Source organism: Electrophorus electricus, chromosome 1, assembly GCF_041902795.1.
Source record: "Electrophorus electricus isolate QZ-2024a chromosome 1, ASM4190279v1, whole genome shotgun sequence".
Taxonomy (NCBI): Eukaryota; Metazoa; Chordata; class Actinopteri; order Gymnotiformes; family Gymnotidae; genus Electrophorus; species Electrophorus electricus.
The window spans coordinates 34,376,859-34,601,858 of NC_137497.1; the positions used below are offsets into that span (position 1 = coordinate 34,376,859).

The window sequence follows — 225,000 nt, forward strand, 5'->3', positions numbered from 1 at the left end:
CCACAGCAATTAGCTTAGTCATATCAGAATTGTTGGCCTTTGTACCATTAAACCCGGGATGTGTTTAAACAGTTTTAAATGTCATTTTCCTGTCCCAACTTCAAAATATGAACTTGATCTTTCTAAGTACCAAACAGAATATTTGGCACTATATTTAGAGTATGTGTAAGCATCTTGACAGAGAATAGTGATAGTTCACCTCGCAGTACTCAGTGATGATGCAGAAGACATCTCTCTCCAGGAAGCTGGTGAAGAACTTGAGGATGGCTGGGTGCTGAAGCTGGGAGAGGAGCCGGGCTTCCTGCATCACCTTCACTGTCTCGGTGGGCTTCAGATCTCCCACTGGGATTTCCTTCAGTACCTTGCTGCATAATACAGCACAGCGAAGGTCACCCAGGGCAAAATGAGTGCCTTGAGTATTTATTTTTGCCTCACAAATGCTGTGTTCATGAACAAGTGACTATTTATTTTTATTGTGTTTATTTGTTGATATTTTAAGAGAGCATGCATTTTCCATTAATTTTTAAACAAATGTAGTTAATGAATCAATGAATGAACAGTATGTTTTCTGGTACACTGCATTTTAAGAACACAAATTAGTCACACGTACTACAAAATCATTCTGCAGGGTAACGCCAAAACCAATTAGTGGTAGCAGTCTTTTCACACTTCAAACCTATAAAACTCATTAAGCACTCTTCCAATATTTTTCCTCTATTAATTTCTTAACAGCTATGGAGATTAATTAGCTGTAAACTCATGCTGCTTAAAATGAAGCTGTAAATGTCATGATCTAAAGGTCAAGCCCCGAGAGTTTCATCCTTCAGGTGGAGGAAACAGTGAGAGGATGCGCAGATAAAAGGTCTGGCTGGGGGTTACAGTGTTAGACAAACTGTGGGAAGGACTTATCTTTGGTTCAGATGACCTTTGACCTTGAGCAAATCATGTCTCTGGCTAGTTTTTGCAGTGGAATTTTGAATTTTCCCAACAGTGACCTTACAATTCAATTCAATGCAATTCAAATTTGCTAGTTTAGCACTTTTGACAATAGACACTGTCACAAAGAAGGTTTACAGAAACTCATGTCCTGACCCTTATAAGCAAGCAGAAGGTGATGGTGGCAGGTGGCTATGTTCTGAATTTGTTAAAGTAGGCTTGTTCAGCACATTTAAATGACCCCTCAAATATTCAGACCACATTAAATACTTGCCTCAAATACAGACAACCTCTATACAAAACTGTCCATAAAGTCATGATTATATTTCACATCTGTTTCCCAATTTGAGTGTCTGAGCTTTCACTGGTTCTTAATTTGGGTGTTTGCATAAGCCTGGGTTTTGATACTGAAGGAAGGCTTCTATGTGTGATCAATAGGAATCAGACTGAAACCATTTATTAAGCTTGCTTGGAAAAACACAGTACCTTTGGAATTGACAGTTTTCTATGGATTTTAAATGTTTATGTTTCTACTTTACAGCATCCTGCACAGTGAAAACCATTGTAAAAATTAAGAATTAGGGCAGGAAACTCAGGGAGGAAAAACTGCTCATTGCTTGACCCTTTGAGTTTGTCTGTCTTCTGTTGGTCCAACTCGTTCGCAAATGGTGCTTTCTGCCTTTGAATCTTTTTTAGACCATTTTCCTTTCTTCTGCTCCAGTACACAGTATTAACATCATGTCTCTCAGTTACCAGCCAAAAGCTAGACATGCCATTTAGCCAAGGACAGATTGCTTCCCAAGCTCTATTAAAGCTCAGGGTTTTGATCTCTTTAGTTTGTCATTAGCACATTGACTCTGAGGAGTGATTATGTTGTAATTAAACAAGTGCATTAACCTTGTTTTGTGTTAAAGCAAAAGAAACAGCACATCTTTTAGCACAGAACTGGCTTTGTGTCTGTGATTTTGTGATTCAGACAGAAGAAAGGTTCACAAGGTTCATTGTTTTCTCTTATCTCTGGGGGTAACGCTAAGTCTCAGAATAAGCTAAACTGGTTTTCTGCGTATAAAATTAAAGCATGAGGAAAGGCTATGTTATCATACCATTGCTAAATTATGAAAATCATGTTTCTGTACCAAATGAATAGCCACAAAGGCAGGAACCTCACTGTATGGAGGGTCTTATTTTTCCTAATCCTTTCCTCAACCAGTTAAACTTCATATCCCAAACACAAGGAATGAGCCTGGAATGTCCAGAGCTGCCCAATGATGCCTCTGACTTTAGTTGGAGCCTCAGGGAGATGGTCCAGTGCATTCCATTCTATTCTAAATCAGCCATCAAGTCATTGGCATTTATCCTTAATCATTTGCTTCCTTGTGCTTTCCTTCTCAAAGATTACACAAACAATTGAGCATGTATTGAGCGCTGGCTAAAAGGTGGCCATGATTTTTGTTTTTACTACTAATTTATGGTGGTGAGTCACCAGGCTAATTGGCAGTGCTGGTTTGTCGATTTATTGTAATAAGATTAGAGTTAGAGGAGAGGAAAGGTATTCAAACATTTCAAAATGGAACTTTGCAGATCAAAATTAGAAGGGACCTTACTAACACAATATCAGATGAAGGCACATCTTTCTGTAGAAAATTACAACTAATACAGTATGCAATATGTGTTAAAGATTTACCCCTATATCAGTAAGGACTGCAGATTGCAGGTTAGTTTTGGCCACTGCAAGTGCACAAGCTTGGTCTGCCTCAGTTTGGGATAGCATATGGTACTGCCCCTTAAGATCCATGTAGGCTACATGTTTGGGCCTCGGATTAGCAACCAGAGCAGCCAGACAGGTAATAATTCAAACAAGCAAGTGATTCTTTTGGCTTTCAAACAACTGATTTCAAATTATGATTGCCCCAGGCCCTGACCTGAAGTTTTTCTCTGCATACCCTATATTCTGATGATGGGCAGCCACACTATCCCCAGAATCATTGGGTAAAATTGTCCCAAGGCTTCTCTCCATGGTGCTGAAGTCTTACTCCCCAGACAACTTCAGCTCTTTCATTTGGGCCAATGCCAACCACGTGTAAGTTGGTTGGAGCCCTCTGATGTTAGATGATTGTTCTCTGCTCACAGCGTATAGCTGCATTCACTATACGCTGTGGCAACTATTTTGTCCTGGTTTTTCTCTCCCCACACAATGCTGCAAGTGGGCTCATACAAATTGCTACAAATTTGCAATAATGAGACCTTGTTGGCCTGATAAATGTCCTTATCACATCTCTGTGGCTGCACTAAGAGAGCGACATCCTTGTTCAGACAACAGTGATACTGTGGCCTGGAGGTCATGGTTGCAGGCTTTAAGGTCCCCACCCACTGAGTGGTGCTGCAATGCCTTTGAGCACAATAATTCCCCTCCTGGCAGGGTGTGCTTGGGAAAACAACCAAGTTATCAATGCTATTTCACTGGTGAAATAAAAAGTTTCGTTCCCCTCCTCCAGCTCAGTTAATTGACCAGTCTGAGCATACACTAGACGATTCCAAGATAGGTCTCAGTCCCAGCAATGATGATGGGTCATAATGGATCTTTTCACTCCTCAGGACACCCTGGGGCCACCAGTAAATGCCAATTTGTGAGACATAACAGATGTGTCCAACACTTCAATATGGCATTTACCCGAAGCTCACACCTCTGATTTGTGCTTTCTCTTTGTATTTCTAGATCTATTAGCACTGTCATCACAATATTATTTTTGGAGGTCATTATTATTCCTCTTGTTCTCCATCATAAAACAGCTGATGTCAAATCAGAAGCCTAAAACCTGGGGCTCAGATGGAAACCTGGACAAACCTGGGCTGGTGTTTAACCAAAAGCCACTGTTCTCATGCAGGGGATATGCAAATCCGCCCCATTGTTCTTCTTGCTTCAAAACTTCAGTTTCATCCCAAATAATCAGGGTGGCCTTTGTAAGCTCTGTCAGGTGTGTTAGAGCAGGGGCAGCACTGAACAGTGCTGTGGTCCTCCCCTACTAGACCTGAGAAACAATAACAAGTTGCTCTAGACAGGTTCCTATTGCCCCCTTTTCTTAGCATGGAGGCTTTAGAAAAAAAGAAGAGACTGCTTCTGGAATACTTCTACATGAAATAAAGGTGCTTCTTAAAAGACTTTACTATTGGTCAGTCCTTATTCTTAGTTAGAAAGATGTAATAGAAACTATGGACACTACCACTTTCCAATATCATTTACATATTCTGGTGAAATATTCTTTTCAAGCTTCATCCTCATGTGCTGTGAGGACAAATAGATCAAAAGAATAAAAAGATCAAAAAGAACACACCCATGGAGAAACCGCCCTTCACTGTGGAGGAACTGTAAAGCAATGTATTTCATATCTAGGCAATGGATGAAATTAGTTAAAAATTTGTTTACTCACGACTCAGCTCATTTACTCCTGATGTTAAAATTGTATCCCAATTGTTAATTGAAACTGTTCCAAGTTTACATATTCACCTGTGGCTACTCTGACAAAATCATATCTGTGTAGTTTATATGTAAAATGTAAAATTTACAAGTACAATTTTAGTTTTACTCTTCTACCGACTATGAGCTTAACATGTCATCAATTAAATATCCTCCTCCACGTCTGCTTGTCAGTTACATTCTTGCTACCATAGACAGTATACTTGCTACTCCTGGGCAGATGCCTTTTTTTCCCCGCTTCCTGCGCTTGAGAGCGCTTGGCTGACCTGAACCCATCTTCAATCCCAAACCAATTTAATCAAGTCCATCTCCTCAAATTTGTGTCAAGGGCAGAGATGTGATATGGGAAACCTCAGGTGAATTAAAAAAGACACGTGGTTATGTGCCCCTGTATCCTAACTCCTAACATTACCCTGCATTAAAGCACATGAGAGAAACTACCAAGGATCATGATAACCAGAAAGTTGATCATCTAGCCTAGAGTATTGATTCTAAACTATATATAACATAGGGAACATGTCTTATGAATCCTGTATTTATAATGCATTATAAACGCATTTGTAATGCATTATATGTCATGCCATAGGCCTGTAATTATATCTACATGCATTAACACCTTATAAAGTATATGACTTCATAAAGTCAGGTTTTATAAATAGTTATAACATTTGTTCATAAGTAAAGTGTGTTTTTTATCAGATGCACCTTATGGAACTAGATTGCATTTTACTCACATACTCACTTACTCTGATACTGCACAGTAAACAAATGTTTGGGCTAGTGCTGGATTAAACCCCGTGGAGGCCCCTAGGCAGTCAAAATCTCAGGGCTCTCCACACAAATTATCTAATACTTTTTTCTTTTTTTTCCATCCATTGTCACAGGGCCCCTAAAAGGTATGGGGCCCAGAGGCCAGTGTCTATTCTATTTGGTAAATTGGAAATGAAAAAAATATACACTGGCACAACATGAGATATGGAAAAAATTGCCCTCAAACAGAAAAAAAAATGTGTTTGTCAATCACTTTTAAATTTTTACCATTCAATTTAGAATGTTGGCTATGTTCAGTGAATGAGGATAACTGTGCTCAGTCAAAATTTCAAGTTGAAAAAAAAATCATTGTTTGCTGAACAAAGGATGGGGCACGCCGAATCTACTGAGCAACTGGATTACCCTATTATTCCAATTTTTGTGTTTCTTACCCATTCCAGGTGTTTAATTCTCATTAAAGTAGCAACGCTGCTACTGCAAATTTTATACACATTAGCCAGACATTAATGAAAACACAATATATTAAGTTATATGTACCATTTGTGAAAGAGATATGATTATCTCATTTCACTTAAAGCCTTTAAAGACAATGTATAAGGCTCAATTGATATGAATTATCCTTCACATATAAAAGCCTTTTAAAAATATACTTCACTCAAAGCCAGTAAAAAGCACTTATAGTGCTCTACAAACTATTATGTGTTGATATGGAATAATCTTCACATTTAAAAGTCATTTAAAAACACATTTAACTAAAGTTTTGAATGACCTGGTATAACGATCTATTATTTGTTATATACATGTGTTATAAACTTAATAAATAATTAGTCAAGGGAGTTTGAGAAACCAGAACTGTATGTTATAATGCATTATAAGGCACCATGCTTACATGTAGTATTAGAATATTCTTTATAACTATAGATGTTTTGTATTTAGATTAATTAAAATTTGTCACTGACATGCTTAAATATTAATGTGTTTTGTTTATTATTAATTAAATTAATGAGTTTTTAGCTTTTTGATTCTGACACCAATATACTATGGACTGCTATGATCTCTACCCACTTAATAAAAAATAATAAATTCTTCCAATATAGTTTATTTCAAAAGAACAACATTTCAAGCCAAACCAGGTTTTAAATAGGTTGGAGACCACCTAGATCTCTATGCAACCTCATCAGGCAAATGACATATGCAAAAGAAAAATAAAATAAAATCTGCTCAGATCACCAGGATTCCCCATGGTGAATAATTGAACATGTGCTCATGCCCCATTTCTCAGTGCTCCCAAGTGACTGAGAGCAATTTGGTCTCAAATCCGAGAATAGCAAAGAGGCAAGGAAAAAACAAGCAAGTGAGGCCCCGGGCCCTCTGAACCGGAGCATCTCCCATACCCAATCTGAGCAGAGACATTAACTAATCACGCATCCTGAGTAATGGCAGAACTCTGCTGTCTCCCTGCTCATGTCACTCTGTGTTCTGTCTTATTTAGGGCTGGAAGGGAGGATCGATTCAGTTGCAAACTGCAATTTTGTAATTAAATTAATGAATAAATTAGTGTTTATATCCTGGTTATGTAATTTAAATGAAACAACCAAGAAAGGACCCCCCCCCCCCAGTTTATACAGTTGTAACACTCTAAGAATAGTGGACTCTGTAATTTAATATCATTGTAATTTTGAAACTGGATGCCTCTGTTTATTGCCACTCTACTGTCCCACTCTACACGTGATAGCTCTCCTGACCCAGCTGAAGCTTGCCTCAACTCTACAATAGATGTATCCACGGATACCTGGTGGTGTAGTCGTGTTGTCTGCCACATAATTTTTGTCTACCCCTTCCTTACCTTGCCAAATGATGACTCTCTGCAGTAAGGGAGTCCATTGATACATGCTGAATTCCTGACCTATGGTTACTGAATAGGAGTCATTTTCAACTTCCAGCAACTGATTTTTGCTGTTCATGAAGTAATATCTTAGGTCACAGGAAGGTTTGAAGTAGAAGTAGAAAACCCACTTGTGCAAATATAGTTTCTGTTCTAAGGGCCTATATAGAAGAAACAATATCATATCTGCCTTAGAATTAGCAATGTTGTTACTAACAAAAAAAAATATAGTTGTAGGTGAGGTTGACAGGAGGCTGTTCAGCATCTCAACTCTATTAAGCTTGTAGCAATGGAGAATGAAGAATGGGGTAGGAGAATGCTTCTCTTCAAAACTGATGTTCAATTCACAGTGATCCCTGACTGAGGTATTTGGATACCTAAATTAGTAGTAAGGGAGACTGCAAACTGACTACCTCTGTGTTCCCTCTTGATTTAAAGAACTTTATTTCCAGTGGGATTAACCTAGTATTATGCATTACAGTAGAATGTACCTTTTGTACATTGCTATAATATAAATATAAATGTAAACTAAAGGAAGCCTATTGACTAATAAACCAGGTCAGAGAATGACCCAATTTACAGACACATCCCTTTAGGCTCTGGCTAACAAGAAGCAGATGCAAGCATTTAGTCAGCCCCAAATCTGTCAGATAGCTTTGTAAAAGGGAGAGAGAGAGAGAGAGAGAGAGAGAGAGAGAGAGAAGGAACAGGATACATGGGATGGGGAAAGAGAGAATAAAAGAGAGAAAGTATTCAGAGACAAATCTTAAGTTCCCCTGAAGTTCAAGTTTGGTGGAGGTTGCTGAAGCAGGCCAGAGTGGGCTGCAAAAGAGTAAAAGCACCTGCTCCAGGGACTCCAAGTGGTAGGAAATCCCAGGGAATCTCATTCAGCCCACCCAGGTGACCGACTTCCTGTCTGGATAAGACAAATAGCCTTTGGATTTTTGTGAAGAAATAAACCGCCCAGATTCAGCCTGCCCTACAGCTTGTTACAGCTTCACCAGAGCATTTGAAAGGCAGGGCCTAACCTAATACCTTTCACTCCATTTTGCAGTTACGTTAAAAGGCTCTACAAACAGAGTAGCAGTAGACCCTTTAGAATAATATGGCATTGTTTTATTATGCCTATCAAGATTTTAGAAGTTTTAGAATTCTAAAAGTTTTAACAACCCACAAAAGCTTTCTCAACTGCCTGTGTTTTTGCCTCTTTTAACCCTACAGCATGTTGTCTTTGGCAGCTGCATGTGGCATTGCTAGGCCCTATAAACCAGCCATAGGATTCTCTTTTACATTACTACATTGCAGTTTTCTGTACTTATCTTTTGGTTTCTGTAGCCTTAAATGATGATAGAAGAGTTGATCTGTCCTCTGATAGGTCCCCTCATACATATATAGGTTGAATTTAGGTCTATGGCCACAAAGAACAGTTCTATATATAGGATAATTGTAGCAAATAAAAGCAGTATCACATGCCAAGACAAGGTTGAACTGCTTCATCTTTTACACAGCTGACTGCAGGGCGGACAATAAGTGTGTGTGTCAAATTAAGTCCTGTTTAGTGAATTACTGTTTAATGAAAATAAATGTGAGTCAATAGATTCAGAATATAGAGAAAACTATGGCACAAAACCCTTCTGAAATTTTTTTTTATATGTAAGCCATAAAAAGGACTTCAACTCACTAGCTGCTTCTGAATTACATAAATGAGACGAACAGGTCTGCTTTTGCTGGTTTTCACTGTTATTTGTTCATGCAGGGCAGGACTCTGTTTATTTTCTATCTCGAGTCATTCTAACATTGCAATTAACGGTGCAGCCACAATCAGCAGGGCATTTTGTTTTATGGTGGTCTTTTAACAAACAGTAAGTAGGACAAGCAATTAATCTTAATATGCCATAAATAGTTGTCACTGGGGAAATTCTCTTTTCAATACCACATTGGACCTGCTGCCGTTTTCTTGTTGTTCATTCTCTCTGTCATTTACATTTACTGCATTTTCGGACTTCACTTTAGAGTATGTAAAGCACATGTGTGTCCTGAATCGTAGTTTTGTTTAATGCCTGTCAACACCTCAAATAATCATGATGGGGGGGAAAGGGATGAAGGTGTTTTTCCCCTCGACAGAATTTTCATTAATTTGTAAATGTCATGTCAAAAACATAGTGTGAAGATACTCTCTCGCGCTCTCTCTCTCTCTCTCTCTCTCTCTCTCTCTCTCTCTCTCTCTCTCTCTCTCTCTCTCTCTCACACACACACACACACACACACACAAATATCACAAGTAGGTGCTGCTGACCCAAGAGTTCTTTTCCTAGGCTGTGCTTTTATCAACAGCATGTAGGGTAATTATACAACCGGTATGCAAATGGAAGTTATTTATTCACAATCCTTCGTGACAGGTTATCTTTTGAGACAAAAATGTAGGCTTGTCTTGGACAAAATTAATCTGCAACACAAATTCTTCACTGAAAATCCATGTTAACCTAAGGCTGAGAAAACCTACTCGAACACATGTATGAAAAGTCTTTTCAGGTCCTCTCCTGAACTAGGAGCTATTGATGAAGAGGCTAAGGATGACAGCCTGTTGTGCAGCATTGTGGCTATGCTGATGACAGACTCATCCATTAACTAAATATCACCCTGCTCAAAATGGCAGCCCATCTGGGGGAGATCTCCTCTGTCTTACTTGGCCTGTGTCGAGGTGAAATATGCTAATGTGTATCTGTATGTCTGTGTTTGTTTGTGTATTTGAATATGTGCACAGTGGAGGTGCATGGGGAAAAATGTAGCAATTAAAAAAATTATGGACATCTAATACAGAAGACAAAAAAACCCTCTGAACAAGGCTTTAACAGTTCTGATAGCTGAACAATCTGTCTGTGTGTGTCTAACTGAAGAGTTATTTGAATATTTAGAATTTAAATAAGCCTGTGAATAAGGGACAACGAATGCACCTCTGTTCACCACCAAAAACTTGACTGGGAGACCATATTAGCTCCATACTGAGAAAAGAAGACGGGGTGAAGGAGAGGAGTGGAGAGGAGAGAAGACAGGAAGGGGGAGTCAAGGAGAGAAGAGATGTGGAGGGGCCGTGAAAGGAAGGAAAATAAAGGGAAGGAGAAAAAGGAAGTGCGCTAACAAAGCAGAGCGAAGAAGCTGCAGCAGGAGGGGAGCACAGTGGTTACACTTCACAGCCCCTGCTGCTGACATTTGGCTCTTAGAAAGAAAACCGAAGTGTCCATCAGACTGCAGGTGCTACTGAGACAAACCTCTGTCAAAAAGCAAGCCCACTGGAACACTGCGGGGCAGAGAGACAGCACAACACATGCGGGAGTGGACGAGAAAAAGAAAGAGGAACAGATTACCAAAGGAGCAAGTGGATAAGGGAAACAAAAAAAAGGTGAAACAGCAGGAAAGTAGAGTGAGAGAGAGAGAGAGGGAGAGAGAGAGAGAGAGAGATATGATATGGACAAGAAGTGTTATCCATGGACCAGCTGGTGGCAAATGGGCACAGGCTGGTGCCCAGAAGAGAGATGGAGATACAATCGATCCCTGCGTGATACCACCTGACGCTTGACCATTGCAGTGGGGCGCTGCTCCTAATTGGTCTCTTCTTGTTCCTTTTTTGCTCCACCTTCCTAGCTGTCACAGGCTACAGTACGTTTAGACTCCAACACCCACTGAACTGGCACTGGAAGCTTCCAGACAAAAACACAGCAGTGGGGGACATAACTGGCTGCCCTCTGTACATTTCTATAGGTAATGTATGCATGTAGACAAGCTTGAATACATTAATTTACAGTAGGCACGGTAAATATTCATAATCAGAATACTAAGATCAAAAGGTTCCCGGAGTGAGATGACCCAGTGGCCTGTTTAATCACTACCAGTGAATTATTACATCATTTATGCTTAACATACATTTTCAAAACATGTTTGATGACCAACATGCTAATATTATGTTGGTGGCTTGGGGGGTTGTTTGTTTGTTTGTTTGTTTGTTTGCAGTCTTCTGATACCCAAGAAAGCAACATATATAGTGTAACAATAGCTCCACATGAAGCTCCAATGCAAATGTATAATTTGTTTATATTTTTCACTTAATATTACTATACTACTTTATGAGGGTAAAGTCTGACAATGTCAAGTTAAGTCAATTAGTGCTTGGTCTAATTTTCCCAGTAAATCTTACTTTAATTTATCAATAACCCCATTAAAACCTTTGGGATAAAATACTGGGTTAAAAAGTGTCCTATATATTTCATTATCTATACATTTTTAAATCTATATATAAAAGCATATTTGTAATGTTAGAGAATGTATTTCTACAGTTTTTCTAAACGTTTGGAGTTACAGAAAACAAAACTTTGCAGCGTAAAATAGAAGGTAAGATGGTCAAGCGCTCTAAATAGCAATACTGCCCTCCAGTGGCTGATAACTGAATAACTGATTATACTCTACTTTAACCATTTCTCCCTTTTGATAGTGGTTCTTATAAATCAACTAGGCGTTTTGCTACAACCTGTTATCAACATTAATTTAGATGTCCTAGCCTTAGTCGTGCAATTCTGAGTCGGGAAATTTACTCCGAAGACCAGAAGGCCCATTTATTTTTGAAAAAACGATTTATCCGATTTCCCCGCGTTAAATCACGATCATTATAAAATGTAAATTGAACGAATAACCTGATTTAAATAATTGATTCTAGTACACAGCCTACGTTAGTCACGGTCCACTAAAAAGTGGCCCTCAAAACAAACTTGAGATCTCTAGCAAACTGATAACATCATAGAGCAGACAGCGTATGAGTGGACGGAATATGGCTTAAATATAGTGAGGGTGTTGTAGAACACAGGACTCACTCACAGTTTGTCTTCTATCGCCGTCTTGGTGTCTTCAATCAGGTACACAGTGCCGAAACTCCCCCTTCCGAGTCGCTCCTGAGCGACATATCTATTGGCGATTAGGTTGCCAGGATCATTTGGTAAATGATTGTGGACACGATAATAGGACTGAACTCCGAGTTCACGAAATTTAGGCAACATCGAGATCCAGTGCTGTCACTGTACGGCTCTAGAGGGGCAGAGGGTCGTATGAGACAAAGGTATTATGCATTCTGAAGTTTGAATAGGCTTGACTCAGAAGCAAAGTTAACGTTTTTTATACAATACCTCACTCTCATCATTCTCCAAAGATAACTGAGTGAATAAGCTTTAACCTAATGTTGATAGATAGATAGATAGATAGATAGATAGATAGATAGATAGATAGATAGATAGATAGATAGATAGATAGATAGATAGATAGATAGATAGATAGATAGATAGATAGATAGATAGATAGATAGATAGATAGATAGATAGATAGATAGATAGATAGACACAGAGACAGAAATATAGCGTCTGTCCTAGAGAACACCTAGGTTAAGCAAGGGTCTGGCCTTAAAATGGCTCTAGTAGCGAACTAGCTACTTGATTCAACGCACATTCAGACATAACTAGGAATTAAAGGTTCAATAATTTATGTCATATGTGTGCGGTCTTTTTTCGTTGTTTGTTTGTTTGTTTTATGCTGTATGAAAAGATACCTGTGACTGCTTCGTTGAATCAGCTTCCGTATTTGTACGTTGTTGTCATGGTAATATTATATTGTTTCTGGTTGGCGAAAAAGGAATGAAGGAGGGGTGAAGGAAATGAACTGTGTTCCAATATGATGGAAACGGTTTAATCTTTATTGTCCTAAAACGAGCCCACGGAAAAGCCACTCTAATAAAGAACTTTATTACATGCAAGACAAGACACTGTATGCATGTACACATTAACTTACAGCAGGGTAGATCTGAGATTTTGCGTACGTGTTGCAGAGGCTTTAAACTAAAGCTAGAAAGCCTACTCTTAGAAACATGCATACTTAACATTTGCGTAATAATAATAATAATAATAATAATAATAATAATAATAATAATAATAAGAAGAAGAAGAAGAAGAAGAAGAAGAAGAAGAAGAAGAAGAAGAATCTTTATTTCTGTAGCACTTTCTTAAACACAGTATACAAAGTGCTTTACAGAAAATGGAATGCAGAGAGGAATAATAAAGCTTATTACATCCTGAGATCTAACACCTCAGGAATATATTTGCCTAAATTAAAGAGAAAAATAAAATAATTTTATGAATACAGTAAAAAATGAAAAGAGACATTAAAGGGGTGGGTCATTTAAAATAAAGAATTTAAAGACTATTTAAAACTACATTTCTGCTCACCAAGAAAGTAAAAATGCAGCTGCTTTGGAAACCAAAGTGCAAAGTTAAAAAGAGCATGGTAGGAGTATAGTTGAGGCAGAGCAGCTTGATTAAAGGCCATATGAAATAGAAAAGTCTTATCTTTCTTCTCGACGGTTAAGTTTATGTCATCAAGGGCCGTCAGATCATCTGGGAGAGAATTTCAGTGTTTGGGACCAAACAAAAGGTAGCCTCAGATCTCCTTAGCTGGATGGTGGGAACCATCACCTGATCTGAGGGCCCTTGAGGGTGCATGCCTCATGATCATACTGCTGAGATATCGAGGGGCAAGACCATGTAAACACTTGAATGTAAACAGCATTATTTTAAAGTCAATTGTAGACGACACAGGTAGCCAGTGCTACTCTTTAAGGATTAATGTGATATGATCTCTCATCTTTGCATGTGCTACTACTCTGGTGGTTAGATTTTGAACCCTCTATAGGCTTGAAATAATATTCTTAGAGAGTTTTACAAGCAGTGGATTACAGTAGTCCAGACGTGAAGATACAAATATACGCAGTAGTTTTTCAATAGTTGTTGTGAGGATACCTCTGACCTTGGCTATCTTATAAAGATGATAGGATGCTGTTCTGGAGACATTACTAATAGAGTTTAAAGCTTAGGTCATAGTCAAATGTGACACCTAGGCTTTTGATATAGTGTAGGGTCTTAACTGATAGGAACTCCAGATAAGTTATTGCAACAGTACGCTCACAGCCATTCCCAGTGATCATAAATTCTGTTTTGTCGTCATTGAGTTGGAGGAAGTGATGACCCATCCAGGACTTGATGTCAAACTTCAAGTCAATGCAACCATGGGGGTCAGTAGCTAGGGACCTATATAACTGTGTGTCATACTGGTGTAACCAAATATTATATTTATTGACAACTGCAGGGTCTATTTTATTCTTCTTTAGAAGAGGCCTGATAACTGCTGTTTTGAGACACTCTGGGTAGATTCCTTGTGTAAGTGACAAATTGACAATATTAACAATGTCTTTCAACAGCGCATTGAAGAGTTGTTTAAAGATTGGCCACAAATGTCTTGAGATATATATATACAAATTTTCATTAGGTGGAACTAATTGATTCTTACTTTATGGGCATGCTATATGCGTTGTAAATTTTATGGACAGTCAGGGTGCCTATTGACTTAATTTTGATGCAGCAATTGAACATTAAGGGATAAAATACAACTAAGCTGTTATTAAGGGTTACAACTTATTGTCCACAGTTTGTGCTGGTTCTAGGGACTTTAACCCTACAAAGCCACTCAGTGGGCAAAATGCTTTAATGGTTGCATTCAGAACTCAACACAAAGTTGCTCATATATGTACTTGGCACCACAGCATCTTGGTACAAAGGTCAATGATTCTTTGTGATGTGTCATGTTACCTGAGGCCATATGTTTTGGAGGCTCATGTAAAGAGAAGTGCTAGAGTTGTCAGCTGGTCACCATCTGGTTGTTAATTGGATCAGATGGCAGAGAAAACTGCCAGACAGACCTGGTAGGCCTAAAAGTGCAGTTCTTGGAGGTTTTGGTAGAAGACTCTGTCCAGAATGATTACAACTCCCATCTCCAAGAGACCTTCTCTCATGTTCTGGAGGAAGTGGGGGATTCTAGGTGGAGTTTTTTGAAGACCTCCATTATGCAAGCAGCTGTGGCAAAGAGTTTGTCAGTGCCTGTTATGGCAACAACCCAAGAATCCTGTGGTGGGCACCAGCAGAGAGGGACGCAGTCAAGCAGAAGTAGGAGGCTTTCCAGGATTAGCTGTCAGAGGAACTCCTGAATAGTATCTGTAGGTGAAAAGTGGCTTTTCAAGCTGCAAAAGCAAAATCCATGGAGTGGGAGAGGTTTGTAGAGACCATGGAGAATAATATTCAGGTGGCCTTAAAAATATTCTGGAAACACTTCAACAATTCAAGAGGGACATCATGCAAGTTGTGCATAGCAAGAGTTGTGATTAGCAAGGGTGATGAAGCTCTGAGCTCAAGTGAGAATATTGTTGAATATTGGAAGGAACACTCACTCTAAAGAGCTCTTTAATTATGGCATGCATTTTCATTTTAGGTGTTCACCTAATGTGAAAAATCCAAGCCAGCTTTGCAATGTTGACTAAGTAAACCCATATGTTTCATAGTTAAAAGTGGTGTAAGTGTGCTTAGCTATAGTGCACTGCACTATAGATAACTGAATCATCCATTTGCTGGTCACTTGAGGCAAATCTGCAATCACATATTAAGTCATTTGTGAGCTACAACATCCACAAGTTGCAGTATAGTTAAACTGCAATTAATATAAAATTCTACAGTCTGGTGTCCTTTTGATATAAGGAATAAATGTATAAATCACAGGGAAGACATTTAAAATAAATCTTAATGCATAATTGTTAGTGTAAAATTAAGTTGTTTAGAGGAAGTAATCTGGATGTGTTCATTCTCACCCTCTTGTGGGCCCACTGGGTTTGATCTGCAGAGAAGAATATGTAACATCCTGCAATGTCGCTTCAGCAGACTGAGGATCATTGTTTGTGTGAGGCCTTGTTTGTTCATTGAGTATGCTCTCTCCATCCTGTGAAAACAAGACCTGACCTGATCATTATCAGTTCTAAAGCTTAGAATGTTCTCAAACCCAAATCCTAGCGCTTTGATTCTAGACATTGAAAATGTAATAACATTTGCATTATTGTGATTCAAATTCAAATCACAAGCCACAAGGTACAGAATCCACACTTTCTCTTTAAATCGCCATGAAGTTGGCAGCCCCTCCAAAAATAAAACTTATTCATTTGTGCTTTGTTTGTGATAACTTGTGCCACACAAATAATTGCTTATGCCGGTTTGCGAAACATATATTGTATGTCCATGTAAGTCAAATTATTTCTGTACAGCACAAATCAGCACAAAGCACAAACAAATAACACATTTTGTTAGTCAGTTCATATTTTTTAAGTTGTCTTTGATGGGGTTTATTGCATCGTCTATAACGTAGCAGCTGTAGACTTACAAACAAATGCGGTGGCGTCCATGTGCCCTTTTGTTTATGTTGTGCTTTTCTGTTGTTTCTGTGGCACATGCTATATTATTTTATTATTATTTGTGTTTTCCATATTTAAAGCCCACAGGTACTCTCCTCCAGTGCTGCGCAGCTCTCTTACAGCATCTGAGACATCACTCACGATTATCCTGCTCTCTGCCGTCACCGCGCTGCAAGCCTTACTGCCAGCGTACTTCTTTTAATTTTGTTGCATTGCTTAACCAGCTCGACTTGCCTTCTCATTTGTCGTTAGCGTTACAGAGAATAAAGAAACGCTTTCTTGGACCTGCCTCACGTCTCGCGTCCTCCCTACCGCCGTCACACTTCCGCCCTTCTCAAAAAACAAACCAGTACAAACAATATTATTGGCGTCAAAACTGTACGAATATAACACACATTACTCAGGTTTTATTAACGTTTAATTTTAGATAAGGATGCCAACTTCAAAGAGGTTTTCTTTACTTGGGGTTCAAGTGATGCATTACTAAAATTGTTCTATTACAGTTTAGTTGTATACTAATGTTAATTGTTTACTAATATAAATTATATCCATTGTTTATAAATACAAAATCAACCAATAATTACAAAATCAAGGACCACAAATCAAATTCTGTCTGCAGCACTGGGAACTGCATTCTGCAAAGATTGCATTGTATCGTTTTCAGGCTAGCTTATGTACTGCAGTTGTCTTTAACAGTGAATATGGCTTCATGGATGCAACTTGATGGGGACTAAAAAAACTAATCAAAATATAATAATAATTGTGTCATAAAAATACAATATGTCATAAATATATTGTGCATGGTGGAACATAGACTTATAGGCAACTGTAAGTCTGTAATTATAACTATAAACCTGTTTTTAAACATTGAAAATGCTTTTATTAGGCTTATTTGAATCAAACCTGGGCTTTCTGTCTGCTTCTCATATTGCTTTCTTCTGCATTTCCCCTAACAAAAGCAGAAAGGTATACCGTTAAATACATGGAAACACAGTGGAAGGAACATCCTCTAGGATAAATAATGTGATCTACATTTACAGCATTTGGCAGGTGCCAAATTAAGTGGGAGTTATTAAGTTATTAAGACTAAGTCTGTAACTAAATCTGATGTCTTGATTGAAAGAGGCCAACAACACATACTAGCTCTGTCACAATCCAATTACACACGGTATCTTTTAAGACTGCTGTAACATGACAAGGAAGGCCAGATGCTCGCAGATGTAGATAGATAGGTTTATGTTCCAACTTCGTAATCGGTGAACAAGCCAGGGTCGAAACAAGTAAAGCCAATATAGGGGTAATCCAAATCATGTAGGTAAACGGTCCGAGTCAAAAACCAGCGAGCAAAAACTAATCAGGCAAACAATACAAAAGGGGTAAGCAAGAATCAGTAGTCCAGAGAGCAAAAAAAAACCACAACCGAAACATGAGAAAGAAATCAAGGAACTAACGCTCAGTATGCACAGCCGGAACTAGTGACAATACACGGTATCATAATGTGTGAGACAGGCTTAAATAACTAAGTACACAGGTGAAGTCAATATGCAGGTGATGACGATCTGATGTGAAGTTCAGGATTGGTGGAGTGCTGGGTTGGGTGACGAACTGTCTGCTGGGTGACAATTGCAAAGATTATAATGTACAAAAATATGCAAAATCTCACCTCCTGTTGTAAATTAAAGCTAAAACTGCAATGGCTGCTACGATTAAGATCCCTCCACCTATGAACAAGCCAATGACCCACCACGGCCAACAGATACCTGTTTGGGGGATAAAATAGTATGTGATGTGAATATTTAAATATTGTCAATGTTAAATAAACATGAATGTATTTACTGCCTGTGCATATGAATTAGCATAAATGTCAGCTACACATTAACATTGATTTTGTCTTTTTAATTTCTTCTTGCTGAAAGGCAAATTTTTGAAATGCAGAAATATTTGAAGCAAGTCAACCCACCTTCAACATGAAGGTTGATAGTCTCAGAAGCCTCACTGTTATGAAGAGTGCAGGTGTAATTCCCAGAATCACATGCAGTCAGAGCAGGAAAATGAAGAATAGAACCTGAGTCAGGTAAATGCTTGTTGTTTTTAGACCAAATGAACTGTGGTACCATGTGTGTGCAGTTGACATCACATGTCAAATTTAAGGAGTCTCCTTCTTTTAGAGTTCCATTTCCAGAGACTTTGGTCATTGACACCTGTAAAACTTTCAGACAGGAAGAAACACTCCACATAAGTGAATTAGTGCTGAGTATATGGTTCATTTAAAACATGCTGTAGCTTTGATTTTTCTATATAAGACAATAACGCATTTGTAAACAGTTCCATTATCAATCTATTTATAAAGATAAGAAAATAAATTATGCAAATGAAAAAAACAATTTGGAGCTTTATTTTAATCTTTAAGCATTTACCTGCCACTTCGAGTATCACTCCAGGATGACCTGTCCATCTATCTTGATCAGTTACAAATCTGAATTTGTACTCTCCAGAATAATTGAACTGCGCATTACTGATTAACAAAGTGCAGTTTGATTTTTTGTCTCCGATGTACTTAAAGTCTTCTGAAACCTGCTTATTTGCATAAACGTATGGTGGTTCCTTACACAGTGAATCTGCCTTTGTTTCTTTTAAGCACCAAAAAACTTCTAACATGTTACCGGCTGGATATGAATAATTGCAGGAAAAAGCAACACTGGAGCCTCTCAAAGCACAGACTGGATCAGGATATTGCACATGCCATTCACTGGTATCTGTGAGAGTACCTGTAAAATATTCATTATATGTATATAAATCAATAAAAATAAAATGAATTTAAAAATTAAAAATTAAAATAAACCCTCAAAACTGTGATGCTGGTTCGATAAGCATAAGCATATTATATATTATTACATATTATATATTTTCCCACTTATAAATCTGCCATGAGACCTTTCTTCAAAAAAAACAGTATAGTTATATTTAAAATGTATTTTTGCTCTGTGTATTATTCTGCTTTGATAAAAAGGACTTGGTTTTCCAAAACATTGTGGCATAAAATATCTGCTTTTGTTTCGTAGTAGTGTGTTGATGACAGCAATGGCAACATATAAGCTTTTCTGTAACTGTGGCTGTATCTTTAAAGCCATTAAAATGTTAAACCCTCTGTGTTAGTTTTCTGTTGTGTAGTTGATTCACATTTGATGTGCTATCCTGTGCAAATCTGTTTGTATATTGTTAATATGTATTTTAAATGTATCTCCTCAGCTCGGACAGAGCATTCACAAAAGCATTTCACTGCGAGTCATACCATGTATGACTCTGTACGTAACAAATAAAACTTTGAAATTTTGAAACTTAATTCATGTCAGAAGAGTAGGCCTTTCTTGGCCCCAAACAAACAAATCAAACAAACAAAGTGTATACGATATTTGTTTACTTGTTGGAATCACCTTGTAGGAATTTGATTGTTTACTTGATGAACAAATTAACCAGTTAAACATGTTGTACCCTTTACAGGTAAACTGTAAACAGCAGATAAATGGCATATTCAGAGGTGTGAACTGCAATTCTGATATTCTGCATGGTCCATAAAAGTCTGAGTACAGCAAATATGTTCACATATTTCTTGTATCTTTTGAACTTGTGGTCTACTCTGAGCAACATACTCACTGCTGCTGACATATTTAAGTACTCAGTAAATTCTTTGGTCAGACACAAGTTAATTATTAATGAACATTTTAGAGTATCTTGTACTACATGCGTGATGTACATTTACTTGTACGATATTATAATAAAGCAATAGAAGAGTTTATACCAGATAGTGTGAGCAAAGTCACTGTGTTCATCAAGTGGTGCATTTTCCTCCCTTCTTCTTTTATGACTTAGCCAGAAATGGAGAATTGTTACGTGAAGGCACACAGTTCACAAATTTTAAGAAATGAGAAGTAGAAGAGCTGTTCTTGGAAATACTTAACTTTCACAACACGTGTTAAACTGAAGGTTTTTCATTTTAAATAAAACTGACCAGGAAAACATGATAGATTTCAATATAAAAAGAAATTCTTACAAGGTGGAAGACTCTTTTCAGAGTGATAACCTAAAAATAATAAAATGTAAGATTTACTTAAGATAGTGTCTGTGTATTATCGTTTTAATGTATTAGGCTTTACAGGGCTAAAGAGGGTGACCTTGACATATTAATTTTATGTTAACTTTCATGTTTCACAATTTCATTAATGTTCATGTCTGAAAATGTATACAAAAAAAGGCATATTCAGAGGTGCAAACTGCAGTTCTGATTTTTTGAATTTGCCAAACAAGTCCAAGTACAGCAAATATGTCCATATATTTCTTGATGTATCTTTTGGCCAATAATATTTGACAAAAAATAGAAGCATGCTGTAAATGTAAGGGGGGGCTGAAACCCAGGTAAGGTAGGTAACGACACTGACAGCCTACTGGGTGAGCAACCATATTCTAATGGTGAGCCTCTGAGCAGAACAATTAGATCATGGAACAGGTAAAACAAGAAAGTAAATACAGTAACCAAAGGGGAGTTGAACCCCAGCCACTTTGTTGCAAGGCAGACAAAACTCCAATAGACTGTGGCAGCTATTAAACTACCTGTGTGTATATCGCCCTTTGGAGGAATGGAGGATGACAAAACTAGATGAAAAAAAAAACTAAACACCACGGCATGGGAAAAGGGAGAACAAAGGACGCCATGGGAAGAATCGCAGCCCCAATGCCCTGGGGAAAACCAAACTAAAACTTTCCAAACAAAACCAGAAAACAGGGAGGAACTGTAATGACTAAGGGGAGCCTTGGGAGAGAGACAGATTTGAGGGGGAAAACTGGAGAGGATGTGTAAAAACACAGACACCCTTGCAGCGCAGAAGTGAGGTGCAGAACTAGGGCTCACAGACCTCAATACCCAAAGTTACCAGCTAGGAGCTTGGCTCAGAACTTTGGCAAAGACCCAACACTGAGTGACTGGGTCACTGGGCTTATATAGGCCTAGGCCAGCTGTTGGGCGTTTAGACTGATTAGTGGTGAGCCTGACTCGAGGCCTCACTCTGGTGGCTGGAGGGGGCCTTGGCCTGGCAATGACCCTTACAGTAAATGAGTGATGTGCATTTAATTGAACTTCCTTGGCCTAGTTTTTGGATGTTCAGGAGATGTCTGGGTGTAAAAACAAGTAATACTGACAAGTTAGTCCTAGATGATTAAAAATACACTCATATTAACATCACAGAGGTTGAAATGACTTATCTTGGCTTTGGCTTGATGTCTTCACCTTCAAACTGGAGGAGCCAACAGAATAATCCATAACTATTTTCATTCATCTAGACAAACAGTATGAAACTCACTTCAGCCTTGTTAGCGCTCACATTCTTCTATTATTTTTTTTAATACCCAGATACTAGTCACTTGTGGAAAAACCCTGCTGACTGGTTTACCTCTTTTAACCAGACAAACATTGAATCTACATTCTTATATTTTACTCCATATAAGCCAGTTATTAATGTAGCTAGCTACTCTTTCCCCTACTTATGAAACCTAACAATATTTAATAAGTTGAAGAAACAGGAGATTATCTTCATGAATTGGACAAGATTGTTACAAATCCAAGCAATGCACCCCAAGGATGAGCTGATGTTTTTGAGTGCCTCAAACAGATGGGGGACATGGTCACCATGGAAGCAGAGGTGGTACCATGGAAGTAAACAACTCAAGAAGGTACCTAGTTACTTGAGTCAATGCACATTCAGATATTCAGACATAACTTGGAATGTTAGACCCCAAGACCTAGATTGTGCAAGTATTCTCTGAGACAATCCAGCAACTAGAAGCAGGATGCAAAATGCTGGAAAAGAAAACATACGGAGAGACAAAAACAAGAGCCAGGGTTCATATACAGGAACATATGCAAGGCATATGAGCTGAACAACCTCAAGTTCAAAGGAAGGACACACAGAGAGTAGTAAAAAACAAGGCTAATATTCTGTGGGATTTCAGGAACAGACATGCAAGAAGTGGAGAACCAATCAGACAGTTCAAGAGAGCTTATTCACCTTTCCCCCATTTAGCAAGCACATGCGATCAGACGATGCACTGAGTGAGCAAATGTTTCTTTACTTTTCAAACCAGACTGGGGAGCCATACTGTAATAACACAGAGCACACACACACACCTCCTCCCTTTTAACCACAATATGATGTCATCTCCCTCTGGTTCCCCTTTTTTCTCAGACAGCATGACAGTGACCTTGCTGCTAGATAAGCAGTGTTACAAAGTTCTAAAAAAACAGCATTTCTATTCTGATCCAATCACTCACATACCCTGTGTTTTTTTTATATCTGATGACATTATTCTGCTACACTAGTCATGTAGCAGTAATGTTAGGATTTCTTGTTATGTGTTAATAAACCATATCTAATATGTATTTGTACAATTCTGAAGCAAAATATATGCTTTTGTCCAATAACAATCTTACTTAATGTTTAACATCAGTTTTACCCCATTAATACTTTTGAACCAAAGCAGTACATTGCAGTAAGTATCAATGAACCCCATTCATTGACACTTACACCAGAATTCCTTCAGTTCAACGTCTTGAACATGCTAGCAACACATACTGATAAAATGTACAGTATATTCATTTGGGATAAAAATGTTTCCTACATAAATGTAAACAGTTGCAAAATGTTTATATTAATAGGCTTATATTTACAGCCACCATATAACAAACATTTAGAGGTGTAAAAAATATTTTAGTTTATTATCTGTTTTGAATTGTTGTCATCTCCAGTGATACACCAGCCTTGTGAGGGATAGAGCTACTGCACATAGACAGAGCTCCACTTCAGGATCCTAGCATCATGCACTAAGCCAGGTAGGCCTGTAAAAATATTCAGCAAGTGAATAAAATGGTCGCAGAATTTTCTGCTAAAAACATGGTGGCTTAATCCAAAACTGGTTGCCAACAATAATGCTACCAATGACGTCACGGAAAGCAGGTGAACCATCGAGGCGGCAGAAGCTTGCACCAGTGTCCTCTGATTTGGACCAGCAAAGCAGCAGAAGCCTGCACTGATGTCCTGTAGTTCGGCAGGAGATGGTTCACTCATTTGAAAATGGCCATAATCCTTTCAGCAGTGCAGTGAACAGCAATATACACTGTTGTCTGGTAAACACCAAAGGCTTCTGAAACCACACAAATGCTGCCCTCTAGGGCCTTTACCCAGTTGTGATGGTACTCCCCCTAAAGTGCATGAACAAGGGACCCTGGTTCATGACAGATGAAAGTCTTTTTTCATCTGAAGTACAAATGAAGGACAGGGATGCTGAGATTAAGATGGCAGTATTGCCCCTTGCTGTCAACCTAAATGAAAGGGGTTCAACAATCATAAATGGTAGTATATGTTTAATATTGTATGTTCAATCAATTTTAAATGTTTTTTTTATTTGTTTATTTTTCATTACTGATTATGACAAATAAAAAGATTCACACTATTCATGTCCATATTTGAAATTTTTAATTTCTCTTGAGTCTGTGTGTGTTGGAGGTGGTTGGTCCTACCCTTTTTTTTATTAGGTTGTAAGGTAGTAAGGATTTGTATTATTATTCATGTCAATATGTTTTTAAAAAACTGAGGACATCAACGGAAATAAAATGAGTTGATCCCATATCGCAAATAAACTTTAATTATTTCATGCGTAATAGTTTTTTTAAATGAGCATTGACAAAGTTCTGTAGATTCACTCGTGTAGAAAAATCAGAAATGTTGGATTTCATTGCTGGAGCAAAATGAGCTGATCTTTCATGGAATGTACACCTTTATAATATCAGTATTTTGTAGAATATTAGTAGCCTCTTTATCCCTGTCGATGCTGGTAGTGATAGGCTATTCTTAGCTGTCAGAATAAAGATGCTGGCATTAGGTAGCCAGTTTTTTACTCACGTTAAACTCAAGTTCAAGTTCAAAGAGGTTTTATTGTCATTTCAGCTATATACAAGTAGACAACAAAAACAAGACAATGTTCCTCCAGGACCATGGTGCAACACAAAACAACAGTGCAACAGACAACATGCTACACAAGTGCAAACAGTCCAATATAGTGCAAAAATGTCATTAAATAAACATTAAATAAACAATAATAAATACAGGACAGGACAAATACAAAATGAGTAGACAGTACAATTATTTAGTCCAGTACACAGTACTGGGTATATGTAAAGTGAGTTGTGCATAGGAATCAGTGACATGCTACCCTGAACTCCTGTTCCAAAATGAAAGCTATAATGGTAACCTCCACATCTTTCTTTGCAAAAGTAGGTTATTTAATAGTAAAAAAAAATTAAAAATTAAGTAAAAAGGGCTTAAAGATTTTAAAAAAACCAAAAAAAACAGGCTGACACATTGAGACATCAACAGGGTGTCAGAAAGAAGATCTCTGACATTTTGGGTGTACAATATATAGTCAAACTAGTGTAGCTGGGAAATATAGTTTTACACTGGGACTCTAGTCTAACAGGAAAAAGTACATGAGAGGAGGTGACCACATTTCTGACCCTCTCTTCCTTAGGACTGGCGCTCCACAGGGCTGTGTGTTCTCTCCACCGATCTTCTCTCTTTACATTAATGAGTGTACCTCTGACAGTGACTCTGTTCAACAACCGTTGTGCACTTTAGTACATACACTGTAATGTATACAATGTAATGTACACCAATACACCATAACAATCCTATTGAATAAGATCCTCTTCCTCCTACTGGAGTCAGCGCACATATGCACTTGAATTCATTTAAGTATACACACAAAATGCTTACATTCACATTTACATTACCACTAAAATGATCTTATCTGTATATATGTAGAGATATAGTAGATACATACTGCATATATATACCTCAGCACCCCAGTACTTGGCCTCACCTGTACTTTTCTCACTTGTCTTTTTGGTTTTATGTTTATATAGAGGTTGTGTATAGTATATATAGAGTGGTGTGAAAAAGTGTTTGCCCCCTTCCTGATATCTTCTTCTTTTTTTTTGCATATTTGTCACACTTAAATGTTTCAGATCATCAAATTGAAATATTAGACAAAGATAAGTAAACAAAATGCAGTTTTTAAATGAAGGTTTTTATAATTAAAGGGAAAAAAATCACTTTTTCACACAGGGCCATGTAGGTTGGGATTTTTTTCCCCTTAATAATAAAAACCTTCATTTAAAAACTGCATTTTGTTTGCATTTGTTTGATGAGCTGAAACATTTAAGTGTGACAAACATGCAAAAAAAAAAAAAAAAAAGATATCAGGAATGGGGCAAACACTTTTCATACCACTGTATCTTATATACTCATGTATATACAGGTAACATATAGGGTATATACAGTCTATATTTAGTTTACAAATAGTTTATATAAAGTTTATCTTTACATTTATCCTATTGTATTTAATATCCTACTGTACTGTATCCTACTCTACTGTTTCCCATGTCAACACCTGCACCAAGAGAAATTCCTTTCTGATCAAAGTTCTGATTCTTATTTATTGATACCGTCATAGCCAGGATACACGACTCTTTAAGAAAAATTCAATTTTGAAGTAAAATATAGGTATTTGGACAGCTAGGAGGACAGCTAGTACACCTTTTGCGGTGTCTGCATTTTAATTTAACAACTTAATTTTCACGAATCTGGTCACCAAATAAAAAACACTGTTGCTGTTCTGTACGTAATCCATATTATTGGCGATTTTGTTATGAAGAAAAGGACCATACCACTTTGAAGCGACATTAAACTGAGTTGTCGTAATTTTTATATATTTATTAACGGAGAAAATATTTACTTTTTTGAGTTTCTTTGGTCGCTTGCCAATCCGTTTTGCTATAATTCGTGAATACGTCGTGTATTCATAATGCCTACATTACCCATAAGCAATTTTAGGCCAGACGTTTCGCGTCATGTCCGAAACATCGGTAGCTAGTTTCCTGGGACATGACACAGTCGTTCAGTCACAGAAATACTGAATATCAGTACAAGATCACCTTTCACATTACCGTGTAGTATTCTCTTAGCATAACTCATCACTATTCGCTTTTGCCAGCTGAGTGAAATAAGCTGGCCGACATGGAGGCAGTGCCGCGAATGCCGATGATTTGGCTGGACCTGAAAGAGGCTGGGGAGTTTCAGTTCACCCCGAGTGTGAAACAGGTGAGGATGAGTCAAAATATGAATGAGTAGATCGACAACAGAAAGATAAAGACTGGAGTGTCAAACTTTATATACGCAAATTCACAGCATTCCTTTGGATAGCTAGATCGCTACCCAAGTTGTGTCTGGTGGTCGCCAACAAAACGTTACTTAGTTAGCTAGCTAGCTAGTTAGCTGGCTTGCCATGTAGCTAACGATATCGCAAAGATTAACTTGCATTCTTGAAAATGCTCGCAATTTCACTGTAATTAACTAGCTACCTAAGTAGGTTAGCTAACTATTTTTGACTTGATTTGTGTCAAGTCACCAAATACTGGACTGGGTTCTAGCCAATTAGCTAGCTAGCAAACCAACTCGCTAACCTAGCAAGCTTGCATGAAGTTGTTTTGAAATGCCCATCTTAACCTGGCTATCTAGTTATCTTATCTGGCTAGTTAGCTTGATAGTAGCGTCAGCGGGGCGTAACCGATCATATAACCAGTGCTGCTAGCTAGCGTTATCTAATTAGTTAACTAGATTGCTAGTTACGTTAGCTACATAGCACAAGTAGCTAATACATGACCAACGGGCATTCAGCAGTTACCTCAATAGCAAAATACTTACATCTGTGAAGCAGAGATGGGTATTTTTATTAACTGATTTTATTGGTCTTTTGCCAAATTGGGAACGTCGATTAAAAAAAACACGTTTCAGTTAAGGTGGTTTCTAATTTAAATGGCCATTCGCTCTAAGACCTCTGTTATCCATACAATCTGATTTCTCTCAGGATAGATTGGTGATGTATAATCTGTGTAATCCTGAATAAAGCAAAGAGTCAGTGGGAGTATCAGTCCACAGAAGGAAGAAAATGTATTTTTGATTTAATGTAGGTAGTGGAGCGGTTGGAAAAGGAAATCGACGACTAGTTAAGCTAAAGATTCTCCAATAGAGAATTTAAAAAGGCTGTCATGCATTGCCTAATGTGTTTTAGCAATAAATGAGGGTAGAGTAGGCTAGCCTTAGAGGGAGTTCAAGAAAACTCCACCCTCCCTCATCACTTTATCATCCCCTATTTTTGCAGGTTTATTTGCATCTAATGCAGCTAACCTGTCTGCATCTGTCTTTTTTCCCCTATTTAGTTTATACTGAAAAACTATGGTGAGGATCCAGACAACTACAATGAGCAGCTCAAGAAATTGGAGCAGTTGAGGCAGGTGAGCATATGATCGAATGTGATCCCAGTCAGGCAAAGCAAAACTGACTCTCAAAAATAGGATAAAAGTGTTTTAATGGTTCATTTTGCTGGGAGGCTCCTTCTTATCTGTGGGTTACTTCCTTAGAGTGCAGTTAATGTAACAAGAGACTTTGAAGGCTGCAGTACGCTGCGGAAATATTTTGGACAGTTACACTACCTGCAGAGTCGCGTGCCCCTGGCGCCAGGACAGGAAGCTGCTGTCCCTGTTTCCTGGTGAGGTTTAGCAAATGTTTAGACATGTTGTATTATCATAAAATAATAATATATAAATATTATTATGATGTTTCAAAATGTTTTGACCTCAAGCTGTAGGTTATTGACATGCTTACTTTTAAATCCTCACATTAACATTTTGTAATGTAATTCTTTTTTACTATTTCTGTCTTTTAACAGGACAGAAATATTTTCTGGAAAGACAGTCACTCACGATGACATTAGCTATGAGCAGGCCTGCATCCTCTATAACCTCGGTGAGTTGCATGGCACTAGCAGTGGTCTATTCTGTTACAATAACACACAGGCAGCATTGTCTGGTTTTGCATCATCATCAGGGAAATCTGCACTGCCTTTAAAAATGAGTACTGTTCAAGAGCTGATGAGCAGATGAGCCTTGCTTCCTGACTCCAGTTGTGTTTTTCTCTTCTGTAGGTGCACTCCATTCAATGTTAGGAGCTATGGACAACAGGGTATCTGAAGAGGCAAGTGTTTGGGCTCCCCACCCAACCATCTTAAATTACTTTCTATAATTTTATTTAAGTTGCATGTCTTCCTGCCTTTCATTGTTTCTGACCTCTTCACAATGTCAGTTTCACTAAACACGGGTGTGACATGCACCAAATATCTGATAAATTTTAGTGAATGATGCCTTCCCTCTAGGATAAATTTAAGAAATTCTTAGACTTTCTTTCTTTCATTAATGTATTTAATTCCTTATTTGTGTTTTTTAATACTAAATACTTTTATTTAATAATTTATTTTGCCTACTATTGTCAAATAGTAGGCAAAACTAATGTTTTTGTTTTTATGTTTTTGTTTAGCATTTGATATTGTGATGGCTTCTTGTCTATACATTAGCTGAAAGGGGACATTATTCTTATTATGATTCTTAAAGTGGATGTTTTGAGATCTAAGCATCTTTAATCTGACAGGAACAAAAACATATACCACACATAGTCTAAAACTCCCTTGCTCTTTCCCCTCCCCTCTTTCAAGGGGATGAAGGTGTCATGCACACATTTCCAGTGCTCTGCGGGAGCATTCTCCTACCTGCGAGATCACTTCAGCCATAACTACAGTGTGGACATGAGTCACCAGATCCTTAATCTCAATATCAACCTAATGCTGGTATGCTCCTGTGTCAATCCTGTATCGATCCTAACACCAAAACGCCTTCACTAACATCCGCTTTTAGTATCAGTCAACACAGGGTATTTTCTGTTTTCAGGGTCAGGCCCAGGAATGTCTCTTGGAGAAGTCCATGTTGGACAACAGAAAGAGTTTTCTCGTTGCTCGGATAAGCGCTCAGGTAAATTTGTCAACTGGAGGGTGCAGGGGCTGTATCACATATCACAGGCAAATGAAAAGTTAGTCTACATGCAGTGATGTTATGCCCAGTTGTTGGGTATTCTATTGCATCTCTGTAGCAGAACATTAATAACTTATTTGTTTCCTCATTGTTTCTCTCAGGTAGTGGACTATTATAAAGAGGCGTGCCGTGCCCTGGAGAACTCTGACACCGCCTCTATGCTTGGGAAGATCCAGAAAGACTGGAAGAAGCTTGTGCAGATGAAGATTTACTATTTTGCTGCTATTGCTCATGTGTGTGAGATGTACAAAATCCTAAAATACATCAATTGCAAATGTGCTAATAACTTACAGTGCACTGTATTGTGCTAGATTGTCAGTGGAGTTTTGTTCAGAAAATGTACAAAACAATCCCCTTTAACATAATTGTTTCATTATCATGAAATTCAGTTGAGTATAGAAGGATGTAAAATGCACTGGGTGCAGGGAAGGAGAGAGCAAGTGTGAGGGAGACATAAATGGAAAGAGGGCTCTCCATCTTCTCCATCAGCTTTCAAATGTTGTGAGCAAACAGTCCACACTGAATGGAGGTGTTCTCATGATGGCACGCATTCAAGGTCTCATCTCACTGGCCTCCTGTTTCTCTCCACAGCTGCACATGGGAAAGCAGGCTGAAGAGCAGCAGAAGTTTGGCGAGAGGGTAAACATCCTGCCGTATTCACTCCCACCTTTCCCTAGAAAAGCACCCTTTGACACTGAGACCTGCTTTTGACATGATCTCTAAACCCTTAATTCATAAGTTCAATGATGAATGCAAAATAAATGCAGCTGGAAGCAACATGACAGCTCTCAGTTACTCTTTGAAGTCCTCCATTTTGGAATGACTTTATAAATTGAGTGCCTCTTCCACAGCTAGCCTATCTTCAGAGCTCACTGGACAAACTGAACGAAGCTATAAAGTTAGCGAAGGGTCAGCCAGACAGCGTGCAAGAAGCCTTGCGGTTCACTATGGACATCATCGGGGGAAAGTAATTACCTGCCATCAGAGTGTAGTCCACTCTCCTCGGATACAGTCTTGCTACTCTGACTCTTGCTTTTTTTAAAAAGTGGTTGTTGTTTCCCTTTTCAGATTTAATTCAGCTAAGAAAGATAATGATTTTATTTACCACGAGTCCATCCCATCTCTAGAGACGCTACCCACAGTCAAAGGTATTGGAGTTGCAATCACTTCTCGTTCTATTCTAATTGCTTTCCTTGGTAAATCTTGCAACTCATTTGCTGGAAGCTGGCAAGCACATTCACACTGAAGTCTAAAAAAAAAACAACCTCATACTCAGACATGTTAAGGCATCAGTCACTCATAGCAACTTTACTTGTTTTGGGAGAAACAGCATTTTAATATGCAAAGAGTTCAACACATTGAGATACCCCGTTCTTTTGTGACCCAGGTGCCCCTCTGGTCAAAGCTTTACCTGTAAACCCAACCGATCCCAGTGTAACTGGACCAGACATTTTCTCTAAGTTGGTACCCATGGCAGTTCATGAAGCTTCTTCACTCTACAGGTCAGGTTTATTAACCTTTAATTAAGAATGCTACAGCAAATCTAATATACATAAATAACTCTTCTATTAATCATGCATTCGCAATCTCTTATCCACAGTGAAGAAAAGGCCAAGCTGCTAAGGGAAGTCATGGCAAAAATAGATAGCAAGAATGAGACTTTAGAGTGAGTACCCAACTGATAAGCACAGTATCCACATTACATGTAAAGTTTGTGAACATGCTTGCCTCGTTTGTATTATTGTGACTGCTTTAGCATTATGTGCATTGTTCTCTCAGACAATTCATGGACTCGCTGAACCTGGACCCAGACTCTGTCGACAACATGGACATGTACAACAACATCCCTCCCGTGCTGATGGAGAGGTGTGCGGCTTTAAGTGTGAGGCCGGACACTGTGAAGAGCCTCACACAGTCTATGCAGGGTTGGTGCACCTATAACGGTTTTCATGCCATTACACTAAGCAGTAACAGTACCAGGCCTTGAGGAGCTATTGGTTGTTTTCATTTTGTTGTTTAGAATAAATCAGTCACTTGGATGCTGTAGAATTTAAAAGTAGAACAGGCAATGTCGGCCATTTTCGTAATGGGAAATTCAAAGCATGCCACCTTCTTACTGAACTGAACCCATGAATCCTGGACCAACATGCAGCAGTACATCTAGGTGCAGTGCATGACCTCCAGCATCTATCTCCCATCACACCAAACTGACATTCTTATTTGCTCCTTCCCTCCCTCTCCCCTCAGTGTTGTCAGGCGTGTTTACAGACGTGGAGGCCTCATTGCGGGAGATCAGGTCAGTGCTCGACGATGATGAGGCAGGCGAGCGAAGACTGGAGGAGGCTGTGGGGAAGCAGGTGGTTCCAGCCCCACTTGCCACCTTGGCTGAGCTCCGTAAAGACCTGGATAAATACCTGGAGGCCCATGAGAAAGCCAGCTTCACCAACACTGAGCTCCACCGGGCCATGAATCTGCACATCAGCAACCTGCGACTGCTAGGAGGACCACTGGACACTCTGAGAGAGGCACTACCAAGACCACAGCTGAGTGAAGGTGAGTGTATAACCTTCTAAGGTTCTGACCACATTGCTGACTGCATTTTTAATTTCACTTTGCTAGGGGTGCAAGTATTCATTCTGGACCTTCACGTTGAGGATGTTAGTTTAATGTATGCAGCTGTATGGAGAATAGCCTATTGTGGTAGCCTATTTGCAAAGATTGACGAACGTAATTTGGAACCAAATTTGACAAACATGAATTCAACCTAAAATCTTAAGATATAAGCAAGTTAGCAACATGCGATGCTAAGCTTAGCTCAAGCTGATTGGTGTCTGGGTCAGCCCCACTTTGGCAAATGAGACACAGGCGCTAGAAGACTCATCTGCTTCTTTCAAATAGTCTATGTGGGAAATTTTCAGGTTCCTAATGAATTATGACAGTGAGTAGCAGATCAGATGAGGACAGTGTGTCATGATGTTCAGTTTTAGGGTAATTGTGCAGATACACATGAACATGTCAGTGCATATTCAATGGCATCATCCCAGGTGTGCCAGTCATTCACATTTTATACATTTGACAAATACTCTTCCACTGCCACTTCCAGTTTACACACACACACACACACACACACACACACACACACACACACACACACACACACACACACACACACACACACACACTCACACACAGAGACAGACAGTTGTGTTCAAAATAGCAGCGCTCTAACATGACTAATCAGATCAATCACTGTTTTTGGTACAAATTATATTACTACATGGCAAATAACTTACCAGTAGGTGTAGTAGAGTCATAGAAAACCATCAGACCCAACATTCATGATATGCATTCTCCTGAGTTTGTATAATTTGAATAATTAATTTAAACAGGCGTGTTCAAAATAATAGCAATGTGGAGTTCAATTAGTGGTCATTCATTCTGTGAAAAAACAGATGTCAGTCAGGTGGCCCTTATTTAATGATGAAGCCAACACGTTGTACATGCATTTCTCTCTGAAAACCTGAGAAAAATGGATCGTTCCAGACATTGTTCAGAAGAACAGTGAACTTTGATTAAAACGTTGATTGGAGAGGGGAAAAGTATAAAGAAGTGCAGAAAATGATGGGCTGCTTGGCTAAAATGATCTCCAAAGCTTTAAAATGGAAAGCAAATCCAGAGAAACGTGGCAGAAAACGGAAGACTACCATTCGAATGGATCAAAGAATAGCCAGAATGGCAAAGACTCAGCCAATGATCAGACCGTCTTTGATCACCCTGGAGCAGAAGTTACCTGTGAGTACTGTGACAATTAGAAGATGCCTGTGTGAAGCTAACCTATTGGCAAGAAGCCCCTGCAAAGTCCCACTGTTAAAAAAAGACATGCTGAAGAGGTTACAATTTGCCAAAGAACACATGGACTGGCCTAAAGAGAAATGGAGAAACATTTTGTGGACTGATGAAAGTAAGATTGTTCTTTTTGGATCCAAGGGCCACCAAACAGATGACCCCCAAACACTGAATTCGAGCCACAATACACTCTGAAGACGGTGAAGCATGGTGGTGCAGGCATCATGATATGGGGGTGTTTCTCTTATGGTGTCGGGCTTATATATCGCATACCAGGGATCATGGATCAGTTTGCATATATCAAAATACTTGAAGAGGTCATGTTGCCTTATGCTGAAGAGGAAATGCCCTTAAAATGGGTGTTTCAACAAGACAATGACCCCAAACACACCAGTAAACAAGCAGCATCTTGGTTCCAGACCAACAAAATTAAAGATATGGAGTGGCTAGCCCAATCCCCAGACCTTAATCCGATAGAAAACTTGGGGGGGGGGGGGGAGAGACATCAAAAATGCTGTTTCTGAGGCAAAACCAAGAAATGCAGAGGAATTGTGGAAAGTTGTCACATCATCCTGGGCTGGAATACCAGGTGCCAGAAGTTGGTCGACTCCATGCAACACAGATGTGTAGCAGTTCTCAAAAACAGTGGTTATAAAACAAAATATTAGTTTAGTGATCGACAACAATGCTAAATCCTAAAGAGTTTTCAGTTTTTACAGTAAATATTTGAGTTTGTGAATTAAATTTTAAAAATTAAATTAAAAAATTGATACATTTTTCTTCGTTTTGATTTAGAATATAATGTGCAGTGTTCCCAATGCATGGAAATAAACACTATTATAAGGACTCAGCTTTACTGACGTTTTTAAACACATTGCTATTATTTTGAACACAACTGTGTGCGTGTGCGCGATATATAAAAACACCCCCCCGCCCCATGAGTGTCTGTACACTGTTTACCTTTTACTGCTTAATACACTACAGGCTGTATCACCTAGCTCAAAGGGACTATACAGCACTAGGTGGAACAAACTAGAACTTGATCTGTTCAAAATAAATGAAATGCTTCTTTCTCCAATTTCTGCCATTTGTAACTTGTTAATTCTGGTTTCTGGTACTCGTTAACTCTGGAAACTAATCAATATCTTCAAACAGGTAGTCTTAACAAAAATGTTATGTGCTTTTGCATGTGGGATAAATGAAAGGTTATAGGATCGTTTTAGCATCATATCACTGTGCATCACCGCTTAGTTATTGATGTTCAACCCAGATGAAGTGGCAGGTCTCCAGTGCATGAAAAGGATTCTGAGTAAAGTGCAGGAGATGAAGGACCAGCGCAGCTCTCTCGAGAAGCAACTGAGGGAGCTCATCCAGCAGGATGACATCACTGCCGCTCTGGTCACCACCGAGCGTGCAGATATGAAGGTACGTGGTATAGAATTTATGGTATTTTTATGGCTTTTCAGATACTATTTAAGGCTAGTATCAGTGTTGGTTGTGATTTTATGCTTTGAAAAGTATTGAATAGAAGAAAGTTGTATGAATGTTCTGGGTTTGCCCTTCTCAGAGATTATTTATGGAGCAACTGAAGAAGTATGAACAGGTGAAGATGTACATTGATCAGAACCTAGCTGCTCAGGAGAACATCCTGAAGGCACTGACTGAGGCGAATGTCCAGTATGCCACAGTGCGCAAGATTCTTACTGACACAGAACACAAGTAAGTGAGAGCTTTTAGTGGTTATCAAGTCTGTTCTATTCAGACAGGCGCATCCTCAGTTCTTCAGTTCTCAAATTGCTTAGCCAGTATGTCATTCATGTGCATTTCCTGATGATAATTATATTTGAATGAAAGCTGTATTCTTTTGAACACTTTAAAAATTATGAATTAACTATTTACTTTTTACATTAGTCTCATTCGGTCTATCTTCACTTTGCAGATGGAATAGTACAGTGCAAATGCTTGTTGCCTCTTATGAAGCCTATGAAGACCTGATGAAGAAATCTCAGGAGGGAAAAGAGTTTTATGAGGACTTGGAGGGCAAGGCCTCTCGCCTCTTGGAGAGGGCGCAGACTATCTGCAAGACCAGGGAAGAGGAGAGACAAGCCCTACTGGAGAAGTAAGAAGCAGTATTTTATTACACCTTTTAATCTTTTTTTACCTTTATTTGAGGCACCATCTGCTAACAATGTTAACATTTTATGTAATCAGTAACAGTAAAATTATTAAACATAGTAATATTCCTGTCTTCCATTTTATAATCTTGTTGTAACAGAGAGCTTCAAAAAAAGGCTCCTCAAAGGCCCACAGCCCCAAAACCTGCCCAGAAGGTGGCCCCAGATATGGATTCTGCCAGCCTGGCAGACCCTGAAATAGCCAAGTTGAATGCTGCCATCTTAGCCTTAGGTGGAGACTTGCCAGAAGAACTTCGTAGCTTGCCTCCTGGACTTGTTCTTTCATCAGCTGGTCTTCCCCTGGTGCCAGACGGTTTTCATCCAGGGGCCACACTGAGCTCCACACTACAGTGGTCTGGGGCAAGCACTAGTACACTATATGCACGACCCCGATTTCCTCCTAACTTGCCCCCTCCTGAACTTCTTGCCCAAATTTCCCGTTTTACAGCACTTCCACCAACCCCAGGCTTTAACCACAACATGCCGTCTGGACCCCTGCCGCGGCAGCAGCAGGTTCCACAGATGCCTAGCCCTCAGATATCTCAGCATTCCTCAGTGCCTGGGTACTGTCCTCCATCGTTACAGGTTCAGCCTGCTTTACCCAGAGCACCCACTCCCATTCGACAATCCACCACCACTGTAGACAGTGTGCAGACACCCATTACCAGCTACACTCCTGCATCAGGGCAGCCAACTATGCCTGTGTCCACCCCTGGCCACCCAGTGCCCACACCTGCTGTGTATACACCTCCTACTCCACTAGCCCCTCAGCAACAGTACTTGCAGCAACCTGGTGTTCCTGTGAACCAGCCACCTCAGCATGTACATGCACCTCATCCACAGTCACAGCCTCACCAACCCTTTCCCTGTGGTCAGAGCCAACCACAGCCTTTTTTCCAGCCTGTACCAGCCCAACAACAGATACCTACACCCCTAACCGGGCCCCAGCCACCTCAACAAACCCAGTCACAGTACCCACATCATATGCATCAGTCAAGACAACCTGGACCTCCAAACCTTCAGCAACGTCCATTCAGTGTTCACTCAACACCATCTTCCTTGCCACAGCCCCAGCAGGTGTACGCTCCTGTTTCATTTGTTCCTGGCTGCCAACCTGTTAATGCCCATATTAATGCTACTGCTCAAACACAGCTTCCCCATCATACCCTGCATCCACAAATACCTCAAGTTTCTATGCCACGTTTAGCCCATATAAAACAGCAAGTGCCACCTTCTTCCCAGCCTTATATGCCGCCTGTCAAACAAGTGCATCCTATTCCCCCTCCTCAAATGCACCATGCCTCACAGCAGGTAGCCCCTGCAGGCCACATGCAAATTCCGCCTGCCTCACAACAAATGGCTCCACCATCTCAGCCGCAAATGCTGCAACCTTCCACACAAGTGTCCCCTCCGTCTTGCCATCAAATGCCTGCAGCTTCCCAGCCAACACTGCACCCTTCTCATCCATCGATGCCCATTGTTCCCCAGCAGGTACCACACTCCTCTCATCCACAAATGCATCATGCTTACCAACCAGCATTTCCAGCAAATGCTCCAAGGGTTCCTGTCCCTGTCCAGCCTCAGCTACCTGGAGCCTCTCTATCACCACAGCTACAAATGCAAACTAGTGCTCTTCCTCTTCAGCATCATGGCCATCCACAATCACAGGCACCTTCTGGACCTCATCCTCCTGTCCCCCCGCAAATGACCCAGCATCCTCCATGCTTACCCCAGCAGCCTCTTCCCCCTCAGTCCACACCTCTGGGTTATCCTGGTGGGGTCCCTGTAGTTCCCCACCAGTCTGCAGTGCCTCCACAGTCCCAGGCTCTGCCTCCACAACTACCACCAGGGGCAACAATGACTTATACTGGCCCTCATGGTGGGACCATTCCTCCTGGACCTAGGCAGCATCCTGGACCAGTTGTACCAGCTGGACCGCAGTCTCTTCCTCAAAGTATGATTCCTTCATCATCAGTTGCACCAGGGGCTCCACAAGGAAATGTCCTGCCCTCTCCTACCCCATCACCTTCTCCATCACCGAGCCCTTCCTCACTGGTCTTGGTGCCTCAGAGACCTTCTCCAGCTCTCACACCTGTTGCAGGTGCACCAATACCTCAGCCTACTGCAACACCCCTGCCCTCATCTGGTCCCATGCCATCATCTGACTCTCCGTTTCAGCGCCAAAATTCTAGTACAGATGATCTTCTTTCTTCAAGCCCTGAAAGTCAGCATGGAGGCACCAAAGACACTGCCAATGTCTTGTTGCCTACCAAGGCTGACCCAAAGGACGAACAAAATCGGAAGAAATCGGAAGGGGTGAGACTTATCCAGGGTGACCCATACCAAGCTCCAGAGAGAGTCTCTCAGCTTTGTGCAGAGCTCGAAACATTTCGCTCTACTGTGCAATCTCTGGAGCGTCCTTCAGGAGAGGGAGGCTTGTCAGAACTTGATGCGCGGTGGAAGGAGCTACAGGACCAGCAGGAGAAGGATTCTCGTCAGCTCTCCATTGCTATAGCCCGCTGCTACACCATGAAAAACCGCCATCAGGATGTCATGCCTTATGACCGCAATCGTGTTGTTCTACACTCTGGCAAAGATGATTATATCAATGCCAGCTTTATTGAGGATCTTTCACCATACTGTCCTCGTCTTATTGCAACACAGGCTCCTCTTACTGGAACTGCTGCTGATTTCTGGCTCATGGTCTATGAACAGAAAGTTTCCTTGATTGTAATGCTTGTGTCTGAGCAAGAACTGGAAAAGGTAAGACTAATAGACTTAAGTATGCAAGATCCCCACCATATATAGTCTCCCAAGTAATGATTGTCATCTTTTAATCCTAAGGGTTTTTTTTGTTTTTGTTTTTGTTTGTGTAGCAAAAAGTTCTGCGGTACTTTCCATCTGAAAGAGGACAACAGGTAGCTCAGGGTCCAATCACACTCACCCTGACAATCCAGAAGAACACTCCTACCCATGTGGAGCGGATGATTGGATTGCAGTACCGAGACCAGACTCTGAAACGCACAGTCATCCACTTGCAATTCACCTCGTGGCCTGAACTGTGAGATATAAACCCAAAATCTTTTGATATAGATTTTATTTTGGGCCAATATAAGTGTACATTTTCATGCTTAAATATTAAAATGTAAGATGCATTAGTACTGCACTATGCTGATGCTGGGCCACCGTTAAACTCAGGGCTATGTGCAGAGTAGAGTTCAGTGCAGTATAAACAGGCTTTTTTCTCTCTCTTTGAAAAGGGGCTTGCCAGAGAGTAAGGGTAACCTCATTCGCTTCATTCAGGAGGTTCACGGACACTACCTTCATCAGCGTCCATTGCACACACCCGTTGTAGTGCACTGCAGGTGTGTTACGCCACCCTTTGACCTTCGAACAGCCAACATGAACTCAAAACAGTTACTTAATTTTGGTCTTGGTCTTTTTCAGCTCTGGTGTTGGCAGAACTGGAGCATTCTGCCTGTTGTATGCTGCACTGCAGGAGCTTGAAGCTGGTAATGGTATTCCTGACCTAACCCAGCTTGTGAGGAAAATGAGGCAACAGAGAAAGAACATGCTACAGGAGAAGGTACAAGCAACCTTTTAGACAGAGTAAGCTTAGTACTGGGCTAAATTACATTGGGGTTTTTTTTGTTTTTTTTCTTCAAAAACTAGGTTTAATCTGGAGTTGGGACAAGTCTCTCTCTCCCCTCCTATTTTCAGCCTGATGGTCTTTAAAAGATATGCTTTCATCTTGTAATATTTTGTACAGCTCCACCTGAAGTTTTGCTATGAGGCTGTCCTGAAACATGCAGAGCAGGTCCTTCAACGCCGTGGCATCATTACTTCTCCCAGCCAAAAGGCCGCAAACAACACAGTAGTCAAAGTGAGCCACTTGTTTGCTGCCTTCATCCTTCAACACCAAACACACAATCACACTTTCTCTGGGCTAATGTACCAGACTTGGCACAGTAACTAAATATCAGTCCCCTTTAAGGAACTGAATGGATTTGGATTTTAGAAAAGCTAGTTTAATTGACCTAACTAACAATCCCTGATGTGTCCGTTTTAACAGTACTCACGGCAGGACGCTCAGGATATTGTCCTGGGAGGAGACATGCCAATCAGCTCTATCCAGGCTACCATTGCGAAGCTCAGTATTCGTCCCCCCAGCATTGAATCTGAGCAGGAGCCAGGTCAGGAGGCAATACCTTCCTCTCTTGCTGAGCCAGAACCCATGATGGTACCTGTGCAAGCCACCGAGGACCCCTCTCCCATTGATGCTGTTCCTGCCTCTCTTAGTCCCCCCCTCTCATGTGCCTCTTCTCCAGGCAAGACACCCTCCCCTTTGCCCCTTAGCCATCATGGTAGTGGGTTTGAGGGATCCACACAGGCCCTGTCAGTCTCCAACCATCACCCTGCACCTGAAGCAGCTCCTCCAGCAACATCATCTTTGGACCTCCTGGCCTCACTGACACCTGAGGCCTTTACGCTGGACAGCGCTTGTCGTGGCAAGCAACGCATTAGCAAGCAGAGCTTTCTCCAGCCACAGGAGGGCCAAGGTCTACAGGGCCCACCGCAGGGTGATGACCCCCTCAGTGCTCTGGATCCACTCTGGACACTCAACAAGACTTGAAAAGTAAAAGAAAACACTAACCGAGAGCGCCAGTCTCTCTCCCAACATTGGTCCTTTCAGGTATCCTCTGTCTTTGACCTCCTGGCTCAGCATTCTACAATTCTGGTTTTGGAGGCCCATAGCACTCAACAGTTGACAGTTTTTCCTGCTCATCAGCTAATTTGCATGGCCTTTACAGACTGAATCAGCTGTGTTGGAGCTCAACTCTGGAAGAATGGAAGTTAAACACCATTCTGATTACTCTTAAATCCATTTCCTGAACCAGTTCCCTTTCATGGCCTGTGCCTCTTGGACCACATCACTGTGCGTCCGTCTCTGTCTGTCCTTCCAACCGTGTTATTTCGGTTTTAGTCTGCACTTTTCTGGCACTGTCCTCCTTGATCCAGGTTCCATTCCTTAAAAGTCCCTTGGCATGAACTTTACGTCTGAGATGAAACATTGACTCGTTGAGAATTTTAGGATGTGGCACAGGTTTAGCATTTTTCTAGATGGAGATTAATCTTACTACTAGACTTTCCTTTTTAAATGGGCTTTGAATGGTGACTGCCTTTTCACAATGTAATTTAGACTAGTCTTTAATTACTTGGAAAACAGGCCTGATGGTAGAACAAGATACCGACTTGTCCTCCCTCCATTTCCCTTGCAGTGTGGCTTGTCTGTTCACTGTGGCACCTGCGTTAAAGCCGCAGCTTTCTGTAATTTAAAGGAAAATGCTAACTTTGCTTACATAAGTGAAACGCCAATGGGGTCCAGTTAGCATGGTCCTATTTAAATAATGCTAACTGATTTCTATTAACACATTAGGACAAGTTGCCATTTTTGGGCGAGTTATTTATTTGATGGGTCAGCTTGTCATGAAGTGCACACTCAATAGGCTGAATATTCACTTTATTTGTAACTTTAATCAGCTCTGTGCATATCACATTCTAATGAGTTGATTTGTGCTTCTCATAAGCATTGTAAATACATCTTAAATAAAATTCTTAAAACGTTCCTGAACTGTGTTGCATTTAGATTGAGACAGGAGAATTTGTCAGAACAATCAAAGAGATCATCACATACATGGACTTCACCTTGCTTTGAAATTGGTGGGGTTAAGAATAAGTACTGGGTGTTGCATTCATTCCTGCTGCACTTCAAATCAGGTTCCCTTTTAAGAAATCAAATACTCAGGCAAGTGCGTTCACTGAAAAATCAGCACTAGGATGGAAAGGAAGACGTTCACAAATTTAAACCCACATTGGTCAAGCCTGTCGGCATTGAACAAAAAAGAAGTAGGCCATCAACACTATGCTTTAAAATAGTTGTATTACACTTGTTTGCTATTTATTTTGATTAAAAATTGTTTCGTTTCATGAATGAGTCAGTTATGCCACCTTTATCTTGGCATTGCTTGACAGGCTGAAATACAAAACACTTGTTTTCTGATCATCATCATCAGGAACATTTAATTTTTGTTGACTAGAACAAGCATATTCGAATTATTACTGAATAAAAGAAGCAAGGACAGCTTTCAGAGGAATCACTAAGATTTTCAGAGTACACTTTCAAAAAGTGGAAGGGGGGGAAAAAAAAAAAAACTTTTAAAAGAAGGTGGTGGGGGACTTGTAGATTAGGCCAACACTCCCATAGATATAGTTACAGGGAGTAGTTTACAGTAACATTTTAAAATCCATTTAAAATGACTGAAAGATTAAATAATATATTATCCAAGCCTTGTAAGTGGGTCAATCACTCCAAGCCAGATGTGCCCAAAAGACAAATGAGGACTTCGTTTCATTAATGAAAGTACAAGCAGAAGCAACACTTTTGCAATCTGGTAAGCATCTCTTCTAATGGTAGGTACACAAGTACAACAATAAGCAGGAACGAGGTATAAAAACCTTTTTATTTGCAAATTAGTACAAAGGTTTGTGTTAAAAATAACAGCATATTAGTTACATCCTCTACTGTCTGTGTACCCTGTGTGACATGGGGGGAGGAGGAGGACCAAGTTACTCAATATTTACATCCCACCATTTGCCTACTCCTCTGCAGCGGCAGTGCGGGTGCTCCGTGCTGCCGTTTGCATTATTCACACAGCAATTTTCCTAAAACGTCTCAGCTTTAGTGAGTGACACTGCCACGTGAGGACAAAATCTACAATATAAATAGCATTGTGGGATAATTTTTAGTAGGAGGAAGACTTCAGGACAGCTTCAACTAACCCAAATCAGAGGGGGGGAAGGGGGGGGAGCAAAAAAACAACAAAAAAACCCTCCAATTTTTATTTCCCACTTCTAACATTATTTGGCCTAAAACTAGGCTTCACCTTAGAAAATAAAATTAGTGTAAACTTTGGAACGCCACAATCAGCTGCTTTTTTGATGGTCACACACCTTGGACATGTTGGACTGCTATTGTCTCATTTGTGGACAGCTTTGCCATGAGAAATGGATCACTCTGTGTTGGTCAAGTGCTTAGGCCACAACACCCACGTGTCTTTCATTAACAATCATAACCTGAGACAGGAATTGTCTCTACCTCAAATCACCCCAAACTTACAGGGAAAAACAAATCACATTTCCACTGAACAAACTTTAAGGTCTGGGAAACAAAGCAACCAAACTAATAATCTTAAAACCTCAACATAATATTTACATTCAAAGAGCCAATAATTTAACATACATTTACTGTTGTGTGCGTTTCTACTCATCTAGGCTGAGCACGACACATGTTGCAGATATAACTATGGACAGTTTTCTAAAAATGTTTTCATACCTGTTTTTAAGAAAAGGAAAAAAACAAAAAAATATGTCAAATTTCAAATGGCTGATGCTTCATATAAAATCTGACAATTTCATCTTCACCAGGATGCTTCGTCTGTCCCTGAAAGAGGACCTAGTTATATTATTTTTGAAAATTAAGTTGGGAGCCATATGTAGTATCACTAGTGTGCAAATAGTGACATGTACATATGACCATTTCTTCTCCAACCTGTGAGGGCAATAAGTGAGAAACATAATTCTTAATTGAGAGAAAAAAAAATTAAATACCAAATCCCTCTTCACAGAGGATTAAAGAATAAACATGCATCACCTTCAAATATTTTTTTTTAAACTAGAAAATCCTCCGATTTACAACCCCAGCAATCTGTGACAGGACAAAGTGGCCTTATACTTTAAACATAGTTTCATCTCCTGAAAGGGACAAAAGGACTTGTTGACCACTGACGTCATAGCCAACAGTGAAGGAAACTCCATGCTCAGTCAGCACATGCATCACTGCCCGGGGACTGACTATGCATTTCATAAAACCACACTTTCTATCTGCGCACACGCATATTGAGCATGTTCCTCTAGTCCATGTCTACACTGCATACTCCTGCTGGCTGGAACAATGTATTTGAAATGTGGTGGTAATCAGCATTAGCTCTGCTGTCCCTTTCATTCTGTTACAAGATGGGCACCACTGTGTGCTATCCTAGTGCTGGTCCATTTGCCTGAACTGGTTAAAGCAGGTACGTCAAATCTGGCTGTACTGGAATTGGCCATGAGCAGGTGTCCGGTATTCTTGGACTTACAAACCCCTACAGCGGTGATTTCCCCTCAGCACTACAGATACAGTGAATCAGCCTCCAGGAAGCACTACAAAAGTACAGTAACAACCAGAGGAAATGCTTGTTCATACATCATGACCTGCTCATGGTTTTCAACAGCAAAAAAGGTAATCATTTTAAGACAAGAAAACGCAAAGAAACAGAGAAAGCCCGTTTCTCAGCTGCACTGCAGAATGTAAATGAAATCCACTAGAACAAATATTTCCAACTGCACCTGGATACACTGCATTATTTAAAGTGTATCAGATATGGGGATTAAACTAAACCGTTACTGGAATATACATAAATAAAGTGGAAAACTGTGCAAAGAAGATTTTTTTTTTAAATAAGTAAAAAACATTTGGATTCAGTGTGAATCCCAGTGCAGGGCTCACACAGATGAGTCTCAGAGTTGGACAGTGTTTTTCCATCTATACAGGAGGCAACACAACTGAAATTCCCAGTTCTATTCTGAACCACCATTTCTCCCCAGGGGGAAAAAAAAAAAAGTATATATTACATAACTATATATTACAAAGTAGAAAAACAAGAGCACTAACTCACTTTTGTTACTGTCCTACTCATTAAATGTTTACATTAGTCAAAGCTTTTCGTACAGTAAAATTTGACATCATATTAAAAGGCATGTTTAGCATTTTCTTACAAATTGTTAGAATTGTTCACTAATAAATAAGGGATTTTAAATATTAAAAAGTGAAATTTCCCCATCCCCCTTTTTACAGGTTCAGCTGATTGCAGTGTGCCTATTGAACAATCGAACTCGTCTATTCACACAAACTCTCATTCTCGTACAATGAGTCACACCAACACACGTGCCCCACCAGTGTAAAGTTCCATCTCTCGCTCCCCCCCCCCCCTCTCATTTCAGTCACTCTAAAATGCCTTCATGGACTTGGTCTCATCTCTCGTTTTGTTTGTCAGGCAGCTGTTACCAGCACAGGGTCCCATTCAGATGCTGTTGGTCCTGCTGTAAATGCTGCACTGGAGATCCACACTCCTCTTGCTACCCAGGTGCTGATCAACCAGGCAGGCCGGATGAGCCCCGCCCCATCTCTGCACAGATGAGCCCCGCCCCCTCAAGGGTGACGTGCCACAAGCATTCGCACAGGCATTAATAAAAAGTATGACAACATCCCATTTCAAGTCATATTCTAGCAAAAATATAAAATGCTCTGAGAGAAGATCCAGAGGGCGATTAAAATATATCATCATCATGACCACCACCACCGGACCTGCCTTGCATCCCCTTATTTCAGTCACAACAAACTAGGAAGTGCATAATCCAAGAAAGCTGCCGAGTTGTGCCAGCCAAGAGCAGTTCTGTCTAAAGCCAGGCCGAAGAGCTGCAAGTGCAGCCCGTCTCGCCTGTGACAGCGGCCTCTTCCAGACACACGAGTGCGGGAGGGGGCGGCAGCACTCGTGCGTTTAATCCAGCTTCTCCAGCACGGAGGGCACGTAGACGAGGCTAAGCTCGCTGCCAAAGTCGCAGACGATGGCGGCGTTGTCGAGCACGAGGAGCTGGCGGACGGGCTGGCCCTCGCCACTCTGGCCCAGGTAGACGGTCTGCAGCAGGTCGCCATAGTTCAGGTCCCAGAAGGACACGCAGCCCTGGCCGCCCGTCACCAGCAAGCTCTCCGAGATCACGCCAAGACTGGCCCCACAGCCCACCTCCTGACGGGCACAGGCGCAACCAGACACACACTGGGTGTTAGCACACGCTTGCACATTCTGTTTTACATTTGTTTGTCTTATTTTGGGTAGCTCAACGGTAATGCAGCCAACAACAAATGGAATCCAAAGGGAACTAGAATTATCTAAGGAGCATGATGCTATCTCGGAGGTCGGCTCCCAGAAGCCTCCATGCCAGTAATCAGTTATCAATCAAGTAGAAACAGACGCACAGCTCTAAACAGCAGTTTCATCGACAAGTAATAGATAATCCTTTTTTTTGGTTGTCTCCAACCCTCTTCCTGGGGACCTATTCAGTTCCTGACATGATCAGACAGTAGTAGCATGATCAGGTATGGTGTGTTATAATGTGATAGGAAGGTAGATATTCAGGAGGGTTAGTGACACCAGTCACACTGAAACCAGCCGTCAGTCAGCAAGATTTCCGTTGGTCAGTTTCTTATACACACCTGCTGTATAGAGTAGAGCTTAATGCCTGTGCTCCGGTCCCAGATGCAAATGAGGTCATCCAAGCCACTGCTGAGGACACAGGAGGTGGTGCAAACCAGAGAGGTTACATCACCACGGTGACCATACACATGGCTCACGCGGCTGCCTGTGAGGACATCCCACAGGCAAATGGCTCCATCCTGCCCCCCACTGGCCAGGACCATGGTCTGGAACCCAGCACAGAGGAAAAGACCATCAGATAACTGGAGTTTAACCAGTTACAGCATTAACTAGGTTGTAAATCCAGACAGCCAATAGTACTGGACCATGTCAGAGTTTAGCAGCTCCATTCAGAAAGTAAAACACTGCTAAGTCGCGAGACAGAGCTATACAGTGGTAATAATAATAATAATGAGGAGCTACATTTATATAATAACTAAAATCACGAGGGCACTTTACAAAACAAAGGGAAATAAATGAATGAATGAATGAATGAATGAATGAATAAGTGTCCTTTACTAAAAGAGTGGACAAACGGGTGGTAGAGGAAGAGCTCACCTGGTCTATGTAGATGGCTGTGATGCCACCTGCATGGCCCTGCAGGGTGAAGAGGCAACAGGAATCCTCCAGGCGATACACCTGCAAAACCATGGCCACTTACCAACTCGTGTGCATATAGACACGTGTGTATGCTGCATACGTGCTTGTCCAAGAGGGTGCCTGAGTGTGTGCATGAGTGTGTGTACGTGCACGTGTGCACACATGCCCGCCTCCCTTACTCTCACAGTGTGGTCCTGGCTGCCCGTTACCACCCTGCCTGCTGCAGCTCGGAGCACGGTGATGGGCTTCTGGTGGGCACACTGCACGGAGCGGGTCAGCTGGCAGCTGATTACATCCTCACTGCTGTAGCAAGGTGAGGGAGGCAGGCTGGCCCTGCCCGGTGGTCCTGCCACACACACACAGGTGCAATATGTGCATTAGTTTGCACTGATGTTTGTGTCCGAGTGAGTGCTCCCGGCAGGCCACGTTAAGCCCCACCTTACCTCGGTACTGCAGCAAGCCCAGGGGCTTGTGTATGTCCACTGTGAAGAAATCTAGAGAACCGTTCAGACGGGCCGCCACAATCCTGCAGCACATGACATGACGGTCAGGACCTGGCTGTACGTGTGTGTGTGTGTGTGAAGACAAGCTTGCCTGTTGTTGAGGAAAGCCAGGGCTGTGATTCCAGAAGATCCATCCTCATTGCAGCACCGTAATGATCCCTCTACCGCATCCCACAACTGGGAACACACGCACACAGTCAGACAGCTCTTTGCATCTCTCCGCACACTATAAACATGTCTAATAAATCTTTTTTTGCCCTCTCAGTCTCTCCTTTCACTAACTCTCAATTATGTAATGTGACAAAAGCTTGGACATTGTTCATATATTCACATGTTAAGTGAATAGTGAAGACTCCACCTCTTGTCCTCTTCTTTTCTCCTCACCTCCAGTTTGCCACTGCTTCGCCCGGCTGCTATCAGGTTACCCCTGAGCTCCATGGACCACACCGAGCTGTCCCAGTCCCAGGGGGCCAGGAGGACCTGCTCAGGAGGTGCGACTGACTGGTCCCCCAGACTACGGCGTCTCTGCCGGGCCGCTGGTGGAGAGGGCGGGAATGGTAGCGGCGGGGACGCCTCATGCTCCTTATACGCCCGCTCCACCAGCTCTCCAAAGTCGAACCCGCAGCCCGGCATCATCTGCGACGGCGGCACCTCCCCGAAGTTGGTGTCTATGAGCGGCGTGAGGTCGGGCTGGTCCCCGAACAGGGCGGGGCGCACGGGTGTGGTCCGCCGACGCAGGGGGTGTTCATTGTCCATGATGGGTGTGGATGCATTCCGAGCCTCTGGCCCCAGCAAAGAGTCTGCATCATAGGCGGGGCTGGAGGGATCCCAGCCGTCACGGTGCTCCCAGCAGCCACTGCTGCTGCTCCTACGTAAACTAGAGAGACAGAGAGAAAAGGGAAGAAGGCAGACAGGCAGACTGGCACAAAGAGTCAGACCAACAGGGATTCAGATTAATATACCGTCACTGCTGTTCTGAAATTAAAAGTTAATATAATCCATGCAGTCTCCAAATCCAAGTCTTAGCAACACACCCTACCACTACACCCAAAAAGACTTCCATAAAAGCATCAGACAGCGAGATCGGAGATCACAGCTGTAGCGAGCTGTAGTATGTGTGTGTATTGCTCATACCCGTTATTGGGTATGACGGTCAAACAGTCTCCAGTCTGTGCGTCCCATACACGGATCTGTCCTGCTAAACAGCAGCTGGCCAAGAGCATACCATCATTTGCAAGACACTCAATGTCCTGCATAAACAGAGAGAAAGCAAGCACCTTAGCTTTGGTGAGTGTGTTGTGTTGGTATTTTAAAGGTGAATAATTACTCTATAACAACAAATGCAATGTACTGAATACATGTGTGTATGAACATGCTGTCACACTATTCTGTGGTGATGGTGTGTGTCTGTCTGTGTGTTCACCATGCTATGGCCTCTCAGCAGCAGCGGGGAAATCTCGCTGACAGGTGGCGAGTAGCCGTACTCATCGCAGGGCAAGTCTCCACGGCGACGGCGGCCATGCTGAACGCCATTCTGTCCATAGTTGCGAGGGCAGAGCACACGGTACAGACAGAACAGCAACAGGACCAGGAGCACCCCGGCAAAGAGCCCCAGTGCAGCTACCCTGCGCACACACACACACACACACAGACACACACTCTCAAATTCAAAATCACATGAGGCCACTGCAGCTAATCATCAAGCAGAACAAGGGTACTCGTATTAACTGCCTGTGCTATACAAGAATATTCTCATGTTAATGATCACGCTGAAGTCAGGGACACATTCTGACCCTGAGTGTCCTTTGCTGGGGCCTTGTTCACATCATTCACCAGATAAGCCCAATTGCAATGACCTAGAAACACTGACCCCTAGGTCGACCATGTGCACACATGTGTATGGGAGTATGCACGCTTATGGAAGCTTGAGTGAGAGAGTAAAGGCAGGTTTTGAAAGGTGCTGGTCAATAAGTCAGGCAAATGCCTTTTTTTGGATTTCACAACCTCAGTTTTCGTAGAAATTAACTTCATCAACTTCATGAACTCTTGCTTTTTTTGGTAGGCTCCATGGGAAAACTCAGAATCTCTCAAAAACCACATATGGTTTCCCAGAAAGTTCACAATGGCCTTCATTCATAAGAACAATGATTTGAGTGCAAATAAAAGTAAACCATTTCTGTACCTCCCACATCCCTCAGTCTTGGAGGAAATGGTACTATTAGGAGCGGTCTACCACAACATTTCACCACTTCTACTGAAAAACCTACAAAAAGGAGAACTGCATCTTTCCAAAAACTGCTCACATACAAATATCACTCTCTGCAATTGGGCTTACCGAATTCAACTGAAGATACTTAGAGCCCTAAATAACCTCGCTCCTTCATACAATTCTGATCTTCTCCTTCCTTACAAACCTCCTCACACCATCAGATCTTCCTCAGCCAGGCTGCTTACTGTTCCTTCCTCTAACTCACATGGCTATGGCAAGCGTGTTTTCTAGATGTGCTCCTCAACTCTGGAAAAAAACTTCCCCCTCTGGTCTTCAACTCTCTATATTCAAATCTGACCTTAAAAAAATAAAATCTTTTCACTTGCCTATGATACTTCTCAAGCATCAACACACCTTTCATCAGCTCCTACCCATGTCCTATACGTGCTTTTTGTAAATGTTAAGTATACTGGATATGTTGTCCTATGTCTGTCAATGTCTTTTTTTGTACTGCCTATTGTAAGCATCTGAGGGTCCCTTTATTTTTATGTAGCACTTTTCAATGTATTAAATACTCAGAATATCAGGTCCTTGGCATAGCTGCTTATAACCAAAGAGGGCGCATTCCTCAGAAAGCTTTATTTGAGCTCATATGTATGCAAAAGTATCTACATTCATGCTAAATACATAGGAAATGTAAAAACGGACATTCAGTCGTGATGTGAATTTGTGCCAATGATTACCAAGGCTGTGATCAGGACTATTTAGCCCAGCAAAGACAATAACCTGCTGTGCAGGTGTAAAGTGATTGCTCCTCAAGGAACACTGACTTGTAGAGTGTGAGGTCTGCCTGGAGCTCGGTGGTCTTGGCGCTAGTGCGGGGTGCGTGCTGTGTGTCCTGGGGGTGGCGCGTCTCAATGGCCTCCTGGGGACTCAGGTGCAGCGTGACAGGGATGACGGGCAGGATGCTTATGTACCTGTGACACACGGACAGGCGTGTCCAGATATCATGTTCCTGCTGCCTCTGGTTCTTGCGCCAACCCTGAACAAACCCGATTAGTGCAGTCTGCTCTTGATCAGTGTCATCTGCTCCTGCTCTGCTTTATATACTACAGCCATGTGCAATGGACAGGGTACTAAACTCTGCAGATGGGTAGAGTAAGGATTAAGGTTGGACATAGGTCACCAAAAGTTTAATATCTAATCAGTCCATCTTATTTTCCCTGTTCGTGCTCCCAACACAACTGGGCTATGTAATCAAATGCTGTGGAAATCTGTTTACTTGGCCCAGATGTACTGATGGGAAGAAAAGATCAAAAACATATCAGCTGTCTCATTACATTCTGCATGAGTGACTGATTGGCTTGTCATAAGAGCTTTTGGCAGGTACAGTAATTGTTGTCATCAAATGACATAGTGGAAAGCAGACAACAGATCTGAGAACAGAGTGGTGGCAGCTTACCTCTTGGCCAGGGTGATGTTGTAGTAGCTGAAAAGAGAAGGCCAGTAACGGAAGGACAGTCGTCTCCAGACCTCCTCATCCTCTGAGCCCCAGGTTATCTGGGGGCTGGTCAGAGGGGCGGGGCCAGAACGTGCTTCTCCATGGCCCTGGGATTGGTTCTCAGGTAAGGGGGTGGGCTCGGGGGCCGGAAGCACATTAAGGGTACTGGTTGGGTCTCCGCCAGGAAACACTGGAGCCACGCCCAGGTGAGGAGGAAGTCCCGCCTCCCCAAGAGGGCTCTGTTCTGACACTTGAGCAGCCAGGTAAGTCCTCAAACCTGCTGGGTCAGTATAGACCAGGATCCCAATCCAGATCACTGTACCAACCTGCACAAAAAAGGACTGATTCCAGAGAACTGCAATGTAGCCTGGTATGCAATGTGCAAAGGTGGGAATTCCATTAGACAGAGTTCAGTTCTTTAATAGCTGTTTGTAGGCATCATCTAAGTCAGACAAGGCTAACAGATGAAGCTCACCATGATGATCCGCTGTGCCAGACGAGTGCGGGCAAGGAAGTAGACCACACGCAGCCTCTTCGGCAGACGTAGGTTCCGGAATGCCGGTGCCTGTAGTGTGATGGTGTGGGGAGATGGGCGGGAAGGGGGCGGGGCTTCCCGTGGACGTAGTGGGCCGGGTTTAGGAGGGGGCATCCCCGCCTCAGCAGGCAGACGCCTGTTCAGATCAGCCAGCTGTGTGCATGCATATAGGAGTGTGTATGAATGTAAGGCAGCATTACAGTGAGAGAGAGAGAGAACGAGAACTACAGTTTAAAAAACCAACATGCACCATTTAAATGAGGTTGGAAAGGTTCTGACCTCCATGCGGCGGATGTCAATGGACAGAACGGTCGTGAAGAAGAACATCTGCAGGAAGAAATCTGAGACAAGCCCCACCACAGCAAACAGGCAGAATTCCTGCAGTACATTTAAATAGGACATCTGCAATCAGCTCAACGGCAACAGAACACACGCTGTGTGAGGTAGCAACAGGAGAGGTGCCGTCTACGAGAAGGTGACTAGATGGAACAAGCGAACGAAAGAATGAATGATCACACACACAAGTAGCGTGGAGCTTTCTCTCCCTCTCACTGCAATTGTGATCTTTATAATCCACTGACGAATTGAGGACACAATGGGACAGAGAACACACACACACACACAGTGATGTAGATGGCACATGGCCATTGTCTGTTGCAGACAAACAGTTAGTGTACAGAGCATTTAAAAAAATATCAGCTTTCAATGACAGTGCAGTGAGGGCTACCTGAATAGCAGGGACCAGGGTGAAGTATCCAATCAGGATGATAACCAGCTCAGTGGCCATGTTCTTCATGATGGACCAGCTCTCACTACTCAGACCTGAAACCACATACCAATAATAAATGATAAAATTAGGACAGCAATGCAAAAGTATGGTTCATATCCCAAACATGTTAACATATATTGGTGAAATCATATTAGTTCAGATACTATCCAATCCCCTGATCTTCAGCCACTGTCCAGAAGATGCACTGATGCGCACTTAAGGAAGGCAGAATTGGCATTACCCTGGGCGATTCGAAGTTTGACCTCCAGGTCAACGGGTGTCGACACCACAGACTTGGTGAGCACCAGCACATTCTCGAGGCCGATCACAACAACAAGGTATGGGAAGATCTCCCTTCAAGAAAAGAAAAGAAGAAAAAAAAAACCACAGGAGAGCGTTAGCCCATCTATGAGAAGTGAAACAACCCATCTAGTGAGAAGTGAAACAACCAAAACCACAATAAAAGGGAAGAACAAGAGATAAATTAACGCAACAAAAACAGGAAACAGTTTTATGAATTAGACATAGTAATTTCAAAATCTTTAATAACTGAAAATATTTAATGTCTTCAGCTTATACTCCATGCACTATTGAACCTATTGAACTTTTTGTGGACTTCCCAGTATCCATGTGTTCAATGAGAGCTGAACATGCTACTGAAGTAGGTCATGACCACGCAGGTGATAAGTTGAGAAGAAATTACCAATGTAATTACTTGGAAACCTGCCCATAACCGCTAGCCTGCATAGAACTTTGGTCACTCTGCCATTCGCCTGTGTGGGTTAGCCTGTGCTGACTGAAATTCAGCCTATACTTTTGAGTGGATAACTCATGCTCACACCAGTAGGGCACATTACCAGCAAGAGCAAGCAGATTGGCCCATGAGGACATGACCCCACCCACATGAACCTCTGTCAGTGGAGGAATCTAGTTCTGGCCACCATCACAGTGCTGTCCTCACTGATTAATTAGTTACACATCAACCTATCACTTTGATCAATAGTGCAGGATCAGTGTAGGTTGTAAGTTGAGAAAGCACTTTACATTCTTATACACATATTTATCAATATGAAAGAACAAGTTCTATCTGGATATCAAGCCCATGACCTTGATCGACCAGCTTTATCAATAAACTACAGGAGCATTTACAACCAGCAAATAACAGCAATCATGATAATCACGGCCTGTTATCATAACTTTTCTTTTTACCAATAGCGATTCATTGCTATAGCCATTGTATCACAACATTTATTGTGTGTGTGTGTGTGTGTATATATATATTCCAGCCTGGAGCATGGAGGAGTAAATGTATATTCTATTGCTGGCTTACTATTCAGTACCAACTGTGCGAGTGCATGCTTGATTGTTGTTATGCACCACTAACGGCTGCACAAGATCTGTGTGAATGTGTCCCCTCGCCCCCCCGCAGCTGTACATGTGCCAGAGCACACTCACCCTCCGTTGAGTGTGGGCGTCAGGCCAAAGAGGCTGCACAACCCCACAGACATGAGCAGAGAGCTGAGCACCGTTACCACGGCAGCCAAAGCCAAGCCCCATTTGGACTTCACCATGTCAATTTTACCTGAAGGGGCAAAAAAGGAAGGAAGAGCCAAAAGAAGAGAAAGCGAGAAGGGGGATGGAGTCGTATGATGTGGGTAGTGATACGTTTATGACAACACAATGAGAGGTCTGCAAGCCCTTCAAGTGCTTTTAAGAAAATAGAGTTTTATAAATCTCACCATTCATATTTATATATTAAAATAGCACCATAGAAATGTCTATTACAGCAACAATAGGAAAGGCTGCATCACACAATTCTTCTGCCATTTACATCTAACTGTAGTTATGACTCTACTAATGTCAAGGCTTTAAAAAAAAGTCTTTAAACTGCATACAGTCCAGAAACTGCCCAATCGAGACTCCAGATGTGGGTGTGTGTACAGAGTTTATTGCCAGCATGGGTTGGGTGGTGCGCATGTATGTATGTATGTACGTACGTATGTATGTGTACAAGCCGGGCTAAGATTTATCGCAATGAACCACCCCACCCCCACCCCATCACACTCCATAATCCCAGTGCCACATGGTCCCTGCTCAGAGGGCACATGCCTCTCACAGCCACTGCAGGCCACTGGCCAGCAGAGAGCCCCACTGAACACTGCTCTCCCTGCTCAAGCATAGCAGGTTCAACACACACAGGGCTGGCACTTTGATTCAGAAGCTGCTCTTTATCTGCAGACTAAGCATAACCAAGTTATCAGATCAATTCTCAAGCTAACCATATTCATTTATCATTTTGGCCATGATGTGCATCATACTGCATTTACAATTGGTCTTTAGTCCAGAAGCATTTTCAACAGATTTTAATCTGGTATCTTAAAGCCCTTTATGGGGTGGTCTGTGAAGCATTAAGTGTAAACGTATCTGTCTTTCGGAGTCATGATTGACAACCAAAACCCTTCCCCCACCCCTTCAAGTTTACATCTTTCTCTACATTTAGGAAAATTAAACACACCACACAAAATTGCAATTAAAAAAGCAGCTATCAATATTTACATATAGCACAAGAACATAGGAATGCAGGAAATTGGTTGTCAGGTGGTATAAGCAAAAATGTATTTTCTGTAGTGAATAGCAATGAGATTTCAATGTGGTTAAATAAAGACACCTTTGATTATCAGAATACAGTCCAGATACAAGAAGCATGAAATGACCTGTGTAAACAGGGTCAGAATTGTTGAGCCCTCAAATAATCATCACCTAGATCATTACATTAGTGAATGTGTGAAAGCACTTAAAGTATGTGGTGAAGAGGAGGAGCTCACGGGTAGAGAAGTAGATGTAGGCAAAGAGGATGATGTAGGTGGTGACCAGTGGAATGAGCTCAGCGATGCCAATCTCCTCCTTGAAATGCACGTGCACCATGTGGTCCTCACGCAAGCTGCAGTTCGTAGACGGGTGGAGCTGCTTCAGCCGAGCTCGCAGGCTTGCTACGAACCTGTCTCGCGCGCACACACACACAGACACACACACACGCACCATAAATCTGTAGTCCAGCTCACAGACTGGTGTATCCATGCAGTATTCCACCAGTAAGCATGTGGTGGAAGGTCACGTTCAGACGCTCAGACCGACCTTGCATCATAACTGCTAAGGGCAATGGTGATGGTGTAGGTGACCACTCTCTTCTTGCTGTACAGACTGACCCCCGTGCTCTTCCCTGGGACTCCAAACAGCAGGTCTACCACACACACAGCCAAACTGGGCTCAATTACATTATCAAAGTGGTCAATAAATAGCCACATGAAGTTAGGGGTGCTACTTATTTATTTTTATTTATTCAAGAAGTGCAACATGGTGTGTATATTCAGAGCTCCAGGCCCAAGAGCCAGTGATGTCACTTCCTGTCTCTTGCCTTTTAGAGTGGCAGACGTGTGAAGGCCTTTGGGCTCATGCTGGTGGACCGTCTTCAGAATGTCCGGATCCGAGTCAAACATGTCACGCCGATTCTGCCAGTAGTTGCCCGGGGAGACCAACAAGCAGCCATGCTCAGGAAGAAGAGACTGCATGCGCCGTAACCCTGGCAACAGGTCTGTCACCTGCAGGCACAGTGACTCCAAGCTTCTGAAGTGAGAACAGGGGAAAGACCAGAGAGTGCACACAAACAAAGGAGATAAGACAGAAGAAAGAAGTTAGGGGTGTGTGTGTGTGTGTGTGTGTATGTGTCAGAAATAGGAAGCAATAAGCAATTATTTGTAGTAAAGAATCATCTTGGGTTATCATGCTACCTGATTTTAACTGACTAACACTATATTGTGCAGGCAAGGCTGGGCCCTGACAGAGCCCCTCACCTATCTGTGTAGACGTGATCCCGGATCTCCTCGAGCAGGCTGAAGACCCGGCCCAGGGGCGAGCGGAACACGTCCACGGGCACCAGGCTGCTGTCCCACGGCGACACTGCTGCCTTCACCAGCACCTGCTGGATGTAGGCCACAGGGGGGCCCCGGTACTGAGGGGGACCAGACAAAAATGAACAAACCATTCACTGAACGAGTCTCTAGAGGAAAACACTGACAAGACCAGGCATTAGCATAATAGCTATTAGCTATTAACTACAAGCAACATTAGAATGCTGCATTTCTTGTTGAGAATGAGCCTTGGGTCAGTCAGTCAGTGTGAATGCAGACACACAATGGTACTACTGTGGTGTAAATGTGAATGTAAGAACCTATGTGAAGCTTGTATGTGAGCATGTGGGCATGTGGGCATGTTCATTTCTAGGACAGAGAGGCTATAGTACCCAATCAGGACGCTCGCCCAGGTCACCCTGAGTCCCATGGGAAGGGACAGAGTAATCCCTGACACCAGTGGTGAACTCCACAGGGCCTGTTCCTGGAAGAGGCAGCTTGAGCAGGGGGTAGCTAAAAGGGGGGGGTGGGAGTCAAAGAAGAACAATGAACCACAGACCTAGATTCCTGGATCTAAAATGACCCCAGTCTCCTACATATTTTCAGTGTAAGAAGAACTGCACCCATTTTAACCGCATACTGTACAGGGTTCCCATGCTCGCCTTAACAAAAGAGGAAGGAGTGGCCCGCATGTACACACGAGTGCACGAGGGTGAATGCAAAGCCCTGCAGCGACGTGGTAACTTCCTCACTCCATCACTCCCTCCCTCTCCCTGTCCCTCCAGCAGCCAGTTGCAGTTTGAGTGAGATTTTCAGCCGCCACAGAGCTACAGTTTTCTTTAGTGCCATTTGGAACTGTGACATTCAGCATCAATAATTCACTTCCATTCAGGCAACCCTTCTAACGGTAGCCACTGTCACAGAGCAGTTCTAATGAGCACGTACGGGGTGACCGTGGCAAGGGCCAAGTCTGAAATAAGAAAGATGTGCGAGATAAGGCTGTTCAGGGTTGAGGTTAAAAAAAGTTTAATGTTCCCACTGGACAGTAAACATTAGGTTCGGCAGGCAGTTCACATGATGTTAGCAGTTCGTCGTTATCTGGTGAGTTCTGGGGTGTTTATTTATTTGAGTATGGAAAGCGCGTGACCTCTGTGGCCGTCAACATTGGGAAACCACCGAGCGGCAGGACAAGTTCTGATGCAACAGGACAACTTTCAGGAACGCAAAGGGCTGAATCACAAAAGTGCCAATCCCTTTGCCCAACAACAGAATGATCCCTGACGGCCCACCATGGAGCTGGGAAAAGAATGGGAAGGGGCACAGGCAAACTGCAGCCGATCGAGACTCTGAATTACAGCACTGCTGGGGCTTTTACTGCGCAGGTCTTCAAACGCCTGCATGTGTCCCAGCCTAGCCACCTGGAGCCTTGTGAAAACTTCCAGAATGTTCCGAACAGCAGCTTTGGTTCGTTTCTGTGAGGACGGCACAGATCACTGTGACAGAGCTGATGATAGCCTCTCTCAGACTGAGTACATGAGCACGATTTGCACCATGAGTAACTCTGCATAACTATTCCACACAAACTCTGTGTGAACCCGGCCGATTAACCGCGACTGTCTTAGTGTTCCTAGTCCACTGTCTTCATGAGCCAGCAATTCCTTCATGGACAGGGAAGGAGTGGGGGGAGATCTCTAGGCTCTAAACACATAAAAGGAGTACATCTGGCCATCCATATGCACACGTAAACACAGACACACGCACCCACTCCGAGGATGGAGAAAAGCATGTTAGTTAGCGAGGATTACGAACTGCAGCACATGGTTGTCTGCTGGCAGCCATGCAAACGGTGAGAAACACGCAACACAAAAACAAAAATTACGCATGTGAAGGTGCTGCCTGGACACACTTTAGTAAGCCTCAATCATTTTCTACTGGTTAATCGAACGGGAGATGTGAGGAGGCAAAATATCTGCCGTCAGACAAGTCTTTCTTCTTGAAGGGATCCGTTCAGCTCCAGCAACCGCCAGCGTCTCACTGAAGGTCTGTGGTATGTCCCTGAACATGAAGTGCACATTCTGATTTATTTAAACAAACCTTCAACTTTCTACTGTGATGAATTAGTTTAGGAGGGGCAATTTCCCAGCAGTGGGCTAGGCAGCCGACTGTCAGGCCTTTGACGACTTGAATCCCAGACCGAAAAAAGAAAGCCCTAAACTGTGCAGCTGCCCAATCCTGGACTTTAAATGCTTCAGATAACCCTTTCCGAAAGTGCTTACTCCATTTCCTTGACAATAATTTATAATCTATTAATGATTAAAATGACACATAGGAACTGAAGCACCTTTTATTTGCCAACACTTGTGACTGCCTCAAAACTCAAGTGGTGTTCATAAGAGCTGAAGAGGGTCTCTCTCTCTGTAAATCGTCACAGTGTCCCTGTCCTTTGGCTCCGGAGGCTTGACTCAAGTCCCTGTACCTTCACTAAGGCTGGCTGTGTTTGGGTGAGCAGCTGGAGGCCCAAACCTGGGTCCCCCGGGTCACTTTCTCACACTCCCGTCTCTCAGGCTGGTGGAGTTATGACCTTTAAGTTCTTCATTCTGTTTTGGCTGACAGTGGCGTAAAAGGAGTGATCTGAGAAAGAGGGGGTTCTCTCACCATGGTATGCCACTTCATTTATCACGCCACTGATCGTGCTACCTCACTGCCTTTAAACATGAACAGGCCCCAGCCTAATCCAGCTCTGGATTTTTTGGAGGGGTCATAGTCTAAGAAAAGCTGGTTGGGTTCAGAAAGACCCATTTAATATCATACTTAATATCTAATATTTAGTTATTGTATGCATCTTGTATGGTATATCTTTGTTTAAATAAATCCTTCTTTTCCAACTTCAGTCTTCCTTAAAATTCTTCTCAGTATGCACTACAGACTGGATCAGTTTTACTTCCAAGACCAACTGTGCAATCATAAGGCAAAACATGTTCAGATTTTTCCTCCAATCTTCATACTAAATAAGTTAATATTAAAATGTACCAACGTGAGCTTGTTTAATTTTCTTAATTATGTACAGTTGTTAACCATTCCACAAGCCTGATACCCAACTGTTTTAAAAATGTGTCATGTGATCCATGATCAGACATGTTACTCCTGTTATGTCACATGACATGTTGGAGACTCACCAGCACGTGAGGATGCTGGCAGAGGTGAAGAGGATAATGGGAACTGGATAGGAGGCACAGAGCAGGCCATGCCGGTAGAAGGCAGCCGAGATGTTCTGCCGGAGCCGCTCTCTGACCGTCATCCTTGGGGGCGGGGTCAGCTGGCAGCCATTTGGCTTGCGTGCGCTGATGGGGTGTGACCACCAGGGGGCATCCAGGGACCTACCCAAACAGTGCAAGTAAATGAATCACACAAACAAACACTGAAGTAATATATTACATTTCCTCATGAGATGTCAGCCTGAACACAGGAAATGAAGACATCAGGCTGGAGAGTAAAGGCATCCACAAGCATGAACAGTAATCACAATATGAACTTCAGTCAGGCACCTCATATGCCACAATTTAGTTTTCTAAAAGAAACTATGTCCAAACGATGCCAAGGTACAAACATAGAGAAACAAGCTAAAAAAAGGTACATTCATCATACACAATCCATTCTACCTGGAAAACATGCCAGAACTGAATCCAACTCCCCACAGTATCCCCACAATAGACCATCTAATCCTTCATTACGCCATTACTGAACACTTTGGCTATGAACAGAGCCAAGGGGAGCTGTTTGTTGGAAGCTGTCTGCCTCTTAGCATAGTCGACAGAGTGGCAACACCAACGAGCTACGATTAGATTTAACAGAACTTGTTATTAGCAGGCCTGGTTCCTTTGAGGTGCCACCAAATCGCTGTAGGGCAGGGCTGGAGCCAGCCTCACTGCTCTGTGAGTTTGACAGGGCTCCTTTCATCAACCATTCACGGAGCTGCTGCTTCTCTCTGGAGGAGCGACACTTCCCCCACCAGGCCTAACCTCCTGAGCCTCTACCTTTCACATAGTTCTATAAATACCCCAAACCTGAAACACCTACATTCACTGGCAACCAAAACAGCAGACAAATGCGGGCAGAGCCCATTCACTCCAACACACACCATACCGATTCAAGGTATTCAAGACAATCTCAAATTCAAAGATGAGCTACAACACCCCACAGTTAAGGCTATTCAAAGGGCTTTAAGAGCTTGGTTATTTATTCTGCTGTAGATATGCCCAAGGCAGACGAGTCAGAGGTTAGAAATGTTGGCAGCTAAGAATGTACTGTTAACAAACTAAAAAGAAAGACCAAATGCACACATCTTATGCCAGAGTTGTTTGTAAAAGCTGTCTGACTTGAAAGGGTCCCCCCACCACCTTTTAAGCTAATAACACAGTAACATGCACATAGTGTACATCAAGATATGCCACATTCCACATCTAAGAGGATAAAAGTCAAGGTGCAATACAATGATCTGCAACACAACTCCACTACCCTCCATTCCTTAACCAACACACATCAATTACATGTTCAAAAAAATAAATAAATCAGACATGAGCGATGAGCTGCAAACCTTCTGTTAAATTGACAAATTCATAAATTCAAGCAAACATGTTACAATCATATTACCATATAGCTCTCATTATCTTATTTGTGTCGTTACACGAGGCACCCACACAAAACCACAGCAACTGAGGTCATCCAGGATTGAGCTGCTGGGTAAATGGCAAACATGATTCGGTGAGAGCGACACACACACTCTATGTAGCTATGTAAGCACTTCCCACAATACACAGAGTACACAGTATCTATAATTGTGGATGCATCAAGTGCAACAAAAAGACTGGCACCATTCCATACAGATAGCATGCTTTGCTCATACTGGACAGCTAGCTGTATACAGAATGCATTAAAGGTGTGAAAACTACTTTAACTAGTTAGCATCAACAGCCTTTTTTAACAAAAAATTTGGGGGGGGGTGGAGTTTTGTAGTCTGCACTGGGCTATGAACGCAATATCATTTTCACTAGAGAATATCCCAAAAACCTTAGGAATGAGAATCTGCCTGTGTTTATTAGCTGGCCACCGACCCACAATAACCCTCTATTACTATTTTTTTTTAAAAAGTGTTAGACTGTTGACAAAGCTTATTTTTCATTGTTGTTAGCGTTCCTGTCTAAATCTTTTAAAGCTTTAGAGATAAACAACTCCATCTAGCCATCCTTGGCTCATTGTCAGCCCCCATAGTTGAACATTGCACCTGCTGGTCATCGTACGTCATCAGTAAGGCTTCAGTGTTTAAGTAAAAATGATAAATTAATAGATAATTAAGTTTTAGTGAACTAATATTGTGAACATTGAAGCATATAATCACATTCATCAACTAGGTAGCTCTCTAGCCAGCAACACAAGACCGCATCCGAACGAGCATGGTGATGTAATAATTAGCTAGCGAAGGAACTAGCCTAAGTAGCTACAAGTTAAGTTTAGGACTTCCAATTTAAATATAGTTAGCTACAAGTTAAGTTTAGGACTTCCAATTTAAATATAGTTAACTAACCTAGCTAGCTACCAAACTGCGAATGATAAATGCCAATGGGATTACTTGATTAATTCAAACTAACTATAGTTAGAAATTAAATTTTCGCACAGACGTTAACAATAGCTACTCAGCGCTACTCAATTCCCTTAGCTAGAATTTTCCTAGAGCTAGATAGCTACCTATAAGAAAATATTAGCTAGCGAGAAACAAAGTTATTACCACCATACACTTGTGGGCAAGTGAAAAATGCAACTAGCCAAACGATTTGTGATTATTCTGTCTTCCTATTTCTCAAAAACGCGCGAGTGAAAATTTTAGCTGCTGGCAAGCCACTCTGGATGAAGACACGCGTTGCTAACTTAGCGTTAACTACTTGCACAGTGCAACATGTTTTGCATTTTGCTAAGCTAGAAACAGCTACCTAACTAAAACTGGCTTTTATGAAAGTTATGTCAAACATTAAAGAGTATGTTTTGAGAAAATATTCGTAAACTAAAATTCATCTGTCTGCTAGTAGCCAAGTCAGGTGCCTGTGGAAAACGGGCAATTAAACTGCAGCCTTTGACAGGTAGCTAGGATTCCAAGGTTAGCTAGCGTTAGCCAACTGCTAACCTAAACAGCAAATCAGCCCAAGACAGCACCAGCCAGCTTTAACTTACGGTAGCTAGCTGGTATTCATACTTCGCAAGGGCCTGCTATACAGCATGTTAGCTACGCCAAAGTGTCAATAAATCCAACTACTGAAGTCTGCACCACACCGCGCTTACCCAAATGACAAATTGTGGTCTTCGTCTGTGAACGCTATCACAATACAGCGGATACGTCGTCTGGTGTTACTACTAATCGGATGTTAACCTACATACCTCGAAAGAGATCCTACTTTGACAAAATCAATGTCACGACTGTTATTTAGCATGCAAATAGAGCTGTGTTCCAACATGAACCCTCAACTTCCAACCCCCTCACATAAAACGCATACTAACCACGACCTCTACAGGCCAAGTATTTGTTTTTCCCTTTCCCATTTCATTTAGTGCCCACAGCGTACATATAAATACATAAATTCGATCAGAGCTGTATCTTTATTAGATTTTTTATAAATCTGTATAATCATTTTAAAAAAATGTTTAAAAAGTTTATGTAATGAGAATTTTATGTTTTTTCCCATATGAAAACTGCACTTACATTATTGTACAATAAAGCCTATTTCATCTAAATACAATTCAAAGACAAGTGTTGGAGGTCTAGCATTCATTCTGAAAAGCACACATGCATAACAAACAAGTTTTGCAATTATATGAGTATCATGTTTTGCTATCAAACCGTGTGCATTTTGTGTTTCAATATAAAACACAGCATCACATCAATACAGACTACATAAAAAGAGAAACATGAACACAAGAAACATATCTGCTGCAACTCTGGTGCTCCATTTATCCTGAGCAAAAAAACAAAAAAAAAAAAAACAAAAAACTTTAAACCCACCACGGCAAGAGATAGCAGTTGTTTTTATATTCTCCATTAGCCAATACTTTACATGCTACAGGCAAAAATATTTCTGTAATCCAAAGTTCAACAATAGTCCAGTGTGACATCAGAATAACAAAATTCTTATCACGAATGATGCTCAAAGTCCTTCATATAGAGAAAGAACCTGTCAAGAACTTTGTACTGATACTGTGTTTGAAGTCAGAATAACAGAACAAGTCTGTCTTCAAGAAGTAGTATTATGGTGAAAACTATTAAAGAACAGCGCTTGAAGTTCCTCTGGCAAAGAAAGATGCCCCCTTGTCATGAACTTTATATTGAAAAATCTTTCGCTGGCTCTGGGCACTCTGTCCTCTTTTTCGCCACCAAACCGCCACCTGAAAGACAGCATGCACAGCACAGAAGTCTGAACTAATACACAATACTGATGAACATAATTAGACATAAATCACCACTATATTTGTTCTGATACACGTGAGAAGTCAGGGGCCTCAAACTGGTCAAACATTTTTAGAATTCTTGTTTTTATGGAATGCCAAGAACAACTTGTAGGTAGAGTAACAAAAACCATATTCAAGTTAAAGCCATCTTGCTCCAAGAAAATAACTTGCGTATAAATAAATAAAAAAAAAGTTACCTAAACAAAAAGTAAAAATAACATTCTATAACAGATAATAGTGATTTAAATACATTCCTTCATGCAGAGATGTTCACTACAAATCATGGCGCAGTCTATTGAAGCTTAGGTACTACCAATCTCTGCTAAGCATTAGAAAAACAGCAGCCTGCTGTACATTTGTGTTCCATACCTGTCCGTGTATGTCCCTGCAGAAACCAGTGGAAAGCCCTTCCACATGCAGAGACAGGCTGCACTGATGAGTGACACCCTGCAGGAGATGACCAGAACTGTACTCTTCTTCATCCCACTCCTCATCACGTCGAACCAGAACTACCATAGTGCCCTGTGCACAAGCCAGACCGATACTAATGAGCCATTTCTTTTGGGCATCTCATAGGAAGACGTCTGCTCTGCAGAGAGCCACCATGTGTGAATTCATACCAATCCAATGAACACCATCCGATTTTTATCCAAAGCAACTTAGAACTAGGTCTGAAGACAAATTTAGCAATTGAGGGTTAAGGGCCCTGCTCAGGAGCCCAACAGTGGCAAGTTGGTGGTGGGGCTTGAACTAACAACGTTCCAATAACAAGTTGAGTACCTTAACCACTGTGCCCCTGTATACAAGTCATGTGCTTGTAAACATTTATGGTTACTTTACCAGAGATTCTGCTTCAGTTTTTTGTACAGGGCTTAGTTGATGTATCCAAAGAGGAAGAAAACTCCACAGCTGATAACATACCGGAAGCTGGGAGCAGATGGTGGCCTGGCAGTAGTGGGTGAAGTCAAGTATCGCCCCGACACTGACACCCAAACTCAGCAGGACACTCAGGTCATCAACCAACAGCACCGGCGGCCCCCACGGCTTTCCGTCATCATCCCCGCTCTCAGTAAGGGAGCTGTGCACAAACTCAAACAGTCCTCTCAGCTCAGGGAATGGAGACCTAAATACAGAAACACATTCACGCTCACAGGACAATCAGTGCAATCTGGCTGAGGAAACATGAGGAAGACACTCAAGTGATCCACAGATGGCTGACCTGAGATAATCAAATGTTTGTATGCCATCACTCGTGCCCTTGTTGAGCAGGACTCCAGGAGACGCCTTCAGTGCTTCGAGAAACACTAGCTGTCCCTTCTCCTTTGCCTGGGTCAGATTCACCCCCTGCATCAAAATATCAGTAAAAAAGTGTGTGTCTGTCAGGCTCTGAACATGGTAAGGCACAGTTAGCAGAGCTCAGCACTTACCAGCCTTTGGCTAACAGCACTGTAATGGCTGAAAGACTGCACAAGACCCAAGAAGCACACTTTGCAGCGAGCTAAAATGAATAAAATCTTGTTAAAATACACACTGAACAGTGTCACAGAATCTTTTCCATTATGGTTTAAGCATTAAGTGTAAGGTTTTGATGGTTTTTAGTTGAATTAACTTACCTCGCAAGTAGAACGTTAGGTAATGATGTATTAGGAAAGACGCATCTGCCTGCTTGTCAGACAGCACGATAAATTCTCTCTATAATAAGAAAAAAAAAGACAAAGTAAGTGCTGCATCATGAGATTCCATTAAAAGTCATTAATAATGTCAGTAGAAAAGTAGAACTGTAGAAAACGTATATGAGATACTTCTTTGAAATTGTCCGGGCTGGTGTTGAGAATGCTGTTTAGTTCTGGAAACATCTCTGGGGTAAACACGTGTCTAGTGGAACTCGCCACTCAGCGTTTATTGGTCCAACATATCTGACCATATAAACAGAGAATCATGTGCTTAACGTATCAAACTGATCTATTTTTTCGCCTAACACAGCTATACTCATTAGTAGAGGTTAGTTTTAGCTAACCTACTTGGCAATACACAAGCACTATAGCTACAACATACCTCCTCAAAGTGATTAAAATTTGTCTTGCGTACCTCATTCACCTAACGAGCCTGGGTAGCTAACATAGCTAGCCTAGCAACTTTTCCCCTCAGCAACTAATTAGGCAACAGTACACGGGAAAAACTCTCACTCATTACAACTAAGATTATACCTTATCTTACTGTACTAGCATGTTCTTACGCCATCAAACCATAACGTAAGCACAACAAACTTTAGCTAGCTAAATCTATAATCAGTGACAGGTGGCGTTAGTACCGAAGGGATAGTACTGAGTGGCGTATTCTTCTTCGCCTACCTTTCCGCCAACACAGGCGCAATGGTGTATTTGCTGCCTCCCACAGATCATTTATCGAATTGCTTAAATCAAGTGAAATAATTTGTCCTACCCCACAGCGTACACAGCTATTATGAGACGTATTTTTGGTTTGGTCGTTTTGCTTTGCACGCCAACACACATGATTTTAAATCAAACAGTGATTATGAGATTAAAGTGCAACAGGTGCAGGGACTATGTATGAAAAACGCTCTGATTCACTCAGTATAAACATCATTAAATCCTCAGGCATGGTTTCAGTTTTTTGTCCAATGAGCTGGATTACAAATCTAAATAACAACAGAAATATGTCACCGTTCAACTATTTACAGGTTGCACAGTGTGATAAATATGTACACCTAGAGATCTGATGTTCTAATCTCGCAACAGGTTTTAAAAAGAACACTTAAAATCCAATTATTCTTCTATTCCTGTTTTCCAGCTGTCCCAGTTCACGCCAGCGTTTGTAGTACCTCAGTGTGCTCATTAATCACTATACTCATTTAACATCTGACTGAAGAAAAAAGAAAAAGAAAAGACCAAATAAAGAAACAACAGCAATAGAAACAGACTGCAATGTAGTCAGTAAGGAGATGAGTGCCAGAGTTTGGGATAGTTCAGGGGCAACCAGTGCATGTTGAGATAGATATCTATTATGAGAAACCACTTTACCTGCAGGGTATGAAAAAAGTGAAAAGTCAAATGTTAAAATGTTAATTGTCAGAAAACCACATGTAATTACAATGTGAATTAGTGGTTTTAACTATAACTTCAGTTGCAGTACAGATCTACATAGATCCATATAATATGTATGTTTAGAATTCACAACTTCATTCCATAGTTTAGCAGTATATGCTTAAGTGTTCTCAGATGGCTATACCTCTTTTAATGCTATAAACACTTTAAAGCTAAATAGTATTGGATAGATGAATGCAGATAAAATTTCGAGTGATAAAAGAATTTTAAAAATTGAATTATTAAAAAAATTATTTAAACATCAACATTTACAACTTTATTCAACCACATGTATACTTTTTTCAGAATAAGCATTTACAATAATATAACAGTTTGTAAACAGGAAAATGTAAAAGTGTTATGTCATGCAGACTGCTGCTGCAGTGCAATGGGTTGCAAATATTTCTCCAACCACAGATAGTAATTACTAATTTTGAGGTAAATGTTTGGTCGCCTGGGTACCCCACATAAATCTCCAGACACTCTAATTCCTTGAAGGTAGTATCGCTGTTCCAAAGTCAGGTAACAATTCATAGGGCCACCAATGTTTCTCTGGATAGGATAAGGGAGAAACAGAGAAAACAAATGTTATTGATATTACACCCAAATTACACAAACTAAAATGTTGTAGAATGGTGTAAAACTCTTATGATCATTAGACTATCCTGTATTGTCAATAACTTGATTCCTGCTGTAGAAATAGTATGAAAAAATTACATTATAACTTGAGAACAGGTATGGATAAACTATGTTTTAGAAGTGAATTATAACTAAATTATGTGTATTCTAATACATTTACAGAATACTGTATACATGATATATACTAATATTTAGGAATGTACAAGTCTGTTAACTTATTGTAATTTAATATTGTGTAAAATATTTTACTGTTTACTGTTGTTGAGAATATGGAAATATTTAAAAGAATGTTATATGTATGATATATATTACTTTTTTTTCTCTCATCACAACTGGTATTATCTATTTAGTTTCAAAGATTCATATTAATTTTCTGTTCCAAACCCATAACCAGTAACACAGAATAACTGGAGATTCTGTTTGCAAGCAGATAAACACTAAAATAGACAGCGGTTTCAAGACGAGTGTCACATAATTTTACTACGGAGCACTTCCTTCATTAAAGTTTTTAGATAAACTATTAAGATACATTCATGGTTGATTCAAAAGCTGAATAAATATAAGGTAATATGGAATGTTGTGGTTAGCTATAATGTGGTATGGAATTAGGCCAAGACACAGTCATGCCCCAGGTCTCATGACACTGATTCTGGGTGTTGGGCAAAGCCCCAACCCTGCACTTGCCTTTCACCAACTGAGTCGCATGAACTTACACTTACACATGAAACACATACGTGAACTAACCACTTAAATATGACCAGCCTACCGGGCAACCATCAGCGCCTCCCTCAAACCGGCCAGCACACATCATGTCAGTAGTTACTCTGAAGTTCCACCACGTCTTCATGTTGCATCTTAACCTTGGTATGGCCTCCACCCACGTCTCCTGCAGGACTCCTGATTCATCATAGCCACTGATGTGGCAGATTCCGTAAACACTGGCACTTGTGAATTCGTCTGGGGTGCAGATCTCATAAATGAAATTATTGAACTCTAGAGGGGGATCCAGTTCCAGAAGAGCAATGTCACGTTGCAGAGAGATGGGATTGAAATATCTGTGTCGGATTATTTTGGCAATGCCTACTTCCTGTGTTTCTGGCCCATCAACTTGCAAATTCACTGTTCCAGCTTTGATTCTGAGGTTAGATTTCACTCTGTGGGAAAAGGTGCAAAAAACCCAACAAAGATCCAAGAAACTTATTATGAACCATGAAAGCTTTTTGCCTATGAGTAAAACTGAGTACTAAATATATCTGAATAGATTTTCAGCAAACCTTAGGAAAAAAAACAGAACAGAAATATTGTAGGCTGTACTGAAAACAAATGTGGGTCCTTCTCAGTATTAGTTAATATTAACTGTGTGCAAGCCCTATAACCCAAGCTTGGCCCCTAACAATTACATACAACTGTGGATTTAATCTAATTGTAAATACCGATAAACTGGCAATAAGGATGAAGAACTGCGACTTTACTATTAAAGAACTGTTCCAAACTTGTTTACTTACGCATGTTCTGCATGATAGACACACGAAGCAGCTGTAACCACCCAATTTGTAGCAATGATAGTTCCCTCACAGTGGTGCTTCAATGGGGCTGTAGCGTTGGAGCGGTAAAGGATGGCCACGTGCCAAGGCCAAACCCCAACATCTACGCTCGAGCCCCCGACGAGCCGCTTGTGTAGCTTTGGCCTCTCTGGCTTTGCGCCACATTTCACTGTGAAGTAACAGTGTTTGGATCGTCAAGTTATTCAAATTTGTATTGTAGATTTTAAAAAGTGACAAATCAAGATTGAATCAGTTAACTCAGCTATCTGTTGAAATTTGTAGTTGTTTTTTTTGTTGTTGTTTAGATAGCTAATTAGCAGAGAACGCTTAGCTAGGTTCACTAGCTAGCAAGAAAGGCACTGCTAGTGGTAGCTATAGCTGCAATAATGTGTTTTAAGGTTACATTTTATCCAAGTTATTCAGATTACTTACACAATGGCCTCACGGGTATCTCTTTTGTACCTAAATACACGAATAACGCTATTGACGCAAAAAACAGCAAAAAAAGGACTTTGGCACAGGTACTCATTACTGTAGTCAGTTGGGAAACCAAACACTTGGGTTAAGTGTTCATCTCTGCCTGTAAGGAAGATGTTGCACGAGAGGCAACTAAACAAGAATCCTCTCAGCCGTTAGAACAACCACCTTCGTCTCTAATAATCAGGTTATTCAAAACAATTCTGTAAAAGGTAGACGAGCCTTTTAGTGGAAAGGCAACTTATTAAACTGGTAAAACTACTAAAACAGACGTGGAAATCAAGAAAATACAATAGAAAAAAAGATGCGAATAAGTGCGCAAATATATTAAATAAAAGGCCTTATTATTAATTTGTTATGCTATTCATTCATATTCGTATTTTTTATTTTTCCAGATTAGATTTCCAAATTAATTTGACGCGTTTCTTGATGTCAGCCTGTTTGATCCATTCAATCTCGAACAAAAATATATTCTACAAGATTACCCCAATTGTTTGCATTAAACATTTTTTTAGCTTTCTTTTTAAACTTCTAGATTTATTTCCACATTTATTTATATTTTGTCAATTTGCATATGTATTTGAACATTTACTTTTATTGTAATATAGTTCTATTTCTCCACATGTATCTTTACAGACAGACAACTAGACAACTTATTTATTGTATTTTTAAGTGAATGTTATTTAATGCAGTAGACAAACTGGTGTATGAATATGTGAAACTAGTTTTGGGAAACAGTGAAAAAAGTGCATCAACTGATGCTTAATTTATCAGTAATCTAGAAGGCCAGTAGGGCATAAAATCAGTCACTGAGCTGATATGGTGGGTTGAAAAAAATACTTTCTGAAACCATATTAACAGAATGGAAGAACAATACAAAATAATGATTATCAATTTAATAACAATAATAACAGCTTTACTTTTACATTCTCCGATAAGGCAGATCCTAGACATACCAAGGAAATCCTGCACAACAGAATGTTGTTTATGTACATTTCTCCCTCATGCACAGGTTGGCACTCCTTTCCCCAGTTTAAGGCAAACGATCATCCCATATGGAATTTACAAAGCTACAACCAACCCAGAGAGAGAATGAGTAAGCGATAAGGGCAAGTGTGCAGTGATGGGGAGCAGGTGCATTGCAGGGAGGGAGGGATGCAATAGAAATGTTACATGGGTCAGTGGCAAGCAGATTCATCCATCCTCAGTAACCTCAGTCAGCAAGGAAAGGATGGAGCTCTGACATCCCCATAAACCAGCAGCATATCACCATCATTAAGACTCTTGGTCCCAGTGTGTGTGTTGTGGTCTCAGACCATGGTCTAGAACAAGTTCGGTCTAACTAAACTTTCTGTCTCTCCAATAGATCATGATATTGACGGAGCTCAGATAAAATATTTCACTGATAGAAACTCATGGCAAGGCAGCAGTCTCATGGCGGGAAGACCATATGATAAATTGACACACATTAAATAACACTTTGGCCATCAAAGATGTAGCCTGCCTCTGATTGAGAAATGTTCAATAACCTTGTAAATGTGTGGACAGAGGCAGAGAAATCACCCTTAACATATTTGACAGACAACAGTGAGGGGCATGAATCAGTAGACAGGCATGCCAGCTACTGGCACGACAGCTAAAACATGCATCCATCAAACACAGAGTTTAATGTGGAAGTGCCAGAAAGGTGGGGGCCAGAATGCGTCACTGATCGAGAATTCGGGGGGGTTTTTTGTACGTGATTCTGGAATTCTCATCAAGATTCTAGAATTGAATAAGAGCTACATTATTATTAGAAGGGACTACACGGCCTTAGGAGTGGAACAGGAGTAGGGGAGCTCACCAAAACCTAAAGGGCTTTAGGGCTCTAGTCTTGCCAGTGTAGCTTTGCGCCAAGGAATAGCGCTCTCCTCTGTCCAGTCAGAGATGAGCTGGTGCTCTGAGATGATACTGCCGTGTGGAGAGCAGCGTGCGTGCGTGTGTGTGGTTAACACCACTTGTCTCTATAACGCACCCCACTGTGGCCCCGCCTGGCTCCGCTCCTCCTCCTCCTCCTCCTCCTCCTTTTACTCTCTCTCACTGTGTGCGACGATGACTATGATGGAGAGGCATCAGTACAGGCTCCAGCCATGGCGTAGGCGAGAGTAGGATAGGGCAGAGGATGAGGACGAGGATGAAGAGGAGTCACCAGGACCCAGCTGCTTTCCACACACGCACACTCAGTCCATTTTCTCCTTCTGGACCAGCTTAGGTGCATCAACAAAGTCCCGCCCATTGAAGAGGATGACCCCAGCCGTGACCACGCTCGCCATGCCCCAGAACAGCACATACGCCAACGTCTCCGTCCATGTGTCACCTGGGGAGTGAAATCACCATAGCTATACTAGTGAAGCAAGTTAAAATGAACATTTTCATTGTGTTAATTTTGCTGCTTAGAAATCTGCCTCAAAGACAACAGCACTCAACAGCCAAAAGGAGTTCTTACCAGCCATCAGAAGGCAGATGATGCACATGGAGAATGCCACTACCATGATGATCGGCAGCTGAAACAACAGAGCCAATTTTTAGAGTTTCACAAACATGGCCAGTCTTTCCGTCCCTCTCTCACCCTCACCCTCACCCTCACCGTAAGGAACTTCCAGTCTTTGGGATCATGAAGAGCAGTGCTGATGTCCAGCTCATCCACTGCATAGTTCCCTAAGAACAGGTCAATGGAGTCCTGGGAAGGAAGATATGAAAGACAGACAGATAGAAAGGATAAAAAGAGAGAAAGGGATAAAAGAAAGAAAATAGGAAGAAAGGAATAGGACATGAAATGGATAAACCCTCTCAGACTAAGAGTCCGGACCGCAGATTGCATTTTGTATCCTACTAAACACTTTATGAAGGGGGTGGTACTCCCACAGCATGTTGGCCTGTCAGCACCTGTCTGAAGCCATCAGAGAAGTTGTTCTTGTAGTATCTGATCATGGAGTTCCAGCCATCCATCAGCAGACCCCACCGTGTCCTCTTTCCTGTCCTACACACACACACACACACACACACACACACACAAACAAACAAAACCCATTTCATGTACTGGTCAGTCAACCACCATCCATCCATCCATCCATCCATCCACACACTATGCATCTCCCTCTTCACAGATACACACTCAGGACTGTTTAGGATTCTCTGGACACTGTTGGTGGTGCTAATTTGTTTGTTGTAGTTGTGTTCATGGTGTTCCCACGAAAAGCTTCAGTGGACGGTTGACGGAGCCTACAGCCTGCTGTGTGTGTGCGCCCGCGCGCATCTGTCAATGGGCACTCACCGTGTGAAGTCTGTCTTTAGCGCTCCTGTGCCTGCGTACTGCTTGGCACAGGCGTTAGCATTGTCAGCCCATGCTGAAGAGGGAGGGAATGAGAGAGAGAAAAGGTGAGACAGACAGTGAAACTGAGTCAGCATGCAAAGAAGATTTTCAATGAAGGTCAGAGCTCTCACTATTCTTGTATATCTTTTCAAAATCAGCCTGATCTTCAATCCTCTGGACAACATGAAGGACCCCCATCTTCTGCAGGTAAATCAAACAGTGGGAAGAAAATTTCAGAAAAGCACAGCCTTGAAGCTATAAACGTATACCCACACAAACACCCACGGCCTGACGGAGATCAGTTGCTGAATGCATAAATGCAGGGGGTGTAGTGCCAAGTGTACATATGGTAACTGGTAATTAGGGGCCTCACCCCTAGCTGAGATTGCAGTGATCGCCTGGCCAGCAGACTCTGGATGACATTGGTACGGTCCAGACAATCCATGCAGTTGCTGCGAAACGTCCCCTCCTGCTGGACTTGGACTGCTCCATCTGCGTCCACCAGGAAGTAGCTGTTCAAAGAGACAACCTCATGACAGGAACACTCTTAGCCAATTGATAACCTATCGCACACACTGCAGTGCACACTCAAAATGTTACACACACTCAGTCTGTGTACATACAGTCAATAGAACTGCAGCCAAAACCCATCGAAATACCGAAACCCTCAAGGTTTGGCTCAAGATCAAGACAGAGTCTCGAGCGTCCAGGTTTACAGCATTTAGCTGATGCGTTTATCCAAAGCGACTTACAGTTATGACTGAGTACAACTTGAGCAACTGAGGGTTAAGGGCCTAATAGTGGCAACTTGGCAGCGGTGGGGCTTGAACCAGCAACCTTCCTATTACAAGTCAAGTACCACTTGATTGGTTAACCACTGAGCTACCACTGCCCCTTTGATCTGGACTATCACCACAAGTACGTGATAACATGCTGCCTTGGTCTTCAGCCTGGACATCTCCTGACAGGCTCGTGTCCCAAAGTGTCGCGTGACGGGCGTACCCAAACTCGTTCTGTAAGTCAGCCACCATTTCCACAAGGATCTGCAGACGATGCCACCTCATCCGGCTACACTCCTTATGGAAGTCGAACGCCACGTACCTGCAGGAGAAAAGTATGGTCAGCCGCTCCAGTACACAGGCCTGCAACATTAGCTGTAGCGCTCGACGGCTCACTCACTTGATCATGCCATTGCCAAGGCTTTCCACCATCTTGGCGAAAGCGAGTTCTAGAGGTTTCTCTGAGCCTTTCTGATTAACCTAGATACAACAAATAGATAAGTGGCAACACACAGCAAGCAGTGAAAGAAAGTAGCTCCTGAGTTACGGTCTTTGTAGTTACAAGGATGAGGTCAAGGATTTCTTACAAGCTGTCCTATGTTTATCCACGATGAAAGTAACTTGTGCTACTTGTCTGACACAGGCAATAATTAAGACTGATGATGGACTGCACAGAGCTGTGGGTCTGTCACATGCTGCATTTTCTGATCCTGTACTACAGACAAAAATGTCATTACTGTTTCTCTGAGAATTGTATAGGGAACATGAAACTACACACCAAGTTTAAAATGACTTGTCTGCCATAGGTTATGATCTGGGAGTCAAAATGTCTCTGGAACCCATCCAGCTGTAACAGAGTGGGGGGAAAAGAAAAACACAAGCTATTTACAATATAGACCTATTTTTTAATGTGAATTTATAGAAAGTAAGAACATTCTAGACTCACTGTAGAAAGTACAGTCTTATCATTAGTATTTTGTTAATCTAAAAAATAGGCAGAACTCACATGATTGCCAGACTTGCTTATCTGTGGTTTGGGTTTGTATCTGAGGTTTGGTCGCTGGGACCAGAAGAAAGGAATGGAGCCTCGTGTCTGGAGGAGTCAAGCAGAGACACGAGGCAAGTCCATGTGAGAAAAAGCTCAGGAGAGACACTAGGAGAGCTTGCAAGCTGTGCGCTGTTAAAATCAAACTCCACAAAAAAACAAACAAACAAAGCCAACGCTGCTGAGAGTGGATGCATTCCACTGGGAAGGAAATTCCATTGTGGTGCTCGACTCTTGTGTGCCCTTGCGGGCTGTGGAAAAGAGCCTGAATGAAACTGAAATTTACTGCAATATGTTAATATATTCCAAATCGAATATACCGTAATGTAATGCGAATCTTGGGTCTATTTACGTTCACATAAAGAGGTGAGTGGGGAGTGTATTGTAAACAGTCACCATTTCTCGCAATTCTTCCTTCATTGCCTATGTTCTCTGTGGCCTGAAAGAGCAGCATAACACTGTGAGATGGAAGTGGTTTGTCCTGAATGAGGGCTCCATTTATACTAAACTAGGTCTAGCCTCTCCGTAACCTTCCGTTAAGTTCTGCCTAGAACCTGCATCAGTACTTTACAGAATGTGCTTGTCCTTTATGCTACTCTGCTGTTTATCACACTCTGGAGGACAACACAAGGTTTCCTTTATGTTTCTGTTGCAGAATCACTGAGAAAACCTGAGCACCAATAAGCAGCGTTACTGACAATACAGCCCATGCATAGGCATATGAGTCATGTTTTATGAGACTCACCTGTACAAAAGAGGCCTTTGCACCATTATACTGAACAATCTGCTCCGTCTCCACAAAGTTGGCGGCATGACCCTCAGAGTCAATTCCTGAAGGGAGCGACAGATTATTATTAGAAGCTCAGATGGATGGTACTTGTAAGACTTCAGCTCCAAACCACAGGGACCAGGTAAGGACACCGATCACCTGGCTCATGTATGACAGAAGTGAAATAATACAAAAATGTGAGTAGGACACTCTGTTGTGCTATATTATCAACAATTTAAAAAAAAAAACAAAACAAAAAAACAAAACATGTTAAACCATGACATTGGGAGTAGAGTTGTCAGAGTCAACACCTCGGACGTAGTATCGCACCCCGGCGCGGAAGCAGCTCCGTCTGGAAATGAGATTCCAGTCAAAGTATTTGCCATTGATGCAGCAGGTCCTCATTGCAATGACTGGGAGGGGCGGCAGTTAAGGAGGTTTGAAAGAGAAAAGCCACACCCTCAAATCAGCACTGACCACAGGCTGGGCTACCTGGGAGCGAGCCCACTTCAAAAAAACGAAACAAAACAAGTGCTACTACTGCTCAAATTGTTTTAGACTATTGAATCAGGCATGTCAGGTGTAGTTCAAATGTGCATCAGATGGGATCCGTCCAGACAGCAGACACTGCTCTGATTCCTCCAGTCCTGTAGTGATGAAATAAAAAATGAAGTCTACAGTCTCCACACAGTCCGTTAAGGATACAGCCATGGACGACAGGACAGGCAAACCTGTGTAGCTGCAAGAGAAAGCCCAGTGTTAATAATTAAACATGCCAAGGAATTACTGACTGTACTTCAGGGAAAGGGAGGAGATACTGGAACAGCATGTAGCTTTAGTGAAGGTGATATTTGTCTGAGAAAAAATGATTCTTCATCATCATCATCATCAACATGCATTTTATTTATACAGCACTAGACTCAAGGTCGCTTAATTCAGTTCATACAGTTCAGTATTGGCTTACAGCAAATCTCCTCAGCTGACTACAAAAACCTTTTCACTTACCTCTGGCTGTGCAATGAACTCTCTCAGGAGATGACCGTTCCACACAAACCGCTGGTCTGCCTACACGTGACAAAATTCAAGTAGGCTTTAACAGGCGGGCCTCCTTGACGAGTTGAAAGTCTCAAGAGACATACAGCCATCCTTCATGCCACTAGAAGGACCACCCCACCCCTTCCCAGACTCTGCAAAATCAATCCCTACCCTCACTCACCCTCTCCAGCAGACTCATCTCCTGGAACTCAGGACTGGTATTAGCCAGACGCTGTAGGGTGTGTGTGAGATCGTAGTCTGTGGCGAAGTAAAAACCGTCTGTGTTCAGGACGTTATTGATCATAGCGAGAAAGGCTTTGTTGTCCTGCATCTGAAGAGTGAAGTCCAAAACATGTTGTATTATTAGACCCTCTATGATTTAATCACATTTCATTGTAAAACCCTTTTCACAAAAATGTTCATCTTTTTTTTGGTTTAGTCTGCCAGCATGAACACGTATAAAAATAAATGGCTCTGAAACAGAAAACAGGGTATCGCAAACGATGCACAGCACTAGCCATCTGTTTTATATCACATCTGATTCAAACACAGTGTGGTCAGTCAACAGGCTGTAAACTAACAACAAAAAAAAAACCACTGCTAAACTCAAACATAACACCACCACTGTGACACAGTGACAGAAAATCAGCAAGAAAACCACAGTAAGGAACTAGTTCTTGACTTTGCTTAAAAAAAATAACCCACAAAGCTTCATCTGTCAGCTTACACATGGTGGGAGGTGTGGAGGGTTTAGCTCAGTTCAGCGGAAAGCGAGACCACAAAACCCAACAACGCCTGCCATTTGTATAGCACAGCACCTGAGGGCGAGCAGCCAAACCTGGTTGTCGGTGAGGTGCAGCACGGTCTTCTTATAGGAGATCACGTCAAACTCCACAGCCTTCCAAACCGCATGACCCAGAAGATCGCCGACTTTCTTCTTCTTTGTGATCACAACGAGGTACATGCCTGAAACAAAGGGCGCAAGGCAAGTAGAGATGCTGCTGAGAAAAACACTGTAGCCCTTCTAAAAACTCCAGCTCAAAAACAAAAGTTCATCCTAATCAGCCACATGTGCAAGTGCAATCTAGTGGGGGACAGTTAGCATCATCGACATACCATTGTGCTCATTTCTTCCCATCAGCTTTCGTTTGTTGGTAACTGTGTTAGGGCCTTTAACCGATGAGCCCATGGAATAGTGTCACTGGTTTACAAATGCAATGCTGCGAAGCACTAACCTGCTACCAGCCGCAACGTTCCCATGATGCCACATATCGGCCGGGTCACAGCTGACGGAGGGATGTCCTTCCTCCCTGCAAACATCCATTCAAAGCAAAACCAAATGTAGGTGTAATGCAATGGACTGCAGAACTCTGTTCTAATGCAAAGAGAACAACGACATCTGAAACACTCCAGAACACTACCAACCTGACTATCACATGTGCAATGACATGTACTAAACACATTCAGCAACATTACTCAATAGCCCACATCAATATGGCAACCAAGTTAGCTGTGAGAGACAGTAATGCAGCCTACTATATTACAGTGTCCCTACAAAGGATTCAAAGGGTCCAGCAAGGCCACAGCACTGCACATATTCCCTGCTGATTCAACTCATCCAACAGTTATCAAGCCAAGAGCTCAATCCAAGAAAATCTAGGAGGGAAAATGACAAAGTTATGCAGTGCTGTGGGTGGCCAGTCTCATTAGTGCATCCACCACAGAGCACTGCTCCTGCTGTACCTATGAGGGTCATTTCTGTGGACACCCTGTCAATGGTGAGGACTTCGTTGGCACCATCATCGCATGCCTCAATGTAAAACTTCTCAGGGGTGGTGTGCCTACAGAGGATGCAAACGACAAACGCCAAGGTGAACCTGTGTGTGACACTCTTTCAGCATTTTCCACACTTTTTACACTAAAACTTATGTCCATTGAGATATTTAGCTTTAGCACAATTCAAGTAAGCTCAAGAACAATGACCACAACTGGTATTCAATGGTTACTAAGTGCCTTGTGAAGAACAATTATAAAACTTTATTTAGTGTATGTTGTGTAGTGTATCGTCATTTACTCTTTGCGCAACAATGCCGGTATGGGCTACTAAAGAACGTGCTACAATATAGAAAAATGTCAGTGATTTATTTAAAAAAAAATATTATAAACTAATCAACAAAAACAAAAATAAAACTATAATGGGGCCGTAAAATCAACATGGAACTTCCAACAAAATGCCTTTAAAAGTGACTTGACAACTTTTATAACGTGGAATGTAAATAATTACATTAGTTTATTTTAGGCCTACAGGATACCGTCTGGGTGATTAATTACGTTAACGTTATTTGTTTAAGCTGCACAACGCGTGATGGGACACAGGTAGCAGTTTTGGCACTGGACCGTTTGGATTTACATATGAATCGCCTTAGCGTTGCGCAAAACCGGCAAGTGTCAAAGTAACAGCGATCATATAATAGAAGAGCTAAACTACTAATTATTTGTGCCAAAGTACACATTCTTCATAAATATCTTAAATGACATTACCCCTTATTCTATAAATCCCTTGTTCCGACTCCTTTCAAGAGTTATTTTAACTGCTAAAATCGGTCTGCATAGCTAGCATAGGTACTTCTGAAGTGTACAGCACAACAGCGCCATAACGATATTTATTTATCTTCGATAGTCCCGATTACGAGAGAGTTTATACGAAGCACGTTGATTCAGAAACAACCAGCCGGCTAAACGTTATGTCGCTAACCTTCGGTCTGACAAGCAGGAGCTAGCGTAATATAGATAGTTGCTAGCTATAAAAGTAGTCGCTGGCTCTCGCTACCATCCAACAACCCAACTAACGTTACTGTAAACATTACGGTGAGTGGCGGACATCATTCATTTAGCGTTAGCTAGTGATCATTTTCATTTAGCCAGTGATCACGTTCATTTAGCAAGTGATCACGTTCATTTAGCTTACGTTAGTGATCACAGACCAGATGAACACGGTAACGTTTGGTTAATAGCTGAGGGAGAACAACTTGGTTGCTAGCTAGCTAACCTAGTAACACAGCCAGATATGAAACACCAGAATCACAGGTGTCTCTGCGGTTTAACTTTTGGAATGAACGTGATCTGGTTTTACAGCAAACTGCCAACAACCGTTAAGTTAGCAACAGTAAATTTAAATGGAACAATTAGCCAACAAGATACTTACAAGCTGAGACTGATGTAGATGGTCGCCATTTTTCCGTCAGCTACAGCCCGACCTTCGTGACGTGTCCGTTCATGAAGCAGCGTGAACGCAGCGACGGTATAACCCAAATGACTGCTATTTCCACTCTTCTTCTGTATTGATAAAAGTCTTACCAAAGTCGGCTAATCTGAAACTATACGATCTTTCAAATTACATGACTGTTTTGTTTCTTTGGCTTTCCACCACACCACCTTAACCAGCATTCATGGAGAATAAAATTGCCCCACTTCCAGATGCACTAGAAATATGATCCTTGATTAACTAAATCACTCTAGGTGGCACAAAACACCGACTTACAAGTAGTTATATCACATTTCGTTGAACAATTAAACAATTTCACGTTTTTGCTTCCATGTGCTTTAATAAAATAATAAAATATTCTTTCACAGTGCAATGAAGAAAACGTTACTGAAAACTGAAATACATCCGAAAACAAACACACCCTTTTAAACAGGGCGATTAGTTTGGTATAAATTCCAACCCTATCAAAAACAGTATCAGTATATTTAGGTGTACAAAATGTTTAATCAAAGGCTCACTAAAACTGAGTTAAATATTAAATTAATTAACCAACAACTGTTTGTTCACTTGTTCGACTCATTGCTGCCCCCTGACCGCCAGTCTGTGTATTTCATGCTGGTGTTTGGTTGCCGTCGGAGGAGAGTGTCGCCCTGGTCAATGTCTTTAGGCTTGTCATAAACAGTTGATATATGAAAATCTGGCCGAGGTTTTTTAAGTGGTTGAAAAGAGCTGAGCTTTTCTCCATGATACCTGCAAAAAAAAAAAAAAAATTCCTTAGTAACATGCAGGCTTTATTACAAATGTAAGAATTCTGGTGAGGACAATATCTAGTGTAGTCCATGAGTCAATATTTAGTGTTGCATTACACAAGACCACTCGAGGTAATTTTAACATCGTGTTGATCACTGGAGACTCAACATTTCTTCTCAAAATCCTACAATGTCTGATCCATGGACAAAAATTATGGTAATCGTAAAATGTAAAAATTATGTTTTTGTGATAAAAAATTCAAATCTCTATGCCTGCTAGTGCACACGTTGTAACTTAAATATAACCTATGTTCAATAAATTCACATATAATTATTACTTTGAGTTTTAATACATTATTTATTATTTCATTGTTAAAGTTTTAGGAAAACTGGCAGTTTTACTGTACTTTTACTGTAAGCCATGTTCAATTTATATTTGGCATTTACATTTTTATTCATGAAATTAACATTTTTCTGGTCATGGTCCCTGACTCAGCCACGCAAGCCCTGATTTGGACTCAGTTTTGTCTCAGACACTATATGTCCTGATTCAGACTAGATTCATTAAGTTTTTGGGCTTTCTTAAGGTAATCTCGAGCACATTTAACATCTCACATGACCTATAAAAAACTGTCCAGTTTTAATTGTCCTGTGTTATTCCTGTCCAAAAATGCAAGCTGTACATTGATTTATGTGAAAAATGAATTATGTGAAAGTAATTCATTTCGCCCATCCTTAAATAACGCATAGCTCTTTATATAGTGATCACACTGTTGCATTTATCTACATGATTTGTAAGATAATAAATCAGTGTAATATAGTTGGTTTCATTTTCTGAAATACAAAGAGATAAAGAATGAGAATTTTTGGAAATGTTCAAATGTATAATTTTATGTTGAGCAGTGTGGTTCCTGCTTGTTTGAATTTTTTTGGGAAAAAAAAAACAAAACATTTGAAGGCATGAGCACTGACCCGAAGCCTCTTTTACAGTTTGGATGCTGTCCATCATTCTCCAGAGCTTCAGGTATGCCAATGCAGGTTTGGCCAAGACCCTCACCATCCCTCCAGCCCTGCTTCTCCATCACACGCCGCCCCACGCCCTACACACACACACACACACAGAATACAAAATATTTGGTAGCCCTTGTGAGTATAAGTTGACCCCATTCAACAAACCATGTAAAGCTACATGCTGTGTAAAAAAACTAAGGAAATATAATACAGCGGTAAGAAGTATGCTACCTACATTTGACATCTACATTTTTACCTTGGTGAACTTTTCAAACATGCCAATTTTTTGCTGGCTAGACCCCTCTTCCAGGCCCTCCCTTAGCCTTTTCTCATAGCGCATACGAACGTAATCTCTGGAGTCCATGTCACCACCGTCTGCTCAAGAAGAATGTAATAATGATCACATGTCATGACCACAGCCACAGCCTGATCGAACCAGTGCAATTAGTACAGCTAATTCTCTAATTTAATAATATAATTCACCTTCACATCTGAGCACAATGGAAACCATGATGTAACTCCTGCCACAATGTGAATAAGTTAACAGGTTGACTATCAAAGATAATTAGAGCCACCAGTGTCTTATGTCTTAGTGTTATAGTAATAATATGGTAACAACAGTCTACCTTTGTCATAGTAGACACTCATGTCTACATCCCAGTCATCTGCTGTTTGCTCATCAAAATCTACAGAGAAGAAAATTAAAAGAAGAAAAATATTATTACAACTGCCACTGGCATTGAAGGAGAAAGGGACCAGACATCATGACTGTGTAAAAAAAATTTAAATGACAATAAATGACAGTTCCTATTGCTGACTCTGCGCCAAGTGTCTCAAAATGAAATGGGACAAAGCAAGGTAGTAATCTTCCCATGATGCACACTGATCCCATTTGCTTTTACATATCACTAGGAAAGCTGCTTTTTAAAAGATGTCTGCTGCTCTTTTGGTTCAAGGATTTATCTATTTTCCTGCTGCTCTGTAGACTGCTGGATTAGGGAAACCAATGGATCACGCACCGCCCTCTTCCTCCTGCCAGTACTGAGCGTCTGTGTAAAAGACAAGGCCTGATCCTCCTTTCTCCCACTTCAGCTCGATCTCTTCCTCATAGAGCCGTTCTTTGGTGCGCTCCTGAGACGTCACGTCCTCATGAAGAGCCTCATGACGCTCCCATTCTTCACATCGGTCATCATCCTACAGAACACATGCTGTTAGTTCTACCCTTCCACCCAATATTTCAGTACTATAGGTTGACAACAAACTGGTTTGGACTGTTGTGTGGAGTGCGGTGCACATGCATACTCATCAACTTTCAAGTATTAATTTAAATTCTGTTATAACATTTGGATATATATTGTGGCCAACATACATCATCAGGTCCTGACTGGTCCTCACTCTCAGCTTCTGGTGTTTGCTCTCTGACTGGAGGTTCTGGGAGCAAGCCGGGTTTCCTGGTGGATTTTGGCAGGGCCGCACTCCCAGGCCCCGAGATTTCCACTCCTCCTGCTGTAAACACGCTCTCTTCATCCAGAGAAACAACGCATGTGTTGTGGTATTGGTAGGGAACGTTGCCGTAGCGCCGGTGAGAGCCCGTCTTTGGGAAGGTTAGCCCAAGTTTGCGGATGAGGCGCGGAGGCAGACGGCAGGACTGGATCAGCTGAAGGAACACGCTAATAGGAGTCCCCACATTCCCCACAGGCATTAGAGCTGGCGGGTTCAGCTCGGGCAGAGCTTTGAGGTCCGCTTTGGTGAAATGTTCCGTGTGTGCAATGGGTCGCCTCAGCTCGGCCTTCGTTTTATAAGGAAAAAGATCAGGATCTAGATAAAGAGAAAAGCATTAATAATACATCTACAGTAACTGTTATGTCTGTACGCCTATAATAATTAGCGAGCGTGGGTTACATTTTTTAGATTGTAAGCCCTCGTCTAGTGGAATCTCGGGCAAATACAATAGTGTACCGGACAAGAAATCAACTCTTTAGCCAGCAAGCTGCATCTGTCGTACAGCCCAAAGTATTTATCTAAGCAATGCATACGAATGAGCCGTAACTCACCTGTGTGGTCCGATACTTTGATCCTCCTAATTATGCAGCGTTTTGCCAGCCAGTTCCCTTTCGAGTCGATCCACTGGTTACCCCCATACATCTTCGTGAAACGTTCAGATTCTTTTCCTCGTACCACCACAACGCAACAACACGACGTTTCATGTTTACTGTCGCCCTCTGGTTTTTGGTCGCCATTAGCCTCCTTAGCATTCCCATCTCTCGCCTGCTCTTGAGCGGTTGATCCTGTTTGAACGACTTCGGACTCTGCTGTCCTTATACGGACCTCCGGCCGGTGTCGGTAATGGAAACACAAGAACCCTCCACTTTCTATAAACTGGCTAAAATAGTTTCTTAGGTCAGCAGACCGAAAAATTGAAGGAATGTTGTTAACGACAAAATACACACCGTCTTCCGAGTCCGCCATATTTGTTATGAATGTGAATTCAGAAACTGTATTACATATTTTCAAAATAAAAGGCACAAAGATGTTCAACACTCAATCACCGTGAAAAACCTGAATATGACTGTTGAATTTGAAGCAACGCTATTGCTGAACAAAAATCTGTTAAAGATGGCAACAATGTTTAATTTTTTTTATTATACCAAAATTAAAAAGTAAAAAATCGAATTGTATTCAGCTACTAAAAATAAGAAAAACAACACATTTGAAAAGTTTATATTATAATCTAATTTTATTAAAATAGATATTTAAGTAACAAACGTTCTCTCTGGTATTGTAAACTCATGTAACTTTGGTACCGGCTGCTCATGTATTACGTATAGGGTAACATTATTACCAGAAGAATCCATATGGTACAAACAACATATGTGATGGCTTCATTTGATTTTCAACCTATTATTGTCACTAAATCAAGCAATTAAGGATACATGTTTGCATGTCAACACATGAATCCTCCTATTTTGTGCCAGAAAGTCACATTTAGTATGTTCTTTTGGTCTTGTATCAGCACTCTGGTGGAATGAAGTGTGCTGTATTTCACAGCCTTGTCCCTGCTGGGTCCCCTGCCGAGTCCAGGGTGACATTAAGCCTCAAGCCAACAGGAATGTGATCTGTTAAGCCAGCTAGCCGAGTCACATATGTAAACTCCTCAACCTCCTGAAGGATGAAAGGAAGAAACCATATGAATCTTTTTTTTCTTTTAACAGACTCTGTCCAAGAAATGAATGTTTTGCAGTCGAATCATTAGGAAACAATGATTTATTTGTGAATTTAGGATTAAACAAATCAAGCCTATTTAAAATTTTAATGTAATTTTAATGGAAAGTTTGTATAAAATAATAAAAAAAAAAACTAAAATAACCGATGACACAAAAAGGAGAAATGGTTGATATATTGTTTTTCATTGCAAGGGCTCAATTAACTCTGCAAAGCAGATCAAAAAGTGGAAACTTTGCTTAATTAGTCAGACTCAATTAAGAATACAACTATAGCTACAGAAAAAAAAAGGAAAACAATAAAGCAAACTATATAGTATCCTGGGACACTAAGACAATGGGGACTGAGGGAAGACAGTACATTGCAAGTGGTAGTTCCTGAGTAGCTCAACCAGCTAAAACTCTGTTTTACAAGCACCACTGGACCTTAGATCAAAACAATGTCCTTTGATCCACTGCGTGGATGGCAGGTTGAAAGCAAGCAGTGACATGCTTCATGAACATGTAGCATTCACTCTTGCTGCCTGGTAGGTACTATGCAACAGCTAGCCAGCCACTGAAACTGGGAGAAAATTGAGTATCTGGAGCCAAATGGATACACTGTTGCACTCTGGACAGAGATCACTTATCTGTTGGCTTTTTGTTTTTTGGGGTTTAACACTCAAACCAGTTTTTCATTTTTTCATGCTAACCAGGTGTGTTTTAGGCATTGTGGCAAATGATCAAGAATCCAAAGGCCCTCACCCACTCTTGTAGAAGAAACCAAGATGAAGAATTAGAAAGCCCTCACCCACTCTTGGAGAAAAACTGCAGTCAATGCAGAGAAGACGTGTAGTAGATGGGATCTGGTTCTGACTAACACTGGGTGGTGGGAAAAAAAATTATTTAAAACGTACTGTTCGTAAATGATGGGTCAGTGTGCTCTCTCTGTACAGGAGGTAATCGATGCGACGGCCCACCCAGGGCTCCCCAGTCTCAGGGTACACAAAAGGAATAGCATCAAAGGAGACAGGTGGGGCCAGGCGCATTTTACGCTGCTCTTCATCTTCCAGGGTCCTGCAGAAACAATAATAAATCTTTTATTTTAATAAAAGAATCTTTAACATGTGCAAAGATGGTAGGGAAAAGTTATGTTATGAACTGAAAATTCCATTCAAAGTCCACCATTTAGCACTTGATTCTTAAAGTAAATAAGTCAGCATGCAGGCTAGTTACACGCTGTGCATGTATGTGTGTAGTTGGGATTAGTGGTCATGTGACTTTTTGACTGAGAGCCACAAAAGTGAGGGTGTGGTCATTACAAAGATCTTCCCTGCACGGGTCCTATGATCCATAGAACAGACAGATTCAGCATTTTTCCATAATTCACCTGATAATCAGCAAAACAGCACTTCCTGAATGCGCCCTTCCCATTTCCTTTCGTAAGACAGGTGGTACTGTTTTACACTACTGCATTCTCATTGTTTAACATTTTAACAGTTTAACATCAGCATGTTTTCTTTACATGATCTGTGATCTGTGAAAGAAAAAGACAGATGTATGTGGAGAGACTTGCTGTTCTGACTTACATTTTCAGGTTGTCTGGCGTGTTGACATTCTCCTCATACAGGGTGGGCTGCTGCAGGAGAGTGCCTGTGGAGTGGAGGCGGGAGCATAGCTCACAAAGAAAACTCAACAGCTCTAAATAAGCGGAACCGTTATATTCACACTTGAGAAGTCTTTATTGCTTTTGGTGAGTATAATCTAAATTAGGATTTCGTTACAACTAAACCACTAAATATATTGTTGACAATGTTGTTGCACTCCAAGATTTTTCTTGGGGGAGGGGGAAACAGAAAAATTCTGGAAGTCAAGCTTCTATGTGTATACACAACTTAATTTGGTGGGTCTTTTCGTTTGCTTGTTTTGCTTCCCCTATTTCCCCATTCTGAGCAGTGTAAGTGAAGGATTCACACCTATAACCCAGGGCTTTTCTCTACCAGGTCCAGCTCTGCAGGGGTCTGTGTAGTCATTAAACAGACTATGGTTCTGCTCCAGATGGTCATCTATTCATGCAAGACAAGAAACAGACCTAAGCACAATGAGACAACAGCTTAATCTTTGTCTCAATAAACAATGCATTTATTTTCTATTTTCAACATCAAAGTGCACACACAAATGTATATGATGTCTACAGTATGTACAGCACATCAGGAAGACAATTAGTCTGTGTTTTATTCAGGATGGGTTTGTTTTGTTTTCAAACACTCACATAATTGTTCAGCACAAAACACACCAAATGAACAGTGCCTGTGTAATTTATACATATTTTAAAATGATCATTGCATTTGATTTCTTATATCATTATGTAGATCCTCATACAAAAGAGCTATAAAACAACTTCTCATGTAAAATAGAATTGTCCAAATATCCAAAATCTATAAAAAATATATTAAGGTATATTTTCACTATAATACACTATAATAGTGTATTATACACTATAAAACACACATAGGACATACCAGGAGAGCAGTTGTCAAAGTTGAAGTCCCCACAGAGCACATCAAAAACTACCATTTCATCTTCCTGCCTGTTTACCCTTTGGAACTCCTCAATCCATTTGGTCACCATATCCAGCTGGTCATATCGAATGGCTCCATCCCCTAATCGGAAAAATTAGAGAAAAGCCCTCATATCTGCAAATGTGTCTCGTGCACTGAAAAGCTATGTATTCCCTTCCTTATGAGCACAGTTCAAGTTAACAGGCTTGCAAGCCTTAGAAGTAGAACATTAACCTGAAAAGGGTATAAAACATTTCTGACCTTCCAGAGCATGAAGATGGGTGCAGTTAAAAAATCCAACCATTTTCTTCTTTTCCTTGTGTAATCCTATTTGTACCTTGGAAAACCAGCCACTTCAATTTAGCACCTTTGTGTTTTCATACATTTAGCAGCACACTAAGGAACCTCAGAGAATGCGGAATTTGTCGTGCACACCTTGACAGAGAGCAGGCCTTTGGCAGCCAGCGCGTCCTCCCCTCGGCTGTTGGGGAAGCAGTGGTACTGGGCCTTTAGCACGGGGTGACGGCTGGCCAGGAACAGGCCACTGTTGAAGAACTTAAAGGAGCAGCAGACGTCGCAGAGCTGGCAGGCGTAGACCCCGACGTCGCACAGCACGTGGCCGAAGAAGGGCCGCAAGGCATCAGCCAGCTTCGCAGCTGCCCTCTTATCAAACACTTCCAGCAGGCAAACAATGTCCATGCTAGCCGGAAACGATGTAGACACATACAGCGGTGTGTTCTGGTTGCAGCGGTTGAACGGACGGCCTTCGCCCTGCACGATGCTCTGCCCAACTGTCGCCGCCCGCTGCTGGGTGTGCCCCAGGTTGTTGAAGCGAGCCAGGCTGTCCGGTAGCAGGCACAGGTTGGCGGTCACAAACCCCAAGGACAGCTTGCCAGCCTCCTCCCAGACTGTGTTACGGCTCTGTGTCTCCACATGCTGGAGGTAAGCGAAAGGTCGGCGCGTGACCTGGAGCGGGGCCCACAGCAAGAACCCCAGCAAGGCAACCGGTGTGGAAATGAGGAAGAGGACAAGGAAGAGAACGGAGCCGAAGAAGACCTTGAGCGGGTACAGGTAGCAGTAGCACTTTTCCTCCCGTCTTTGCCGACGCTCCAGACTGGTGGAGATGCAGACAGCAATGAGTCGATCCAGGAACCAGAAGCAGGGGAAGATGAGAGCCCATCCCAGGGTGTGGAGAGCCCTTGCAAGGCCACTGGAGAAGGGGGATTCTCTGAGAGACATGCCTCCACATGTAACACTGCAGTGAGGAGATGCCCATTTCACATCCTCCACATTTTCAGCTGAAAGGCTGTGGCCAAATGACCCTGCACATTTAAAAACCGATTTTAGACAAATGTAGTGAAGCCAAAAGGAGGATCCATCACTTAATTGCAGAAGGGTACAATCCTGAGTAACCAATTACAGTACATATACTCAAATGCACAATTTAAGTACATTAGTGGAGTACATGTATTGTTACTTTCTACTCCTGTGGAGAGTAGCAGATAAATGTCCTTAGAAACTGCTGTCAATGTCCTAGAGAGTCTACATTAATTCCTCTATTAATGAAAAGAAAAATGAACACGACAGGCTTTCGATTCAGGAAGGAGTGGACATGCCATCGCAAAGGACAGGGGAATAAGAGACACGCGTATTGTAAAACAAGGTAAATAATAATTCATTTCTGGACATCTGTGCCGCGATTAACACACAAACAAAACACCAATATGCGTAGGTTCTTTTTTTAATCGCAACAACCGGTTGTTCGCTAATCCAATAATCTTATTATCTAACAGACTTGAAGATAAACGAAAACTACATGAGCTTCAACACAACACGCGGATAAGTGTGGAATAATTGCCAAATAACATTTCACACCATTGAAACATAGCTAGCAAAGTGAGTAGCACATGGTAAGAAAAGTTGATCCGAGTATCTAAAACTCCACCTGTGCACTGATATGGACGGTCTATAGCCAGCTAGAATTTGTTAACTAGGTTAGCTAAGATAGCTACTGTTCGGCATAGGTTCGTAAACTAAATAGCGTTGACGCTAACTACTATCTAGCTGTCCTAGGATCCTATATCGGTACATCCGTTTTGCCTATACACTGGCCACCAATAATCGCTAAGACTCGATCTGTAAATGAACTCGTTAAATGTTGCTCGTTAGTAGGGCGGCTAATTTTGCCTAGCAGGCTAGGACAGAAAAGTTTACCTGTTAGGGTACTTACCTGAGTGAGGAAGCCTGTGTTATAATACCATAACCTTACGTTTTTAATGCAAGTAGATAATAGTAGCAATGAATAAGTTCGGCCTGTCAATCGCTTTCAGATGTTCAGATGTGTATTTTACTTTTGCACCTCATGAAAGGGATATTTACAGCAGTGTGTTTCCCCCTTTTCAACTGTTCCAGCCTGTTTCTCCAACAGTATCGTTCAACCAAGAGCCAGTATATTAGGTCATGCGCGCTCCCGACCACGTTCACGTTCAAACACATTCTCGGGGGAGGGAAGGAGGGGGGTCGAGGTGTGAAGGAAATAAATGGGCTAGTTTGTTTCAGAGGTTTTATAAGCTCATCGATAAATTACTTGATAAATTATTTTTGGTCAAGGTCTTTTTTTTTAATTTATCACATTCACATATTTTCAATAGAAAAAACAAAGACCAACCCCCATATCTGACATAAAAGTGTGAATACTAGTAATAAGTAATTAAGAAATAATACGCTAAGTGATACATAGCCAGACTGCCACAGAAGAGAAAAACAGGTGAAATGAGACTTTTAAATAAATAAATAAACAAACAACAACAATAATAATTACATTGTCATGCTGTCAGCTTACATGTTCTCGACAAAAGGTTTTTATTTTTTAATTTTATTTATTTATTTATTAAAGGCTGCCAAATAGTATAAAACCTTCTTGTAGAGCCTCTGACATTATATTTGATATGGCACATGACTTCCCTGATCCAGTGTATGTCAGCAGAACAGGATCTTCTTGGCCAGCAGAGAACAGAAAGCAGAAGGATAGCATGACAGGGCACGCCAGACAATGCAATGAGAGGCGAAGGCTCTACTGCCTTTCTAAATATCCTAGAAAAGGTCTCAAAGGTAATTTGCCAGACATGAACATCTCCGTACATGTTCAAACATGTGCAGCAGAGAGGCCGGGTCCTGCCTGCACTGATCACATGTGGGGTCCACGCTGGAGCTGATCTTACAAAGTCTAACTTCAGACCAACCCATACTGTGTTCAATTTTAAATTGTCTGACAGGAGCTCTGAGCAAAAGACCAAAGAGCCAGTTCCCTGACTTAGCAGCCAGAGCACCCATTTAACCTTCCTAAGAGACAGTCACCGACAAAAACAATGCTCTTATGTTAGCTGCCCAGTAATAATACAGGAAGTTCAGTGCCATCCCTCCCGTGGTATGAGTCAATTTGATAAATTCTACACATTTCTTTTAGTCTAAATCAACTCTTGTTATCTATATGACCATAAAAGCTATATGGTTTTATTAATGCATAATAAATAAAGGTGCTTCTCCTGAAAGATGACTTGTTAATGTTCCAATTAATCAAATTAGAGGTCAAATCAAGCCAAGAGGCTTTTTATTTTTGTCATATCGCCCGATTCCTTAGCACACTACAATAACCAGTAGGCTGTTCGTCACCTAACCCAGGTCTCAACCGATCAAGCACGTCGCGTCGGATCATCATCCCCCAAATATTGAATTCACCTGTGTGTCATTTAGAAACATGTATATAAGCTTGTCTGAAAGTTTCTCGCGATGGGGGAGTGTTGCTGCCAGTTGTTTCCCAGGTTACCCACGGTGTATCGTAGCAGTATCGAGTTACTGTTTCCCGTCTCTGATTTTTGCCTGCCCCCTTTTAGATTGTCTTTTTGGCTTTGATGCGGACTGTTTTTCCACTGTTTGAGCTATTCTGAACCTGGCCTATTTTGTTTCGACCTTCTTCCACTACGTGGAACTACAATAAAAGCCCTGTCTCTTATCCGCAAGCGTCTGATTTTTGCCTGGCCTGTTACAATTTTTATTTCGGCTATATAAAGGTATACAGCAAAGCTAAAGAACATTCCTTCAGGACCATGGTGTAACACTAAGTGTGGTTCCTGAGTATGTACTGTATTATTGATGAAAACAAAGGAGTCATAGACGTATTGCCTTATAATGTGTGTGTGTGTGTGTTAATATGAACAAAATTAAATAAAGAATAATTTTGTACACTATATATGATGGTTCATGCTTAGCACCACAAAAAGGCACGCAGTGTAGTTTTATTTCCCATGCTGACAGTTACCACTGGAAGAGCGGATTTCTGTCAGTCCTGGCCATGTAGCACAGGCAGCTAAACAGGAGCAGCAGATCCTTCAGGAGGCATGGAGGGACCGTCATAACCAACACCCGTCGCAGGACGTCCGGGCAGTTGTAGTTCAGCTCACAGGCCGGGTCTGGGCGTTGTTTCAGTATGCCATACGTGTTGATGATGAACTCTGCGAATGGCGGGTGAAGCGTCCTGCTGTAGCCCAGCGAACAGAGCTTGTCCGTTAGCTCTGTGTGACGCTTGGTCAGCTCCAACCTGTATGCCTCCTCCACTTGTCCGGTAATGGGATGTGTAGAGACCTGCCAAGGAGATCACAATGAGGTAGTGTTCATTCCAGAGCACTATAGAGAACTCATTTGTACACTATAGAGTCTCATTTATACAGCATTGTGTGGATTTCAGAGTCAAAGTGTGCATGTGTGGGAAATAGCATAATTAAGTTTTATAAAACTTGTACTCGTATCTGCTTGCCTTTTTCTTTTTATAAATCACAGTCTTCTTGACAATGTGAACGTGTGAGTGAGTCTCGTATCCTGCCCTCTTACTGCCCACAAATATCTATAAATGGTCAATGCAAATTACCTCATAACTACTTAAACTCTATCAAATAGTTTAAAGCAGTGGGTGGCCAACTCTGATTCTGGATATTTACCACACTGCAGTTTAGTTCAACTCATTAATTCAATTAATGATGGCATTTAGTAGCATCTGAACATTAGAGTCAAGTGTGTGGAAACAAAATTCTGCAGGTAAGTTGGAAAACCCTGGTTTAAAATTTCATGATTGACAGAAACAAATTAGTTTTTTCCTTTTAATTCCCTTTAGTACTCATTGTTGGAGCCATTCATTGTGGAGATAAGTACACCGAACCTGTCCCAACAGTTCACCTACTGCAGAAAGCTACAGCTTACGCTCATCTGCCATATTAGGTTGGCTACACCCACCTGCACTATCTTGTCTCCGATGTTGAGCACAGTGAAGCCATACAGTCTGGGCTGCTCCTGGAAGATGTAGGAGAGGATCCTACGGTCCAGCTGGAAGACGATCTCCCCGACCAGCCGCTCTGGATCTGTAGGTCAGATCAGGCAACAATTCAGTCTCAGGGGCAGTGTTGCTCACACGTAGCAGTGTAAGAAGCACGAAGTGCAGAAGAGTCCTCCTGTGCAAATCTGATTGCACGTGTAAATGCAAAACGACTGCTGTAAAATCACTTTTCATGGAATATGTCTGTTCTTGATAAAGTTGGTTCGAGTTCTGTTATATTTCCATTGTGCATTCTAAGTGTTAATTAAAAATTATATTGCATTCTGTTCATTGTATGGTGCCAGTCAGCAGAGGGCAGAAGAAAATTTGAAACAAACAGCAATTTCACCAACCTTTCACTTTTTGGTAGGAAAAAGAGCAGCTAGGTATCTCGTTGATGGGAACAGGAGGTCTGTTTGGTGAATCTTTGTCAGATGATAGATTGAGAGGAGACGATGTGCGATGGGGCCTTTTGAGAAGTCCGCTTCGGAATTGGCTTTCATCAACAGAGTCATACCAACGAATCCTCTCCTTCTTCCCTGGATTATAGTCAGTGTGCGTGTATGTGTACGCATAGGGTTAGGGCTAGGGCTAACTGATCAATAGGAAATTGTCCTTTCTTTAAAAACTGAACCTGACCATTTTCAAATGTTTTCATTTTACAGCATTTTAAATGAGGCCATATGTGTAGTGTAACATTTTAGCAAGGGGCACATAAGAAAAAAATACGTATTTAAATGGTTTTAAAAAGACGTGTGTAGATGTTTTTGCGTTCGCTCGTAAAAGCTGAGCTTGAAGCCATCTACACCGTCCTTCAATCCAGAAAGTCCTCTCGATCTCAGCAAACGTTTCTGTTTGCGCTAACAGCAGAAGCATGTTTGATTTTGAGAAGCGACGCTATATATTAAAATCCGAGATCAAAGTGAAATTCGATGAGGTGCTCTATACCACTAAGATTATTTAAGGGAAGTCAAAATCTAATGCATTGTACATCGCTTTTGACGATACACATTGTTACAAAGCAGATGTACTAATGTCTAAATCCTTAATATGCAAGCCTGAAGCAAAGCATTTGCAAGCGGACGCAGTTTGTATGGGAACGCAAGGTCACTGACTTTTTTTTTACCACGGCCCTTTAGGAGCTCATTAAAAAGAATTATATCGGTGAACTATTGCTGGGATCACGCCTCTTGGGATAAGTAATCGAGCTTTCAGTTTAGAAATGAAAACGTTCCCGAACCACTTGACTCGTCACGCTGTAGGCTACCTGCATTTTCCATGGCACTGCCATTGGCTGAAAAACTGTCCAATTTAGAACGAAGGTCCAAGTTCTCCTTCGCGATACACAGCATCATTTTCAAATCATCAACCTCTCGTCGTAGTATGTCGTTCTGAATCCGCAGCGACTCATTATTCTCCTTGTCCATTCTGGTGAACCAGAATCAACCGCCGGCCAGTGAAGGAGTAAAAGTGTTCACCTGAGTCGGTCGATTATCTATTTCAATAGCACGTTAACAGAAACGCAAACGCCTTTATGATATCACAAGGAAAGCGTCATGACTCACCATTTTAAGAAACACGTAAATTAAATATAATGTCAAACTTAAAAACAAACTCACAAATAGTTGATCAGGAAAAAAAAATGCTGTTTCATCTTTTATCGGACGGACTAGAAGATAGTTGTTATATATCACTTGAAACAGTAAAAAAAATCAAAGATTAACAAACGACAGCAATCCTCTCATCTTTCCCATCAAAAATCAAAACTATAATTAAATATTGATTGAAGAAGCAAAGTATACATTAAAATATCACAGCAGAATACTAAAATGCCACAAAGAAAGAATAATAAGAATCTACAGAAAAGCATTAACAGTCACAAACTAGGAAAAAGGAAAATTCTGCTTTAAGGCACACGCTGTGATTTTATGGTAAAGTGGTGGCTTAGTAATGTGACCTGATACACCATTATAGAGGAAGCTTAGACTGAGCCTGGATAGCTAGGGATAGTTTCAGAATAGTTACAGATTTTCATTTTTTGTATTTGTTGTTTCTTGTAAATTACTGGTTCATGAGAAGTATTTTGTAATGTGAGTTGAGATTTCTTGATGCACCTGAAAGCAACAGTCTTAAAGAACATTTCAATAAAATGTTCATAGTTATACACCTCTATACATAAAATATAGTTAAATCACAGACTGTGAACTTAAGAACAGAATTATTCTTTAGGAATCTTGTTTAAGGCTTGAACAAAATTGCATACATAACCACCCAGACACTGGAAGTGTACTCTTAGTTACGGCTTCGGCCAACAATTTGTAAGATGAACAGAAAGATGTTGATGATGTCCAGGTAGAGGTTTAGTGCGCCAAAGACATATTCTTCAGGATTCAGAGAGAGCTTCTTATTCCCCAGGAGCAGCTGGGTGTCCACAGCCAAAAACTGCAACACAATTAAAACTTAATTATTTATAGGTGGCATTCAACCATAAATCAAATCCCATAAGGAAGCCCAGCAGAGGGCATAGACAGGGAGGAAGATCTTACGCAGGTAAAGATCAGGGCGCCCAGCGAGGCATAGACGATCTGCAATATATTGTTGCGAATGAAGATGCAGAGGATGCCGAAGACGAATAATACGATCATGCAGACAAACAGCACCCCAACACAGGAAGTGAAGTCATACTTGCTCTGCAGGGTTTCAGAGGGTAAAAGGTACAATAGTGATTTGTTTATCTGTCTCATGACATTTTCTCTGAGAGCAGGTAACAGGGCATTTATAACGCAGTGAGGCAAAATAGAGTGACCCGAGAGCACAGACCTGCAGGGAGAAGACGACCACTGTGAAGCAAACCACAACGGTAATGCCAACAGCCATGATGACGGTGTAGGTATCATAGAAACTGGCTATCATCCCCGTCATGTAGGACATGCTCAGAGTCAGGATGGACTGAAACAAAGTCAGGCTATGTAAGGACTGTAAGATCTTAAATATTTAAATTTGAAATAATTACTTTACTTTTGTGTGATTCAACTCCATGGACCTTGTGTAAAACATGTGTTCACAACACATAACTCAGAATAATAATGAATAGTGACACATATTTCAAGTCATTTAACAAGCCTGAACTTATTATACAGCCAATTAAAGGTTAGAATATCTCAGATGTTCACACCCAGCTGACAGCAACTGTCACTGCCCTCTTGAAAGTAGGCCACTCTTTACAAACACACTGGCCAAAATGGCTAAATAAAAAGGCCAAACAAGTCACGACAGCATGCCCTGTGGGATTTACCAAGGCGACCATATTCCATGGATGTTTGCGGCGGAACTCTCCACAGCAGCTGATGCTGATAAGTGGGATGATGAAGATGAGGTAAGACACCCAGTAGGTCCAGCTGTTCTGCCTCACAAATGCTTTGATGTTTGTGTTGAAGGTGAAAAGAGCCACAAAGGAGAATGTAACTGTGAGCTGCACAGTCAGAACAAGAAAGACCTGTGTTGAAAAATGGAGAACAAAAAGAGATTGAAAAATTTTGTTTTGAAAAAATGGAATTAAATACTGAAAAGGTCTGCAGAGTGTCTATGAAAATATTAATAAGTATCTAGTCTGCTGCAAGATTAAGATGTACATATTGTTTTTCCAACACTGAGAGAACACTGCTTGGCTATTATACTGTGTGTTCATGTTTTTTAACCACCTGCTGGGAATTACCTTACGAACAAAAGCTCGTCTGACCGATTTGTCATCAAACCCTGAGAGAGTGATCTCCTGATTGTCATACACTGGCGGAGGATCATCACTTTGTTGAGGATGGTTTATTGGATCTGCTTTTACAAAACACACTAGTTAACTCGGTCAAGAGCCAGAAAATATGACACCTATATAAAGACTGATAAAGTCTTACATATAACATTTACCATTGGTTGGGTAAAGGACTGGCCCCGGCTGTGGGAAAGGCGCGTGTGGAAAAGGCGCGTGTGGAAAGCCGGGAGCAGCCTGGCAATACGCGGGAGGTCCAGGAACACCGGGCATTCCGGCATAGTTCGGAGGTGGAATGACAAATCCTGGGGGAGGTGGCTGGTCGAAGCCGTGGCCTTCTTGCGGGACATCTTCAACAAGCTTAACGTATCCACTTTTGTCCTGCGCCATGGTTGGGGCTATATTCGAGGTGCTAAAAATGAATAATGTAGCTAACCTAATGAAAATAAAGAGCACGTTAGGTCGCATTACAATGATTGGTTCTATGACTGATAAGTTTAAGTTTCACAAAGAGCCTAAGATCGAATTACCGTATAATGTTACACTGGCGAAATACAACCGCTAGCTAACTAGCTAAACCTAGTTAGCTAAAAAGTTACCTTTAACGTGACCTCGTAGTCTTTAACGTTATTGCTACTGTTCGCTTTGTATTAGCTGGCGTTATCTGTCCAGTTTCTTCGCCAGTGATCGGGAGTGATGGTTACGATTAACGACAGCCTACAGTGTTCATTTGAGCTCGCCATTTCCCCTACTATACCCGAACAAGGAGTTAAAACATTACTTACTACTTCTAACGCTTTAGCTGTTGTGCGCTGGGAGTTGGCAAATGTTGTCCTAACATAAAGTGAAACAACACTTTCAATTCTAACAGATGATGAGAATCGATTTCTTTCACTACCCACAACACTGGCACCGCGCGAAATTACGCCATTTCTTTTGGTGGGCAGCGCAATACAAGTCTCTGAAAACCGGGGTGTGGGCGTGGCAAGAGGCGGGGCGTGTGGAAAAGATGACGTAGGCAAGCAAATAAGTTACTCCTATTGGTCGGAAAATGCTGTCAGGAAGACAAAAAAGGTCGCCGGTGTCGTGCCGAATTTCGACTCAATGGTCTTAATCTTACATTCACTTTCAGTACGAAAGCTGCCAAAGACAGTCTTTATTACCTTTAATTAACACGTGGACCATAACCACACAGTATTTCAATGCAGTTATAATTTGTTTTGAAACAAATTAGATCATGCTAGATAATAAAGTCGAGGAGAGACCAGCTCTACTGGCTAAGTAGGAAAACTTCAAAAGACTTTGATTGTGAACTAACCCAAACACGGATGTGGCAACATAAACTAGGGGATAACATAAAAGAGGGATGAGTTTGATCACAGAAATGTATTTAAATATAATTAGCATATGTTGCATATGAGATGATAGGTGTGGCGAATTGCAACTTTTTGTTTGTTTATTATTTTTTATTTTTTATTTATTTATTTTTATTCTGATCTTCGATAAATTGTTATTTACCTATTGAGGTTCATGGCATGTATCGTATTCTGTAATCTGTAGATATTACATTTTCGTTTTGGAGGGCAACAACCTGAGCGATGAGCGATAGTAGAATATAAGACTAATAAACCGTCTTCCTCCGTCTTCCTCCGAGTGAGCAACACAGAGCTTGTTTATAGTATCAAACGTTGGCGCCGAAGTTAACCAAATAAATGAATAAATATGATGCATATAATTACTTTTATACACTTGCAGACGTGCAAGTTCTGCAACGTACTTATGTAACTAAATGTCACAGAACGAATGTCCAAAGTCCGCAGTACCGGAATCCGCAGTGTGCAGTTTAACATTGACCCGTTAGCTCTCTAAGATTGTCTGAGTTTAATCATTGCTGAAATATATCCCCCCCGTGGGTGGAACAGAACACAAGATTTATATAACAGGAACCATGTGCTTGCTTCCAGATGTCAAACGTGGCAGCAAGAGAGATGGTTGCCTTCCAGCAAGAGAGAACTTGAGGAGCATCAACAGGGCAGCGAATCCACAAGAGTGGAAAGGAAATACAAGAAAGTGTGTGTGGTCGTGTTCGAGGCTCACTCTCTCTTTGAAGTCATTACCGTGAGAGAGACTGGGTCCCTTATGCACAAAAATATTAATAAACCATTCAAATGTTATCGTTTGCCTGAAGTGTGATTGTTTTCCAGAGTTCCACCACACTTAAATATAAGTGCTTACACAGCTGATGAAAGACCTCTGTCTGGAGCATCCTGTTTCTCCGGAAGCCTTGTGTACGTCACTACAGTTCCGAATAACTTTGAATATAAAAATGGAACACATTCACCCCCTCAACCACCAGAAAACATGGAGGAAGGTCAGTATGTTGTTGTAGCTATATAACTAGCTAATTCCATTAGATGTTAGCTAACTAGCATATTGTTCTGCTATCTCCTGAGATACAGTCTGGAATAGTAGTCTGGAATAATAGAAACTAATATTGATTAATAGAAACATATATTGATTAGTGTTTGACTGGAAAAAGGAATACGGTCTGTACTACATTTCTTAAATGAGAATCATGATGTGTGAGGATTTTTGTTTAAAGTTTGCTGTTATTGAAACCATGTATATTATGTATGTGATGAATACTCAAGAGAATCATTTTGAATTGGTAGTAAATGTTATTTTATTAAACACAAGTTTTTTTTCATTCACAAAAATGGACAGATCAAGGTCTTGCAAGGCTATCATCAAGTATCTTTGGGTTATTTGTGCCTAATCTAAGGATATAATTTTTACACCTGCCTTGGGCCCTCTGTACACTTAGTGCTGCCTTGTGCCTTGTGGTCTTGAGTCCCCCCAAGGCCCCTGGACACTGTTCCCACTGGCCAAGTCAGCAATCCATCTGTCATAATGTAAGATACCTAAAAATAATTACACTCTTAGACTCTCTTTATACCAAATTTTATTTATTAATTTTAATTTTTTTATTTTATTTTAAATTGTATTATTACTTTATTCATTATTGTTGGGGTTTTTTTTGTTTTTTTTTTTACTTTATTACACAATTTTGTATGTAAATATTATGTGACAGAGTTCAGCTATCTCGGTTTGCAAGAAAGTGCTTGTACTTTTCAGAGGCCAGTAGGTTTTGACCACCACAGATTCAGTGTTGCCCAAAACTACCTACTTCAGCAAGAAGTGGTCTGGCATGAAAAATGACTGACATGTATTAGACATGTATTAGTGTTTGGGCAGAAATGAGGGTCTTTTTTACTCTGCACATGTAAGTATGAGTGTTTGCCCATCTTTGATAATACTGGAATGATTTTACATCCCATGTGAAAATTGTGTCTACTTTTAAAAGCCTATATACCATATAGTTATATGTAGTTATATAACTACAAGATAGATGCACTTGAATCTCCTGTTCTTTCTATGCAGCCTGCATACACTAGATTGTGCATATTTGAATTTACCTAATAGGTCTGAATGGCATATTTCATTTTATATTTTAACATATATCATATACCTAGACTTGTTTCCCTGGCTCTCTGTCTCTTGGGTTCTGATGTTCTGTCATGTCCTACCTGCTGAGGGCGGTCCAGTCATTTGGCCCAGTGAGTCATCACCATGGGCACAACAAAGGTCCAGTTTCTGGAGACCACACTGGGCAAGAGGCCCTAATATGGCAGCTTCCGCATGCTCCACACTACCCGACCATCGCCGGGCCATGTCCTGGTGGAGAACCAAGCTGTTGGGGTTAAAAGAGTGAAGTCTTTGTGCAGTGACTGCCACTGCTTCCTACAGAGCTCCACAAGAGGACAAATACAGACTCACACGGAAGACTAACTGAGTCTAGCTGATTTAAACTATTGCTTAGACTGAAAGCTTGAGAACGAAAGTCATAGCTTTCCAAAGAAGTTATATTAAGATGATAATGTGATAATGTATCATCATTACTTGCAACATGTGGTTACATAGAATTAAGGTATTTGAACATAATCTCCACAACTATTAAATATGATTAACGTCATGATGAGTGGTTGGTGTAAAGCTTTATATAAAGGGTTAGTATATTAACAGAGAGGGCCTTTTTGCACCTCTTTGATGTTTTTCTGCAATTTTGTGCAATTGATGTTTTGAGGCAGTTTTTTTTCCTTTGTTGCATGCGAAAGGTATAGCTCAAAAAGAGAAATAAAACAAAATTTCGAAGTGAAGTAGAAGTGAAAAAGTGAAGTGAAGACAGAGAAAATCAAAAGCTTGGTGCCAGCTAATGGAGTAGAAAGGGTATGTAGGGAAAGATAATGACAATCAACAACTCATTACCTAAAAATGGACCGGGTGCTACGTAAGACTTTCGTCAGGTATGGTTTAACTGTACCTCCAAGTAACAAGTAGAGGGCAGTGTGGCATTACATTTTGTTACTACGTAGAAGAACCTCTTACTCTGCCTTACGAGACCAACACAGACAGAACAAAAAGGAGGGTGGACAAAATGGACAAAGAGCAGCTAGACGGGTCTAGTTTCTCCTTTCTCCAGCTCCACCTCACTGTTGACTTGCTCACAGAATATGAGCAGTTCTGAATGGCACGCAGGCTGTCCCTTACCAGCCAGCCGTCTAGCAAGAAGAGCTTTAATTTTTGCCCGACCATGGAAGTTGGATTATTTATTATTCCAGGATAAACTCCTCTCAAGATTCCCATTTCCTGGTTTTTTTGTTGCGGCTGCAGGCGCATGGTAGAGGAGGCAGGAGGGACGGTCCAGTGCTCAGTGAGCATGCTTATACAAGCCATCCCAGACTGGTCTGGTCAAACCTCCTCACATGTGAACTTCTGGGAACGTGTCCTTACATGCTGGAATTAACACACATTCAAACACTCACCACCCTCTCAAAGAATGTACTATTTGGAAATATTTGGGATTAATTATTCTTTTTTGTCCCTTAAAAAAACTTCTGCCTTTTATATAGCAGTAATCTGAGATGAGGGCGAGGCATAGATCAGTGGGCGGAGTTGGGAGGGAGCTAGGTCTCTCTAACTAGTTAGTGTCTTTTCTTTCTCCAAAAATATTGGGTTAAACATTCTCTCTCTCTCTCTCTCTCTCTCTCTCTCTCTCTCTCTCTCTCTCTCTCTCTCTCTCTCTCTCTCTCTCTCTCTCTCTCTCTCTCTCTCTCTCTCTCTCTCTCTCTCTCTCTCTCTCTCTCTCTCTCTCTCTCTCTCTCTCTCTCTCTCTCTCTCTCTCTCGCGGTGTGTTCTATGCTGGGAAAGTTATGTACTTTTGGCCCAGGCCTGGAACAAGCAGAAAGCACAGTCATTCTGCATTAGCCCTTTTCCACTGGCAATCAGGTTGCTTTTATTTTGACTAATTTTGCAGCTGCAAAATACGGTGTCAGATACAACCCCGATTAATACTTTTGGGTCTACCTCATGTGAACCATGTTGTTGTGGTATGGTTATTCTATGTCTCATGGGACTTGTCATAATTAACAGTAACCGCAATAACCTTTTCCGGACAAGACCAAGGCAAAAGTCCTATATTGCTAAAATATATTGCTCTATTTTCTAGTTACGTATTGTAATCTCACTATGCTTTGCAGTTTATTTAAAGACAGTTGTAAACTCAAAATTCAACATGGCTAATTATTATATGGAGCAAAACAATTCATGTTTGTTAGAATATTGTGTTTCAGTAAAACACCGACGGAACACTCGCCTAGAACATCTCAAATTGGTCAGCATACTAAAACCACAAAAGAACCGATTTGCAATTTACCAGAGCGGATTTGTACATTGCCGCCTTCTGCTACATTAGTATTACAAAAAACAATTCTTGCAACAACGATAAACAAATGTTGCATTGTTCAACTGTCTGCCTCCGCCTAACCCCCTTTGTTACGTTCGTCATTCGCTATTCTTTTTCTCATCTGATGTCTGTGCGGTTCATTGGCACCGCCCACACTAGGAGCATGATCAAAGGGAAATCAGCTGGCCCACAAACGCCCATAGAACGAACAGGACGAATAAAGGCAGCGAGTCCTGGGACAATGAGGTACGGACGCGCAGGAAAGAGGAAAGAGATTTAATCAGCACAGCTGCCTTCTCTTAATCAGGCTGTACGGTTGTGTCTTGGTTCGGTTGCTGGCACCACAGCTTTGTTCCACCATCTCTGCTTTTTATTTCCACTCGTAACAATGACATGTGGTATTCCCATTTTAAAATGTAGCACTGTAAGTTCTGCATAACCGATCAGGGCTTCATTATGAATCTTTCCTGTAATTTTTATAGCAGTGAGAACATTGGTTTTAGTGCTTTCCTCACCAACATATGTACAGTGTATGGTACGATGGGGCTTGAATTCTAGTAGTGGCACTAAACTACCTATTATTGGTTTGACATAGGCACACCACTTGTAAGTGGTTGAGAGGTAAGCATAGTCCCAAGCCTTTCAGCTCTGTGACCTCCACTCTATAGTTCTGAAAGTGCAGTTGTAAAAAGTCATGCTTTGCTCCTCTTTGGGTGACACAGTGAGAAAGTTGACTCTCCCTTCTTCTCCTGTTTCCTTCGTCCCACTCATTCTTGCTCCTCGCACTCCCTGTTCTTTTTGTCTCCCTCATTTTCTGCTCTGCGTGTAACTAGCAGGACCCAGATCGTAAAATAATTTTAAGTGTTGTTGACATTGTTTCATGCAGTCGGTGAGGCAATAACTTATATAAAGGGACACTAATTGCACCGTAATTACACACATACGACTCCAGGCCTGCGGGTTTTGAACTGGTGCAGATGCAGCCAGATGAGAACTTTCTCTTTTGTTTGTTTTCGGAGCGCTCGCGCGCGGTCTCGCGCGCCCTCCGACTATTGCACTCGCTCTTTATTTGAGGATCCTGCAGCGCTCTCCTGGTCTCCAGGGAGAAGCTCGGCTTAATGGGCTGCCCACACTTGCTCCAGTGAGCAGGGCCCATCGCATCGCCTGTTTGAGCGCACTAAAGGCTAATGGTGTATGATGATTATTTGTGTCCGTCTCGTGAACGAATTGTTTGTTTGAACCAGTTATTTTTAAATGAACCGCTCTAGCAGCTTTCCCCCCGTTCAGTCGAACGTTTTGCGTTTAGCCATAACTTATGTAAGAATTCGACAACATGTAACAAGTTTACCTAAAATCGTAAGTTTCTGTTCACAGATCGCGGTTCATCTGTGTGTTGCCAGTGGCTCCGCACTTTGTGCTATGATGTGGGAACTGCAAAGGGCTGATATATACAGGTTGAACCAGTAACTGGCAACCAACTCATCCTCGAATTAAATGTAAGCTAATCATCGAACTCACCGAGTCCGACTGGTTCGAGCAACCTGGTTTCTGTCACTCTCGACTCTAAAACACAAACTAACACATCCGATCCTAAAGCACTGCTATAGGGGAGTTTGATGTGCGAGGCAGGAACCCATGACAAGCATAAATGTATGCAATCATATTTCTCACTTTTGTAATGAGATCTGGGGGGGGGGGGGGGGGGGTCTAAATTCATAGACTGCAGTAGGAAAGCTCACTGCACTGATCAAGACACAGTGAAAATGCTACGTAACTACTTTTAGTAGGCTTGGTGTCATGACTGGCTACCCGTCTAGCGTCCCTGTCTCCATGGTTACCTTGTATCGTGTCTTTGTTTTACTTGACTTCTTTGCTGTAGTTCTGTTCCTTAGTTTTGTTTTCTCCTCCCCTCATGAGTTGCAGCTGTGTCTAGTTAAGTCTTATTAGTACATGTATTTAAACCCTGTCTTGTTGCCTGTGTTTGCTGTTTATTGTAATCCAGTTTGTGTTAATCCTAGCCTTTGTTCATGCCCAGTCCTTGTGTTTTCGCTGCCTGTTTGTTATCTCTATGCTTAGTTATTTGTTCTTATTGTTGCTTCCCCTTTGTCATTGTTTTTTGTTTTGTTTAGTTTAATCATGTATTCCCATGCTTTACCTCGTGATTCAAACGATTAAGACTCTGAATTTTCCCATAATAAATCTCGCTCTTCTCTGAACATGTTCGCCTCCTAACCTTTTATCATTACACTAGGCTATCAGGCGTTGCTTACTTTTGATAGAGTTGGTTTTGAAACATGATTAAATATCCCTTAGAAAATTATAAGTTCAAACTGTGAACCCATTATGTACCTACACGTACTAATACTGTATATCAGCAAAGTATACTGTATCAAAGTACCTGTCCATCGTGAAAATGAATCACTCTATTCTAACTGATTCTTTGCAACAGACAGTAAAGAATCAGTTTGGGAAATTTAATTGAACTTCTATCCCTAGTGAAAATGGCCGCAAACAATTCAAGAAATGCTGAACAAACTGAGTAAATAGGAGTCCTTATCAGTGCTGTTTGTCTTTAAAAAATCGGCTATCCTATTTTGGGAGCAAACCGTATGAGTTTAATTCAGTAATATTGTTTGAGATATTATTCACGTTCACGGATATTATTACTCATAATCATATTCAATTAACAATAAACTATATTACTGTGGCTTTAAAAGTATTTGATGTAGTTATTTTAATTTGCATTCACAACATTTTTTAATTTATTTATGATGGTTAGCATTTTGCTTGTTGATTTATTCTATTTTGCTCCTGGATTTTATTCTTTTGTGTAAAACCTTTGGGACAAAATGAACTCCACTTATTTCTTTGGAGTTGTTCACTGCAGATGCAAATCTTTTTAACCTTTAACATTCCTACAGTTTTTCTCTTACTGCATGTATGAGCTCATTGCCATAGCAAGATAGATACATCTTAGGTTCTGACTACTGTCTTTTTAACTAAACCTCTGGTCAATTCAAATGTTTACATCTCTCTCCAAGGAGCTGACCACAAGCCAGCTCCTAAACATGGAATACATGGCGAATTAATTGTCATTTGTGTGAATTTAGTCAAGGACTTTACTTAATGTCAGCGTAACCAGGGTGGCCAGACATCCAGCTTTAAGATGGACAGACCAGTTTTTCAGCTTCCTGTCCTTGGCCCAGCAGAACACCTGGATGGACATCAATTTGTCATCCTTTTGGAGTAAACTGGTAGTTGCTTTCCACTGGTCAATATTGATTTAGTGTGTCATTGGGTCATATACATGTCAAAGTGAATATCTTATATTTCACTGGTATAACAAATCACCCCATGCTTGGTTTTGAAACATTAATAAATATCCCTTAGAATGTTTAATACTTCTAAAAGGTAGTCAGTTAGGATCACAATGTTGCGAATATATCAAAAAGAACAACAACTTTTCACTGTTCAGCACATCATTTCCTTTAGAAGAGATGAATTACATGCCTTATTTACTCTGCCACACTTAAATACTGCAAGTAGGTGAATAAAAAACTAATTTATATTTCAGATTTCTAAATCTAAGGGGTCAGCTAGATACATAGTTTATGCTGTTAATTTTGTGTGGTAGTGTCATGTCCCTGTGTCCTCCTTTTTGGGGTGTTATATTCTCCTTTTAGGAGTTAAAGTGGCCACTCTATAATTCTTGTTTTACCACAGTTTGCTATTTTCAGTCAGAAATCACAGAGCTTAAGTTTGTCAGTGTACTTCTTTCATTTGCATTATGAAATGAATTCCAAAAAACCTGATTTTATTACTTCATCATATTAAAATGAGCATCATTAGGCTAATTTACAGTTTAATTTATTTGAATATTCAAATTGCTCACAAGGATCAGAAAAAAACTGGCATGCGCTTGCGCATCCTGCTTACAGGGAGAATTCTCACTACAGCCAAGTGAGAGCCATCGACAATCTCACTGCTGCTGATCTAGTGGCAAGTTTCGCACAGTCGAAGTAAAAGCCGAAACTGTTATGACCTCAGGAAATATGCTTGGTTCTACTAAACAAACAAATCATTAAAACAACGAACCGAATCGGAGAACGAGCAGAATGACAGTCGTAGGGCCTTAAAATTTGGGACATAGTTTGGAAGAAGATCGAAATCCACATGTGATCTTGCTTTGATTTTTTAATGACAGTTAAGCTATTAAGTAACCAAGGTTTAAATATGAGCCGGCTCTTCATTACCAGACGAGCAGAGTCATATAGCCTATATCAGTCCACTTTAAAAACATTTCCTGTTAACACCTGCTTATTACCCTGATTATTAGTCAACACTGATCGAACCTAGGATGCCACACCACCCTACAGTGCGCAGGCGGAAACTATGTCCAGGGTCCCTTTCCAGCTGTTGCGCATTCCAAAGCGCTAAGTCGCCGCTGGCGGAGTAGGACAAGAAAGCGCTTTTGGTCTCGGAAGCGAGACGCTTTTGGTCTTTGGTCGCCACAAGCGCTGGTTAATTTACGTTCCTTCTCCCTTTATTATTTGAAACGTGGCTTATTCTTATAAACGTAGCCAAGATATAGTAAATTCCTTTTCTCGATAGTGTCTCTTGGATTTTTTCTCGTAAAGGGATCGTTGCACACCTGAGTAGGCTAACTGTTTGACAGGATCATCCACAATGGCAAGCATCGGTTCGGTGGGGGTGAGACTTTTCTTCTATTCAAAAGCAAATGAAAATAGGCTTGAATGGTATGAATGACGTTTTAGTGTAAAACACTAATGTAAATTGCTTACAGATACAGTTGGTAAGCAAGGACACATCGCATTGTGTGCTGGCTGTTAACTATAAAGACCACATTTTATTAGAATACTCATCATTCGGTTGGGTAGTATTTAACATTGTATGGGATAAATGATGGCTATACTATTTTTTCAGTACTGTCGGTCGTGTTGCATACCAGTAGTTGTTGGATGTAATGTGGGAGAAGTCGATAGCGAGGGGCGAACACGTGCAAAATACCAGCGCCTTGGACTTAAGAACGAGCAGAATCCAAAACAGTGGAAGCCATGGTGAAAACAATAAACAGGACAACGTAAATAAATGACTACAAACCTACAAGAAAACAATAAATCATAAAATTCAGTCAGTCAAACAGGGTAAAGGGCAAGGAAGGGGACTACAAAGAACTGAGTTACTGAACTAGGTAAAATATGACCAAGACCAAATTACAGGAAACATGAGGACAAAAACACTTGTATAACTAAGGGGAGATAAACCTAAAGGGAGCAAATTGACGATGAAAAAGTCTAGACTACGATGGGTGATTATAGATCAGGAAAGAAACTTAGGAGAGTACACAGAGATAACGTACAGCGGACAGGACAACAGAATCAACTTAACGAACATGAACTGGGAAGGGAATGCCGACAAAGAAGGCAACTTAAACTAGAATACCAAGAGAACACCAACAGGAGAACGAATACAGCGTAACTATAAGCAAGGCAGATTCAGAACAGCAAAGACACATAGCAACGGAATTGGAAATGACCAACAAACCTAAGACGCAGTGACACGGCTTAAATATACAAAGCTAACAAAACTATAAACAAGGGGCAGGTGAAAGTAATGATGGGCGTTGAAAACAAACGAAGGGGTGGAGAAAACGAAACTAAGGACTGGAACCGCCGGAAGGGCTCATGAAGGCAGGGAAACAGGAGAAGTTCCGGTCCGCGAACATGACATCGGACCAGTCCTTGGCGCCAGCTTTGGCACGATCCAGGATTGTGCTGGTTGATTTCGTCACGTGAGCTCCATCATGCTGTACGGCACCATTCAGCTGTGCAGCACAGATGGACAGACAGCTTACCCACTTTTGGAAAACACCTACTATAGAGGTTAGCCACAGGAGATACGTGGTGCACATATAAAGCTACATCTTTGTTGTTTAGATGGTTGTTTTGGGGTCCCAATAGCTGCAATGAAAATATCATATTTTAAGTGATTATGACCTCTTCAGCTTTTTTTCAGCTCTCGGAGAGTTAGCACTGCATATCATAAATCCCAGTCATTCCCAGTCCCAAGAAGAGAAATGATTCTGACGCTGGAAGAATGTGTAATTCTTTGTGTGCTTTGCAATGTCTATTCTATAAGACAAAAACACTCGTCAAAATATGGTCAAAAATAATCACATTACCACAAGACTACAAAGCAGATATAGCTATGTCTGTTATGTTGTTGTCGCAATGGAATAAAACAGCAGACAAATGCATCTCTGGGTGTAAGGCCAGTAAGGCCAGTTATACGTTCCCTAGCACCACAAGTGGAACTGTGGCTTTTCTGTCAAGAGGCTTTTAAAAGGTATACTACAGTAAAGCAATATGCTGAACACGTGAAAAAGAAAGCAAGGGGCCCCTGGCTTAGTACAGTGAGTCCTGAGAACAGCACGCAGTTACAATAACATCCTAAAATGATTCTACACCTGAAATGTTTTAAATATGACAGCAATGTCATATGCATATACATATGAAGTCATAACCAAAGTATTATGTAGGCCTTTTTGGACCAATTTTAAATTTCCTAATGGCTCTTAAATGATTGGGCTGTTACTATTTGAACCACACACAACTGTAACAACACTCATTTGTTTACATTGGAATTAGGGGTTAACAGTTTAAATGACATAGCTCAATTTCATGTGACAATTTTGGTATTCAAAACATTTCATTTTAAAGTCTCAATATCAGTCCCTGACTGCTCAGTTTAAGTTTTTAAGCATCAAATTGAGATTTATTAGCGTTGAGTTACTATTTCCAGTGCATAATTCATTTGCTTGGCAAAATCTCCAGCACCCTACAGAGTTAAGCACAGACAGCATTTTGCTGGTCTCTGTTCTGATGTTTCATAATTCTTGTCTGTGGCCCAAGTTAGCAAAGAGTGGCTTTGCAGGAGACAGACTCAGAACAGAAGGAGGTCTGTCTGTCTAAAGGTCCTTGCATCACAGAGGGAGAGAGAGCATCTATGGGAAGCCAAGGGCTGAAATGCGAGGCATGCTGAAGGGAAGCCCATAATGAGGTGTGGGTCATGCACAATGGGAGCACTGTCACATGTGATGGGCTATCTTATGTTTGGGACACAGCATAATGTTTCTGCAGGGAAGCTGCCATTTGACGATTGGAAAGAGCAAGTCTTGAAATGAAATGATCATCAGAACAGTAAAACAGCCAAACACTCTTTTCAATATAGACCAGCAGAAAGAGTACATTCCTCTCCTTCATCTTTAATTCATACTTTGTGAGGAAAGCCAAAACTAAGGTTGGTGTCTGCTGAATTAGTTTGAAATGACCTAGACAGCGGCCATGTTTCAATCCTGTGTTTGTGTTAGATGGCATGAGGGGGAGGAATAAAAACACAGGTTGACAGACAGTTTCCCCTTTTAAATCCCCTGCCCATTCAGCCCACTGGCCTTGGAATCCTGTGCAGGCTCCTGCCACCCTGCTCAAAACTCTCTCTGCCTTTATGGTGTCTAATCAAGAGCACACAATCTTCACGTACATCCTTTGATCACTTAATTTGCAGTCCAGCTGAACTGAAAGCTTCCTCCGACACTCCCTCCCTGGTCAAAACAGAACATGGACTCAAACAGCTCCTAGCACCAGCCTTGCTTCCTCTTCTGTCTCTCTGTCCAATATCTCACATCTTAATCTTTTTCCAGCAAAAGTGTCACTGTGCTCGGATCTTTCCATTCCTCTCATCAGTCCTCAGAATAAATGAATGTTTTTGGAACCAAGGGATCCTCCCTCATTTTCTATCCCTACTAGCAATGCCATCACCAGAGGTTGTTTTTCTTCACCGATGTGGCTGCAAACGTGCCTGCTCCCTCTGGCTTTTCACCTGCACAAACTCTTGATGGAGAGCGCTTAAAGTCACTGGCAGTGTCACTATGAAGAAGACACGCCAACATGTGCAAATCGGTATTTGGACTCCAATCTTGCCCCCATCTGGCCACGGAGCTCCACCCCCTCAGGGGGTTGATAGGATTAAGCAGTGGTGTTGAGGAATGTCTGGAGGCAGTATGTGTATCCTAGGGAGACATACCTGAGTGACTCTCAGAGGCAAAATACCAGCTCAGACCTGTCGGAACACCCCAGTCTGTCTAGGGGGAGGGCATTTATGCTAGGTGGGCAAGACAAAGAGAACCCTAAGAGGGTCAGAAAGAGGTCAGCAAACATGAACTTCTAGAGCCAACGACCTTCCTTTGAAACTAGTTACTACCATAAAAAAAATGTGAAATGCTGAATCATTTGCAAATGGGTCCTGTATGTCTTCTCTGGTCATTTTCTTTCATCATGTGAAAAGGATTACAGCAGTACAGTTTTAAGAGGTGAAATATATGCACATTTGTTTGGTGTGACAGAGGGAAGTAGGTTAGCGCAATAAGCAATGCAGCCTAAAGGCGCTGATGTCCGGCATGCGAGTGGAGACCAGAGTGTTTGAAAAGCCGTGACCTCATAGAGGAAGTGGGCGCTCAATCTGAGGAAACGGGAGCATGGCGAGCCGGCTGTGAGGCGGCCTTCCTCCCGAGTTCGAGGGGCAGGCGGAGTTCCATCTCTGAGCAGTGCTGTGGGTAGGGGCAAGAAAAGGAGGAGGAAGAGAAGGAGAACATGCTCCTGCTAGCCCCCTTCAGTGCCACACTCGGCCTTGTAGCAGGCTCCATCTGGGGCCAACGCTGGATTGGCAGTAGCCTCTGGAAGGCTGCTCTCTGGCAAACGATCTGAGAAGAGTGAGAGTCCTGCAGCCAGCCCAACTCTCACACAAACACACATGCACTGAATTGGCTTCTTGCAGAGAGTGGTGGGTTTGTTGATGGCTCTCTCTACCCTGTTCCAGCTGCACTGCCTTTTCCCAGTCTTTGCATATTTCATGCTAGCACGTGCTATAGAAGATTTATTTATATACCCTGTATACCGCATAGCCATTTAAACCACTTTATTATAGTCTACCACTTGTGTGCATTTATGAATGTATATAATTTACTATATGTTTATGTAAAACCCTTTAGGTCTAAACCCCTAAACCCAGCTGTGCCCCACCTCTGTTGTTCTAACTGCCTCGCACTGCCCCTACCCCAGCTGTGGAACATTGGGGTGTGTGTGGGCAAGAGCAATTTTTGTGTGACTCCATCTCCATAGTAACCGACAGCTCCAGGGTGGTTGGACCAAAGCAGGGTCCATTCTCCATTCTCACTGACCCTCCGCTGCCACCACGTGCCAAACACTCCCAATGACTCGTGGGAAATTGCAGGCCCGGAACATTCCTGCCGGTTCCTCCCACCCTCTGCTTCACTGCCATGTACTCCCCCCTCATACCTTTAAAATGTTTATCTCACTCACACATTCTACTGTATATTATGGTGTGTTTGAGAGTGACTGCTTTAGTGTGGATAAGAAGACTGTTGAGAGCCTCAGCGTGGAACTACCTTCGTCAACTCAATGCCTTTAAACATATTCATCAATCTCTTATCCAGTTCCACACTGCATGGGTCATGCGCACAGCTCTGTTATGTCAGCAAGATGATCTACAGTTCCAGTTTGTACTATCTCCCCCCATTTGTTGGCAGCAGGCCTTTCCAGGGATGGGGTGCATCTGGGTGGCAGGCTGGTTCTAGTAAACGAGTGTGTGATGGGCTGTCTGTGCAGCTTAAAATTTGTATTTTTCTCTCCTCTTTGCTCTGCAGGACACTGAGACAGACCGTACAGACAACATATTGCAGCCAGAGTCTGACCAGAACCTCGAGCCTTCCAAGGTAAGTGAAGGTCCAGTGGTGATTCTGCTCTCACTAGGATAGACCTTGTCATACAGCCATTGGCACTGTTCAGAGCTCACAGGTGGCAATTATGCTGTTGAGAGTCTCACGCTTACATGTCGTGTACAGAGCCCTCCCTTGGATATGATCGACACGGGGAAAGGCCTGAAGGTACAGACACCCACTCCTCACCTGGTCAGTCTTGGGAGTGGTAGGCTCAGTGTGGCTATCACTGTACTACCTCTAAAGGAGGGTAAGTGTCTCTTTCACATGCACGCCATTTGCCCAGGCTCACACAATTAAAGCTTGCATGAACGGCATCTGTTGGTTGCAGAGATATCATTGAGGAGGTCTGGGTTTGCTGCTCTGTCTGCAAGATTGGAGCGGCGTGGTGGGACAGAGGATGCATGCGACTGCCATTCTTAGTGCAGACCAAGGGCATATGGGTTACTGAGGATGAACACAGTGCTAAGGTTATCAAAGAGGAAGGGGGGGGGGGGTGTTTTCCTACAACAAGGGTGGAGTGCATTTCCCTCTGTCTTAAAGACAAGGAGGGTTCACCTGGATTGAAATTTCACGTGGTTTCCCAGATCTGGTCCTGGTGATACCACCTTCACACGCCAGGCACACATGCTTTCTCCTTGCCCACCTCTCTTATCATTACAGCCATGGGCGACACAGGAATGCAGTCAGGACACGGAAAGAGGAAATGAGGTATGCAGCCTATCAGACTAGAGACAGGACAAGGAGGCGACCTTGCTTCCTCCCTGTGGGGGGCAGTTAAAATAAAACCAATGTGTCATGTTTTAACCTGTAGCTTACTGGAAGAGTATTACATTACTGATTACAGCCCATGTCGGCCAAAGAGATATGTGTCGTAGTTGCTGCACAGCTGACCTGGGACCTGCGTGAAGCATGCTGAAGGGAGTTTGAGGCATTGGAGAACCTGTGTGGGTGAAACAGTAATAGCCAGCCTAGAGTGGAAAAACTGGGTAGCTCTCCACGCATAGCGCCATTACCACTTCAGACCGTTTCCTCCAAAGGCGGCCACCTGTCCTGCTGCCAGCAAGCGCGTTTGTCTGAGGGCAAGCGTGTTTTCTGAGCTGATATTAAACTGTTGAAGACACTGTTTTAGCTGGTGGGAAATTCTATGTAAAGTCCATTTCAAATGCGATTAAAAACCCCTGAGGCAGCTAGTAGAGTGAAAAGGGCAGCCCCTGGTCATGCTCTTACACGAGTTCATTTTCATCATAAACCAGCCCAATTTCTTCAGATCATATAGACAAGCTGATTTAAAGGAAATTTGTTTATAGTTTACTTTTGTTACAAAGGGAGTTTTGGTGTATAATCCTGCAAAAAAACTCAGTACTCAGTTGTACACCCAGGTAATAAAGTGGGGTTTTTTTGTGTGTGTGTTATAGGAATCACACGCATTGGCCGTGATGATGCTCCTGTACCACAGGATATCACGATTGAAGGCCCCGGCATTGAGGCAGAGCACTGTGTTATCGAGAACCGAGGGGGAGTCATCACTCTCAACCCATGTGGACATCTCTGTTCACTTGATGGAGCCCCTGTTACCAAACCGACCCAGCTGACACAAGGTAGCCTATTGACTAACACGCTGGCCATTGTTTATATCTATTGGTATTGTTTAGAAACTGTCCCCAACAGTTTGTTCACGTAATTCAGCTAGAGATCGATGTCAAACCACATTTAAAAGTTGCTGTTACCCCCTGCTGGCTAAAATGTACAGTGCAGTTGTCCTTTGCCACAGATTATGACAACCAATCATACAACCTGCTTTCGTTAGCTTGTTTGAAAATAACAGAGTTCTGCCTATATCACAGTTTATGACATCATGCCTTTCAAAAATGTGTGTGAAATGGGTGAAAGTTTATGACCCAGCACTGAAGTGTGTTGTTTGTTGGGAAAGCGACGTGTGCTGTTTTCCAGTGGTAAGACTTGGACGTCACAGAGTGCTTAATTGGAGTGGTTTTGGAAGCAGCTATCCCTGTTGTCTGTCTGTAGCACTGTGACTCATAGCTTCCACAGGCTCCACAGCAGAGTTGATGACCTTGCTTTATTGCTTCAACAAATTCATTTTTCTCTCTTTTCCTCTGTTCACTCTTCCCATTGCTTGCTCTTAAGCGTTGTCTCTCTTGCCGTGGAGTGACTGGGTGCTTCTGGCAAATATTTGCCTGCATTGTTTGATTTTACACTCTCTGCAGATGCCAACAGTGTTGGGTCTTAAATCTTTGTGTTTGTCTCTGTAAGGGTGGGAATGGGCAGAGTCAGTGGTGTTGGGAGGCTAGAGAAACAATTTTTGTTCACTGGATCTTAGCTTAGAAGAGAGCAGCTCAGAACGAGCAGAGAGCAGGGAGTCACGTTTTCACGAGACTAACGGGAGCAGTTCATAGAGAGAGAGTGTGCTGCAGAGAAGCTGGGACACTGTGAGGGATGGAAAGAGATTGAGACTAGAGGGGGTTAATCTCATAACCACATCATCCATCTGCAGAGCGGTGAAGCACCACACCAAAAAAAAAAGGATAAAAAAAAAGGATTTAAAAAGGGAGCATGAAATGGAAACAGCCTTCAGGCTATGACCCCCCCCTGAAACACACACACACACACACACACACACACACACACACACACACACACAGAGCTCTACACACTGCTGGTGAATTATGGCTTAAACCTGGTGCAGGGGTATTGTTCTATATAGCACAGGTTATCGTGATACCTTATTTCCAGTACTTTTGTGCTATTACATATCATATAATACACTTTTAGTACTACTGTTCTTGTTCAGGAGTATGGGTAAAATCGAGAGAGAAGAAATGAATGCAGGTATCGAGTGCCATTCTCCTGCCTTCCAGCTGTTGGTGTTTAATCTTTCCCCATTAAAACTTAATAATTCACTCATTGCCCCATATCCCTTGTTTAATATCCACTACCTCGAAGTTCTCATTCACCTAAAACAGATTCTCTAACTCCTGGTATGTTGTATTCAACAAACATTTCCAAGTAGTTTTTCAGAGCTCAATAGCATATTATTCATTCATGTTCTATGTACATAGTGCCATTCTAAGACCTGTGGTTGCCAAATCGTCAGGTGAAAGCTACAGAATGCGAAGTGCACAGCAGTCTAGCCCCATTAACAGGTGTATGACAGCTTTCACACAAAAACAGCATATACAGAATGTCTAAGGATTATTCCTTTTATTTTCCCTACAAGATTTCAGTCACAGAGATTATCCATATGATGAGGTGAGTGCTGGAGACGGTTCCGCTGACTCAGTCCTTAATCACACAGTGATAAGGTAAACAGGTCATAGACAGAATCATAGGATAACACATAGGCTCGTTTCTCAACCACACTTGCATTATTGCACACAGTAGCACAAAGGGCACTCAGTGCACAAAAAAAATAGAGAGGTTGAGAAACAGCTTCTTGCATTGGGCAAAATCAATCCTGCCTCCTGGAGCAAAGTTCTTTTCCATATGTATAATTTTCAAACCCTTTTTTGAAAACAGCACTGGTGGGTTTCCACTAACTGAACATCAAACTAGCCCTGGTCTAGTAGCCTGACTGCTTACCGTCAGGTATTTTACCCCATCTTCCTAAATAGGCTAGGTAAACGAAAGGGGGGAAAGTGATGGGCGGAGATTAAGTCTGCCTTGTTTTAACTCCTTCTGAATTCCTGGAAGGCGACATTCCTTACACCGAAGATTAATTACTGACGTTTACAGAGATTGGCTTGCAGAGTGATGAATGTAACGTGCTGAATGTAGCTGACAGCCTGCGCTTCATTCAACTCCAATACAAGGACGGGTTGTATCGCAGGAGAAAACGGAGGCACAGCCCTGATAACGCCGTAGACCGGGATGCGAGTCTTACACATTCTGGAGAAAACTAGAGGTTAGCGGAACTCTCTGAATGGGACGCTTTTAAAGGTTAGTTCCTCTTAAAGAACATGGAGAACATGTACCGGTCTGTTGCGTGCTTTTCAGTTGGGTATTTGGTAGCTTGTTTTTTCCTTTTTAAAATTTTAAGTTAAGTTTTATTTCTCAGTCTTTAGGCTTTTTATTATTATTATTATTATTTTTTAAACTTTTTGTCTGAATTTCACGTGAGACTTTTTTCCCCCCCAAAAGTGGCGTGTTGCCAGTTATCTGCTTAGATTTAGTTTAATGGTTACTTATGCTTAAATTACTGTAAGGTGGCTTCGCGCAGACTGCGAGCTTCGATCGCGTGTTAACGAGTGGCGGGATAAATTGGTTGCACGTGATAACAGGTCGTGCGGTACAGTGGAGGCAATTCAGTTTTCTCACTTAATTTAAGTGAGAACTTAATTAAAGGATCCGATTGATCTTACATGTGGACCAGGAGAGAGAGAATAATTAGTTAGTAAAACCTTTTGAAAAATAAGTGTCGCCTAATAAGAGCTGTCGCAAGCGTGATAAAATTGAATACACGTGGGACAGAATTAATTCGGTGACGATAAAAGGCTCGTATAAAAAGTAACAGTCGTGTTTAATTATCAGGATTTTAAAAAAAAGCTTTCTTATTATTCCATGGAAGCCTGGTAGTTAGGAAATTTATGAGTATATAGATGTATTTGGAGAGCGGAAGGAAATTGGAGAGAAGCATAATAAACAAGCAGTGTAAGCTCATTAAAGGAGACGTGGTAATGTTTCAGTACTGGAAATAGTTTTATTGACACTGAAGTAACTACCCCCATCACTGATGCACTGATGTAACACCCCCCCCCCCCCCCTTAATAAACAAACAAATAAACCCTTATTTAGAGGTTCATACAAATTTTTTATTGTGATGGCAGTAATGGTCATTAGGTAGTAACTACAAAAACAAATGTGCACACACAGACATATCACACAGGCTAATGTGTCAGCAAAGCTTTGCTCTTCCTTTAGGTCCTTAGTCACAGGTACACAGCTGTATAGACTAAACACCCGTTGCTGAAAGCTTCCTGCTGTGTGTGTGTGCTTTGGTCTCCGAACCAAACCATGTTTAGCTGAGAGTGTTATCTCTCAGATCATTGTTTTGACAGACTGTGGGGAGTTTTGAGATGATGAAATGTCTCACAGTATGAAGCGTTCATCAGCCATATTGTCTCCATCTGTGTTGCTTTTAAGATCTGCACAGACTTAGTCCTTCTTTCGTTATTTATTCACTTTTCTATGAACGGGCCTCTGGCAACACGGAAGAATCCAGGAGAAATCAGCCAGAACTTTAAAGGAGCGGACTGCCAATGTACCGAAGGACGGAATGCATGGGACAGACTTAAGAGGCCAAAGTCAGGGCTTTGGCATGTTAATGACAGGCAAGGCCTCCAGCCTCTCGTCTTAGGGCACTGAGACACAGTCTGGACTAGGGCCAAGCAATTTGGGAAAATTTATAAATGGTTTTTTTTTGTTTGTTTGTTTGTTTTTTTTCTTGCTTTGGACCAATATTGCAATTACTATTTAAATGGTAATTATGTTTCTGTAAGTAAGGCTCCAGGGCCTTTGTCTTTGTAGATGCATTACTACGTGTGATTGGATTGGATTTTTGACTATTTGACATGATCTCTTATTTCTCCATTCTCTGATGCTGTTGGCAGACTTGTTGCCAACAAAAAATATTCAGAAGTGTTTTTAGTAAAGGAAGCTTGTCCTGGTTATGCCACTCCATTCCTTATGGGAGCAAGCTCACCAAGATCCTTTGGCAAATCCAAGTACTTTCCTATAGAAAGGTACTATTCTAGTAAAATTGTTTCAGCTGTGAGTTGGAGGAAACAAACCAAGCACTCTAAACAGCTGACTAGGAAGTTGTCATCTTACTCAGCTCTGTACACCTTTGGCATAACGACCGCAGATTTTGAAGACCATAGAGTAAATCTGACTCATTGGTCTTGACTTGCCAAACTCCACTGCCAAATATAATAATCCCTTCAGTTTATAGAAATGTTCTTTTGCCGAAGTCCTTTGCTGTATTTTTTTTACTAGTCAGTTCAAGCTTCCTCCTCCTCCCCCCCACCTCAGACCCCACCTCCTTCTTGGAACACGCTGAACAGAGCTCCGGTTCCTCAAGCCAGAGGTTTGGGGTTTCGTGGGGAGCAGAAAAAGAGGTCCCAAATATTTTCCGTGATCTGTTTTTCCGCTTTCTACTGCCTTTTTTTCCCCTCAAGCCTCAATCTGAATGCGCTTCCACGGTCCCTGGTTTCAAATCAGTGGAAAATGGAGCTGTGGGTCTGAAGCTCTTTTACAGTGTTTGACTGGTTCCATACCTTTTCATAGACAACAGCGGATGCTTGCTGGTCTCTTTATTTTTTCTCGGTACATGGAAAAGATGGATGGTCCTCATCTAAACCATGAAGGCCATGTGACTGACTGATGGAGATGTGTCTCGAGAAGAGCATTTGTCCGTGCCTCTGTTTAACTTCGGGAACGATTGTGTTGAAGGGTGGCGAGACCTTATGGCTGTGCTTGCTCTATGTGCACACTGTGAGGTGTTTATACAGCTGTGGCTCTGTCAGGGTGAGGTCACAACCCTGATGTATTGTTTAATGCTCTTGGTTTTGGTTGGAATTGGTGACCAAAGCTCTCAAATAATTCCCCACTTACAAGCGCCCACACACACACACCAAACAGATGGGCTCAGTTGGTTGCAAGTGTCTGAACTGTTGCCTGGCTCAGGTTTTGACTGTGCATTTCTTGCCCTCTCATTCTCTCACTCTTTCTTCCTCCCCCTCTCCCCGATAGGATATTCTCTGTGTTTAGGTAAGTCATACGTCTTCCGTTTCAACCACCCAGAAGAGGCCAGCCGGATGAAGAGCATGCTTCCTCAGAAGAGTCCTGTGTCTCCGCTGGTCTACAGCACAGGTGACTGCCCTGATCGCCCCCACTCCCTCCCTCCCCCCTTTTGTCTCATTTCCTTGCCCCCTCTTTTTTTTTTTTTTTCATTCGTATATCTTCAGAGTGCTACCACAGTGACCTAAGGTACCCCTCCCCTTTTCCAACTCGTATCCTATATCTCACTCAATCCCTGATGGGGATTCCGCGTGTGTGAGATGGAAATGGTTTCTGTTACAGGTAACCAGGCCTCCCATCTTCAGCAGGTGTGAGTTGTCTGCCACAGGACACACTCCCTCAATAAGAGCCCCTTTGATGTGTGAAAATCCTTTTAAGGGCCCTCAGCCACCTGTGCTGTTCTTTAGAGATAGCTTCTCAAAACATGTGCTTTTCATGCATGGAGCCAGCCAGTCTCGTGGAATGTCTTCCTTGTCTAAATGCAGATGTGGTTTGATGTCACTGTGAGTGATTTACTGTGCTGCTTCAAGTGAGAGTGTTGAAGGTCATGTGTCTCTCTGTTTACAGAAGAATCACATATAGTACATATAGCATATAGGGTCATCTGTAGGATGGAGAGGCGGTCTTGGAGGTTTAATTGTTGGGTCATTAAATTGGTTTGCACCTATATATGGTTTACGGAAACATACTTGTGAGAATTTTTTTTATTGGTAGGTGTCTTAGCCTGAGAGAGAGAGAGTAACACAGAACCAGCTAGAGTGAGTTATCAGTATTTACTGTCTGTGATCTGTCTGTGATCAGCTGAGTGAGCAATTACTCTGCTGGTGCCGGTCTGGTCTCTGTGTTCTTCATTGTGCATTCTGAATACTGGATCCTAATGGCAAGGGAATGAGTGCTTCTCATTTGAATAATTATAATTTTTCTGTGTATTGCATGTAAAGACTACTAGAATGCAGGAGGCAGACTGCTGGAATTTGTGTGTGTGTGTGTGTGTGTGTGTTTGTGTGTGTTTGCGCTTGATTAACTACTGTGCCAGTTCTTGGGATAGCTCTGTTTCTGCTTTGTCTTTCTGTCTGAATGATAAATATCTAAATCTGATTTAAACATTTCTCATACACACATATATACATACACACACACACACACTCCCTTCAGATTAAAAGGCTTTCTGTCATCTTGGTTGAGGCTGGTGTGAGTTGTTGCTATGTGCTGGGATCTGCTGGGAAAAGTCCTTTGATCTGTCTGACACATAACAGCATGAAGCACACTCAGCCATACACTGCAGAAACAAAGCAGATGAGGGCTTTGTGTGTAAACACACAGTTCTGCTGCCTACATTCAGCTTGACCACATCCAGGTGGGATCAAGAGAAAAACTATGGACAAATGTAGACCATAATGTGTATGAGGTCACTAACAGTCAGACAAAAATATTGTCATTGCTGGATTTTGAGTCAGTTTCTATTTTAAAAGAGAACATTCTGAACACTTGTTTTTTGGCCCATAAAATAAGGCTTTGAGTTCTGCATAATTTAAAGAAATGGTCTTTCTTTTTGTTGTTTTCACTTGAAAGATTCGTGGTAGACCATTCTCAAGTACATTCTAAGAAGCTTTGCTTTCTGCTTTTTGAGGAATCATTAATTTGAACTTTTAGTTGTGCCAGGCAGTCTGGCATTAATCAAATGGTTATGTAAGCTTTTGGTTTTAAAGACATATGAATTAACGAAAAAAACTTGTTTGCCAACAGAAAGCATGTGGAATTCACATCTTGCTAATTCATTACATTGTTATTAGATAATGTAATTGACCTCCCCTCTCTCTCTCTCACTCTCTCTAGACTACTTGAAGTTCAGCAGTGATTTCAGTCACAGTGTAGGCGGGCCCAGTTCCAGAGGCATGCGGTCTGTCTCTGAGCTGCGGGACTTGATGGACACCCTGCAGAGGAAGAAAGAGGCTCTGGAGAAGAGTCTTCGGACCAATGGCGACAGCGGCCCTTCCTACTTCAGCATGACACAGTCTCCGCCTACTACGCCCAACTCCTTAAAACCTGTGACTACGTCCAGCCCCATGTCATCCTATCAGGAGCAAGCCAGGCGCCTGTACACTTCTGAGCGCCCGCCCCTTTCAGTTAAAGTACCTGCCCACTCACCCAACAGCATGCCCTCTTCACCCAGACGTTCTGACCCCCGAGACCCCCCTCTTCCTTATTCAAGACCCATGATCCGGAACCGGTCACAGGACAATCTGATTGCTGCATCAGTCAGTCGTCATGTTCAGGCCTCAGGTTCACTGCTGTCCATGTGGAATGGCACCTCTTCCCCTACCCCAGGGGGCAGCAGTGGGGCAGCCAGCATGCCCTCCAGCCCCCGACTGGCTCGCAGGCAGCACACACAGGACGGTGGGCGCATCGGTGGTCTGGAGCCATTGCCACGCCAACGGAAGTACTCGGCCGGCTCCCTGACAGGCATGGGTTCACACAGCCGCTCCTTACCCCGCCTGTACCGCCCGGCCGACAGCCATCTCCCCCTCCCTCCGACCCGCCGCTCGCTGGATGGCAAAGCTATGCGCCCCTCACTCACACCGGAGCCCGGCCCCCTGAACGGCCACTCCGAGGTGGTGTCCATCTCCTTGTCCGCCAGGTCCATCTCCAAGAGCGCACCAGCCCCTCCGGACGTGACCGTAGCTTCCAGCGTGACCACCAGCCCTCGCCAAGCCAAGAAGTTGAGCCTGACCACCGGCAGCTCCTACTCGGACCTGGAGAAGCAGGCCACGGGCGGACCCTCCCCAGTCCTTGAGCTGGGACTTGGGGAGAGGAGGCAGTCGTTCGGGAAGGCCGGGCTCGGCCCGCAGGGCGGCTTCCGTGAGAGGAAGGGCAGCATCAGCTCTCTGAGCGGGAAAGAGGAGCTCCAGGACTACCATCAGAGACAGCGAGATGAGAGGCTCCGAGAGCAAGAGGTGGAGCGACTGGTGAGGAACGCCCATTAAAGCATTGACCGCTGTCTTCATCTGCCTCTTCCTTTAAAGCTTAGATGTAATTGTAAAGTCCACCCAAAGATCCGGTGCAATTACATACCAATTCCTTAAAGCTGGATGCTTCCTTTCCTTTTGTTCTTCCAGTCTGTTTTTTGATAGGATGTCCTAGGGAGTGGCCTGATGGAGAAAGAGAGACAGTTTCCTTAACAAAGCCCCTCATATGTAAGCCTCCACCTTTTGTCCTGTGTTGCTGTGTGGAATCCTGTGTGGAGCAGAGTGGAATTCTGGGTTATGTAGGAGGTCAGGGAGAATAAGGCCCACCTGCCTCCATGTTAATCTCTTGGTGCAGAACCCTCCCTCGCACGCAGGCCGTGACATTCCACTGTGTTAATGGCACACAGATGCCACCTGCCTCTGCCCACAGTGAGCGCAGCCTGTACTCCCCTCTGTAGTGGGGAAAGCAGGGGGATCCTGCCGGGGGTGGAGCCGACTCCCCCTCCTATTAATAGCCGACACTCAACCGCATCCACTCTCGGCGACCGCGTTCCCCCGAACACACTCGCTCTGGGAGCCCCGGCGTGGAGGCGGAAGGTGCTGGAATTCTGCCAAAACAAATGGGCCTCGCCTCCATCTTTTCAGCTGGCCGGAGATGGATTCCAATGAAAGATAGTGAAGGTTTTCTGTGCTTTCTCTGGGTTTCTCTAAGGCCACCTGTATCGCCGCTCTGCTGGGGCCGGTCCAGACCAGAGGCCCTGACTGCTCCCCCCTCATTAACCAGTCCAAGCCTGTATTTGTGGCAGGCTTTACGGTTCTGGATTAGAGGCTAGCAGTGGGGAGAGTAAACACCAGTCGGCAGCAGGTGGAGAGGCATACATATATGTATACAAAATCTATTTTTATATCGCTTTTAACAATAGATTCACGTTCTCCCTCTGAAATGTTCTTTCTTGTCTTCGTAGTGACATGCTCGGAAATTCCAGCACGTGTGTGCCATTGTGGAGATGCACCTCCATATATTGTCAGTGTGCCCTGCCCCTAACTCTGGGAGTGAGAAATGTAGAGTTGCCCTCGTGCCCTGAGGTCACAGTTCTCACACCTACTTAAGAGATCAAAGTGAACACAAGAAGGTTAAGTGTGTGTGTGTTTTTCACACATATGCACACTAGTGTGTCAGTGTGTTGGGGTTTCAGCAGAGCTGTCTCAACTTTTTTCCTCAGTTAAAAGCCAGTTTGTTGGCTGCCTGGCATGGGAAAAGGAGAGAGGGAGAGAGAGGCTAGTTGTCTATATCTGGTGAGCTGCCTGCCAGAGATTTACCCTTCTAGTTATGCCCTCCAGTGAGGCTACACCAGCTGCTGCTCCTGGGCCCAGACCCTGGGGGCATGGAAGGAAGCGGAAAGATTAAATCGCTGTTCCTATATTTGCACCTTCTTGTGCGCACAGTGCCAGCTCTGCTTTCGATCGCATCCGATTTCTCTCAGCATCCACTCGCTTACAGCCAGACTGCCCAAGACCCCCTCAGTCAGCAAGAGCCCTCTCTCCTACTTGCTTGTGTGCAGTAACTGTGTGCAGGACCCTGCTTGGACCTGGGTTTGGGTTTGGTCCGGTTAATCCGGTTTTCTCCTGCCTCTCTTTTATGCTTGAACCCCTGAGTGTGACCGTTTGACACTCCGCTCGTCTGTCAAGGGGTTGTCACAATGCGCATAGGCCTGCTGATCTCCTACACCGTCTGCATGGTGAGTGCACTTCCTCATCTGCTGAGTGGATTGAAAACGAGGAAGCATGCATGTGCTGATTACAGCACCGGTTTGGAATGCACAGATACAAGACGATTGGCAGAGGCTTTTATGCCTGAGGCTTGAGTGGTTTGTAGGGTTACATCATATGGGGGGGCGACACTTGCTTTTTCTAGCCAATATTGTGATTGCTATTCAAGTTGCAAACATCTTTTAGAACTTAAATTCCCAGCGTGCATTCATATGTCCACATCAGACATCTACCCAACATAGTTACAAAATTTAGCTCATGCTTACATGAAATGAATCAGATGAAATGGTGCTACTGCTGTTTATTTAAACTATTATAAATTATTATATTATATATTATTATCTATAGTAAGGAAAGAACTATAAAAAATATATTGAACCTTTTGACTCTGTGACATTGTCAGTCCTGTAAATCTTAAGAATCTTCAGAGTCTTGACAATGTGTTAAATAACGTGTCATTAAAATTGCTGCACTCGCAGTTTGCATCCTTTTTAAATCGCGATTTGAATATGAAACGGATAAATCGGTCAGCCCTGGCACTTCCTGTCCTGGCTTCAGCATCAGCAGTAGATGTCTGGACCTGGTTCTTATATTTAGCTCCTCCATGAAGCATGAATCATTCATTCATCTTCCTGCAGCTTCACCTGTTTGGGTCGCGTGTCCTGGCTCAGAATTCTAATGCAAGTAAGTGTGGGCTATCATGGAAACAGTTGGCTTGGGGTGTTTATTTCCATAGCGGTGGTTGAATGCAGGGCTTGTCCAGCCTCAGAGTGCAGTCCCAGGAGAGAGGGCTCACTCAGATGTCTCTTCCTACTGGGCTTTTATGGAATAGCTCATTCCAGTGCTCCGGGTTGGTATCGCTCGGATCGCAAGGAAGCTGCTCTCTGTTAGATTAGGGCTTAATGGAATGTTACTGACGAAAGTGTAGACTGCTGGAGGTACGTTTGTGTGTGTGTGTGTGTGTGTGTGTGTGTGTGTGTGTGTGTGTGTGTTGTGTATGAGGGCTTGTGCTTTAGCAGTTGTGTGCAACCTGCAGCTGTATCCAGGGTGTGAAATGTGAATGTTATCTGTTAATGTGAGTGCTATTCGTTAAGGCGCTCTATAACAACTCAATTATAACTCCAGAACAGAACTGTGTCTGTCGCTCAAAGTTGTAGATGACAGTTGTGTGTGTTGCACCAGTAAAGCAATCTGTCTTGTGGAGGTGATTTTTCAGACCAGAGAAATACGGAAGGTTTTTCTTTTCCTAAATAAACCCCGTTAAACTGTATATCTGAACCACTTCACCGAAGGTTTCCTGTTTTGAACCGTATAGGCTTTGAGAAGAGCATGTGTGTGTGGCACGTGTTCCTGATGCTTTGTCGGTTCCTCAGGAGCGCCAACGCCTGGAGACCATCCTGAGCCTTTGCTCGGAGCGGGATCAGAGTGCCACAGCTGTGGCGGACCTGCAGAAGATCAACAAGGAGCTGGAGAAGCTGCAGGTGACCGAGGACGAGCCCCTCATCACCAACCCAGCTGGCACCGCACTAGTTAACGGCTATGGCCTCGGGCCACGGGAGCACCAGGTACGTCAGCGCTGCAGTAGCAGACAGTGAGATGTCAGGGCGGAGTCACCCAATGTCACTCCTCACAGCTCTGCCCCCACCCCTTCCCCTCAGCTGGTACAGAACAGCAAGGTGTGTTTCCAGGCAAAGTGTCACACATGCCTTATAAACCACCTGAACCCCCCCCCCCCCCCCATTGGGAATACACTGCATATTGGATGCATTTTAGATTAACTGTACCACCATAAGAAAATTGGCCATCGCCTAAAGTTTTCCTGTTGCCGATCTATACAAATGAGATTAGTCTGATGACTTCCAGATCTAACTGATCTAATGTTCAGTGATTTTCTATCTTTGCTCTGCCAGAGATTATTCTTATTTTGCTGCCCTTCTGGTGACTTCCTCTGTGTGTAGTCTAATAATTTTGATTACATATTTAGTAAAAGCATCCCTTCTCCATCTTTGATTTGTTTGACATTTGGAGAGGTTCCATGGCTGCGCTCCACCCTCCTCTGGCATGCCTATGCACACACACGCATGCACAGCACCCAAAAGAATGTGTGTTGTGGGGGGAGGTTCTTCCTGCACTATTCTAATGTAGTTGGATGTCTTTGAGGGTTTGCTTCTCTTTAATAAAAACAACATCACATCTTCGTCACACTTAACACACGGAACAAGGTGTTGGAAGTAATTTTTATGCAGTATAAGTCTGCCTTCATTCTTTCTTTTATTCCCCCTCCTTCCATCTCTCCATCCCTCCCTCCCCCCTGCTGAGCAGGTCTGGGACTCACTCCACTCATTCCATAGCATAAACTGTTTTCAACAGAGATAAACATTACAGTCCAAATATAGTGTGTGGTCGTTGCTAGCGGCACAGAGAGGTTAAGCACGCCCACCGTACACACCAGCGCAGGCGAAGAACGTCTGCCCTCTCCATGTTACCTGTGCACTCGACACTGACGAACACAGGCGCACACCGACACCCATGTATAATTGTGTTCCACCGTGATGGTTTGACCATTTGACATTCTTTACTTGCAACATATGGCTAAGCATATATATTTTTAAAGTACTTAATTTGGATTCAGAAATAAATTTTTACATTTCAGATAGTTGTTTTATTAATTAAAAATAGGAATGATTCTCTAAAACTCAGCTTCACCCCAGAAAAAAGGGTTGTTGTGCATGGGCAAACCTCCCCTCTGTAAAGGACAGACATGGAGTCATAATGCCCCTTCGCCTTCTCTTGCACTTGTGCGCTGTCGTGCTCTTCTTCACCGTTCCATTGATGGAGAACCCTCGCGCAGACTTTGAGGGTGCGATGTCATTGGCAGGCGTCCGAGGAGGAGACGCGCCCGAATCAGGAAGCGATGCGTCTCGAGGAGGCGCGGATCCAGGTGTTCAACAACATAGAGGAGCTGGAGCAGAAGATCAAAGAACTGGACACCCAGATGGAGGAGTCCGACAGAGAGGTACAGAAACCTCCAAATCTCGCACTCCGGGACAGGGAGGGAGCAATACCCGATTTCATGTTTGACGCCTTCCGTTAACATGAGCAAGATGACCTCCTGTGTGGATGGTGAGCGGCTCTACGCTGGCCGGGCTGGGGTCGGAAGCTGGGCACGGGGGGGTTCAGCACCATCAGTGTCGAGGGCGTGCTCGTCAGATGGGCCAGGTTTGCACAGCCAGTGTGAATGGCAGTCTTAAACGCATTGTTCCAACTGCCACAGATCAAAACGCAGGCACCTGGCTGAAAGCGAGAGAGAGAGAGAGATAGAGATAGAGAGAGGTGATGACAGGAAGAAGGTGCATGCTCTCTTGTGATTGGACCCTTGGCCCTCCTTAAGGATGCCTTCCGGCCTGGCACAGGACCAGAGGCTTCTCAAGCTGGCAATCCAGTGGGATTTATATAACCCCTGCCCAGAGTCTTGGTTCTTTTATAGGGCTGGTATTATAGCCGCTTTACCAAATGAGAATGTGGGGGGAATTAGCAGACATCTTCCATCCGTGTGAAAATGAGCTCTGGGTTAACGAGCCAGCGATGGCAATGGCCTTGTTGGCTTTAGTAGTTATTGGTAATGACCTCACTTTCTTTTTGAAGAGAGGTCAGCACACACCAGTCAGAAATAGTTCCAGAAATACCCTGCCATGGGTGAACTGAGGTAAGAGCAAGTTTGTGTGTGTGTGTGTGTGTGTGTGTGTGTGTGTGTGTGCGTGCGTAGATGGAGGTAGAGCGTGCCCTACTGGAAGGCGAGCAGGACTCTGAGATGGCTCAGCTACAGCACGAGAGACAGATGCTGGAGCAGCTCAAAGATAAGATGGCTGACCTTGAGAAGAAGATTCAGGCTGAGAAATCTGAGGTATTCCACTGAACACACACACTTTCGATCTCACTTGCAGGTGTTAGCCCTCTCCCTGTGTCCTCATGCTGAGGTGTCACATGGTTCAGAGAGTGCCGGGGGCTTCAGCAGGATGACCTGCTGTGGCCCCTCTCGTCCGGGAGCTTGGGTTCCGGCATCTTCCGGTTACGCTGACAGCTGCTTGGATACTTGAGCGGCCGTCGCAATGCTAGCAAGAAAGTGTTGATGGGTAGACAGGAAGCCACAGGCTCAAGGCAGCGGGTCAGGGGTGCGATGGAGGTCTTGTGACCGAGGTCTTCTTGACTCCAGGCAGCCGCTACGAGACCAGGCCCCTGCCACCTTGCCTTCGGAAAGTCTCATTTCTGCTGTTGCTCCCTAAACGCCCCCAGTGCATCTTCCCTTGCCTTCATCCTCCATGTAATCAGCACTCATCCATCATCTTCCTCCATGGCCCACATGCCCCACTGTGGTAACTAACCCAGGCTGCCCGACCCTCACCCGCACTAACGCCTCTGCCTCTCTCTCTCTCTCTCTCTCTCTCTCTCTCTCTCTCTCTCTCTCTCCGGCTTGTGTGTGTGGGTGTGTGGTGTGTGCGCGCGCGTGTGTGATGTGAAGGATAACGCCCGGCTGGACGCCGAGCGGGTAAGGCTCGAGCGACTGGCCGAACAGCTGGTGGAGCAGCAGGCTCAGCTGGACACATGCCCCGAGGCCCTGAAAGAGCAGCTCCTCCTCCAGCTCTCCAGGGTCAGTACTCACATGGAGGCAGGGCCTCCCCCTCCCCTTTCCTCCTCCTCCTCCTCCTCCTCCTCCTCCTCCTCCTCTTCCTTCTAATCCTTGCTGCCTCCTGTATTTACCTCTCTGTCTCTCTCTCTCTCTCTCTCTCTCTCTCTCTCTCTCTCTCTCTCTGTCTTCCTGACATGCTTGCTCACTCGCTCAGTCCACATAATGACGTCAACGCCGCTTGTCTCAGTGCTGGGACGGCATGTGCCATGCACACCCGTGATGCTTGTGGTGCATGTGACCACACAGACTGCATGTGAGGCTCTCACGTAGCCGGGGGGGGTGCAGGAATGCTTCCAAGAGGTGTGTGTGTGTGTGTGTGTACATTCCTGTTTATGTGGGCTGGACTCTGATGAAACTATTGAATGCTGGAGATAGAAGCCATGGCTGTAGCTAAACAGGCTGGGAGCTGTGATTTACACTGTGTTGAGCGTTGTGTTATGTGTGCAGTGACATGGTTAATTTAAAGGTCTGGGGTCAATGGGGAAAACTGCAGCACTCGATGTGCCTTGATAGGGCCAGAGGCAGTGGGTTACTGGTGATCATGCTGACTTGGGGTGGACAGACAGTCGTGAGTCCTGGGGACTGGACTCTGAAAGGGGACTGTTTTGAAAAAGTTAACTTAAACTGTGCTCCTAGTTTGTTCACATCTGACCAGCAAAGTTCAGCATATTATAGCTCTGCTTGGTCTGGTATACCTGGCCTGTTAAGGGTGTGTGTGTGTGTGGGTGTGGGTTTGTGTGTGTGTGTGTGTGTGTGTGTGTGTGTGTGTGTGTGTGTGTGTGATGCAGGACACTGAGGCACTGGAGATGGAGAGCAAGCGCTTTGAGGATCTCGAGTTCCAGCAGCTGGAGAGAGAGAGCCACCAGGATGAAGAGAAGGAGACACAGACACAGCAGATCCTCCGAGACATCACCGAGTACCAGCGCAGCACCGTCAACCGCAAGGTTGGGTGTGTGTGTATGTATGTGTGTGTGTGTGTGTGTGTGTGAGAGAGACCGTTTGTGTGTGTGCACATTTTTGTTTCATCGCTGGATCCCCCCCCACCCCCCACCCCCAGGAGAAGCTTCTAGCCCTGAAGAACCAGTCTGCACAGATAATCCAGCAGGCCCAGAAGGAGAAAGAGAGCTTCATTAAGGAGAAGAGCAACCTGCACCTGATGCTCCAGAGGGTGAGTGCTCGACCCTGATTGGCTCTCATCCCATCCACCTGGTCTCTGCACCTGCTTCTCTGCAGTCTTGGTGTCGATTGACGTGCCACAAACCTCCCTCTCTCTCACAGGAAAAGGAGAATCTCTCCAGTTTGGAGAAGAAGTATGCCGAGCTCACAGGGGGACGGGGCTTCCCTGTCAATCATCTCAGCATGAAGGAGGTAGGACTGAAACACCTGCCAGTCCCATGGATTGAGTTTCACCGCTCTCATGCTGGACTACACATACAGTGTTGGTCTGGAATTTGTCTTTGTGTGCCACACCTCCTTCCCCACAAGGGCACACTCTGTACGCCACAGCAGTGTGTATGCCAGCCAAGTAGGGAAAGCAGAACGCTTGCTCCGTGACCCCTCATCCCCACCCTCGCACGCCTGCACGGTCGAGTGACTCTCCGTGGATACCGCAGTACGGAAATGGGGGGGTCTCTGTCCCTTTGTTCCAGGATGGCTCCTTATTGGCTGATGTGTGTTGCCAGTCATATGGCAACCTTAGTACTGCCCACGCGGGCTTTTCTCTGCTCCCTGCTGACCTGCTGGCCTTTACTTCTCTCTTCTCCGCTCTGTCCATCAAGAACACTGAGGTATCGCTCTGCGACTGGGCTTCCACCGCATGAGCCTGCATGTGGCTAAAATCAGTTCCTCACTTAACGTTTCACTTGGGCAGTCCAAAAAACCTCTGCTTTGACCATTAACACTCTTTGTCAGGTGATTAATATCTTTTAACTGGGTGATGTATCTGGCTGTTGTGTTAAAATTGTTTTATAAGACTGTCATAGGCGCTTGCCTTCTGTTGTAAAGACTGAACTTATTCCAGTGTGTGTGTTCTTTTAGCTCTCCTCATCTTGCTCCCCCTCTCCTGTTCTTCAAATGGTCTGTTTCACAGGGCTATGTCACAGTCAAAGAAATCAATGATCTCTATTCCCAGCTGGGGCTAGAGCCCTTCTCCGGCACCCCAGCCTCTGGGTTTGACCCCAGGCCCAACCCTGAGCCTTGTCCTGAGGACAGCAACACCCCACCCAAACCGGACGAGGTGTGTGAACGGGATTGTGGGCGAGGATTGCTGGGGAGTTTTTGTGTGTACCTGCCAATGGATCCAACCTCTCCTTTGGGTTATTTGTTACTCGATGCCTCTTTCTGTACTCAGGAGTGTTGGTGTTGGTGTTCGGAGGCTAAAATACACGTTCCGTTAATATTTGCTGAAATGTTATATCCTTCCTTTTGTGGTTTCTCTGCCGCGGTCCTCCTTCCTCCCGTCTTCTGCAAAGCTTTGTGTCACTTCCTGTTCGCCGCTCTCTTCTTCCTGTCCTTCTGCTCGTGCTGCACACTCTTGCCCCTCCCCCAAACCCCCCTCTGTGCACTGGCCCGAGGACATGGTGACCTACCTCAACCCCTCGCCTCTCCCTGCCACCCCCCTACCTCCTCCTCTCCCTGCCAAAAAACACCAACGCCACAGGCAGGTAAACCACGCGTGGTGTGTGTGTGTGTGTGTGTATGGGGGGTGGGTGCGTGTAATCTCACATGTAATACTGTAAGATTTTAATCACACAGGTGTATGCACACGTGTGCGTGTCTGTGTACGTCTTCAGCATTTCCGAAGTCTGGAGGAAAGGAAGCGGCTGGGTAAAGAGAGTCCGTCGTGTGACACGCTACCTCGTAAAAAGACCCAGCCCCCCATCACCCTTCAGTTCAGCTGTGCCACCCTGGGCCGCTCCGCACCTCCAAAAGTGAGAGCGCACAGACACACCGACACGCGTTCTAGGTGAAGATGGACGCTTACCACATACTCTCTGTCTGTGCTCAGTCTCACCCACCTTTATCCCAGAGCTCCAGTTGCGGCAGCGTGCTGAACCGCCTTCTCACTGTGTCCCCTAAAGAGTCTGAGAAACGTCGCCTACACAAGGGTGAGGATCTCACACCTACACCCACACACACACACACTTTTCACATTTCATGATTATCACAATATTGCCTCACAATATTGGTATAGCTCAGATCTCCTATTTGCAAATGGGAGCGCTTACAAAGTGGTAAAGTGTTGCTTGGAGGGCAGTGGAAGCGTGCTGGGCTTCCACGAATGACCCTTGCTGCTCCCGGGGCCCCGTTCTGTCCCTCCTGCCTTTCTTGGGAGGGTGTTTTCACTTGCTGTATTACTGTGAGTGATTGTGGGAACGGCGATGGTGGTGGATATGCTGATGTATGTGTGTGTGTGTGTATCTGGAGCTCTCGGCAGCGGCGCTCGGAGCACTGCGTCCTGTCTCGAGCGCTTTTGCATTCTTTAAGTGGTCAGACATTCGATACCCAGCAATCAACACCAGGCTTAGTCTAAATGCTTTTCCCAAACATCTATTTCAGCATGTCTGTTGGCAGTAAAGCAAAATACCATAGGTTCTACACACCAACCAGGGGTGTAATATTTATAATAATTAAGATATTTCAGTGTATGTTGGACTGTCATCCAGCGAAGGACAGGTTAAGTCTGGGCAGAGACTGGATGTTTATTCGACAAGAGATAGCAGAAGAATGCTGGTAAGCTGAGAGCCAGGAAATGCCTACGTGCTGTTAGAAACAGGCCTTCATTTCGTACTCCACCGCATACTGAACCCTTTTCCCCAGATGCCAGTTTCAAAATATGGCCCTTGCTATATGACACTGATTGGTCCATACTTGGAGACCTGTGTCACCTATATGAATGTTTACCCAGGTTTCTGTGTGCTTTGACATCCCCCTGAGCTGACTGAAAATGTTGCCGTTTTGCTGTGTATTGCGGCAGTGGTGTCTTATTTGCCGCTCCCCTGGGTCATTAGCGAGGCGGGGCCTTCCTCGCCCCTGATGCCTATCAGGGGTCCCTGCGCTGTCTCCCATCCAGCAGTGTGGCAAGGGGTGTCGTGGCCGCCATCCTCACATGCGCGTAGTCTTCAAACGGCTCTTGCGTACCAACTCTTCTGTCTGCGAGACTCCTCTTCTCGAATGGGCCGAACACGCTAGTTCAGGATCTGCTCATCCCCGCGGGCCAGCTCTGGGTGTCCCCTCCGGCTCGGTGTGTGTGGCGCTGTACAGTGGCTGGGGTGTGTGAGAAGAGCGAGGGGGCCCCGGCTCTGGGCAGCGAGCTGGCTGGCAGACATGGAGATCAGGCCTCTGGGGGAGGCGGTGCCGCGTCGCTCTCAGGTAAACGTCCCATGGGAGCGTGGGCTGGCGGACACACCACGGACTGCCGCCTGCGGCCTGCCTGCACTTCTACTGTATGCGCTTGGACTTTTGTCTGCCACTCTTTCCTGATTTTCCTTTTATCTTCTTGGCTCTTATATCCTTGTAGTATGGTACAGTATCTTTTTGACTTGTTCTGTCTTACTCTTTCTTTTCCTTTTGCTCTCTCTCTCACTCTCTCTCTCTCTCTCTCTCAAGGCCATAGTCAGCAGCACCTGGGAGACGAGTCACGCTCGAGGCTGAAGGACCTCGACTGCCGCACCTCGTCCCAGTCCAATGTCTACCTGGACTCGCCGGGCTACCGTGACAACGGGCACGCCTTCGACACTCTCAGCGTGGACAGCTCGGACAGCATGGAGACCAGCATCTCTGCCTGCTCCCCTGACAACGTCTCCAGGTCAGCAGCTCCCCTCCAGCTCCCCCCTACGGAGCCTGAACGGTCCTCAGGACGGGACAACCTGGTCTCCAGCAGGCTCCGTCCCTCCCGTAATGGGAAACTTATGTAACACTAGCTGCTGGAGGAGGGGAGGTCAGAAAGGTAGCAGACATCCCTGGGTGCAGAGAGGGAGTAAATGTTGTTATGAGCAGGTTGGGTTACAGTGCAGATTACAATCAAAGCTGCGTGTGGAGTGACCTGGGGGTGGCTTAGAAAAAGTAATGCGACACAAGCCCATATGAGGTCATCGTTTATGGCGGCTGAATTGTATTTATGCTGAGTTCGGTTTTGTGTGTGTGTGTGTGTGTGTGTGTGCACTCCAGACTGGGGCCTGGTGCTGCTGTAGTATGAATGCTACGCTTGATTAATGTAAAGCTTGTGCCGGACGGGGGTGCAGCGCTTTGAGGGGCGCGGAGGCAGGGGGGTTTGCTGTAGCCCTGTTAGTGTTGGGGCTCGGATTACAGCAGGAACAGTTAGAGGAAGCAGATTTGGGGGCTTTTTTCCCCCCCAGTTTGAATGTAATCAGCAGCAGAGCGTGGGACGGCGGCAGACCACGCAGTGCGGTGTAGAGCGCTCCGGCTGACTCTCTCTGTGCTGCGCGGGCTGGCGCACGGACATGGCTGCGGTTCAGCCGCACCAGCGCCGGTAAGGAACGCTTCAGATCCAGATATGGATGAAGACGCTACCGTGGACGAGGGACGAAAGGGCAGAGATGGCAGATGTGGACCCTCCCCACCCTGAGGTGGAGGGGTGAGATGGAGAAGAGGCGCAGAGAGTGGAGTGACTGGAGGAGGTTTACGCTGCTCTGGCCTGGTTTTCTCGCAGCTGCTGCAGTCGCAGCGTGCCGCGCGTCTCTTGGTCCCGTCCGAATGTTGGCGGGGACGGGTTTCTCGCGTGTCTTAGCTGGTTGAACGTCCGTGCGCATGTGTGTAACTAGCAGGTAGCAAATAGCAGGTAGCGGATAACTACGCTCAGCTGTGCACTCGAGCAATTAGGGGCATGTTGACGGCACGTTAAACGCAAGAGTGTGTATTAGCACAAACCCTAGGGGAGGAGTTGACACCGGTCGATCATTGGGCTCACAGGGTCAGACACCCCGGGCTCGGTGTGTGGAGAGAGCCTGGCTGTCCTGAGGCATCACACGGGTCGTCCACTGCAGTTCCTGGAGGCGTGCAGAGTTTAGCACATGGGAATTTCAGAAACGTATCATCTGCGGGGGAAGCCTCAGTGTTTACCAGAACTGGCTTTGATTGCAGGAATATCCTTCGAGGCTGAGAGAGCGCGCTGGTGTTGGGCGAGGAGGGATGGAGGGACAGCGTGGCTGGGGTGTGGAGGTTGGGCGGTTATGGGCGGGGCTGAGGGCTACGGGGGAGGAGGGGGAGGGGCGATGCGTCGATCTGTTCCACGTGTTGCTTTTTGAAGTCGAAGCTGGAGGGGCTCTGAACTGGAGCCGGGGCTGGTGAGCTATCCCACCTCAGTGCCTGAGCTCCTAATGCATTGCAGCACAGACTGGCTTTATTGGTTCCTGCTGGGTTTCGTGTGTGTGTGTGTGTGTGTGTGTGTGTGTGTTTCTGTGCGCGCACGTGTGTGTTCAGCTCGACTGAAAATGTTTCCGGGAATCACTGCAGCCCGTGTCACTTTGCTGCCTGTGCCATGCTTGTGCAGAGGGACCACACACACACACACACATACACACACACACACACACACACACACACACACACACACCTACACAGAGCAGAAAGTAACGGCTCTCCTCGTTTAACCCCCCACCTGACAGCGCCAGCACCTCCAACGTGGCCAAGATTGAGGAGATGGAGAGGCTCCTGCGTGAAGCCCAGGCAGAGAAGCACCGACTCCTGGAGCACAGGGTAACCTCCGTCCACCCCCACCCCCAGCTGACTAACCCCAGCCACGGTCCACTCCTACCTGGGAGCCATAAACCATACAGTAAAACCACACTGCTAATAGGCTTTATGGCTCTATAACCGCGAGCCTGTTTGCGCGGTTGGAACTCCGCTGCTAAAGCAAACTGGCCTCAGCACTGTGGGAAAGGAGGCTGTTCCTGCAGCACGTCATGGGAGGCTGGCTCTGATCAAGATGTTCCTGGAGCTTCTGACTAATGCCTTCAGCAGCACATGTCACAGCGATGAGCACACTTGAATACCTTTGCCTTATTTTACCAGTTAAGAACAGTTGAAGGGTTATACCAAACAAATGCATGCATACATACAGAGCAAAATATTGTTTGTTGATCATATTGGACCTTTGCAGTACTAGTATAGAACGTTTCAACATTGCCAATACAGATACAGAAGGCTGCTGATATTCAAATGCTCCCAAGCCTCCTGAATATCCCAGAACATCTGTGATTGGTGTCAAATGGCTGTTTTGATTATTCATAGTACTTGCTTCATACAACCAGTGTAAATTGTGGCCAGATCATTGCAGGCCAACAAGATCATCCAGGATAACACACACAAACCAACCACAAAAAAAATATGTTTGTACTCATACTGCGTTCTCACGCTGGCGGGGCTTCAGGAACGGGAGATGGAGGTGCGGCGGCAGGCCCTGGACGACGAGCGTAGGAGGAGGGAGGACCTGGAGAAGCGGCTGCAGGAGGAGACGAGCAGGCGCCAGAAGCTCATTGACAGGGAGGTGAAGCTACGCGAGAAGCAGAGGGCGCAGGTAAGCAGCGTAGTGACATGCATACCTGCGACCCTGACGCCCCCAGTACTAGACACCTAGTTCTCAACCCTGATGCGTAGTATTGGACCAAAAGAGTGAGCACAGTAACAGCTAATATCTTAGTCTTAGAAATTTTTTCTTTATTTGTCTTTGGTTAGCCCCTCTAACTCCTCTTTGAAGGCTGTAATTTGAGCCCCTGTATTGTAACACTATAAACACGGTAAATTACTGTCATATGTATTAATGACAGCTAAAATGTTTCTTTCTCTCTTGTTGTTTTGTCATAAAATATAATGATAAATTTAAGTTTAAAAATAAAAAAAAATATTGATCAGATTTCCAAACCGCCTTACCGGAGTCATTCTTTTAAGGCCGCCAGCTTACCTCTATACAGTACTACTTCTTGCACTTTGACCTTTTGACTCTGCCCTGGCCTCCCAGTCCCGTCCGCTAACCCGGTACCTGCCCGTGCGGAAGGACGACTTCGACCTGCGCAGCCACATCGAGTCCGCGGGCCACAACGTGGAGACTTGCTACCATGTGTCCGTCACCGAGAAGACCTGCCGTGGTTTCCTGGTCAAGATGGGCGGCAAGATCAAAACGTGGAAGAAGCGCTGGTTCCTCTTTGACCGCAACCGCAGGACGCTGTCCTACTACTCAGGTCAGGCTGACGCGCACGTCACCCCCACCACAAGCTCGGGTCGGGGCTCAAATGCATATTCTTATTGAGTTTATTGTCATTTACTGTGGTTCCAGACAAGCACGAAGCCAAGCTGAAAGGAGTCATTTACTTTCAAGCCATAGAAGAAGTGTATTATGACCATTTAAAGAATGCACACAAGGTAGGTTGCGTGGTATTCTACTGCTCTTTGAAGAGTATCTTAACTAAATTCCCCACTTTCTGTTCGAGTGCTGCCCCCGTGTGGTCTGATTGAGGTATTGCTTCCTCTCTTCACTCAGAGCCCGAACCCATCGCTAACGTTCAGCGTAAAGACTCACGATCGTGTGTATTATATGGTGGCTCCTTCCCCTGAGGCCATGCGCATCTGGATGGATGTCATCGTCACGGGGGCGGAGGGATACACACAGTTCATGATCTAGGGGCCGGCGTGCACCTCAGAAACGGAACCTTCTCCACACTCTGTCTCAGGCACTGGGCTCCTCCCTCAGACACTTGTAGCAACTGGGATTTGCCAAATACCAACAGCGTGACTGGGCTGCTGCTGTTCTTTCAAAAATCCCACCTCAGTTTTGAGATCTGCCAGCACAAGCTGATTCGTGACTCCAGCCGTCAGTCAGTTCGCCAGGTTTGCCAGTGATGAACTCATTGTGTGTACTGTTACAAGCTTTAGGAGTCTCAGTGGTTGTCTGAAGTGCCTTCACATGCTGATGAAACTGTTCTGCCTGTGCCTTGCTCTACACAGTACACACACACTTTACTGAGTATCCATTACCCACGACTGCAACTGTTGCAAAAGGCTGAAGTGTGCGTGCATGGGCATCTGCATGGTTGCATGCCTTTTGTTTTCGTGTGTGTGTGTGTGTGTGTGTGTGTGTGTGTGTGTGTGTCTGTACCTTGATCCCAGCGATAAAGAATCACACACTGATGTCTAGGTTTACTTTGCTCTGAAAGCTGAGAGTGCTGTGCTCTCCATCATGGTTGGAGTCCATACTGATGGTACATGGAGTTCAGTAACAGTGATGTGGAGGTCTAAGGTTACGTGTTAAGTGGCTGCGAGAACTTAACCCTTGTGGATTGGTCCTCAGGTATACACATGTTCATGGCAATACTACCGGCAGTTCTATGCTTCAATACCAATGACAAATGGAACTATAATGTCTATATATAGGGGTGTGTGTGTGTGGGTATGTGCGTGCGTGAATTCAGAGAGCAGTTTGAGCATTATGCGATGACCAGACATGCCACTGTATTATTCATAGTAACAATGGTGCTATAAGATGTATGCTTTCATATTCATTTGTTATTTTTTTAATCTGGCCAAAGGCTGGTAGGAAAGTAAGAGAACAATAGTTATCAATAGGATCTTATCTTAATGCTTAGCACATACTGAAGGGCGAGAGCCATAGATTCACTGAGTCTGTAGGATTATCAGAAACAAACATTTTACTTTTAGAATTTTACCATCTTGTCATTTTAAGTATTATTGGCGGTGTTACTTTAAAATATAATTTATTCAGAACATGTTAATAGAATATATATCCAAAATTCTTAAATACAGGATACATTGCTTTCCCCACCGTCAGTGGGACAGTTTACATATGTGAAGACTAAATATGCTTTACAATTTTGACTGAAGCTTTTTTTGGCCTAATTTTTCGTTACATTAAGTTTATTAGCTCGGAAATGTTTAGTTATTGTTGTGGATATGATTTCGTTAGACTTTGGCGTAGTTACTAAAAGACTATTTTTGGCTCCATTTGAGTGCGCATATCACCGGCAGGGAGCAGTAGTAGTCTGTGGCACCCTTATGTATGGACCCCCAACGCTGGTGAATATATACGATTTCGCTCACTGTACATTTCACATAAGCTGTTGTATACGGATGAATGTACTATTTTTAACACATTATTTATTCCATTGATTAACGTGCATGCGCCTATATTTTTTTTTGTCTCTGGAACAATAAAACCAGAACACGTATCCAAATTACTCTGCCTGGTCATTTCTTACGAACTCGCAAGTCTTTTTACGAAATTAACTTTTTGCGTCATATTCTGAGCACGTGACATGTTTTATGGGACGGGAACTCTCCGACATGTATCTCCCTATATCTCCCTGTATCTCCCTATATCTCCCGTGACTCCCTGGTCTTCCTTTTATCTGACAGCTAGGGTTGAAGACGCACGGACTGGCTGCACGGCCGCTGGAATCTAAGCGCTCCCCTCGGCCCATCTGGAAATGACGGTACTGTGGGGGCGCCAGTCGTAAACCTGGTCTAAATGAACCTCTACCCTGTTTCACTTTAACACGTTGTTTAACGGCACGTCTGTGGAACCGGGACAGCGATCCTTCTTCCTGCGATCGCCTTAATCTCCCTGCCAACGAGAGCTTTTGACGCTCTATCCGTGCCCTATCACAAGACTAAACTACCGCACGGAACTGGCGGTCGGCAAAGTCATCTTACTGATCTTAAAATGTGCCATCTATTTTTAACCAGAGGTTTTTTGTTTTTTTTTGCAGCGATAAAACAGCGCAGACTCCACCTTGTCGTTATTTCCAGCTTTAGCTATTAATAGTCTCATCTAATAACGGATACTTTTACCCAATAACAGATGTAATGTTTACACATAACACGTGGACGCCTCACAAAATCATATCGTAGCAGAACCATACCGGACTCGCTACGTTTTGCTTGTTCATGGACTTGTAATATGCATAGCGGACACAAAGCCTCGGGCGGTCTTGCATTATTAATCTCGTGGTTTTTTATCCTTTTATATTCTGCCATTATGATGCCCGATTTCCTCCCTGACCTGCCCCCCACACACACACACACGCACGCACACTGATCAGGTGTTTTGACGCACATCACGCCAAACAATACTTCAAACAGCCATGGTCCCCCTTCATCCCTGTAAACGCTTTGCCAATCAAACGATCAATGTCCTCCGTCTTATTCATCTTTTGTTTCATCATCTCCTTTTTGCCTCTCTTTTGTCTTATTTTTATGTACCTCTTGGTGTAGGATCTTTTAAAGACAGAAATTTTACATAAAGGGTCGCGCGCACACACACACACACACACACACACACACACACACACACACACACATACACGTGCGCGTCTACAAGCAGCCTACTGCGTTGTACTCAGGCGTGTTCGTAAATGTCCCAGGGGAGGGGGTCCCGTCAGGATCTGTCAGGCCTAGAAATGATGGAAGGGGAGTCAGCACGACTCACTCACCCTTACGAAAAGGATATCTGTCCACTGAGAGCACACATATGGGACGCCTGGAATCTCCTTTAAGCTTGAACCCCAGGGAACATCTGCCCATGGGCAGCCCCACCCCCTCATCAACCCCCAACCCCCTCTCTGATGTCAGGATAGGCAGACATTTGGCTGGAGTCACAATGTGTAAATGAACAGTGACTGCTCTGTAAGGCAGAAGACCCCTTAGTCATATTCCATCCTCCCACTCACTCTCTCTCTCACACACACACTTTTAACCCCTCACCCACGGCATGAATTTTTTATCAGGGTTGTTTTAGTTAATGGAACATTATGGCGCATTATGACACATTACGCTTTAGGGGGTTAGAGTGATAGGCTGGGCACCCATCATAGTAAAGAGGAGTGATTTATGAGTCAGAGCCCCCCATAGACACAGAACTGGTCAGTGTGCTATGCTTTGTGTCTCACAAAGCCCTTGTGTTTGTTGTGAGAAGCTCTGTGAAAGGTTCCATCTATTTTAATGGCCTCACCCCAGTTCATCCCCAGCTGAACTTGACCTTGTGTCTTTGTGGCTACCAGTTATGCTGTGTGCCTCAGGGATGGTGAATAGAAAATATTTATTGTGTGCATTGTATGTATGTAAATGTATGTGTGTGTGTGTGTTTGGGCTACCCGGGTGCTTTGCACTGTATATTGTTATTGTGTTTGAAAACGTGGTTGTTGTATTGAAGAAAATTTCACTTTGGCCTGATCTGTGCAGAATTATGAGTATTGTGTGTGTCTAGCCTGCTGACTGGTGGTTTCAGTGACTGCTGTTCTTACTGACCCATTCACACAGTTTCATACAACACATACCAGCTGTGGACGGCCTGATTGACTCTCTTATGTAATTGTTCTTTAGCTTGACTGGGTGACTTTTTAAATGTAAGCTCATTTCTAGCTCTCTCTCTTTACCAGACACAGTAAATCTCGACTCAAGGTATACTGTGATGAAACATTGGTTGACGCAGCATCCCCTTCCACTACGAGTCAGCATTTATTTAGGCTGAGCCAACTCTACTTTCAGTCTGCTGTTTTCCACAAGGTTGTGCACCCAATGGAGTTGCGTGTGATGGCCAGTGAGTTGAACTAACTAACTAACAGTGGCCAGTCAGTTGAAATAACTACTCAAGAGCAGACCCAGATATGGAATTCTAGGCTTGGGATTGGCTATCAGAGGAATTGGAGATGAAGAGAGGGAGGTGTGAAGAGAGAGGAATACTACGTGTTTATGTTGTGTTTATACCCCGGCTGAACCTGACGTGGTGGGGTCATCTCTCCCTGCTCCACCCAGTTCAGAATGGAGGCTTGGGGAGACATAGGGTGGGGGGTCAAGTGGACCCAACGGATTAACCCAATCCAGCGTATCGATCCAAATGATTTTTTAATCTCTCTACAGAGGCATATCCTCTCCCACTGCACTCTAAGATTCAAGCCAAGCACTCTCAGTGAGTTATAAACCATTATTGCTCTAAAGACAGGCGCAGCAGAGTCGAAAACATGGCGGGGGTTTAGAAGGCACATAAACATGCACTCGTGCACTATCACGTTCCATCAGGCGCTTACAGACTCTCCCCATATCTTGCGTAGTTTGGCTGGCTTTCACGATGAAGCATCGTGATCCTCGTTCTCTGGAATGAATTATTTATAATGTATCGACTAGGCAAAGGAGGCGGATATGTTATTGATGAAGATGAAGTAATCATTTTACTAAATCATGAGAGGAAGTGGACCGATTTTTAATTTTTCAGAAAAAGAAATAACATTGGTCCTGTACTTTAAATGCAGTATGAACCACAAGAAAGGCCAGAAAAGGCTAGCGAAAAAGTTTTCTTTTCAGAGAATGGGGGAGGGGGCTTGACACCATGTGCAGTGTGTTAATCTCAGGAGACTGCAGCAAAAGACAGAAATATAGGAAATCTGAGAGTCTATCTTGCAATAGAGGTCATGTCTGGGAGTGTGCATGTGCACAAACACACACTGCACCAGACTAACTCCAATCAGCTCCCTCATATTCAGCGTGCTTGCTTCCCTCTCCCAGCCCCGCCTCCACTGCTGATTGGATGACCTACTGAGGTTGCCATGGAAACTTGTAGTGGGGCAAGCATGTGAAAGAAGGGGGTGCATGTTTTGAATGGCCGCCCCCATCGCACCCCACATACACACACTCGTACACACACGTCTGCGCATAATGGGTTTCACAACAGCCCGTGTGTGTCCCTGGCCTGTTCAGCCATGTATCCAGACCTATTCTCAGCCTACATTTTGTGCCTTTCCTTCCTTCTAGAAGCATCCACTGTGTGGAGGACTCTCGGGGTGAAGTGGGAACAGGCAAAGAGAGAGGAACGGCGAGAGGGAGAACAAGGGCAGGAAAGAAAGATGGAAAGAAGAGAGAGACCGAGGAAGGCAGCGAGGGAGAGAGGGGTAATAAGAGCCTGAAGCAGGGAGCAGGCACACGGGACCTTGAGATAAAGGGATAAGATGTGGTCGAGACCTCCAGGGAAAAGTTCGGAGTGGGTGATCGTACACTTCCATCAAGATCATCTGTGTTATGTATCACTTCAGCATACCAATGTAGACTCACAGACTAATAACATATGCAACACAAGCATCATTTGAGGCCGGAGTTTCAGTCCAGCTTCATCTAATCCTCCGCTGACATTTGTAGGTCCCTCTGAACAATCGCCTACTCATCCCCGGAATAGAGCTCCCATTCTCTCGCTCTCTTTTATCCGTTTGTGTCGATGCACTCTGGTCCATCTTCTCTCTCTCTCCGGCTCTGTGAGGCAGTTCAAGACTCCGCCCTGCCTAACCCGTCCAGCAGAACTTTGGCATTCTCTCTCACCCACTATCTTGTATACGCACATACACAGGGCGCACAAGCTCTGCACGTCCCAGCACCCACAGCCTCATCGACAACAGCGATTCTTAGTGCAGCCTGCGCACTTCTCACATTCTGCCTGGCGCTAATTCCTGACCCCAGCGCGGATAAACTCCAACCGGGCGGGGGCTCATTAAACTGGCCCCCATCCGACTGGCAGCAGCAGGGCGGGAGCAGCTTGGGCCCAGAGGTGCCTGCTTGGTACCCAGGTGGCTAATGAGAACATGGGCAACAGCTCCACCATAGCCACACCACCCCTCCCTCCGCCCTCCCATGGCCTCGGTCTCAGCTGTCAGCCACAATCCGCTCATCTTATTGTCCATATGGGACCCCAGGCCCCGAAACACTGACATATACTGGCCAAAGACAACATTATTTATGCATGGTCAGTGCTATCTGGGATGCACACACATGTGTGCTATGTGTGTGCCCCCATGATCCTTTCTGTTGTTCTTCTCTCTTTGTCTTTGCTTTATAGTGTTTTTTAATGGTGACGCTCTCCCACTGTGTCTCTATCTCTTTACTCATAGGTTTTTGAAAACTGGGCCATTCCATCATTAGTTACACATGCACTGACATTTACAGTCCACACACACCCATAAAAATACGCACATTTAAATACACAAACACATATGTACATACACAGAAATGGAAATTCACAGTGCCTGTGGGTAGTACCTGATATCGCTGGATATACAATGATCCGATTAAAAGCTAAGTATACCTTTTTCAAAAGCACTCTTCGGAGGTTACCGTAACAACCCAATACCAAATGCACACACATGAGCGCTTACTGTGGCCCATTGTGCTGTCAGGGACTGTTATAGTATTACATAAGGCCCTTACGCAAGAGTCCACATGCAGGAAATAGTGTTTCTCACTGCACAATTACTGCACCAAATTCCCCTTCAACAAATGCACGAAGTCACTCTCACAAACTCACGCGTGTCCATCCATATGCTCTTAAACTCTTAACAAATAAGAAGCAACCACATGTTCGGTGTTCTCAGCACACCCCTACAACCCCCTCCACCCTTTGCCCACAGCACTGACAACAACAACAGAATTCAGACCACAAAAAGACGGCTTTTAACGTGCACCAACATGCCACTAGCCGGGTCCGTTGCCATCCTGTTTATCACAGCAGCTACAGTTACCGGTCACCATAGCTCATATTCGTTCCCTTAAAGCGCACCGGGGCAGCGGGAGCGGCGAGACTTGTGCGAAGTGTTGCGGTCCTGGCTACCCAGACGTGTGCGAAATGGTCACTCACTCATGCACAAGTCTGGAGTCACCGCCTCAGTGTTCACACAGCGTGGTTTTATTGAGAAATGAATGAAAAAGGCAAAAAAAAAAAAAGAAAACAGGCAGAAAAAATTTACATCATATAATTGAGACCGAGCAGTGAAACACATTTCAGAAACACACACGCACACACACACACACACACACACACACACACACACACACACACACACCAAATCACCCCTAAAAAGTACAAAAGTAGGACTTGTCCAGGAGCCTGGGACGGCTGTGGAGTGGAAGACAGTTGACTTTTATCCCAGACCGGCTTCCCCGGCGCCGGTCGGTCAGGGCACCTGGACCCATGTACGTGTAGAAAGATGCCGCGCTGCATTCACGTATCCAGGGCGGTCGGGACCCCTGGGGGCTGTGGAAGGTGCTTGAAACGGGACCATTCCTCACCCTGATTTATTTTTTCTTTTTGCTTACTTTCTTATTGTTGGGGTTGTTTAGTTTTTTTGCAGGGTTTTTTCCCCCCCCCCACAGAAATGTCAACTAGCAGTGCACATATCCACAGTGAGGCTTGTCTTCTTAAAAAAGAGGAAGAAAACTTCGAGGAGGAGCTCAGTATAAAAAACTTTGTTCCTCGGGAAATAATTTGTTTCTTGCAAGACGTCACATCAAGCAGTAAGAAAAGTGTCTCAGACAAATATTGAGTTCCCTGATCCTGCCTGAGGAATGAAGACCCACACAAAGCCCAGTTCAGGTTTCCAATTTTTTGTTGTTGTTTTGTAAATCCCAGAGAGATGATGTTTCCCAGAGTGCACAGGGGTGGGTTTTTGTTTTTTTGTTTGTTTTTAGTGTGTCAGAGGCAAAGGCTCAACTGGTCGCTGATTTGACCAGGAAGAGGTCCTCTGGGGAACTGTGTCCAGATGAGAGTCTTTTAATGAGGAAGATTCTTAGATTCAGTGCTTCTGTATCCTGCATATGTTGCAAGGTGAAAACATTTAATCCTTTCGCGACTTGGCAGGCATGGTATAGAAATCAAAAGATCTTAGATTCTTAAAGATTCAAAACGTTACATACAGCAGGGCCTCCTAAATATGTGCTAATTAAATTACATGTCATATATGACATATTACAAGATATTAGTTGTAACGATACAAAAAGAAACAGGGATCTCCATAAAGGTGCAGCGTCCTACAGGACTTTGTGACCCACTGAAGTCAAAATTGTCAGTGAAATCAAAAATGCTCATTTTGGCCTAAAGCTTTCAGTGATGGGTCTATATTATCTAAAGCATTTTATTGGTGGCCTCGAATTTCACTTCCTGTTTCACTTCGCGTTGATGTTTTTGTTGCCTGAGCGACGGACAGGGACCTTGGAGATGGGGATTCGTGTGCGAGCTGGAGCACCGGTCTTTGTGGCAAGCTTGTGTGAGGTGGGGCTCACAGGGGTGGACAGTGCTCCCTGGCTGGAGGAGTGGGATGGCGGCGTCTGCCTCACACTGATGGGAATCTTTGAGTCTCGAGGGAGACTGGTGCTGCCCTTTATGGAGCGGAATGAAGAAGAGGAGGAGGACGAAGGGTTCCGCGCAGGCGGGCTCATTCTCAGGTCACCCGTGGAAGGCGTCAGAGAGCTCAGGTCATCGTCGTCTGAGCCGACGGCGCCGGGGCTGTCCAGGTCGTAGAGGTCGTAAAGCGCGTCCCCGGAACAGCTGTCCCTCGGCAGGCCGTCCCGCCGCACGAAGCCGCTGTCCTCGTCCTCTGGTCCGGGAGTGGGCGAGTCCCAGTAGCCCTCGTCGCTGGGTGGGGCGTCCTGGAGCTCTTTGTCGATGGGTGGGGGAGAGGGGCGAGCAGGCAGCTGCTTCCCTGCCTTGCTGCTTCCACACACGGGGATCTTACTAAGCCCCAGCCCCTTCACCTGGGGAGTCCTCCTGTCCTGCCGAGCCAGGCTGGGAGAGTCCTCGCCCTTCTGGGGGAGCATGTGCCAAAGCCCTTGCATGTCTGCATCATCCACACCTTCCGGACTGGCCATCTCCTCTCCCCCACCCATGTAGGCAACTATCCCACTGCCCTGAGGCTTTTTAGGGGACAGACACGGTCGGTGGTGGGACGGTATGTAGGGCGAGATGGAGGTCAGGCCCACCACCTGAGGGGGAAGGGGCGGTTTGGCCGGGGAGCACCGCTCAGCGGCGGCCCCACTCACCCTGCGTCCCGCGCAGCCCCCGCTGCTGCTTCCCGTGCCGCTGCTGGTGGCGCTGGCCCCGTTGCCCGAGTCCTCTTCCGGTTCTGCAATGATGTCGCCGCAGCCTGTCAGCGAATCGAAGCTCTTCAGCGAGGTGACATCGGTGAACATGGAACAGAGGCGCTCCACGCACGGCTCAGACGGCGGCTCGGCCGGGTCGTGCTCCGGCGGCTGGGCGGCGACGGCGGCCGGCGCAGACGTCAGGAGGCAGCCCTCCGTCGGAACCCCGTGCAGGGATGGAGCTGGAGAGTCCTCGGTAACTTCCTTCACCAGAGAAGGCGAGCTCTGCCCACCTGCTCCTCCGCTCCCCAGTGACTCCTGCAAAGAGCCCTCCTTCCAGCTCCCTTCCAGGGTGGGACGCTCCTGGAACGTCCGAGGCGAGGGCTCCAGTGTGAGTGCCACCTCCCCCTTCGAGGACTCCCCGCTGTCAGAGCTCCTGGACGGCAGCGGCTCGTCTTCCCGCGCCTCCTTAGCCACCTCCTGGAGATCGGCGGAGTCGTCCCTCGGCGGTGGCTTGCGGCGCCAGCGCATGCTGCCAAACAGCCCCTTTAGCCCACGCCCGCGCTGCCCCAGCGTGGCGGTACCCTCCCCGAAGCGGGCGCTGTTCCTCCGCAGCAGGGACAGAAAGCTGAAGGACTTGGAGATGGCACTGCACACTGATCCCGTGGGGATCCCCTCCGCCGCGCCGCTGCTGGACGACTCGCCCCTCCCGCAGCCCTGTGGCTCGCCTGCCGCGTCCGCCGCCAGGCCGTCGTGGGTCCGGCTCCTGGCCGGCTGCTTGCTGCTGGCTGTGCCCCCTGACTCTCTTTTGTTCTTGACTGTGAAGATGCTCGGCATGCTGCCGGCAGACCTACGCTTGCCGAACAGCTTGAAGGCGGCTTTGCCGATCTTCCCGGATGGCTGAGGCTCGCACGGAGGAGGCTCGCTGCAGTCGCTCTGAACCTCCATAGCGGCTACTCTTCTAAATCTCTTCACCTATCTCTCTCGCGCTCTCTCTCTCTCTCTCTCGCTCCCCTCTCGCTCTCTCCCTTTATTGCCCTTCGTCGCCGACTGCAACTGCACGCTCTCTTCCTCTCGCCTTCCGTCCGCGACTCTGGCTCCTGCTCCCTCTCTCTCTCTCTCTTTCTCTTGTGCCTGCTCATGACAGTCTCTATGGTAACTGGGAGGGCTAAGTCGCTTTCGTCAGCACTGGAGGCAAGCCAGGACTTTTCTTCCTCCGCCCCCACACATCCCCCTCCCTCCTCCGCTTATCTTTACGTTCATTTTTTATTTTCTCATCTGTTCCCTGCACCCCAAGCACAGCCCTCAGTTACCAGTGGCTGTGGAAAGTGCGCAAGTTCCTTTACCCATGAGGTTCAGGAGAGACACTGACACACGAAGTCCAAATGTACAAAGCCCTCTAAGTGTAAACAAATCTAAGCCAGTGGTGAAACTACCCATCAGGTGAGAGGGCTCAGGCTAGCATGGGGCTGAATGGCTACACTAGTGTCTGGACATGGGATTTACATAAAGCCGCTGACTGAAGAAACCGTGGTGACAAAGCTCATTGAGTGGACATTTTCACCCGTTTTTCTTTCTCACGGACATGCGCACAGACGCATGTAATGGCTCTCAGGACTGCCTGATGAGAATGAAATGAGATTAAGGAGCTTCTCTTGTTGACGGTCCTCACCTCTCGTGCGCTGTGCTGGTCTGCTGGATCACGTTCCTCGGGCTCAGCCCATCTGCTTCTGGCATACGGACACAGGGTGACTCCCGCCTTACACCCAATCCTGTTCAACAACAACCCAGCACGAGTGTGTGTGCGTGCCCGCGTGTTATAGTGGTCAGATGGTCAAAGAATGCTGTTTAGCTGTTTCTGGGTCAACTTTCCTGATAAACTTTGCACTGTGGATTAACAGGCAGAAACATGCCTGTATTGATGCAGACGCAACACACAGTCTTTCTGAAATGCAGTTACACTCTTGAAGTGATTTCAATAATAACAAGCACTAACCAGGCCAAAGGAACTGGCCTCTTTACTGTGTTGTCTTTCTTTCCGCCGGATCCGAACGCTTCTTAAATGGATGCTCCCTTTTATTTCCCTCCCTCCCCGCTCCCGGACACAGAGTCCCCCCCCCCCCCCCCCCCTGCCATGAAACAATGCCTCCATTCACACACCAGGCAGGAGGGCTTCCCCCAGGCAGGCTTCCCCCGGACAGCGCCCCCCATCCCGCCATCTCGTCGTCACGGCTCCGCGACCCTTTCCTTACGCCTCAGTGTGCCGGGGCCAGGTCAAGGGGGCCACACCTCCCTTGGTGTCCGAATGTGCCTTTTGATTGTGATCTGGTTTTAGGATCGGTGTGTGGGGCAACTGGGACTAAACAGTCATCATCTCTGGATCTGCAGCAAATGTGCTGCCCAGGACGATCTCTGCTTGTGGCCTGAGGAAGCCAAAAGGAACCCAGAACCACAAACGTGTGTGGACATGTGGGTAGTGGAGGAAGAGCGATCAAAGAGAGTTCAAGCTCCAGCAAAACGCAAGGCTGGGATCCCAGTTTGCAGTCCTTCTTCCCATTACACGCTACTTTATTTCTGTGTCCGTAGTCCTGAAAGCATGGAACAAACCTCTGCATGCTCTGTGTCTCCACGGGAACATCCCCGTTACAGCTGAAGGACAGGGTGGACACATGGAATGGATCAGCAGTGCAAGGAGCAGGTGGTGTGTGTGTGTGTGTGTGTGTTTGTGTGTATTGCCGTGGAACTTGATAGTCCTGCTCTTTTTGTATGCCTTGTAGAGAATGTCACACCAGGCACTAAATTCTGGTGGTTATGAAGCATAAAGTCCAGGGACCATCAGTACAGCTCTTTGGTGCACTGATGTATGTCTTAGCTTTTAACTGTTATGAGCTTCAGCTACGCCACTTTGAGATGTTGCAAATTGGAATATATTTTCTGCTATGGATGAATGTAATATTCTGAGGGCCTGGGGAGAAGAGTTTTGGCAGATTATAACCCACCATGTCTGTACTCCTGTAAGGCACCTTCGTGTCCCAAAGATCTATAGCCAGATGTCCAAATGTTCACTGCATTAAACTGGCCCTGCCACACTCTCTCTGTCCATTAGCCCATGCGGGCGTACACACACACGCGGGGAACTTACATAGGCACGCGCCGCAGCACATTTGCTGGAATGTTCAATTAGCAGTGAGGACTCAGTAACTCAAGCATTCATTATTTACTACACAGCACTTAGCTCCTCAGTGTTTTAAATTAACTCGCTACAACTATGTACTGACAGTACACTTTAAACATTATTGAAAAAGTGAAAGTGAAAGTGATGAGATTTTGGGTCAGTAGAACCGTATTTTTTTTCCCATTCCCCAGTCTCCACATAAAGTCAGAGTTCAGAGACACAGATGTTGTATGGATCAGATGAATAATGGGTTGGTATGTGTATAAAGATCAGGTGAAGAACCCAAGAGAGAGAAACAAAAGGAAACCATATCAGATAGCACCTGCCGAGACCCACCTGTGATGTGTTGTCTGCGTTTCTACCCCATCCCCCACAGTTTAGCTATAGTGCTTCTCTCACACCTTACAGGTGAGGCACACCTCTGCTAGTACAGGAAAACAGCTACAGGCTTTGGGCAGGGGGGATTTCCATGTCCAAATGGAAGCAGCATGAGATTGTTGCATAAAGTGCTGCAATAGATGACCCATAGATTATATTGCTTCCTAATTTTGCTGTTGGGATTATCAGATCTACTGAACTACTTTTTCAGGTGAGAATGCAGTGGAGGTACCGTTGCATATCTGCAGCACTCATTCCACATGCCATGCTGGTGTTATTTGTGGTTACTGTTGCTACCCCCCTGGCTGGCAGTTCCAACATTCCCTCCCCAGAGAACAAAGCAAGGAACCAACCCCCACTGACCCACAATCCAGCCCGTGGGGGGTGGGAGTGGAGGGTGACTTTGGGTTGGGAATGCTGGTCTGGGCATGGCTGCCACTGGCCGTCTCCCAGGCTCGCAGTGGTACGTACCAGAGGAAAATCCTCTTATAATCCTGATCCAGCCCGAGACGCAGGCCTCTGGGCTCCAGCGCCAATAATCAGCTCTGGGGGCAGAGCGGTGAACAAGTGGGGCTTAAAGTGGAAGGAAATCCCTCAGTGGAAAGGGCGCCCATGTCCCACACCTAGCTTCCCCTCAGAAAGGGTTACTCGTTTGGGACTGAGTGTGATGGATGGATGACTACACAGTAGCTAGACACCAGTGCTTAAATGATTTATAGCAATTCTACATGACCACCAGTAAACGTGTGTGACCCCCGTGTTGCTTTCTTATCCGGAACACTGATGTCGGTGAAGGCCAATTAATCTCTCCAATGTTCCACATCTGCTCTTCACTGATATGAAGGCAATTCTGTACTTATCCTTCATTTTATATGAATCACCCTTTTGTTGACAAATGTCCAAATACCTTCTGAATGTCAAATGTGAAGCCCAAACAAAGTAGTTACAGTTTTGTTCCTGTCCTCCATTTAACAATTTAATCTTTTTTAGTGCTATTCACATTGTTTAAGAAAATTTTTTTTTTAATTCCTTAAGGACAATGACAGATACATCCTCACATTAACAGCGGCTTTACATGACAGAACACATCTTTCCATGTGTTCCCCATCCAGCAATTTTATATGCGGAGGCTATCACAAAGGCCCTCACTGAATGAACACACACACACACACACACACACACACACCACTGAGCTTTGAGAATATACAAATTTTTTTTTTTTTTCCTCCTCAGTCCTTCTGGATTTCCATATTCCAGTATGCCATAAGTCCTCAGCAGGTCATTCGGGCCACCCCAAACTCCAGGCTGACCATGGCTGGCTCGTTCTTGGAGCTGAACGAGCTCTGAAGCTCCCCGTATCCATTCTCTGTGGCACTGCTGCCCTCTACAGTCCGTTCCCCGCCATTGCCGTCTGGAGCGTCCTCCAGCGCCTCCTCGCCCAACACCTCCTCTTCCTGCTGCGCCTCCTTGCGGCTGAGTGGGGCCCCAAGGATGAGTGACTGGGGTCGGGGAGGGAGTCTGTGCTCCCTGGACCAGCTGTGGAGCTCCAGCGGAGAGGTGCTCACCCCCAACGTCTGAAGCTTCTGGAGGGGAACAGAAGGGGTGAGTGGGTAGGTGTGTGTGTGTGTGCGCGTCACAACAGAGAAACAGATGGAGCAAAGTGTGGCTCACAGGAGGTGGCCAGGACAGGCAGAAAGGAGACAGGAGTGTGTGAGCAGAGAGACATGAAAGCAAGACGATAAGAGCCAGCAAGAAGACAAAAGAGAGGTGGGGAAGAAGGTGGGTGAGGAAGGTGCCCAGCTACATCAGTGAACAGGGGAGGAGTCGTGGAGAGAGGAGAGGGATTGAAGAGGAGTGTTGGTGCAACGGAGAGGAGAAGAGAGGAGGTATGAGCTCACCGCCTGCAGGGTGTGTGCCGTGTCCTCCAGCTTACTGTTACTCTCCTTCAGTGTGAGTGTGTGTTTGAGTATGGACTGACGTGGGTGCATGGTGCGGTCGAACTGATGGTACATGTTCCTCCAAAACCTGTAACACACAGACACATGGCTTTTTAAGATTTCTGGGTTGGGTTTGTAGAGAGCGGGTGGTGATGGGGGGCTTTGATGGAGCAGGTGTCGGTCATACTTGAAGTTCCAGGGCTGCGTGGAGGGCTCCAGCACTGGGTGTCTCTCTGCAAAGCTGGGACTGTACACGGGATTCAGGTAATTGTGCTGCTCACTTAACAGGTGAGCCCACAAGGAGTAGGTCCTGTCCTTTAGCCTGCAAACACACACGAGCACACAGGGGCTGATGGGGTGAATGGGGACAGGGCATGTTGGTATAGGCATACATGCACATGCGTTTGTGTGTGTGGAGGGGACACACTCACTGCAGCTCCTCTCTCTGCCTCTGGCTGTTCCCCAGGAAGTTGCCAAACTGGCAGGAGTGCACATGCTCATGCAGCTGGATGAGGAACCACTCGCTGAACTCGAAGGCCTGGGGGAACTGCTCCATCAGCTGCCACACACAGTCCAGGAACTGCGTGAAGACGGGGGACACCTCTCTTGGGTCGCCATCCAGCTGGTCACACCTGTGACGGTGGTGGCAAGGAGACAGCGATGAGCTCACACCACAGCAGCCAGAAGGAGTAGCTCAGTGGTTAAGGTACCTGACTAGTAGTCGGAAGGTTGCCAGTTCGAGCCCCAACACTGCCAAGTTGTCACTGTTGGGCCCCTGAATAAGGCCCTTAACCCTCACTTGCTCAAGTTGTGTTCAGCTATAATTGTAAGTGGCTTTGGGAAAAAGTGTCAGCTAAATTTAAATTAAATGGTGGGATTACATAAAACGAGATGCCGACATGCAAATGTAATATTAATGTGGGGGAGACAGAGGGAGCTCAGGCGGAGACAAAGGGAGCGTGAGGGGGGAAACAGCGGGATCTCAGGGGAGACAGAGATAGAACCACTTAATACCTGTCTGCAAACTTGTGCCCGAAAGAGATCCACTCTTTCTCGATCAACACCTTAGAGGAGAGGAAGGAGGTGACATGAGGGGAAGGCTCTCAACAACCCAGCTTTACACACACACACACACACACACACACACACACACACACACACACACACACACACACACACACACACATTTGGGTTTACAACTCCACTCCAAGGGCCCCACTGCCCAGCACTTTCAGGATTTCCCTGCTCTGACCCAGCACGCGTGATCCAGCACTTTAGCTCATCGTCAAGCCCGTCATTTGCTGGATCAGGTGTGCCAGGGAAACCTCAAACTGTGGGTCAGTAAAGCTGGAGTTGAAAAGCCCTGTGTTCTAGTACCAGCATATTGCTATATCGCAGCACTGAGGCGGTCAGTCGCCCTGCGGCAGTGCCCCAGCTGGGCGTCCCTTGGGGCTGGACCTGGGCGACACGGCTGCTCAGCCTGGGCGCGTACCATGAAGCCTTTGAGGGTGCGGTAGTAGGGATCCATAAGCAGGGCTCCCAGAGCGCAGACCTGAGCCGTGCGGTCCCACCCGTCAGAGCAGTGCACCAGCACACTCGCCCCCTCTACCGTCACCGCCTACGGATGAGACATCAAAGTTCATTTCATCCAATAAAGCATCACCAACACTAAAAACGTTACCAACAGCCGAGAAAATCTACCAATGCATCAACAGCCGTTATCAAGGCTGCGGAAAAGTCTGTATGCGGTTCATTTAAATGGGTATGGCAAAATGACAGCAGAGAGTGTAGGTGTGTAACGGTTGCCAGGAACCTTTGTGAGGAAAATAGCAGCGTCAACGATGGCTTTGATATGTCGCAGCCAGCCACTGCTTTCAAGTCCTAACAGGTAATCGTTCACAGAGAGAGAGCGTGTGCCCACCACTGAGAGAAAGGGAGAGGGAGAGAGAGAGAAAGATTAGCCGAGATGAGAAATGGTGAATGCGTAACTTTTCAAAATGCTTGGTTTTGTCAGACCTTCCAGAAGCTTTTGCAGACTGGCCCTCATCACGTGGATGTTCTCGATGCCCACGAACTGGAAGCGGATGTTAGAATAGTTGTCCTCATTCTCATAACCTTTGCCCGCTGCCCGGTTCGCCAAGGCGTTCAGCTATGAACACATTCCAGAGATGAGCAGAGGCTCGCAGCCCCGCCCTCCTCCCACAAGCAGGGTGTGGCCAGGCGTGGCGGTGGGCGGGGCTAACCTTCGGCCTGGTGTCCATCACGTAGACAAAGCGGCTGTTGTGGTTGGCTTTGCTGATGGCCTGCAGCATGTGCTCATCCTCCAGACAGCGAGCACTGAAGCCCGAGAGAGGCTGGCTGCATCGACACACTGCAGCCTATGTCAGCAGGAGCGCACACACACACACACGCGCAAAGTTACTGCAAGAATATATAGTCTGGACAGATAAGTTTAATGCAATCACAGCTTTGCAGGTGTACAGAGCTAGGTTTACATGCTGGAATCCTGTTACTGCCTCAATAAAAATACTCCTCCAAATACAAGTGTGTGTGTGTGTGTCTGTGTGAGAGACAGAGAGAGAGAGAAAGAGAGAAAGAAACAGGGATGAACCCTTATTCTGGCTTTTATTAGATTATTAGATTTACTGGTTTATATTTAATGCTTCAGGCCTTATATGATGCACCATGTGGCCTGAGTGATCACCGAAGGGCTGAAAAACTCAAAAGTCCCAGCAGGCAACAGGAGATGCGCATGCCTGCCAGCGTTGTCCGCTCCTCTCTCTATCACACCCTCTCTCAGTAGTGCTGTGGTCCTACCTTCTTCTCCTGGTAAAAATACGTGAGGACGGGGAAGCGCCCTTTACTCCTGAACTTGGAGCTCCCGACGATGATGGGTTTACTGGCTGTGATGGGTACGTACAGGTCTCTGGGGTACGTCTCACACACCTGGCCCAAAGACAGCAGCCAGGCATAGATGTCACTGGGCAGTATACACATGAGAACTAAAGAGGTGTGGGATGCAGCATTGAGATTAGCTGGACAGAGGTTTCTAGCCAGTTTCTAGCTAGACTGAAAGAATCTCTGGCATCTTTCCTTTTGCCAACCAATAGCAGTCTTTTGTCTTTCAGGCCTTTTTTTTGGCCAAATCTAGGTTGCCTGATAACTTCATAAAACAGAAAGTGGAGCATGAATGTTCCCAAATTAGACAGAGTGACCGATACTGTATCGTCATCCGGCGTGACTAAGCGGACTACCACCTTCATTTTTTTATCTTCAGGACTAGAGAAAGAAGTGGCAGTTCGGGGGTCACAAGCACTTTCGGAAAGGCAGTCAGAGCTAGCTGGGCCCAGGCAGACGTCCCCGTCCCCCAGCGTACCTTATAGTCTCGGTTGACGTCTGAGAGCTGCCACTGGTCACAGGGCAGGCCCAAACGCTCAAACTCAGCGGTGAGGTCAATGAGCTGCCAGCCCACCTCCCTCTGCTGCTCGTTCTGCTTGGGGTTGTAGGAGAATGCGTAAAGCTCATCGTATGACACTGCGTGACACACACACACACACACACACACACACACACACACACACACACACACACACACACACACACACACACACACACACACACATACAGACATACATGTCCCCTTTACAACATAAACAAAGTCAAATTTGGAAGTTCTTCAGCCATCTGTAGTCTGAAATGACAAACACACACACACACACACGCACGCACGCACATGCACGCACACGCGTGCCCATCTGCACACATGCCCACCTGGCCGGAGGAGGCGAAGCAGTGAGCTGTAGACATCATGGCAGTCGCGCTCACGTGGCACCACGAAGTGCACCACCCGGAAGTTCCGACACTGAATAAGCAGCGGGCAGCCACTGGTGGTCAGCGAGAGCTTCTCCACCGATGCGATGTGGTGGTGTAGGATCTGGGGGGTGGGGGAAGAGCAGGCACCATCACACCCCTGCCCGGATCTTCCTAGAGCACTACCAGGTTCTCTGCTTACCTGCATTGGTATTATGTGGTGGTTTGTCTGCATTGTAAAATCACTCCTTGAACATCTTCTGCCCATTAAATTTTAGTTCTTTTGATTTGACAGTTCTTAGCCTGCTGAAATATAAAGCTGGACCCAAATCTTTTTCAAGAATGCACAAATGAATGGTAGAAGAAGCACATAAGGCTTCCAAAGGCATATCATTACCATATCCATCTAATTAGTTGCATAGTTGTCCTGAGGAGTCATTAAAATGCACATTTATCTGCATTTATGCATAAAGAGACTTGAGGAACATCTTGTCCTTGAATGTGAATATATGCATATGCACATATGCAATGGGTACAACCCAAGTTAACTGACCTGGGGTACAAAAGCCCCCTTCAGTGTGTGAGTATGTTGGGATCACTTGGCCATAGACTGAAAGAGGACCTCTCCGACCTTCAGTCTGAATTTCACTAGAGTCATAAAGATGAATCACAGAGCTCTTTCTGCTCATACAATGGGAGCCTATGGCATGTCATAATTCAATCTAGAGTTATGTTTCACTGAACAAAACTGAACTCAGAGTACTGATGCAGTAGGCATGCACATCCATCTGTAAACAGGCTTTTATGACCACGACATGGCGCTCATGATACTGCCAAAGGCAGCACGTCGTACAGCCATAGCACTTTATGGCCATGATAGATAAGGATTAGTCTCAGATCGGGTGACAGCATTTGAGAAGGACGCTTGACGGTGACTGGTGCCAGATGGACCAGTCCTCTCCAAATCCTACGTTTCCCAGCATACCACATCCTGCACTGGCCAAAGCAACAAGCAAGACTCTATTTACCCTGCTCCCGCCACATAATCAACTCTCATAGCAAAAAAACTGAGGTGGAGCTGAGAGATCTTTGGTGTAACCACATATCAGGGTCCTGTGAGAGACGATCCACGACGCAGCTGTTCTTACCCAGATCTCGTGAGCACCGGGCACGTTGCTCTCCACAAAGATCAGGTGGGTGGCAGTCAAGTACAGGGTTCCTGTGGTGGTCTTGTTGTTGAAGCGGTCCAGAAGCTTCACCTGCTCCACCTGTGGACAGAAGGCTAGCAACCATTAACCATGCAGGGAGAAAACAGCTATGTCGGCATCTCATTTTATGTAATCCCACCATTTAATTTAAATTTATGGCATTTAACTGATGCTTTTATCCAAAATGACTTACCATTATGACTGAATACAACTTGAGCAATTGAAGGTTAAGGGCCTTGCTCGGGGGCCCAACAGTGGCAACTTGGTGGTGCTGGGGCTTGAACTGCCAACATTCTGATTACTATTAAGTACCTTAACCACTGAGCTGCCACTGTCCATTACTGCTGTAATGTCATCTAGTGAGGTTACAGTAAAATTCCATTTAATGACATACCTTAGGGCTCAGACAAAGTCTAAATGAAGCATAAGTTTAAAAAAAATAAATAAATCTCCATCAAATTGACACTGAGCTTAACTAAATGTATGGGACAGTTGGGGAAGAGAACACAGGGATGGTTGGAAAATTGTTAGAGATAAGCACTGGGCCTTAAGAAAAACAGTACAACTCTTTCTAACGGAAACATGGCAATGAGGTGGCAATTTGCTTGGCCCTGAACCAAGCAAACCTCCCCAAATTTTAATTACTTTTTCAAACCTCATTCAATTGGGCATGGTGGTGGCTTAGCTGTAATTTTTAATCACTTCAATCACTCTCCTACTCTACCACCCACCAAAGCCCAACCCATAATTTTTACCTTAATTACCTGAACTCCACACATTAGCTAGGTCCATGTCCCCTGCTTGTTGGAGATCTCAAAATTCATGTAAATGGCCCTGACTTCAAATTCGCTACACTTTTCTTCACATTCCTTGACAGCTTTTAATTTATCCAGTTGGTAGATTCTCCTACTCGTGTTAAGGGATGCACACTCAACTCAATCTGTTCCTGTTCTCTTCTCTTCTTTACTTGAAGCTTCACTCACTCCGCTTTTACCTCTGATAACATGTTTATTGTCTTTGTGGTCTTTCTGCTGTTCCACCACTATTTGGTTAGCAAACTAATTTGTTTTTGCACACCATTGATTCAACTACCTTTACCCATTCTATCTACTCTATCGTTAGACAATGCACTTTCTTCTCCTAAGGCACATGCTACAATGCTTACCTTTAAAAACTAATAGTGTCTCTTACCACTCCTTCATTCTGGTTTACTCCAGAGCTTCGTAATATGAAACAGGATGGACATCGCTTGGAAAGACCCTACAAGCTCATGCTTATAAACAACATATATCAGTGTACAGAAATGCGATACACACTGCAAAAAACAACATATTTTTCCAATCAGACCCAGAACACTAACTTTCTTCATCACTTTTCTACAGTTGCTAAGCTATTTAAACCCCCTGAAAACATGGTGTCTTCTGAGAATTGATTCTTTTCTCAGAAAACAAACTTTCTAACATCTATAGTTCTCTAGTAGCCCATACAGTTCAGGCTTACACCCTTTCCCTGTTTCTCTTTTCTTAATAACATCTTTTAACATGGTTGACTCTTCTCAGATTCCTGATATTATTGCTACTATTATCGTACCACTACCTGCTCTTTTGATGCTACCCCCTGAGCTCTTGTTAAAGCCTGTCTACTTGTCTAGTGCCCCACTTCACTACATTTTTTAATCAATCGCTTCTCTTTAGTCACATACCCCACGTCATTGATGTTGCAATAGTCGTCCCCATTCTAAAAGACCTGGCCTAGACCCTAATAATTTCAATAGCTATTTCACCAATTTTCCATTTATCTCCAAAGTTCATGAGCGAGTTGTTGCTACCCGGCTTCATGCCTACCTAGACAACCAGTTTTTTTAATCTTTTAAAACAGATTTTCACTCTTAACACTGTAAAGAAACTACCCTCATTAAAGTTACCTCTTCTGAACTGCTGCACACTCCAACCTCATCCTACTGGATACAAGTGCTGAGTTTGACACATTTTTCCACTCTTTCCTTTTCTTTAGCCTTCGTGAGCTAGTATCAGTGGTTCTGTTCTTAACTGGTTTACCTCTTGCATCATAGATAGGTTCAGACCTCTTCTACCTGTTCTTTCTCCAGGGGTCCCTCAAGGTTCTGTTCCTCCTGCTTGGTCATATCATGCACCACTTAAAATTGGATTTTCATTTCTACTTGGATTAGATACACATTACACTATATACATTTATATAGTTACTTAAGGCCTAATCTGTTAATAACCTCTCATACAAACAGAATCCTGTCTATCAGGAGCCAAATGCTGGATGAAACCATTTTCTCATGTTAAACAGTGATAAGACTGAGCTCATTCTCACTGACTCTAAATCAGTGTTATAGTGGTTCTAGAACTCTTTCCCCATTTATGATTTATTGGTTTCCCCCTGCCAATGAGGTTTGTAATCTGGGTGTCATCCTTGATTCAACACTCATGTTAATGCTCCTTTCTTCCACTTGCGCAACACAGCAAAGATTAGCCCATACCTCTCTGTCTGCTGCCAAGCCTCTTATTCATGCCTTCATTTCTAGCTACCTTGATTGTTGTAACTTTCTTCTTCCTAAGATTAACTCTGCATTAATTCTCAAACTCTGAACAGTCCAGAATTCTGCTATCTTTTAAATCATACATCTTTTAACTCTCAGCACATCACCCCCATTTTATGTTACCACGACTGGCTTCCCGTTAAATATCACATTCATGTCAAAATCCTCTTAGCCACATTCAAGGCTCTTAATCACACTCCTTTATCTCTCTTCTCTCCTTCCCCCTTACACAGCCACAAATGCTCTCAGGTCCTGCATGGCCGGTCTGTTAGCTGTGCACAACTGCTACTGCCTTCAAATCCATTTAGAAGAGCGTGCTAGGGCACATTGGTAAAGAACAAGTCTTTATCCAGTGCAGCTGAAGATGAAAACTGCAGGCCAACACCCAAAACAGCCAAGGCTGGTTTCTCTAGCTTGTTTCTCCCTCTAGATTACCAAACACCAACATTTTGGGTTGTGGAATGGGCTAGTGATTTGGAGCCTGGGTCCTGAACTCATTTCACCAGCAAAGCATTGGCCCTTACCATTAGAACAGGGTTAATATCTCATGTACAGTAGTTATTTCATACAGGTGAAATGATTGCACATACATGTTTGAATGTTGTTAACAATCAGGTGGATGACTACCACTCAAAGTTGCATGGAGACAGTCAGATTGGATAGTGTTCAGCTGTGGTTGCAGTTTGCTGGAATCAAACTACATTTAGGCCTAGCTCAGTTCCATAGCAACTGGTCTGCAGCTAAGCATACACTGGACTCTCAGATTAAAGGCAGCTGTCCATACTCAAAAGAACTGAATAAGAGTTTAGTACAGTTTGGCTCAGTGATGGATTACAAATGCGATTCACTAGCAAAGAAACAGGGAAAGAATTACAAAACATCTCCCACAGTTTTGTCTCTCTTGATTATCTCTGGGTTATTTTGAAATTATAAAAGTGGGACAAAGAGGAACAGCTTTTAGCTGCAAGCACAAAACTTGTTCAAATGTACAGCATATGGAACAGATACATGAATACATCTGTTGAGTGGGGCTACAAAAGTCAAGGTTGCCAAAGCCCCACAATAACAGCAGTAGTAGCAGTAGAGCAAAAGCCAAAACAACCCAACATGAACAATTCTGCACAGGTAGTCCACCACACAACTTGCAGTCACAATAGAATGCTTGACTAAAATGTTCTGGGCTACTTATAAAAAAATAAAAAAACAACATGCGTAAATAACCACTAGTTGCTCAGAAAATGCAAATATAGGCAGAGCATCACTATTTTACTGCAGCACTGAGACTGGATGCTAGTGAACATTATAGCCATTTATGTCAACAACGTCAGATCCATTTTAGGTGGCTGGAATTCTTAGTCTGACTTTCTTATTTTTCTTTGGAAAACTGGCCTTTTAGGATGAAAATGTAAAAGGAATTATAATGTAGTGACCATTATAGAATGCAAGCTTATTGAACAGACATAACGCTGACAAACATAGGTCAGCTACATACTGTATATAAGAAAACAGCACTTACACAAAAGATCAAATTGTATAGCTAGTTAGCTAGATGGCTAATGCTACTGGACTAGCTACAGCAGCTAGCAACATTATAGCTAACTGGCCAATCTCATATCCATCTTAAATGTTATTATATCGAAATAAAATTACCAGCTTTCACGTCATCCAGTGATTTAATTAACTACACGCCGTATCAGAAATTTCAGTGACAGAAAAGCTGTCACTGTTGCTGGAGCTACTTACCTAACAGCTACCTAGCCTAGCTGGCTACACAAGCAAGGAGTGCTTCAGCTAATTTAACGTCTTATCTTCAGATCGATTAACGTTACCTTTGGGGTTCGGATGTGCTCCATGAGACCCTGGGAGCAATGTTGTCAAGGATCAAGCAAAAAAAAAACAAACAAAAAAACAATTATGTTCACACATAAAAAGCAAGGAAAAGCTGCCTCCTCTGAAAGCTACACTCTATGCAGCATCTCAGATATCTGAATGTTTCTGCTTCCTGCCCTGTACTTCCTCGTTGGGCGTGTCCACGCCACGTACAGATAAATGCATTTTGGGTATTGTTGTCTCAGACTCAGTTATCTTTAATTTTCTCATTTGCGACAGTGGTTTGAGTCGATATTAAATTTGAAGATATAATTATATCAGAATATGTCAGATTATTATAAATTAACATTTTGTTCTGTAGCAATTCATTATCTTCTAATGGAACGGAGCCCAGATTTGACTTAGTTTTCCGTCCGGCCAGTAGGGGGTGGTATTACCGTGCAAGATTGAGCTGAAACCGATGTTCCGTCAACACGAGTGGTAGCAGTGGAAGAAGAGAAGTCGAGCGCGGAAATAAATTTGAGATTTTTTTTCGAAAAAAACATCTCCGTAAAAAAGTTAGCTATGTGTGGTTTTATTGCAGAGATGTAAATTTCGCGTACAGTCAGTGAAGTCTGCAGGCTTAGCATATGAAGTTTGCTTTATTAGTATGATAGTAGCTGCATGTTTTAGCTCTGGGGCCTCCACGAGGTTGGAGCGATAGCAAGCTTGCAAGCCAGGCTCTGCTTTCTTCTTTTAACCTTTAAAGTAAATAAACAAAACCCAAAATGTCAGGATTTAACTTTGGAACAAGTACCTTGGGCTCAACTAACGTTGGCGGGAACTTTTCATTTGGAGCGGCAACCAGGTATGAAAATGTAGAACTGATCTTGCCTAGCTAGCTAGCTAGTTAGCTGCCTAGTTTTCAGACGTCCGCTCTCTAGCGAACCTACCACCTCGCTAGATAAACTAGACAAGATAGCCGTGACAACTTGTCCAGATCGGCAGACTGAAACTGTGTTATTCATTAATTATTCATAGTCTCAGACGACGGTTAATTTGTACAATAAGACCTGGGTAAAACTCAAATTTCATACACAACAAGCATAGTTGCTAGCTAACTCTAGCTAAACTAATACATACAATTTACACGTAGCTGGCTAGCCGATTTCCAAACCAGTTTTATAAATATGAAAGCGAACAGACTTGTGAATAGGTTGTGAGCGGTGTAGCATGTTCACAGTGTGAAGTGTTTCCCTCCCAGCGCCCCTGCTTCAGGCACTGGCGGGTTCAGTTTTGGGGGTCTGGGTGCAGTGACCTCCGCACCAGCCGCTACCACAACCACCTCCTCTCTAGGCTTTGGGGGCAGCTTGTTTGCACAGAAACCAGCAAGTGGGTTCTCCTTCAACACACCTGCTTCAGGTATGAAGCACCTTGATGATCAGATTGTGCATATTGGTTATCCCCTAAGTCATGGATGTGTTGCATCACACAAATAAGTGTGAATAATAAAGTTTTGCATGTTGTCGCATCACTCCAGTGTCCTTTCTCATCGATCATCTTTTTTTCTTGCTCTAGGGGCTGCTGCACCATCTACTGGCCTGACTTTAGGTAAGGAAAAGCTGTGGGAACTCTTCACACCCCCCTTTTTTTTACAGTTCATGTCGTTACCCATTCCTGCCGCATCCATCTGTTGTTGTCAGGAACTCCGGCTGCATCCACTGCTGCATCAACGGGCTTCGGCTTTGGAAAACCGGCTGCATCGGCAACCCCATTCTCCCTGACCACTACGACCAGCTCTGCCCCCGCGGCTACAGGCCTGACGCTGGGCTCCATCCTCACGTCTGCGGCCCCTCAGACCGGCTCGACAGCCTTTTCCCTCAACCTGGGAGGGATGGCAGCTGCCTCCTCTGCTCCGGCTGCCGGCCTCACCCTTGGCTCTTCTCTCTTCTCCAGCTCTGCCTCAACAGGTTAGGAGGCTCTTGGGTTTCACACTGCTCTCTTGGTTTAAAATATAAAACCTCTGGCATACATTTAACATTTTCAAGTCTCAATCTGCAGAGGCGTTTGGGAAATTGACATGACATTAGGAACCCATTTCTTTCATTCTTTACTCTCTTGTATATTTTTATGTTGGATGTCTAGGTTCTCTTAACTTGCTAGCTTTTTGGTCAGTTTAATGTTTTATTTCTATGTTTTTGGATGCTGAAATGTAAGCCAGTATCATATCTATACTGGCTCATATCAGTAGGACAGTTTCAGGTTAAATTAGGATGCAAGGCAGTACAACGCTAACAGTAGGTATCATGGTGTACCAGGTTCACTTTCGGGTTGTCTGTGTTTTTCGTTTTGGTCATGTCTTTTCTCCAATGTTGTACTGAGGTCTCTGTTTTTCAGGTTTAGGACAGCCCACTCTTGGGGGAGGCTTGAGTCTTGGTGGGTTGCTCTCGACCTCCACCGCATCGACGGCCCCAATCGCACTCGCACCCAGCATGGGCCTGGGTGGAGTGGACTTCAGCACCTCCTCAGAGAGCAAGAGTGATAAGTCATCCAGTACTAGACCCGAGTGAGTGCCAGCATACTCTCAATCCATGAATCTTTCACTCTCAGTGAGGATCGTTACATTGGCCTGTTAAGATTAACTTTCCTTGTGACATATAAATATTCATGACTTATTCACTATTCGCTACGTCCTCTTTTGGTTTCACTGCAGAGACAGCAAAGCTCTCAAAGACGAAAACCTCCCTTGCCCGATCTGTAATGATGTGGACAACTTCCAGTAAGTAGTGTCTCTGCGAGGTTCGGACTCGGCGCAGTCCTTCGTCGCATGGCCCTGCACATGCGTTTGGTGTTTGCTGACGGCCCTCCTCCTCTCATCTCTGCAGGAAGTTTGTGAAGGAGCAGAAGCAGGTTCAGGAGGAGATCAGCCGCATGTCCTCCAAAGCCATGCTCAAGGTGCAGGACGACATCAAGAGCCTGAAGCAGCTGCTGTCGATCAGCAGCAGTGGGCTGCAGAGAAACGCCCTCTCCATAGACAAACTCAAGATGGAGACCGCCCAGGTACACGGCACAGACACACCCCAGGCTTAACATGCGAGTCGAAAATAAAAAAAAGTGCTTGGAACACATCACAAGACACGTTCAGAGATTAGGTGTTTATTGCAGTGCACTGGGGAAAATGTGTTTGCTGTGAAACTTTCCCTTAATTCGGTTATTTCTGATTAGTCATGATTTCATGGGTTTACTGGGCAGACAGAGACGGAGAGTAATTTGATTTCGCCCTTGTGCCACCTGAATATGTTTATGACTACTGAGTAAATTTATGTATTTAATAAAACTGTCCTGAGCATTATACCCCAGCAGTCAGGACATGACGTTATTCTCTTGACTCTGATTCAGATGTTGCTCTAATTGTAAAATATATACTGGTTGCCGGTAGAAGAATAATCATGAAGTCTGCAGATTATGGATCTGGTTGACTTGCCTGGCATCATGCCCTGTCCTACACAGAGCACATCTGCCAAATTTGAGCCAGTTTCTCCTTTTTAAAATGTGCATGTAGGACTACCTAGATGAGCGAGGCCTTTAGGGAATCGGATGAAGGCGGAATGGTGGGTTGGTCGTGCCGAGTTCTCAGGTAGCTTTTGGCGGCCTTGTGCTTTCATGCAGAGAAAGGCGATGGGTGCTGAAGTAGTGTGGTCCCTCTACACATTCCCATGGGCCTCAGGTGAAATGCTTCAGGCAGGTCAGTCTTGCATAAGAAGGGCTCGGAACCCATTAGATATGTTGCCCTAGTGTTTATTTCAGGATCAGAATCACTTCTATTTACCAGTGTTTTTTAGATTTGCTTTGGAAAGATGGAAACTGTTCAACAGAGCATAAATGAAAATGGGTGACGGCTATGAAATGTATGCGGAACAAAAACAACAGAGTTTACCGTATGTACATGGTAACCTTGTGCATAAACACACGAGTGATGGGGTAAGCAAGACCCAAGTATGGAATGCAATGTGAACACGAGCCAGGTGCAGTGCATCCTTATATACTGATGCACCACTTGCTGGCCTCCTGAGGTTTCATTTCTAGGGGGTAAGCAGTGTGGCTTTAATTGTGACTGTTTTCTCCCCTGCAGGAGCTGAAGAATGCTGACATCGCTCTCAGAACCCAGAAGACACCCCCTGGGCTGCAGCATGAGAACAGCGCCCCCTCTGAGTGAGTGCATGTTTGCTAAGATCAGTACTTGGCCATCTTCTGCCCCCTGGCTTCTAGAAGAGTTCTTTCCAAGCCAAGCTCTTCCCTGCCTGTTCCAAATAATCATGGGCTTGTCAGTGCTGATGCCTTTTAGGAAATCTTGACTATATGCACATGGCTGATAATATTTATATTTAATGTACGATGATGCTAATGTGCGTAATATTTTGTTAATTATATGTGCATAATACCATATGCCCTTATTCAGTAGTGTTAATCAAAAATCTTTTATTTTATTTATATATATATATATATATATATATATATATATATATATATATATATATATATATATATATATATATATATATATACATATATATATATACACACACACACACACACACACATGTATATATTCTCTAATATTTATAATGTGCTACATTTGGACTGGAATAGATTAAACAGCATTTTAAATGTACATTAAGTTAATTGGGAGCTTAAAGAGGTTTTGGGCATGGCTAACCCTTTTCCCTGTGCCTTCCCAGTTATTTCCGCGCTCTGGTGGAGCAGTTTGAGGTGCAGTTGCAGCAGTACAGGCAGCAGATCGAGGAGCTGGAGAACCACCTGACGACCCAGAGCAGTGGCTCCCACATCACCCCCCAGGGTAACCTCACTCCTGTCTCGCTCGCCAGTCACATTGTGCACACAACTACATGCGCTCTGTCGTTCGCCTACCCACTTTGGGAATATGTACTGAGTGTACTTTTACACTTTGTGTGCAGATCTGTCCCTGGCCATGCAGAAGCTTTACCAGACATTCGTGGCGCTGGCTGCTCAGTTGCAGGCCGTCCACGAGAACGTAAAGGTGCGTGCTCTCTCTGGCCCAGCCCTCGCTATAAGCTGCAGTACTTTGTTAGTCCGAGACCAGGCTTGGTCCATTTCTCAGAGCCTCTCACTAAATTGATTTGTATTTGGACAGCTGTCAGTGACGAGCTCCCCTCTCCTCCCCTGCAGGCGCTGAAACACCAGTACCTGAGCTACCGACGGGCCTTCCTGGACGACTCGACAGACGTGTTCGAGCTGAAGCGAGCAGCTGGCCGCAAGCCTCAGGGAGCGCCGCGAGTCACCACAGGCCCAGCCCCCTTTGGCGCCGTCCCCAACGCGGCAGCTGTCGCCATGGCGGCCACGTTGGCGCAGCAGCAGCAGCCCGCCCCAGGTCTGACCGCCTTCAAGTTCTAGAACCTTCTGCTTAACCAATAGGCTACGAGTGCATCCGGTAGCGGAGGGGGAGGCACAGGTAGGCAGAGAGAGAGAGGGAGAGAGAGAGAGCGCATGAGGATGCAAAATAAATGGTGGAAGCCAGTTAGATCTGTGTATGGTTTCTTCCTTTCACCCCCCCCCCCCCTTTCTGGTTCCTTCTTGGTTGGGCGGGGTAGGGTAATGGGGAGCTGGCTACCCCACTCCTCCCACCCCCTTTCTGCTATTGCTGAAGAAACAAAGTGAAGAATTTTTACTTGCCAGGCCTGAGATGGCACTCATGACTGGGGAGGGGTAGGATGAGCATGAAAAGTCTCTAAAGAGAGAGAGAAACACATCTAGCTCAGCGCAGTCTTTAGTTGCCAATATTAGATTTAGTTTCTCGGATAATGTTGTGCCAAGTATTCAGTTTCCAGATTGGTCACATGGCGATTGTTGAGCTCTGGTTGAAGTCAGTGATGTTTGTTTGTGTGTGTGTCAGAGAGCCAAACCTCTTAAATTACCAGAGTTCTGCAGTGGATGGGGCCACACATGTGTACCAATGTGTTTCCATTTTAATTAATCAGTTGACCATTAAGAAATCCTAATTGATTACAGGGTACTTGCCTCTTTTTGTATTATTATTGTTCTTATTTTTGTGATTTTCAAAGGTGCTCACTTGGCATTGGTGCATATATAAGTTCCAAAAAATGCAGAGGTTGTCTTTTTTGGAAGTCTTTTATTTTCTGTTGAACCTAAGTGTTCTCTAATTGATTTTTACCTAATTGAGATTTTAAATCACTATTTGCTCAGCTCTAAGGAGAACAGTTTTTGCTTGATGCAGTAAGAAATTTGCCTGTTGGTGTTTTCAGCGGCACTAATCTAGGAATCACAAATACAGTATCTGCATGAGCCTAAACACATCCTCCTTTCGCTTGTGTATATAGCATGTGGAGTTGTAACGGTAATCGGCTAAACCCCCATAGCCTCAGCTTGTTTTGTTTACTTATTTATTTTTTGACCTTTTTAAATTAAGTGCCATTGATGATGGTTGTGTTACTCAGAAGTCCGACAGTGGGCAAAGGACATTCGTGAGCAGTAAAGTTGAATTCTTGTGCTGTTTGCTAAATGGCATAAGTCCTCCTCCATGGCTTCTCTTTGTTCATGAAACAGGAGCGCAAAGGCGCACTGTGTACGGACTCTAATCTGAAGGTATGGAGAATGTAGTGTGTCTGGAAATGCACAGTCCTTAAAAACCAAAACAGAAGAAGCCCTCAGTAGTGGGTGTTGGCAGAATGGTCTTGTGTGCTGCAGACAGAACCCAGTGAACCCGTGCCATGTCAGGTATACTTTGCCATGTCAGGTATATACTGCAAATGAAGGAGGCGTCTCCAGTATTATTGCTTTCTATTTTTGGCTGATGGCGCATTAATTGCTCCACACTCGTGCAGCCTCTCCATGCCTTCTCGCAGTGCATAAACGCCGAATGCAGGCAGAATGAATATAACGGTGTCTTCTGCCTGCCCGCCAGGCTGACATCACATGCCTTTCTAATTCTAGTAACATCTGCGGTCTGTTTATTTGGCGCTACATATTGGGGGGCCGTACTCTGGGCGTGCCTTTTGCCAGCAGGTCGGAAAAGATCCTGCTCGTGCCGTACGGACGCGTCGGGACTCGTTCCTCTCGGACGTAGCGAACACGAAGGTTTGTGTGGCGACGGCCCATGTTCCCACCCAATCCTAGCTACATCAGTGCTGACGATTCACATGAGCTTGTCACTACTGACGCTCTGAATTATGACATTACCATGAGGTTCGCCTATGCATTTTTTTTTGTACTCCGTTTTTACAAGTGCATGCTACTGATTTTACAGGGTGTTGATTAATTATTGTACATTTGCAGAAGAATAATTTGAATATGCTATAATTTTTTTAACACGTTTTTAGTAGCTTTGCAATTTTTAAAGTCACTTATCCCTTACTGGTAACCATGGCAGCATTCGTGGTGTCCCTGGAGACAAAACAGCAATAACAGGTTACAGGTGTGTGAAATCTGATGATTTGATGGATGCTTCTCATAGCCTAGTGGAATAATTGTGGTTCTCAGTAATTATTGAAGAGGTTGAATATTCTTTTGACTGTTGAAGCCGTCCACAGCAACACCCACGTACCATGCCTCCCTATAGACCTGAAATGGATTTTGGGCAAAAAAACAGAAGCCTTAAAGGAGCTTTATTCCGGTTACAAGTGAATCCGTAATGGGTCTGTGTGTGAGCCTGCATGGTTACCATTTCCTATTTGCTCTAAGCACTTGTGTCAAAAAAACAAAAATCCTGTTCTCATGAAATTGACCCTAATGGCCAAAGGTTTTTTTAAAAAGCCAATTTAGAAGTTACGCCAAGGTGAGTGTCTGACACATGTCGGTTATTTTGTTTTTGCCTACCTGTACAAAAATCATTCAGTGAAATTTCAATGCAAAGGTGGAACAGCTCCATTAAGGATGGTTGCTGTGTTTGAGGTAGGAAATGGACGTTAGTCAGCTGAGTAAGGGTTTTGTACTTTAATTAATTGGCAAAATACTTGACTGTTCTTGTATAATTTTGAGTCTGTGTTGTGTTCGTTTGTTGTTGTTTTTGTTTTTTTTGTACCTTTGCACCTCAGATACCACAATTGGTTGCATGACACTATCTTCTCAGTATGTATTCCAGACTAGAGCAGCTTTTTGGTCTACAAAGCTTCAGTCCATAATGTGTCAGGTAAAATTGTTCTATCTAGAGTCAGACCCTAAATTCTAACTACAGGAAACTGCAGTGGTGTCTCTGAGCTGAGAGGTTTTGTACAGAAATGTATGGCCGTTGACTTTTCCCACCTGTTTAAGGGCTACCGTACTTTATCCCTTGGTGCATGATGGGAGAAGGCACACCACATGACCTACAGTGCAGTTTTGTGCCAATAGTCAATGTTGAGCAGTGCAGCCTTTATAGCCTTCTGGCCTTGTTTATGGTCAACATCTGCTGCTCTGGGCTTTGGTCCAGCATCTCTCTCTCTACAGTGGCTGCTGAGAGCCAATATTCCTTAATACAGGTGCTCCTGTTTGCTTGATGCGACTCTCGATTACCCGGGCTGTATGAAGGTTGTGATTTTGTATTAAATATGCACATGGTTGCTGTGCTTTCCAAGGTTACCCTTTGTAGAGCGCCTTTTGATGGAAAACCAGTGGAACAAATCCTCCACTTGTGGGGTAATGTGAGTGCTGTGTGCAGAGAGTTAAGGTCGAAGACTGTGATTTCCTTACGTCATAATGCATGGGTAGAAACACTGTTGAATCGTAGGCTAGTCTCTTGTTGAATGCGGCAATAGTCTTACAGTGCAGACCCACTTCTGAGCACACAAGGCTTAAGCTTGTGTTATTCTCACGTAACACTAATATGAATGATAACCTTGCATGCCAATCTTTTTCTTATTGGTATTACTTTTGATCACGTTTTACAGAGTGGCTCCTTTGTTTTGGTACTGTCAAAGCTGTGAAAGGGGAGGGTTCCCTGTAGTACAGTTTCCACGTGTTGGAACTTTGAGGAGTATTTGCGGAGCTTGAGCTTTTGGCTGTTTACACACAGTAACAAATTAGAATCGACTTTCATTTGAGTGTGTGTGTGTTAAGTGCATTTAGGCTATATTTAAACTATTGCTTGTCGATGCATATGATATGGTGTGCGTTTTGTGCTAGATGCCATATATACAGTAGGAGTTGTCACTGTTTTGAAATGCATTCCTGGGACATTAGCTTCAGTTCTGAATTAAACCGTGTTAAAACAATAGCAAGTAGGAATCAGTTTGTCCTGAACTGTTTCATGTTTTATGTAAGTGGATTGCATTAAATTGACAATAAATCCATTTTCTTAAAGAAAAGCCCTTGTCTTTGTTACTTTTTGACTGAAGTTGTTCATATAAATCAATTGGATGAAGTATAATCAATTTGAGATGCTAATTATTACACATCGCATCTCTAAATAGGAAAAAATCAAAAACTAAACGAAATATAAAACCAGCTAAAAGGAAACGAGACAGGAGCGCAAGCATTCTGTAAAATGTAGTTGCAGGTCAGGTTTAAAGTGCCTTCCTCTGAAATTGCCATGAAATGCTTTAGTTAGAGATGGGAGGACAGCAAGCTGGTATGTGAACTAGTTGTTTACACCAGGTAAGTAAGGGCAGTCTATGAGAACCGATTCGAGTAACGTGCCACTGCTGAAGGCTTTTCTCTGGGGAGGCTTGGAGGGCAGGCGGCAGACGACGGAGCGTGTAGGGCTAAAGTAACTGCTAAGGCACAGACACGTTTGCATCAGGTGCTACTCAGACCTCATTACAAGGACTCTCTTGTGTTAAGTCCTCCAAGCATTTCACACAGCATGTGAAAAGAGGCTTTTAGGCATCTCCAGACAGCATGAGGCTACATGGAGAGTAAGCTGTTCTGCTCTCTTTTCTCTGTCCCAGGGACGCAGGCGCCCATGGGCGCGAGTTTTGGCACCCCCTTTGCCTCGGGCATGGGCACTAGTATGGGCTCTACCAGCCTTGGAGGTACCCTGTCTTTTATACTGTTTCTCTCAGCTTCCATCCTCCCACTGCAGTGATATGCTCTCAGGTTAGATATGAAAAAGATGTTAAATGTGCAGAGTCTGCTGTAGTTATTAGGCAGAGAGAGGGGTGTGTTTGAGTGTGTGAGAGACAGCTAATTAGAGTTCCCTTCAAGTGCAGTATAGACAGGCCACATGCACTGCTCCTTCATTTCCTCCTTAGCCTTTCCCCCTCTCTTCCTTTGTCCGCTGTAGGTGTACATAGCCTGATGTAGAGTTAGCGTTATGCTCTTTGTGAATGGGTGGTGTCGGTGAAGGTGCTGGAGCCGCCCCTCAGCGTGTACCGCTCTGTGTCTCGACAGCTTTTGGTAGCGGCGTGGGGTTCGGGGCCATGGCAGCAGGAGGCTCATCGTTCGGTTTTTCCGCTAGCAAGCCATCTGGAGGGAGTCTGAGCGCAGGTGTGTTCCACAGCACCTCCTCCTTTTCCTTCACGCCACCGCGGACTGCTTATGGCCAACATCTTCTCCGGCGTCACCCACTGCCTCTCTGCTCTCGTATCAGCCCAGGAGGGAACTGACACCAGCATCTCACTTCACTCATTGTTTTCTTTTTCCTGCCTGTTTTCTGGCTTTAAAAAAACCAAAATAAAAATGTGGGTGGGGGTGATTTGCTTGAAGTGTGACACTACCAGCAGAAAGTGGTTGATTCAGTTTTGTGGCGCTATTAAGGAGTGCACAAACTTGCAAAATCACCCGTTCACACTAGTGAGTTCTAAACCGTATAAGAGTAGTTTCCACCTGTAACCTTACTCTCCTCTTCACGCAGGGTTTGGGAGCTCCAGCACCTCAGGCTTTAACTTCAGTAACCCAGGCATCAACGCGTCGGCCGGGCTTACCTTCGGGGTGTCCAACACCCCGACCACAGGCTTCGGCACAGGAGGCACTCTTTTGCAGCTCAAAAAGCCCCCAGCGGGCAACAAGAGAGGCAAGAGATAAAACGGCCAGCGTGACGGGGTTAATGGGAATATGCATTTAGGCCACAGGGAGTCAACGTTAGTTACAGATCTCTGTACCTTTTGGTGAGCGTGCTTAAGGGACAGCCATCTTATTAGCACACTTGATGTTTTTGCATTTTGCCCATCAAAGTGTCCTGTACTTTAAGATTATTTTCTGTGTATTTTCTCACTGATTGTGTGATGCTACACTGACACTCTGCTAGTGTGTGGGACTGGCAACCTCGGGAGTGTTGAGGTGATGCAGGATGAATTTTACCACCCACTGCAGTTGATGGAATGAGGGGAAGAAATGCTGAAGAAGCCTCAATGTAGAGCTGTTTGGTTTTGCGAATAATTGCAATCTCAGCCATTCTGTGTTTGTCACATTGTTTTTGCTCTTGTGCCCTGTGACTGTATGCGTGTCAGTCCATCTAGCATGTTAACTATTCTTCTCATTCACAATCGGATAATGATTTGTTCTTTCTCCTCAAAGTGTACCAGAAGGTGAAGGCAAACAGTGTGAAAAATGTTTACTTTGTGTGCCTCCATTTGCTGTTTTGTTTTGCCTGTTGTATTGTCAATTACCAAATAGTAACTTTCTAGACTTTGTGTGCAAATCGTTATTTTTTTCGACTTCAAAGAGGTTTAATAATAAAAGGAAGAGATTTCACTAAGGTCTTGCTTTGGTTGTCAATTGAGTGAAAAGGTCTGTAAGGAACTGTCTCCTAAAACTTTAAAGGCCAAATTTATAGGCACTATGCAAACCAAGTATATTTGGCTGTTGGAAATACGTTTGCCTGATGGGATTTAATGTTATGAAGGGGACGGTGCTTGAATCAAAGCTCGTACTTTCTTTTCGATCAGAAAGCGAGATAGAGCTTGAGTTGCGCTTGTGTGGCGAGTTGAGGGAGCGGACGCCCGACGCCGCTCTTTGTGGTCTAGAAACAGAAAGATGGCGCCTTCACATGTATTGAGGTGCTGTCAGCGGGGTCTAGCATGGATACCTGTAATATTTATTGCTTTAGTTGTATGTTGGTCATATTATGCCTACGTGGTGGAGCTGTGTATATGTAAGTGAAGTTAATTTAATTTAAGCGCCATTGGTTTAGATATCTAGCTACTTATTCAGATAGATAGCTACGTTAGCTAGCTCGGTAACTTGAAAGCCAGGAAGTGATTGGAACTGTTAGGCAGTCTTTGCACGGTTTGCTAGCTACATTGTCGCTAATAGCTGTTAAAACCATGCAAAATATGATCGTGGTACATTTGTTTTTAAACAAGTCGTGATTTGTCATGTTTATTAATGTGTAGATGTTTTACTCGCGCACTAGCGGTATTCATGATACTTGGCGTGACGTTAGTTGGTGTTTTTTTCCGTAGCAAAGCAAACTAGCTTGCGTAGCTAGCTAGCTACCTTTTCCTTATTTATTCTTTGTTTAGCTAGGTTAACATTTTCCATAAAACGTATTGGACGAATTGAGTGATCGTTCCCAAACTTTCGAACTTCGAAGAGGTGGTGAGCCGTGATTTCGTTCGCTGTTGTAGCTCCTGCAGTGCTAGCTAGGTAACCTAACGCTAGGTGGCTAGGAGTGAGACTTTGTAAATCATCCGGCTCAAGTTAGCTGGGTGAGTTCGAGTTCTTACTCAACCTGTTGGCTGGCTACCGTCCTATAGGGCTGTTAACTCTCCCAGAACACTGTCTCTGTGGGCAGAAAAGGCACATTTTTAGCCGTGGGTTCGAGAGATAATATATCAATTAAAGGCAAGTTACTAAAGACATGTCTATCTTAATAGTGGAACGTCAGTTAGCTTTCTAGGTAGCTAGCTATGAACTTTGTGCCCCTCCTCCTTAATGGGTGATGCTGAAATCTTTTACTGAACGATTCACAAACACATATTCTTTTTTTTTTTTTTTTTTTTTAATACTCTTACAGTCACAATTCCGAGCACAGGCGAAAAAAGTAAGTGCTCAGACAACCAGGAATAGATAACAATGTTTTCTTTAACTTAATCTTAACAGTATCTTGCTCATTATTATTAATTTAAAAAATAATACCTGCATCATTACATATTTCCATTAAATAAGGACAACTCTTCTTTTAGAAGTGGTTTCCGATGTGGTTATTAAATGTGGGTTCGTAAGATTGGTACAATTGCAGCTGAGTTTCTGTTTTTCTGATGAGCGTAGACTGCATCAGTAATCAAAACAGACATAGTGATAGAACTCTGATAGAACTGTATGGCAAGCAGTTCCCCTTCATGGCATTTTTGGCAGTGCCAGTTTCACAATCGTTGAAGGCTGTTTAACTATAACACTACACTCTTCCTCACAGTTATCTACTTGGTCGTCTTTCACCTTTCGTTCGTCATGTTTGTTTGGTCTTATTGGAAAACCATCTTTACAAGACCTGTGAACCCATCCAAAGAGGTAAGCTAAATGAAAATCAGTCAAACAAGTTTAAGGCCCATAGAGTTCAGTGGTTCCAGGCTTATGGAATGTATAGCACTTTCTATTTGAAAGCTGATTGTTTGATTGATACATGATTTATTATAGAGTGGTGGGGATGCCATGCTGAGTACAGAAGCATAAACTGGAGGGGTGTGTGTGTGTGTGTGTGTGTGTGTGTGTGTGTGTGTGTGTGTGTGTGTGTATCAGTTCTGCTTGCCCAAAGCTGAGAAGGAGCAGTATGAGAAAGAGGAGCGTCCAGAGACTCAGCAGGAGATCCTGAAACGAGCAGCCAGCAGCCTGCCACTCTACACCCGCACTGGAGCTGGAGGTGATGCACTTAAATGTGGTTTGTGGCCTGATCAAGGCAAGATGAAGCTGAGGCTGTTTTGTGTGGGTGGGGGTTAGTATCTGCAGAAAGTGAATGAAACGAGTTTTTAACCCCCAAATGCAGATCTGGCAAATTGCCACACAATCAGTAATAGTAAAATTAGGTGACCATGTCAAGACAGATTGTGTAATATCCATAACTCTGTTAAAACCACAAGTAGGTGCTGTCATTTTGTTAATTATAAGTTAATTATGCAACACTTTGCTCTCCTGATTTATTCCCTCCTCTTAGCCATCCGGTACTGTGACCGCTGCCAGGTGATCAAACCAGATAGGTGCCATCACTGCTCTGCATGTGACATGTGAGTCTGTGAGCCATAGTCCTGTTACCTTTTATTGGCTACTCAAAACACAGTTCCCTTTTGAGTAAGGCAACACAGTGGTCAGTACTAATTAATTAGGTGTGTGTGTGCGTGTACACGTGTGTGCACATATGCTTCTGGAAAAAAGAATGTCTACAAGAGTATGACATGGAAGAAGGACTCCATCTGGCTGTATTTTTTCCAAAACCAGGAATAATGCATCACTTTTAAGAGATTGGGACACTGCAGAGAGGCATCTGAAAGCAAGATGATCATGTCTTCACATCCACAGGGAGTTTAGTTCAGTACAGGAGCTATTTGAAAGGTTACAGATCAGCTCAGAAGTCCTCTTCCATGGACACCAATGCAATAGTTTTTCTAGCTAAAATTAAAGGGTTGAAGTATTTTTAGTAAGTTATCACATTTTTTTCTCACACTTCCATAGCTTAAGATAAAATGGAAATGTGGTTGTATAAAGGTGAAATCTCTTAGTTCATTATCATTTTTTTTTTTTTTTTTTTTTACAAATTTATAGGTGTGTGTTAAAGATGGATCATCACTGTCCATGGTGAGTAAAATGTTCTCTCATCTTTGGAGATGTTGCCTATATCTTTTATGACTAGTCTTTGATGTGTCAATGCTGTTATCTTTTCATCTTTTTTCCACAGGGTGAACAACTGCGTGGGCTTCTCCAACTACAAGTTCTTCATCCTCTTTCTGGCCTATTCACTTGTTTATTGTTTATTTATTGCTGCAACTGTCCTCCAGTACTTCATCAAGTTTTGGACAGTGAGTAGACTACTAAGATGCACCCTTTTTTTTAAGTTCCTATAATTGTAGCGTGATTTTTAAAAAAATTTATTTTCTCTTCTCCTGCTTCTCTTTCATCATAAAAACCTTTACTATCCTGCAGATGCTAGTTGAGAAGTGATTTGGGCTTTAGGGGTTTGTAGCTTCATTTGAATGCAGTGTTTTTGATGCGTTTTCCCCTTATTCCCTAACAGGCAAGCCAAAGCCTTGCCTTTCTTGCCTAGCATTTGCATGTGATAAATTTGCCCTTCCCCCTTTCTCCTCTCCTTGCGTCTAACAGTCTGTCTCTGTTTGCACTAAGCTTTGCCGGAGGAAATCGGCAGAGAATTGTCCGAAGGTAATCACCTGGTGTTAGTTCCCGATGTTCTTAGAGCATACCCACACTTGTGAAATAGGAGACTGTTGTCCCTTTCCAGGTTGTCTGAGTGGCATGTCGTGATTTGCCAGTGTCTTAACCCCTTGTTGACCCTTGTCTCACAACTTTCCTCTCTTTTCTCCCCTCTCCCCACCCCTCAGAGTGAGCTGCCCGACTCTCACGCCAAATTCCATGTATTGTTTCTCTTTTTTGTGGCGGCCATGTTCTGCATCAGCATCCTCTCACTCTTCACTTACCACCTGTGGCTGGTAGGGAAGAACCGGTCCACCATAGGTAAGACACTTACCATCCCCTCCCCTCTGGCCATATGCTTTAAACTAAGTGACCCCCATATCAGCACAGCTCTCGATGATGGCATTTGCTTGGCAAGTGCTGATGCACCCCTCCTCTTTCTCATGTCCCGTCCCGTGCCCCCCCCCCCACATGCCTGTGCCACCTCACCGCTCAGAGGCGTTCCGGGCACCTGTGTTTAGGAACGGCCCTGATAAAAATGGATTCTCCCTGGGCTTCACCAAAAACATTGTGCAAGTGTTCGGAGACCAAAAGAAGTACTGGCCACTGCCTATCTTTACTAGGTAAGCTTGGGGTATGTGCTATGGGTCTCGATCCCCCTCTTGTTTTACTAAAGTGGCAGATGCCTTCAAGAGAGGTTTTTATTTCATAGTTAGGTGTTGAAGTAAAAGGAGCATTCTCAGTTTTTCCTGCCTCTTTCGCAGTCAGGGAGATGGCCTCATTTTCCCAACCCGACTGGTGACCACAGATCCAGAACAGCCAACAGTAGTTCTACCTCCCAACAGCTTCAGGTGCGGTGCTGTTTTGAACTGTTACCACTTGGGGGCAGTAGTAGACCAGCAGGTCTTCTAAATGCAGATCTATGTTCTGTGACATCCATCCAGTCATCCTTTTTTTCCCCAGTGATGAAGTCCAGCAGCCTAGCCCACCCAGTGAATCTCAAAACCGTCTGCTCTGTGACAACCTCCAAGCCAATGATCACCTGGAGATTGTCACTGTAAAGTCAGGTAAGCCATGACAATGAAATACTGCTTGTTGTAGTGGGTTCGAAAATGCATAGATGCCTGTCTGTAGATGAAGATCCAGCTGCATCTATTTTAGAATGTCACAATTGATTCTAATTAGTATGTAGTAAACTATGCACTAATTTATTGACCAACATGGGCTCTTCCCAAATGTAAAATTCCACTAAACTCAGAGGCATGACCTGTTTGTTGTGGGGTTGCTCATTGACATCTGTGTGTGTCAGTGGTGAGCAGGTCCATGTGTCAGAGGAGCAGAGGCAAGAAGTTCACTGGCTGTGGCTAACAGTAGTGCTTGAGTGTCTAGCCATGTCTTATGGTAATGCTTTTTTTTTTTCTATCGCAGATGAAAGTGAGACAATTACTATGTCCACGGACAGCAAGTCGTAGCCAAACTAGTCAACTAAGCAGCCCCTGGGCTTTGTAGTGAGCGAGTGACAGACAGTCAACACGCCGATGTTTCCTCGCTCTGGGCTGAAGAAGGCAGGGGAGGGCCTGCATCTCTAGGGCCTACACCAATCGCCTGCCAGGATTCAGAACCAGGCAGGGTGGAGAAACACAGCCATCAAATGTGATGCCTTAAATGACTCCATATCCCAGCCTTCATATTGTCTGTTAATTGAAGAAGAGGCCTAAATCGGGCATGGTCTGGGAACAGTCTTGTTTATTGGCAGTAATAGTAAGGTATTGTGGATGTAACAGAGAATTGTGGACCCTGCCCTCGCTTTCGCTTTTTTGCACAGCAAATATTTCCTCAAAACCTGCACAGACCTCCCCACAGTGGTACAGACCTCTTCACACTCACAGACCTCCCCACACTCACAACTCTTGGCTACTCGAGTATTTGTGCATGTCCTCCAATTGGTCGCTGATTGTTTACCAAAAATGCACTACCATCATTAAGGGCATTTTCCCTTCGTGCTATTCCTCTGCTCGTGGACTCCTTGGGATGTTCAAGAGCACCATGAGGCGGTCATGGTCTGAGAGTAGGGGTCATGAGATGTTTACATAGCAGAGAGCTATCTAAAGAGCTATAGCCAATTAAATCGTTTATACTCTTGTTTCTTTTTAGTGAATGTATACTTGTTTTAGCCAATGAGATGTTACTGGACATTTGCCTATTTATGATGGAATGATTCTGTTGTGTGAGGTTCAGGTCAAAGTACTGAAACAACCTGGCACAGAAAAGGCAAGTTTGCACATTAAGATTCAATCAGTTCATTTTTATTGTACATTACCATCTGTGGGGGACATGAGACATTCACACTAAACAGTAGACATAGGCTACCCTTCTGAAAACACAGAAAACCTCAGTCAGGATATTTGGATACTACAGGTTGCAATAGGTGTGACACTTTTCATAATTAATTTTAAGTGGAAACTGAAACAGGAGATGACTTTGTTCTCCAGATCTTTTATGCTGAGTACATTTTACTGACATGTATAAAATCCATGACTTGACATCAGCTGATGTGCATGTATATTGATTCTAAAAGTATTTCCTGATTAAGGCTTTTTATTGAGCCCTTGCATAATAATTACAATGTTTTAAATGTCTAGACAGATTGTCCTATAGGAATATTCTTTTTCATTTTTATTTTTCCTCTGTCTAATTAATTTTGTGGGTGTGCTATGATGTGCATCTGCCTTAAGTCAAAAGGCAACCATGGTCACTTATTGCCGCTGTGCATTGACACAAAGGGCTGAACATCAGGGCTCTTATTATGGAGTGTTTACAATTTGTAAATAATACCTATGCTCTTACAGTATAGTCCTGTCACCAAGGAAACCAAATAATTCCCACACCCATCTGAACTAGCCAACTGGTGTTGCTCAATTAATTCAGAACACCTGCTGCTGTGTTGACTTCCATCAACATTTTTCAGTGTAGACATAAATTCATATATCCCTTTTTTATATAAATACTGTGCTATTGAATAGGCATTCTGATCTGTTATCCAAAGTGTAAAATGCTGTGAAATGTGAAGTTGTGTGTGCACGAGTGTCTGTGTATGTGTTGAACGTGCACGGTGTGGACATTTGTGGTCTGGTGTGTTGTTTAGCTGCTTGTGGTGAAGTAATTGGTGTAAGGCCTTTGTTAGTATCAGTAAAATATTCCCAGTCACAAACCTGCTGGGTGGCAGCGACCAATTCAGTGACACTGCAGTGGAAGTTCAGATGGTGCCAGAAATTTGGGACAAGGGGGTCAAATGCAGAAATATCATGTGGTGTACTCTTATTGATCTTTTTTTTTTTTTGCTCGTTTTGTTAAAGGTAATTGCCAAACTTACTAGCATTCTGTTTTCAGGAACCCTACTCTACTTTTATGCAGATTTGTGCATTATTGCATCTTCCTCATGCATACTTGTGCTATTTGTGCCACAATTTTTTAAAATGAATTATTTATTGTCGTGTAAACCAAATGTTTCTTTAAAGTCTCTTATAAGCCATACAGAACTGTGAAAGGACTACTTATTCTGGACCATTATTGTAAGGTATCTTTTAAAAGAATGGAAAATCAGCCCAAGTTTGCATGTATAGAAGCTTATGTTTGTATTCTGCTCATTGTGCAAGCTGGAGATTTTGATTCGTCGCCAGTGTTATGACATGTTTTAAGATGAATAGTAGTGTCTAAATATACAGAATACTGATCATGTAAAATGGTGACAAATATATTTTTCTTGTCTGATTCATTTTAATCTTGATATTTTGTGAATGGTGTACTGGCTTATTATGTGGAGATGGTAAAAAAATAAATGGGCTTTGGTTAAAAAAAAAAAAAAAAAAAAGGTAGCCTTGTGTGTGAGTGTGAGACAGACCACGAGAGCGAGTTCAGGGTCCTTTCATTACCGTGAACTCGGCGCTGCTTGACATGCAGGCCATTCAACTCCCCTTACACGTTTCAAGTGAGGAATGACAAATAATGCAGGGTTCCTCTTACAAGGACACTTTCACAAAAAGCACAACTGCGCACACACACCTGTATGTGCGTGTGTGAGTGACAGATACTGATAAATGTGGCAATCCCAAGTGATAGGAACATAAGAAACAAGGAAATTGAAAAGCATGAGAAATACCACAGGGCTGAAAGAAGTAGCAACATCCAAGATCTCCATCCAGGAGAGTGCAGTCTGGGAACAGCCAAGATACTACATAAGACCTTCAAGCTCCCAGGCCTCTGGTAGAGGACCCCAGCTTGAAGGAAAATGACACCTGGAGGAGGGTGAGAAGGGAATTTATAGATAGATAAATTATAGATAAACATCGATGTAGCCTAGTGGATAGGACTTTGGGCTATTGAGCGGAAGGTTCGGAGCTCAAATCCTCATTCTGCCATACAGCCACTGTTGGGCCCTTGAGCAAGCACCTTAACCCCTGTGCTCTGACCCCACCTCACAAAGAAGCTGGGATATGTGAAGAGAAGTGCTTCATTGTACTGTACACGTGTATATGTATATATGACCAAATAAAGGAATTCCGTCTGTTGTAGATCACCTTCTTCCATGTATCAGAATCAGGACCATATAAGCAAAAAAAAATGCTGGATCGGATCTCGGTCAAGAAATTTATAAGGAATACCATCACAATTCCAGCCTGAAAACAGTATAGCATTGTTCTGCAGTAGCACACTGCATGAGATAACAGCTAAGTTAGCTTGAGCAGATCACATCTGGGCTACTTTGAGAACGGTTTATAGACCGCTGTAGAGTTTAAGTGTGGCGTTTTTCCCCATTAACGATTAAAACCTATTATGTTCAAATGCAAATATCCATGAACTTGCACATGTGTGATTTCCATTTCCATGATTTTGATAACCCAGTGTGGGGAACGGGCTGCCTTCTAGTGAGAGCATGTAAACTAGACAAACGAGCGTTTTAGCACTGTTCACTGCCGTGGATCCGTGACGAACGGCGATTTGTTTAATCCGTTCTTTAAAATAACAGTTTGGACGTTAGGTAAAGGATCAGAGAAAGGAGAAGAAACTGAACCAGAGAGGAAAAAGAATAATTTGAACAAGTAAAGCACTCTCCTTCTCTAAATTCATTAAGTCAGTTACTATGTGGTTTTACTATATAATTCAAACGAAAGAAAAAAGGCGGGGAGGGGGGGAACGTTATTTGCCGTTAGCCTGCTGAGTGTTAAGGTAGACCTGAAATTATGAATAAGAAGCTGGAGAAGCTAACTTCAGCTGTGTCGATGGATTTTTTTATTTTGTATAGAATGAATAATCATACTACAATCGTTATTAGATGAAATTTCTATTGGTTTTAAGCACAGGTTGTGTGATGAGAGACGTAGCACAAGTAGCCTCTGTGTACTCATTTAGTGTGCGTTTGCCGAGTAGCAAGTCGAACAGCGACTTACCACTGAAATTCACAAGAACAACTATTATAAAGGCTATTATTAAGTTGACGTGGGATTACACTTGCATTCACTAAGGACAAAAAATACAGACGAATTATAGTGTAAATTTCAGGAGTGAGGAGCACTGAGTAGAAACAGACAGCTAGACAGAGAGACAGTGTGTGTGTGAATATAAAGCAATGGGAGGAATAAAAGGTTTAGTCTTGTAAGAACGTATGTCTCTTATGTTAATTTGCTGTTCCTACTGTGACGCCGTAATTTCATGGAGCAGTAGATGTGCCAGTGCGACTAAACCACACACATACAAAATTATGCACGGGAAATGCCCAGAGGTGCCTTGTACCCGACAAGCCGGCATCCTCTAGAGTATCATCTCTTCTTCATGGTATTTTGAGCTTGATCGGTGGTAACTACAAAGGCTATGGATACCGAACACAAAGGTGCCGATGTACCTTGAGTGCAGCCACGAACCCAGTGGGAGAGACATCCACCAGCCTGCCATGATGATTATAACGTTGGGTATCACCCCAAACCTGCAACACTAACATCACATCCTCTACACAGCATCTCCCCTTCAATTAGAACTAATCTCAGGTCCCGATGCAACAGACCGATGTCATAAGTTAGTATGGTTGCTCCATAGTCGATGCGCTAAGTGATGTCGAGGTAGTGGAATTAGACGAGGGTATTGAATGCCCAGAGCTGGCAGAGTTACAGTGCCAGTTCACAGAAGAATGCATAGTGGGAAAACAATACCAGCAGCCAGATGGCCAGGCACGCAAAGCCCTCCATCAGAGAGAGGAACTGCTTAGAAACAAGGAAAGGCAGAATCCTTATCTAGACGAGGAAGCTCATAGCAAAGAGGTCCTAACCAAACAGTTACTACTTCAGAGATGATTGAAAGAGAATGAGATAGAATTTGAGAAGGTACATACCACTGCAGCCTACCTGAAGGAGGCTTCTGAGTCCCTTCCTCCCTGAGACTTAAACAGATGCACCCCTGCATCTACAGCTAAAACCAGAGGAATGGTCACAGACACAATATTACACAACTGTGCTTACCCACTGTACTCCACACCTCCACTCCACATCCAAGTAGCAACGGTACCAATTCACCACATTCAGCCTTAGACAACCTTATAGGTGCTCACTGTAATCTGATCCCATGCATGATCCCACTCCATAGACCACAGCTATGCAGGCCCTCCAAGATACAGGCAGATATGTCAACTCGTTCAGAGCCTGTTAGGACAGGTGATGCAGAGGCCTTTGATAGCTTTGCTCTATCAGTGCATGTTTTAGTTGGCAAAGATGTGACTCCCGTGTGGATAGGTTCCTCAGTAAACTCCCTGAAACTATTGTGATGGATTTGTAGAGTATTGCCTTAACCATGGTATGCTCCAAACTGGAACAGATAGAACTTATACCTTAACAGAGTTCTCTGCAAGGCTACAGCTCAAATCACAAGCTAAACATATGTTTAGTCAAGCAGCTGCTTTTTTCCATGAGCAAGCTTAAATATCTACCTTCAATCGAGATACCCCGATGCTACATTCTTCCTTGTGTGGATAATAGAGGATCCAGAACAGAAGCACACATCATCTGCACCACTTCAGAAAGAGCCTATGGTTCTGTATCTTATCTTTGTTTGCAGTGCACGCAAGAGCACATCCACATGTCATTCGTGATGGCTAGATCTAGGGTGGCTTCCTGCAATCAGATTTCAATGTCATGCCCAGAATTGTGTGGCTCTCACTTGAAGCACAACTAGCAGGAGTCTTCATGTGGAGTTGGCCATTCCGGTCAGAGATATAATCATGTGGTCTGAGTCAACAACCGTAGTGAATTGGATTCATTCTTATTCATGTCGTTATAAGGTGTTCGTGGGCACACAGATCTCTGACATGCAAAATCTCACTGAAGTAACTTACTGGCGCTATGTGAATACAGCTGATAACCCAGCAGATGATCTAACTAGGGGAAAGACTCTATGAGCTGAGCCAACTGCACAGCTGTCAGCAAGGCCAACAAGTTCTCTATCAACATTCAGATTCATAGCCAGCCTTACCTCTATTAGAGGCTCGAAAGTGTCACGCATTCTGAATGGACAATGAACTACATTACCCACAAGCCTCCTGTTCGAACCAACTCTCCCTTTTTTTTTAGTCTCACCTGTGTCTTGTTTTCCCTAATGTTTCTTCCTATATAATTACCATTTATTAGGTTTGTCATTGCAAAGTCTGCATACGTTTCTGAGCTGTTATATTTGTGTGTGTTATCCTGGTTACTGTTTATTCTGCCTGTATTCTGGATTTACTCTGTTGCCTGTTTCCCCACTGAATTTGTTTGCCTTCTGCCTTCTGGATTCATACTATTGCCTGTTTGTTGACTATACCTTTGGATGGCCCCTTTTTTATTATTAAACTCTGTCTACAAGCACTCGACTCCATCTCTACTCATCAGACCTGAGAGAGAGGAGGATAATGAAGAGCAATTCACTGCTCAGTAGTCCTCAGAAGCCTGACCTCACACAAATCCAGATAGGGTCAGCTCTCCTAAAAATCACTCATTAGGTCCTTCACAGGGTGACCAGTGCTCCAGGTGATTCTGACATGACTGACACTGCTGCTTTAGCCACTGAACTTTATCTGCTCAAATGGGCTCGGCTAGAGAGCTTTCCAGAAGAATCAGATGGTCTACCTACAAACAGGTCAATAGCCCCACAAAGTCACATAGCTGCTCTCACTCCTGAGTATGATGAAGCTATTGGTCTTGTACGAGGAAGACTTCATAGAGCAGAGAATATAGATCTAGATGCTATTTTTTGAATAGTATTAGACTCTTAGCATAATGTCACATGGCTAGTTAGTCAGAAATATGATGAGAAGTTACATCATTCTGGTCCAGATATCTTGGTGAGACTAGGTGCAGATACTGGATCCTAAGGGGTAGGGAAGCTGTCATACTACATCAGCATAACTGCCTTCAGTGTCAAAGATGGAGAGCTACTCCTGTATCCCCAAGATGGCCGATTTACCACCATCTGCATAAACCCACGGTTGGCTAAATGCCCAAACAACCAGCACCCACTAGAATGTGCTTTCTTGTGCAATGCAAGATATCGGTATTGGATCAGTTCAGAAAAACTGGTACTGTGCCATCTCTAATGTAATGTAATATAATATAATATAATACATATATTAGACCTCAGCTCATACAAGTCACTCCTTTCCAAGTTCTCACTGGAAGTAACATCTACAATGTCATCCTACTACAGAGGAAAATTCAAATCATCAGCATCTGATCCAAGCATGCTCTTCACTATTTTTTAAATCTCTCCTTAATCCTCCCCCTCCCCCTCCTTCCTCATCTCTTACTCCAGCTCTGACTCCGCCAGTCCTTCTCTTCTGTTCCTTCTCTTCCAACCAGTGTACATTCCCCAACGTCCTACTCTGACCCTTTTCCCCCTCTCTCCTCAGACGAAATTCTTCAACTGCTGACTTCCAGCAATCCGACTACATGTCCGCTGGATCCAATTCCTTCCTCTCTGTTCCAGACAATTTCAAGAGATCTGCTTTCTTTCATCTGTCATCATCAACAACTCCTTATCTTCTGGATACATGCCAACTGCATTCCAAACTGCCAGGGTGGTACCAATCCTCAAGAAGGCCACACTCGATGGCTCCAACATTACCAAATACAGACCGATGTCACTTCTCTCTTTCCTCTCAAAAGCTCTTGAATGAGCAATTTACAATCAATTGTCTCTTTTCCTCATACATGCATGATCCCAATCAGTCTGGCTACAAACCGGCACATTCTACAGAAACAGCCCTCATAGCAGTGACAGAGAAACGTCATGCTGCTGACATCTGTTTTGATTCTTCTAGACCTTTCGGCAGCCTTTGACACAGTAAACCACAACATTCTTCTCTCTGTTCTCTCCAGGCTTGGTGTGACTGGCTCTACATGGAAATGGTTTCAATCCTATCTGGAGGGATGGTCCTATCAGGTGACATGGATGGGATCCACATCCAAACCATGTAGACTCTCCACTAGTGTTCCATAGGGCTCAGTATTGGGCACCATTCTCTTCTCTTTGTGCACTCGTTCTATTGGTGATGTAATATCTTCTCATGATTTCTCCTACCTTTCTTTTCCAGCCTCTGACACGCATGTCTCCAGACGTATCTCAGCATGCTTGATTGACGTTGCCTCATGTATGACAGCCCACGACTTGAAGCTTAACCCCAGTAAAAATGAGCTTCTGTACATCCCAGGTTATCCCAACCCTTACCATGACCTCACAGTTTTCTTCGAGAACTCCCTGGTATCACCATCCGAAGCTGCCCGTAGCCTGGCCATAACTTTGGACAACCAGTTGTCGTTCTCAACTCATGTTACAAATCTAACCCAGTCTTGCAGATTTCTCCTTTGTAACATACGAAGGATTCGGCCCTTTTTCTCGCAGGAAGCTACCCAGGTGCTTGTGCAGTCTCTTGTGATCTCAGAGCTAGACTACTGCAACTCACTACTTGCTGGTCTTCCTCTAAGAGCCATCAAACCTCTACAACTTGTCCAGAATGCAGCAGCACGACTAGTCTTCATTCTTCTGAAGTTCACACGTTACTCTGCTGCTGCGCTCCCTTCATTGGCTTCCAGTAGCTGCACGCATTAGATTTAAAGCCTTGATGCTTGCATACAAAGCCAAAAATGAACCAGCCCCTTCATACATGAGGTCAATGGTCAAAGCCCGATCTGTACCTCGAGTGCTTCGAACCTCAAGTATGGCTCGGCTTGAAATACTGTGCTTCAGTTCTCATGGAAGACAAGCATCGAGACTATTTTCAGTCCTGGGTCCCAGATGGTGGAATGAACTTATACTCGCTATCTGGACAACAGAGTCCCTTGCAGTTTTCAAACACAGACTGAAGACCCAACTATTCGTGGAATATTTAAATGACAACAGACCCTGCTCCTATATTGACTGACTAAAATAGTACTTATTGTAGGGTATTGTTTATTACACTGATGTTGTCTAACAAACTCTATTTTGCACTTTTAGGCATCAGCAGTGATCCCTGTATTTCTACAGTATTCTAGTACTCTAGTACTCAGTACTCTAACCTATTGCACTGGCTAGGATGTATTATATGAGTAAATGACAAAGCACTTTTGTAAGTCACTCTGGGTAAGAGTGTCTGCTAAATGCAGTAAATGTAAATGTAAATATATACAAACAAACAGATTCCAGGACAGTAAGTATACATTATACATTATTACAGTATACATTAATGTTATGTAGCTGATCTACATAACTGATCTGACCACTGTCCAAAATGTCCTGTGTGTGTGTGTGTGTGTGTGTGTGTGTGTGTGTGTGTGTGTGTGTGTGTGTGTATATATATATATGGAGAGAGTGAGATTCAAAGTTGTAGAAAAGTCGAGAAACAGACCTTTTCAGACAGAGGTCCTCCATCATCTTTGCTAGCAAAGTGCTTCTGAATTAGTGGTAGGAGGAGCCAGTTTATATATGAAAAAGTATATGTTTAAATCATGACATTCATTCCATGGGGTTCTAAAATTCCAGCGATTATGTGAATGATCATTTATCTCACTCTTGACAAGCATGTCTTTGATGTTTTTGACTTGTCTGTAGGAGATTAGTGGAGGATCCTTAAAAAGGGATGTGGTCTCTGCTTCATCCTGAAGGATTCTGAAGTGTTTATGCATACCAGCCACTGGTTTATTTGTAGGATGATAAGTCAGCACCAAGGGAAATCTTGCAGTCTTAACAGCATATTGTTTTATAGGTGAGTGCGTTCACTCTCTTGAGTGATGAAGAAATGAACAGTTGGAGGTCTTCTAATATTCTTAGTATTGCTACATGCACGTCATCAATGTATGTCAGAAATTGTAAGGGTGCAGGTCCAGTATATTACTCAAAAAAAAAAAGAGGTTTGAATAAGATGGTTCCATTTTCAGAGTTAAGACAAGTTAGCAGTCTTAAGGGAATATCAGTGGGAATGTTCTTCTCAGGTCTTGCATCAAGAAAATATTTTAAAGCTCTCAAACCATCTTCATCAGGGATGACTGTGTAAAACTTTTAATGTCTGTTGAAAAAAGCAAAGAGTTGGCAGGTTGCATTTGTTCTTTCAGGCGTTCAAGGATTTGTAGCAAGTCTGAAGTCTTTCACATATGTAGGTAAGGACTGAACAATTGGTTTAAAAATGGCATCCAGAATGTGGGATATTATTTCTGTTGGGCAGGAACAAGCAGATACAATAGGACCTCCAGGATTATTGTCCTTTCGAATTTTAGGGAGAAGACAGAAACAGCTACATCAAGGATTATCTACAATAAGATTTTGTGTGAAATCAGGAATGCATCCTGCTGATATGGTATGACTAATAGTGGACTGAATGGAGGATTATAACTGTAGAGTGATGTCAGAGGTGTACTGTCTACAAAAACTAGTATCAAGAAGCTGCACAATTGCTTCCTTCTTGTAGAGGTCTTTTCTCCAAATGACCACAGCTCCACCCTTATCAGATGGCTTAATAATGTCACTCTTTTTTTGTTTACATTTCTTAGTGCAAAGTATTCTTCCTTTGGTAGACTGTCATTTAGCAGACTTTAAAGTTATGTTACCAATCTCTCAATCGGGGCAAATCTAGCAGTGCAGAATTTTCTCGAACTGCTTGGTGGCGTTCTGTGACTGTGCCATGTTTTAAGTTACAGCTTCGATTCACCTGCCAATGTTTGTATAAGGTTGTGCTTGGTGTTGTATACCTGTAAGCAATAGGTGTGGATTAAATACTTTAACTCAGTAATTAGAAGGGGCGTATACATAATTATAATTAGTTATTAAAAATGTAAAGTCCTAATAATACGTATGACATAAAATGTCGTTTCAACAGGGGTTCTGCCGTTGTCCTGGCAGGAAAAAGCAAACATGTTCTAAGGTTCTAAACTATAAACGAGTCGCAAGTGTCTACAATTAAATTCCGTGGCACTTAATGAAAATCGTTTCCTTGCAGTGCTTATAAACAAAACAAGTTTGGTTTGTCCTAACGGTCAAAAAGCAGAAAGGTTGAATGAGGATAATATGCTGACTTTTTTTGTGCAACTCCGAAGTTAGTCATGGACTAACCTACATAAAGGTTAGTTACAAAATTAAATGTTTTTAATAACCGACCCACTGAAGGTGCGGCACTTCGAGTACCGTGTAGAGCACAAAAATCCTCTATACTATTACTCGAAATATCCATACCATGAAGTGTCGTTCTTTTTCACGGGGGTGATTAAGTTTAAAGACGGGTGTTAAAACGAGTAAAAGAGCAAGAAGCTTTCATTTTCACCACATGCTGCTTCTTAGTGGGGGCGTACGGGCATGTGATAAAGAGTGTCCCCGGGTTTCGGACTTGAGTTACTGTAACCAAAGCCTCAGCAACTGCTGGGTGCTAAATGGTTTTGGTCATGGGAGTTTGCAGTTGTTCCAGCACGAAGAAATACACCTTACTGAGTTTTGTCAGAACACATATCTGAAGTCAGGGGCGTGTCCATCAGTAGAACTGGTAAAGAAGATTAGGTTTCGTTCGTTTGCTATTCCCAGAGGTGAATGTTGAGCACAGCGCAACTTGCTTCATCTCAGTGCGTCGCCGTTCAAAAAGACAGTTTCTTGCAAGTAGACCACGACTGAGGATGGATCTACTCAATCAAACCATTGATCCAAGCTGCAGACAACCACCACCCCTGGCTATAGACATCATTTTACGTAAGTTTACAGCGTCTTTCACCATCTAAACAGCGAATGTAACTAAACTAAATTTAACGAACTTGTAATTTAATAAATAAAACGTATTGAATAAGCAATACAGCAGGGTTAATTTAGGTCTTTCGAAGATGAATGAACTGTTCCAATAGATTTCCAAGAGCTAAATCATAACAGCATTTAGGAAACAAAGACTAAGGTCTGAAAACCTCTCACATCTAAAAACAATGTAGTCACAGACTATGATTTTGCTAAAACTGGGGATCTTGAAGGGTCACTATTTGCAACTAGATTCCTTTTGAGATCATTTTCCATTATACACCTGTTGAAAATGTAGAAGAAAAATTGGTTTGTTCTGGAAAAAAATCCCCCCCCCCCCCCAAAAGAAAAGAACCACAACATCCAAGGCCTCCCTGGAGTTTCCTCCATGTCTCAGCTACTTGCCAAAGACCTCCCTGTACTTGCTTTGATGCTGAAAAGGGCTCACCTATTGATTGTGGACAATGTAGTTGTAGCACAGTGGCTAAGGTACTTGCCTTGTAATTGGAAGTTTGCTAGTTCAAGCCCCACACCTGCCATGTTGCAACTGTTGGTCCCCTGAGCAAGGCCCTTAATTCCTAACTGCTCGTGTAGTACTCAGTCATAATTGTAAATCGTACCACCTTTCACCAAACGATCAACATAACAGGAGTGTCATGATTTTACCCCAACAGGGGAAATTTATCATTGACAATGAAATCTTTGAGAAGTCATTTGGTGTAAGGCCAGAATAAGGGAAAAGAGGACATTACACCATTATGCATTGAAAGGTCACAGCACTAAATATTAATGACCCAACAAAACTGCAATTAAAATGCATATATTGCAATGCAAAATATTCTCAAAAATATTGCATTTGAAGTTACTCAACAGAAGTGCCTCTTCACACATTTAGCTTTTATGTTAAAGTATCAAAACGAGCACACAAGCTGATGGAAAACTGAGAAAATGGAGAGTCTGGCATCTCAAGCTCTAAGTTCAAAGGTAGTTTTAAAGAAAGCTTTGAAAGTAAGCTTTGTGGTAATTCATAGTAAGAGGTTAATTACAGTAAAGGCCTTGCTGATGATTCAGTCTTCACACATTCAGATGGAAAATGCTGAGCCCCTAAGCCCTTTCGCTGTGAGCAATCTCAAATGCAACATGCCACTTCATGTGAGCTTTTGTTTGTTTATAATACAGCATTTTTTAAATTTTGATTTCTGTAATGTTTTCATTTAACATGGTTGTGTTTTTACATTTTGCTTCATAAAGGCTGCTGTTGTTTGACTCTCCATGTCACTGTACTACTACCCTATTTTTGTAATTGTGGCTTCACATATAAATGAAAGCTGGCTTTGTAGGAGGTACGTAAAAAGCATGAGACTGAACACCATAGCTACTATGCCAGAATCAATGCTTTCTCTTTATTGCATTCTTTTCTCCATTCAAAACAAAAAGGACATTTGTGTCTACACGATGCTTCATGAGCGCTCTGGTCTTTTTGTCATCTTTCTAGTGAACAGATGCTTTTCAGGCTGCAGTTATTTTAGTATAAGCCAAGAATTCTTGAGTAAAAATAACTCTTAATTAATATTTCTTGAGTTTAACATGCATCATTGCAGACATGAGAGCGACACTGATTTGGCACCACATATTCTCAGAGTAGGCCTGATGCTGTGTGCTTTGTGGCCCATCATTGTTCCATCCCAATTTTTCAGAAGGCCTGGTACAGTGAAAGATGTCCTTTTATGGTCTTTTAAGCTGGGATACTTTCCTGTTCCAGTAGCATAATATTGTCACGTCACTGTAGCTCCAAGTCCAAACTTTCAATGTTCTCTTTTAACCTCAGCCAACATGAACTGGGCATTACATTTGGTTTGGCCATTAGATATTGCCAACAACTCTGTCAATCTCTCACTATTTACAGGTGTGGACCTAAGAGTAACAACAACAACAAAAAATCCAAGCCCAAACCAGTTCTACACTTCTACAAATAACTTACATTTTTATTCTTAGGCCCACAATAAACTGTAACAAAACCAAAGAGTTTATCTGTTGTCCATGTGCATTTAGGTGAAAAAAAAAAGAAGCTGAAATGCACTCTTTGACCAAAGTCGTAGTACCTGACACCGCTATCCATGCAAAAATAGCCCATGTGATTTTAGTTCTTTCGACTACACATGTGTGGGTATTTTAACAGGCAGCATTGGGACATTACACATCAAATAGGAAGGTGTACACTGTTTAAATAGACCTTGCAGGTGGGGTCAGAAATGGCTGCACAACAAGATAAAATGTTGAGGAGGTACTGCATTTCAGTGGTTGCTTGGGTAATACACCTCCTCTTAAATATAGTGTTAGCGGTGTCACATCCTTGAAATTTTTTTTTTTTACATGCATCATACTGATGCACATAAAGAGCTAAAACAGAAAGCCAACTTTTTAACAGTACGTGACAACACCAAAGGGGATGTACTTAATTTCTGACCACAAAGAGGAAATGGCATGAATCCCAGAACACGGCAAACACTCTAACAAACAGCAGCATCCTTCTATTGCCAGCAGGTTTCAGAATTTGGGGGTGGAGGGGTGTAAGAATGTTGGTGGTTTGAAAATGTTTGTTTGGTGACCTATACTGTTGTTATAGCCGTGACATTTTTTTTAAAAATCCGGAGTTTTTAATGCTATGCCCACAAGGGACAAGGTTATGAAAGTAAGGATGCATTTCATGGCTTTCTCACATGCTATGCAGGAAGGGCACTCCCTCCAGTTCCTGGAGTGTTCCATCGACAGACCCTTTACATGCAAAAGATCTTGACAGCACAATGAGCACAGGAGTGTTGTTTGAAAGTGTGTAAAGCCTTGTTGTCCAAAGCACTAAAATCACATTTATTAATTTTTGTATGCATTTGGGGGCGGGGGGAGTAAAACCATACATGATGTCATTGGTCAAAGCCCGACCTGTATCTCGAGTACTTCGAACCTCAAGTAAGGTTCAGCTTGAAACACCATGCTTCAAGTCTCATGGAAGACGAGCATCGAGACTATTTTCTGTGCTGGCTCCTAGATGGTGGAATGAACTTCCACTGGCTGTCTGGACAGCAGCGTTCCTCGCAGTCTTCAAATGCAGACTGAAGACCCAACTATTTGTGGAATATTTATTTAAATGACCACTGATCCTGCACCTATGATAAGTAACTGAAACTCGAGTTCTTGTAGGGTATTGCTTTTTGCACCTATTTGTTTTCTGTTATAGAGCTTATGTGTTTTGCACTTCTAGGGATCAACATTGATCCCTGCATTTCAACAGCTTTCCTTGCATTTCAACTCACCATGCAGCCTCATTGGACTGTTCTGTTTGTTTAGCCAATATGGTGCTAAGAATGAGTCTTCAAGTCTTCATAGGTCAGTTCTACCTCGGCTGCAGCCTGGGTTTGGAACACAGCAACAGTCTGTGGATAATACGTATACAGGGCCAGAAACCTCATAAAAGAACTGTATGAGACTACTTAGTAACTCAACAAGGTTTGAGATTATATTAAATTGTATGGTTAGGGTTAGATGTTCATTATTTGTTAGCTACATTGGCCTTGAAGCTCCAGTACAAACTGAAGCAAACTTTATACACCAACTGTGTGTGTGTTAATCTAATAAACCGATAGTCTTTCTGAAATGCTCACTGTTAAATGTTTCTCAGTCTCTCGTGTCACATTTGACATCATGTATACACATACACATGTGCATTCAAATATCTTGTAGTGTGTAAAGGCACATTCTCATACACTGACATACATATAAAATGATGTATTGATCAATGACCCAGCCTTACAGTGGGGGACGAGTGATTATAGCAAATGAGCTTCTGCTTAATGGTTGGAACACAAATATCTCCTTGTACTTTTTCTCTCCTCCTCTCGTTTTCCCTGCTCTACTCCAGACCACATGCGGTCCAGATGTCTCTGGCTGCTAGCCAGTGTGTTAAGCGCCTCAGCCATCAGACAGAGTTGACTCTCTCTATCCTCATGATCCTGCCTCTCCCTCTATCTTGCCCCCTTCCTCTGCCTTTTCCTCTCCCCCTGCCTCTGCCTCTCCTGATCTCCTGCCTCGCTCATGAATCCTTTGACCTTTCAGTCTTCTCATCTCACCCATTCCCCCTTATGCCTCTGCCTCCCCTCATGAGAGCTCTCGCTTAACTGTGTTTGCTTTTGGTTTTCTGGCAGAGAATAAACTGGACAGCAGAGCCTGAACTAGAGCAAGGTCCTCCACTCCTTCCCCTTCTGTAAAGCCAAAGCTCGACTATCTGTGCTCACTTAAGTGTGTGCCATGTGCTTAAGGCCCTCATACTGGTGCTGGCCGCACTAATGGTGTCTTTATGGCCTTTATCTCCACTCCCCTGGCCTACTTGTCACAGAAGCTCCAGGGCATGCCCACAAAAAGCTGACCCAACTATACTTTATAAAATGTATTTAATATATATTGTAATATAATTATGGCAAGTAAAATGCACAGAAATATACAAGGGGCCAGTAAAACCCTGCTCCACTGGACCAGGTGGAAAATGTTTTGTTGGACACTGCATTGATAAACGTAGTTTACAAATGCTTAAAGAACAGCATTAAATGCATCTTTTATTTTATTCATTTAAAATTATTTTTGATTTATTTTATTTAAAGGATCTATTATACTAATTTTACTGATTTACTGTTTCTGATTGAGTTGTTTTGGTGTGTACAGTGCTTTTGTACATACCAAACTGCATTTTAAATGTATGAAAGGTGCTATATAAGTAAACTTTTATTATTATTAGTGGCCCTTTGCCCTGAGTATAATCTAAAAGTGCTTCTGCTCTTTTGTTCTACAGCACCATCTTGTCTACAACCGTTCGCACAAATGTTGCAAAAATTGACAGAGCACAGTCATTAATCTCTTGATGACTGACAAGCTTTAACTGACTATAGGAAGAAAACACAGAAGGCATTGTGGAGATGTCTTCATTGTCCTGATGTGTAGTATGACTGGGTCCATGCTTGTGTAATCTGGGGGTGTTTGGTTTATAAGGTAGAACACCATCTATACATCTAGATTGCTTTCTGAGTAAAATGATTGATTGGTAAGGATGTTAAACTATTATGAGCAGAAAAATAATTAAAGCTAATTTTTATAAAAATGTCTTGCTAGATGTGCCTGCTCACACATAAAGAATTGCTGGAACTGGCAGGCCAGCCTTAAGGGAGTTAGTAAGCGTTGGGCTGCAGTATCTCCGTACTGCGTGTAGGCGTATCGGTGGTATTGGGAGGATTCCTCAGAGTCCTTGATCATTTCCTGAGTATTTCCCAATACCCAGGAGGTTGAATGTGCCTTGCCAAGCATTACAATATGTGGCTCATTAGTGCTCTTAATATGTCACACATTTAGCCATTTTGAACTGATTACAATATACAGCCTAAATTTTCATGTATGGTGCATGCTTTCTTTTGTACTGGTTTTATGTATCATCCATATACAAGAGTCACTTAAGTAAAATGTTTTATCACTCCTATTTTTCTGTTTTCTTTAATTAAACCATTTATTTACCAGCATATGTGGGGGCATGAGGTTAAAATTGGGTATTTCTTCTACCTAGAGCTTGATGTTTTTGGGATCATCCTGTATACTGCCCTGACATTCATGGCTGTAGTTTCAATGTTGGTTTACATCGAAGAATGTATCTACATCTACTGGAAAGTACCCTCCAGTAAGAAGAGCGCCATCATCTGGGTGAATGGAGCAGCACCAGTGAGGCACTCTTTGAGAACTACAATAATGCATTACAATTGGAAAGAGCCATTTCCACACTACTGTTGAGTGGTTTGACACTTGTGTTTTTGTTTGTCTTTACCAGGTAATTGGTACAATGTCCTGTTTAGGCATGTGGATTCCAAAAGCCACAATGTGCACAGATATGACTTCAGCCACGTAAGTTAAAGTTTGTAAGTTATTATTCTAAGCATATCACCTCTGTAATATCTTTTAGGGTCCATGAGATTGCAGGCTTTTTACATTTAGGCTCGAGTATTGGAAAGCTGTCTTGCTTGGCCCTCCTTTGTCACGGAATATGGAATCACAATACACTTGACTCTCTAATCCCTCCTCAGGTGCCCACACCTTTGAGTTAGTTTTAAGATTTGAATAGGTTTATAATTAAGATTAATAAATGTATGAAATGTAAAACAAGCTTATAATTGATTTTACAAGATGTTATTGAAATAAAACGCATTGATTGTAGTTATTGTTTATTATTAATAATAATGCTAAAGATTTGTATGGATCCTGTAATCTGTGTTGCATTTTTTCTAATATTAGCAAAAAGCTTCCTGCCTCTTTTACTGAACATCAGACCTTGCTTTTAATCTCAGTTAAATGGTTACTTATTCATACGCGGGAATCTTCTTGAATCTTTTTGCTATGACTGCCAGTGGAAGACCAGCCCTACATATGCGCGCCCGCACACACACACACTTGCATTCCGTTTCCGTTTTCCCAGGTACTTTGCAATTGTGGTGTTTAAATTCCTGATCCTGATGATTGAGGAATGTGGTGGTGACGAAGCGTTCCTGAGGCGCTCAGCGAAGAAGACGTTTAAGATCAGCACAGGGCCCTGCTGCTGCTGCTGCCCCTGCCTGCCCATGGTGCCCATCACACGGTAAACCACCCACGCACAGAAGGGGAGCACCAGGAGCAGTAGTAATGGTAGATAAGACATCATTGCAGTTGATGGCACTCCATTTAGGTATTTGGATGGCTTCTGTGCTATGATGGAGTAGACCCACCATCAGAGCCTCTCTAATGTGAGCGTGTTTTGTCTGATTAGTCCTGGAAATCGACCAGCTGGGCCAGGGCCCACGTGTGGGGCACTTTAAAGCTGCATTGATTATAGAGCCGTATTTTGATTTTTAAAATCCGCGTGGCACTGAAGCTCGTAGATGTAGGTGAATGTTCAGATTAACTAGCAACAGCAAGCAAGAAGTCAATCATTGGCAAGACATAAAAGGCTCTGTTTGTAAATATGGCCAAATACCCTCTGTAAGTGCTTTTATCCTGGGTGAAAGTGGTTCTTCTTTCGTGCTCGTTAGTGCGGTCACCCGGAACAGCACCTCGGGCTATTGCACCTGAAATGGTTTTTAGCTTATTGCCTTTTGAAAATGGGCATCTCTGTAAATATTGCACAAGTGTTCTCTAAAGAAACCAACATTTTGTCCAGCAGATGGTATTGTGGTTCTATTTCAACGAGTCTTGACTATTTTTGCAAACCTTCGCTAACAGGCGGAACAATAGGCTCGTTATGCTCTGGCTAATACTATACACGTGTTTGCGAATGTTTTAATAGTTAAACAGTGGCTGCTGAAGCATATTTTGCCAATATTGGGTGCGTCGGCTTGTAATTCTTTTTGTGCTCCCCCTGCTTTGTTTTCCTAGGCGGTCACTCTTCATGTTGAAATTGGGTGCCTTCCAATTTGCTATCCTGAAGATCGTCTTTACCATCTTGTCCATCATCCTGTGGACCAATGGGAACTTTGATGTTGCTGATGTAAGCAGAGGCCCATTTTAATACCACAGGTCCATGTCCTCCAATTTGGGATAGATTATATGGATTAAACTCTGGCTAGATTAAAACGCTCTTAAAATGGAGACTATATACATAATTCTTGTGGAATGAAAAGATTCTATAAATATGAATGAAACTGATGGACAGAATATGCTGAGCCTGTCCCTGTGCTGCAGATGCAGATCACTGGGGCTTCTATCTGGATAAACCCTTTCGTCGGGGTCCTGACCATCATCGCTCTCTGGCCCGTGTCCATTATGTTCATGCATGTGCGGAACACTTTACGCAGTCTAAAGATCATACCCAAGTATGCCATGTACCAAGTGAGTACGCAGCACACCATGCTCACAAGACTGTGCCATTCCCTGGCGCTGTGTTGTTGATGCCCTCTGTGTTTTCATTTCATGATATCCCTGGTGTGTCCCTCGCAAGCTGGTCCTCATATTCAGTCAGCTGCAGTCTGCCATCATTAATATTTTGGCCATGAATGGAACCATTGCCTGCGCCCCACCCTACTCCTCCCAGGCTCGGGGTTACTGTGAGTGCTCTTGACCCTGCTTCACCTAGGCAGTACATTCCATGGGGTTGTTTTAACCCATAAGCACAGGCGGCAAATAGCAAGTGGGATGTGTGATGCGAAGGCCTCACCTGCCCCTCAAGAGCTTCCTCTGTCCGTTTTTGCAGTGATGAGTCAGCAGCTTTTGATCCTGGAGATGTTCATCATCACGCTTGTGACTCGGCTGCTGTACCGGCGGCAGTATGAGCCCATACCCGACGATGACGTCAATAAGGAGCAAAAGATGGTCATCTCCTCTGACGGCCCAGTAAACTGTGTGAAGGAGCAAATGCTGGGTGAATTATTTTCGGAGCCAAAAGTCACAGTGTAAAAGAAGAAACATATTCATTCCTTTTTATGCTTGTACACTGGTGTGTGTGTGTGTGTGTGTGTGTGTGTGTGTGTGTGTGTGTGTGTGTGTGTGTGTGTGTGTGTGTGTGTGTGTGTGTAATATAATATCTCTATATATCTGTGAGAGTTTCTGACATCTGACATCATCTTTAATGTTCCTGTATTTTCTTTGTTGGAGTGGAAAGGGCAACTCTCTGACTGTGTACTCGGTAAATATGCAGTGTGCCTGTTAGAATGTTGCAAAATGTCAAATGTTTTACAATTTATTCAGTGTGTTCTGCAAATATTGCCTGTAGTTTTTATACATTGCACAAAATCAAAGCCTTTTTCATATGATTTTTATGCAATATTCATTTAAAACCATTTTGCATTGTCTAACAAATAAATTCAGGATTAGTTATCAACTCAACCTTCTAGCATGTTTTCTTTCTGGAAGGATTGTTTCCTCTGAAGGAGTACAAAAGTAAGTTTGACAGTCAATTCCATTAAACATAAGCACAATCTAAATAAATGCTGTAACAATGCACTGTATATGTCCTACTTTTAATACAAGTCAAATTCAGATGTATTGTACATATGAGGAATTTCTCTTGGTGTGTGCACATGCAACATACCAAACAGACTGACACATGACTATATACATGAAGGACACAGGAAAGGAAATAAACTAGAGAACCATGCAAGCTTGCTTTCACACTGCTATACAGCCCATAGCACTTCATACACCAGTGTCACCAGTATGGCACTTGAAACAGATGGAATTCTCCAAAGGAGTTTGAGCGAATGCCTCACTTCCTAGAGGCCTGCTGTCCTACAAGCTGATCTGGTGTGGTGAGTGCCAAATTATTAGTCTACTTTCATACCTGAGATGGGGCTGATTGCATCTTGCAGGTCTCATTTAAACTTCCTGAGTTGCCTCATTCCTTCTCTGAAAATATGTAGAACCATTGTAGGGAGTGTGAACTCCTAGCCATGCTAAGGTAATAAATCCTGGGTTGTACTTTCTTCAGCATGTACATAACATGTATTCCATGTTTAATCGAATGAGATTCAAACTCCTAGCAGTTTGAAAGTTCTTACCCATTCAATGCACTGGTGATGTGGGACACTGGTACCCTACTACACAATCTAGTAAAGGAACGATGACATTTCAAAGGGATTTGAAGACATGATCAACTCAGGCCAGACAAATGAGAGACACCCAAGAGAGAATGGGTCTTCCACCCTAAGGAACACCTTGTTTTCGTCTGACCTACATTAATACCTCAAACCTACCTGCCAGCATGGCAATCTGAGCATTAGCAGAGAGAGAGAAATTATTTAAAAGCTGGTAAATTGAAAAAAAACAAACTGAAATTCCAAAGGGATTTTGAAGGCCTTATTTAAAAAAAACCTGACAAGATGTCAAATAGATGGATGACTGATGGGTTTTAAAGGATTTATTTAACATGGGAATGTGGGTATGACCTGAGCTCAGAATCCTTATGCAACTTCAGCTTATGATTTGTTTATCTCTACACAATATTGCTCAGGGTACTTTAATATTGGCAGGTAGTTTTAATTTATCAAATCACCATTGGTCTATGGGAGGGAAATCCAGCCAAAAAAGATATAGTAATTAGAAAAAAAACCCTTTTTTTTTTATTTATTTTTTTTTATTTTCCATATGTGTACAAACTACCAAAATGGAAACCGAAATTAAATGTGCACATTTGCTATTTAATTTTCTATATAAACAGGAGTAATTTGGGACAAATATAAAAAGAAAATTAAAATGGCGTTTCAAAAAAGTTTCATGTTCAGAATCACTGTGGTAGTTCATGGTCATAATTAAAGTGAAAAAGCTAATAATGGAGAGAAAAAAACTTCAGTTTGGGTTTGCTATTTCTTCCTGAAATGCATAACAAGTGTCAAAACTAAAATCAAAATGCAATGTTAGTTTGTCTTTTCTTTTCTATAGAAATTGGCTGCAGATTGAGTTTTCCCCATAGATCTGCTCAAAATAAGATAAAGGACAGTGAGCTCTGGCTCCATCTGCTGCTGGTTTGCTTTTCCCTTCACACTGATATCCTCATCCTCACTTTTTAACTGTGCAGTTTGGTTTTAAATGTAGAATAACTTTTATTTACTTGGGCAAAAATGCAGTTTTAAACTGCATCTTCAATCATCTTAATTCATAAATTAATAGTTTAAATTATGTTTATTTTAAATTATTCAGTCCTTTAATGTATCTTAATTTTTCACTGCATTTTTTAAATCATATTTTCTTTTTCTACCTTCCTGAGGTGATCTCAGGATGCAATAAGCTTTATTATTCTATGCATTCTATTCTCTATAAAACAGTGCTTAAGAAAGTGCTATACAAATAAAATTTATTATTATTATTATTAAAAGTGGCTACTTTGGTGCACATTCCATATTATTACATAAGAACCAGAATCAGGGTTAATAGTTGGGTGCTTACAGGTGCAGTTGTTTGTGTAGAGCGAGAAGAGTAGTGGGTAGAGGACACATTCCTGGAGAGCGCCAGTGCTGAATGTCTGGATATTGGAAGTGACTGGCCTCACCTGCTGTTTCCTGCCTGTCAGGAAGCTGGTGACCCACTAACAGATGATGGGGGATACAGTGAGCTTTGAGAGTTTGGAATAGAAGATTTCTGGAATGACGGTTTTGAAAGCTGAGGTTCACAAACAGGATCTTTGCACATGTCCCTGGACAGTCAAGGTGTTGTAGAATGTGGTGCAGTCCCATGTTAACTGTGTCATCCACTGATCTGTTTGCCCAGTAGGCAAACGAGGGGGTCCAACAGGTGTGCTATGATGTTCTTTAGGCGGACCAGGCGTTCAAAAGCCTTCATGACCACAGACGTCATAGCAACAGGCCTGTAGCCATCCAGACATGTAATGGAGGGTTTTTTGGGGATTGGGATAATGGGATAATGGCAGAGCTTTTGAAGCATTTTAATCTGCTGTATATGTGTGTGAAGACTGAACCAGTTGGTCAGCACAGGTTGCAGCTTGGGGAGATGCCATCTGGACCTGGTGCTTTCCTGGTATTCTCTCTGTGGAAGAGCCAGGGCACATCCTCTTCAAATACATTCAACGCAATGTCAGGGGTAGTGTGAGGTGTGAATGGGTCCATTAACATTGAACTGGAGTGGGTAAGGGGTGTGAATTTTTCCCTTTCAAACCTACAGTAGGGGACATTAAGGTCATCAGCCCGGTCTTTGTTTGCCTCAGTGGTCCTCTAGTTTGTGATGTCTTAGAGGCCCCACCATACAGATGCAGGGTCATTTGCTGAAAACCTGTTTTTCAGCTATATACTGTAACATCAGTGAGTTCTTGCTCTGTTTGCACAGGGCTCTATCTCCTCTTCTGTAGGCGTCCTTCTTGGCCTGGCTGTGAACGATGGCTTGCTACAGTTGTATGTGTAAGAGGTTGTGGTTGTTTGGTTTATGTACGATCAGCTTTTGTGAAGGCGTGTGTGCCAACCAAAACCTTCCATAAACCTTCCAGACTTACTAATTCTTTTTTTTTTAGTACAAAATCACTTTGTTAGCCTAATGATGAAGAAGATTGTGTTGGTCTCAAGCAAGGGCTGACCATGCCCTAATCTGATGATGCACTCTACGTTCTTTCTACTCGCTCTGACCTCGGAGTCTTACTTCATGTCTTAGGACAAGATTTCCCATGTATCTGTAGAACTTAAAATAATCGGTAGCAGTTGGCTAATCTCCAGCTGGTCCTAACCAGCTGCCCTGATCACCCCTATGACTTCCTCTCTCTCTCTCTCTCTCTCTCTCTCACACACACACACACACACACACACACACACACACACACACACCACACCCCTACAAATACCTTCCTCTTGCCGCTAATGAACTAGAGCATCTCTGACTACGACTGACATTGGTCCCTTGATTTGCTCTCGTTGCTCGTGGAGAGAACAGACTGGACAGAAAGCTGGTCGGTTGCAGTCAGCCTGAACAGCAGACTAAAGACGTTCTGCAGAACATAACACCCATATATACACATATTTAACTGTGATTTCTATAAGGACACATTGTCAGAGAATATCAAGACTATTTTCTTTCCGAAGAAGCGCAATTTACGGGGGAATATAGACGAATTTGGTAGTGTAAAGATGTGCTGTAAGTTCTGTCCTGTGAATTTCAACCTAGCGTGACATCGATTAAAAAAAACTTGCGATATGTAAAAGTTAACCAATGTCAAAGCACACTTCCCAATTTCCGGGGTTCGCAGACGCGCAGTCAGCCAATCAGCTTTGCTCACGCGAAAGGCGAGTGCGGTTGTGAGGCTGATATTCAAATATAAGTGTTTTTGACAGTGGCCGTCAAAGAGCAACTTTAACTGCACTTAATGTACTCGTCCCCCATATCAGCGACGGAGAAACATGGCCAGAATGTCTCTTATTAACTAATGTACTGTCATGTTTCTGGAGAGGCGTTGCGTATGCCATTGTACTGCTTTATTGCAGTAGCTAGCTGGCTTTTCAGAAAACCTCAGTGAAAACTGCGTCTAGCTAGCTAGATTGACACTAGTCTCACCATGAGATTGTCGGCATTTCTGTTTAAGGACGTTTCATCAAAGATAGAGTACTACTCCAGATTTTCGCCGTCTCCACTGTCGATCAAGCAGTTTCTGGAATTTGGTAAGTTGCTTTGGCCGGACAAAGGATGCTTGCTAACTACAGGTTATGAATTATAGCATTAGCCTGCTAGCTAATGACGTCCTATCCTGGAGGACTTTGGAATTGTTAGCCTATGGTTGCCAGTACTCCGCTAATGCTCCATTCCCAAGAGAGTGTGCATGCAGCTATTCACGGACTGGCGACATTAAATATTTGCGAACGGAGGCTCATGCTGGTATCGAAGTAATGCTGTTGCGTCGGTCTTTTGGAAGTGTCGCAGACTGATGCAGAGGGATAAATGAGACATAACAGAAGAATTTTGCCTAAAAAATCTTGACGCCAGACATCGGGGTTCTTAAACTCGCCTTGCAGAACTTGGACCAGGAGGCTGACCATTTAGCATATCAAATATTTGCTTCAAGTCACATATACGATGTTTGTCGGCGTACAGGTGCTTCACTAAAACACTGCTTGCATTTCCCCGCTGCTTGATCAGAGTCTGCTAGGCTGGATGTCCTTACATGCCTCTTCTGGTTGCTGTGCTGGTGTTTGTTTGTTTTTTTTAGTGTTTTAGTCGTTGTTCACTGGCCTGCCTTTTGCTCTTACCGGTTAAACGAGCATGGATTTTTTTTTTTTTTTTTTTTTTTTTTTTGGTGTGTGTGTGTGTGTGTGTTGTTTCTAAGCTTGCCCGGTAACAGATATACAAAGAGGACGTTTTCTGCTGAATCAGTCTGACTAGATGGCTAATAGATTTCGTCATATCTTATTAATACTACCCCGGGTTCTTGTAAAATTGCAGTTTGAGCCTGTGTGTGGAGGGCAGACTTCACTCCCTGTCACTTTCCCTTTCTGTGGCCTGTTGGAGAGCTTGCTGTGTGAAACGAAGCACTTCGATGCGCAGGGACCAAAACAAACTGATCTATTTTCATTGATGGGTAAAAAACAGAGGGCTTCAGTTCTACTCAGAGGCCTAAATCATAAGACTTCTAAATGTTTATGACAATCATGTTGTCATCTTGTTCCTTGAGCAAAACTGAAATGTTTACATGGTCTCCATCTTCTTTTCTTCTTGTTTAAGAACAGTTCAGTACATTATGCAATCTAAAATAATTAATGTATCATAATCTGTCAGACACCGACTGAACCTACTGTTGGATTGTGTTACTGTGTAAATGATGATTTGTCTGGGAATTCAGCCATATATGAGTAACGTGACACGGGTGATTGTTTAGTTCTTGGACTAGTTCACTCTTCTGTCACAGCTGTATAATTGATGTGTGCGTTATGAGTTGCCTACCTTGTCATGCATTTTAATAGGGATCTAGTTGGTGTGTGAACACATGCGCTTATCACACAGTTGTTTCCTTTTGGGGTGATGGGGGAAGGACCTGAGCCATAGATTCTGATGACTCACCCCCCCAGCTAAACACCAGTGGGGATGAGTCAGCAGTAAAGTTGTGGCAGACAAACAAGCTTCCTTCATTTCCTTTGTCTTTCCACCCATGTGCCCCTTTGTGTGTGCCCCCTCGTGTGCGTGTGCTTCCCAGGCCGGGACAATGCGTGTGAGAAGACCTCGTACATGTTCCTGAGGAAGGAGCTGCCGGTGCGGCTGGCCAACACCATGCGCGAGGTGAACCTCTTGCCTGACAGGCTGGTAAGCCAGCCCTCGGTCAAACTTGTGCAGAAATGGTGAGTGGTACCCAGAGAACAATGGCAAATAACTGTACACAGTTACAGAGAGCAGATTCTTGCTACATAAACTGTTTAATGAAGTGGACAGTTTCAAGTGTAATGAAACTGTTTTTGTTTGGTTTCGGTTACAAACAAGCTTCCTCAGTACATGAACACTATCCTAGACAAAAATATGTTCATATATTATTTCAATCTCATTTGACTAAATAAATCTCTAAGTCTGTCGAAGAATTCACATGAGAACAACACCAGTTACCAAATATAACGGATAAAACCCATTTTTTTCCATCAAAATCAGATTGCATGTCATCAAAAGTAAAGGATAAAATATTGCTTGACTGCTGAAATCACTGTGTATGCAAAAAACATGTTTGAAAATATAGCATACTAAAAAAAACAACCCAATGATGTTAGAAAATGTAATCAAGAATGTGGAATAGTAGAATATCAGTTACATACTGTAAAATAGTAGAAATAAAAATCCAAGCATATACATATTTATGCTTATTATTATAAACATGTAGTATATATTTTTATTTAAACAAGTACATATAAGTACATCTATATTATTATAGATTACCAGATGAGGGGTAAATGGTTGAATATTGTTATGCTTTATTCTGACCAAAATTACTTTCTTGGATGGTGTGAACACTGGCATTGTTCCAAACACCTGCAGAAAACTCACCTGGAGCGTCAGAGACTGGTCACGGTCCTCACAGCACACAAATCAAAGATGTAGTGATTTGTAAAAGAACTCATTTATATATTGTAGTCTTCAGCATCATACTGTAGCTTTCAAACTAACCTCCCAGCTGTGGTTTTGCTGTTTTTTAATCATTTAAAAAAAACGTCCTTAGGTACATGCAGAGCTTTTGGGAGTTACTCGACTATGAAAACAAGAGCCCAGATGACCCACATGCCCTGAACGAGTGAGTGCAATTTTTTTTTCTGTACCTTGATTGTATTTTCACTTTATTTTTGTTTTCAGGTGCCAGGGTCCAGTGCGTTTGCCTCCTGTCTGCTTAGGCATTGAGTTACAGGAAGGTGACCTATGGATGGAGTGAACACAGGAGAAGATTGTAATGTTGAAGGCAGTCTAGGATACAGCAAAGCAAACCCCTTACACATGTAACAAAAAAAACCTCATGGAACCAATTCTCCCACTTATGAGGGCAAACATTCATAATATAGTAGATCTGTCTGACTGAACATGACAGAGGATTTAGTCTTCTAAAGATCTTTAGATAGCTGATCATCTGTATGCAGACTGTTTTAATTCAGTAGGCATGGAAACTTGCATACAGTTATACCTCATTAATCATTAAAGAAGCAGATTTTGTACAGATTATGTAATGTTGAGGTGCAAATTTAGGGTCAGCGTTTGTCTTGCTATCGCTTTTTGTTTCATTTCCTCCTTCTTGTTGGATGTCAGCTTGCTCGCTGTGCTTTTTTGCAGCTTCTTGGAGGTCCTTATTGAGGTCAGGAACCGGCACAATGACGTGGTCCCCACCATGGCCCAGGGTGTCATTGAGTACAAGGAGAAGTTCGGTTTCGACCCGTTTGTCAGCTCCAACATCCAGTATTTCCTGGACCGTTTCTACACCAATCGCATCTCCTTCCGCATGCTCATCAACCAGCACAGTAGGTTCCTGGGACGTCCATAACCTGGGACGTCCATAACCTGAGGTGTTCATTACAAAAACAAAACAACAACAACAAATAAGTAAATAAATAAGTTGTCACTGTTTACTGCAGCACTCCTCTTTGGCAATGACACAAACCCGGCACACCCCAAACACATTGGCAGTATCGATCCTGCGTGCTGTGTCTCTGATGTGGTCACCGGTAAGATGCTACTTTGGCCTTTCGGCTCCGCCTCTTTGATTTCTCTCTTGCGGATGCATTTCTTCTCCGCAAGCTGAATCTTAACCTTTGACTCTCAGATGCGTATGAGACAGCCAAGATGCTGTGTGAACAGTACTATCCTGCTGCCCCAGAGCTGAAGATCGAGGAATTCAATGGTACATGATCCACGCAGTGTTGGGCGACATGGCAAAAAAAAAAATTAGATTGTGATGTATCAAGATGCACGATTCGTATCATGATGTTTCGTTTTTCTGAGGTTTAACTCCTGGGATCAGATACAATATATGAATAAAATTAGTTTAATCTCATTTAATAAAAAGCTATGAAAAATGTCTAAATAAACTTATAAAATAAAATTATTGAGTAAAAACAATCATGATTATAGCCTAAAGCCACATGATGTTTACAGGCTTTTTATAACTGATGATATAAATTATTTTACTTTATGAAACATGCCTTTAATCAGTGTTTAAGAAGTACTAACTTTACCCAGTATATGTTCAGAAAAACAATAATATTGCTATATCGCTTAGCCCTAGTCTTCGTTGCACGTTACTGTGTATCAGATTTGCTTTTTCAAAAACACAGTTTAAATGTAGTTTTAAACTTACAATTTGCCCATCTTATATAAGCAATGGCAAAATAAATGAATAATGAATGTGTCTCAACTGATGATGTTAAAATAATGATGCAAATGTTCTGCTTTTGTAGCTAAGGCACCTAAAAAACCCATCCAAGCTGTTTATGTGCCCTCTCATCTGTTCCACATGCTGTTTGAACTGTTCAAGGTGAGAGGTTTGAGCCTGTTTTTATGTCCACTGGTTTCTGGAAAGACATTAGGTACAGAAATCAGTCTTGGTCGCACATGATTTACAAGATGCTTACATACTTATACTGCCAATGATTAATACACATGCTGTCTTTCCTCTGAACTTTCTTTTCTTGATATTGATTATTATCTCTAACAGTTAATGCATTGAAAAACCTTGGGCATGTAGAAAAGCTAGCTTAATAAACGGCAACAGCAATCTAGACTCTCTGTGAGTAAGGATACAGTATGGGCAATGGTGATGTATAGGTCTGTGCAACCCTGAACATAACACAGATGTATTACACATATAGGCCCGTAGGCTTTTTTCAGGCTGTGTGTCTGCGTGTGCAGAATGCAATGCGAGCTACTGTTGAGCACCACGAAGATGACAAAGATGACCTTCCACCTATTAAGGCAAAGGTTACCCTAGGGATGGAGGATCTGTCCATAAAGGTCAGTCCCAATCTGAGTGGGTCCCCTCTGTAACGTGCTATTATCATTACTTGGTTTACACAGGCACATTTACGTAGCGTAGCTGATCGGATCCAGGGTTTATCTGATAAAAGCACATTTGTAGCAAGTACAAAAGTATAGAGAAATGAACTGTGGCAACTCTGAAGACTGTTCATAGAGGAAGAAAAACAATAACTAGACAGTACAGAAAATGCAGATATTATGACAATGGGTACAGACAGGGACATGGGCAATACGATTAGCATACAAAAACTACACCCACGAGGTATGTATGTATATAGGGGTGTACATTTGTATATACATTAAAACTTCATATGCATGTATCAGGTGTGCCGTGTACTGTCATGTGCAGAGGACCTGGAGAGGAAGGGTGAGCATATATGGTGTTGGGATTGTATTGTAAGTACAAAGTATGTGTTGCTTGCTTTAGATCAGTGACCGGGGTGGAGGCGTGCCTCTGAGGAAGATTGACAGGCTCTTCAACTACACCTACTCCACTGCACCAACCCCCAGCCTGGACTCCAAACGAGTGCCCCTGGTAAAGGAAAAGCACATTAACCAGCTATGATAAAAACAACGTGCTGATCCTGAAGCCCCCCCCCCCCCCCCCCACAATTCTGCACATGCAGGAAAAGAACCTTTCAGACTAACCTTACTGTTCCTCATAATTCCTCTTCCTGTCTTCCTCAGGCTGGGTTTGGCCATGGCTTGCCCATCTCCAGACTGTACGCACGCTACTTCCAGGGGGACCTGAAGCTCTACTCTATGGAAGGTGTAGGGACAGACGCGGTCATCTACCTGAAGGTGGGCTTGGCTTCTGTCTTCACTGGCTGTCCTCTTTGCCATGCGACGAGCTTCGTAACGGCTTCTTCTCTCCTTAGGCTCTCTCCAGCGAGTCATTTGAGCGCCTGCCAGTGTTTAACAAGTCAGCCTGGCGCCACTACCAAGGAGGGCCTGAGGCTGACGACTGGAGCAACCCCAGCAAGGAGCCGCGGGACGCCTCCACGTACAAGGAGAAAAGATAATTGCCACCCTTCCCCACGCACCACTGCCTGGCACCGGGCCTACTGCCCCTCTACCCCACCCCTCCTTCAGTTTTACTCTAGTTTCTGTTGCTGTGGCAACAACACATCAATGCCAAGTGTTCTGTGCTTGTCAGCATTCCCTGAGCAGAGCCGAAACGAGCCATGCGTCTTAATGCACCCTCTGCTCCTTCTTCCTCGGTACAGCATAACACATTGGTTGTAGTGCCCCCTTGTGGCGTGGTCCGGAGAGGCTGTGGGAGGCAGGGGAGAGTTCTGTGTGTGCTCGAGTGAATGGGGCCCCAGGTTCGAAAAGTGCCACATAATTGGGCCCCTGTTTGCTTCCTCTGAAGAGCCAGGGAAACCAGGCTGCTGGTGTCTCAGAGGGCTGAGGCAAAGCACTTTTCATTTACTGTCGTTGGGAGATTCACAGGTGGGAGAAATATAAAGTCTGCTGTTTCCTTAACAACAATCACCAAGAACCGTTCCATCTGACAATAGGGAATCCTGGTTGTGTTTTATTTGTAAGGCACATGAGTAATTTTGAAAAGCAAAATTTAGCAAATAGGCAAAACCAAATGTTATACATAGAATTAAATGTCATATAAAGAATTTATAAAATTCTAAGCACTATGTCAAGTATAAACCACTTGTTTGATATGCATTTGGCTGTAATTTCAAGTAATGTGTAATAATTATACAAAGAGATGCCACTGCCACTTTTAGAAAATTCTATAAATATCCGAGACCTTTCAGGGCATTAGAAATCCTTCAGACTCCATTTACCTTTAGGAGGGTTCTTTTTCCCAAAACCATTCTGACTCTTGGCTTTCTTTTACACTAATGAAGACAATGACCCGGACAAAGTGAGCAGTAGAACGGAGTGTATGTGTTATCAAAGCCTCATCTTACAGCAGCCGGTTTAAAATGATAGAAACATTAATGTTTACAAATCTTGTTACCCTCTTTGAGTTTTTTGTGAATCAGTAGCCGCTGAAGTGTAACAGAAGCACCACCCCTCCACCAATGTCTCCATCCATGGCCAGCATGCCAGTTTGATCAATGCAGAACTGTGGAGGAGGCCTTCACAAGTGGTGTTCCTGTGGTTGTAAGCTAGCGATGCAATCATAGATGTTTGGTTCTTATGGAGGAGTTCATTTTAAATAGAAACACAGGTGTTTTGTTTCCCCCCCCCCCGCCTTTTATCTACTTGGGGGAGGGGGGGGTATTTTTCCCCCAAACCCATTCTGACTCTCCGCCTTCTGTTACTTCGTACACTGACGAAGGCGCCAGCAGAACAAAGTGTACACAGCACCACCTTCCAATTCTTTTATTTTATTTTTTTTCAGTTTGCAAATAAAAGCCTTCTGGTGAAAGGCCTGCTGAAACTCAAATCTGTCTTATCTTACAGCACTCGGTTCAAAGTGATAGGAACAGGAAGTTATGTTTACAGATCCGTACAGTCAGCACGAAGGGCCGTTACCCTCTGGCTGTAAAACTGCAGTGGAGCAGAAGCTTTCCCCTACACCTCCATCCACTGCCAGCATGCCAGTATGATCAGTGCAGAGCTGTAAAGAAGGAGGTCTTCACAAATGATGTTCCTGTGGCGGTGGGCTAGCGATGCAATCATAGATGTTTGGTTCTTACGGAGGAATTTCTTTTAAAATAGTAACAGGGTTTTTTCCTCTTTTTTTTATGCCTCAGAACATCACTTTTATTTTGCTAAAAGTTCATTATTGGCTTGCTGGAATTCCCTTATTTTTTCCTCCAATTCTCTGCGCACATTTTAGAGTTTTCTCAGGACCTCGAGTTATTTTGGAAGTGCATTTATTTGAGATGAATATTCAGTTTTTTTTATCTGTTGAGGAAAAATTTGTTTTTGAAAGACGATTTGAAAATGTGCTGATATTTATTGAAAACTGCAAATCTTTGTAAAAATGGTTAACATTCTAATTTAAATAAGTCATGCAACTAAAGTTGATGTTGCAAATAATGAGTGAAAACTAATATTATGCACTTACAAATGTGGCAGCATTCCTTTATTGTAGCCCACTATTGTGTCTTTGGTGAGGCTGTTCTTTACGGAGAGTTCTCAGTACAAAATGAAATGGTGGTTCTTGTATCTCATTTTGTTGTAGAGATATAATTCAGATACCATTCTAAGCTCAACTAGTGCTGAAATAAGTCTTTAGTTTGTGACAGTGAGAGCTTGTTTTAGTTTTGTTTGCTGTTGTCCCAGATGAGGAATCATTATGGACCTTACAGTGTTTTGTGGATCTTTTCATTCAACTGGAGTTGAAGTGTAAGTCATTTAGAAAAAACTATGTGCTCTTCAGAGCAATTTAATATCTCCTATTAGTGGAGATAATGAAGAATTAGATGACATGAAACCAGCATGAACTTAACCCATTTTAATGTACACAACCCAAATGGAAATGCTTTTCGATATGTTCATCACAGGGCTGGTTTTCCCAGCATAGTTTTCATTGCACAATCACTTGTACAGTTTTGTGTAGTGCTGCTCATGTAATGGAGCTGTAAAGTCTCCCTAGATCGTTCTGTCCTTCTCGAAGCAACACTGTTCCTGTTTTGACTGCTTAAAAAAAAAAAATAAATAAAAATCAGGCATCGCTGATTTACCCAGTATGACCTTGTTGTGTTCCAGTGTGTATATTCTCCATCACCGTACAATAGGTGAATAGCAGCTGTTTGGTGGTTGAGTATTAGTACTGCTGGAAATGTCCTGTCCTAATCTGACGTTTCTAATATTTCCAGTCTTCAGTGGATGTTCACCTACTCCAATCACATAATGCAATGATGTTGTTGATCTGTTCATTCTTATCCCAATCTAAATTCAATAAAACAAAAAAACCCCACCCACATTCCTGAGTGATGTTTTCTGATCATTCTGATTTTTTTTATTTTTTATCTTAATATTCAGTTCATCCAGACTCCGGCATGTTCTCTGTGATATATACTTTATTTACATTTAGAAGCCAGAAGTAGAAAATAATATACCAACAAAAGGACACATTAAAAGGTTTGTACAGAGTGCAAGCTTACATAGAGTGCATGCCCTATGACATCTCTAGGGGAGCGTTGCATGAGCGTTTGGTATGGGGTACGGCGCTGGGGAGTGGATAGCGATTCTAACGGTTCTGTGTTTACAGGGAAAGTGCTGGCATTCATACAGAGGTGACATCCTTAGCTTCCCCTGCCCTGTCAGAGGATAGCAAATGTGTGACCTGGAAGTTCCGAAAGTCCCATGAGCAAATTGAACAACCAACAATTAAATTCCTGCAGAGGCCTGATTACATAATCAGTTTGATTACTACTTGCCACAGATGTCAAAAATGTCATTTTGATACCGAGCAGGAAGGAAGAACATTGACAGAACACTTGAGAACTGATCAATGTATATAGTAAAGCAAAAACACCTGTTAATAGTTCCCCATTCGACAAATTTGTTAGTGACACACTTAGATGACCAGGGTTGTGACAGATGTGGCTGTCAAGACTTATAGCTTCCAGAGTTCCTTTAATATGCAAAAAAAAAAAAAAAAATCTCCAGCCCAAAGGTGGACAAACAAGGATGTACAGTACATTACAAGGAGAGTCCAACCTGAGCACGAGGACAAATCAGCTGGATAGTCCATGCCCTCTTTTAACCCCATCCTCTTAAATTTGCTCTCTCTTAAGGAGAAGAGGTCAGCAATGGCTTTCATATGTACTCTATGTAACTGGTAAAGCACATCAGGACTGTTTGTCCTGTATTGCATCAGTATACATATGTAATTCCCATGGAGATAATTGTGTGAACTGGTCATCACTGCCGACGTGTACACAGGTAAAGAAGGGAGGGGGTGGGGGGGTGGGCTGCCTCTCACTTCTCATCCTCATCGCCCTCACTCATGCTACTGATGGAGGCGGAGGCACCCTTTGGCGAGGAGGGTGGTGATGATCTCGGTACCGCCCAGCGGGAAGGAGGAGATGGAGAGCGGGACGGAGACAGCTCCCGAGGGGGGCTGCTACAGGGCGAGCCACGGGGCGAGAAAGCCTGGATCATACGGCCACTCCGCTCCTGAAACATCTGCTTCTGAGAGGGAGAGGGGGAGGGGAGGGGAGCAAGCATGATAGACAGCCCAGGGAGTCCCTCAAGCTTGGGGGACCACTGCTGTGTACACAATATCATCAGATTACGGTTTTGTTCTGTTCGTTTAACATGGGTCAGATCACGCTTCCCCATATGTTAAATAATATTCTTTTACACATTATTCTTTGTTCTAAGAATAAAAATATTGACGCCTCCGTGCAGTAATTTTTGTTGAAAGAAGTGCAGTATTGTAGCATTACAGTGGTACAGTAATGTACAGCATCCTAGCTTGGGTAAATGGAGAACAATGAAGGGCTTAGGCCTCCCCTGCACCTTCTGACTAATGGCAGGACTCACCCATGTCCCGTCAGGGCCGAAGAGCTCCAGGAAGTTGCCGATGAACTCGCGGGACTTCTCCTCCCACTTCTGGATGAGGTCGTGGCTCTTCTCTTCCACCCGGTACACAAAGTGCTTGGACTTCTCCTCCACCGTTCGCACCTTTTCCTTCATTCTGTCCACCTGGTTCTGCAAGCGGTATTTCTTCTCCTGGCAAGGTCATTGGCAAGCATGGCTCTAGTCAGCAGTTGGACCGAGGGCAGCTAGGAGCAATTCACCCTACTGTCCAGAGGCCGCTAGTTCAGAGCGATGGCCCGCTTTCCCTGTCTCGATCACTGCGAGGCTAGCCAATCACACGAGTCTGTTAGATCACATATACAGGAATGGGCAGGTAACGCACTCCTCGAACTGCGTTCTGCTGTCCAATGACACTGAGCAGCAGTTCAAATGCAGTGACAGGCTTCATGTGTCTCAGAGGAAACACGTTAGCTCAGAAGCTCTCAGGCTGATAGCTATTAGGCAGTAGAAGGAGAGCTAATTTGCGGGTTGGGATTAGTGACAAATTGAGAAGGAAATAAAAAGACGAACATTAAAAGAGGGATCTATTTGTCAGCACTGGTATATTTACATTGATATAGCTGACATTCAGCTCCTTGGCTGTGTATCCCCTCTGGAGATTGCGTCTGGCGTAGACGTCGTAGTCCCTCACTATACGAGTGATGAGGTCGGACGTCGAAATCCCCTCTGTCCTTTGAGTGGGCACAAACATACCTGAGACACTCACATGTGTTAGATCAGGCTCGACACACACGCACATGCACACACATGCACAAACACCTACACGTCAACTTTAGAGAGTTCTTTCCCCTCACCTGCATCCTTAATATGCTTGTACACATCCTCAGATCCTGCCGAGGAGTATGGGATATCGTCATGAGCCACAAAGTCAATCTGAGGAAATTTGAAGCCATGAATGCACAAGTTCAAGAGGGAAACGTCAAAGACGTGATGCGAAAAATGCAAAAGACGCACCAGCCAGCCAGACCTTAGCCTACTTTACGGCATGAAGTGTAGCAGAAGGGACCCTAGCGCTAGTTCGAAGCGGAGGAGGTTTGTGTCAGCAGATCATTTTGAACCGTTCCAACTGACCTTGTGTTTCTCCAGGAACTCCTGAGAGAGAGTCCAGGGTGCGTCACGCACCACCTCGTCCACGTAGCGGCAGTGGCGCAGGGCTTCATAGCGCTCCTCTTCCGTCATGACCGTGAAGCCCTTGTACTTGTGGGTGAGCTCGTCGCTGCACACTATGCACACAAATACAAAGCCCAATTTTACAGGCAGGTTTGGATGGAGCGCGGAAAATGACGGGGTACGTTGGGAGCACATACCTCCAACAATAAGGTAGGTGTTGGGGAAGAGGTTCTTGGCTTGCATCAAAGCGCGAGCATGGCCCGAGTGGAAAAGATCAAAGATCCCGTCAGCATAGACACGCACAGGCCTGTCTACTGTGGACAAAAGAATGAAAGTTTTTTTTAAAAGTGGAAACAAAAAGTGTATCATGTTTCTTTTTTTTTTTTTTAATATACTTCCACATGCTATCCACATCTATAACAGTCTTTCCAGTCTCTTTTTGCTTCGTTAAAATTCTTACTAAACACTCGACAGACCCCTGGTGTGTCCCTGTGGTGTGGAGCCTGTTTCAACAGTCCTGCCTGGAAAACCTGGGTCAGGGAGACCCTGTGCCAATGAGCGCCGCCTCCCCCTGCCCCAGAGGCGGCCGGAGCTCGCCTGGAATCTGCATATGCCTGACTTTGAGTGACCTTAAGAGCTGATCCAGCTCACTGAAGGGAAAGAAGGAGATATGGCTGGACAGGGTGAGGAAGAGGAGGATGCAAGGCGAAGATGAGGAAGTGCCGACCGACCAGGGGTGCCGAGCCGGGCCTGTTCCACAGTCAGTTTCTCATGGGGCGCTCGACACTCGCAGCTCGTCTCCTTGGCGAATATAGCAGGCTGTGTGAGTCTCTAAAGGGGTAACAGGAATGAACGAGACAAATGTGTGAGAAGAAAGGTAACTCAAAGCTCCCAGCTCAATCACTAATCAGCTGCTTTTTTACATGATTTCCACTTTTTCTTCTATGCCAAACATTACTACATGTACTGTCAGAACAGACCATATCGGGCTTAGTCTGTGATCACGGAGTAAGCTGTGAATTTGACCACAACCTTCCTTTTGTTACTGGAAGGTCCTCTGGGGTGGGAGTGCTTTAGTGTGTGGGTTAAAAGCACCTTGAAAGGTTAAACCAGCCCCCCCTTTACCCCTTCCATACTGCATTAACCTCCTCTTAAATACCCTTCCTGTGCATAAGCTAATGGGAATTACTTCCCACTATATTGATTGGCCAGGGTATCTCCATGCTGTGGATTGATCCTCTTGCTAACAGGTTCTCTGTGGGAAGCAGCGTCTGACGACAGACCATTCCAGGCCACAGCAGAACAAGGCAAGAGAAAGACCCATGCATACGATGAGACCGGGATGCTCAGACAAACCGATCCCTAACTGCCAGGCAAGTTCCAGGGATGAGAAACAGGGACCGTAAACAGTGAGCGGAGGACGGCAGAGATGCCACAGTGAAGTGGGATGAGAGCAACAGAGAGATGTCTCTGCAGTAAAACACACAGTGCCTGTTAACAAAGAGAGCATCCAAACAGCTCCGCTTCAAACGGACATCGCCTTTGTGTCCCTGCACACAAAGAGCAGATTAAATAAAATGGCTAAATGTCTTCTGAATTCTGCTCTCAGCAGGAAGCTCACTTGATGGCGACCATCTATTTACTTGGTGCCGTCTGAAGTGAAACATGCACGGTTGCATCATCTGATTCCACTTTCCCAGTACTTTCATGTGATTAATAGTAGTAATGTCTTCTGAGGTAAATCACCATGATACCAATGACGCTGCAAAAAGCGTCAACAGATGAATCCTGTGTCCCCATAACAACAGGGAAACAGGGCTTAAAGGACGTTAAGGACCATTCCCAGAATCCTGCGCAAGGTGAGGGGGAGGAGCTACAGATAAACAGTCAGGCAATCTGCAGAGTGAAGAAAGCAAAACGGTGGCTGCCTAAAACGCCACTGTATTGCAACTCTGGCACTGAATGACAATTGGCACATGCACAGATCAAAGAGGCTGCAGGCAACAGCCGTGGCTCGTCCGGGCACAATGCTACTTCCGCCACACCACTGCACATCGAGTGACTCTTTTTCTGCTGGAGTCTGACCTACGTCTAGAAAATAACCAACCCCTCTGCCAGCGACACCGAAGACAAAGAGTAAGAGACTGCCGATATGCCTCTCCCTGCCTCCTCCCCCTGTCCACAGACACACTGACACAGCACATGGCCGAGGCTCTCTCACCGTGCGAGGCTGGGGGCATGTGTGTTCCAGCTCCTCCATTTTCGCCAGGGGCTCCAGAGATAAAGGGCAGGGGGTCCTCCTTTCTCTTACTCAGCATCAGTTGTAAGCCGCCGTTTTTCTCCACCCTTAGCTGTTACTGAACCTGCTCCGCGTTGCCGTCCTCCTGTGAGCCAAAGCCTTGCTCCCGCCCACACTCCTCTTCTTGCCTTCTCTGGCCCTCCCTGCTCAGCCTCCCCCCCACCCCACCTCTGGCTCAGTCTACAGAGAGGACAAGAGCCGGCAAGCTTAGCTAAGCAGCCTTTTGCCGTTTTAGAGGACCACCATCGCTCACCATCACGACAAGGAGAAAGGCTTCTGGATTGGGCGAAAATCATAGCAGGGAAGAGCCAATCAGCAGACACGGTATCTTGTCTGATTTACATAGGAGCCTGTGACTGGATGGGGAGGCTGTAGCGCCATCACTACCCATAGGTAAGTGATGACCCTCCTGTCTAAATCAGATTGTTGCATCACTATTCTAATCAGCGTTGCAATGCAGATAATTGCAACACAAGTTATCGTCACCTTGGAATTTATATATATATATATATATATATATATGCAATTCTATAGTCTAGCATTTTGACTTCCATCATCAGTCGTTAGAATAAAATTTCTACCCGAGTACTGTAACTATATAGCCTAAACATCCACGACCAAAACCTTCCATGAAATTCATGGTTACAATACCTTTCACAATAACTGATAATAAGTAGGTTGTATTTAGTTTTATTTGAGTTATGGCTTAATCTAAAATCCGCAAAGCACCTGAGCTAAAGTGTATTTGCGAAAACCTTTAATGTTTGACGTTTTTGGAAAAGAAATATCTTAATTACCCGTCTGCCAGCACTTCACGACCGCCATATGGCAGCGCATGTCAAATACAATGGTCTCGATCTAAATTCTGATTGGTCGTCCAGCCTTTGCGACATTTCCGTCGTATGAGTTTCCCCGGGAAGACGGTTTGGCGCGTAGTTTGTTGTTTTGGGTCCTTTCGCTAGTATATTTTTGCACTTAATATACCGTATATAGCTGCGCCAGATGGCTCCCGTTTCAAATCCAGAAAAAGACACAGACAGTGGAGATTACGGTGAGCATTTATAACAGGTTATGTCGAGTCCGCCGAGCTGAGTTGTAACATCTCAATGTCGTTTTCTGGCACAAGCGCGCTGCTGGGTTGCTAGCGTTAGCAACCTAGCTAACTGTTTTGGCCGGCTAATGTGTACATCGACACGCTAATGTTCGCAGTTTCTACAGTTTGTGACGGTGACGGTGATGGTGCTATAACGTGCCTCGACGCTAACCAAACCAGCTGGTGTATGCGGATTGACTTTCTCGCAGATGGCGCGGACAGCTGTGGCATTGCCGTCTCCCGCTCCAGGCGCGAGAAAAGGGAAAAGGTGGGCCGCAGGTCCGCCTTGGAGCAAATCAGAAAAGCCAAGAAGGGCGAGAAGCTCAAGTATGAGGTGAGTTAGCTGGCCTACGCGTAGGTGGTGCTCGTCTCCCCGCGAACGCTTATTAAACCGTATTCGGTGCAGGTAGAGGACATCAAAAGTGTGTATGAAGAGGTGGATGAGGATCAGTACTCAAAGATGGTACGGGAGAGGCAGGACGACGACTGGATCATTGATGACGGTGAGTTTGCCTGAGTTTTTAATTGTGTGTAGAACTGCTATATGTTACTTGTGTTTGGTTGACGAACCTCCAGTGTGTATCATTTGATGAACAATTTCAGCGAGAGGCTGTGTGTGATGACACTGTGAAAATTGTATTTTTTTTTCTACGATGTTTGTAATGGTTTTTGTACATGTCTTCTGTGTCAGATGGAACAGGCTACGTGGAGGATGGCAGAGAGATATTTGATGAAGATCTAGAGGAGGACGCGTTGGAGAAAGGCCCTAAGAGTAAGCAACAGGGGCTGCTATGAACAACAGCCATGGTTCAGTCTGTCCTAAAGTGGCCAGCAATAACAACGTGCACTGATTTTCCTTCGAACAGGCAAATCAGGTGGTAAAGGAGGGGAGTCAAAGGACAGCAAGAATGCTAAAAAAGTGGCCGTCAGTAAACCCAACAATATCAAACGCATGTTCATGAACAACAATGTCAGAAAGCCTGTGGAGGTGAGTTGCAGTAGCCTCCTGTGTTGGACATTATTAATAATGATAATGCGTTGAATCATAAATGTCGTTGCTGACATTACTCCTTGGGAGCTTCACCTCTTCTTTATTTTGTGGGTCTTTTTAGAAAGATGTGGACCTGTCAAAAGATGATCTCCTGGGAGATATCTTGCAGGACCTGCACTCTGAGGTGACTGTCTTTGAATATTTATTAATTCTTTTTTTAAGCCTTTTTGTGGGGATGATTATGGTGAGCATTGAACTGCTTTTATTGAATGCTTCCCCCCCCCCCATCTCATCTAGAAAGCGGTTGTTTTTACCCCGCCACCGGTCAAACTCTTAAAGAAAAAGAAAGCCCTGACGTCTCCCATGAACCCGTTTTCAGTCCAGCTGCGAATGTCCCAGGTGGGTTGGGTCCTTGTGTTGTCCTCCTCCATTTCCTACATCGCATGTTGTTAAAGTTCTCATAAATGAAACAAGTACTTTCTTAAAATAGCTGGTTTTTTTCCCCACTTTTCTCTATTTTCCAAGCTAACTTCTAAGATCTCCTTTCGTCCCGTTCCAGGAGCCACCCGCCGGTCCTTCGGTGAAGCCCAAGAGCACATCTGTGCAACCTCCTCCGTCTGATGTCCCGTCAAGGCCGGTACCTAAACCAGCCCCTTCTGTCCTGCAGGAAAAACCCAAGGTGGAGGAGACGGAGCAAGGTATCCAGCTTTGTCATTTGTGTGGTGGTGTTCATTAGTACCATTTATGCAATTAAATGTGCTTGATCCACTTTTCCATTCTTTAAAGGCAATGTTTTTTTTCTTTCTTTTTCTCCTTGTAGCTGTTGATCCATTGGAGTTTGATGAGATGGATTTTGATGAGCCAATGGAGCAGGAGGAAGTCGTGTCCGTTAAAGCGGAGGCTGAGCCTGAACCTGTGGCCAATGTTAAAGCAGAACCAAAAACTGAAGCCTGCAGTGAAGTGTTGCTGTGAGTCTGCTCACGCAACTTAACCTGTAGTTGAACACTAGCACATCACCAACCGTGCTGACGTTCGCTGCCCTTCCATCTGCAGATCAGGCGTGCTCGGAGCCTCCTGCTGGGAGAAGATGGAGGAGGAGCCTGAGGAAGCTCCTGTGGAGGTGCAGGTGGACTCTAGTCAGCTCCCCATGGTGGAGGGACCCAGTGGGGAAATGGTGTTCCGCTTCTACTGGCTAGACGCATTTGAGGACCAGTTCAGCCAGCCAGGTAAGGGGGGGGGAGAAACTGTGCCAAGTGACAGAGGCAGTAGCTTTTGGCTCCGGTCAAGCTAATGACCTCAGGGGCAGTTGCAGAAGTCTCTGAACACCCCCGCCCCCCCCAGGGTTTTGCTTTCGTGTGCGATATATTTGCTTATTTGATAAATGTTTATCTGGGCTGCAGGTGTGGTGTACCTGTTCGGCAAAGTGTGGATTGAGTCAGCCCAAGCCCACGTCAGCTGTTGCGTGGCTGTGAAGAACATTGAGAGAACTATGTACTTCTTACCACGAGAACATGTGAGTTCATACATGCACTGGAGAATGTTAAATAAATGTGAAGTTTTCAATCCATATAGTGTGTTTATGTGGAATACGGTGTTTTGACTTTTTTTTTTTTTTTTTTACTACTTTTTAAAAAACATTTGTTCAACAGAAAGTAAACCTGGTGACTGGTGAGGAGACGGATGTCCCTGTTGGAATGATGGACATTTACCAGGAGTTCAACAGCCTCTCGGAGAAATTCAAAATAATGAAGTTCAAATCCAAAGTGAGGGCTCCCACGCCTATACGTGAAGCGTAGCTCTGTGCTGACTCCGCAAATGTATGAAACTTGATGGTGTCGCGCTTGATGTTTTTCAACAGAAAGTGGAGAAGAATTATGCCTTTGAGATTCCCGACATTCCGACGCAATGCGAGTACCTGGAAATTCGATACTCTGTGAGTAGATGAACTTAGCCGGCTCTGGTACACGCATTTTCTCCACCCGACGTGTGACCGGAAGTACTGGATCGCCCTCTGGTTTTAAAGGTGTGTGCGTGTGGTCCTCCTAGGCTGAGATGCCCCAGCTGCCGTCAGATCTGAAGGGCTCCACCTTCTCGCACGTGTTTGGCACCAACACGTCCAGTCTGGAGCACTTCCTACTCAGCCGGAAGATCCGTGGGCCCTGCTGGCTCGATGTTAAGACCCCCCGTGAGTGATGGCGAGTGCTTTCGTACCCAGGCCACGGGAACCCCTGGTCCAGAGTTTCGCTTAATCGCAGCTCCTGTCACACCTGCACTAGCATTCAGGAACACTTGGCTGGGAGCAGGAACAGAGAATATTTGGCCAGCTCGTGGGTCTGGAAAATGCAGTTGTCTAACGCTAAATGTGTTCATTAAATGAGTTCAAATAGAAAAGCTCATCCTAGCGTAGATGCACCTGGTATCATTTGAGCAAGAGTAAAAGTCTATTTTCTGTTAAAGTTGTTTTGTTTAAAAATTAATTCCAGAGCTCAGCAACCAGCCTATGAGCTGGTGTAAGGTGGAGGCTGTGGCTCTCAAGAGTGACCTGGTGACGGTGGTGAGAGACCTGCCCCCTCCTCCGCTGGTCGTCATGTCCATCAGCCTGAAAACGGTCCAGAACCCAAAGTCCCACCACAACGAGGCAAGTGCGCGTGCCTCCCTGTTCTCATTGACGGCGTGAGAGCACCCCCCCCCTTTCAGGTCAGCGCGTGACCTGCTGTTCTTTCGCCTGTGCGTGCAGATCGTCTCGTTGGCTGCGCTCATTCACTACAAGTTTCCCCTGGACAAAGCCCCTCCGCGAGTCCCGTACCAGAACTATTTCTGCGGTGAGTCGACGTCTCTATCATGTCTTTGGACATCCGAGTTCTGCTGCAGACTTGTCTCCTCAGTGCTGCAAAACAGCACGGCCAACAGTCAGATCTGCAAACTGACCTTCGTGTCGCATCCAAATAATTGTTAATTTGTCCGCATTCCTGTTCCCAGTGGTGAGCAAGCCCAACGATTGCATCTTCCCCTATGACTTCAAGGAAGCAGTCAGGAAAAAGGTGAGGTAGCCCATCTCCGCTCGTGCGTGGTGCCAGCAGCGGGTCGGCTTCAGCGCGTCTGACGATGGGGAACTTTTTTGCCCTCTGTTGCTTCCCCAGAATGGGATGGTGGAGATCGCGGCGACCGAGCGCACGCTTCTGGGCTTCTTCTTGGCCAAGATGCACAAGGTCGACCCGGACGTTTTGGTGGTGAGGGCAAACTCATCTACGCCGTGTCACGAAGTGACAATGCGACTGTAGGTGCTCAAAAAAAAAGCTCCCTCCCCAATCCTCTAACTCCCAACCTTTCAGGGGCACGACATATTGGGCTTCGACCTCGAGGTCCTGCTGCAAAGGATCAACACATGCAAGGTTCCCTTCTGGTCCAAAATTGGGCGACTCAGACGAGCCAACATGCCCAAACTCGGGGTGAGCGCAACCCCTGCGATCTGTAGCAGCTGTACGTAGCTTTCACATATGCCACCCTGACCGACTGCCTCTCCCTCAGGGCCGCGGCGGGTTCGCGGAGAAGAGCGCCGCCTGTGGCCGTCTAGTGTGTGACGTGGAGATCTCCGCCAAGGAGCTGATCCGCTGCAGGAGCTACCACCTGACCGAGCTGGTGGCCCACATCCTGAAGGCCGACAGGGCCGTGGTGCCTCCAGAGAACATCAGGAACTTGTACAGGTCAGTGCAGAGCCTCCGACGTGACAGACACTTGAGCCACTTGGCTCCATCCGCCAATCGACTCTTCTGACGAGCTTGAAGACTGTGGCTGGGTGTCGTGAGACTTGAGTGATGGCCCATCAGCGCCTCCCCCAATTCTCCTGCTACGGCTTTACATGTCTCCTTTCAAACAGAACGACTCATTGGATAATTCACTGCTCACTGGTTCATTTGAATTCCTCTGTCAAACGGTTTGTCATTTTGTAAGTCACTGCACTTACGTTTACTGCAAGAAAGCAACTTTGTTTGTTCTGTTTTGTGAGTTTGCCATCTGGTGTTGACCAGAGGAGGATGCGTTCCCCTTCTGAGTTGCTGTTCCTCTCAGGTTACTCCCTGATGATCTTGGGGAGTTTTTCCTTACCACTGGCTTGCTTTGGCTTGCTTAGTAGGGGCCTGGACCCAGATTTTCTGTACATCTGCAAAACTACTTTGTGGCAACACATAATACAATAAGATAAAACACTCTTGCAATTTCTGTCCGGATAAATAGTGTTATAAAGAAAAAGATCTACGTCAAATACTTTGAATTGAAAAGAATTAAATAATTTCCAATTGGTTGTTTTGTGAGCTTTGTGCTGGTGATGTAAGTTAATTGTTGATGCACTGCTTTACTTTTATAGGGTTCAAAGTTCAAGGTTGTAATGTGTCCCCCTTGCAATTCTGGTGTGAGAATGTCACACTGGCCTTCAGAAAGCTATTGTGTACCTGCGACGGCATACTCTCTCTCCCTCTCTCTCTCAGTGACTCTCCTCACCTGCTCTACCTATTGGAACTCACCTGGATGGATGCCAAGCTCATCCTCCAGATCATGTGTGAGCTCAACGTGCTGCCGCTGGCACTGCAGATCACCAACATTGCAGGCAATGTCATGGTAAGCCCTGCCCCCTGTGCGTAAATGCCGTGGCAAGCCCCTCCCCCTGCAATTGTTGTGATGTAAGTGAAGCAGTGTTTGTTGAGGGTTGTTGGCCACCTGCACGTCTCAGCCCCAGGAACGTCGTATCCTGCGTGTTGAAGGTAGAGACGCCACGCTGTCGTTTAGCCTTTAGCCAGCGTTCCTTCCGGTTGCCAACAATGGGGCGGGTGGTGGGTGTTCGGAGTAGATCAGTCAGTGATCATCTAATAAAACGTAAATAAACAAAAACTCCTTCCACCCTGATGTCTCCGCTCTCTGGCCAGTCCCGCACGTTGATGGGCGGTCGCTCGGAGAGGAACGAGTACCTTCTGCTCCACGCGTTCTACGACAGGAACTACATCGTTCCAGACAAACAGTTCTTCAAAAAGCCTCAACAAGACCTGGTTGGAAGCCCTTTTTCTCCCCCGTTTTTAAAGCATTTCATCAAGTGTGTGTGGGTGAAATTAATTAATTAATTTATTTATTTTAATTTAAATTTTTTTCTGTTTTATCCTCTCCCATGTTTTAACTCCTTGCGCTGGCTGGATTGCGGCTAGGGTGAGGATGACGATGTGGACGTGGGGAAGAAGTCTGGTAAAGTGAAGAAGAAGGCGGCATACACTGGAGGACTGGTGTTGGATCCCAAAGTTGGTAGGTGTTCTGTGGGTGTGGGTGCAGGCGTGGGTGCGAGTTTTCCTGAGGGATTGTCTTCTGCCTCCAGGTTTCTACGATAAATTCATTCTGCTGCTGGACTTCAACAGCCTGTACCCCTCCATCATCCAGGAGTTCAACATCTGTTTCACCACCGTGCACAGAGAGGCCCCTGGTTCCCGCAGAAAGACAGTGGTGCGTGTGCATGTGTGTGCGTGTGTGTGCGGCGGCAGCAGCATGCGATTTGCCATGTGACCATAACTGCACACATGCTGGCAGGAGGAGGACGCCGACGAGATTCCAGAGCTTCCTGACCCCGATCTGGAGTTGGGCGTTCTTCCCAAAGAGATCCGTAAGCTGGTGGAGCGCAGGCGACAGGTCAAACAGCTGATGAAGCAGCCTGACCTGAACCCTGACCTCTACCTGCAGGTGAGCGCCTCTGTCGGCTGCACCCGCTGCTCTCTCTCTGGGTTACCGGTCCCTTTTTTTAACATTTCGGTCGAACTTTTTCCTTATGTGGTCCTGTTCCGCAGTATGACATCAGACAGAAGGCGCTGAAGCTGACTGCCAACAGCATGTACGGCTGCCTGGGCTTCTCCTTCAGCCGCTTCTATGCCAAACCGCTGGCTGCACTGGTCACTCATAAGGGTAGAGAGGTATGTACCGTTCCTTGGGGAGACACACAGACGCACGAACACAAATGGGACATGCTTCACAGCTAAGGGTTGCCATGACGTTGTGGACGTTGAAGTACTTGCATTTAACCACAAGAGGGCAGCAAAAACGCTTTTTTATCTTCCCCCTCCCCTCCCACTGCTTCTTAGCTCTTTGGCTCTGGTTCCACTCAACCTGCGGTGAGTCAAATACACATTATGTTTTGCCCCCACCTCCCCTTTGTGGATTAAATGTTAACCAGCTGGTTGACGTTCTCTTGCCCCCTTTATGCCATCAGTGGCTCGGTGGCGTAATTGGCACCCCCCCCCCCCAACTCCTTCCTCTGGAGGCGCCGCAGCCCTCTGACAGAAAGCACCGCGCAAGCGCGGCCGTTTCGATCGCCTGCTCCTCTGCGGCGACAGGGAGTCGTCCATCACGGTTCCTTCACGCTCACGCTGATCTCGCCGTGCAGGTGCCGGCCCCGCGCCTCACGTCTGGTGCCATCCTGGTGCCTCTGTCTTGCTCTTTCTGTCCACACACACACACACACACACACACACACAGCTGTCAGATTCCTGCTGCACGGATCTCGAGCCGGGCGACAGCCCATGTCGCGTCCTTCCTTTCTCCTGCTGCAGTGCAGCTCTCAGGATAAGGGCGGCCAGTCTGCTTCCACCACACTAATTACTCTAATTACTCCCATTATGATATGCTCACACTGCTGTCAGTTGGCATGCTAGGCCCCTACCCCCCACTCCACTCCCCTCTTCATAGACTGCCTGCTAAACCCCAGCCATTACAGAGTCAGGGTGATGTGCAGGTCCCCAGTAGGACCAGTCTCGTCCCCCCGTCAGCAGGGCAAGCGTAGGGTAGCCCGATAATGTCAGACAGACTGTATTGTAATTATATTTCTGCATATTGTGATCGTGAGAGATCTGGCATGCAACAACCCTCCCAAAAAGTCTGTTTAATAGCCACACATACATA

The 225,000-nt window shown here is 43.6% G+C and overlaps 19 protein-coding genes and 2 long non-coding RNA genes across 65 annotated transcripts in view; 8 read left to right on the forward strand and 13 right to left on the reverse strand.

Annotated features, from left to right (window-relative positions):
* Positions 1–12,689, reverse strand: part of nek11 (NIMA-related kinase 11) — a 63,905-nt gene extending 51,216 nt beyond the window's left edge. For 5 of the 8 annotated variants that reach the window (XR_014124328.1, XR_014124331.1, XM_081716674.1 and 2 more), the window contains exons 1-3: positions 12,655–12,689; positions 11,934–12,140; positions 200–365 (exon numbers count right to left, since the gene is read on the reverse strand). Coding sequence is in view for 6 of the 8 variants with exons in the window: in XM_081716674.1 (XP_081572800.1) it covers positions 200–365; positions 11,934–12,112 (345 nt within the window). In the remaining 2 variants the exon portion in view is untranslated. Of the gene's footprint in view, positions 1–199; positions 366–10,633; positions 10,766–11,929; positions 12,141–12,654 lie in introns of those variants that run through there. The other 3 variants (XM_081716682.1, XM_081716690.1, XM_081716687.1) reach the window with 3 other exon arrangements.
* Positions 12,690–12,735: 46 nt separating this feature from the next.
* LOC145658649 (cell adhesion molecule CEACAM1-like) lies at positions 12,736–20,235 on the reverse strand. Of its 2 annotated transcripts, XM_081716713.1 has the most exons (7): positions 20,186–20,235; positions 18,804–19,154; positions 18,347–18,595; positions 18,050–18,146; positions 17,290–17,335; positions 15,793–15,920; positions 12,736–15,574 (listed from the first exon to the last, which is right to left on the reverse strand). In XM_081716713.1, the coding sequence occupies exons 1-7, from the start codon at positions 20,226–20,228 to the stop codon at positions 15,511–15,513; spliced, it is 978 nt and encodes a 325-aa protein (XP_081572839.1). In that variant the 5' UTR covers positions 20,229–20,235; the 3' UTR covers positions 12,736–15,510. The 2 variants fall into 2 exon arrangements, with proteins under 2 accessions (XP_081572839.1, XP_081572844.1); XM_081716718.1 differs by having other exon boundaries at positions 18,804–20,227.
* Positions 20,236–26,339: 6,104 nt separating this feature from the next.
* On the forward strand, positions 26,340–41,062 carry ptpn23a (protein tyrosine phosphatase, non-receptor type 23, a). 2 transcript variants are annotated; one of them, XM_027005338.3, is made up of 24 exons: positions 26,340–26,591; positions 27,710–27,784; positions 27,911–28,038; positions 28,219–28,295; positions 28,474–28,523; positions 29,038–29,169; positions 29,270–29,350; positions 29,512–29,643; positions 30,002–30,049; positions 30,262–30,377; positions 30,479–30,558; positions 30,798–30,912; positions 31,011–31,076; positions 31,190–31,335; positions 31,658–31,963; positions 34,527–34,681; positions 34,824–34,975; positions 35,196–35,375; positions 35,532–38,193; positions 38,307–38,491; positions 38,691–38,795; positions 38,878–39,016; positions 39,200–39,313; positions 39,503–41,062. In XM_027005338.3, exons 1-24 carry the CDS (start codon positions 26,508–26,510, stop codon positions 40,061–40,063), a joined length of 5,889 nt encoding a protein of 1,962 aa, XP_026861139.2. In that variant the 5' UTR covers positions 26,340–26,507; the 3' UTR covers positions 40,064–41,062. The 2 variants fall into 2 exon arrangements, with proteins under 2 accessions (XP_026861139.2, XP_081572862.1); XM_081716736.1 differs by having other exon boundaries at positions 26,547–26,591; positions 27,710–27,780.
* An 870-nt stretch (positions 41,063–41,932) lies between these two features.
* On the reverse strand, positions 41,933–62,325 carry scap (SREBF chaperone). Of its 3 annotated transcripts, none has more exons than XM_027005320.3 (23): positions 62,231–62,325; positions 58,981–59,181; positions 56,197–56,317; positions 55,748–55,905; positions 55,312–55,520; positions 55,032–55,137; positions 54,722–54,894; positions 53,352–53,478; positions 52,138–52,250; positions 51,855–51,949; positions 51,407–51,505; positions 51,068–51,280; positions 50,554–50,918; positions 49,922–50,068; positions 48,306–48,507; positions 48,017–48,132; positions 47,267–47,759; positions 46,974–47,059; positions 46,823–46,905; positions 46,559–46,725; positions 46,338–46,418; positions 45,800–46,006; positions 41,933–45,332 (listed from the first exon to the last, which is right to left on the reverse strand). In XM_027005320.3, exons 1-23 carry the CDS (start codon positions 62,305–62,307, stop codon positions 45,087–45,089), a joined length of 3,885 nt encoding a protein of 1,294 aa, XP_026861121.2. In that variant the 5' UTR covers positions 62,308–62,325; the 3' UTR covers positions 41,933–45,086. The 3 variants fall into 3 exon arrangements, with proteins under 3 accessions (XP_026861121.2, XP_035382384.1, XP_081572874.1); XM_035526491.2 differs by having other exon boundaries at positions 62,135–62,323; XM_081716748.1 differs by lacking the exon at positions 58,981–59,181 and having other exon boundaries at positions 62,231–62,311.
* Positions 62,326–62,430: 105 nt separating this feature from the next.
* elp6 (elongator acetyltransferase complex subunit 6) lies at positions 62,431–65,639 on the reverse strand. 3 transcript variants are annotated; one of them, XM_027005361.3, is made up of 8 exons: positions 65,384–65,639; positions 65,098–65,211; positions 64,909–64,987; positions 64,723–64,793; positions 64,515–64,639; positions 64,217–64,418; positions 63,665–63,817; positions 62,431–63,232 (listed from the first exon to the last, which is right to left on the reverse strand). In XM_027005361.3, exons 2-8 carry the CDS (start codon positions 65,149–65,151, stop codon positions 63,110–63,112), a joined length of 807 nt encoding a protein of 268 aa, XP_026861162.2. In that variant the 5' UTR covers positions 65,152–65,211; positions 65,384–65,639; the 3' UTR covers positions 62,431–63,109. The 3 variants fall into 3 exon arrangements, with proteins under 3 accessions (XP_026861162.2, XP_026861161.2, XP_026861163.2); XM_027005360.3 differs by having other exon boundaries at positions 65,351–65,639; XM_027005362.3 differs by having other exon boundaries at positions 65,607–65,628.
* A 1,108-nt stretch (positions 65,640–66,747) lies between these two features.
* Positions 66,748–68,713, reverse strand: LOC145643494 (uncharacterized). Its single transcript, XR_014115938.1, has 3 exons — positions 68,544–68,713; positions 67,783–68,192; positions 66,748–66,951 (listed from the first exon to the last, which is right to left on the reverse strand). It is a non-coding gene; the product is annotated as an uncharacterized LOC145643494 (long non-coding RNA).
* A 1,227-nt stretch (positions 68,714–69,940) lies between these two features.
* Positions 69,941–79,367, reverse strand: sacm1lb (SAC1 like phosphatidylinositide phosphatase b). The gene is made up of 20 exons (XM_027005358.3): positions 79,245–79,367; positions 77,783–77,880; positions 77,275–77,349; positions 76,878–77,005; positions 76,221–76,370; positions 76,010–76,069; positions 75,710–75,743; positions 75,316–75,417; positions 74,981–75,066; positions 74,197–74,283; positions 73,969–74,037; positions 73,591–73,670; positions 73,414–73,512; positions 72,785–72,923; positions 72,543–72,612; positions 72,373–72,445; positions 71,985–72,078; positions 71,686–71,778; positions 71,545–71,602; positions 69,941–71,415 (listed from the first exon to the last, which is right to left on the reverse strand). The coding sequence occupies exons 1-20, from the start codon at positions 79,271–79,273 to the stop codon at positions 71,279–71,281; spliced, it is 1,761 nt and encodes a 586-aa protein (XP_026861159.2). The 5' UTR covers positions 79,274–79,367; the 3' UTR covers positions 69,941–71,278.
* A 236-nt stretch (positions 79,368–79,603) lies between these two features.
* Positions 79,604–83,676, reverse strand: gpatch3 (G patch domain containing 3). Its single transcript, XM_027005359.3, has 7 exons — positions 83,119–83,676; positions 82,434–82,882; positions 82,084–82,258; positions 81,691–81,750; positions 81,321–81,439; positions 81,026–81,153; positions 79,604–80,054 (listed from the first exon to the last, which is right to left on the reverse strand). Exons 1-7 carry the CDS (start codon positions 83,531–83,533, stop codon positions 79,868–79,870), a joined length of 1,533 nt encoding a protein of 510 aa, XP_026861160.2. The 5' UTR covers positions 83,534–83,676; the 3' UTR covers positions 79,604–79,867.
* Positions 83,677–83,822: 146 nt separating this feature from the next.
* Positions 83,823–89,243, reverse strand: smpd5 (sphingomyelin phosphodiesterase 5). Its single transcript, XM_027005389.3, has 8 exons — positions 89,056–89,243; positions 87,261–88,147; positions 87,087–87,162; positions 86,787–86,927; positions 86,241–86,330; positions 85,854–85,917; positions 85,182–85,341; positions 83,823–84,226 (listed from the first exon to the last, which is right to left on the reverse strand). The coding sequence occupies exons 2-8, from the start codon at positions 88,062–88,064 to the stop codon at positions 84,107–84,109; spliced, it is 1,455 nt and encodes a 484-aa protein (XP_026861190.2). The 5' UTR covers positions 88,065–88,147; positions 89,056–89,243; the 3' UTR covers positions 83,823–84,106.
* A 202-nt stretch (positions 89,244–89,445) lies between these two features.
* LOC113574402 (speriolin-like protein) lies at positions 89,446–93,617 on the reverse strand. The gene is made up of 4 exons (XM_081722534.1): positions 93,458–93,617; positions 92,544–92,768; positions 92,112–92,236; positions 89,446–91,466 (listed from the first exon to the last, which is right to left on the reverse strand). The coding sequence occupies exons 1-4, from the start codon at positions 93,615–93,617 to the stop codon at positions 91,140–91,142; spliced, it is 837 nt and encodes a 278-aa protein (XP_081578660.1). The 3' UTR covers positions 89,446–91,139.
* Positions 93,618–93,936: 319 nt separating this feature from the next.
* Positions 93,937–96,911, reverse strand: grinab (glutamate receptor, ionotropic, N-methyl D-aspartate-associated protein 1b (glutamate binding)). Of its 3 annotated transcripts, none has more exons than XM_027005259.3 (7): positions 96,739–96,911; positions 96,112–96,389; positions 95,906–96,021; positions 95,486–95,686; positions 95,011–95,139; positions 94,737–94,880; positions 93,937–94,632 (listed from the first exon to the last, which is right to left on the reverse strand). In XM_027005259.3, the coding sequence occupies exons 2-7, from the start codon at positions 96,341–96,343 to the stop codon at positions 94,483–94,485; spliced, it is 972 nt and encodes a 323-aa protein (XP_026861060.2). In that variant the 5' UTR covers positions 96,344–96,389; positions 96,739–96,911; the 3' UTR covers positions 93,937–94,482. The 3 variants fall into 3 exon arrangements, with proteins under 3 accessions (XP_026861060.2, XP_026861062.2, XP_026861061.2); XM_027005261.3 differs by having other exon boundaries at positions 95,906–96,018; positions 96,739–96,910; XM_027005260.3 differs by lacking the exon at positions 96,739–96,911 and adding an exon at positions 96,553–96,726.
* A 143-nt stretch (positions 96,912–97,054) lies between these two features.
* Positions 97,055–99,986, forward strand: LOC145643503 (uncharacterized). Of its 3 annotated transcripts, none has more exons than XR_014115952.1 (4): positions 97,055–97,234; positions 97,918–98,324; positions 98,678–98,865; positions 99,089–99,986. It is a non-coding gene; the product is annotated as an uncharacterized LOC145643503 (long non-coding RNA). The 3 variants fall into 3 exon arrangements; XR_014115948.1 differs by having other exon boundaries at positions 97,057–97,234; positions 97,918–98,023; positions 98,158–98,324; positions 98,678–99,986; XR_014115945.1 differs by having other exon boundaries at positions 97,056–97,234; positions 98,678–99,986.
* Positions 99,987–106,143: 6,157 nt separating this feature from the next.
* phldb2b (pleckstrin homology-like domain, family B, member 2b) lies at positions 106,144–138,008 on the forward strand. Of its 15 annotated transcripts, none has more exons than XM_081716787.1 (23): positions 106,155–106,466; positions 111,499–111,567; positions 111,697–111,820; positions 112,989–113,171; positions 118,339–118,458; positions 120,223–121,352; positions 124,496–124,687; positions 126,001–126,138; positions 126,889–127,026; positions 127,642–127,770; positions 128,598–128,753; positions 128,867–128,977; positions 129,088–129,177; positions 129,459–129,596; positions 129,899–130,472; positions 130,564–130,739; positions 130,817–130,916; positions 132,418–132,616; positions 134,436–134,526; positions 135,200–135,346; positions 135,788–136,007; positions 136,103–136,188; positions 136,307–138,008. In XM_081716787.1, exons 1-23 carry the CDS (start codon positions 106,443–106,445, stop codon positions 136,445–136,447), a joined length of 4,476 nt encoding a protein of 1,491 aa, XP_081572913.1. In that variant the 5' UTR covers positions 106,155–106,442; the 3' UTR covers positions 136,448–138,008. The 15 variants fall into 15 exon arrangements, 13 of the variants coding, with proteins under 13 accessions (XP_081572913.1, XP_081572918.1, XP_081572923.1 ...); XM_081716792.1 differs by having other exon boundaries at positions 130,838–130,916; XM_081716797.1 differs by having other exon boundaries at positions 129,899–130,468; positions 130,602–130,739.
* A 5,470-nt stretch (positions 138,009–143,478) lies between these two features.
* Positions 143,479–147,755, reverse strand: amer2 (APC membrane recruitment protein 2). Its single transcript, XM_027005258.3, has one exon. The coding sequence runs from the start codon at positions 146,614–146,616 to the stop codon at positions 144,757–144,759; it is 1,860 nt and encodes a 619-aa protein (XP_026861059.2). The 5' UTR covers positions 146,617–147,755; the 3' UTR covers positions 143,479–144,756.
* A 2,429-nt stretch (positions 147,756–150,184) lies between these two features.
* On the reverse strand, positions 150,185–160,742 carry mtmr6 (myotubularin related protein 6). 3 transcript variants are annotated; one of them, XM_081716848.1, is made up of 15 exons: positions 160,572–160,739; positions 157,368–158,307; positions 156,117–156,236; positions 154,930–155,092; positions 154,535–154,648; positions 153,976–154,104; positions 153,402–153,536; positions 153,175–153,307; positions 152,972–153,081; positions 152,651–152,776; positions 152,173–152,222; positions 151,590–151,790; positions 151,346–151,480; positions 151,120–151,246; positions 150,185–150,804 (listed from the first exon to the last, which is right to left on the reverse strand). In XM_081716848.1, exons 4-15 carry the CDS (start codon positions 154,966–154,968, stop codon positions 150,493–150,495), a joined length of 1,611 nt encoding a protein of 536 aa, XP_081572974.1. In that variant the 5' UTR covers positions 154,969–155,092; positions 156,117–156,236; positions 157,368–158,307; positions 160,572–160,739; the 3' UTR covers positions 150,185–150,492. The 3 variants fall into 3 exon arrangements, with proteins under 3 accessions (XP_081572974.1, XP_026861170.2, XP_026861171.2); XM_027005369.3 differs by lacking the exon at positions 157,368–158,307 and having other exon boundaries at positions 154,535–154,692; positions 160,572–160,742; XM_027005370.3 differs by lacking the exons at positions 156,117–156,236; positions 157,368–158,307; positions 160,572–160,739 and adding an exon at positions 155,171–156,094 and having other exon boundaries at positions 154,535–154,692.
* Positions 160,743–161,020: 278 nt separating this feature from the next.
* On the forward strand, positions 161,021–172,219 carry nup58 (nucleoporin 58). Of its 3 annotated transcripts, XM_027005251.3 has the most exons (14): positions 161,021–161,419; positions 161,816–161,973; positions 162,130–162,162; positions 162,255–162,521; positions 162,949–163,117; positions 163,265–163,330; positions 163,437–163,611; positions 164,684–164,763; positions 165,291–165,409; positions 165,528–165,610; positions 165,760–165,961; positions 170,472–170,555; positions 170,914–171,009; positions 171,377–172,219. In XM_027005251.3, the coding sequence occupies exons 1-14, from the start codon at positions 161,340–161,342 to the stop codon at positions 171,544–171,546; spliced, it is 1,782 nt and encodes a 593-aa protein (XP_026861052.2). In that variant the 5' UTR covers positions 161,021–161,339; the 3' UTR covers positions 171,547–172,219. The 3 variants fall into 3 exon arrangements, with proteins under 3 accessions (XP_026861052.2, XP_026861053.2, XP_026861054.2); XM_027005252.3 differs by lacking the exon at positions 170,472–170,555; XM_027005253.3 differs by lacking the exons at positions 170,472–170,555; positions 170,914–171,009.
* A 137-nt stretch (positions 172,220–172,356) lies between these two features.
* On the forward strand, positions 172,357–180,392 carry zdhhc20b (zDHHC palmitoyltransferase 20b). 4 transcript variants are annotated; one of them, XM_027005254.3, is made up of 13 exons: positions 172,357–172,615; positions 173,480–173,506; positions 173,879–173,973; positions 174,202–174,322; positions 174,614–174,683; positions 175,219–175,251; positions 175,352–175,472; positions 175,795–175,830; positions 176,010–176,142; positions 176,318–176,444; positions 176,586–176,672; positions 176,785–176,888; positions 177,250–180,392. In XM_027005254.3, the coding sequence occupies exons 1-13, from the start codon at positions 172,498–172,500 to the stop codon at positions 177,291–177,293; spliced, it is 1,116 nt and encodes a 371-aa protein (XP_026861055.2). In that variant the 5' UTR covers positions 172,357–172,497; the 3' UTR covers positions 177,294–180,392. The 4 variants fall into 4 exon arrangements, with proteins under 4 accessions (XP_026861055.2, XP_026861057.2, XP_026861056.2 ...); XM_027005256.3 differs by lacking the exon at positions 175,795–175,830; XM_027005255.3 differs by lacking the exon at positions 173,480–173,506.
* Positions 180,393–188,672: 8,280 nt separating this feature from the next.
* slc51a (solute carrier family 51 member A) lies at positions 188,673–197,596 on the forward strand. Its single transcript, XM_027005388.3, has 8 exons — positions 188,673–189,045; positions 194,684–194,835; positions 194,942–195,015; positions 195,584–195,742; positions 196,516–196,627; positions 196,822–196,968; positions 197,078–197,183; positions 197,330–197,596. Exons 1-8 carry the CDS (start codon positions 188,973–188,975, stop codon positions 197,530–197,532), a joined length of 1,026 nt encoding a protein of 341 aa, XP_026861189.1. The 5' UTR covers positions 188,673–188,972; the 3' UTR covers positions 197,533–197,596.
* A 4,268-nt stretch (positions 197,597–201,864) lies between these two features.
* Positions 201,865–210,719, forward strand: pdk3a (pyruvate dehydrogenase kinase, isozyme 3a). The gene is made up of 11 exons (XM_035526699.2): positions 201,865–202,226; positions 203,753–203,894; positions 204,758–204,829; positions 205,357–205,541; positions 205,656–205,745; positions 205,844–205,921; positions 206,478–206,554; positions 206,929–207,030; positions 207,482–207,589; positions 207,742–207,855; positions 207,933–210,719. Exons 1-11 carry the CDS (start codon positions 202,124–202,126, stop codon positions 208,074–208,076), a joined length of 1,215 nt encoding a protein of 404 aa, XP_035382592.1. The 5' UTR covers positions 201,865–202,123; the 3' UTR covers positions 208,077–210,719.
* A 313-nt stretch (positions 210,720–211,032) lies between these two features.
* Positions 211,033–216,197, reverse strand: pcyt1ba (phosphate cytidylyltransferase 1B, choline a). Of its 4 annotated transcripts, none has more exons than XM_035526701.2 (8): positions 215,912–216,197; positions 214,422–214,521; positions 213,888–214,001; positions 213,652–213,803; positions 213,375–213,453; positions 213,131–213,273; positions 212,524–212,712; positions 211,033–212,169 (listed from the first exon to the last, which is right to left on the reverse strand). In XM_035526701.2, exons 1-8 carry the CDS (start codon positions 215,948–215,950, stop codon positions 211,957–211,959), a joined length of 1,029 nt encoding a protein of 342 aa, XP_035382594.1. In that variant the 5' UTR covers positions 215,951–216,197; the 3' UTR covers positions 211,033–211,956. The 4 variants fall into 4 exon arrangements, with proteins under 4 accessions (XP_035382594.1, XP_035382595.1, XP_081573044.1 ...); XM_035526702.2 differs by having other exon boundaries at positions 213,131–213,246; positions 213,888–214,004; XM_081716918.1 differs by having other exon boundaries at positions 211,033–212,166; positions 213,888–214,004.
* A 95-nt stretch (positions 216,198–216,292) lies between these two features.
* Positions 216,293–225,000, forward strand: part of pola1 (polymerase (DNA directed), alpha 1) — a 39,434-nt gene continuing 30,726 nt past the window's right edge. For 2 of the 4 annotated variants that reach the window (XM_081716882.1, XM_081716891.1), the window contains exons 1-26: positions 216,899–217,040; positions 217,199–217,416; positions 217,489–217,585; positions 217,774–217,854; positions 217,949–218,070; positions 218,195–218,257; positions 218,371–218,472; positions 218,633–218,771; positions 218,894–219,041; positions 219,127–219,299; positions 219,474–219,586; positions 219,723–219,836; positions 219,932–220,006; positions 220,120–220,258; positions 220,557–220,711; positions 220,811–220,895; positions 221,053–221,114; positions 221,214–221,303; positions 221,406–221,522; positions 221,602–221,777; positions 222,558–222,687; positions 222,993–223,112; positions 223,266–223,359; positions 223,430–223,554; positions 223,639–223,788; positions 223,893–224,015. In XM_081716882.1, coding sequence (XP_081573008.1) covers positions 216,992–217,040; positions 217,199–217,416; positions 217,489–217,585; positions 217,774–217,854; positions 217,949–218,070; positions 218,195–218,257; positions 218,371–218,472; positions 218,633–218,771; positions 218,894–219,041; positions 219,127–219,299; positions 219,474–219,586; positions 219,723–219,836; positions 219,932–220,006; positions 220,120–220,258; positions 220,557–220,711; positions 220,811–220,895; positions 221,053–221,114; positions 221,214–221,303; positions 221,406–221,522; positions 221,602–221,777; positions 222,558–222,687; positions 222,993–223,112; positions 223,266–223,359; positions 223,430–223,554; positions 223,639–223,788; positions 223,893–224,015 — 3,060 coding nt within the window. In that variant the 5' untranslated portion in view covers positions 216,899–216,991. Of the gene's footprint in view, positions 216,383–216,898; positions 217,041–217,198; positions 217,417–217,488; positions 217,586–217,773; positions 217,855–217,948; positions 218,071–218,194; positions 218,258–218,370; positions 218,473–218,632; positions 218,772–218,893; positions 219,042–219,126; positions 219,300–219,473; positions 219,587–219,722; positions 219,837–219,931; positions 220,007–220,119; positions 220,259–220,556; positions 220,712–220,810; positions 220,896–221,052; positions 221,115–221,213; positions 221,304–221,405; positions 221,523–221,601; positions 221,778–222,557; positions 222,688–222,992; positions 223,113–223,265; positions 223,360–223,429; positions 223,555–223,638; positions 223,789–223,892; positions 224,016–225,000 lie in introns of those variants that run through there. The other 2 variants (XM_081716893.1, XM_035526698.2) reach the window with 2 other exon arrangements.

Bases quoted from the DNA above. Each gene is read 5' to 3' on its own strand.
- LOC145658649 (XM_081716713.1), bottom strand. From the start codon at position 20,228: ATGCACCACTTGATGAACACAGTGACTTTGCTCACACTATCTG. The intron at 18,147-18,346 runs GTGGGTTGACTT...TCCCCCAAACAG, and splicing joins TATCAACCTTCATGTTGAAG to GTATCTGTTGGCCGTGGTGG. The intron at 15,921-17,289 runs GTTTGATTCAAA...TTGTTTTCACAG, and splicing joins GAAGCAGACAGAAAGCCCAG to GATGGAGAGAGCATACTCAA.
- ptpn23a (XM_027005338.3), top strand. From the start codon at position 26,508: ATGGAGGCAGTGCCGCGAATGCCGATGATTTGGCTGGACCTGAAAGAG. The intron at 27,785-27,910 runs GTGAGCATATGA...TTACTTCCTTAG, and splicing joins AATTGGAGCAGTTGAGGCAG to AGTGCAGTTAATGTAACAAG. The intron at 29,644-30,001 runs GTGTGTGAGATG...TTCTCTCCACAG, and splicing joins ATTTTGCTGCTATTGCTCAT to CTGCACATGGGAAAGCAGGC.
- scap (XM_027005320.3), bottom strand. From the start codon at position 62,307: ATGTTGGAACACAGCTCTATTTGCATGCTAAATAACAGTCGTGACATT. The intron at 55,521-55,747 runs GTGAGGGGCTCT...TTCTCACTTCAG, and splicing joins GATCACGTCTACACAGATAG to AAGCTTGGAGTCACTGTGCC. The intron at 46,419-46,558 runs GTAAGGGAGGCG...ATGGTTTTGCAG, and splicing joins GCCAGGACCACACTGTGAGA to GTGTATCGCCTGGAGGATTC.
- elp6 (XM_027005361.3), bottom strand. From the start codon at position 65,151: ATGTTTCCAGAACTAAACAGCATTCTCAACACCAGCCCGGACAATTTC. The intron at 64,640-64,722 runs GTAAGTGCTGAG...ATTTTGATGCAG, and splicing joins GTGCTGTTAGCCAAAGGCTG to GGGGTGAATCTGACCCAGGC. The intron at 63,233-63,664 runs GTATGGAACACA...GCTGTCTTTCAG, and splicing joins GCAGGGACATACACGGACAG to GTGGCGGTTTGGTGGCGAAA.
- sacm1lb (XM_027005358.3), bottom strand. From the start codon at position 79,273: ATGGCGACCATCTACATCAGTCTCAGCTT. The intron at 74,284-74,980 runs GTGAGTCTCATA...TGACTCCTCCAG, and splicing joins CAAAGGCCTCTTTTGTACAG to ACACGAGGCTCCATTCCTTT. The intron at 72,924-73,413 runs GTACGCCCGTCA...CTCTTTGAACAG, and splicing joins GACTTACAGAACGAGTTTGG to CTACTTCCTGGTGGACGCAG.
- gpatch3 (XM_027005359.3), bottom strand. From the start codon at position 83,533: ATGGCGGACTCGGAAGACGGTGTGTATTTTGTCGTTAACAACATTCCT. The intron at 81,154-81,320 runs GTAAAAATGTAG...GTGTGTGTGTAG, and splicing joins TGTTTGAAAAGTTCACCAAG to GGCGTGGGGCGGCGTGTGAT. The intron at 80,055-81,025 runs GTCAGTGCTCAT...TTTTTTTTGCAG, and splicing joins AACTGTAAAAGAGGCTTCGG to GTATCATGGAGAAAAGCTCA.
- smpd5 (XM_027005389.3), bottom strand. From the start codon at position 88,064: ATGTCTCTCAGAGAATCCCCCTTCTCCAGTGGCCTTGCAAGGGCTCTC. The intron at 86,928-87,086 runs GTCAGAAATGTT...TTTTCCGATTAG, and splicing joins CCATCTTCATGCTCTGGAAG to GGGATGGAGCCATTCGATAT. The intron at 84,227-85,181 runs GTACGTTTTAAA...TTCATCCTTCAG, and splicing joins TGACCCATCATTTACGAACA to GAGGTTGAGGAGTTTACATA.
- LOC113574402 (XM_081722534.1), bottom strand. From the start codon at position 93,617: ATGGACAAGGAGAATAATGAGTCGCTGCGGATTCAGAACGACATACTA. The intron at 92,769-93,457 runs GTAGCCTACAGC...CCTAGCCCTAAC, and splicing joins CAGTGCCATGGAAAATGCAG to CCTATGCGTACACATACACG. The intron at 91,467-92,111 runs GTGGGTGTAGCC...TCTCCTTGGCAG, and splicing joins TCGGAGACAAGATAGTGCAG to GTCTCTACACATCCCATTAC.
- grinab (XM_027005259.3), bottom strand. From the start codon at position 96,343: ATGGCGCAGGACAAAAGTGGATACGTTAAGCTTGTTGAAGATGTCCCG. The intron at 95,687-95,905 runs GTAATTCCCAGC...TTTTCAACACAG, and splicing joins GACGAGCTTTTGTTCGTAAG to GTCTTTCTTGTTCTGACTGT. The intron at 94,881-95,010 runs GTCTGTGCTCTC...GAAACCCTGCAG, and splicing joins TGGTCGTCTTCTCCCTGCAG to AGCAAGTATGACTTCACTTC.
- phldb2b (XM_081716787.1), top strand. From the start codon at position 106,443: ATGGCAAGCATCGGTTCGGTGGGG. The intron at 111,568-111,696 runs GTAAGTGAAGGT...TGTCGTGTACAG, and splicing joins AGAACCTCGAGCCTTCCAAG to AGCCCTCCCTTGGATATGAT. The intron at 118,459-120,222 runs GTGACTGCCCTG...CACTCTCTCTAG, and splicing joins TCCGCTGGTCTACAGCACAG to ACTACTTGAAGTTCAGCAGT.
- amer2 (XM_027005258.3), bottom strand. From the start codon at position 146,616: ATGGAGGTTCAGAGCGACTGCAGCGAGCCTCCTCCGTGCGAGCCTCAG.
- mtmr6 (XM_027005369.3), bottom strand. From the start codon at position 160,595: ATGGAGCACATCCGAACCCCAAAG. The intron at 156,237-160,571 runs GTAACGTTAATC...TTCTGTCCACAG, and splicing joins AGCACATCCGAACCCCAAAG to GTGGAGCAGGTGAAGCTTCT. The intron at 155,093-156,116 runs GTAAGAACAGCT...CCCACCCCCCAG, and splicing joins CCGGTGCTCACGAGATCTGG to ATCCTACACCACCACATCGC.
- nup58 (XM_027005251.3), top strand. From the start codon at position 161,340: ATGTCAGGATTTAACTTTGGAACAAGTACCTTGGGCTCAACTAACGTT. The intron at 162,163-162,254 runs GTAAGGAAAAGC...TGTTGTTGTCAG, and splicing joins ATCTACTGGCCTGACTTTAG to GAACTCCGGCTGCATCCACT. The intron at 163,612-164,683 runs GTACACGGCACA...TCTCCCCTGCAG, and splicing joins TCAAGATGGAGACCGCCCAG to GAGCTGAAGAATGCTGACAT.
- zdhhc20b (XM_027005254.3), top strand. From the start codon at position 172,498: ATGGCGCCTTCACATGTATTGAGGTGCTGTCAGCGGGGTCTAGCATGG. The intron at 175,831-176,009 runs GTAATCACCTGG...CCCACCCCTCAG, and splicing joins CGGCAGAGAATTGTCCGAAG to AGTGAGCTGCCCGACTCTCA. The intron at 176,889-177,249 runs GTAAGCCATGAC...TTTCTATCGCAG, and splicing joins GATTGTCACTGTAAAGTCAG to ATGAAAGTGAGACAATTACT.
- slc51a (XM_027005388.3), top strand. From the start codon at position 188,973: ATGGATCTACTCAATCAAACCATTGATCCAAGCTGCAGACAACCACCA. The intron at 194,836-194,941 runs GTGAGGCACTCT...TGTCTTTACCAG, and splicing joins GGGTGAATGGAGCAGCACCA to GTAATTGGTACAATGTCCTG. The intron at 196,628-196,821 runs GTAAGCAGAGGC...CCTGTGCTGCAG, and splicing joins GGAACTTTGATGTTGCTGAT to ATGCAGATCACTGGGGCTTC.
- pdk3a (XM_035526699.2), top strand. From the start codon at position 202,124: ATGAGATTGTCGGCATTTCTGTTTAAGGACGTTTCATCAAAGATAGAG. The intron at 202,227-203,752 runs GTAAGTTGCTTT...TGTGCTTCCCAG, and splicing joins CAAGCAGTTTCTGGAATTTG to GCCGGGACAATGCGTGTGAG. The intron at 204,830-205,356 runs GTGAGTGCAATT...GCTTTTTTGCAG, and splicing joins GACCCACATGCCCTGAACGA to CTTCTTGGAGGTCCTTATTG.
- pcyt1ba (XM_035526700.2), bottom strand. From the start codon at position 215,950: ATGGAGGAGCTGGAACACACATGCCCCCAGCCTCGCACG. The intron at 213,454-213,651 runs GTCAGTTGGAAC...AAATTTCCTCAG, and splicing joins AGTTCCTGGAGAAACACAAG to ATTGACTTTGTGGCTCATGA. The intron at 212,170-212,523 runs GTGAGTCCTGCC...TCTCCCTCTCAG, and splicing joins TCGGCCCTGACGGGACATGG to AAGCAGATGTTTCAGGAGCG.